General features: G+C 40.1%; 10 protein-coding genes and 1 long non-coding RNA gene across 26 annotated transcripts in view; 4 read left to right on the top strand and 7 right to left on the bottom strand.

Annotated features, from left to right (window-relative positions):
- snrpa1 (small nuclear ribonucleoprotein polypeptide A') overlaps positions 1–1,184 on the bottom strand; it is a 10,012-nt gene extending 8,828 nt beyond the window's left edge. The window contains exon 1 of the mRNA XM_030413952.1: positions 996–1,184. Coding sequence (XP_030269812.1) covers positions 996–1,077 — 82 coding nt within the window. The 5' untranslated portion in view covers positions 1,078–1,184. The remainder of the gene's footprint in view (positions 1–995) is intronic.
- Positions 1,185–31,413: 30,229 nt separating this feature from the next.
- Positions 31,414–79,545, top strand: LOC115580390 (mucin-5AC-like). The gene is made up of 47 exons (XM_030414679.1): positions 31,414–31,496; positions 32,206–32,320; positions 32,454–32,544; positions 32,631–32,737; positions 33,012–33,240; positions 35,001–35,126; positions 35,210–35,327; positions 35,502–35,640; positions 36,754–36,864; positions 37,842–37,911; positions 39,042–39,179; positions 40,139–40,303; positions 40,386–40,480; positions 40,596–40,722; positions 41,133–41,388; positions 41,493–41,545; positions 41,759–41,883; positions 42,058–42,209; positions 42,312–42,450; positions 46,596–46,706; positions 47,083–47,262; positions 47,402–47,641; positions 48,133–48,289; positions 51,835–51,963; positions 52,197–52,347; positions 52,462–52,505; positions 52,597–52,806; positions 52,901–53,172; positions 62,708–65,945; positions 66,819–66,958; positions 67,061–67,232; positions 68,072–68,319; positions 68,945–69,128; positions 69,372–69,555; positions 69,750–69,928; positions 70,038–70,107; positions 70,227–70,357; positions 71,457–71,491; positions 71,598–71,766; positions 72,499–72,597; positions 72,696–72,736; positions 73,943–74,065; positions 75,310–75,405; positions 75,943–76,071; positions 76,874–76,913; positions 77,097–77,220; positions 79,115–79,545. The coding sequence occupies exons 1-47, from the start codon at positions 31,465–31,467 to the stop codon at positions 79,329–79,331; spliced, it is 9,501 nt and encodes a 3,166-aa protein (XP_030270539.1). The 5' UTR covers positions 31,414–31,464; the 3' UTR covers positions 79,332–79,545.
- Positions 79,546–88,279: 8,734 nt separating this feature from the next.
- LOC115580389 (mucin-2) lies at positions 88,280–141,985 on the top strand. Its single transcript, XM_030414678.1, has 51 exons — positions 88,280–88,566; positions 90,075–90,189; positions 93,568–93,778; positions 93,907–94,032; positions 94,155–94,272; positions 95,930–96,068; positions 96,382–96,492; positions 97,232–97,301; positions 97,602–97,739; positions 97,905–98,069; positions 98,222–98,316; positions 98,407–98,533; positions 98,785–99,040; positions 99,352–99,398; positions 99,520–99,522; positions 100,965–101,074; positions 101,172–101,323; positions 102,766–102,904; positions 103,486–103,596; positions 104,689–104,865; positions 106,396–106,635; positions 107,128–107,284; positions 108,798–108,926; positions 110,838–110,985; positions 111,256–111,299; positions 111,382–111,585; positions 112,020–114,074; positions 114,731–115,021; positions 115,458–115,916; positions 116,155–118,116; positions 118,359–119,875; positions 121,196–122,521; positions 122,624–122,765; positions 126,211–126,455; positions 127,011–127,182; positions 130,691–130,941; positions 131,686–131,869; positions 132,839–133,049; positions 133,310–133,482; positions 133,571–133,640; positions 134,959–135,080; positions 135,196–135,227; positions 135,311–135,479; positions 136,454–136,549; positions 137,258–137,298; positions 138,512–139,288; positions 140,279–140,377; positions 140,613–140,741; positions 140,839–140,878; positions 140,966–141,083; positions 141,572–141,985. Exons 1-51 carry the CDS (start codon positions 88,280–88,282, stop codon positions 141,771–141,773), a joined length of 14,502 nt encoding a protein of 4,833 aa, XP_030270538.1. The 3' UTR covers positions 141,774–141,985.
- A 301-nt stretch (positions 141,986–142,286) lies between these two features.
- On the bottom strand, positions 142,287–155,389 carry tollip (toll interacting protein). Its single transcript, XM_030413742.1, has 6 exons — positions 155,181–155,389; positions 151,934–152,083; positions 151,252–151,434; positions 145,758–145,910; positions 144,566–144,650; positions 142,287–144,432 (listed from the first exon to the last, which is right to left on the bottom strand). The coding sequence occupies exons 1-6, from the start codon at positions 155,211–155,213 to the stop codon at positions 144,209–144,211; spliced, it is 828 nt and encodes a 275-aa protein (XP_030269602.1). The 5' UTR covers positions 155,214–155,389; the 3' UTR covers positions 142,287–144,208.
- Positions 155,390–161,554: 6,165 nt separating this feature from the next.
- On the bottom strand, positions 161,555–202,140 carry LOC115579931 (cugbp, Elav-like family member 1). 11 transcript variants are annotated; one of them, XM_030413666.1, is made up of 18 exons: positions 201,935–202,139; positions 201,474–201,565; positions 189,463–189,594; positions 181,351–181,538; positions 181,037–181,119; positions 179,077–179,125; positions 178,647–178,736; positions 178,308–178,442; positions 177,333–177,412; positions 176,934–177,095; positions 176,731–176,800; positions 175,659–175,781; positions 175,167–175,280; positions 172,482–172,667; positions 171,710–171,730; positions 171,061–171,204; positions 169,659–169,831; positions 161,555–162,727 (listed from the first exon to the last, which is right to left on the bottom strand). In XM_030413666.1, exons 2-17 carry the CDS (start codon positions 201,551–201,553, stop codon positions 169,704–169,706), a joined length of 1,785 nt encoding a protein of 594 aa, XP_030269526.1. In that variant the 5' UTR covers positions 201,554–201,565; positions 201,935–202,139; the 3' UTR covers positions 161,555–162,727; positions 169,659–169,703. The 11 variants fall into 11 exon arrangements, with proteins under 11 accessions (XP_030269526.1, XP_030269530.1, XP_030269525.1 ...); XM_030413670.1 differs by lacking the exon at positions 171,710–171,730 and having other exon boundaries at positions 201,935–202,138; XM_030413665.1 differs by having other exon boundaries at positions 161,932–169,831.
- Positions 202,141–204,362: 2,222 nt separating this feature from the next.
- Positions 204,363–211,348, bottom strand: mtfmt (mitochondrial methionyl-tRNA formyltransferase). Of its 5 annotated transcripts, XM_030414124.1 has the most exons (10): positions 211,290–211,345; positions 210,535–210,999; positions 208,741–208,938; positions 207,164–207,286; positions 206,987–207,089; positions 206,824–206,899; positions 206,645–206,736; positions 206,479–206,557; positions 205,528–205,601; positions 204,363–204,692 (listed from the first exon to the last, which is right to left on the bottom strand). In XM_030414124.1, exons 2-10 carry the CDS (start codon positions 210,744–210,746, stop codon positions 204,537–204,539), a joined length of 1,113 nt encoding a protein of 370 aa, XP_030269984.1. In that variant the 5' UTR covers positions 210,747–210,999; positions 211,290–211,345; the 3' UTR covers positions 204,363–204,536. The 5 variants fall into 5 exon arrangements, with proteins under 5 accessions (XP_030269984.1, XP_030269987.1, XP_030269983.1 ...); XM_030414127.1 differs by lacking the exon at positions 206,645–206,736 and having other exon boundaries at positions 211,290–211,347; XM_030414123.1 differs by having other exon boundaries at positions 206,479–206,736; positions 211,290–211,346.
- A 196-nt stretch (positions 211,349–211,544) lies between these two features.
- On the bottom strand, positions 211,545–223,575 carry gpt2 (glutamic pyruvate transaminase (alanine aminotransferase) 2). Its single transcript, XM_030414122.1, has 11 exons — positions 223,059–223,575; positions 222,473–222,562; positions 221,058–221,166; positions 219,519–219,652; positions 219,156–219,399; positions 216,424–216,503; positions 215,638–215,774; positions 214,461–214,635; positions 213,066–213,221; positions 212,398–212,510; positions 211,545–212,139 (listed from the first exon to the last, which is right to left on the bottom strand). The coding sequence occupies exons 1-11, from the start codon at positions 223,350–223,352 to the stop codon at positions 211,983–211,985; spliced, it is 1,689 nt and encodes a 562-aa protein (XP_030269982.1). The 5' UTR covers positions 223,353–223,575; the 3' UTR covers positions 211,545–211,982.
- A 57-nt stretch (positions 223,576–223,632) lies between these two features.
- Positions 223,633–233,369, top strand: LOC115580151 (zinc finger and SCAN domain-containing protein 20-like). Of its 2 annotated transcripts, XM_030414129.1 has the most exons (4): positions 223,633–224,812; positions 225,092–225,202; positions 229,704–229,846; positions 232,108–233,369. In XM_030414129.1, the coding sequence occupies exons 1-3, from the start codon at positions 224,428–224,430 to the stop codon at positions 229,802–229,804; spliced, it is 597 nt and encodes a 198-aa protein (XP_030269989.1). In that variant the 5' UTR covers positions 223,633–224,427; the 3' UTR covers positions 229,805–229,846; positions 232,108–233,369. The 2 variants fall into 2 exon arrangements, with proteins under 2 accessions (XP_030269989.1, XP_030269988.1); XM_030414128.1 differs by lacking the exons at positions 229,704–229,846; positions 232,108–233,369 and adding an exon at positions 226,529–226,706.
- On the bottom strand, positions 230,223–239,953 carry c4h16orf87 (chromosome 4 C16orf87 homolog). Its single transcript, XM_030414130.1, has 4 exons — positions 239,630–239,953; positions 237,175–237,274; positions 233,368–233,547; positions 230,223–231,090 (listed from the first exon to the last, which is right to left on the bottom strand). Exons 1-4 carry the CDS (start codon positions 239,693–239,695, stop codon positions 230,972–230,974), a joined length of 465 nt encoding a protein of 154 aa, XP_030269990.1. The 5' UTR covers positions 239,696–239,953; the 3' UTR covers positions 230,223–230,971.
- Positions 239,954–243,096: 3,143 nt separating this feature from the next.
- Positions 243,097–260,800, bottom strand: vps35 (VPS35 retromer complex component). The gene is made up of 17 exons (XM_030413547.1): positions 260,665–260,800; positions 259,423–259,521; positions 257,025–257,121; positions 256,623–256,746; positions 255,429–255,611; positions 253,594–253,813; positions 252,673–252,756; positions 252,418–252,527; positions 252,050–252,146; positions 251,339–251,487; positions 250,252–250,459; positions 249,132–249,287; positions 248,698–248,820; positions 248,423–248,602; positions 247,305–247,544; positions 246,830–246,973; positions 243,097–244,653 (listed from the first exon to the last, which is right to left on the bottom strand). The coding sequence occupies exons 1-17, from the start codon at positions 260,665–260,667 to the stop codon at positions 244,474–244,476; spliced, it is 2,397 nt and encodes a 798-aa protein (XP_030269407.1). The 5' UTR covers positions 260,668–260,800; the 3' UTR covers positions 243,097–244,473.
- LOC115579852 (uncharacterized) lies at positions 259,890–261,888 on the top strand. Its single transcript, XR_003983751.1, has 3 exons — positions 259,890–259,984; positions 261,578–261,620; positions 261,750–261,888. It is a non-coding gene; the product is annotated as an uncharacterized LOC115579852 (long non-coding RNA).
- Positions 261,889–262,339: the final 451 nt, after the last annotated feature.

Genomic DNA, 262,339 nt, shown 5'->3' with positions numbered 1-262,339 from the left:
ACAACTCTGTAAGGACACTCCTACATACCCCTTTCCCCACTGGTCACTGGTACTTAAACCCGCTAAGATCCACCTTTTGTATGCAATGGGAAGGTGTTCACCCAGGTCAATTGACTCCAAAGCAGACAGGGGTTTTATCACTTCGGCCCATCTCAGCTTTGATCTAAACGCAAGACCTGGGCTAACAAATTAAAGTCTAATTTTCCCGCTGCGCTAAGTGATGACATGTTATCATCATGCTGTGGTGGCATGTAAATAAGGAAGGTAAGAAAGACTCTAGTAAAATGTACAAACTGGTGATCAGCGTGAAATCGTCTCAAACATTTAAAGAGGACTAAGCTGTTTGTCCGCATAGAAAAAGTCCCACATCTTTTACTTCAACTCAAAAAAATGCAAGTAAAATACACAAGTGTTGTGTTTATATTTTTGTTGTTTTAAATTCCCCCAAAACTGTGCCCAGGTCACTTTTGTTTAGGGCTCAACCCCATGTCTTAAGTATCTAGGCACGCCCCTGCCCATGACGCCTTCCACAACAACCTGAAAGGGTCTTGTAAGTTTTCCCCATATGTACTCAAAAAGAAAATATTTCCGCCTATTCAACTTAAATTCGTAAAGATGAACCGATTTCTTTACCTTCTCTCGCACTTTCTTGGCAAGTTGCTCTGAGAAGCGTCACACTCAATATGGGTGATCTGCAGTGGCACATAACATACGTCTGGACACTAGTGTGTTTGAATGGCTAACACCATGTCTCGGGATGCTACCGATACTGAATACTGCTTTAGTTTGCTTTAAAACGTTACGTCGTAGCTCACCGCTCGCTGCAGACTGAAACAGTAATAACTAACACAAATGGCATTTTGCAGATTATACAACGTAGTATAATCACGAACTTGTCACGTCTTTCAGTGGAGCTTCAGGCCTGCGCGAAGCCGGGCCGAGCTAATGTACCATATTCAAATAACCTATTCAGCTGTAAGAGAAAAGTCACTCACCTCGTAAATCCAACTCTCTGTCTCTCACAGGGTTGGTATACTGAGCAGCCTGCTCAATTAGCTCTGCAGATAATTTCACCATTTCGAGGCCGAGAACAGACTTTACAAAGTATGAATGTTTCAGCGGGAGAGCGTCCCGCAACGTGCAATGCCTAACCGGAACAAAGGCTTCCGCTTCCTCTTCTTCTTTGGGTTTTAATGGCGGTCGACAATCGGCTTTAAAGCGCATTACCGCCCCTTCCTGGACTACAGTCTGGATCAGAGTGGTTATTACATTGCTACATAAAATTCTCCCAGCAATTCCTGTTTTTTTCCAAAACCTAAAAATTACCCTGAAACCTACACCACTTGAGCATATTTTTCCTAATACCTAGAATTATTTGATTCCTTTGGAGTGTAGCTATAAGACTGCCTTATTCAACTAAACTTAAGGCAAATCAAAAATACATGTTCCGCTTCTGTCCACGTTGTTCACATCTCCTTGTACCATACTTCATAAACTTGAATGTAATCTTCAGACCTGTGTGACCAAACCTCATCTTTGATATAATGTCCTCCTCCCTTTATTGTTTCTGTTGATTTTCCTAATTTCTCCTACTTTGCCCTTAATCCCTCTATCCCACTCCTTCTGCCATTTCCTTTTAATTTCTGATTTGAAAATACCCTCATATCATAGCTTTACTATACTTTACAGCCATACATATTTATGTCTTCCTTGGTACTCATTTTGGAAATTTGCCTGCCAGCTCATTTCCATCCACACCTACATGTGCAGGAATCCACAACAGAACAATGGCCAAAGGAAAAAAAAAACCCTTTATTTTGTCCTAGCACACACCAGCACTTGGAGGCTGATAGAAATGTGCTGGGCAAGCAGGGCAGCAATTCTGAGGTACTTTTATTTGCATTTGATTTTACTACAGAATATATATCTGTACAACTACAATTCAGGAGAAAATATTATACTTTTTTTACTCTTCTACATTCACCTGACAGTTATAAAATATGTTTAATTAATAACCAAAATAAAATGGAATATATGAGTTAGGTCCACAAACTGGACACCATTAGTCAAAATACTGAATAAGTTTTTCTTCTTTACAATTGATAATATCTGCTTAACAACTTGAGTGAAAAGTTGAACCTTTGTAAAACGTCCATGGATTTAAGAATATGTAGTATTTAGTATGTCACTTTTAATGACAGCATGTACTCGAACTGGCATGGACTCCACAAATTTGTGCAAACCTGCCGACTCGCTTTGTCCTCGCATGATTGGACAATGTTCCACAAAGCCTCCTGTAATGTCACAGAATGCTTGGCTTTTTTAGTCTCCAAGTACCCCCATAAATATTCAGTGGGGTTGAGGTCAGGTGACTGTGGTGAAAGTCCATGACAGTAAGCGCTCCATGGTCGTCTTGGTCTTTAAGCAGTTGTGTCAAAGCTTTGAGGTGTGTTTGGGTTTTGTGATTCTGCTGCAGCATGAATCCTTCTCCACAAAGATCATATCAGAGGGTGTAGCATGTCGGTGCACTGAATAATTGAGGGGTGCTTCTTCTTGGTCATGGTGGAGTCAGTTCCATGGGAGGCAAAACAGTCCCAGACTTGGAGATTCCCACAACCTTGTTTGACTGTGAGTCTGAAACACTGCGGTATCATTCTCCCTCCTGTTTGTCTCCTTACACACAGCCATATGTTATTGATAAATCTCTCATTTGGATTCATCAGTAAATAGGACTTTTTCAGTGAATGTCATCCAAATCTTGGATTTCTTTAGTCCACCTATAGAGTTCGGCCTTGTTTCCCCTCATGAGAAGTGACCCCTGCCTGATTGTGCTTTGGGTGCAACTGATCACTTTTCTACAAGTGTTTCAGAGTTACATGCATTGCCCCCATTAGAAACCTTTATTGTAACCATGATTTCATGCTGTTGTTGCTTAGAAAAAAACAATTTGAGTTCTGATACTTTATTACTTACTTTTTGACAGACACACAGATATAAGGAGATGGCAAAACAGAAGAGAGCAATGATCCAGTGGAGCCCAGGGTATGACGATACAGGTCCATCAATATGTGAGGCAGCAGGGGCCAGAAGAGGTAGATGGTCCCAAGGGTCGTGGTCCATCAGAAGGGAGCCTGAATGACACGAGAGGAGGAGGAGGACAAGGAGGAGGAAAAGCTATAGAGAGTGAGAGAGCAACACAGCTTGCAGCTTGTGGGAACAGAAAACAAAACAAAAGTCAGAGAAATGCAATGTAAATCAGAATCAGAATCACTGAAAACACTAGGGACATATTCATTGAGGATTTCTCTTCCACACCTCCCTCTCCAGGTTCTCTGTCAATGACCTTGTACATCATTTCAGTTCTAAAGTTACAAATGTCTGGGGCGCCGTTTAGCTCAGTTGGTAGAGCAGGCGTCCCATGTGCAGAGGCTTCGTCCTCACTGCAGCGGACCCGGGTTCGACTCCCGGCCCGGGGATCATCTGCGTGTCACTCCCCCTCTCTCTCCCCGTTTCCTGTCTCCCTCTTCAGCTGCACTATCAAATAAAGCCATTCAGGCCAAAAAAAAATTTAAATACTTAAAGTTACAAATTTCTATGATGCCATTGATGCCATTGCACCCACTAAAGTGATGGTGGTATCTTGTAAGAAAAAATCTCCTTGGAGAAACGCCATGCTTGTCAAAAAGGAATGTCGAAAAGCTCCCGCAGGAGGCGAAGAACGAACCTCCAGGTTCATTTTGACAATTATTAAGTGAGACTTGGCATTTTTAATTTAGAACTGAAAAAGTCAAGGCAGTCCTTCTTCACCAAAAACAGTAATAATGCACGTGCCTTGTTTGCTGCTGTCAACAGACTAACAAACCCTCCTGTGTCAGTAGCCACTGAACACCTACCAGGGCCTGTAATGAATTTACATCCTTCTTCACTGCCAAAGTTCAGAAAATTTGACAAGCGGTCAGTGCGATCGTACCAGGTACAGGAGTTGTGTTGTCCATGTGTCCACCTAAAACCAACTCTAATACCATGGCACAATTTAATCCAATCAATGACAAAAACCTGCAAGAGATAATACAACATTTGAAATCTCCTTCATGCTAACTTAATATTTTACCAGCAGAGTTCTTGAAAATAGTTTCAGACTGCATAACTCCAAATCTACTACAGACATACCAACATGTGTCTTCTCTCAGTCTTCCCACAAGCAATGAAAACTGCAGTCAATAAACCTCTCCTGATGAAGAACAATCGAGACACATCAGCAATGAATAATTATAGGCCTGTAGTGGACTGAACGGACGTAATGCACCATTTGGTTATTTTCCCTCTCACTGACAACTGACTGTTGGGCAAGCCCCCCTAGTAAGCATCAGTGAATAACCATGGTAACGAAAGTGCTGTGAGTGAGTAACCATGGCAACAGAGTGGGGAGGGACTAGGGGACTTGGTGGTTTTCCTGCTGCTGGAGTGTCTTTTTGTTCTTGGTGAATAAACGACTGATAAAGCAGTCAAAGAAAGAAGTTGTTCGCTTCCTATTTTCCCCAACTTCTTCAGGTCCATATAAATAGATATATATATAAAATCATTAAGAAAGCTGTTTTTCAACAGCTGAACAATTACTTAAAAATAAATGGCTGTTTTGATGTCTTCCAATCAGGATTTCGACCACAATACCACTCTGAGACCACTCTTGGCAAGGTCCTCAATGAAAGTAATTTCAACACAGACAGCAGAAAAATTTCCCTCCTAGTATTACTGGATCTCAGTGCTGCGGTCTCTGTGGTACAGCAGAGTCCTGCACGGGTTCGGGTACCCGCGGGTACCCGACGGGTGACCCGCCCAATTTGGATGAAACGGGTGAAAAATAATGTCCTGTGTCGGACACGGGTGCGGATCGGGTCGGACGCCTAGAGAGCGCGGGTCGGGTTTTGCGAAAAAAGAAAAAAAAAATCACTAGCGACACATCTACAAAATTATGCCTGCATTTCAAAATGATAAGCATGTACTGTATTGACTCGAATATAGGACAAGGTTTTTTTCGATGAAAATTATGTGACAAAGTGGGGTCGTCTCATAATCGAGGTCTAACCGTTGACACATGCTGATAGTTGTCTGGGTCGCTACACGACCGCAACAGCAGAGGGCGCCAGCTTATTGTAGAGACGTCACTGACACTGTGGCTGCAGTTATCTGTCAATCACAGCGGAGAAGAAGAAGTGACAGGAGATGAAAAATGGAGAGACGCGGTGATTTTACGGAGCGAAGTGGATCAAGTGGGGCAAGTTAACAGACATCTGAGGCGGAGCTATGATGCTAATTTTAAGATAATGGTGATCAATGCAACGGAGGCGCCAAAAAACTTTCAGCCAGCCAAGAAATATGGAGTTATGGAGTGTAACGTCCGAAGATGGCGGGTCCAAAAAGACCGTCTGAAAACGCTAACAGTAAGAGTAAAGCTTATCGTGGTCCTCTAAGCGGCCGCTTCCGAGAGATTGACAGGAGGGTATGTGAGTTTGTTATTGAGAAACGAATTTTGGTTATCAGAGTCTTTTTCTGAAGATTGGTCTTGAAAAGAGGGGTCGTCTTATAATCAGGGTCGTCCTATATTAGGGTCAATACGGTATATTTCATATGAGCTCATTCATGCGTGCTTGCGCCCTCCCAGAACTCCCATTCCACACGCTGGCTTACTTTCATTTTTAAAAATTGCGTCAGTCTAATTTTGCTTCGGGTGCGGGTCGGGCGTTGGTATCAATTTATAGCGGGTCGGCTCAGGTGCGGAATGTAATTTGTGCTACTGTCGGAAAGGTTCGGATGCGGTTTTAAGTACAGGCGGTGTGGGTTTGCAAAATAAGACCCGTGCAGGACTCTGTGGTACAGCACTAAATTGGTTTAAATCCTATCTAAATGATAGAGACTACTTTGTCTCCATTGGTAATTACAAATATGAGATAGGATGAAAATGACAAGCGGAGTACCCCAGGGCTCCATTCTGGGGCCTCTACTATTCAACATTTACATGCTTCCTCTAGCTCAGATGATGGAAAACAACAACATATGTTACCAAAGTTATGCAGATAACACACATTGACATACCCAATCACCAGGGGCCTATTATCCCATACAAAAGCTGAGCAGATGCCAGTGGCACCAATAGGCCTATTTTAAGGGATCCCTAAAGCCCCCCTAAAATATTTTTAAGCCCCCCTAAATAATTTGGTGTTTTTATAAAAAAAAAAAAGATATAATTTATTTATTTATTACAAAAAAGTGCAGACAAATTCAATATAAAGTGGCCAGAATATGAGTTTAAATAAATAATCATAAAACCTGTCATTATTCACTTAAACATGATCATAAATCTGTCAGTTTCCCTTCACTTCATAGTGTAAGGTAAAGGGAGCCCCTTCAGTGCGTCGTTATCCAATCCATTCCACTTGTTCATACGGAGAACGCCTACATAACTGAAAATCCAGTCCACGTTTTCCCTGCGACCCTGATTGCACTTGGTAGGAGAATTCTGCTGCATGTGTGTACCTTGAAGCACACAGAGCGACTAGAACAGCATGAGGAGAATAACGTGAATGAAGAAGAATGGATAAAAGAAAGTTTTTCAAGAAAGTAAGTATTCATCACTGCTGGTAGTAACAATTAGTTAGCTCCAGCCCCCAACTAACAGCAGAAAGACCCATGGAATTAATAAACCAAGTGCTCCCTGTTAGACAAATAAAAAACCTAGCTTGCACACTATAGACAATCTCTGCGCACGTCTCACCTTTATTGTTTCACGGTGAAAAGTTACATTCCAGCTCTAAAAGGACGCTGCTACTTCGCTAGCTAGTTAGTCTGAGATGCATTGTGAAGGCCCTGCTTGTTTATAGAGTTCAGTGTGCACTCTTTTTACCATATACTATCTTTGGGGTGACTTCCTTCCAGAGCATCAGCGGTGTTTCTCACTTTAGGCATGGATGCACACCGTGAAACAGGAGCTGAGCTCATTCACGTATGATTATCATCAGTGGATAATAATATTAATACACTAATCATTATCACTCCACCACACCTATTGACATGTAGGAGTCAGAGCAGAGGAGCGCAGGGAGTGAGAGGGGAGAGATCTCTACTGGAAAGGTGAGTCTAAAGGATTTCACAGGATAGAGTCATTTGTGACGCAGACAGTCTTGGAATTTTATGGAACTCATTATGAATATGAAATATAAAACATTTCAGTCAAGGTGCACCAGATAAGACTGATTTAACTTGAGCTTTTATTGAGGAGAGTAATGATTAGAAAGTGGAGAAAGCCAAGATAAATATATATAAAAGCCAAATTAGCCTGACCCAAATATTTTCAAGAGTATCTTAATATTACTTTAATTCATGTAATTAAGTAATATTTTGTTAGGGCTTGAAATTACAACCATTTCAGTCACATATGCCCAAAATGTAATCTGTGCAACTTCAAAATATTTGGGACCAAACAATTATTGTGTTGTGAGTGAAAGTCATAGCATTAGCCTCTATGTTGATCAGTTATTAATTCAACTCATTGTGTTTCAATGTATCTTGAAGGGTCAGGCAGAGAGATGCTGAGGGAGAAAAAGATCAACATGATAATAATAAATCATTTCTCAGTCTTTGTTAGCTGTTTGTGAAATGTTGTGCTTGCGCGCTACGTTAGCTCACATCCTGTGCATCTCTTGGGGGCTAAGCCTCCCCTGTCCTTAAAACCTAGTGACGCCCCTGGTAGATACGCTGATCAAATCAATGATTGGATGTGTCAGAGTTTCTTCCGTTAAACAAAGATAAGACTGAAATTATTGTTTTCGGAGCCAAGGAAGAACGACTAACAGTTTCTGCTCAGCTTCAATCTGTTATGTTGAAAACTACAAACCAAGGTAGAAACCTTGGTGTAATCGTGGACTAAGACAATTACAAAGTCAGCCTACTATCACCTTAAGTCTCGGCAGGATTTGGAAAAACGATGCATGTATCTTTAGCAGACTCGTCTACTATAACGCTGTCTTTACAGGACTCTCTAAAAAATCCATCACACAGCTGCTACTGATTCAGAGTCCTTCTGCTCGAGTCCTAACAAGAACTAAAAAAGTAGATCACATCAATCCAGTTCTTAGATCTTTACACTGACTTCCTGTCATACAAAGAATAAATCCTGCTGTTGGTTTATAAGACACTGAATGGTTTCTGATCTGCTGCTACGTTATGAACCATCCAGACCTCTAAAGGTCGTCAGCTACAAGTCTGCTTTCAATCCCTAGAGTCAAAACTAAACGTGGAGAAGCAGTATTCATTTTTTATGCGCCACATATCTGAAACAAACTCCCTGAAAACTGCAGGTCTGCTCCACTTCTCAGGCTGAAGACCTTTCTGTTTGACACAGCCTTTCACTAAAGCAATTTTTAAGGCACTTAACTGCACTGTGAATTTTATTCTTTAGTCTTGTCTCTTTTAAACCTATTCTATTTTAACCTGTTTCAGTGTTTGTTTCTTGATGTCTTCCTACTTGATTCATTGTATTTTTAAAATGCAATATGGAATGTCTTTTACTGTCATTTTATACACATATAAAGCACTTTGAGCTGCCTTGTGTCTGAATTGTGCTACACAAATAAACTTGCCATGCCTTGCCTTGCCTTCGATAAGAAAATATAAGATTTAATCATTCTGAAACAAAACATCGTACAGTGTAGTATCAGCAGCGCTTGTTATTTAAGCCCCATCGTTTTGGCCCACATAACACAAGTTGTATCTACTCTCTACAGCCCCAAAGATATGTATGTCTTTGGAGCTGTAGTGAGTAGATACAACTGACAGTTCACATTCTCTAAATTACAAGCAGTGTCCCCATCAGAAGATGGCAAGTTCATCTTCTAGCAGGATGATTCTGTTGTAGGCCTGGAATATCGGTTGAAAATTTTGGGCCAGAGTCCCAAAGGGCAGAACCAGAAAGTGTGGGACAATGTGTCCTCAGTTATGTTGCACCTTTCACACAGTGAGACAGAGGGATAAATCTTGTACAAACATTAGGGGTGTAACAATACAAGTATTTGTACCGTTTCGGTACTGGACGTTCGGTTCGGTACAGGGCTGTGCAGTGAGAAAACAGAGCTTGAAGACCCTCCCTTGTCTCAAGTCTCCTGCTTGGGAACACTGCAGCTTCCTGGTTAAATATTGCAACGCGGAAAGACATGTTTTTGGTGTGACAGTTTAACTGGTGTTCATTTTACCGGAGAGGGTCACAGATGTGCTGGAGGTGTGGTTTGAGAATCCTGTCTCGAGAGGGGTCCTCGGCCATGTCCGAATCCCGACCTCAAAACCGAGGTACATATCGAACCGTGATTTTTGTGTATCGTTACACCCCTAACAAACATCATTTAGAACAGTAAAGACGGGGGACAACTTTGAACTGGATCAACTGGTGTCTGCTGTAACAGAGCAAAACTGTATAATACAAACAATTATCTCAGCTTCAGGCAACTCTATAGCCTGTTTCTCTTTCAAAACATCCATAGATTGCACAGTGCAGGCTATGGTTCATCAGTCAAACAGACTCAAGAACTCAGATACAACATGCCTGGAGTTAGGGGGTTCTTTAAAACTTAAAAAAAATTATGCTTCCCTGGTAGTGTTTCAAAATTATTAATCTTGGACTGCACGTTATGGCTGCCTTTGTAGATATTGAGTGAGGCAGCACAAATTTTTCTTTGAGCAGACTAAATGGCAAATGTCCCTATAGATCTTAGATAGAGATGAATCCCTTCTCCCTCCAGGCATGAAAAGTTGTATCTATCCATGAGGGTGAGAAAGGATTGGAGTATATATCGAGTTATCTGGCAGACTCAAAGCAATTCTAACCTTCTTGAATTCTGACAGTTTCTCACAACTAAACTTTCTTTCAAAGACCCAGGCTTATCTAGCTTAGAAAACAAAGAGGGCTGGCAAGAAATAGTTTGGTGACAGTTAGCCTCTATATGTAGCCACCAGGGGGGCCCAGAGGACAAGACATCCGGAGCACCATGTTGCCAGAACTTTAAAACCATGATCTAAGCAGCCTGATAGTAGTCACTGAATGAAGGTAAACCCAGTCCTCCTTCAGACTTAGGCTTCTGCAAACGGATTTTTGAGATCCTGTGAGTTTTACAGTTTCGAGTGTGAGACAAAATTATTGAATCTAATTCTTTAAAAAAAGGCTGTTGTAAGGAAAATCGGGAGGTTTTGACAGAGATAGAGAAACCTAGGGAGGGAAACCATTATGATTGAATTTATGCAGCCAATTGCTTACTTTTTGATGCAAACTCTGTAAATTTAATTTAGATATTGATTTGGGTATTTTTAGGCCAAGGTATGTAAGGTGATCAACTATTTTCAGGGTTCTCCCCAGACGGTGGAACAGCGGCGCTGCGCCGCTCTACCGCTCGGTCAGCGCCGCTATACTCCGCGCGTGACAGTGTCGAGCGTCCGTCCGTCCGTCCGCCCGCCGTCCCCCGGTTGACGGCTAGGAGCTCCCGGCTGACGGCGATGAGCGTCCGTCCGTCCCCCGGCTGACGGAGTTGATGACCGGCTGTCCGTACGTCCGTGTAAAGACCGGAAAGACGGTGCGCCGCTATACTAAGAATTTCTGGGGAGAACCCTGATTTTAAACAAGATATTTTCCAGGAAGCCCGGTGCTTAGGCTGCATGAAATTCCTTTTTTTTCAATTTCTTGTGCCTCTGGATAGCTTGCAAAAAGAGGTGATTCGAGGAGTGAGGGAACCAATTTTACTGTTTTTTTTAAAGCATGAAATCATGTCGTTGGCATAAAGGCTAATGAGTGTTTCTGTACCTCCAACTTTCAGACCAATGATATCAGGGTAGCTTCTTATTTTTTGAGCAAGGAGTGCCAGTGTGAAATCTACAAGGGCTGGTGAGAGGGGCCAGCCCTGCTGTACTGAGTGTTGTAAAGGGAATATGGTTGACTGGCCACCATTAGTTAAAATAGAACAAACTGGGCTAGCATATATCAGTTTTACCCAGGATATAAATTATTTGCCGAATCCAAACCTGTATAAAACTTTTTTTTTTTTTTTTTTTGGCCCACCACCACAACCCCTCTTCGGAGGACAGCTTTATCTTTATTCAAACATAGGTATACAACCAAATAAAATTTAAAAAATGGTTTAAGTAGCTCTGAAACCCACACATATAGATATTTAATGATAGATAATGATAGTAGTCAGTATGTGTGTTAAGAACAGTCACTGTGCAATATACTCTTTGTTTACTTGGCTGTCATTCATGTGAAATTGATTGACAATGTTTTGCAATTCCTGATAAATGGATTCAGTGCACTCAATAAATTCTGAATTTCTTCAGTGACACAGATATCGTGATGTATCGTGGATGAATTTTTTTGCAATATATCAATTATCGCAGAATCACTGTATCGTGATATTATCGTTATCGTGGGCAAAATATCGTGATAGTATCGTATCGCGAGGTACCTGGTGATACCCAGCCCTAGTATAATGACTCGAGCATGTAGGACCACTCAACTTAGTTGAAGGCCTTCTGTGCGTCAAGGGATAAAGTCCCCGTGCCACTGACTTTCCCGTGGTTGGAGTAGAAAGTATTAAGAAGGCAGCTGACATTGGAGAAAGAATACCTGCCTGGTATAAACCCTGTTTAATCAGGGTGAATGATGGATGACAAGGCCTTGTTTAACCAGTTTGCCAACATACTTATCTTTCTATCATAATTCTTGAATGCAATAGGTCTGTAGCTAGTTGAAACCACTGCCTCCTTATCTTTCTTTAATATAAGACAAATGTTAACCTTGTACAGTATTTTGGGCTTTCAGAGCTAAATATCATTCTGGGCAAGGAGGTTGCAGAATCTCTTCTAGATTCCACAGCTGAACCTGTCCATCCAAGGACCAAGGACTTAATAGCAGAGATTATCTCCACGGATAAAAAATACACAGAATAATAGGAGTTATTCTTATCAGTGGGGTGCTGGACTCACCACATGTCCACTAAATTCCTGGATTTAATAAAAAAAAAATTTCGAACCTGCACTCAGTACATTTACATGCACAGCTTAGTCGGATATATATGCATGGTGAGAAAATCGAATTATTTGCCGAAGCATGTCATACCCCGGTACGAGAGGTGTCGCTGTACCCATTTCAACTAGTGGTAACAGAGCCACCTCTGGCTGACCTCTTTCCGTCACCAGCTACAACAAACTCTGCCTCGGCATTCGAGGAAGGTGGTGTACGAAGAGCAAGATGAAGCTACATCTTTGTAAATTTCATATATGGTGTGCATAGTAATTACACAAAATAGATGCACAATGGCACTCTTGCTTGCGGTTATTTTGGAGGAAAGACGCCGCTGCCACTGACCTTCTACTTCCGGCTCACAGCCCCGGGGAAAAAAATCTCGAGCTTGCGCAGAACGCAAAATCTGAATCCAATCTGATCAGAACATATACATGCACGAGTAATGCAACTATCAATCGAATAATCTAGGTGTTTTAATCTGACTGTGAGAAATCCGATCTGGTCCGATTTTAGTCAGACTAAGGTGTATACATGCATCTTAAAAATCTGATCATAGTCGGACTAACCCAATAATTCGTTTTTCTCAAGTGTCATGTAAACGCACTGACTGACACGATATTTGTTGGAGGATGAGAAGATCTAAATAGCAATTGAAATCACCACCAATTATTATACGTGAGTCATTAGCATCTGGAAGTAAGTTAAAAACTTAGTTGCATGCAAAGAACTGCAAAGTCTGTGTGAAGCATTATTCAACTAATATCAGCTGAAGTAGTGCTGCGGGCAAGGCCAGTGGGAGAACAACTGGAGAAGAACTCTGGGGAGCAAAGAGTGGGGGCTAAGAGGCATAGAAGAGAGGCAACAAGCTGTAGTTTTGATTACCTGGTCACTGGGGGGTCTGTCATCCTGGCCAAAGTACTGGTCAATCTCACATACCCATATCCGCTATAATTAAACTGTTAACAGTGTAGAACATTATTTATATACAGTGTATATGAGAGTTCTATTTTGTATTTCCTACTTCTTACTTTTGTATTGTATTGTTTATTCTTTTAATATTATTATTGTTTATTACAATACCCTGTCCTTTGGATGTCGTGATGAAAAAATTAATGTAATAGTAGCTCAAAGCTGGGTCTCTTGGCAGTCTTTGCACTTAGGTGTGAAAACTGGGGAATTCTGGGGAACTGAGTTCAGCCCAGAGTCTATTTTGAAATCCACAATGAACTACATCATCTGTGGGTCCCATCATAGTCATTTTAGCATGTGCATACTGATAGTTTCCTTCATAGTAAAATATATTATGAGCTCTTCGTATGTTTTGTAACCTAAAAAATATATTTGTAAAGTAACTAGCTAAAACTGACAGTTAAATGTAGTGTAAAGTAAAAAGTTATATTATATTAATATGTTAATATTTCTGTCTGAATTGTGTTGGAATAGAAGGAGAAGGTGGCATCAAAAGAAGACAAGAAATTTGTACTTTTACATTTCACGTGTTATCAGTACTTGAATAAATACGTCACGTTCCTTTTCGTACAGCCACTTTATTTTTTTATCAGCTGATTCATAACTTGCACACTGTGGTAGAAGTAAGCAGTAAAAAGCGACTGAGGACTGACTGAAAGCAAATTTTTACTCAGCTGACTTAGACAGCCAACAGTTACATTGTGACATAATAAATCAATAGCCTGTTTTTGTAGAAGCTAAGCTAATGTAAAACACAAAATAAAACACTGAAGTCGGACAAATCTATGTTCAGGGAGAACATTTGTCAGCATTCTCAGCCAATGCGCTTCAATTAATTACTCCTACAAAATTAGAGTTAATAAACAAAAACAATAATACACCATGTTGATGGTCAAGATAGAATTGTTGTAAAATGCCTAAAAAAGCCACGTTAGCTGTTAGTATGACACTGGGGTAAATCCACAAGCCTCTGGCAAGAATGAATTTTACCCCCTGTCCACCTTCCTGACTTTAGTTTCCACTGTACTATAAAAAAAAGTCCCACTATTTCATACACCAGAACAATTTTATGTTAACTGTGGATATAAAAATCATCCAACATGAACAATATTCCTGGCCTTATTGGACTGGTGTTGTTTTCCTTCTGTCTATAACTTTTCCAATATTTTCTTTCAGATTAGATTTGCCTCTGGTTTTCTGCTCCTCTGGTTTCTCCCTGTCTAGCACCACTCCTGCTAGACAAACATCAGCACCCAGCATCGCCCAGAGCTATCAATCTAATCTGACACCTGTGGCTTTTGCATGCTGTGGACCGATAATCATCTGTAGGTTAAATCGGGTTGGTGGGATGGATTACAAACATCTTTTTTTTACTATTCACATGGACAAAACAAGTGTCCTGTTTTGTAGGTACAGTTGAAAAACATTACAATAACAGTAAAATGTTATGTTTGTCAAAAAGTATTCTAATTTGGACCTGCTTAGCACTTTGTCACACCCTTTGTCACACCCCCTTGAACTCACATGTAATGTGTTTAATCTAAGATGGAAACTTACTCATACTGCAACTAGAGCAAAGGGACAACTCCCACCCAAAAGTCTGAACCAAATGTTTATATGGTGGTGTATGTTAAGTGGTGGAAAGTAGCTAATTCATTTACTCAAATATTATACTTAACTTGAGTGCTTCCAGTATAATCCATTACTTAAAAATTCAAATTTTTTTCAGTTTATCTGACAGCTGGTGTTACTGCTATGATTGACTCATGTGAAGGTTTTATATATTAAAAATGTATCAGCTTATAAAATATGATGCATCCTTTTTTTTTATTATCATATTAGGGTAAGTGTACCTATTAAGCCCACCAAATCTGCTTTTCAGACATTTTTAATATATACCGCCCCAATTAAAGTGAGAACATTTTAGTTAAAATGATAGTCTAATGTCTCATTTGAAGTGTCAATAATTCATTTATACCAATTTTTTATGTTTTTATTGTTTAATTTGTCAAAATATGTCAAAAGTCTGGCATGGGCTTAATGGGTACTTAATGTACCCATTAAAGAGAATTTTGCTAATTATGCTAATGGTAGGATAATGGTAGAATTCGAGAATTATGTTAATGGTATGATAAAATGTAGCACTATCCAGAATGAATTGACCTATGCAACATCACTCATATTTAAATTTGGGTATTTAATTATCTGAATTATGAAGCTGATTGATTAGGTGAGGTCAATTTTAGGCAGGAAAATGGTTCAAAAGTCAAAAGGGAGAAAATCTCCATTGAAACACAGCTAAGTGGGCTTAATGGGAGCAGGTGGGCTTAAAGGGAACATCAGTGAATTTCTGGTTAAAAGTCAGAATATTTTTTTCTACACACATGACATTAAAAAAACAACTACATGACATGAATCTATATATGCTGTACTAACATAACATGAAAAGTATCAATTGATCATGCATTTAAGTAATTAGCTATACTCATTTACATTCACCATAAATGGTGTGTTTTTTTTGCTAGTGTCCCCTTTAAGCCCATTTGGTAAAAATGTTAATTAAAAAATAAATAAAGATACATATACACATGTATTATCTTTTTAACAGTACAATAGGATATTCTGCCTACAAAAATGTAAACTACACATGCTTATCATGCTTTATGTCATTGCAATGGGCAATGCTATGCAGTGACTATATTGATGCAGCATGTGGGTTGTTGGCTGACATATGTTTTATTTAAAGCACTAATCTCTTAAATTTTGATAACAAATGAGTATTTACCAAAAGCAGGAGTAGAAATATGGAAAAAAATGTTGGTTTTCAAGGCATCAAAATCACCTAAGTTTTTTTCTAACTTCTTCTGGGAGCAGCAGGCACATGTCACACATGTGCTTCGATAACTCAAGATCGACAAATCTGATTGGCTTACAATCAAAAGTATAATTTATGTAACAAGCAGCTTCATTGGAAGAACCATGAACCAGCAAAAATGGTGATGTAGTTTTTTTTTAAATTGACTCAGAAGTCACAAGTGGGCTTATATGGTACGTGGGCTTATTAGGTACACTTACCCTATGTTTATTCTCAAAAAAGCAAGGCAAGCACAATCATGCAACATACAGATTATCCCCCCTTGATTAACCCTTTTTGGGTTTTGGATGGATATTTAATTTTTCCACACATCCTGAGCATGGCGGTGAGTATGGAAAATGGGGGAACAAATAAGCTTTTATATGTCTGAAATATATCCCTTGAGCTTCCAAAACCACCTCCAATATATTATTTACCAAATTTGTTGTTACTATTTCTAAGCCAAAGAGAAAAGGCAGAATCCAGCTTGGGTGGAAGAAAGAGGTGATTAATATGGATAGGGGTTAATGTAGATAAAGCAATAAAACCAAGTCTCCTATGAAACTGTGCCAAGATGTTTAATGTTGTAATTACCTTAGGGTAAGATGAATATTTCCCTGTAGAGAAGGGTAATTTAGTGGTTACTAATGCAAGGAATGAAGAAAAGGGACAATATTATGCTTCATTGAGACACACATTTAGTATAGGATGTTTAATCATACATATTATATTATATTTTCTGTATGTTTGCAGCTCAACAGTAACATCTCAAATTAGGAAGTGACAGTCCACATTAAGATTGGTGTCTCTGGAGTATTGATTTACTTACTATTGCTGGCCAATTATTCCATAAGTTACCAAAAACACTGGGAGACATTGAACTAAATATAAAAACCGATGCAACCCATTCATCCTTATATAATCCACTCTGCCTGTTAGAGAAATACAAATTGTCTTCCACCTGTCTGTCTGAACTTTCTGTCATATAATAAACAGGCTTCTCTGGAGACATTCAAAAGAAACCTAAAAGCCCATATTTTTAATAAGGCCTACCAGCTCTAGATCCAGCCTCATCAAATCAATCAACTTCAAATCTTCAATCAAACCCTGAAAGGCGCTATAAAAATTAAATGTACTAGTGCAGTGCCCGTAGGAAATATGTATTCCTATAGAAAAGTGGGAGGTTAAGTAGCTTTTTCATGGATGGCCAAATGAGGTTGTGTTTGAAGGTGGGACGTCAGGGATATTTAGGTTTGTTGTGAAATCCGATATTCAAGGGTATAATTGGCCGTTTTTGAATATTTTTGATTTTGCCATTATATTTCACCTTAAAAACTATTTACTTGGTGTCGTTATTTTCAGCAAAACAAAAAAAAAAACATAAAACATAAAATCCGAGTAGAAAAAGTTAGATTTTTTTACTGTGAAAACCACAAATATGTTTAACAAACCTTTTTTTATTACTTATAATGCAATTATAAATTGTTGTTTGCTAAATATGTGCATACATTTTAAGAATTTACAAAGTTATATGTAACTATTTACATTTAAATGCAGCCAATGCTCAGGTCTGCCTGAGCTCCTTCCAGCTGAATGAAGAGCTGCTCTGCCTGCTCCACATTCAGCAGTCTCCTCATTGTTTTGACTCATTAAACAAAAAACTGACTCCACTACACACTAAACACACTACACTAAACACTACATAACACACTAATTATACACTCCAAACACGCTAAATGTCACAAATCTCTCAACTCTCAATATCACTGTCTCTATCGCTGTCTCTACACCGACCGTCGTTGCCTGTCATTCATCTGCCTCCGTCCCTCCCACAACTTGCCGTTCCTCAACAACCAAACTTGCTGCTTGGACACTTTCGTGACAAAAGCCAGTTTTTACCGTTTCTTCCTGCACCAGACACAAAGCAAACGTGACTGCAATATTTGCAAAAAAGTGTGGCGGACATTATTTACCCTAAGTCCAGTTTTGGACGTGCCGGTGCGTCCGGTCCGTCGACTGGGAGGTGGGCCATGTGGGCCGTGTGGGTAGCAGCTAGCTACACACGAACATCCACAGATTCCGATTCCACTTTGTTGTCCGCGCGTCTCCGGATCTCCTCAGACCCGAACAGACTCGGTCCGGACACGTTTAGTCTCATTAATACACAGCAGTCAGTTTAAATGCACAAAACAGAACGGGGCCGAACCTCCGGCAAAATCCTGGTCCAGCTCGCGCTGCTGCAGGTATAAATCTGCTTGTTTCTTAAGGTGGGGGGTGGCGGTGGGCTCTGCAGTGATTGGCTCTGGTGCGCACGTGGCTAGGGTGGCTATGGTTAGCAATGCTAGCGGAATTCATAAAGCATTTCTGAAATAATGTATTCAAGGTATCATTGCATTCCAAACAAATGCAACGTTGCACACCCTTGAACCACGCAGCAGCCATGTGGAAACTCTCAGGTCAGTCTGATCCTGATCCGCAGAGATATTTGAGGCAAACACAGACAGACAGAGATTCCTTGCTTTTATAGAGAGATTATTATTATTATTATCATTATTATTATTATCATTATTATTATTATTATTATGTAAGCTTTCTATTTCAGGAGTAATGATAATACCAAGAGATTAAAGTCAAGAGTAACACTTATGGAAAGGTAGCTGTATTTCTGGGGTCTTCATCGTCAAATTGTTTAACACATTAATTTTTAAGAAAATATGATGCATTTTTATAGATTTAATTACACCACTGTTTCCTGTGTAAAACAGTGACACAGCTTTGCTGATTCATTGGCTGGCATGTAGTTGTTTTGCGTTAGTGTTCTCTAGTGTTGTTCAAAATAACTAATTGTTTTGAGTGAATGAATTGAACTGAATCACCTCCTGAACAAATCCATTCCTTAATCAGTTCAGTCGAGCGAATGCACAGGAATACACGTCATTTCAAGTCATCTGTTCACAGGAAGAATGGGGTTTGGTCATGACAGCAGATGCACAGCTCATTTAGGTTGCTGACATTAGCTGAAATTATTCAACAACATTGGTCTTGGACTGCAGTCAAGTGTATGATATTGTGTAGATTGATATGAAATGCATAGGCTCAAATGTATGGCTCTGCTAGCGTGAGTGCGCACTCACACACACACACACAAAAATATATTAATTCGAAACTTTATGTAATAATCTGGGGAATCAACTGCGAGGGGCCCTAATTTTCAACAATGCTAAAAATGAACATAGTCAATAAGCAAACAAATACAAGCAAACCAGATTAAATTAGAAACACAAACATAAACAACAACAATTAATATTGGTTAAAACCATTACAAACACACACACATTTACTGAATGTACTACTCAGTGAACATGAGCTCCATGAAACTGCACTGCTCAAGTCCACCCGTCTCCCTCGTCCTCATGTTTTGAGGTCTTAAGTAGGATGTAGTACCAAATATTTTAATTTAATAAGCAGGTGTTGTAAAAATTATACAGTGTTATATCCCAAGTAACTAATAAGACGTAACAAGAAGATTTTTATATCAAATTAGACATAAACTATAAATAAAATATATATTTTTGTCCTCATTATAAACTATACACCTTAATACCTAAGTCACATTAATTATAAATCGCATATAATGCATTATTAAAGCCAAAATATACTATACTTAGACACTACTACTATACTGAATTACATTCTAATAAGAAACCAAATAGGAGATTCTAATACACTATTACATACAATTCCACAAGATTATGTATAAGCAAACTAATGCAAGAACGTTTCCGTCGCGAACAAATCAGTACGAATGAACTTAACTCTCCTCTATGTTATGTCGCATTCGGAGATCGATGCTTCTCACTGCAGGACAGCGAAGAGCGCAGGAAACATCTGTTAATGTGAGTTGTCCAAAAACTCTCTTTGTAGTAAACTCTGTGTACACAAACAATGTTTTCAATGCTCGTGTTCATGTGTAGAGACCCTGGTAATACTACGAGCAAAGCTTCATGTTGTGTAGAGCGTTCTTAGTGTTTTAAAAGTAGCAATTTTGATGCTATCGCTAATTTGCCCCAAGCACTCCCATTGAAAATGAGTTTGACCGGAAAACGAAAATACGGTAAATCTTAAAAGTGTCTCTTTCGTCATAATTATGCTTTTACACGAAGGTTTGGCTCATATAATATGGAAGTTAAATCAAGTCATTAATCAAGAGCATAGATTTTCAGTTTGAGAGCATGATTTTATTCCTTTTCAGTGACACAGCTCCTTCGCGTGCTCATATTTTTTCTCCTCATGCTCACATTTTGTGCTTGCATTTAAATTTCTTCTGCTTTCTTTCAAAATGTCTGCTTAAAGTAAAAAATCACATGCCTGTGTTCACATTTCTCCTTCTTGCAAACAAAAATGTCGCTCGCATTCAAATGTGCCCTCTGCGCGCTCAGATCTAAGTGCACGCACTCAGAACACACACCTGCTCACAGGTCAAGTTCTGCTCTCGGATCTCTCCTCTGCTCACGGATTTTTCTTGTGTATCAACACTGTCAACCAATAGAAGGCCGGCTACTGTTGACCAATCAGATTATACCCGCTTCTTTGCGGATCCTTTGCTGTACTTCAAGGAGCGTCGCATACGGACGGGCACTGTTTCTACCGGGTTTATTTACTTCTGTCCTCCAGGCTGTTAAATGTGGTGGTTCCCTTTATTTTATGACGACTTTTGGAATAAAATATCAGTTAATCAATACACGAGCGCCCGTGCTTTTCATTACAATAGCTACATACATCAACATAAAGTAGAACAATAGCGGCTCTACTTTCGCCATATTAGCCAATAGCCAGTTACCCAGGCAGCGGGATATGTTATATAGTATAAATAGTGAGAAGTGAGTATGATTGTAATGATAGTACAGCGGTTAAGAATTCCTATTCATACTACTTTTTGCATCATGGGACGCTGGTTCGCATCCCGGCCCGGCCGGCACCCTCGCTTGTGTAATGAATGAATAATACTCTATCATCATAGCGCATTTTTCATTACACCTTCTTAATCACGTATGTTTACCCACCATCTCTTGTTAAGCGTTTGTCAGGGGGCCCATGAAGGAAGAAGAAGAAAAAAAGAAGAAAAAAAAAACAGCTGTCCAGAATTGCCACAGGCCCTGTTTTTGTGAATGAAATATCTGGGGGCGGGTCAGTAAGGTAACGCTGAGTGGCCTTGATGCTTGTCAGTCATGATGAGTCGCGTCTCGTCACCTCTCTGATGTGTCTGCAGCTGAGCACTGTGATCCATGTCTCTCTCCCCGGCCGAGCGAGCTATCATACCGTTAAATACCAAATAATAGCCGCGGCATTTATTTGTTTCAATCACTTAACGGACCAGGCGTTTATTTGGGACAGGCGTTTAATTCCTTCCGCTCAAAATCCGGAATGAAAATGTCACAAACTTCGCCAGCTTCTCGGTGAATTCTCTGGCATCCTCCTGCAAGTTGCGGCGGAGGAAACGATTCATCCAACTAGCACTCGCTGCAAACTCCTCATCTCTGCTGCCTGTCACTCACGGTTTTCCTGAGTTTTCCAGCGTCCCATGATGCAAAAAGCATCATAAATTGATGTTCTTAACTGCTGTACTATCATCTCAAACATACCAACCCTTCAGTATTTATACTATATAACATATCCCGCTGCCTGGGTAGCTGGCTATTGGCTAATATGGCGAAAGTAGAGTCGCTATTGTTCTACTTTATGTTGATGTAGCTACTGTAATGAAAAGCACGGGCGCTCGTGTATTGATTAACTGATATTTTATTCCAAAAGTCGTCATAAATAAAGGGAACCACCACATTTAACAGCCTGGAGGACGGAAGTAGATAAACCCGGTAGAAACAGTGCCCGCCCGTATGCGACGCTCCTTGAAGTACAGCGAACGCATCCGCAAAGAAGCGGGGATATTCTGATTGGTCAACAGTAGCCGGCCTTCTATTGGTTGATAGTGTTGATACACAAGAAAAATCTGTGAGCAGAGGAGAGATCCGAGAGCAGAACTTGACCTGTGAGCAGGTGTGTGTTCTGAGTGTGTGCACTTAGACCTGAGCGCGCAGAGGGCACATTTGAATGCGAGCGAAATTTTTGTGTGCAAGAAGGACAAATGTGAGCACAGGCATGTGATTTTTGAATTCAAGCAGACATTTTGAAAGAAAGCAGAAGACATTTAAGTGCGAGCACAAAATGTGAGCATGAGGAGAAAAAATCTGAGCACGCGAAGGAGCTGTGTCACTGAAAAGGAATGAAATCATGCTCTCAAACTGAAAATCTATGCTCTTGATTAATGACTTGATTTAACTTCCATAATATACATTCACAAAAAAAGCCTAGGTTGCATTTTGGCAAGAGTTTCACTTTAAACTTGACCAAACTTGCCACTGAAAATTGGAAATATTAATATAAATAGATAACTAAAAAATGATAAGTTCACATCAGGTTAAGTCAGTAAAAAGCCATTGAACAAAAATCTCTCAGGACACAAAGTCAGGTTACCTACACGAAGATCAAACGCACATTCAAACAAATGTATCCTCTGTAATTGGACATTTTAATGCTTTTTCATCATTCCAAAAGGTTTTCCAGCAGAAATCTTCTCATTAAACCAACCAAACTGGCAGAAGCTCACCGTCCACGCACATAAATGAGGTCAAATAAACAAATTAATGAAAAACCTGCACACTAAGGGACACTCAGACAGTCATGGTGTTTGCTGACACCTGCACTCATGCGTGCACCAGGCACGTGCCCAAGGGGTGCTTGAGCCCCTGCCCTTTTTGCCTCGTATTAAGAAGTGCCCTTTTTTGGGTGTTTTTAATGAATAAATTAATTCCTGTTGTGCAAAGGGATGTAAAAAAAATGGCGGTATAAAAATGCCACGGTTATCTAACGCACACATTTCCTTTTTTTTTTTTTTTTTTTTTTTAATTGGTGAAATTAGGTGAAAGACAAGGTGACATGGGGGACAATTACATCATACCACGAGGATCGACGAATACAGATAGTGGACATACAGTACAGATAACAAAAAAAAAAAAAAAAAATGAAACGACAAAGTTATTATATGTGTAGAGGTAATATAGGTGTGTGTGTGTGTGTGTGTGCGTGTCTGTGTGTGAGTGAGTGTGCATGCCTGCAAGTGGCTGAGAGGCAGATACTATGGTATTATAAACGTATGTAGGTATAGATAGATGATACAATAAAAATAAATAAATAAAGTATAAATAAGAAAAGAGAAGGAGGAGGAAAGTGAAACTGAAGGGAAAAAAAGAAAAAAAAGAAAAGAAGAATAGATCAATAAGTTAAGTTGGGATTATAATAAACAAATTATATTATGTTGATGGTTATATATTGCAGAGAGGGGCGAAGTTGGACCGGGGTATCAGGAAGGCAAGTGAGGGGGCCCCCTAGCCGGCTCCCAGTAGCCCAGTTGGCAGCCCCAGCGGGAGACAGGCGAGGCCGTAGTGAAAAGGCCCCCCCACCCCCTTTTTTGTATCGTCTTATCTGTTGTTGTTGTTGTTGCTGTTCTTTTTGTTTATTGATTTATTGATTTATTTGTTTAGATTGTACCTTTGGCCGCTGCCGAACCCAAAGGTAGCTGCTGACCCGTTGCAAATCTAAACTCCTTTGCCAATTCCTGGTCTGGGCAACTTCCAGACCCTAGGGAGGAAGTCTGCCCGCTGAGGAGTGGGTTGTTTGTTTGTTTTGTTTGACTATTTGTTTTGAAAGAGAGGGGATGTGAGGTAGGACCCAACCACCCAGCCCCACCCGCCCCCACCGAGGTACTGCCCTGCCCCAAGAGAACCGGACATAAATCCCCCGCCCACGCCCACCTTCAACCATTCCAGTCCAGCCCCGCCCTCTCTCTTAAATGTATTATACAAATGTCATTGTCATGATTATTGTTAAAAAAATGTAATAAAATTAATTAATAAACAATAATAATAATAATAATAATAATAATAATGATGATAATAATAATAATAAATAAGTAAATAAAGCAAACAAAAAATAAATGAAGAGATATGATATATATGACATGGTAATAATAACAGTTTTAGTACTGTCAGTAATAACAATCATAATCATAATATTCAGTCATTAATATTAATAAACACAATCAACAAAGTGAGCATAACATTAGTAATAGTTAGCACAGTAATATTCTTGTTAATAATGAAAATATTGTACAAATATAGTACACATTTCCTTTTAATATGGTATTGTGTGTGTGTTTAGCCTTAAGACGAGACAGAGAGAAAAGCTGCTGCCTCATCGAGAACTCCACCACGCACATATGAGATGAGACGTGACAGTGGAGCGACTAGAATCTTAAAACCCAATCTATGAACCCATTAACATAACTTCTTTTTAGTGGCTAACAAGTCGCCTTCCACTTATTCAACGAGCTTAAATATGAGTCATATTTCAGAAAAGCGCCCATTTGTGCTTGTTAAGCTAACTGCTTGTTAATGAGAGTTAAGAATAATCTGACAGCTGTCTGTGTCGGCTGTTTATCTTGCCACAAATCTTAACCTTCTTCCAGATATAGAGTTTACTGTGACTTTGCTGTTGTAAACATTGCTGTTCATACTAACATTCACAGTAGCAGTCACAGTAGTCATTTCTTGGTTTTGTCAAATTTTCTGATTTTCCTTTATTCCTAGTTTGCACTTGCCCTCAAATAAATAGCCTAAAAATAAACCAGTGTATCATTGCTTTTTAAGAATTGCAGCTGAATTGCATGTCTTCTAAACCTCAGTATTATGATAATGTGAATAAACTCATGTTGACACGATATGTTGACACAAAAGAAATGGCAATTGCATATCACTCACAGCTACACAGGATACACAGCTAAGTAGTTCGCTTTCTATAAGTACATTGTTTATTCATTTTAAATTGATCTACACATTGTGTTATTAAGGCCAGAAAAAGAAATTGGCATGCGCACACACTGCCCTTTTCTGACTTTGAGCCCCTGTCCCTCTATAATCATGTGCACGACCCTGTCCACTGCTACATCTTGCAAAACCACACCCATCTGGGTAAATTACCAAGTTTTGAGGGAGTCCCCTTAGAAGATGGAGCAGCAGAGCACCAAGATCTGACGGTGTTTCATGAACAGTTGAGTTTGAGTCTGGGTTTCTAAATCTCATTTTCAAAGACATTTTTTTCACAGTGTGTCTCATCATCCCTTACACTGTTGTCCTTCTCTTCTATCTATTTTAAAACGTATTGGTAGAAAAGCTTTTTTTATCAATTTTCTGACAGTTGAGACATACATTCATTCACACATACAGAACACACTCTACTCTACTTTTCTTTAGTCATGCTCTTAGTTCATTGTCAAGTGTCAGACTGTATTTACAAATCCATCTGGATATGGGGCAACTGTACGTTTTTTCTCGGCAGAAAATAGAATAACTATAACTAGATAACTATGAACTCACAAACAGATTTATTTTGATTCTGTCCCATTTACATTGTCCTGCTGCCCCAAATACTCACTAGAGCTCCAAATACAAATTAATCTGTTGCTGAAAGGAGTCTCCAAATCTCCAATTCCAACTGCAATAGCACTGTTTCCTACTACGTGAGGGATGTGAACTTTACATTTGTTAGTTGTTTTTAAAGACATCCTCAGTTGGAACCAATGGATTTGATACAACAAGATAGAAAAGTCAAAGAGAATGAACAGAAATGAAGAGGATTATGACAATAATGTTATAATTTAATAACAATAATTAGTTGCATAGCCCTTTCCCATGAGGCAATCATTATTTAAGCACTGACTAGCAACTAACAGGCCACTTTAAGACGTCACTGCTTCTGTAACTTTGCCAATGTTGACCACTTGCATTGCGTTGCCAACACAAAGCTGACAGCACTGAACAATAGAGGAAATAATTAACTGTGATTAATGACTATTTTCATATCAGAGGAAGCGTGTGCACTTTCAGGATTCTTTGACAGAGAGGGAGAGGAGCAGCCTATTAACTTTGGGGGGAGTGAACTCTCAGAGGGTTGATGGTGGTTATGAGGATATCATATCATATGGTATCATAACACTGATGTCTAAGAACAGCTGACATAGATGAAAATAAGCTAGTTTTGGTTCTGCTGGCCTAATGATTGCATTACCATAATGCTGACTGATGTAGTAGCTAGTTTCATATGAAATAAACTTATCAGAGAAAATGTCTATTATACCAGACATGTAATATGTTAAAAACTGAAGTACACAAGAGGTACCAGTGCAGAGTTAAATGTAATTTTATCCTCTCATAAACCTCACTGAAATTGATTGATATGGTCCAACATGATTCAGGCATGGCATCATCTTATTAAATATTTGTCAACAGATTTCTTCAGAATAATGTGACTCAAACCACAGTCGTGGTTTAATGTGATTGGGCTAAAACTGCCAAAGCCCTAGCTTAGTTATCACTGTTGGTTAAAGGAGGTGAACGCAGTCCAAACACACTTTGACCCATTGTTGTCACATTTCAGGTTGACTCAGAATATCAAAATATTGTGCAACTTATCTGTATTACATACTATTCAGTGCCAAAGCTACCATGTTCCCTTTCTGGGGTTTTTTTTGTGCGACTATCAGAAGTACTAGCATGTATAAGACAAAATACATCTCAAAGGACTAATATAAAAATATTGCATAGCTCAACAATCGAAATTTCACACTTAAAAATAAGAATTGCAAAATGATCAGTGCATCTGCACATGTCATGAGTTTTCAAATAGGTCAATGGATTGCACACAGTATGTCTTTATTGGGTAGCTTTCTGTCCAACTGCAAACTCCAAATTTGTTTGGTTTGGGTTGTGATAATTTGGGCTATTTTTGGTTCATTAGCAGTAACACAAAGTTAGGCTTACATTCGCTTGGTCCCTCCTCTCATCTGAGTAGACTGAGTTCAACTAAGTTCAATGTGACTGACAACCAAATGACATTTAAGTTTAACACAACTAAGAGACTATTTTTCTTAATCCAATAATTATACTGCCAAGACTTTGGGATAACAGACTGGTAAAAATGTATCTGTTCAAAGATCTGTTTTATTAAATATAATTTTTGTAGCCTGTATTATCTAAAAGGGTTAGTACGAGGTTTGTTAAGGTTATTAGTGTCATCGTGACCAATGATGAGGGTTGAAAAAGGTACAAAAGGGTGCCGGTGTCCTGACGATGATCTGGGTGTGTTATGAACATTAAGCCTATGGAGTGCCACCGGGACCCAGTATTTTACAGATACCTTAGCTGAGATAAGAAAATAAGGTCATAAAGTAACTTTGGAGTCGCTTCAGGATTAAGTATGTTACCACAATATATGATAAATGAAAACTAAATGGATAAGATCACAAGAGACTAAAACCATTATGATGACAGAGAAATATCATAGGAATATTTGACTAACACACGACAATGAGTTTTTAACTGGTTGTGAAATAGTCTCAGTGTAATGCTGATGCCTCTACTTATGACATACATTAAGAAACAAGACCATCAGTGAGAAGATATGCTTTTTCTGTATAGTTATTATAGTTTTAATTAATGCATGTCACAGGGTCGGATTCTGAATTATCTTGGGTTCGATTTGCTGTAAAACTGAAACTTTTTTTCATGGCACAGAGGATGAATTGAGGAGTTTCACATCCAGAGGAAAGAAGCTGCCCTGTAGTCTGGTGGTGTGGCACTAAAACAAAGTTTACTTTGTTTCATCAACATCATATTACAGTTATTAATCCTACAAAAAATACATTATTTCATTTCTCTGCATTCTGCAAACAGCTGTGATGTGAATTAAGAAAATCTGTATTGAAAATAAATTGTGTCTTTCGTTAAACTTTAAGCTTAAGCACCACTGAGCAAGCCAGATCGACATCGGGGCTAGCTCTGTGGTGCTTAACTGCTTTTGTCCATGGGGCTGCCAGAATCAACACAAAAATGGAACTTACTGGGAGTAGTTTTAAATATTATAGTGACATCAGAAATTAAGTAAAGAAATCCAACTATATAAACTCACTGTAAAGTCATTGAAAACCCACTGGTACGTGAACTAGTGCTTTCTTTTATTTTGATATTTCAGTGATAATAGATATTGTTTCTAAATTAACACTACCTTTTTAGTGAAACTAAAGTCCACAGTTTCACCAGACAGACATGCAGTTAGTTGGTGTATCATGCATATATGTATACGTGAGCCATTATTATGAGACGTTGTTTTGGGCGCGATATAGAGAACAATAGGATTCAAAATGCATGACTGAAAATAATTGCTGATGTGTGCTGCTACGTAGATGGCAGCTACACCCATGACTTGGCAGCGTACAGCAGACCCACTTCTGCTGCACAATCTTATTTGGGTGGATGGTAAAACAATGCTAATGGATCTGTAATGAACCAAGGTGAATTGAGGTAATCTTTGTATTCCATTCATGTTGAGTCACTGTTGAGTCTTGCTATTGTTGAAGATGACTGCTAGTGATAAGGAAACAAAAGACGAAGGTGTTAACACTGAGGTCTGAACACACCTTGAATAAGTTCAGGCTTTTATCGCTTGAGTCAAAATATGGTCAAACAAAGCTAATAAAAACACTTATTTAAAGAAGTCCTTATTTATCTGAAGCCTCTTATTATATCAACACATAATTGGTCACAATGGTGATCTGTTATTCCCACAGGTACAAATCAGATTTTGTTGTTGTGTGTGTTTCCTACTTGAATCTTAAATTATGCCAAAGCTGTATCCTGAAGCTTTGAGCGTGAACAGACAGAAATGTTGTTCTCTCTCTTAATGGTCATGTACAAACTGACTAAAACATCCACTTTAATATAGGACATAAGGTTTTTGGTTTTGCGTTGCGGTTTCAAGCAACAGTTATCCCCAATCCTTCAACTTCCGTCAAGTATTGTTGATGATTTTGAGCTCAGTCACAAGGATGAATTGTGGATAAAATATTATGTTCAAATTTTTACGTGACACATGCTATGTACTGTACCAATGTTTCCACAAAACATGTCACATCAGGGTCACATTAAAGTTTATTACCTGACGTTCATGTCAAGAGGTAGAGAGGATGGTGGTTGAGTTGAACTCAAATGCAGCAAAGATTGCTGAACTGTTGGTAGGGCCACTATGGGGAAATACTTCTACTTCATTGATGTATGCTATATGGATACAGATAGATAACAGTCTGCATTATCAAAGTACACATCAGATGGACTAAGTAAAAATACAATCATTGTAGACATGGATTCCACATCTGTAAAAGCTGTGGCCTTTATAGGGGCTACTTTGTCTCTATCAACGATGTAAGGTGAGCATCTGTTTGCATGCTCTGAACCTCGCCCTTCATATCAGGTGTGTGAAGGGGAGCGTGAAACAAATGGGACAGGTAGGACCAGCAGTCATGAATCACCATGTAAAGCTCTGGGAATGCCACTCCTTCACCTGCAACATTAAGCCCTTGCCCCCTGGTATAAAGAGCTAGGCCTCCCTCCCATCTTCCTTAGAACTCCCGTGGAGAAGCAAATGGCTATGGCTAACAAGTGGTTGCTATGTCTGACCCTGTCAGCCATTGTAGCAGCTTGGCACAGCGGTAAATACATTATGCTACATTAAACAGACTAATAATTAGTAGTTCAAATGCTTACCTATTTTACCCATGTACCTATGTGTTTTGTAATGTTGATGATTGATTACTGACGAATAACTTTTACTTCTTTCAACAGAGGCTGCTGTGAGCACCATTTCCCAGATTCCGTCAAAAATAACAGGTGAATTTGTTGGTTTTTGTGTGAGAGTTCATTCATGTAAGTAAAAACTTGTGTAAACTCTGCCTGCTCTTGTGGTATCACGTCCTGATTTGTCTTTGTAGGTGTGAGTCCAATCCACAATGGCCAGATCTGCAGTACGTGGGGCAACTACCACTTCAAAACCTTTGATGGGGATGTTTTCCAGCTGCACTCCGCCTGCAACTATGTCCTGACCTCTGCATGCATGAGCAGTTACAAGGACTTTGACATCCAGATAAGAAGACACGAGGCTGACGGCCGTCCCACCATCAAAATCATTACTATGAAGCTGGAGGGGTTGGTGGTGGAGCTCTCTAATGGCTCAGTGGTCATTGATGGCAAATTGTAAGTTTGTAAGAAAAGAAAAAAAACAACCTTTCCACACTTGTTTTTATTGCTTTAGACTGAATGATACACTCTGATCATATTTAAAGATATATCATATCATCAAAACCCCAACAGGAAGAGTTTTTTTTTAACTTAAGTATAGTATCTTTGAGTAACATGAAAAGCGCTATATAAATAACAAGTATTATTATTGTTTTTAGAGTGAATTTCAATATTGACTTGATTGGCATGAACAGGGACAGATACCGTGGCAACTTTTAAAAAATACAAGACCTTCATGAATTTTATTAGTTGATTGCTTACATTATCCTAAATGTTTCCAACAATGTTTAAACTGCAAGTTCAGTTAAGGTAATGCTGCATTTCATTAGGTTACCCGAGAATGAGGAAGGAAGTCAGAAAATGAGAATAAATATTAAATTAATAAATCTTGCATCTGCAAACACTTGCATCTGAGTCACATCAGACAGATTTTCATCAGTAATGGTGGTTGTTTAATAATGTGTTTACCTCCACCAAAGCAAGTATGACCACTGGACCATTTGCTTTTATTCACGTTAAACACAAGTAAGTTTTTTTTCATCCCAGATAACCAGAACTTTACTGTACATTAGCCATCAGAGGTGGATTTCATTGTTCGATGTCGTGATTCAGTTCGCGTTGGTCAGTTCGACAGGAAGAATCGTTCATATCGTTTGTTTGTTTGTTCGTTCGTTCAGTCGTGTTTCCGGTACAACGTCTTTTAGCGGTGAATCATGTAATGCACAGTTCTCAGTTCCTTGTTCTCAAATGATCGTGCTAACGGTCAACATACCACTGTAGTTCAAGGCAAATACATAGCTGCAACTTCATGATTATGTGTACTTTTAGACAACACAACAATGGATATGGTGTATATTCACCTTGAAATTAAAGTGACATATATTGAAGGTGAATAGAGAGTGGACTATGGTTAAATTAGCAAATTTATTGTCTTAATTTTTTTAAAGACCCAATATGCTGACAAACATGTTTAAAAGCTTGGCAGAAATATTATATTGATGAAAAGGTTTCAAGTCCCAATTTAGCATGCTAGGTTACACAGAAGAGCCATAATCACTCTGGGCTAAAGCCTGCAAGCCAAGAACGAGGACTGACTGAACGAGGACGCCAGGAAAGGAATCAGTGAATGAGAAGAACCAATAGACTGAGCTAGCTAGCTACAAACGAAATTAAATGGGTTTTTTTTTCATGGAAACAGTTGCTATGCTTTTCCTGTTTCTCATTGGCTAAAATTCAACGACAGTGTCCAAGACTCAGCATAAAGGCTGGCTCTCAGTCCTCTTCACCACTCTGATAACTAAAGAGAGAAAACAGCACAGTGACTAGTCTGTGAGAATAAAAGAATGAACATGAGAGAAGTGAAACTTGGAATCAGGTCAGTTTGTTCGCATTAAAGTGTCGTTCCTTCGAACTGCTTCATTCGCAAACGACCCATCTTTATTAGCCATAAGATAGGAAAGCAATGGCTGGATGTGTGTCTGTTTGTGAACTCTCACTAAACTTGGCACTCACAAGAGACTCCGGTTCTCTTTCTTTTTCCCCTCTCCTCGCTGTAATGTTACATTAATGAAGTTAAGTACATTTCCTCTCGAGGTCCTGTTGGCAGTCAACATTACAGTAAATAAAGACTCTCTGCATAATGTCTTGCTGTAATTTTGTATATATCTATGTGCATCTATATTTATTAATCTGGATTATATAGCTATTTATATATAATCTCTTGAAATATGCTCCCAGTCTCAGGCATTTATCAGTTTATATTCATTATTATTGAGCTTGTGACACTTGTAATCGTTGTTGCTAATTGTTGCTGTGACACCTCCTTTATTAGAAGCGTCTGTTTCTTGATCCATCCAGTTCATTCATGGATGGATCCTGTCGTGGAATTGCGTTTTGTTTTTGCTGATCGGTGGTCGCACCTCACCTGTTTATATAAAAAGTCCTTTCTGCTGTTATGATTACGCTGGTGATGGCTTATAGCTGAATCAGAAGTCAGAAGTCTCCTTTTCAGCTCTGAACAGAGGTTTGAAAAACAACTTAATGGGCAAAATAATGTAACTTCTCTTAATTATCTCTTTTTGCAGAGTCATCCTACCAGTCAGTCAAGCAGGAGTGCTCATTGAGAAAACTCCCACCTACATCAAGATCAAAGCAAAGCTGGGATTGTTTGCTATCTGGAACGAGGAGGACTCATTTCTGGTAGGACAATGACAACACAGAGGAGCCTGCTATGACCATTATTGTTTCAAAATACTTTGCTTCAAAGCTTTGAATTTAAAGTAGGCTATAGCATAGCTGCTTAAGGTGATGGTTGGTGGTTTTGCTTTCACAGGTGGAGCTAGACCAGAAGTACAAGAACCAAACCTGTGGTCTTTGTGGTGACTTCAATGGGGTCCAGCTCCACAATGAATTCTACAGCCATGGTACACCTTGAACCACTTTAACAAGTCAGTCAGTGTAGGCATTGCCACAAAACTGAGCTGTGTTTCTATGATATCATCCAAAACAGGTATGAAAATATCCCCCATGGATTTTGCTAACTTCTGGAAAATGGATGGACCAACTGAGAGCTGCTCTGACTACACACTGGAATCAACACAAAGCTGTGATAACTTGGTTAGACTTCATCCAGTTATATGAAAATCAAAATTGAAAAAAAAAAAACTATATAACTATCAGGGCCGTTTGCCTCTGAGTGTCTTGTGGTAGAAGTATAAAGCTGCATGAAAGGGAGACTACAAATTAAATGTACTCAGGTTCAATGCATTTGAATTTGCAAATGTTGTGTCTTCTAAGCTTTGCCTGCCTAATCCTTTGCTCTATTTGCCTTTTCCTCTTTTTTATTTTCTGTGTGTCTGTGTATCTGTCTCTCTTTTTGTCTGTCCTGTAGAAACCTCTCTGTGAGCAGATCCTTACAGGACCAGCTTTCAACAGCTGTCACAGTCTGCTGGACGTTGCCTCCTTCACTTCTGCTTGTGTTGCGGACCTCTGCCACTGCGGCAATGGCATAGATAAACACGCAGACCCCTTCTGCCTATGCAACACTGTGTCTGAGTTCTCTAGACAATGTGTCCATGCTGGTGGCAAGCCCAACAACTGGCGGACCGAAGAGCTTTGCTGTGAGTACACTTATTAGACCATTTGAATTAAATTATCTGTGAGTCGGAGAGTTTGTATGCTCTGTCTGGACTTGTGTCCAGTGAGTTAAAAACACACAGACCCATTATAATTAAACAATAAATCAAGAAACAGAAACAGAAAAGAAACCACACATCAGTACATCATACGTCATCTGAGTGAAGATTTATAACCCTTCACCACACTACCATCAACCATGCAGCCACCCAATGCAATCACAAGACTAAATATAGCTAAGTACGTTTTTTGCAAAATCACAGATTAGTTCAAATTAATGTTTCATTGTGTTTGCAGCTCTACATCTGTTGAGGTAGAATTTTCAGTTTCTCTTTTATTATAACACTGTGCTTATGCGCTACTTAGGTTTAGCTACAAAAAAAACGTGGTTATGCCTTGGTTAGCCGTTGGAAAAATCCCCAGATCTCCTTAAAAAAACATGTGCTTTTGAGACTTCAAAAAGAGACAAATATATCCCCATAACCCCATTTCAAGGCCTTGTTGGCTGTATTAAAGTCAGCTATTGAGTATTTAATGTGAGGTTGATATGCAATGTGGTACAAAAAGCCTTCTGCTGGATTCTGTCTAACATCCACAAGATGGCATTCTGTGTCCATCTCTTTATTATGATTTCATTATAATTTCTCCTCCCCCATCACCACCAGCTTCCGGTATGGTCATTCTGACTTACGTTTTCTCAGTCTGCAAAGAAAACATTCCACATCCTTTGAGTTCCTCGGAAACACCCTCAACACAAAGATGTTTCACTGTTGAATTCCATCTCCATCTTGATGCCATGACAAACTCTGTCTTTGTCTCAGCCATCTTGCCAGCCGGAATATATTCACTCTTTTTACAATGAACAACTCACTCACTGATGTCGTTTATTCATTTTTGGGCCTTTTTACAATGGAAGACGTTCCCCAGAGTTTGCAAGTGAATGTCAGGTCATACTCCTCTGCTCATTACGAAATCTACCCCATAATAGCCATAGCCATTCTTGCGCGGCTATGAATGGTTCTGCAAATCCATGTGTAACATATATAAGCAGACAACCTTACAGTCATATCCATACTGCTTGATTCTGATTCTACCAGCACTGCTGCCATGTACATATGTCTTACATATATTACTCTAATCACAGGATCAGAGTTACCATCTTGACCTCCCGCAGTGACATCAAAAAACCATGGACCACTGGCCCTCCCAAGCATAGCAACACTACAGTCATTCCAATTTTAAGGATGTCTGATCTTCCCAGTCTTGTCTTGACCACCTAGAGATTTTGTTGGACCAACGTGCATATCTGCTCCTGAACTTTCTATGAAAGCTTCCTCTCAACAAAAGACAAAAAGAAAAGGAACTACTAGCGTGTGTAAAACCTTGGTAGTGAATTGGTGCGATCAAGCAGAATTTCAGCAGAAGGACTGAACCTATACAACACCCCATTCAGCGTTCTTATCAATCTTACCCTTTCCTTCACTTCTCCGAAGAAGAGGAGATCAAAGTGTAATCAGAGTGAGTAAGCTGATTCATAAAACATCACACTTGCCAAATCCATAACATGAGATCAACACCACCTCTTCTCAAAGGTTAGGAGTTCTGTGAAAGAGATGATACTTTTGAACTGTTGGCAGGCCATTCGGGAGCTGGAGCAAGGCTACAATAGCAGAGTTTGGCTTGATGAATATTATCAGAGAAGTTACATAACCTAAGTGGTGAGAAACAACTGATGTGTTCACAGGGAAATCATGTCCTGACAAAATGGAGTACAAAGAGTGTGGGAGCCCCTGTGCTGATACCTGCTCCAACCCAGAGGCCAGTCACACCTGTGACAATCACTGTATCGATGGATGCTTCTGCCCCACAGGTACAACAGAGAAACCCACAAATATGCATACGATTGCACACACACAATGTGCCTTAATACAGTAATATTTTTATCATATTCAGGCACGGTGCTGGATGATTTAAAAGGAAGTGGTTGTGTCCCACTGAGCCAGTGCTCTTGCAGCTACAATAACCAGATCTATGGACCTGGAGAATCTTACTCCAGTAACTGCAAAAAATGGTATGATATGTATGTCAGTCTTATTTTCATGTCAAAAACATTCCACCCCATGGAGAATGTGTCAGATTAAAAAAATCTATTTCTGTTTTGTCAATATGTCAATTTTATGGATGCAAATTTAATTATCTATTGGTTATCCACTGGTAATAAAGTTTCAATTGTGTGAATTGACAGTATGTGTGAGAGTGGCGAGTGGACGTGTACAGAAGAGAACTGTCCAGGAACATGTTCTGTGGAGGGAGGAGCTCACGTCAACACATTTGATGGAAAAGTCTACACCTTCCATGGGGACTGCTCCTACGTTCTGGCTAAGGTAGCACACATCATCATCATTGTTCTTTTTGCCACACACACCTCCACTATGGTAATGATACATGCACAACACTGCTAAACAAGTCTCAAGACCTTGACCTCAAACCATTACAGCTATAATTTTGAGAAGGCTGTGATAAGTGTTAAAGATAAAATTAGATGATACAAATTAGAGGTATGCATGACATCTCTATACCATCCCATATAATAGATTCCTTTATTTAACATATAAAAAAGGCAAAATCTAAAATGGGTCAAGAGGTTGCCTCATTCACACACTGTACTGTAGGTATGGTAATAGAGCGTCATGCTGCAATAAGTTGAATTCTGGCAACTTTATGCAAATCACGGGCACAATGCCTCCTGGAGCATGAGATGCATCTGTCCAATCTGATTGAGCCGTAAAGTCGTAAAGTTGTTGCAGGTGGATGTAGCCTCTTTTGGTCAAGTGAGCAAAGCTTAGAGGTTGCCTGGCCTTGCATTAAACAATGCTCCTGTGAACACATACCTTAATAAAAGTTAACCAACTATCAAGGATGAGATGGAGATAAGGATGATCAAGACTGACTTCCAAAATGACTGACAGGTCTTTGAATAACGCACATATGCATCCATCCATCAATCCATCCATCCATCCATCCATCCATCCATCCATCCTTCCATCCTTCCATCCATCCATCCCTGATCTCTGCTCAATTAACAACAAAATAAACCAACTAAGTGATGATACAAACTAGTGTCTGTTGAAAATAAGATAATAATTAGTATTAGTTACATTAAACTTTATGGTGGTGGTGATAAATGGTCTTGCATTTTTATAGCGCTTTTCCAGTCTACTGACTGCTCAAAGCACTCTGCAGAACTTGCCACATTCACCCATTCACACACACATTCATACACTGATGGCGGAGGCTGCCATGCAAAGCGCCAACTGCTCATCAGGAGCAATTTAGGGTTCAGTATCTTGCTCAAGGACACTTCGACATGCAGCTGGGGGGATTCGAACCAGTGAACTTCCGATTACTAGACGACGCCGCACTACCTCCTGAGCTACAGCCGCCCCATTATTATCATTAATATAATATTATTAATATTATTATGTGTTGATGTTTAGGATTGCAGTGGAGCCGGGTTTATGGTGCATGGAGAACTAGTGCAGTGTGGACTGACTGAGAGTGAAACCTGCCTCAAGTCCGTTACTTTGGGTTTGTCTGGAGGAGCTAACGTGAGTATGATGCACACACAAAGGCACTCATGCACACAGTGCTTTTAATTCATAAATGTTTTGCTTGCTTTCCAATACAAAGCCTGTGTTTGGTACCCATCCCAAGCAAACCAAACATAATTTTCCTCTGAAGTCATGCTTAGACAGGGAAGCTCAAACGTCCTGTTGCTGTGTTCAAGGTTAGAAGAACATGGGGAATCTGACAAACCATTACCATTTTACCACTTCCTGCATAATCAGCTACTGAACAGCAATACATGGTACAAATCTGAAAGGACCGTGGCCACAATTCAAAGTAAAACAATATATTTGATAAGCTAACATTAGCATTCAACCTCTTGCTGACTAACATTGGAGTTTGTGTACATCCAGTGCATTTTACTACCTGGCTTAATAAATGTATCCAAGATGTGCACTGATGTTTTAGAATTAATTTTTGCTTTTCCTATGGTGTCATGTAACAATATGAAACACTAATGATATCTAGGATGTGGATTAATGTTAACGCTAGCTGTTGTCTGATTGAAGTTAATATGATTTATCAAATATATTGTTTTACCTTGAAAGATGGCCCCCGAGTCCCTCTGCATATTCACAGTGCAGAGTCTTTTAAGTTGCTGATCAATCAGGAAGTAGTACGATGATAACAATTTATCAGACCCTGGACAGTTCTTTCACTTGCAACCTGTGACACAGCAGTACAACATGATCTTCCAACTGTGAGTGTGACATCATAGGAAGATGGCTGCCGTTTTTCTTACCATTAGTTACTATATTTAGTCCAGTATGCAGTGAAAATCATCTCACAAAATTAGAACTACACTGAGTTGATAATCCATATCAGTGAATAACACTTTTGTTTTTTCAAAGTTGCACGCATTGTTGCATGGTAATGCAGTGCAAGATGATGATTTTTTTTTTTATGATTGAGAATGCAAAGATTTCTATAATAAAATCTTTTCTCCTCTCATGTAAAGGTGATTACTGTCCAGCCCAATGGCAAGGTTTTTGTGAATGGCATCTATGCTCAGTTACCCTTTTCTGCCGGTGAGAGACTCCCCACTGTACACTGTTCTCCTCTGACTGTCTCACTCTTTGATGAATGTCTTTGTCACTGCAATAGTAGCATATACTGGTCAGCTAGGGCACATGCATGGAGATGAAGTGGAGCACTAGTGACATTGTGTGTCCATTTGATATATATATATTTAAACAGGAACTTTTAGCTGGTTGTGAAACTCAGTTTAATACTGATGCCTCTATAGGACAAACATAAGTAAACAAAACTATTAGCAAGAAGATTTCTACAAACCACCAGATCAGATTCTGAAATTTTAAGCTGTGTTTCATGTGTGAGTGTAGAGCATCAATTGAAGAGTCTCACAGCCTGAGGAAAGAAGCTGCTGCTGGTGGTACAGCAGCTGATGCTTCTGTATGCCAACTGACTCATAACCTAACATTTGATGTTGGTCTTATGGAAAAAATAACTATACTAGAGAATGGAAATAACTTTAACTGTAATTTACCTACTATTACTGAACAACCAAATCTGTTAGCTGTAGGATTTTGATGGTTCTGAGGGGTTTGAATTGTTCATAAACATAGCACTTACTTACTTGCTTTGTTTAACCATAATAACATTATAGTTATTAATACTACATAGTCACAAATTGATACATTGTCTCATCACTATGCATTCTCCAAACAGCTGTTTAGAAAAGAAAAATGTAGTTATAAAAGAAGTTGCAACTTTCTTTTACACCCTTTCAAAATAAGTGCACCCGCGAGCCAAATCAAGATCTATACAGGGGCTGCTTGAAACATCACTAATTGAAAGTTCTTTGTAACTGCTTTAAAAATTAAATGAATGTCTTTTGAAAACATACAGACAGCACTGAATTTTGCACCACTCTTCTGGCTCTGATATCTACAGTAGAATGATAACACTGTTTCATATGCTGATTCAAATAAACATCCAGATCCTGAGTAGTTGAATTTGTCTCTTGTCTTGATATGATGTCTAGTGTGCAGAAAATGATAGACTTCAGTTTTAATATATTTATATATTTATTTATTTTTCCTGACTAGCTAGATGGGCAGACCAATGGCAATTAATCCTGTCTCCTCCCTTCCATCCTATTGACAACTCCCTTCTCACTATTGCTCTTAACCTCTAGCTGGGATCTCCGCCTTCAGAGCATCCTCTTTTTTCCTGCTTGTCCAGACATCAGTTGGTCTTTTGCTGGAGGTGCAGCTCAAGCCAGTAATGCAGCTCTATGTCACAGTGACCGCTGACTACCTGGGCAAGACCTGTGGTATGTACATTGAAGAGATCTGCATGTGCTCTCGGACTGAAAACATACCAGTCAAATAGTGACATCGGTACTGAGCCCCACTGGTTGTTGCAAACTGTGCAAATATGTGAATAGAAAAAGAAGGGGTTCTGTAAACGGACACAACAGAGCACCCAGGCCAATACCATGTACACTTAACTAGAAAGTAGAAATACTAAAAGTCAAATATTTGTGAGTGCTTTTTTGCTCCATGAAGACAGAGTTGATTAATCATTGTTTAAAGTGGTGGTGTCAAGCTACCTGAGACCCATAGTCGGTGCATTCATTACATTTTAATATTCTTTGTATGTCTATTTTCAGTTTAATCACATTTAAACTAATTAACTATTTAAACATCATGTATTGAAAAGCAGAGGAGAAAAAACAATGCACTTTCCTAATCTTATGGAGTAGACTGTCATTTTGATTTTTGTATTCACTCTGCTTAGATAGCATGGGTTCAATGAGGGTTTCAACAGACTACAGTTGGCCCAGGGGCTGGCAGCTGAATGAGTCTGCCTAAAACAAGCTCCTTTTCTTGATTTTAGTGAAAGTTGCAAAACGCTAGCACATGCAGCTAATTTCTTTTAAATTTAGGAAATAGTTTAGGTTAGCACTACCTATATTGCTAAAATGTCTATAATTTTTTTGATATTCAATTTGTAGTTTGGAACCGGACTGGACTACTGTGCAAAATGTTCTACAGTGTTTTGTATGTCCATGTATAATTTTTCATCAGTAAATTCTGATATGAAAAAAAAGAAGAAATCTAGATGTAGATTTAAAGAGAGACAGATAATAAAGCCATGCTAATTTTTAGACTGTAAAAAGTGTAAAGAGTCTTCCACCCTGTGGGGAAAGAGTTCGCATGGAATCATTGCAGTTTGCCTTTTAGATAAATGCCTTGGTATTAACATTAACGTGATGGTGTCTGCCTGCAGGTCTGTGTGGGAATTTCAACAATAACCAGGCTGATGACTTTCTGAAGCTCAGTGGTGTTCCAGATGCCACAGCAGCTGGTTTTGTCAACAGCTGGAAGACTCAAGCTGGTTGCCCCAATATTAACAGCAACTTTGAGGACCCCTGCAGTCTCAGTCTGGATAATGGTAGGTCTGACTCATTTTGTTTCTCGATTAGCACTGTGGGTTCTTCAGAAAGGCTGATATTGTGGTTGTGTATCAATGACAGAGAAGTACGCCCAGCACTGGTGCTCCATGCTCAGTGATCCTCAGGGAGTGTTTGCCCCCTGTCACTCAGAGATCAGCCCTGACTCTTACAAAGAGGTAAGCCCACTGCTACAGCTTTTACATAGCTCTGTGGACTGTACCTTGACAAGTCTCCAGATCTCACACTATTCACACACTACACTACACTACACTTTATTTTGTCTCCACACAGAACTGCATCTATGACAGCTGTAACTGTGAGAAAAGTGAGGACTGCATGTGTGCTGCAGTCTCCTCTTATGTCCATGCATGTGCAGCTGTAGGGATCCAGCTCAGCGGTTGGAGGACGACTATCTGTGGTAAGTAATGAGGACCTGTGAGAAAGAAGAGTGTTTTACATGTGATGTGGGAACATCAACACATCGCCTCACAACACAAAATTACTTGTTTGACTGTCATAACTAGAGCCATTAGGTCCAATGAAATGTGTATAGTCTAGAGGGGCTGCAAAATTCAATCATTTTATCCCCATTCAAGTTAGACGATGGCTAAAACTGGAAGTTAGTGGGCTCGGTCGACGGCAGTCTCTAGTGCAGAAATATCAGTACTTAAACAAAATATTGCTGTAGGGATCATATTGTATCAAAATTAACTTGAAATTAAATGATTAAAATGTTGGTACATCGGTCCTCTGGACATCCTTGTGTGGAATTATGGCAGCGCAACAGTGTCACAGCTTTTTACTGATTCTGTGGTCTGACCTCCTCAGGGAAATATGCCAGCTCCTGCCCCAGCAGCATGCTCTACTCCTACAACATCACATCCAGCAGTCGCACCTGCCGCTGCATTGGCACCACAGACCTCAGCTGTCACTTCACCTTCCCGCCCATTGATGGCTGTATCTGTGCAGAGGGAACTTATCTGGATGAGTCTGGGAAATGTGTTCTACCTGAGACCTGTCCCTGCTATGACAAAGGCTCAGTGGTACCTCCTGGACAGGTTGTCAACAAGGAAGGGGTCATGTGGTGTGTAAATCATAGATATATACTGTATATGATGTATAAAAGATATTACAGATATTTTAATAGTGTGCTGCAGGGTTACATAATATTTTTTTTCTTTCCACTAGCACCTGTAAGGAGGGCAAACTCAGATGCATTGGAGAGTTTGTTGTACAGCCATGTAAGTTGCATGATGCAAAATCAACTGATAAGTAGCAGCCTTGAAGTGTCTCAAATTAAGTATAACAGCAGAATGTGTGTTGCAAATGTGTGTCTGCAAATCATAGCTGCAAATGTAATGATCAGACTTGATCTATGTTGGTATAAAAATCACAGTCTTAAACACTGCATAAAACAGTGGTGAAAAGTGATTTATTGTAGAAATAGAGTTAAGTAATATTGTGTCTTTTCTCAACAGCATGTGCTCCTCCCATGGTTTACTTCAACTGCTCTGCTAATGGTCCAGCTGCTAAAGGGACTGAGTGTGAGAAGAGCTGCAACACGTTAGACATGGCCTGTGTGAGTCACTTCTACCCCAACATTAAACAAACATTTACATGCAAATGCAGATGCAGATGATTAGTCGATATTCTAGAACAAAAAATTCCAAATCTGAGCCCTGGGGTAAAATTAAACATTTTGTCTGCTTGATCAGAAATGACTGTGGATTGTGCATCTTTATCTTTTCTCCAGATGACCACAGGGTGTGTTTCTGGCTGTTTGTGTCCATCTGGAATGGTATCTGATGGTAATGGAGGCTGCATCAAGCCAGAGGCCTGTTCTTGTGATCACAACGGCATCTCCTACCAGCCTGGAGAGACCACTAAGGTGGACTGCAACACTTGGTAGGTGAATCACATAAGGAATTAATGCTGTAAAAGACAGATATATACAAGCCTGTTCAAGCCTGATATCATTTGATCTGTATCAAATCTGTATCTTTACAGCACTTGTAAAGACAGGCAGTGGCAGTGCACTAACAACCAGTGTGATGGAACTTGCTCTGTCTATGGGGATGGACACTACATGACTTTTGATCAGAAGCGCTTCAATTTTGATGGCAACTGTGAATATATTCTCACTCAGGTATGAATGCACAGAAAAACATTTGGTGAACAAAGTGATGGAACTGGTGTGCATTTTCAGACACAAGTTTTAGTACTCAACATGCTTTTTAAAACCCTGTTCAGACCAAAGACTTGCAGCAAGGCAAGTTGAAACTTGAAACTAATTGCAATGTACCTCTCTGTATCCCTGTGTTATCCACCAGCATTTCAGGCTCTTTTCTTTTTATAGTAGATATTGGCCGCGTTTCCCAGATTCGTTAAGAAGCTCTTAAGTGCTAAGATATTCTTAGGAGCGCTCTTAAGAACGCTGTGAAAGAAGGTTGTGTTTCCCAGAGTCGCTCTTAGCTTAAGAAGATCTTTCACTAAGAAGGAAATGTAAGGTCGAGCTGACCCACTCTTAACAGCCTTCTTAGTGACCAAATGCTCAATGATCAAGCCGCGTCAGGGAAATTTATATCCTCCACTTTTCGAAATAATAAAACAATGCTCAATGTTGAAATGCGCTCATAGCTGCGGACCACTGGCGCAAGAAACATAGGCTAATAGTAGAGAAGAAAAAAAAACTTTTTATTGAATTACATGTTTAAGTTTTCCACACACATCTGCATATATGAGTTTATAGTACTACACATAAAAAAACATCAACAACCCTGTGGCATTTCACAGTTATCAAGGAAACAGATGTAATTGAAACCATGGCTGCAATACAGCACATTCTCGCTGCGTACCAACAGCGTCGCTGTTGGTGAAGCCAGACGGTTTACATAAATGCATATGTGCGTCAGCACTTCTCCCCACTGGACGTGCTGTCAGACCGGGCTGTCCAGGCAAAGTACCGGCTGCCCCGTGCGGAGATCCAGCGCCTGATCACTCTGGTGTCTCCACACATCCAGAGAGCAAACCGCTGCAATTTTGCCCTCAGCCCGTAGGTGCAGCTCCTGGCTGCGCTGCGTTTTTACGCAGTGGGGAGCTTCCTGGAGGTGGTGGGGAACGGCACCGGCCTCAGCAAGGCATCAGTGTCATGGAGTGTGGCAGCTGTGACACCGATTCTCCTGTGCCATGCCCGGACCCACATAAAGATGCCCACCACACGGGACGAGGTCCGCCAGGTCCACCAAGGGTTCCATGCAGTGGCTGGGATCCCCCGGGTGATCGGTGTGGTGGATGGCACCCTCATTCCAATCCACAATTCCTCCCTGGTGGATCCGTGCTGGATCGGTAGAAAGCACTACGTGGCCATCAACACCCAGGTGGTGGTGGACCACAATGGCCTCATCACTGACATCGTCGCCAGGTGGCCAGGAGGCACACACGACAGCTTCATGTGGGCCAACTCAGCTGTGGGGCAGAAGGCTGGCAGAGCAGAGTTTGGTAGGAGCATCCTCCTAGGGGACAGTGGCTACCCTCTCCGGAGTTACCTCGTGACGCCGGTAACCAACCCAGCAACACTACAGGAGGAGAGGTTTAATGAGGCCCACACACGCACCAAGACGAAGGTTGAACGGGTGTTTGGCATCTGGAAGTCCCGCTACAGGTGCATTCATCGTTCGTCGAGGGGGCTGCGCTTGCACAACATTGCAGTGCGCGTTGGCGCAGATGAGCCGCTTCCTGTGGATGATGAAGAGGAACATTCAGAGGACGAAGTCCCGAACCCCGCCCCCTGCGATGTGCGAGCAGTACTCCATCAGGCCGGTGCCCAGACCAGACAGGAACTTATCAACCTCTTCTGAGGTCCAACAACCCCAGCCCCTACCCCTTCACCATCAGTCACCAAGCACTGATCACAACCCACAACCACCCATATCAACTGTCAGGCCTAAAAGCTGAAATAAATAAACAGAACCAGCAGATGTAGGCTACATGTAACATCCTGCACACTATAATTTATTGCTGCAGTGTCCGGGTGCTTTACCTGAAAGTCTGGCACTGGAATGTTGAGGAAGTATTGTTGCATACAGTATGTGGGAGTATAGTGTCCACGTTTCTGAGGTGACCAGGTAACAAGTGGGAAATTAGCGGCAAAACATGCTGTGCTGAAAGTAGTGAGAAGCACGTGTGTCAGGGCGCACATTACGCACACGTCATGAACCTACGCTTAGATAAATTACAAATTGCCTGGGACTTTTTGTTGCTAGGTTTGACACCTGCAATGAAGGGAGATTGATTAGTGAAACTGAACGGGATACATTGCGTAAAGCAGATAAAAAATAAAAATGCCCCGTACCTGAATCCTCAGGAAGGATGATTGGAACCGAGATGGAGGGACGGTTGAACTGAGCCTCGGCAAGCGCCAGCTGTCTCCGGTGCAGCTCCAACCTCTCCTGCTTTATCCGGACCATCTCTTCCTGCAGGGCAGTTTGTCGTTCGAGTTGGTCCTCTATCCCCCGCAGCACCACCAGCTTCTCCCTCTCCAGGCGCACCATCGTCTCGCTGCAGGTGCAGGTCGTTATTGCGGGCCGCCCTGTTAAGCCTCCCCGCATGCGGACACCGAGCCCTGCTGGTTGGCGCGTGGGGACAGGGCACGGTTGTGGGGGGTCGTCCTCTCCTGGGGGCGTGCACGTCCCTGCTCCGCTCCCGGATGGCTCCTCTTCATCCTCACTTTCTGAGAGCCCCTCGTCCCCCTGAACATCGATGCCCCCACTAATGCCTTCAGAGGCCGTCTTCCTGATGATGGAGAGGACTTTCTCCTCGTCCGGAGTGAGGGTCGTCCCACCCGGTGCTCCACCACCCATGCCCATGGATTCTCTCCTCACCTTCGCACTCTTCTTTTTTTTTGGGCTCTGGAACTCCTGCCACTTCTTCCTCACAGCACCCCAGTCACGCAGGCCACATGGGCTGGAGGGGGACATCTTTTCGGCTATGGCCTGCCAAACACGGTTCTTCACCGTGATGTTCTTTTTGCCCCTTGTTCCCCCGAATAAAACAACACGGTGCTGCCAGACCTCGTTCACTAAGACGCCCATCTCCTCCATGGTAAACGACGGTGCCCACTTGTTTCTTTTGCTGCCGGTTTCTTCCATTCTCACGTGTGTGCCTATATCCACGGGGGTATATATGCGCTAATGGGCTTGATTACTACTTGGATACACCTGTTGGCAAACACACACACACACCCGCACCCACACCCCCCCACACACACGATACATGCATAGCCTAATTGCACCTGTGTGGGGGGACCACGGGGCGCTGTGTGTGACTTATGCGCTGATAAAGAGGTGGGTGATCGATTTGCCTGGCATCGATTGATTCAGTTTCAGCACCACCGCGGTGGACAGCTCCCAGTAAGAGCTTCTTAAGAAGCTTCTTTGGTTTTATCTTAAGGTTCTCCTAAGAAGGCAGTTAAGAACGCGTCTGGGAAACACCCGTATCTTAGCGCTCCTTCTTAGCCGAACCCTTCTTAAGAGCCTTCTTAAGTCCTTAAGAACGATCGAATCTGGGAAACGCGGCCCTTATTAGTTTGTACCTTAAAATATAAATAACAAAGTGATAGTGAATTACTTGCTTCAGTCGCATTCGTAGTAATGATGAAATGGTGAAAACAAAAGGTATGTGCATCGTTAAGCAAGTGTGTGGGAGATAAAGAGAAAAAGCAGCGGAGGGACAGAGTGTGAGTGGGAGAGAAGTGGAAAGCGGCTGTGAATACTTGGAGCAGAGGAAAAGCAGCAAAGTTGTAAATTAAGCAGTCAGAGCTGCATACAATGATTACACGCATTGCATTCAGCAGGTCAGTTCACACTGCTGCGACTTTCCCTCTGAAAACATCACAAATACAATATTTCTATGTTTTACCTCCTTAACTTTCTTGATTTCGGTGAATATATGCTTATTGTGAAATTGATGGCAGCAACATGTTTCAAACAAGTTGAGTCAGAGGCACCAAATGACTGTCAAAGTTGTGGAATGCCCCAAAAAACATCTGAACATTCCGCAGGTACAGTAAATGGGTTAATTAGTAAAAGGTGATAGCATCATGACTGGGTATAAAAGGGGCATCCTGGAAAGGCTCAGTCATTCAAAAGTAAGGATGGGATGAGTTTTAACACTGTGAAACACATGATTGTATTAAGAAAATTGCTACATGAGCTCCAGAATATTTTGTTCATCTGTTTTCAGTGAATTGTTTACAGTTCAATTATTTGCTTATGTGTGTGTATCCTTCCTTAGGACTACTGTGGTAGTGCTCAGACCAATGGATCCTTCAGAGTGATTACTGAGAATGTGCCATGTGGAACCACAGGAACCACCTGCTCCAAGACCATCAAGATCTTCCTTGGGGTAGACAGTCCTTTTCAAAAACAACTGCATTGTTGGTCTCTTCATAAACTGCAGACACAAAGTGCTTTCAGATTTAAGAGTTGTTTTCCCTTTTATCTTAAAGCCTTTTGCAGTTGTAATTTGCCAGATTACACAAACATCTTGGGGATAAAAAGCCAACTTCCACACTTAAATCCCTTGATTTTTGAGGTTGGAGTTGATGGAATTAGAACACTGAGGAGCACCTCACAGCTGCAAAAGGACAAACAACTGGGCACAATAGTTTAATGTCTCCAGTGTCATTTTTTAATAAGTTTTCTGACATGTTCAGATAAGTAAAGTTGGCATATATATGTTGAATTTACCAATTAACATGTTCTGTTTTGTTTTTCTCAAGAGTGCAGAACTGATTCTATCAGAGGGAAGCTACCAGCTGCTTTCAAGTGGAGATGAAGAAACAGTTCCATTCCGTTACAGCACTATGGGCATCTACCTGGTAATTGAAGCCAACAATGGACTCATTTTCATGTGGGACAGGAGGACCAGTTTGTCTATCAAGCTCAGCCAAAAATATAAGGTAAACTGCAATATTTGAATGATGGTTTTGCTTTTACTGTGACTACATTTTATTTATTAATAAAAAAGACAAACTTTGTTCTGATGAACAAGTGGATATTACATGATATATCACATAATAAGGGGCTCTTCTTTTTCAGGGTCATGTGTGTGGGCTGTGTGGCAACTATGACGGCAATTCAAATAATGACTTCACTACAAGGTGCCATGCTGTGGTAGTCAACCCACTGGTTTTTGGAAACAGCTGGAAGGATTCGCCAAGCTGCCCTGATGCTCAGGGTAACACCAGCCCCTGCACAGCAAACCCATACAGACAGTCATGGGCCCAGAAACAGTGCAGCATTATACAGAGTGATGTCTTTTCTGCCTGCCACTCAGTTGTAAGTTGTTGTTGAAGTCAAGTTTGCTGTCAAGTTTTTCATCTGTTTGGTGGTGGTGATGTTGGTCAGTTATTTAGTCTATCTGCCAGTTCCACTACCACAGATACAGCATAACATTATGAGAAGTGAGTATGAATCACCATGGTCCTCAGAGATATCAATATCTTTCAAAATTATGTCAATGAATAAGGCATCTCAAAGAAAACCAACAAAATTGCCCTGAAATTCGCATTGATCCCAGCAAGTGAATCTTGAACATTTTGTGAAAAGTTCCTCTTGCAGCACCAGGCCATAATTCCCACACGTAGATAAAAAAACATCAGATTCTTTTTGGGAGTATTTTAAGTTGAAAATTAGTAATTGTTGTTGTTGTTGTTTGCCTCTAAGATGTAGCGACTATGGTAGAAGGATAAGTACAGCATTCTGTGCTCTGGAGTTGCTCTTTTATACATATTTAACTCATTAGTATATAATCATATACTCATTCTTAGGTGGATCCTTCTCCGTACTATGATGCATGTGTGTTTGACTCATGTGCATGTGACAGTGGTGGAGACTGTGAATGTTTCTGCACTGCTGTGGCTGCTTATGCTGACTCCTGTAATCAAGCTGGCATCTGTATACGATGGAGAACCCCCAAGATCTGCCGTAAGTAACCAAAATTAAAATGTTCTTGTTGAAAACCAACAATAGAGTTCAGTTCGTCTGAGTTTAGCAAATTTTAATGACAAAGTCAGTGCGTTTACATGAAACTCAAGAAAACGGAATTACTGGGTTAGTCCAGCTATAATCAGATTTCTAAGATGCATGTATACACCTTAGTCTGATTAAAATCGGACCGGATCGGATTTCTCATAGTCGGATTAAAAGACCTAGATTATTCAATTGATAGTCGCATTACTCGTGCATGTATACGTTCTATCAGATTGGATTTGGATTTTACGTTCTGCACAGGCTTGAGATTCTTTTCCCGGGGCCTTGAGCCGAAAGTAGAAGGACGAAGGCGGCGGCGTCTTTCCTCCGAAATAACCGCAAGCAAGAGCGCCATTGTGCATCTTTTTTGTGTAATTATCATGTATACCATGTAGGAATGTACAAAGATGTAGCTTTGTCTTGCTCTTTGTACACCATCTTTCAGGCAGAGGCAGAGTTTGTTGTTGCTGGTGACGTAAAGAGGTCAGCTGGAGGTGGCTCTATTACCACTAGTTGAAATGGGTACAGAGCTACCTGTCGTACCGGGATATGACATGCTTATGCCATTAATTAAGATTTTCTCACCGGCATGTATACTCGGACAATTGCAGTTGTCCGATTGAGTAGCATAGACGACCTATGGCTGTAATCCGACTAAGCTGTGCAGGTAAACGTACTGAGTGATTATGGCATATTTTTCTTTCAAAATTGTGTAATTTGAAAAAGCTTTCAAAATTAAAGGTTACATTTATTAATAAGAACACAAACATAGAACAAGCTCAGTGTTAAATATTTTTTTAATCTCTGAAAATTATCAAAAGGTTGGTGCGAAACCTCGATGGGCTTGAGGGACGTGGGAAGGACATAGGAGTTACATCCTGCTGTGTACTTTGCACATTTGGTTGTTACCTCATTATGAAACAATTAATCACAGCAGCATTAAATACTTTGTGACACATATTTCAGCATTGAGGATTTCAACTGCATCTGACTGTACTTACACTCATCCAATATGCTCTGGTTATGTGTGTGTGTGTGTGTGTATGTGTGTGTGTGTGTGTGTGTGTGTGTATATATATATTTATTACACGGCTCTTCTTAATGCTGTAGAATGCTCCATTCACTTGAATGGGCCTCCCCAACGTTCGGTGGTCAATTATTTTCGTATAATTGACCGCTGCTAAGCATATTTGACCGTTGTCAAGGAAAGTGGCCTTTTTGCCTTTCAGCTGATCTGTAGTCTACTTCATATCGGAAAAAACTTACTCCTAGGCCACTAGTATGGATGAGTTTCACATTAACGTTAATATTCTTGGAAAATACGGTGATTTCAACTGCTGAAAAACACTATGAACGGTAACAAATAAATTGTAAAAAGACACCCTGTGTCAAGTTTTCTTTCGTGTTGGCAAGTAACCGTGTAATAAGCGGGATAATGTATAGAACGGCGGTCACTAACGGCGGTCACTATCGGGATTATTCAGGACGAATCAGACGTTTGTCCTGTCAGAACTTATTTTCCCGATAGTGACAGCCTTTCTATACATTATCCCTAACATATGTATATATATATATATATATATATTTTTTTTTTAATATGAAAGAACATTTACTTATGTCTATATATATATATATAGACATAAGTACATGTTCTTTTATATTCTAATCTGCAACTATTAGAAGTGAACTATTATAATTTTGTGAAAATAATGTTGCACTAAGCAGAGGTCTCATCATCTCAGCCATGTATCAACAGTATCATGTATTTTTTAACTGGAAATGTTATGAACATTATGAATATAGATATTTTATAGATATTTTTACTTGAGTCAAATTTAAAATGCATATAGAAAGACATTTAATAATATAATTAGTTACATGATGTGTGTAGCAAGGGTAAGCTAGGGTTTGTCTGATTAAAATTTTGTCATTAGAGGGCTCTGATTACATCCACATTCACAGACCTCCAACTTGCTGTGACAGAGTAACTTGTCTGCCTGTCTGCTATGCTGCAATAGGCAATGAATATGTCAGTGTCTACATTCCTTAATGCAGAATGTGTTCTCCAAATGGACACCAGAAAGTACTATAAACTGTACTGCTGCATGTCTGTTATAGCTGCAGCTGTCCATGTAGTCATCCGTTTGGGATTATAACCCAGGCCGTACTCACATGCAGATTTAGACAATCTGCCTTTAAGTGCCCTATCTGACCAAAAGAGTGAAATGCTATGGAGGCTCTGGTATTTCTGTCTCTCTGCCCATTACCAAGTGTGCCAAGGTGCTTACTGCTTTTAATAGCAGATATCATGTGCTCTGCCCCTCCTTTTCACACCTGTGCCAGCAAAAGATGCCTTCTCCCCAGGCACAACTGCTCCAAATGTGTGCCTAGGCTCCTCAAGTAGGGTAAATTGGAAATGTCAGTAACTGAATATTTTGCTCTAGGCCTAGATATAGGTAAGACTCTGCAGCACATCTTAGAAAACCTGGATCACATGCATGATGTGCTGCCATGTATCATACCACACAAACTGTTAGTCCAGCAACTTCCCCCATGTTTCCTCCTAGATTAACTAGCATCCGTCTCTGGCTTTGGCTTTTTCATTGCATATGGTAGGGAAGCTTTGTAGCCCTGGTGATCTATTGCTACCCTCCCGACCAAAGCCCTGTGCATCACCTTGGATTTCAAAACTTTCACTGCTTCCTTGGCACACCTCATTGTCACTCCATCATGCCAGTTCCATCATGCCAACTCCATCAACCTTTTTGGGCCAATGTTGTCCGACTGGAGTTTTGGGAATACAGAGCAGTGCTGCTGGAGCTACAAGGGAAATCCAGCAACCTGTGTAGCTGCTGATGTTTCTGCCCATCAACTTCATTCATTGATGGTACCCTAATAACCAGAATCCCAAATAGCAAAAATGTTGACCAGAATCTGGCCCATACCATATACATTAATCTGCCGTACCGCGTGGAATGAAGACACTTGGGTGGTCCGCTTCTGTTTTCCAGATCTGAACCACAGGTACGCCATACCAAGGGAAAAGAGTTTGTTTTTTACACAACTCCTTAAGCAATACCAAGGACCTTGTTTTTTTTATCATGGACTTAGAGCTCATCTATGCCCATGTGAAGACTTCTTTTAAGCCCTAAGTTGCTCTTGATACTAGGGTCTTTGCACTCTGCTGCCTTGAGAAACATCTTAATCTCAAGGAAACAATGGGCAACTGACTTGGTGTAACCAGTTATTAATTCCCTCTAAGGGTGATTTCTCATGGAAATTTGATGGAAATAACTGGTAAGAATAATGACACTTTTTCGTGGTCTCTTTCATTAGTCCTGCAATTCACTGGCTTCTGACCACATGTGTTGATATAGTAAGGTAAAAATTAAGGCAATATACAACCACACAGCTAAAATCAGTAATCTCTATAAGTAATCCAATCTAGAGCATGCCTATAATAAGTAAGAATTATTAGTGATTTTCATTTTTTCTCTCAGCTCTCTTCTGTGATTACTACAATCCCCCTGGTGAATGTGAGTGGCACTACATGCCATGTGGATCCCCTTGTATGAAAACCTGCAGGAATCCATCAGGCAACTGCTCTACACAGATACCCCCTCTTGAAGGTACAAGATAAGTTTTTCTAACTTCTCATGATCTACTGATCTACAATTCAAGATTCAAGATTGACCACTTGAATGGCTGTTTTCTTATCGTTGTTTTTACAACAACATCAAACAATATGCCATGCAAACAACAAAAAAGGTACTGTTGGTACCAATATAATTAATAATGCCAACAAGGAGTAAAGAACCCATTTTTTACACTCTAAGAACAACTGTCTTTCTTTTTGGATTAGGTTGCTATCCAAAATGTCCTCCTGCTCAGCCATACTTTGATGAGGATACAATGAAATGTGTTGTAAAAGAACAATGTGGCTGCTACGATCAAGAAGGGAGACACTACAATAGTGGTGACACAGTACCAACAACCAAAAACTGTTTTACATGGTAGGTCTTGCATATATTACCTGTGCCATCAAAGGTATATAACATTGTCATGAGATTGAACTAACCAAAAACAAATCAAAACTGAGAGTAAATGTAATGCTCTCTCCTTTGAAGTACATGCAGTTCATCGACCATCCAATGCCATTATGATGACCAAGGTATGCAGAGATTTTGAGAGAATATGGGTTGGAAAAGTACACATCTACACAAAGGTTCACATCTTTAATGATACTTTTCCTATCGTTACAGACTGTAATTGCACATATCGTGGAAACGAATATCCTCCTGGCTATACCATCTACAACACAACAGATGGACATGGTAACTGTATCACAGCAGTGTGTGGGAAAAATGGTACCATTGACAAGAGGTCATACCCATGCCCAGTACCAACACCAACAACACATATGCCAACTGCAACCAGTCCGACAACCACCTTTGTTTTTACAACAACAAAAGGTAGGGATAGATATTTGATTTGGAAAAAAAGAGATATTCAGCTGTATATTGTGAGTTTTACCATATTACCAATGCCTGAATTATGTGTCCACAGTCCCATGTAATGCCTGTCAGTGGTCACCATGGTATGACACCAGCTTCCCAACACTTGGAACTCCAGGAGGAGACAATGAAACATTTGCAAACATTAGAGAAGCAGGGCACAATATATGTGACAACCCAAGCCAGATCCAGTGTAGAGCTGAGAAATTTCCTAATGTCACCATTGAAGATGTGGGACAAGTGGTGCAGTGTAACCTGGCTAAGGGGCTGACATGCAGAAATGAAGACCAATCAGGACCACTGGCCTTGTGCTTTAACTACCAAGTCAGAGTTCTATGTTGTGACTTTAATGCATGCCCAACGACACCTGCTCCTTCAACAACGATAACAACTACAATACCTTCAACCACTACAACAAAGCCAACTCCCTCTACAGCACCTACAGGCTCGACATCAAAGCCTCCAATAATAACCACAACAATGCCTTGTGAAGAAACATTATGCTACTGGTCACAGTGGATTAGTTCAGACTACCCTCAATATGGTCCTGGAGGTGGGGACAATGAAACTATCAAACACACCATTCAGAAAGGGTATAAGATCTGTGAGAATCCAGAGGAAGTTGAGTGTCAGGCTGTGCATTATCCAGGGGTTCCACTAAATCAATTAGGACAAACAGTAACATGTAATAAGCAAGGACTCCTGTGTGAGAACAATTTACAGAATCCTCCCATATGTTTGGATTACGAAATAAAGGTTAAGTGTTGCAAGACAGTGCAGTGCAGCACAACACCAAAGCCTACAACAAATACTGTCTCAACCAAAACAACAGCACCCTTTAGTACAGCTGAAACAACAACTACAAATCGGCCAACTACATCCACTACACCCTCTACCACAACTGAAATATCACTAACAACTCAGCCAACCACACCGTCTACCACAACTGAAAAAACAACAACAACACCTTTAACTACTGCAACAAAGCCAGTTCACTCTACAACACCTACAGGCTCGACAACTAAACCCCCAATGATAACCACAACAATGCCTTGTGAAGAAACATTATGCTACTGGTCACAGTGGATTAGTTCAGACTACCCCCAATATGGTCCTGGAGGTGGGGACAATGAAACTATCAAACACACCATCCAGAAAGGTTACAAGATCTGTGAGAATCCAGAGGAAGTTGAGTGTCAGGCTGTGTATTATCCAGGGCATCCCCTAAATCAATTAGGACAAACAGTAACATGTAATAAGCAAGGACTCCTGTGTGAGAACAATTTACAGAATCCTCCCATATGTTTGGATTACGAAATAAAGGTTAAGTGTTGCAAGACAGTGCAATGCAGCACAACACCAAAACCTGCAACAAATACTGTCACAACTAAAACAACAACACCTTCTACCACAACTGAAACAACACCAACAACCCAGCCAACCTCAACCAATGCACCTTCTACAACAACTGAAACAACAACTACAACTCATCCTCCTACAACCAGTACACCCGCTACCACAACTGAAACAACAACTACTACTGGGCCACCCCCAACTTCAACTTGCCCTGGGGGACATACCATGACATGTGGTTGGACAGAATGGATCAATCTGGGGAAGCCCACACCAGGCACTGATGGTGGAGAAGATGAATCCATCAATAAGATAATCTCTGCTGGTTATCATGTTTGCTCAACTCCAGTCCAAGTCCAGTGTAGAGCTGTTCTTTACCCAGGTCTTTCCATGTCACAGGTGGGACAATCTGTGATTTGCAATAAAGACGTGGGTCTCATATGCAACAACAGTCGACAAGAGTTTCAGCAAGAATGCTTTGATTATGAGATCAAGTTCGAATGCTGTGGGTGTCCAACACCTTCTTCTCCTTCCCCCAGTACTAGTAGCACAAGAACTGCTACAACAACTACAACTCTGCCACCTACAACCACTACACCTTCTACCACAACTGAAACAACAACAACAACTCAGCCAGCCACAACCACTACACCTTCTACCACAACTGAAATAACACCAACAACCCAGCCAACCACAACCACTACACCTTCTATCACAACTGAAACACCAACACCTCAGCCAACAACAACCACTACACCTTCTACCACAACTGAAACAACTACTGCAACTCAACCTCCTTCAACCAGTACACCTTCTACCACAACTGAAACAACTACTACAACTGGGCCACCCCCAACTTCAACTTGTCCTGGGGGACATACCATGACATGTGGTTGGACAGAATGGATCAATCTGGGGAAGCCCACACTAGGCCCTGATGGTGGAGAAGATGAATCCATCAATAAAATAATCTCTGCTGGTTATCATGTTTGCTCGACTCCAGTCCAAGTCCAGTGTAGAGCAGTTCTTTACCCAGGTCTTTCCATTACACAGGTAGGACAATCTGTGATTTGCAATAAAGACGTGGGTCTCATATGCAACAACAGTCGACAAGGGCTTCAGCAAGAATGCTTTGATTATGAGATCAAGTTTGAATGCTGTGGGTGTCCAACACCTTCTTCTCCTTCTCCTACTACTACTAGTACAACAACTGCTACAACAACTACAACTCCGCCAGCGACAACCACTACACCTTCTACCACAACTGAAACAACACCAACAACTCAGCCGACCACAACAGCTACACCTTCTACCACAACTGAAACAACACCAACAACTCAGCCAACCACAACCACTACACCTTCTACCACAACTGAAACAACACCAACAACCCAGCCAAACACAACCACTGCACCTTCTACCACAACTGAAACAACTGCTACAACTCAGCCTCCTACAACTTCACCTTGTCCTGGGGGACATACCATGACATGTGGTTGGACAGAATGGATCAATCTGGGGAAGCCCACACTAGGCCCTGATGGTGGAGAAGATGAATCCATCAATAAAATAATCTCTGCTGGTTATCATGTTTGCTCAACTCCAGTCCAAGTCCAGTGTAGAGCAGTTCTTTACCCAGGTCTTTCCATTACACAGGTGGGACAATCTGTGATTTGCAATAAAGACGTGGGTCTCATATGCAACAACAGTCGACAAGAACTTCAGCAAGAATGCTTTGATTATGAGATCAAGTTTGAATGCTGTGGGTGTCCAACACCTTCTTCTCCTTCTCCTACTTCTACTACTAGTACAACAACTGCTACAACAACTACAACTCCGCCAGCGACAACCACTATACCTTCTACAACAACTGCAACAACACCAACAACTCAGCCAACCACATCAGCTACACCCTCTACCACAACTGAAACAACACCAACAACTCAGCCAACCACAACCACTACACCTTCTACCACAACTGAAACAACACCAACAACCCAGCCAACCACAACCACTACACCTTCTACCACAACTGAAACAACTGCTACAACTCAGCCTCCTACAACTTCACCTTGTCCTGGGGGACATACCATGACATGTGGTTGGACAGAATGGATCAATCTGGGGAAGCCCACACTAGGCCCTGATGGTGGAGAAGATGAATCCATCAATAAAATAATCTCTGCTGGTTATCATGTTTGCTCAACTCCAGTCCAAGTCCAGTGTAGAGCAGTTCTTTACCCAGGTCTTTCCATTACACAGGTAGGACAATCTGTGATTTGCAATAAAGACGTGGGTCTCATATGCAACAACAGTCGACAACAGCTTCAGCAAGAATGCTTTGATTATGAGATCAAGTTCGAATGCTGTGGGTGTCCAACACCTTCTTCTCCTTCTCCTACTACTACTAGTACAACAACTGCTACAACAACTACAACTCCGCCAGCGACAACCACTACACCTTCTACCACAACTGAAACAACACCAACAACTCAGCCAACATCAACAGCTACAACTTCGACCACAACTGAAACAACCTCAACAACTCAGCCAACCACAACCACTACACCTTCTACCACAACTGAAACAACACCAACAACCCAGCCAAACACAACCACTGCACCTTCTACCACAACTGAAACAACTGCTACAACTCAGCCTCCTACAACTTCACCTTGTCCTGGGGGACATACCATGACATGTGGTTGGACAGAATGGATCAATCTGGGGAAGCCCACACTAGGCCCTGATGGTGGAGAAGATGAATCCATCAATAAAATAATCTCTGCTGGTTATCATGTTTGCACAACTCCAGTCCAAGTCCAGTGTAGAGCAGTTCTTTACCCAGGTCTTTCCATTACACAGGTAGGACAATCTGTGATTTGCAATAAAGACGTGGGTCTCATATGCAACAACAGTCGACAACAGCTTCAGCAAGAATGCTTTGATTATGAGATCAAGTTCGAATGCTGTGGGTGTCCAACACCTTCTTCTCCTTCTCCTACTACTACTAGTACAACAACTGCTACAACAACTACAACTCCGCCAGCAACAACCACTACTCCTTCTACCACAACTGAAACAACACCAACAACTCAGCCAACCACAACAGCTACACCTTCGACCACAACTGTAACAACACCAACAACTCAGCCAACCACAACAGCTACACCTTCTACCACAACTGAAACAACACCAACAACTCAGCCAACCACAACCACTACACCTTCTACCACAACTGAAACAACACCAACGACCCAGCCAAACACAACCACTGCACCTTCTACCGCAACTGAAACAACTGCTACAACTCAGCCTCCTACAACTTCACCTTGTCCTGGGGGACATACCATGACATGTGGTTGGACAGAATGGATCAATCTGGGGAAGCCCACACTAGGCCCTGATGGTGGAGAAGATGAATCCATCAATAAAATAATCTCTGCTGGTTATCATGTTTGCTCAACTCCAGTCCAAGTCCAGTGTAGAGCAGTTCTTTACCCAGGTCTTTCCATTACACAGGTGGGACAATCTGTGATTTGCAATAAAGACGTGGGTCTCATATGCAACAACAGTCGACAAGAGCTTCAGCAAGAATGCTTTGATTATGAGATCAAGTTCGAATGCTGTGGGTGTCCAACACCTTCTTCTCCTTCTCCTACTACTACTAGTACAACAACTGCTACAACAACTACAACTCCGCCAGCGACAACCACTACTCCTTCTACCACAACTGAAACAACACCAACACCTCAGCCAACCACAACAGCTACACCTTCTACCACAACTGAAACAACACCAACAACTCAGCCAACCACAACAGCTACACCTTCTACCACAACTGTAACAACACCAACAACTCAGCCAACCACAACAGCTACACCTTCTACCACAACTGAAACAACACCAACAACTCAGCCAACCACAACCACTACACCTTCTACCACAACTGAAACAACACCAACAACCCAGCCAAACACAACCACTGCACCTTCTACCACAACTGAAACAACTGCTACAACTCAGCCTCCTACAACTTCACCTTGTCCTGGGGGACATACCATGACATGTGGTTGGACAGAATGGATCAATCTGGGGAAGCCCACACTAGGCCCTGATGGTGGAGAAGATGAATCCATCAATAAAATAATCTCTGCTGGTTATCATGTTTGCTCAACTCCAGTCCAAGTCCAGTGTAGAGCAGTTCTTTACCCAGGTCTTTCCATTACACAGGTGGGACAATCTGTGATTTGCAATAAAGACGTGGGTCTCATATGCAACAACAGTCGACAAGAACTTCAGCAAGAATGCTTTGATTATGAGATCAAGTTCGAATGCTGTGGGTGTCCAACACCTTCTTCTCCTTCTCCTACTACTACTAGTACAACAACTGCTTCAACAACTACAACTCCGCCAGCGACAACCACTACACCTTCTACCACAACTGAAACAACACCAACAACTCAGCCAACCACAACAGCTACACCTTCTACCACAACTGAAACAACACCAACAACTCAGCCAACCACTACACCTTCTACCACAACTGAAACAACACCAACAACCCAGCCAAACACAACCACTGCACCTTCTACCACAACTGAAACAACTGCTACAACTCAGCCTCCTACAACTTCACCTTGTCCTGGGGGACATACCATGACATGTGGTTGGACAGAATGGATCAATCTGGGGAAGCCCACACTAGGCCCTGATGGTGGAGAAGATGAATCCATCAATAAAATAATCTCTGCTGGTTATCATGTTTGCTCAACTCCAGTCCAAGTCCAGTGTAGAGCAGTTCTTTACCCAGGTCTTTCATTTACACAGGTGGGACAATCTGTGATTTGCAATAAAGACGTGGGTCTCATATGCAACAACAGTCGACAAGAGCTTCAGCAAGAATGCTTTGATTATGAGATCAAGTTCGAATGCTGTGGGTGTCCAACACCTTCTTCTCCTTCTCCTACTACTACTAGTACAACAACTGCTACAACAACTACAACTCCGCCAGCGACAACCACTACACCTTCTACCACAACTGAAACAACACCAACAACTCAGCCAACCACAACAGCTACACCTTCTACCACAACTGAAACAACACCAACAACTCAGCCAACCACAACAGCTACACCTTCTACCACAACTGAAACAACACCAACAACTCAGCCAACCACAACAGCTACACCTTCTACCACAACTGAAACAACACCAACAACTCAGCCAACCACAACCACTACACCTTCTACCACAACTGAAACAACACCAACAACCCAGCCAAACACAACCACTGCACCTTCTACCACAACTGAAACAACTGCTACAACTCAGCCTCCTACAACTTCACCTTGTCCTGGGGGACATACCATGACATGTGGTTGGACAGAATGGATCAATCTGGGGAAGCCCACACTAGGCCCTGATGGTGGAGAAGATGAATCCATCAATAAAATAATCTCTGCTGGTTATCATGTTTGCTCAACTCCAGTCCAAGTCCAGTGTAGAGCAGTTCTTTACCCAGGTCTTTCCATTACACAGGTGGGACAATCTGTGATTTGCAATAAAGACGTGGGTCTCATATGCAACAACAGTCGACAAGAAGCTTCAGCAAGAATGCTTTGATTATGAGATCAAGTTCGAATGCTGTGGGTGTCCAACACCTTCTTCTCCTTCTCCTACTACTACTAGTACAACAACTGCTACAACAACTACAACTCCGCCAGCGACAACCACTACACCTTCTACCACAACTGAAACAACACCAACAACTCAGCCAACCACAACAGCTACACCTTCTACCACAACTGAAACAACACCAACAACTCAGCCAACCACTACACCTTCTACCACAACTGAAACAACACCAACAACCCAGCCAAACACAACCACTGCACCTTCTACCACAACTGAAACAACTGCTACAACTCAGCCTCCTACAACTTCACCTTGTCCTGGGGGACATACCATGACATGTGGTTGGACAGAATGGATCAATCTGGGGAAGCCCACACTAGGCCCTGATGGTGGAGAAGATGAATCCATCAATAAAATAATCTCTGCTGGTTATCATGTTTGCTCAACTCCAGTCCAAGTCCAGTGTAGAGCAGTTCTTTACCCAGGTCTTTCCATTACACAGGTGGGACAATCTGTGATTTGCAATAAAGACGTGGGTCTCATATGCAACAACAGTCGACAAGAGCTTCAGCAAGAATGCTTTGATTATGAGATCAAGTTCGAATGCTGTGGGTGTCCAACACCTTCTTCTCCTTCTCCTACTACTACTAGTACAACAACTGCTACAACAACTACAACTCCGCCAGCGACAACCACTACACCTTCTACCACAACTGAAACAACACCAACAACTCAGCCAACCACAACAGCTACACCTTCTACCACAACTGAAACAACACCAACAACTCAGCCAACCACAACAGCTACACCTTCTACCACAACTGTAACAACACCAACAACTCAGCCAACCACAACAGCTACACCTTCTACCACAACTGAAACAACACCAACAACTCAGCCAACCACAACCACTACACCTTCTACCACAACTGAAACAACACCAACAACCCAGCCAAACACAACCACTGCACCTTCTACCACAACTGAAACAACTGCTACAACTCAGCCTCCTACAACTTCACCTTGTCCTGGGGGACATACCATGACATGTGGTTGGACAGAATGGATCAATCTGGGGAAGCCCACACTAGGCCCTGATGGTGGAGAAGATGAATCCATCAATAAAATAATCTCTGCTGGTTATCATGTTTGCTCAACTCCAGTCCAAGTCCAGTGTAGAGCAGTTCTTTACCCAGGTCTTTCCATTACACAGGTGGGACAATCTGTGGTTTGCAATAAAGACGTGGGTCTCATATGCAACAACAGTCGACAAGAACTTCAGCAAGAATGCTTTGATTATGAGATCAAGTTCGAATGCTGTGGGTGTCCAACACCTTCTTCTCCTTCTCCTACTACTGCTAGTACAACAACTGCTACAACAACTACAACTACGCCAGCGACAACCACTACACCTTCTACCACAACTGAAACAACACCAACAACTCAGCCAACCACAACAGCTACACCTTCTACCACAACTGAAACAACACCAACAACTCAGCCAACCACAACCACTACACCTTCTACCGCAACTGAAACAACACCAACAACCCAGCCAAACACAACCACTGCACCTTCTACCACAACTGAAACAACTGCTACAACTCAGCCTCCCACAACTTCACCTTGTCCTGGGGGACATACCATGACATGTGGTTGGACAGAATGGATCAATCTGGGGAAGCCCACACTAGGCCCTGATGGTGGAGAAGATGAATCCATCAATAAAATAATCTCTGCTGGTTATCATGTTTGCTCAACTCCAGTCCAAGTCCAGTGTAGAGCAGTTCTTTACCCAGGTCTTTCCATTACACAGGTGGGACAATCTGTGATTTGCAATAAAGACGTGGGTCTCATATGCAACAACAGTCGACAAGAACTTCAGCAAGAATGCTTTGATTATGAGATCAAGTTCGAATGCTGTGGGTGTCCAACACCTTCTTCTCCTTCTCCTACTACTACTAGTACAACAACTGCTACAACAACTACAACTCCGCCAGCGACAACCACTACACCTTCTACCACAACTGAAACAACACCAACAACTCAGCCAACCACAACAGCTACACCTTCTACCACAACTGAAACAACACCAACAACTCAGCCAACCACAACAGCTACACCTTCTACCACAACTGTAACAACACCAACAACTCAGCCAACCACAACAGCTACACCTTCTACCACAACTGAAACAACACCAACAACCCAGCCAAACACAACCACTGCACCTTCTACCACAACTGAAACAACTGCTACAACTCAGCCTCCTACAACTTCACCTTGTCCTGGGGGACATACCATGACATGTGGTTGGACAGAATGGATCAATCTGGGGAAGCCCACACTAGGCCCTGATGGTGGAGAAGATGAATCCATCAATAAAATAATCTCTGCTGGTTATCATGTTTGCTCAACTCCAGTCCAGGTCCAGTGTAGAGCAGTTCTTTACCCAGGTCTTTCCATTACACAGGTGGGACAATCTGTGATTTGCAATAAAGACGTGGGTCTCATATGCAACAACAGTCGACAAGAACTTCAGCAAGAATGCTTTGATTATGAGATCAAGTTCGAATGCTGTGGGTGTCCAACACCTTCTTCTCCTTCTCCTACTACTACTAGTACAACAACTGCTACAACAACTACAACTCCGCCAGCGACAACCACTACACCTTCTACCACAACTGAAACAACACCAACAACTCAGCCAACCACAACAGCTACACCTTCTACCACAACTGAAACAACACCAACAACTCAGCCAACCACAACAGCTACACCTTCTACCACAACTGTAACAACACCAACAACTCAGCCAACCACAACAGCTACACCTTCTACCACAACTGAAACAACACCAACAACTCAGCCAAGCACAACCACTACACCTTCTACCACAACTGAAACAACACCAACAACCCAGCCAAACACAACCACTGCACCTTCTACCACAACTGAAACAACTGCTACAACTCAGCCTCCTACAACTTCACCTTGTCCTGGGGGACATACCATGACATGTGGTTGGACAGAATGGATCAATCTGGGGAAGCCCACACTAGGCCCTGATGGTGGAGAAGATGAATCCATCAATAAAATAATCTCTGCTGGTTATCATGTTTGCTCAACTCCAGTCCAAGTCCAGTGTAGAGCAGTTCTTTACCCAGGTCTTTCCATTACACAGGTGGGACAATCTGTGATTTGCAATAAAGACGTGGGTCTCATATGCAACAACAGTCGACAAGAACTTCAGCAAGAATGCTTCGATTATGAGATCAAGTTCGAATGCTGTGGGTGTCCAACACCTTCTTCTCCTTCTCCTACTACTACTAGTACAACAACTGCTACAACAACTACAACTCCACCAGCGACAACCACTACACCTTCTACCACAACTGAAACAACACCAACAACTCAGCCAACCACAACAGCTACACCTTCTACCACAACTGAAACAACACCAACAACTCAGCCAACCACTACACCTTCTACCACAACTGAAACAACACCAACAACCCAGCCAAACACAACCACTGCACCTTCTACCACAACTGAAACAACTGCTACAACTCAGCCTCCTACAACTTCACCTTGTCCTGGGGGACATACCATGACATGTGGTTGGACAGAATGGATCAATCTGGGGAAGCCCACACTAGGCCCTGATGGTGGAGAAGATGAATCCATCAATAAAATAATCTCTGCTGGTTATCATGTTTGCTCAACTCCAGTCCAAGTCCAGTGTAGAGCAGTTCTTTACCCAGGTCTTTCCATTGCACAGGTGGGACAATCTGTGATTTGCAATAAAGACGTGGGTCTCCTATGCAACAACAGTCGACAAGAGCTTCAGCAAGAATGCTTTGATTATGAGATCAAGTTCGAATGCTGTGGGTGTCCAACACCTTCTTCTCCTTCTCCTACTACTACTAGTACAACAACTGCTACAACAACTACAACTCCGCCAGCGACAACCACTACACCTTCTACCACAACTGAAACAACACCAACAACTCAGCCAACCACAACAGCTACACCTTCTACCACAACTGAAACAACACCAACAACTCAGCCAACCACAACCACTACACCTTCTACCACAACTGAAACAACACCAACAACCCAGCCAAACACAACCACTGCACCTTCTACCACAACTGAAACAACTGCTACAACTCAGCCTCCTACAACTTCACCTTGTCCTGGGGGACATACCATGACATGTGGTTGGACAGAATGGATCAATCTGGGGAAGCCCACACTAGGCCCTGATGGTGGAGAAGATGAATCCATCAATAAAATAATCTCTGCTGGTTATCATGTTTGCTCAACTCCAGTCCAAGTCCAGTGTAGAGCAGTTCTTTACCCAGGTCTTTCCATTACACAGGTGGGACAATCTGTGATTTGCAATAAAGACGTGGGTCTCATATGCAACAACAGTCGACAAGAACTTCAGCAAGAATGCTTTGATTATGAGATCAAGTTTGAATGCTGTGGGTGTCCAACACCTTCTTCTCCTTCTCCTACTACTACTAGTACAACAACTGCTACAACAACTACAACTACGCCAGCGACAACCACTACACCTTCTACCACAACTGAAACAACACCAACAACTCAGCCAACCACAACAGCTACACCTTCTACCACAACTGAAACAACACCAACAACTCAGCCAACCACAACCACTACACCTTCTACCGCAACTGAAACAACACCAACAACCCAGCCAAACACAACCACTGCACCTTCTACCACAACTGAAACAACTGCTACAACTCAGCCTCCCACAACTTCACCTTGTCCTGGGGGACATACCATGACATGTGGTTGGACAGAATGGATCAATCTGGGGAAGCCCACACTAGGCCCTGATGGTGGAGAAGATGAATCCATCAATAAAATAATCTCTGCTGGTTATCATGTTTGCTCAACTCCAGTCCAAGTCCAGTGTAGAGCAGTTCTTTACCCAGGTCTTTCCATTACACAGGTGGGACAATCTGTGATTTGCAATAAAGACGTGGGTCTCATATGCAACAACAGTCGACAAGAACTTCAGCAAGAATGCTTTGATTATGAGATCAAGTTCGAATGCTGTGGGTGTCCAACACCTTCTTCTCCTTCTCCTACTACTACTAGTACAACAACTGCTACAACAACTACAACTCCGCCAGCGACAACCACTACACCTTCTACCACAACTGAAACAACACCAACAACTCAGCCAACCACAACAGCTACACCTTCTACCACAACTGAAACAACACCAACAACTCAGCCAACCACAACAGCTACACCTTCTACCACAACTGTAACAACACCAACAACTCAGCCAACCACAACAGCTACACCTTCTACCACAACTGAAACAACACCAACAACTCAGCCAACCACAACCACTACACCTTCTACCACAACTGAAACAACACCAACAACCCAGCCAAACACAACCACTGCACCTTCTACCACAACTGAAACAACACCAACAACCCAGCCATCCACACCCACTGCACCTTCTACCACAACTGAAACAACACCAACAACTCAGCCAACCACAACCAGTACACCTTCTCCCACAACTGAAATAACTACTACAATTGGGCCAACCCCAACTTCACCTTGCCCTGGAGGACATCCCATGACATGTGTTTGGACAGAATGGATCAATCTGGGGAAGCCCATACCAGGCCCTGATGGTGGAGAAGATGAATCCATCAATAAGATCATCTCTGCTGGTTACCATGTTTGCCCAATGCCAGTCCAAGTCCAGTGTAGAGCTGTTCTCTATCCAGGTCTTTCAATGTCACAGGTTGGACAAGCTGTGACTTGCAATGCAGATGTGGGTCTCATATGCAACAACAGTCAACAAGGGCTTCAGCCAGAATGTTTTGATTATGAGATCAAATTTGAATGCTGTGGTTGTCCACTGCCTTCTCCTTCTCCTTCTACATTACCCACCACAGTACTTTCTACCACAACAAAAACAACACACAAAAGTCACTCACCTACCACTACCCTTCCACTAAGTGTTGTTACAGGGAGGACCTCTCAACCGCCTAGAACCCCCCTTATTTGCCAATGCCTTCACAATGGTACAGATTTCCTCCCAGGTAAGTTCTGATTAATGAAGACTACTTTTTCTCTGAACCTTAGTTACATCTTTGGGTGACACCATTGTGAACATCCATTTTAAATTCTAGATCTCTCTTACTCTCTAACATTTACTGCTAAATCAGTACCATGGAATTTGCAGCATCACTAGTGCCTTAAAGCAGTAGTTATACATATCTGTACTTTTTTACTTTAGTTGTATTTACTGATGTTATTTCCTGGGCATTATGTCATGGCTGCACAGGCCACAGATAATACTAGTCCTGTGTGAATAGTGCTTCACTGGACAAAACAAATCAAACGCATAATTTCATAGTTTAAAGAATAGTCTATTTAGTTTAGTTGGTTTTATTTTTGTTTCTCTGACCAAGCTTTAAAACACTGGTATAATACATTCACGACCCGAAACAAAAACCATCAAATAATCTGAAAGGTTAGAAACACACCCCAGGTTAGCCGTATGTTGAACACAAAAAGTTTTTTGGTCCTACAAATTTCATTACTGTCCAGATGGTTTGCTACAAGTCAATGGCATGAATGTGATTGTCAAAGTTCAATTTGGCAGTAAAAATGTGATTGCCCCAGCAAATAAATCATCTAATTCACTCAAAGACATAGTCCAATATGTTACTGTTACATATAATCACAGCTGCTCATTCACAAGCCGAGTTGCCATGGCATCACTATTTTCATAATGGTCTTGTAGAGAGAGGGTGGAGAAACTTTATAGACGACTCAGCTAACTCTGTTAACTCATTAAGACTAATCGATGTGGTAAAATAGTGTATGTAAACTGAAATATATGATCTCACATAAGGTGTAGGAATGGTGACAAACTTATTCTCAACAATCTTCCTGTGCCTCATTTTCAGGCACAATAGTCTACAATGAGACGGACCATGATGGCCACTGTTACATAGGGTACTGCAATGAGAACTGTACAGTAGTGCCCATTCATCATGAGTGTCCTACACCACCAAAAGAGTGTGTCAATGTATATCCTCCAAGAAAGGTACTTCTCTATATTTGTTGCATATATAATGAACTTTTATGTTTTATTCTTCAATCAATTTGGTAATCTATGACAACACTATCTATGACCCCCCACCCCCAGGATGGTGAAAGCTGGAGGGAGAGTAACTGTAGTGTAGGAACATGTGAAAATGGCAAAGTGACCTACAACCAGACACAATGTCCAAATCAGAAGCCTGTAGTGTGTGCAAACAACTACCCTGCTATTGAAGTGAACAATGATGATGGATGCTGCTCTCACTATGAATGTCAATGTAAGTCTGACCCTCTAAAATCTTGCTTGGTTTCCAAACCATTAGGTTAAACCTGTAAAAGCTTAACAGTTGCAATACTTTGTTTTATGTATAGTTTTTTTTTTTTTCTTAATCAATATTGTATTTTATCTTTATTATATTCTGTATGCTACGAGGGTTGCCTTGGTATTATTCAACCTGTACCCTATTTTCCCATGTTTTTGTGTCTTAAGTGGACAACTATTTTTTTTCAATTGTTCCAGTATGAAGCGAGACTGCTGCAAAAACTATAGGGTCCACACATAATCACCAGCCTTCCCAATTTTTGACTCCCTTTTTTCATCGCTCTCTTTCGTTGCTCCTGCAGTTACGTTTCTCCCATGTTTCTCCCAATTTATGATGATTTTTCACACTTTCTCCCCTTTGCATTATCATGACATGTTTCTGGCACTGTTGTGTACACCGTGTGTAGTCTGCTGTCTTCAGTGAGTGACAGACAGAGAGAGAAATGAGGAATAGAAAGATTATTTAAACAATTGTTAGATGCCCTGGAGAAAATAATTCAGGTTTCCTACATAACGTCTAAAAGGAATGTTGATTGAAAATAACAACCCCTCCAATCCCCATTGAGAGACTGACAAACAGGGCATTGGCATGCACAGACTCTCAGGGGCAAGGGCAAAAAAAAAGTGATTACTTTATGCCACAGATTTATGCAAGTTTACCCAAGCGAGCGAATAACACTGCATTGTTTTCTGAGAATATAAAGGTTGAAAATTATCAAGGTTACCATATAACAATGGATTGGCCAGATGACTTGGAATATATTTTTAAAAATGTAATATCTGTATTGTTTGAAGGTAACTGCTATGGTTGGGGAGACCCCCATTATGTCACCTTCGATGGAACCTACTATGGTTTTCAAGGCAACTGTTCCTACTGGCTGGTGAAAGAGATAATCCCCAGATACAACTTCAGTGTTATGATCGATAACTACTACTGTGGTGCACTTGATGGCCTGTCATGTCCACAGTCCATCACTGTCTTCTACAATAGCTACAAGATCTTTATTACCCAAAAGAATATTAATGGCATTTTCACAAACCAGGTAATTAAACTATCATCATTTTCCTTGCAGCAACTCTTTTATACATACTTTTTTTTATTTTCATGATGTACATGTCAATGAATCATCGGTCAATCAATTTGTATAGCGCCTATTCACAACAAAAGTAATTTCATGACACTTTCCAAATTGAGCAGGTCTAGACCATACTCCTTTACTGATTTATCTACAGAGACCCAACATTTACCCCATGAGCAAGCACAGAACAGTGGCAAGAAAAAATCACCTTTTATCAGGCAGAAACGTCAGAGCAGAACTGGACTCATTGGTGGGCAATCATCTGCCTACAGTGGTTGCATTGAGAGAGAGGGAGAGGGAGAGAAAGAGGGTGGGTGATGAGGGAGAGATGAGGAAGCTATTCTGAAAGGACTGTTGTACATATCCTGTGCTAAGTAAAGGTAGAACTTCTTTAATCAATGTAGTTGGGACTGGGTTTAACAGACACGTTGATGGTTTAGATGACGACATTTGCTCAATGCTAAATAATAAGTTGCTCTGGCATTATGGAGAGCTTTCTTGTAATGATGTTCATAATATACTAATCTTTTATATAGAAGTTTGAAAAGGGTTATTTCTTACATTTATATCGTAATGCTTTTTGTTGCAGATTTCTGTGAATGACAAGCGCGTAAGTCCTGCTTATCAGAATAGTGACTTCCGTATAACCACTACTGGTATTGATACAGTGCTCGTCATCCCTAAAATCCACGCCAAGGTCACCTTCTCTGGGCTCATATTCAGTATCTACCTGCCATATAGTGAATTTGGCAATAACACCTGGGGACAATGTGGTGAGTTCTGCAGTAGATATAAATCGCCTCTTACTGTATGTAGAGTCTAGTGATCAGAAATAGCAGTCAGAACTGATTGGACCAAATTTAACACATTTGGTATTAAGTATGATTGAGTGTTGAAAAAAGAGCTTGCCATAAAATGGTTTCTACATAATTCTAGCAGTTCTAGGAATTTTCAATGAAAGTAGTGGGCTGACTCGTGTTGTGTCATGGTTTTACTAACGATGAGGCTTTCCCTAGGCACATGTGACAACAATCGGACAGATGACTGCATGTTGCCAAGTGGCAAAATTGATCCTTCCTGTCCTAATATGGCACACGAGTGGCATGCAAACAACAGTTACTGTGAACCTCCAGTTCACCCCACACCAACACCTGTGCCTATCCCCTGCGATACATCCATCTGTGACATCATCAAAAGCAGGTACTATAAGGGAAAATTGGTAACACGTGTAAAATGTAATCTCTGCAAAGGCCATATTAAACAATTTATACAATTTAAACACCTGCTATGCAACATATTTCTAGTTAATTCACTTGTCTCAGCTTGATAATGTACAATAATGCATTAAGTTTGCGTTCTGTGTCCATACTGACTGTAAATCCCATCTTCCCCAGTTTGTTTGAAGCTTGCCACAGGCTCATTGACTACAGTCCATTTCTTACGGCGTGTGAGTTTGACGTTTGCCACCTGCACATTAATCACATTGGCTGCTCCAGTTTACAAACCTATGCTGATGCCTGTGCTGAGGCCGGAGTGTGTATTGACTGGAGGAGTGCCACCAAAGGACTCTGTGGTATGCAACTACAATACACCTTGTAACACACTCATAATTTAACATTCACCAACAACATCAATACAATGACCTCCACTAAAATAAGTATTTTCTTTTCATCTATTAATAGAGTATAAATGTCCAAGTCCAAAAGTTTATCAGGCCTGTGGCCCTCTGGTGGAGCCTACCTGTGAATCCTGGTAAAGCAATTCACCAACACATTGTAGTTGCTCATCACAATCAATACATTTTTTCTTCCATGTATGCATTGACCAGCAATAAGGTGTGGCCTTTACATGGTATGCTATTGTCTCTGCAGGTACAACAGTAAATTCATCTATGCTGTCAATGAGTTCAGTGCCATGTTGAATCTGACACTGGAGGGTTGCTACTGCCCAAATGGCACCACTCTCCTCTCTTCAAGCTCAAACGAATGTATGCCCACCTGTGGTAAGAGCAGATAGCACTACTGTATGGTGACAGTTATTTTTCATTTAAGAATACCCTGCTTGCAGTTTTTGGCAGCCTATAGAGCGCTGTCAGGATGGTTTTATTTTGTAGGCTAACCCAGATGTTAATCAACTGGATTTTGGCTTTTGCAAGATGATCTTCACAGATGAACTTTTCAGGATTTTTGATGCGTAGTTGAAATCGGCAGAAAAACAAACTACACTCACTGGCTTCAACGTCACCAACATTAAGCATCTTACGACACTATAGTATAGACACTTTACTATAAACAGATCAATCTACTAGTTGTAAAGTTTATAATTATCTCTAAATAAAAATCTCTAAAGCTTCTGTTAACTGCAGCCCTTATTTCAGACATTGAACCAAAAACCTGTTCAAATCCACTATTGTGACCAATTTGCAATCACATTTATCATTCTATCACCAATTCAAATTTGGTGCCATAAACCCAGTTTAGCAGCTCTACTTAGACATACAATTAATGTTGGCTGTTTTTACCTCGGAAAGAATCTATACTTATCTTTAACCAAGCATTTTGCCATAACTGATCAAGAGGAAATCGTTCAAAATTTCCATTATCCAGTGTTGCAGAACTGTCTGTAACATTTTCTTTCTTTAGTTCCCTGCACATATATACATGTTACTGCTTTGTGTTTATTAGTCTCTTCAATATATTTATGTAAACGAAATATGTAGCTTTAGATGGAGCTAGACTAGCAGTAATTTAGGACAGCTTAGATTCAAGCAATCAAAATTGTAGTCTGAGTCTGTTGGCAGACTGTGATAGCAAACTAAAAGGAGGAACATACAAACTGACTACCTGAAGCTGAGCAGTTATAGAAGCCATTGGCTACTACACAATGCAGTGCCTTAGCAATGGGTGAAGGACTTTAAATCTTAATAATTCATTTTAATTGTAAACCACTGTTTAGGAATATGATGTTCCTTTAAAACGTCATAGAAATAATTCTTAACCTTAATTCAGTGAGAAAACATTCAGCATAGCCTTAGCTCCTGAGGTAGGTAAACCAAGTGAATGAATGGTAATGACTTTATACTTTATCATTTCTCCTGATAGAAATTTGTCGCATGCCAAATGGAAAATGGACAAAGGTAAATTATTTGTCATCAGTGCCAGTCATTTTTACATAACCTTTTGACAAGCCAGGATAATGACATGTCTCCTGCCATAATTCTATAAAAAACACTGTATCCTCAGGCCAATACAACATGGACAGAAGGCTGTGATGTATGTGTATGTGAGGAGGACACACTGCAGGTAATCTGCCGTCCCATGTCCTGTCCAACACAGCCAGCCCTCACCTGTGACCAGGAAGGTCAGGTCAAGGTCAATGACACTGTTGGCTGCTGTCAACAGGAGAAATGTGGTAAGTATGTACCAAGATGGTAGCAACCCCTGGATTCACACTGGGTTTTATAAGTCTCTACTGTATTTAGAAATTATACACATACTCCATCTATTTTAAACACCTGTATTCAGGATCAAGAGGACTCCTGAAGGGACCGTTCACCCAAAAATTACAATTTTGTCATCATCTACTCACCTCTTAGCCGATGGAAAGTTGGGGGAGGATATGTAGTCCATTGAACATTTCTGGAGCTTTACAGCAAAACAGCATTGCAGCATGCTCCTAAAAAACTAAGTAGATGGGGACTTGTTTTCAAATCTTGAAATAAAAGAATACAAATGTAAATGCCTCCATACAGCTTGTTGCCAGAAGCTCAAAATGGATGTAATTTACACCCATTTTAAAGCTGAAATTTCCACTGTGGCTGCTTGGTCGAAGATGATAGCATGCACCATGTCTGCAATGAGTGCATGAACTAGACTGTGTGGCAAGGCTGCTCATAATTAGATTAAATTAGATTACATATGGCAGGTAGTTGCTGAAGGCCTTGGTGGAAGGACTAACAGACCCAAAATGAAAACAACATTCTTTTTTCCTGCCTACTATGAAAACCACATGCCCTTTGGAGTACTTATTTAAGGTTCACTTCTCAGTTGGTGAATTGGTGTGAACATGTATTCATTCATTCATTCATTCATTCATTCATTCATTCATTCAATCGTTCATTCGTCCATCTGTGTCTTTGAACAGAGTGTGATGTTAGGCAGTGCCCTGGTTCAGTGCCATCCTGTCCTATTGGTTTTACTCTGAATGCCACCATGGGAGTCTGTTGTTTCAATTATACTTGCGGTGAGTGTGTGCATGTTGCTGAAATTGCATAGCCACATCTAATTTTTGCCTCTGTGACATTTAAAATGCATTCATCAATTGGCCTGTTTCCCTTATAGTGAAAAAGGATGTGTGTGTTTACGACAACCGTGAATATCAGGTGAGACCTCACATTTGTCACCTCCATGTCAAGCTAATAAGAATACAACTGACCAGAATATGACACAAAATAATACAGGAATGCTTTGTTCAACTTCGTTGTTTAAAAACTGAGAGATCGTGTCATGATTTTTCATCAAAACATGTTTTATGTCATGACAAAGATTTGAAAGGAAATTTCTAGACTGATAACTGGTGGTAAAGGTGAATAGTAAAGTCATGACTTTAAAAGTTCTCCGTTATGACTATTTTAAGTTGACTGTGCTGCTGTGAATTTCACCATTCAAATGTTGATTAGTGTATTAACAATATACTAAAAAATGTCTGCAGCTCCAACAGTCCACACCTACAGAATATTAAACAGCAAATTAGTCACAGCCATGAATGTTTTGCACCACACCTGGTGCAGAAGAAGGTGTGGAATATGTAGAAGCAATAAAAATTATGTTTATAATGATGGATGTATCAGTGAATCCAGGGAAAATAATTTCTTCTTTGTCTAATTGTTCAAGATTTATATGACTTGCCAAGTCAGTTTGGGTTTCAGATAAAGTGAGACCACGTAACTCCTGACTTCTTTTCTTTAAAATTGACAAACATATGTGCAATTAATGGCACAATTCAAACTCGTAAACAAATGTGTCTCTTTCTTACTATAAACAACTGCATGAAGTGAAATAAGGTCCAATGGGGCAGACTGAAAGAGGCAGGACTTCACCTCTCTGCTCCACTTTACTACCTAGACCTTTAAAACCTTAAGCAATATACTACAAAAGCTCAGCCATAAATCCTCCTTTTAGAAAGATGAGAGTAACTTCTCCAGCAGTTCTTGATTTGGTCAATTGTTCAGGGGATTTTGGCTAAACGTGTTCGAACAAACACTTTTTTTGTTTTTAAGCCTTTTAACCATCAAGGCAATCTTTAACTTCTATAAGATCCCCAACTAGTAAGCTGCCACAGGCCTTTTGTTTTGCTCTTGCCATGTTTTTGCGCCTCCTGAAAGCATCATCACCTGTGATACACTTTCAGAAGTAGGCTGTATTTAAATGTTTTTTTTTCTCATATGTGATTTGTTTTCTTTTTCTGTCCTGAATCTGTGTTAAAAAAGTGCTATATAAACAAAGGTTTACTTAATTATTGTCCTGCATTATATTGAGTGGTGTTATTATGTTTCACCCACCACATTTACCATCTCACATTGCGGCAGGTTGGAGAACTGGTGCCGATGAATCCATGTGACAAGTGCAGTTGCACTGATCAGCCAGATGCCAGCAGCCAACTACACAAAATAGAATGTCAGCCTATACCTTGTGACACCCACTGCCCTGTGGTAAGACTAGTCTCTCTTTCTCTTTCCTCCGTCTCTGACTTAATTACTTACATGTATGGAAACCGATCGGTTGAGAGAATCTACTGGACCCAAAAGAGCACAAAACAAATTTAAACACTGATCATTTTACAAGACCAGACCTGAGTGTATACACCAACAGATTCACAAGTGCAAACATGATTTAAAGAGTGAGCAAGGACAGAATGGTGAGTGAGATCAATTTATCAAGGAATTTGGACAAGCAGCGTCTATTTTAATCATTTCCATAATGTAACTGTGAAAGGTATGGGATTCCTGTATTTCAGCTACGTGTAGTATATCATGGCTATAGACTTGATTATTTTGGCATTTCACTTAGGTGATTCCTCAAGACATTTTGTTATTTACTCTAAAAAGCTGTCCTGTTTTTTAATATTAAAAAGGATCTGTATTAGCACTTATATCTATATAGGTGATATTGGTCTTGCATTTCTTGATATCAGATCGAAACCAAATTTTGTGGTATCCCCAACCCCTAGTATGACACACTTTGTGACACGGAAGCAGACAGGGCGCACTTTAGACATGAAAACAGACAGGCTGTACAGCGATGATGCAGCAAACTGACACTCTTTTCAAGGAAAGAAACATCTTAATATTTTGCTTTAATGTAGAATATACAAGAAGGCACCAATGATTTAGAATTTGCCATAGCTGTTTCGCAAATTTTGCTCAAAAGTTTTTGCCTAGACTTTAGTTTTACTCTTCACTGCCACCAGAAAAAATTATCAGATGTTAAATATATAAACATATGTGAATGCATCCCTTTCATTTATGTCTACCATGTTCTAAACCCACCAGAATGCTAATGTCAACCCTAAATGGAAAACCTGACATTAAAGTCAAAGTCAAAGTCAAAGTCGGCTTTATTGTCAATTCTTCAAATGTACCAGACATACAAAGGAATCGAAACTACGTTTCTAACTATCCCACGGTGAAGACAAGACAAGACATACTTAGCTCTCAATTAAACAGTAAAGTGCACAACAAATAAAGACAGTGCACAACAAATAGAGACGGACAGTAAATAAAGTAAATAAAGTAAAGTGCACAGTAGATGAAGACATTTTACCAAAAAAAAACCCAAAAAATAAAAAAGTTCATTAGGGGTTCATTAAATAGCCTCCTTCAGATCTGATCTTGTGTTGATTTTCTAATTTGACATTTTGCTTATATGTTGACTTTATCTTTGTGTTGCTATCCAGGGTTATGAGTACCAGGTGGTCTCAAACAATTGCTGTGGGAAATGCGTCCAAACAAGCTGCGTTGTCACGCTGTCAAACTCCACACACACATTAAAGGTTGGTATATGTGTATGTGCATTCAGTGTGTATGTTTGAAGAGAGATAAGGGAAAAGGGAGTAGATCAGATTGCATATACTGTATCTATTCTGTCACTGAGGTCTCAAATATCTGTACTATCCCTTGAATACAATAATGATGCTACTGGATCACATTGCATTACTTTGTGCAGGTATATCTGCACGTGTCACATATACGTATGATGGCAGCTCGAAATAAAAAAAAACACTTAATGTGCAGTTGCAGACATTTTGCAGTTGCTCTTGGTGTCATAACATGGTAAATAAAAGATTTCCATAGGTCAAACAGGATCAAATCATTAGAATCGAATACAATTTATTTTTATCGTTTAAAACATAGAGCAGACTTTTCAAAAAAAGTCTGGTGATGATGTGATGGAGTATCTTTCTGAGAGCCTAAAAGTCTAAATATGTTGTTATCGGGATGGTAGTGGTAAATCTGATGCAGCCCTGTCTGTGAGATCATGTTCACTATTTTTAGGTTATTTATGTAACATTTATGTATTATTATTTTAGCCTGGCACCATTTGGACTCCCCCTGGGAACCCCTGTGTGAAGTTCGAGTGTGTGCAGATCATCAATCAGTTCATCACTGTCGAGGCCAAGACCATGTGCCCTCCCTTCAACCTTGATGAATGCATACCGGTAGACTGCATACTCACGTGCACACACAAGCACAAACGCACACACACACACACACACCATAGCCTTATTGCTTCTTAATCTTGGAAGATTTGAGTCAAAAATTTAATTCAAGGCTCAAGATTCAAAGTGTTTATTGTCATATGCACAGTAAAAAAACATGGTTCTCTGTACAATGAGATTCTTCCTTTGCTGTATGCAGAATGCCAACGATGTAAAAAATAAATATATACAACCGAAGTATAGCCTACAATATATAAAATAAAGTACTTTTACAAGGCACACGTGATAAATAAGAAAAAGTAGCATCAATAATTATAATAATAAAACAGTGAAAACATACACAAACACTCAGACACACACATACATACATACATAATCTTGGAACACTTGAGTCATGTTCATGATGGGATATAAAACGAACATTCACTGAAGACTTGATGCTCATGATTCAGGAAAACAGGTAGGGGGACACAAGAAAACAGTAGCACTGATGTCAGCACACTGCTACAGTATCTACTGGTAATGTAAATCTCTACAATCTGTACAATGTTGATATGAGGATGACATGGTGATATGTAAAAAAGGTGTTCTCTTTTTCATAAAAGCATGAAACTTGGTACAGTTGTACAGATTGGGGCCCTGAACATTCTATGATAAGGACCCATGGCAAAAATTCTATGTGGCCATTTTACTTTCAGCTATAACTGAATTATGTATTTTGCATTATCACTGTGAAAAGGAAACTAGATGAATGAAACATGACCCAACAGCATCCTGATGTAAATGTGTTTTTCTCCTGCAGGGAACTGACATCATAGCTCCAGATGGATGCTGCCGTACCTGTATGTATTGCATCCATAAGTCTTTGATTCCTGTATATTATTTACTTTCCTATGGCCTTACATGTAATCATGATGCCTTATGACTGCTCTTATAAGACATGATAATGTGCAGAGGCTATAATCAGTAAATCAGGTCAAATTAGATCTTCTTTGCTTTCAACATGTGTCTCCTGCCTTCCTCAGGTATTCCGAAGGGTCAACCATGCAATGTGTCCACCACTGTTATGTACCTGGAGAGCCAGGGTTGCCAGTCCCAAGAGAGGGTCAATATCACATCCTGTAGAGGAGCATGTGGCACATTCACCTTGTAAGTCTGCCTAATGTAATCTTTCTTATCATCAGTATATTATTAATATCGACAAAGAATGTGGCTGTTGTGCCTTTCATTAAATTAAAGGTGAATTTTCATTAGGTAGGGTAAATTGTGAAAGAGATTTAGTAAAGAATGGTCAAAATGCAGGGGTGCCGTTTAGCTCAGTTGGAAGAGCGGGTGCACCAGGTTCAAGTCCTGGTCTGAGGCCCTTTGCCAAGTGCCACTCCCCCTATCTCTCATTCTGTTTCTTGTCATATCTCAAAATGTCCTGTCAATAAAGCCATTTTAAAAAGGCTTAAAAAAAAAGGATGGTCGTAATGTTTGCTGCTGGGATATCCTGTTCATAATATTGCTCAAGTTTAAAAAATGCTGCATTCTATACATCCCACAATGCAATGCCATACTATCTCTTTATGACACACCCTGGCCTGCAAAATACGATGTAGGTGATATTTCACAACCACAGACTGATTCTTGTAGAAATAGCTAAACAACGTACCAACCTCAAGGAAGACATGGCCATTCTAAATCCAAGAATAGATCAATCCCCTGCAAGCTTCAGTGGAAGAACTACGTAATACAGTCAACTCTTTTTCAAGGCCGTCTTACAGAGGCTCTGGCAGGTGAAAACTTTGAACAGCGTTTTACAGCTCAGGCCACAATCAAATCCTTCAAGGCCGGAAAGACGTCTCTGTTGGACTGCCTTGAAAATCTGGAAAAAGTTGTGTTGCGCTGTGTGCGCCTGACAGCAGTCACATTTACTGCAGTGAAAAATACACAGAAAAACTATATGGAAACTAACATGATACATCCACAGTATTAAAAGATATTATTAAAGCAGTGTCCATTCTGTTTGGCAATTCTTTAATGCTATTTGATCTTATATTTATACAACCAATGATGTTAATTCCATCAGTTAGATAACTGGGTTGAGGTGAAAAGGACTCAGTACGTTCATGCTTATCATAGGGAAAGGCATGGCAGACTTTTCGGAAGTCCTTAAAACCTGAATTTCAACAGCTGTTCAGCTCTGTTCAGCTCATGGTCAGCTGAGCGTCAGCACAGCAGCGGCTCACCTGTAACTACCATGAAACGCGCACGGTTCTTGTTCTCCCTCCCACTTTCTCACTCTTTTCAAGGGAGGTAAGAAAAATCACGTTATTATTAAGAATATTTATTGATAATATTTATTGATAATTATCAAAGTCGAACTCCATGTAAACAGATAGGGCAGTCAGGAGCCACGCTGCAGCAGCAGCACAGCCTATGTGATCCCAAACATGTGAATAAGCAGCAGCAGCAGCTACTCAGTGATGCAGCCACCACGTACTACAGAAGCATCATGTGTGGCCAACCCTCTAATGGTGTGAAAGCGCTTATGAACTATCATTAAGTCTAGTGGACTTTGATTTGAGATTTGGTTTTGCTTATATCTTTTACAATTGAAAGGCACTCATAGAATAAATATAACTTAAGAAAAGCACAAGATACACATAACGTTTGATATAAAGTGGCAAGTGTCTGAGGGCCCTAACCTAACATGTTCTATACATGGGCTCACAGGTTCTCTTGTCAAGTTTGTTTGTGTAGATCATAACTTTTGTGTGGGCGGTGGCGATATTTTGTGCATATTCACTGTTTATGAATAAGACCCCTGATCTCTATGTGTGAGATTGTTATAGTGCCCCCTTTTAAAAAAACATAACAAAACATTGAAAATCTTTTTTGCTCAGTTCAGCATAAATGTGACTTTAAAGAGCTTTCTAAACCTGTAGATCTGTTATCTTAAATTAAAATTTTCTTCAACTGAAACTAATTTCTCCCAATTCCCCCTTTGCCTCCTGTTGTCCTCACCTCGCCCCTTCCTCTTCTGTCTCTCTTCTCTTAGCTACTCGAACAAAATGAAATCCTTGCAGCACACCTGCTCTTGCTGCCAGGAGTTGGCCACATCTGAGCGACAGATCCAGCTCTTCTGCCCTGACAACACAGAGCTCACCTACGCCTACACCCACATCGAAGCCTGCGGGTGTCTCAAGACAGACTGCTCCGTGCCAGGCCAGAGTCAAAAGACTGCCACTTCGCCCAGCATCAAGTCACGTCGATAAAGGAGATAAAGCAAAACCCCTGACTAGCACTGTCACTTCTTAGCATGATTTTTTAAGGACCATGACTGAGCATTCATAATTGAATGACTGTCTGCTTCATTTGCATACATAATCCTTATATTTATGTCTAATGTATTAGTTTAGTTAGATTTAGCTTGATAGAATTGTAAAACACAAAGATCTCATGAATAAAGATCATACTATAGCTGCAGGCTGAGCATGTTTGTTCATTTGTGTGTGTGTGTGCGTGCGTGCGTGCGCACGCACTGTTAACAGTCACATGTAGTAATTACCATCGCATCTAGACTGCTTTTCAAGCTAGAACAACATCATTAACATGGATAAGTGATATTATCCATAATAGCATGAACAAGCAGCATGAACATTAGCAGGGATAAGGGATAGCTCTCACATGAACAGGAGTTCTTCTTGTGTATTGAGCAGCTGCAGAATTCATTCATGGTCTGCATAATTTATAAATAATTCAAAATAATATTTTACTTTTAACCTTATAACCTAATTATAAACACTAAAATATAGACAGACATTTGAGGTTGGGTAGTAATGTTGAGTTCAAAACCCTTTCATTATTAATTCAGAACTTTATGAAATGTTTTCTATTATTTTATGTTCAGTGTTGACCTGATATGTACTTCTATAAAGAACAGTAAAACTGAAAATCAGGGCCACTGTAAGAAAAAAAAATCTTCTGAGATAAAAAGTCACAATTCTCAGAAAAAGTCTAAATTATTTTGGTGACTGTTTCGTTGCCAAACGCATTGTCTCAGTACTCTCAGTATTTCTGGAAAACAGAACACAATACATGTATGAGGTTTTTGATGGCAAAGCGATCGCGTGCGTGTGTGTCTGTGTGTGCTAACAGCTAACCTCCACCTGTGTTAACACTTCACCTCAAGCAGCTGTGTGAGAAATCTATCACCTCCATACATACAGACTTAAGCAACATCCTGCTTCCAGTTTACTTCCCAGCCCTGACTATTTGCCCATGACGTGCAAGAAAAAGGTCTCACATAAAAGTTGTGATCACAGAACTGAAGAGAAAGTTACACACAAAGTCTCTGACAAACACTGTCAGAGTGACACAGTGCCTTTAGGCTAGGCGGTCCCACACAGCACACAACCGCTGGTCAAATCTTTTGAAGGCTAACGGGTGGAGAGAACAAGTATTCATAGACATCTTGGGTAAACAAGGATGTTTACCAATTTAACATTTATCTAACCAGATACGTCAGTGAAAGCACATTATCATGACTTACTATACGTCTCAACACCGCTATGATTTAGAGACATAGGCAATTAGACTGGAGAGGTAACTGCGTAGTTGTGAAAGACTCAATCAGTACACATTAGTATCACCATTTTTCATTACAAAGAGTCAGATAAAAAACTTCTTACTGGTTGCATTATTATTATTAATATTATTATCATAATAATTATAATTATAATTATTATTATTTATTATTATTATTATTATTATTATTATTAATATTATTAATAAGGATAGGATAGATTAACACATTCAAGCATGTAGATATGAGGAGGTACACCAATTAGATACAAGCCGTTACATTTATATAGCATGCACATTTTTGTGACAGATTCATTCTGTGGTTTCAGTATTTTTCAAGCAATTTAATGCAGCACTTGGAAAACAGGCTGGGTCTCTCTTTCTTGAATTCTTTCGCCCTAAAATAATCACTCCGCCTGTTTAACTTCTGCAGTGGATCAAATTAAGAGAGGTGTTCTTAAAGTAAAAAGTAGTACTAGCCCAGTTAGTTAATAAGCTATCCTTTGACCTTTAGCCAGTAATTTCATCCATACTTCTTTTTCTCATATACCAGTAATACAATACATTTATTGCAAGGTGCTTTGGACAAGTGAATGCCAAATCAATGTGATGTGAGAAGCTGGTTTCGCTCTGCTCATGAAGATGCAATTGAATTCTGCAACAAGACCAACTTAGTCTCCCAGAGATGTTAAAATGTGATAAATAAAAGCATCCACTTAAGGTACACATTAGACTTTTAGACCTACAGACAAAATGTTTTACTAAACAGACCAAACAGATGACAAGTGCTTATCAACGTATTAAATGTAATTATAAAAAGGTGATTGTTTCAACTACTCCTTCCCTAATTCTATATCTTTCCTATCTCATCATGTCTCATCCCTGCCCCCCCAACTTATTATGAAGCAGTATAACAAAAGTACTGAGATTTGCACAACACACTGACTTTCAAAATGTCATTCTCTCAGGTTTTCTGCACAGACATGAGTTAAGTATGGCTTTCAGGGGGAGATGGCTGCTTGTTACGGCTGGCTACAGTAGTGAGACGTCACTGCGGCCTGCATGGAGGTGGCTGTGGCTCTGCCCTACTCCAGAGCTGGTCCATTACCAGCTCGGCTTAACGCAGCACAGTAAAACTGGTAATGGAGAAGCACATCAGCATGGCTCAGTTTGACTCGGCGTGGCAAAAAGTGCTACTGGAAAAATGGCATTAGAGTCTAAGCTACAATTTTTTCCCCTCATGTCCCTTACGGGGCTCCGTACTAAGCCTATGTGATAAAAAAAACGGTATAAAATAAATAACAATGAATAATATTATCTTTGCTACAGACATTAACTTGTATTTAATTTTACAACTCCATTAAACAGTCATAAATATGGGCTACTTCTTTGGAGAAAGAATAAAGTGGAGAAAGTCACTAGATTCCCTTAAAAAAACCTTCAAGTTTGGGGCGTTCTTTTTTTTTTGCTTGAAGAGTTCTGTATGAACTGTATGTATCCTGTTTGTCAATTTTTTGCGAAACACTTTCTACAACACATTCTTAAATACCTGTTAATTCGGCAAACGTTATACCTGAAGTTATTTCTTTCTTTGTGTAATAAACGTATGCGCTTCTTCCAGCAATGTAGGTGAATATTTGCTTATAGAGTTGGGTACTGAGATGAGAGTTCAAGTGGTCACAAGATGAATGTCGAGATGCATTTAAGGTCAGGTGTGAATTGACGGGCTTGAAGCTGTCTACCTATGATCTGATCGTTCAGGTTGTAAACATCTTGTCTTGCAGAATACTTCTGTTTGGCTATAAGTCTGTCTCTTTATCTCCACCCTAAACACTAACTAGGGTTGGGGTTAGTTAATTTAGAGACCCTCACAAAGCTCACATCATAAATGTCCCAACTTTTCCAAATCAGGGTGGCTGGGTGCCCCAGTAGCTCAGATAGTAGAGCATGTACTGACACTGTACCCTCACTGCAGTCCGACCTGCTCGTGTCATCTTGTCGGTATGTCATCTTTCCTCTCTCGTCCCATTTCCTGTCGTATCTCATGCTCTCTTACCAATATGGGTTTTTATATGCTTGGCAAAGAACCAGTGACTCTGGATGTTTAAACTGGACCTAAGCAGTAAGAGTTAAAAACAAAAGTAAACAGAAAGGAAATGTATTTGCTGTTGACAATATCACTACCTTGTTTGAAAGAGTCTGGGGTCAGATGAGGCAACCTGCTAAATCCTAATCCTCCAACACTTCAACCTCCAGTCTGAGCTGCTCTGTCTTTGCTTGCAGTCCTTATTGTCTCAAACTTAATGTCGTGGCAATGTGCACGTACTCTACTATGGAGCAGGGGTGGAGGCAATGAATGACGTTTACTATTTTGTTTACTCAAACAAACTTTTTTCTAGTACTCAAGTATTATTATTATTACAACATTGTACAACTTTACTTTTACAGTTGTCAGCACACATTCAAAATATATGTCATTTCATCTTTTAAATCAAAATCTGAGTCATTTTGTATTGTACTGCAAAACAATAATCATTTTCTGCATTGACATCACAGTTACATTATTGGCATTTGGCAGTACATAAGTCTTTATTGACACAACACACACACTCTAGTTGGTTAAACAGATCAGAGTTTTTTATTAAAGATGCACAGGATGCATATCCTGGACTGAAGGAGCTGAGTCACGTTGGATTATTTACGCAGGCTTCCATCATTAACACCCAACAATCCTTCACCTCCTTAGAGCAACACAACGTTCTGTTTACACCTGAACAATACGCCATATTGTGTCTCCATACTTGATACTAATGGGTGTGGGCCTGTGCATATTAAGTTGTCTTAAGCACAAAATAACCCATTGATTAGATATTCAGTATCAAAGTGCAACAATTTGGGTTTGTTATTCATTTATCTTAAACAGGAAATAATCAAGGGTTGCAAGGTCACATCTGTGCATAGATTCTCATTCAGCATGGACAGACCGAGGGAATGGGTCCCACATATAAAAGTTCCCTTTCTTATATAACTGATATATAACTTCCATAGTTTTATTTTTTTTATATAACTGCATTTCAGAATAATATATTACACTAGTGGATTATAATTACTAACGCAAACTGTTCTTCACTTTAATGTCACATTACACATCAATTTATTAATTTGATTCAATTTTATATTATTTTGAATCAGCAAAGTAAACAGTTACCAAAGTTATTGAATAAATCTAAAGAGTACAATATTTGCCTCCATAGTCTAGTGAAGTAGCAGAAAATGGAAATACTCCACTGGGATTATCAGAGACCTTACATTCAGTTCTGTTATGTCTAACAGTAATAATAATACACTATGGAGCTTCAGGACACACTTCAGAAGTGTTGCAACTGTTAACTTGTTGAGAATAAATGCTAAATGCAATAAATTATGTTGAAGCCAAGTAATGTTTATGAGTCATCTAGCTTAATAATGAACCAGTTAATTAACTTGTGGACATTCTGTAACTCGGTCAAATTGTCTCTAAGACTCGACATTAGCATATGTTATAATTGGCTAACGTTACATGCAGCATGTAGACAGGAGTACTGGCTCCAACAGTACTCAAAGCTATAAGATTAGCTGTGGGTACAGAAATAAACAAATAAACAAAGTGCAGTTCAGCCATTATCAGCAGTGTAACTGGGAAACTGGGCATGCTTGTCATAATGTAAATAGATCATAGGATTGTGGTGTTTTGGTAACTTCAGTGTAGAGGATAGTGATGTTATTCATAATTCGAATTCCTGCTGCCTTACCTTTGAAATGCAGCTTTGCCATCACCGCAGCTTAACCCCATTCACTACCTCTGCCGTGTCTGTGTGTCTGTCAGACTGGCGATTATATAAATCAGATAGTGTTGTGAGTGGGACATTTACTTAGACCACAGAGTGGTGAATGCAGACAGTGTAGCAGCCGCAGCATAGCTAAAGTAGCACACTTTTAAATAAATCAATCTTATAGGCAATCAGGAAAATAAACAACGATACAGATTTCAGAATGCCGGCTATCAGTCGACCCCTAACCCTAACCTGCAAAAGTCATGTTGATTAGCGAGTCACTGCAACCAAGATCAAATTGTTTATGTCACATTTACCCATGATGACTCTATCTCGACATGCTACTTTTTTAAGTTTAGAGATGAGGAAAGGTGTCTAAAGGAGGGAAAATACTTAAGTATTTGTGAGTTGGTTAATGTAATGGTTTATGAAATGAGTAGTTCTTCATTCTTGAAATGTCATGATGAGAACATTTTTATGTAGATTTTTTAAAAATAATATATCTACAGAGCTTGTAGCAAGGTATAGAGTAAATGTATATATTTTCCTTTAAAACTTTATCATGATTGTGAAGCAATAATTTTAAAATGTTTGTCATGTTTTTGATTATGTCACTCTTTGTGTGAGGGCCAAGGGGCTGCACTTCACCCGATCTGCACCATCAAAATAATTGTCAAAGAGTTCCAGGAACAGAAACAGCAACTGTCTTTAGGACCTAAGCCAAGAAACAGATAACCTCTATTCATTTAAAATGTGCCATGTCCAGGATGAATAAACAATCGTCCTACTTTTTTGCAGTCACGCCATCTGTTATCACCTACTCCAAAGGTGTACCGTGCCTGGATTTGTGCAAGGTCCTTTTTAATGCTGCTCCTTCTAGTCTTCTGGTCCCTGATGAGTAAATTCAGTCTCTCTATCTATGGTTTGTTTTACTAACACCACCTGAGCGTGTCCGGTACAGACTCCCAGTGATGTCTGCAGGTAGCCTAGTTTTGGGAACATCAACTGGGATTTGCTCAGTGTCCAATGTTTCATGTCTTATTCCTGTGTGGGTGTTTTGACCAGTCGTACCTTCGGTTCTCTCTGTACAGCTTTACTTCAGAGCGGACAAGGTATGACCTGGGCTCCTTGCAAACCTCCTTAACCATACCAGTACAGTCTCAACCACGTGGGGTCTGCAGCCCGACAACCTCTCCTTCTATCAAAGGGTGAAGCGGTTGGCTTGATTTGACACAGCACAGCTTTTATGACAGTCTCTTGTTGACAGGCTAAACTTTTACCTTTTGGGCTTATGCATATGTGGTTCAAGCGGCTTCTTTGAGACTGGGAGAGTATTTGCTTGTCTCAACATCGATCTCTGTGCAGACAATCCTAACCTTAGGTCACATAGTACATTTCTGAGATTCAGCAGGTTGAGAAAAACATCATTTCCATCCCTGTGAGATTTCTCCAAGAGTTTCTTAGCGCTGCAGACAGCTCTTTCAGCTCACCCATTAGAGTGGGAAAAATTTGGGCTGCTGGTAACATAAGTGAAGTCCAACTGTGCAGCAAAGTCTTTAAAGCGCTGGCTTGTGATTAGTCTGCCATTATCTGATATAAGGGTTGCATCAGAAGTGACATCAAGAAGTAGGTCTATCTCATACCAGCCTGAGTAGGAGTCAAGTAGCACCAAGTACTTCTGACTGCACCACTCAAAGATGTCAGTTGCTACAGTTGATCGAGGCAGATGGATGTAGCTGAAGTGGTTCTTTCTGCTGGTGTGATTTTGTGCTGGTACACTGAGAATATGATTGTATCTCCTTGTGAATGTCGTCTGTCATAGTAGGCTAGACAACTATGCATCTGCACCAGGATGTCCTCTGTGCATGATGATGACATATTTCTGTTGTAGTGACTGAGGAATAACTGCTGTCTGACCCTCTTCATTACAACTCCTTACTCAATAGTTAGTTCATCTCTGAAGGGAAAGTAGGGGCAAATGGCATGGCCCGATGACAGTGCTGAGTGTTTCGAGGGTCGTGTCATCTGCAGTGTGCCTCTTTAATTCCTCCAAGTAAGAAGAGGATATGTAGCCTACATCAAAGTTGTTCTCCTCTTGGTCGACTATGGAGCAACGGGGAGCTGGAGACAAACTGTCGGCCAGATACATTTGTTTCCTGGTTTTCATACAAGGTTGATGCTGTACTTTTGAAATTTTAGCATCATCCTATGTAGCCTCACTGCATGTATGGGCTTTTATAGTATGGTCACCAGGGGCTGGTCGTCTGTTTCTGTGGTCACTGGCTTGTCATAGATGTAGTCATTGAATTTCAAGATTGCAAAGACCACCGCTGACTTTCTCAGTCTAAGCATATCTGGTTTCAGTGTCAGTTAGCATGGCCGAAGCACACGCTACTGGTTTTCCTTCCTGGAAACATGCTGTCAAGTCCATACTGTGAAGCATTAGAAGTGTGTGTTTAAGGACAGGCTCATGGATATCATAATAAAACAAAACCGGTGGCTATGACATGTGTCTGTTTAGTTAATTGAAAGCATTCTGCTGCTCAAACTCTTCAAGCTCAGTGACTTTGCAGCTTTCTCTCCTGTAACCGCACTGCCTCCACCCCTCGAGATGAAAGTCAGGTCATGACACTTTATTAAACGATGGTGGTTTAGTTAAATAATTAAACCTCATGTTTCAAGTCGGCATTGACTGTTTCTTCACTAAACTCTCATTTACTGGTTTATACTGTCATGTTCTATCGAACTTATATTCATGCGTAAGAGCCAGATGTGCTGCCAGACATTTTTATATTGATTAGAAAAAGATTAAAGCCACGGTTCTGTGGTTCATAAGGAGTCTGAAAGTTGAATAAGCTTGCTCAGTGCAGTGACGGAAGTGATGACATGTTTGATAACTACTTCAAACACTCTTTCTCTCCCTCCCCCTCTCTCCGTCACACACCTAGAGGAACTGGTGTAGCTCCACCTTGACTGGCAGGTTATAAATGGATTCATCCTTGAGGAGAGTTCTCTCATAGCAGGATAGTCCTCATGGCCAACATGTGGACTGCAGGACTCCAATCCCCATTATGGCTCCTTTACATGACACTGCTGGTTGGCTCACTCACTCAAACTGGTGAGAGATGACCTGAAATCTGCTTACAGCTACACACTGACGGGATACACGGGATGATTAGTGAAGCAGGTCACAGTGTGGAGGACTAGATGCTCTTCTTTTAACAAAAGTTATTTTGGTGTATGGTGGACGGAAGACGGAAAATCGCCTTTAACTAATGTGATTTCAGATGTGCTAACTCTTCTTCATAACTTCTACTTTTTTTTTGTCTTTCTGTTTTCCTCTTGTATCAGAAGAAACCGTAAAGAAGTGATTTTTCTTAGTAACTTACTTTGACCTCTAAAGTTTAATCTAAAGCTTAGAGCTGATTAAAAATCTGTTATACATACGCATGTCATTCTGCCCAGAAAGACTTGCCACTTAAACTCATAGAAGACAAGGATAACAAAGATATTAAATATCTATGAGTTTTGAGTTTTATGTATGAGTTCAAGATATCTAAGATCATTCCATATCACTGAATACTCTAAAGCATCTTAGTTTTGAATATTTCAGAAAGTGTGAGCATCATACAAAGGAAAGATGTGTGCAAAAAAAAATCTGATGTATACTGTACATGCTTTGGACATTTTTGTTTAAAAAATTGGTTATTTATTTTCTTTACTACAGTAACTGTGATTCCTTCGGCAAACACACTGAACCTGAACTCAGGTAACAATGCAAATTCCAAATTGTATTTTTGCTTAGCTGTTCATCTTAGTTTGCACAGATGCTTGAATATGTTTCTACTGTTGTAGCTAACACGTCTCACATCGGCCGAGTGTGCACGACATGGGGAAACTATCACTGGAAGACCTTTGATGGCAACTTCTTCCACCTGCCCTCCACCTGTAACCATGTACTGGTCTCGCAGTGTAATCAAAACTACGAATTTTTCAACATCCAGATGAGGCGCAAGACAGTCAATAACATCCCGACCATCAGCAGCATCATATTGAAGCTGGAAGGTTCTGAGGTTGAGCTCAACAAAAGTTCAGTAGTTTTCAACGGAAAGAGGTGAGTTCAACAAGACCTTTCAACCAGATGTGTCCCCGACACACTCTGCCTAATATGTTCTGTGCAAACTGACACTCTGTTTTCGATGTTAGGAATTTTGTTCAATCAGATTTTTCCATAGCTTCCAAGTTCAGCTTGAAATTTTGTTCTCTACCTTGAAAAAGTAGCGTGACAAAAAACAAACAAAATGAACAAAAAAAGTCTACTTAGCTCTTTTCTGAAGCTCTCACTGACATAGCTATCTCTATCTCCTATCTTCATCCCCAAACTCAATTCACTAAAAATGAAAATGAGTTCAGATGCTTTAGCCTCTCCATTAGTGCCCTTCTCACGGGCATTTCACAGCAGACTCTTCTTCTAAATATAATATGAATTTCTGGAGACATAAAGCCACATGTGGGTATGATTAAAGTGCATGAGTAAAGCATTATTCAAGTAATTCTGATGACATAATGTTTTGCTTCAAGGAGTTACATGGGCAGATTATGGAATCGTCCAAATAATATTACAGAAAATAATTTAATTATAAAAAAGATAAATTCACACATTAGTGTTTAAGAGGAAAATAAACACATATAGTAAGTATGCCAAATGGTGTTCTAAGATTGTAATAATAGCTCAAAATATTAGTATTAATTAGACTATTGTTAGTCTCGACCAGTGAGATTAACTCATATTCAGTACATTAAGTGAAACCTAAAGTGTGGTATCGTTTTGGTATCAAGTCCCAGTCCGATTCTGCTTATCGATCCTGGCTCTTATCGATTCCAAGTTTCAGTTCCAATATTGGGTGGAAAAAAGAGGTCAAATGTTTTGATGAATAATATCTTTATTCTTTAAATTTTAAGTGAACATATTCACAGCCCTTTTATTCTGACATCATACTCAAATACATACATCAAATGTTAAACTGATGTGTTTCAAGTTGCAAGTCCTATAAATGCGTGGAATATGACAAATTGTTATAATGTCACTGATTCCTGACCATTTGAAAGACAATGGATAGTGAAACTCTTACCTTAAAATACATAACTATGTCCCTCCAAATTTTCACTTTTCATTGTCTTTTGACTTAAACAACTGGGAATCCATGAAAGGATAATAGTTTATATAAACATTTAATGTGAACATGAAATAACACTTAAAGTGCCAATACAGTACAAAGCCTATAACCTGTAGAAAATATAACTGCAAAATTTTTATCTTGGCATCTGGGCTGAACGATGTGTTTAATTTCTGTCAGTCTTAAAAATAAAAACACATTTACAGTTATGACTGCATTTTTTTTTTTTTGTCTATTTCCTCACAGTTGAATCTTGTTAGTCATTGGGCCACAATATTGGTACTTAGCAGCTGCATTTTCTTAACACACTGGTACACCACTGAAGTTATTATTCCATGCAATTTTTCAGTGTCATTTATAGACACCAGTTATTACTCACTGGAATCCTCCTTCTTCCACTGATGCTTATTGTCTTATTTACACAAGTTCTCTGTGTTTACTGCAGGGTTTCTCTGCCATTTTCCACAATGGGGGTGACTCTCAAGTCAACCACATCTAGTATCACTGTCGATTCTAAGCTGGGAATTAAAGCGATCTGGAACCTGGATGACTCCCTGGATGTATGAGGCACACCCCTACATTTGCATATGTCTGTCCCCAGTTTTGTGTTCAGCTGTATTTTCACTGGGTTTTAAACACGCTGACATAGTAAATATTATGAGTCAACTGTGAACAACTCAACAGGATCTGGCTCCACTGCACGAGTCTGGTCTGACACAAGCTTCTTATGTGTGCAAATGCATACAAAGAAACGCACTTAAGCTGTCAGGTTGTTTGTTTAAAGGATAAGGGTAATGATATCTCATTATTTTAATAATATTATCAGCAAACCCCATGAAAAGATCAGAACGAACACTGAACTTATCTGTCTATCAAGAATTGTTTTTGTTGCAACAGTCTTAGAGCTTATCCCAGTTTGCTGCTGAAATCCACTGATGTCCAAAAGCTTTTACAACCATATCATTGTGATGCATAAGGTGACAATTTTGACAATTCTGTTGATAACAGCCTGCATAGTTTAGCCCTGTCCATTCATCAAACCAGTAGCTTCATAGTTGTTGGCTCCCATTAGAGTGGAGATATGACTCCTCCTGATGCAATACAAACTAGAGCACGGTACTCTATTAGTATTTTATTGGAGGTATGTAATGGCTGCAAGATATTTTTTATTAAACTTCAGCGCACTGAAACAGTAAACCTAACTGGGATTTTCGTAATCATACCCCAACCATATTGTTCTGTAATGATATCGTCACCGATTGGGCAACAGTATTTGAGGCCAGCTGATTATTTTAGATCTGTCAATAAATTAAAACACCTTGTAGTTAACAGCAGTGTAGCACTGCAATACACTCTCTGTCTGATGGATGAAACTGATAATATATGAGCACTGTGACTTCTGAGCTATGGCCATTTAAATGTAGCATTTACCTGTGGTGTATGTCACCCTAATCTTGTGGCAGCTCTTGTCAAAGAAATCAGGACATCCAGAACTAAAAGAAAGATTTACCACTACTTTATAAATGCCAGATGTGCTATCCACACCAAAGTCAGTTCTCCCTTGGCCCCATGGCTTAACTTAAAACTTGTGAAGGTAATAAATTTAGCGAAAAAACAAAACAAAAAACAAGGTCATTGTACAAGAGAGAAGCTCCATTAATATTGATCAAGGCTTACTGCATAGCTGCAGTGAGTCACTGGGTGACTCTGTATGTCCTAGGGAGATAGGCAAACAATAGCATTAGTTCAAGCCTGAAAAACCACAAAGCTGTTTCAGTAAATATTTGGCTGTGTGCATGGCTTCATGAACAGAATAACATTTGCTGAGGTTGGGTGGGAGAAATTTTCATAGCTTAATACCTTCCTCATTAGGCAGCAGTTACAATATTTGATCTGACGGTTCAATCCTGACATTACAAAGGCTTTCTCGTTACTTGCAGACTAAATTGTTTGTCATGCACCAGCTGGAAAACAAACGCTTGACTCTGCTGCAATAACTCTTCTAGTCAAACACTGCTACAGCCAAAAGTTTCATCATTTCAGAGCTGACACACAGCACATTGCACACTGAGGTTCCTGGACAGATTTAGAGCAGCTTATCATCCTATATCAAATTCCCAAATGGATTTTAACAGAGAAATTAGATGTTAGACTTTCATTATTAATGTGTTGAAATCTTAAAAAACCTGCTATATGAAGTAATTGACATACTCACTTGTAATTTGCAAATAACAAGTCCTAACAAGTATGTTTGTGGTGTTTTCACAGATTGAAATAGATACAAAATACCAGAAGCAGACTTGTGGACTCTGTGGAAACTTTGATACTATTTCCAATGATCTCATCAAAGACGGTAAGAGGCTTTTTGGCATACACTGTAGATTTAACATAGAAAAACACCTTGGACCCACCTGCAAGAACCAGTTTCACATTGACACAACTCAGTAGACAGTACTAATGTGTGACTTAAAGGGGCATGTTAAGATTAGCTTTATTAGTAAATGTACAACACATTGATACCAATTTCCAATATTCACACATTCCCAACTCTTGCATTATTGGAGAGAGTTTATATTCTACAACATTCTAAAATATAATGTTCTCCAGGTTGCTGTTTAGCTCAGTTGGTAGAGCAAGCATCCCATGTACAGAGACTTTGTCCTCGTTGCAGCGGCCCTGGGTTCAAGTCCTGGCCTGGGGCTTTTTGCCACGTGTCACTCCCCCTGTCTCTCTTGTTTTCTGTCATATCTCAAACTGTCCTCTCAATGAAGCCAAATAAAGGCCATAGAATACAAATACAAATACAAATGAGATGTGTGTTGGCATACTGGAATGGTGCTTTTTTAGAATGCAAGTTGTTTATTAATGGATGTAATATTTCTATTATAGTGTACATTATTTATTTATTTGAGTATACATGTATTTTGTTTTACTTTATTTAATTTTTTTCTTAGTCAATTCCTACCTCACACTGCTACTTTCTGTATTGTTTGCACTTTCTGTTTACCTACACTGAACTGCCCCAGGCCTATTCCATCCAACACTTGTTGGTTTATGCAGTTTGTTGATAGCACTACAATAGGAGAATAATTGAGTTTACCATAGGGTAAAAAAAAAACGCTAACAAGGTTCAACAAGAAGACAGTGCAGGAATTGGTAAAGTTATGCTCTTAAATATTTGAAAATGTTTTTTAAACAAATTTCCCTGTTGACTTGAAATTGTTGAACATTTCTGCAATTTAGAGCAAATGTTTATCAACTGCAAGATACAGGGCTGAATAATCATACTATTGTCATTGTTGTGTGACTGACAATTAAATACTGTAGGAGCTCCACTGTCTGTAACAGACTTTGCAACAACCTACTTGGCGAACGGGCCGACAGAGAGCTGTGATGTGCCTGCGCTCCAACCTGTCCGTAGTTGTGACAATAAGGTAACTCTTCACTTTTTCATCCATCATCCATTGTTACATTGACAACATCTCATCAAGTCACATGTGAGGAATAAAAGATGCCTTATCTTATCCCTGAACTATGTGTGTGTGTGTGTGTGTGCGTGCGTGCATGTGTGTGTGTGTTGAACGTTGCAAAATGCTGACAGATGAAAGGTCTTTGCAGATAAACACCAATCATCACTAGAGTGTGAGCATTGTCAACTGATGCTCTAGTGCATCAGTTTCAAATGTATATGCTCTTTTAGCTTTTGAGAGGCTCTCCAAGTAAGAAAGAGGCTTGTATGAAAAACTAATGAAAAACTATGAGAACAACTCCTTCAGAATTTAAAAACTTTCTTCTCCAGCACACCAAATATATATTATAATCAACTATCCTTAAAGGCAGTATGCACTCAAAATAAATCATCCAAATATCTATAGATTGTATGGACTCCAAACTGAATATTTATACAGTAACTGATCAATTAATTTTGTTCTTTTCAGCAATTCTGTGACCAGATATTCAGCAGTGCTTCGTTTAGCAGTTGTCGAGATCGTCTGGATATGGAATCCTTCAGTAAAGCCTGTAAGGCTGATATGTGCAACCCTGAAAACAAAACTGACTCTGTCCTCTGCAAAACCATCTCCGAGTTTTCCAGACAGTGTGTCCATGCAGGTGGCAAACCACAGCAATGGAGGAATGCAACTTTTTGCTGTAAGGGCTCATTTGAATGTTTGGCCCTGCATTACAGGCATAAGTTGTACTGTGTATTGTGCCTCATGTTTTGCAGAATTGTTTGATTGTCACTGGAATAGCAACATTCAAATTGTTTGTTTCCACAGACAAGAAATGTCCGTACAACATGGAGTTCTTGGAGTGTGCCAGTACATGTCCTGATAGCTGCTCCAACCCTCAGACCAGCCAGACATGTGACAGCCACTGCCACGATGGCTGCAGCTGCCCTGCTGGTATCCACACACATTTTACACTACGTCATGAGATTGCAAGCATGCACAATCTTCTTCATGTCTCATGACGTCACAGCAAAGATCATGATAAAAACGATAATTATGTCTCCTCTACTCCTCAGGAACTGTCTTTGATGACATCAGTAAGACTGGCTGTGTTGCAGTGGATCAGTGTCCATGTGTGCACAACAGCAAGGTGTACAAATCAGGAGAGTCCTACTCTTACAACTGTAGAAGCTGGTAAGATGAGAACTTGCTTTATTGAAGTATCATATACCAAAAAATACAACTGCTATAAGTGAAGATATTTCAGTCCTCTTTTTACCTGCTTTCTGAATTCAGTTTGTACTTCAGTATTTTAATCATTTATTCTGGCAAATTCCTATGAATAAAAAAAAGTTAGTGATTATATATTTACTGTTAATCTTTTTTGACATGTGAAAATACTCCTTTTGATTAGAAAAAAAAAACCCTTACATTTACAGTGTTTAAATCATTAGTGGATCACAATTTTACCTTCCTGGAAAAGTACAGTGATTTTTTACTTAGGATAAACTCCTTCACTTTGTTGTTACACCAAGATGTCCATGTCCTCCCTGTTTCCCGTAGGTTAGTTTATATTTTTTATGGAGGATTCAAACTGCCCAAATCAGAAATAAATAAGTAAATAAATAAAGGGCTAAAAATGTATATGCCATTGAATAAAGCAAAAGTTAAATGAAAAATGTAGGCTTTGATAATAGTCTAAAATGTGACATGAATTAATATTGTTGCTTAAGTACTTACTTCTGTTTTTATTTCACTCTCTATTAATAAAGTATTTTTTTAGTTTCCTGTTTAATTTACATTTCTTTATTAATATAAATGTATTGATTTATTAAGAAGGTCTCTGGCCTGGAGAATTTATTTAGTTTCTTTTTAAAAAAATGTATTTGTTTCTCCAAATTGCAGTTAGATGCACTCAAGTCCAGAGCAATAGAATATTTAGTTTCAACTGAAATGAAGCCTGATCTGGTCTGGTCTATGTCTGACCCTGAATGAAACCACTATGTGAGGGCAAGTATTTGAAGGCCAGCACTGCATTGTCTTTAGTTACTCCAGCATGCCCTGGAATGACTAGCATAGGCAAATTAAGGCAAATTCTGTCAAATGTTACGTTTTGCCTAAGGAACATTACTCAGCCAAAACCTTTCTATAAATAGCAACCAGCTTGTCAGTTATCTACATGTGTGTTCTAGGCTGAACAGGGAGGAGCTGGGTCCTTCCTGGGGGCTCTATGCATAATGTTGTATGTAAGGGGCGGCTGTGGCTCAGGGGAAGTACCGTGCTTATTATAGGAAGGTCGCTCGTTAGTTTTCCCTGGTCTGCATATTGAAGTGTCCTCGGGCAATATACTGAACCCCAAACTGCTCCTAATGTGCTGCTTGGCACCTTGCATGGCAGCCACTGCCATCAGTGTATGAATGTGTGTATGAATGACTGTAAGGCGCTTTGGACAAAAGCGTCTGCTTAATGCCCTAAATATAAATATATATCTTGAGACATGAGGCTCTTCATTCCCATTCATTACCATTGAAAAACTAATATCAGCTTGCTTAACAAGGAGTAATAGAGTCTCACCTGCGTTCCTCTGCCTGGAACATCAAAAATAAGAAATTCTATTTTTTGGTCACGCAAACGGGGAAACATGCTTCATGTAACACCTAACTAGCCTAATCCCAACCATTCTGCTGATTTACCTTTACACGTGAGTTACCTATATACATGTTTTCCAACAGAGGATGATGCAGTGATTCAAAGCAAATCATTCCTTTGACAGATTTTGCACAAGTTTAATCCAAATCATTGTAGCATAAATAATATAGCTATAAACTGATTGCTGATTATGTGCTAACAGCGTGTGCAAGAGTGGCCAGTGGAAGTGTACAGAAGAGAACTGTCCAGGAACATGCTCTGTGGAGGGAGGAGCTCACATCAACACCTTCGATGGAAAAGTATACACCTTCCATGGGGACTGCTCCTATGTTCTGGCTAAGGTAGCACACATCACCTGTAGCTTTGCTAGTATACCACCACATGCATACTACAGTTACATCCAAACTTACCTGGAGCATGGATGATAAACCATATGCACAGAGAATGACTGATACTTGCAGAATTTGATGTAATGAATGTGCTGTAAGATGGACTCCTTTTAATAGTTAATGAACAGACTTATTTGATTTTATCCTAAAACAAGTTTTGTGGTGGATGACATGTGTGGGGTGTATCTAATTTACTCTACTGTTGCCCGTTTTCAGTCTTTCAGTCAGTGTTAAAGTACATGTTTTGTCCCAATGTGTGTTGTAGCAAAGTAATGGCTCCTTATACACTGTTCTGGTGGACCTGGTCAAGTGTGGTCTGGCTGACAGTCGGACTTGCCTAAGAGCAGTAACTCTGGCCTTGTACGGCAATTCTGTGGTAAGCACCAGCCACACACACACACACACACACACACACACACACACACACACACACCCTTGGGTTGAACACAATAGAATACTTTTAAGTCATCAGAGGGCATGCCTGTTCACACTACACACTTTTTGCCTTGAAGTCAGTCTTACAGTTGTTTTGCACTACATCACTGATCAGCAACAGCCATGGATTATAATGGGTGGACAGCAAGGATTATTTTTGTTCTGTAAATGTGAAATTGCTTGGTTATGTTGTCTTTCAGCAAGGATTCACCTTGACATGAAAAGCAAAGTATGTGACTCTATTCTGATAGAAACCCTGCTGTTATTGCACCCACTCTGTAAACATAGATGCCAGATAAGACTGGGTTCAGAGAGCTGCTGCAGATGACAGCAGAGGAGAGAGGTCAAGAGGAGTCTCTCCTCTCATTGGCTGCAGCGTCTTCCCTAATCCGTCTGCAACTCAGATATTTAGACTGCTACATAATCTGCAAAAGTCAGAAACACAACAGCAAATTGCTCCTGGGTCATGTCTTAGAACAGTTCACAAATAACGACTGTTGACTGCATTGATCTACCTGCCCCCTAACCCTAAAGCTATGTTTAACCTTAACCTTAACCTTAACCCAAGTCCAATTTAATTATGTTTATTATGGGGTCCGGCAAACAAGACCACATACACACACACACACACACACACAGTATGTAATCAAAATGTGATGTGTCTTTCCACAAACCAACAGGTGATCAAAATCCAAGCATCTGGAGCAATCACTGTGAACCATATCACTTCTCAGCTTCCCCTGTTTACACGTGAGTTACTTCAAATGATTTTACAGAACACACACAGCAACTTTCCTAATAAAAAAAAGAAGTTAAGCTACATTAGCAACGTTATGTTGAAAGTGTAATTTATTGTGATATTGCAGGCCCCCATTTTTTGAGCGCAGCACCACTGTCGTAATGTAGATGCTAACTTCAAATAAAATTCAATGCATCTTATCAATGTAATGTCATGAACATGACAATGGCCACAATCTAACAGTAATGTGAGTATAAATGTGACTGATTGAACAAGTTGCTGTAAATTTAAGTATTTAAATTATGCTGCAGCGGAGGTGAAGGCCTTCAGGCCGTCGTCCTTCTTCATCCTCCTCAACACCAAGGTGGGCATTCAAGTGATGGTCCAGCTGTCTCCCGTGATGCAGGTCTTCATCTCAGCTCACCCTTCAGTCAAAGGAACTACCTCTGGTATGCCTCCCAATGGATAAGGCCTCCGTCACATTTTTATGTTTAGTTTAATCACGAGTTCACCAGTGTTTACAAATTAATCAACCAATTATATTCAGAACAAATGTGCTGGGAAAGTTTTTTGGTTTGTAACATTGCATAAATGTGTGTAACCTTATCCAACAGGTCTGTGTGGTAACTTCAATAACATAATGAGTGATGACTTCAAGGCAATGAGTGGGCTAGTGGAGGGTACCGCTGGAGTGTTTGCCAACTCATGGAAAACCAGAGCCAGCTGCCCCGACATCCAAACGCGATTTGGACACCCCTGTAGCCAGGGCATCAGCAGGGGTACAGCTCAGTCTTATCATGCCAAATCATATCATGTCAAAGCAAACAGTATGAATGAAACTACACCATACCACACTTTAGAAATATCAATGCCAATTTTAGGATATGATGTTTTGTAAACATTTCATTTTTTTTATGTTTCTGTTTCTCAGAGAGTTATGCAAATTACTGGTGCTCCAAACTAACGGATCCCAAGGGAGTGTTTGCTCCGTGCCACTCTGTCATTAGCCCCTCCACATACAAAGACGTAAGTCTTCACACACAAAGCTGTAATGAAATTAAACTTAAACCACAGTGACCTTGATGATAAGCCCATGCCCACTGTGCTTCCACATAGAACTGCATGTATGACAGCTGTAACTGTGATAAAAGTGAGGACTGCATGTGTGCCGCCGTCTCCTCGTATGTCTACGCCTGTTCAGCTGCAGGAATCCAGATCAGTGGCTGGAGGGTGACTATCTGTGGTGAGTCAAAAAAACACGTACATTTTTTTTTCTGTGTTAATAGAGAGATGCTGGGTTTGTAATAAAAAGCTGATCACATTGAACAACAGCAAATCCAAATCCAAACTAAAGGAATGATTAGTTTGTTTACTGCAGCCGTCTGACACTTTGCTGTTGCCTTTCTGCAACAACAAAAAATTGATCTACATGAAAATCTGATTCATCTGGCGGATACACTCATGCTAACAATCAGCTCTTATCCCTCCCACCAGGCAAATTCCTTGCATCATGTCCAGAAGGTACAGTGTATGACTACAACATGACCAGCTGCAATCGTACCTGCCGTTCCCTTAGCCAGGTTGACTATTCTTGCCAGACCACTTTCCCCAAAGTGGATGGCTGTGGCTGTGCCCAGGGAACCTACATGAACGAGGCCGGGAAATGTGTGCCCAGTGAGAGCTGTCCCTGCTATGATAAAGACACCATTATTCCTGCTGGGCAGGCTATCAGCAAAGATGGTACCACATGGTAAATAATAATAATGATATTAATAATAGTAAAATCACCAAAGTGATCAGAATACACCTTGACTGGGTGCTTTTTCGATGAAACAGGTTGTAAATAACATCTATGATCTCAGTGCTTCTGGATTGCACCAGACAAGCTCTAAAAACTTTTTGTTTTATGTTTTTTGTTGTTTTTGAGGGTACATTGCAGCCAGTAGAGAATATTACAGTATGTTATTAAGGAATTCTCTTGACAGACAAAGACTGAATTTGAGGATTCCAGCTGATAACATTAACTCTGTTTCTCATGTCCCCTCCATCTTGTTCTCACAGTATCTGCAGACAAGGGGCTCTCAGCTGCTCAGGAGGGACTAAACCATGTAGGTTTACACATAATTTAATCCCTTTAATTAATTCTTTTACGCTTTACTGTTGATCTGAATGTGAATGATATAATGATGAAGTATTAAAACTCTTACTGACTTGTCATTAATTGTTAAGTATGTTTATTTATGTTTAATTATATATAATTATATATATATATATATATATATATATATATGTATATGTATATATATATATGTATATATATGTATATATATATATTTATATATATATATGTATATATATATATGTATATATATACAGGGGGAGAGAGAGAGAGAGAGAGAGAGAGATCCAGCTATCTAGCATTTTTGTGTATATATATATATATATATGTATATGTATATATATATATATGTATATATATGTATATATATATATTTATATATATATATGTATATATATATATGTATATATATACAGGAGGAGAGAGAGAGAGAGAGATCCAGCTATCTAGCATTTTTGTGTATATATATATATATATATATATATATATATATATATATATATATATATATATATATATATATATATTAGGGCCGGGACTCGATTAAAAAAATTAATCGAATTAATCAGAGGCTTTGTAATTAATTAATCGAAATTAATCGCATTTTAATCGCATATAAATATTTGACCTGAGAAGTGAGAAGCAATTTTTTTCACATGGATTTTAGTATACCATTGAATAAAGACTGAATACATAAGCTTAAGCAACAAAACACTGTTTATTTATTTTTTCAAGACCAACAGACCAGTGCAATTTTTGCCATAAAGTGTAGCAATAGCTTATTTAGGAATACATTTCAGAGATTCAGGTAGCCTATAGGTAGGTAGACCTTCTGTAAACTATAACACTTTGTTTTTTTGGTAAAACACAATACTTTCAAGTACATTCAGAACATTGGAAACCCTGACTATTAGAAAACATCTATCTTCAGAGGCCATAACAGACTTTACCAACAGTTGATCTAAACAAATCAATTTCAGTCCAACTCTCTGTAAATAACCTTGGCCAAAACAATAAACAGTTCAACATAAAGTGCCAGTTGCAACAACAACATAATAAATAGTTGCTTAGCATTTAGGTGATATCTGAGGCTTGATATGCTGCGGTGATACGCGAACTCCTTCTTGCATAATTTGCACACAACCGTGCTCTTGTCTACGCTGCCATCCGTCCGCTTTTTAAAACAAAATTTCCCATCCACGGTGCTAACCAAAGCGGTCTCATCTGCTTCTTCATTCATTGTTGTTGACTGAAGTCATGAACGCTATGCATGAACGTTAGCTGGTGCTCCAGTATAATCGGTACCCCTGAAACTCATCCAGTGAGAAACGTTCTGCGGTGCAAAAATTAGTGCGATTAAAATGCGTTAATTTTTTTAACGCGTTATTTTTTGTGTAATTAATTAATCGTAATTAACGCGTTAAAGTCCCGGCCCTAATATATATATATATATATATATATATATATATATATATATATATATATATATACATGCTGAATGGCAGGGTTTGTGCATTTGTGTAAATGACTTATCCCATTGTTATTTATTACTCAGCCTCACCATCGTGTATGGCCCCAATGGTTTACTTTGACTGCTCCACGGCTCAACCTGGGACCACTGGGACTGAGTGTCAGAAGAGCTGCAGCACTCTGGACATGGCTTGTGTATGTAAAGCATAGCACCAATACACTCAAACATACATGCATGGGTCCGGTTTGGCTCACATTTGCTTTTTGTCCTCTCCGCTTTGGTTGGATACAGATAAGTACAGGCTGTACATCAGGGTGCATGTGCCCTGCTGGCTTGGTGTCAAATGGAGCAGGAGGCTGTATCAATGAGACAAGCTGTCCATGTCTGCATAATGGAAAGGTCTACCAGCCTGGACAGACGCTGACTGTGGAATGCAACACCTGGTTTGTACAGTGCTTAATATACACACCAATCTGAATGGAAGTGCACACATTAAACACTCCTTTCACAGAGTTTGCCCAACACAATGGTTTTGGACTGCAATTTTAACTTGATAAGCTGAACGCAAAATATGAGTAATTTTACAATCAAGTTCAAAGATTGACAGTATTGAAAACACAAAAATTGGGATAAGAAATAAAAGACGAGACACTGGCCAAGACAAAATAAATTAAACATATGTAAATAAACAAACAAACTAAACAGACACATTAATTTAGTTAAAGAGGGCCATTTGTAAGGTATGGCCACACTTTGTTAAAGGTTTACACTAAAAAAATGACATTAATTCAACAGAATGTGAAGAAAGAACAATGTTGCATCTGTATAAGAGATATCTACTGAAATTAATATGCTAACCAGCTAGCCCCTGCCCGTCCTGTCCCATTATACCTCTTTGTACAGCAAGAGGCACTACTATAATTGTCCATGGCTAACTGAGCCATGAACTAATCAGTAAATGGTAGCTCACTACAACCAAGTATAGCTGAAAAGGTGCAGCAGTTTGTCAGTTGTCCTGGTGCTGCCCGCTATACTTTTGGCACTGCTTTTGAATTGTGCCCATATTTTACAAATTACAAAAAAACAAAAAGTCCAACACACATTCATTTGTACTGTAAAACATAGAACTATTATGTCTCAAGTTGGGGGCACATATTTGTTTTCCAAAGTGAAACTTAAACTCAACTCACTTTAAGTGTGATTTGCTCGGTGGTTTGAAGGATTCCGGTTTAAAGAATATTGCATAATCAGATTTGTACTAGGTGGTCTTAAGGTGGTCTTAAGCAAATTTTAACCAATATCTGACACACCCCTGCATCAAAAAGTTGGTTGATTTGCTGTGGCTTAGAGGGCAGTGTTCACTGTAACCACTCTAAACAGAGAGATAAGTGAGATTGTATCTTTGAATTCTAACTTGCTCATAAATTACCAGATACTTTTGCCCAACAGCTACCTATCTGCATCAAATTATACTCTATAATCACAGCAGACACCTAAATACAGTTGTTTTTTTTTCATCAAGATCCATGAATTATTCACTGAGAAAATAATGGAAATGTTGGACAATGCCCTGTTTCACTACAAAAAAAATCCTGGATCCATCACTTTATCCACATCCACACCAACAATGAATTGGGTCTATTCTAAGCTGAAACACATCCTCCATCCCAGTTTCTTGATGAATATCCATTCAGTAGTTTTTGTCTAGTCCTGCTGACAAAACAACCCAACAAACCAACAAACAGACATGGGCGGAAATATAACTTCTTCGGCAGATGTAATAAAGTCTCCAGAAAAGAGGCTCTATATAGGTAAACAACTATTTAAGGATTTTTCTACACAGATTTACATCTTGAAAATGTGTGTCTGATGTGTGTCTCCCCAGCTACTGCAGAGACAGGAAGTTCACATGTACCACCAATGTGTGTGATGCAATTTGTGGGATCTATGGCGATGGTCACTACATCACATTTGATGATAAGAGATTTGATTTCAATGGACTGTGTGAATACACACTCCTACAGGTAAAGTGGCAGATAGACAGTAACTCAACTTGTAATCCATAAAATGATAGTACCACATTTTTTTAACCATTTGCATTTTCAGCAGTTCCTATCACTTCAGTAGATCAGTCCAACTTTGAAAAAATTTACTCATAATCTTTTGTAGTTAGCCACCATATCTGGCTAATTACGGACAAATGCTTCCTCGTGATTAAGAATAAAGATCCTGATTTCACATTTTAAATGTTTTATTCCTCAATTACCCACTGAAGCCTCATAATAATGTCCTTACATCACATGTTAAATGCCACTCTTTTTATGTTTTGGGACAACAATACATTAGCAAATATTCAGAGATATAAAACACAAGTTCATATTTACAATCATTTAAGTACCTGTGTATAATGATAACTCAGTTATCAGCTATCTATCGCCTGCTTATTGGAAAATAGCAGATTAATATTACTGAATGACATGTGGGAATTTTCAATACATTTTGAGCTAATTATTGTGATGTTACCCAGAAAACAATCACTGTATCAATGATTATAACTTTAACGTTTGTGACCAGTAATTGCATCTTGCATCTGTCCCTTACTCAGGACTACTGTGGCATTAAACCGGGTAATAACAGCTTCAGAATTATCACTGAGAATGTTCCATGTGGAACCACAGGAACCACCTGCTCCAAGACCATCAAGATCTACTTGGGGGTAAACAAAACACACTTACACTGTCCACATGTACTACCTCAAACACTAGATCATAATGCCAATCTAGAATTGATTTTAACACATTAATATTTCACTAGGATATAACCTCAAATGATATGTAGGGCTGGACCTATTATCAAATTATAATTGATAATTTTTACAATGCCTTTCATAAGTTATCAATAAACCAAAATGAAACGTATCTGTATTTGCTTCATAAAATGATTGGAGGCATGATGTCCACTGAAAAATCAATAATGATAATTTAATAATTACCTACAGAAAATACTATGAATGAGGCAGGTGAATGTGACTGCTTTTCACAGAAACCTATGTGGATAAATTGTGAGCAAAACATTCTTAGCAGCCTGTCTCTCTTTTCCATAACTGTATTACCAATCTGTACCTATCTGTTTGTGTCTTTTAAATATAACGTTAAACAGTATAATATCCATTCCGTTGACTCAAATACTTCAATATGAAAAACTCATATTCTGATTTAACATTTGCCAATGATGCTACAAACACTGATGAACATGTGCGTCTGTGTCATCATTTCCAGAAATCTGAGTTTTTGCCCATCCAGACCAAAACACTGAAAACAGCGCTTCTGAATAACTTAACTAACCCTGGCCAGAGTTTTCAAAAAGCCCTATATTCAGTGACATGATGTGTGTTTGGAAGGCTAAAACACATAGAAAAAGCAACATTTTAAGAAATACCCATATATTTGTGGACAGTGCTGAACTCAATTGCATAATATATACCTCACAGCTGCTCAGTTGTTGTACTAGGTCAGGCACATGTGAGCTGACTAATCAGAGCAGACTGGAAATTCAGGAGCAGTGGCCTTAAAGGGACAGGAGCTAAAACAGTGTTTCATAAAGGAAGGATAATACAGTGCTCCAGCACTGGACAGTGTGATTTTTGAGCATTAAAGCATATAAATGTATTCTAGTAGTAAAACAAAATACAATTATGAACCTGAAAATAAGCATAATATGTCTCCTTTAATAAATAGCATGGAACTTTTCAGGTGAAAATAAGAAAACTAGAAATTGTGCAATGATCAAGTGATTTAATTTTCCACAGGATAATGAATTTCACCTGAGAGATGAGAAATTCGGAGTGGTCAAGGGCAGCATGCAGGTGTTGCCTTCTCAGATACACAAGATGGGTATTTACCTAGTCGTGGTGATCAAACCGGGACTTGTGCTCATGTGGGACCAGAAGACCAGTCTTTTCATCAAACTCAGCCCACAGTTCAAGGTAAAAAAAATACAATCTGCATGTATTGATTGACAGCTGGCTTTTTCACAAAGCCAAATTACTAAATTAGCCTTAAACACAATAAGATTATTTTGTTCCACAAAACAACTTACATTAATCAATATTTTGCATTAATATATTGGTTAACAGATATAAAGTTCTAATGAACTTAAAAGGGGTTAATAATATTGCTGCAGCCACAAGACTTATAACCAACTCAGTATCTTTAAGCTCAATTCTTTGTTTATTAGCCCTAACATACACAGTTTGGTTGGGTGTTAGATTCTCTTGTCAACTCAGAAAAAGTTAGTGACTTGCCAGTGAACATTGCATCTAGCTTAAGGACAGAATGTTTTCCTCAGGACTGGGTGGAGACAAAACAGAGCTAAAAGGAGAGTTTTTATTGAAATTAAATGTGTCACTTCTTTTGTTTTTGTCACAAAAAACATTTGTTAAGTTTGGTTCAATAATGAATTTATTATAGATCTTTTGAAAATGTGACCGAATCTGCTGGGTCAAAAATAAACATACAACAACTTGAATGATCAATTTAGGTGATAAAAGAAAGTTGTGTCAATCAAATTTTCTTTGTAGCATGGCCTCTTTTAACTTCCTCTGAATGATTATGATTGATGACAGCTGATTCATTTTCTGGGCTCATTTTTATAGGACTTGTTTGATAGAGAACTCTGCATTGATCTGAAAGAGTGTGTTATTGATTTTAACAAGTCAGGAAAGTCACTGGGAGCCATTTCAAAGCAGTTTTTAAGTTAAAGTAAATGGCACAGTTGTTGAAATGGTAATCAATATGCTGCTGAAGCGATACAGCACTAAGAATTACATGACCAATTGCATCACTGAGGATTATCTCCAAATTCTTCCAGAAAACCAAAAATCATAAGCCAGAATATTTGGTCTTGGGTGCAGTTGGTGAGTCCAACGAGGCAATGATTCCAATCACACAACAAAAGTGGTAAAGGAATAGCTAAATCAAGCTACAGTTGAAGTTTTGGGATGGATTTTCCAAGTCTTGACTTCAACCCCATAGAGAACATGTTGACTATGCTTCACTGATTCTACTGAGTGGTTAAAAATTAGGACTAAGGATTAACAGAAACTTGTGGATGCTTATCAATAGTGCCAAATTGAGTTGAAAAAACATTTAACCAAATATTAGAATAACTGTGTGTATATTATTGACCCAGCAAATGTTGTCACATCTTCAGAAGACCTATAATACATCTTATCAAACAAAACTTCATAAATGTTTTTTGTGAAAAAGTAATGTGTTCCACTCATCATTTTGTAGTCAGCGGCTCTTTGGTAAACATATGCCAATTTTAAAGACAGGACAAGGACAAGTTTCATGTGGCAAAGGGCACTGTAACCATGGGTTTGCTAAATATTACATACAACATTCATAGCTCTTTGTAAGCTGGACAATAACGCCTTGAAATGAAAATACCAAACCTTTGTTACTGAAGTGAAGTATATTTTAGTAACAACAAGCATTGGGTTCCTCCTTCTCAGGGTCAAGTCTGTGGTCTGTGTGGAAACTATGATGGCAACAGTAAGAATGACTTCACCACACGCTCCCAGGAGACAGTGGCAGATGTTCTTGAATTTGGTAACAGTTGGAAGGTTTCATCCACATGCCCAAACGCAAAACTAATCACTGATCCCTGTGCCTCTAACCGCTACCGTGCAGCCTGGTCCCAGAAACAGTGTAGCATCATCACCAGTGTCACTTTCCAGAGCTGTCATGCACAGGTAACTATGGTGATAGCAAATATACTTACATGGCTACACAAATGCACAAAAAATGTCAATTTAACTACAAAGGTGTCCCTTACAAAAATGTCAAATGTACAATTTGTTTTTAAATGTGAAAATCACAATATCACACTTGAATTACCATTTTAATATGTGAACTGGGTATTGCCTTGTTTTCCACACATGAGCGAACATTTCCACATCTATAGTTTCACATGTGATTTACATACATTCATATTTGATTGACTTTTTCACATGTTGATTAGAATTTCCACACAACAAAACATGGCACATTAAATATGTTATTTCACAGATTTTTTTCTATTTCATCTTTTTTACTCAACGCTAATTGCTTTGTGTGCTGATTAGTTGACTGTTCAGCCCTTGCATCCAATTAAAATGTCGGTTCACCGTTACACCTTTACATTGATGGGAAAGTCTGCCTGCTGCTGCTTCACTTTCTAAACAGAGCATTATTGTGTGCTTAAGGTTGATCCTGGTCCATACTTTGATTCTTGTGTGAGAGACTCTTGTGCTTGTAACACTGGTGGGGACTGTGAGTGTCTCTGCAATGCTGTGGCTGCCTATGCCAAAGCTTGCAATGAAGCTGGGACCTGCGTTAAATGGAGAACTCCAAAGCTATGCCGTAAGTTTGGCAACCAACACACACCAGACTAAAGGATTTATGGAATTAGGGTTAGGGTTGGGTTAGGGTTAGACTCTTGGATCCTCTAACAAAATCAGGGCCCGTATTCACAAAGACTCTTATATTAACGTTAGGAGTACTCCTAAATCGGACAAAAAGTTTTTATGTAGGAGTCGTTTCTTAAAAGTAATTCACAAAGCCCCTGAGACCTACTTGTAGTTATGAAAACAGTGAACTCCTAAGCTAGAACTAACTCTCTGTTGCTATGGATGACGTCATTTTATAAGGACGCACTTAGAAGCGGTGACAACGCTGATTGGTTGTTGAGTGACAGGGCAGCCCATTGAAAAGTCATTTAGGCTACGCAATGCATTAAGTGAAAATAAGGAAGTTGCCTACAAGCCCATGAAAAAGCCTATGAAAGGATATTGGATATTGGATAAAGAAATATATATTACAAATTATAAGATTACGATGAAAAACCTGAATTGTCAATAAAAGCGGCATTTGCTCGAAAAGCTGCGTCAAACCACTCTCCATTAAAATTCGTGAATCGTGTGTTGATCCGGGCCATTTCGCAACAATGTCCAGTGTATTGTAACATGCGTCAAAGACAATTTGTGTATTGATGGAATGCAACTTTTTTCGATTGACTAGACCTATTCGCACGGGACTTGTATAACCTGGGGACCTCCAGTAATTTGTAATAATTGCGGAGGTCACCTGTGATCTTAATCCCGTGCGAATCTGCCATGTCCGTAATTTGTAAAGTAAAAATTCCACCGCAAATTACCTACCATATTTCTACAAACACAGAGGTCATGTAATAATATTAGTCCCGTGCAAATCGGCATCTCTGTGATTTGGGGTGGTTTTTTGTTTTCTTAAGGTTTTTTTGTGTTTTCCACACCTTTTTTCTGCCTTTTTCCTGGTCGAGAATTATGGAGGCTGCGTTGGGAATAATAAATAAAAGTTCTGACAGCATTTTGGGTGCAAATTCAGGAGGCTCATCAGAAGAGCGAAATCTCGAAAGATGATTAGATGGATTACATGCATGGCAGCATGCGGTAAGGAACATTTTTCTGTCTTTCAACAGGCTCACCAGTTATTATATTAAAAATATCCATATCTAACCGTTGTGCTGCTCCAACGAGGGCTCCGGTGTGATCGATCCGGCGGATAATGTCAGTAAATTCGAGTTAAAACACAGACTTCGATTATCCTGTGCGAATGCACCGCACGAAGCACGGACGTGGTGGGATAATTTCTAAATCACTTGAGGTCCCCAGGTAATACTAGTCCCGTGCGAAGAGCTGCATTTTCCCCGTAGCCAAATACCGAAATGTATTAATTCGCTCCTAATCCTAATTCGCCTGTTAGGAGTTACTTTTAGCCTTAAGATTCTTTGTGAATACAGGCCCAGAAGTTTTATATTTAGCCAACAGATTTAATAAGCAATTAGTCAACACCTTGACCTTTGCAACAAGACTAAGCATTTATTTGTCTGTTGCAGCTATTTTTTGTGACTACTATAACTCCCCTGATGGCTGTGAGTGGCACTACAAGCCCTGTGGAGCTAACTGCATGAAAACATGTAGGAATCCATCAGGAAACTGTTCCAACCTCATCACTGCTTTGGAAGGTACGTCAGACATAATTTTGGCTGTCATCTTCATGACTGGTGTAATCAATTAAATGCATTTACTTTTTAATTATGATGTAAGTCTGTCGGAATCACATATGAATAAGTACTACACTAGAGTTTTTGTTACAATTTTTGTATGCTATTTCAGCACTAACTTCACTTCTGGGAATATTGCACATGAGAAATCAACTGTGTAGATTGCTGATCATCTTACAGACCCCTCTGATCCCACTTGACACAGACCACTGCAGCAAACGCAGCGGACCACCTCAGCAACATCACTGTGCAATCCTTTAACAACCTCATTCTGGCTCTTTGCTCATTTTATTAGAAGGCTATTGAGCTCATTCATTAGTTGTGTCTGTAATTTGGTTCTCCCATGATTATGAGTAAAATCGTACTTGTTTTATCAAAATCACTAGTTATTTATGCCATCAAGGAATAACAGACGTTGGTTTTCCCGAGATAACAAGATACTTTTTTCAAGACAGCAAGCTTTGTTTATATAATTATATGTTTGACTGATGACCATTGAGGCCCTTAGTACAAAAGTACTTGTTAAGCCCCAGCTGTTTAGGGAGAGGGCATATTTGAGAATCAAACTGACAACACTCTAAACTACTGAGAGTAAAAAAGATTGAACATTTTTTTCCCCTTTATTTTGTACAACACTTCTTTCTTACAGAGTGATGGCAAGATTCTTTTAGGACTACTTTTGTGTTACCTCACTTTATGGTTTGCATTCCCTCACAATACTTTTGTGTGACCTCACAATAGTTTAGCGTTACCTCACAATATGTTTTGCATTATCTTGCAATACTTGTTTCCTTCATTTTCTTTTTATGGCTGGCAGGGTGATACATTTGTCCATCGGGAATTACTGTCATATAATTGTCCCCTCTGAGGCATGTTTGAATTTTCAGATGAGTTTAGAAAAAACATCACACCACATATATACTTACAGTCCTCATGCTGCTGGCAGACTGATAGAGACCTCACAGTAATCCTACTTTCTGACCATAGAAAAAAGATTTTGCGCACGTGTAACACCTTTGCTGCTACAACTCCATCTTAGGGGAAACAATGTCCTCCTTCAAGCTTGCTATGTTTTTGCTCTGTACACCGTTGCCAACCCGTCAGTAAGGAAAGTTGCTATTGGCTGTCCTAAAAGTCGCTAGAAGTCGTTAAATGATGTCATCGCCTAATTTGACTGGCCATGTGCATTTAATTGTAATGCACTGTAGGAGAGACAAATAACGTAATGGGAGGGACAAAAAGGGAGTAAAAAACACTCTTATCATGTTTAGAACTACAAATAAACTTATTAGTGCAGTGATATATTTTAGACAGAAAGATTTTTACATTTACATCAGAATTTACATCGGACTAGCCAGAGAATCTTAACCACAAGGAGTTTTTACATTTCTATCACTCCTTTTCAAAACAAATGCACATGCTAGATCTTTACCACAGGGAAGGTCATCACGTCATGAAGATAGTACCATGGCGGTCATTCCACTTTTATCTACAGGGGCCACAAAAAAAAGAAAATTCTTTAGAGGTGGTTTCAGATGGGGAACTGTTTCTCTGAAATGCTTTGCAGACTATATTTAATGGGGTTGCCATGGTTCAAAGAAGGTCTAAGAGCAGGTTCCACTGATCACAGGTTTAGTGGTTCAAATCCCAACTCCTCCTCTCCACATGTTGAAATGTCCTTGGCTGAATCTGTAGTTGTCTCAAGGGTGTGTGTGTGTGTGTGTGTGTGTGTGAGCGCGTGTGTGTGTGTGTTTGTGTAAATGGGTGGAGGAGAGGCAAGTTGTTAAAGGCTGTATGAATGCAGCATTTTAACATGTGTGCTATAGTTGTAGTTCTACTGAGCCTAATCAGAACATTTTAATGGGTTTGCAGGCTGCTATCCACAGTGTCCCTCAGACCAACCCTACTTTAATGAAGACACAATGAAGTGTGTCCCCAGGAACCAATGTGGCTGCTATGATGACAAAGGTACCCAATACAGCATCGGAGATAAGGTTCCATCAAACAACTGTTATGACTGGTAAGTCTCACATGGAGTTAACTGAGTAGGAAATGATTTGGGTGATTGTATCCTCACATTCACCAATCAGCAGAGAGCATATTGTCCATTCTGTCTACCTAATGTTTGTGATATACATTCTAGCAACACTTGGGACCTCATACATTACTTGATTGTATTTATTGCATTTTTTTTCTGTGTGTGCATTAATGTGTGTGGAACTAAAGCAATTTTCCATGGAAATACTACAGTCAAAACCTGATCACAATATCATTCTCGCGTCTTTCAAAGCTCCTGTACAGTCAGTGGAGTAAGTTGCAGCTACAATGTGACGTGTAAGTACATATATGTATCTTTTTTTATTTTATGTTTTCGTTACTGTGACAAAATGGAAAAAATGACGATGTCTTTCTGCAGCTTGTCATTGTTGCATCAATGGAAAAACCTACAAATATGGGGACACAATTTACAACACAACGGATGGCCTAGGAAACTGCATGACAGCTGAATGTGGAGCTAATGGGACAGTAATCAGGACGGTAAATCCCTGCTTAGTTATCACCACCCCTGGCCCAACAACAACCCCATTTACATTCAGCACAGTTGGAACGACAACTTCAGGTAGGAAAATCTAAACAACTTATTCATAAAGGCCCATTTTTGTTTTGAGTACTGTTAAAAAATGCAAAGTACCGAAAACAATTCATTCATTAATTCATATGAGACTTTTCCACTTGTCATTGTTCACCCAACAGTTGTTGAGACTACGACCTCAGTACCAGGGTTGACTACAATAAGCCCAGAAACAACAGTTGTGACATCTAAACCAACTGTTGGGACCACGACTACTCACGTGCCATCAGCAACAACTAAGGGAACCACAACCAAACCTGTAGAAACAACTAAAGGGGTCACCACAGGTCCTGTTACAACCTCTACCACAGCCATCGTTGAGACTACAACCTCAGCACCGGAGGTCACAACAGCAGGCCCAGAAACAACTGTTGTAACATCTAAACCAACTGTTGTTACCACGACTACTCACGTTCCATCAGCAACAACTAAGGGAACCACAGCCAAACCTGTAGAAACAACTGCTCCAGAAGCAACAACTCTGACTGTTGAAACAACAAAACCAACTAAAGGGGTCACCACAGGTCCTGTTACAACCTCTACCACAGCCATTGTTGAGACTACAACCTCAGCACCAGAGGTCACAACAGCAGGCCCAGAAACAACTGTTGTAACATCTAAACCAAGTGTTGGGACTACGACTACTCACGTGCCATCAGCAACAACTAAGGGAACCACAACCAAACCTGTAGAAACAACTGCTTCAGAAGCAACAACTCTGACTGTTGAAACAACAAAACCAACTAAAGGGGTCACCACAGGTCCTGTTACAACCTCTACCACAGCCATTGTTGAGACTACAACCTCAGCACCGGAGGTCACAACAGCAGGCCCAGAAACAACTGTTGTAACATCTAAACCAACTGTTGTTACCACGACAACTCACGTGCCATCAGCAACAACTAAGGGATCCACAGCCAAACCTGTACAAACAACTGCTCCAGAAGCAACAACTCTTACTGTTGAAACAACAAAACCAACTAAAGGGGTCACCACAGGTCCTGTTACAACCTCTACCACAGCCATTGTTGAGACTACAACCTCAGCACCAGAGGTCACAACAGCAGGCCCAGGAACAACTGTTGTAACATCTAAACCAAGTGTTGGGACTACGACTACTCACGTGCCATCAGCAACAACTAAGGGAACCACAACCAAACCTGTAGAAACAACTGCTTCAGAAGCAACAACTTTGACTGTTGAAACAACAAAACCAACTAAAGGGGTCACCACAGGTCCTGTTACAACCTCTACCACAGCCATTGTTGAGACTACAACCTCAGCACCGGAGGTCACAACAGCAGGCCCAGAAACAACTGTTGTAACATCTAAACCAACTGTTGTTACCACGACTACTCACGTTCCATCAGCAACAACTAAGGGAACCACAGCCAAACCTGTAGAAACAACTGCTCCAGAAGCAACAACTCTGACTGTTGAGACAACAAAACCAACTAAAGGGGTCACCACAGGTCCTGTTACAACCTCTACCACAGCCATTGTTGAGACTACAACCTCAGCACCAGAGGTCACAACAGCAGGCCCAGAAACAACTGTTGTAACATCTAAACCAACTGTTGTTACCACGACTACTCATGTGCCATCAGCAACAAGTAAGGGAACCACAACCAAACCTGTAGAAACAACTGCTTCAGAAGCAACAACTCTGACTGTTGAAACAACAAAACCAACTAAAGGGGTCACCACAGGTCCTGTTACAACCTCTACCACAGCCATTGTTGAGACTACAACCTCAGCACCGGAGGGCACAACAGCAGGCCCAGAAACAACTGTTGTAACATCTAAACCAACTGTTGTTACCACGACAACTCACGTGCCATCAGCAACAACTAAGGGATCCACAGCCAAACCTGTAGAAACAACTGCTCCAGAAGCAACAACTCTGACTGTTGAAACAACAAAACCAACTAAAGGGGTCACCACAGGTCCTGTTACAACCTCTACCACAGCCATTGTTGAGACTACAACCTCAGCACCAGAGGTCACAACAGCAGGCCCAGGAACAACTGTTGTAACATCTAAACCAAGTGTTGGGACTACGACTACTCACGTGCCATCAGCAACAACTAAGGGAACCACAGCCAAACCTGTAGAAACAACTGCTCCAGGAGCAACAACTCTGACTGTTGAAACAACAAAACCAACTAAAGGGGTCACCACAGGTCCTGTTACAACCTCTACCACAGCCATTGTTGAGACTACAACCTCAGCACCGGAGGTCACAACAGCAGGCCCAGAAACAACTGTTGTAACGTCTAAACCAACTGTTGTTACCTCGACTACTCACGTGCCATCAGCAACAACTAAGGGAACCACAGCCAAACCTGTAGAAACAACTGCCTCAGAAGCAACAACTGTGACTGTTGAAACGACAAAACCAACTAAAGGGGTCACCACAGGTCCTGTTACAACCTCTACCACAGCCATTGTTGAGACTACAACCTCAGCACCAGGAGGTCACAACAGCAGGCCCAGAAACAACTGTTGTAACATCTAAACCAACTGTTGTTACCACGACTACTCACGTGCCATCAGCAACAACTAAGGGAACCACAGCCAAACCTGTAGAAACAACTGCTTCAGAAGCAACAACTCTGACTGTTGAAACAACAAAACCAACTAAAGGGGTCACCACAGGTCCTGTTACAACCTCTACCACAGCCATTGTTGAGACTACAACCTCAGCACCAGAGGTCACAACAGCAGGCCCAGAAACAACTGTTGTAACATCTAAACCAAGTGTTGGGACCTACGACTACTCACGTGCCATCAGCAACAACTAAGGGAACCACAACCAAACCTGTAGAAACAACTGCTTCAGAAGCAACAACTCTGACTGTTGAAACAACAAAACCAACTAAAGGGGTCACCACAGGTCCTGTTACAACCTCTACCACAGCCATTGTTGAGACTACAACCTCAGCACCGGAGGTCACAACAGCAGGCCCAGAAACAACTGTTGTAACATCTAAACCAACTGTTGTTACCACGACTACTCACGTGCCATCAGCAACAACTAAGGGAACCACAGCCAAACCTGTAGAAACAACTGCTCCAGAAGCAACAACTCTGACTGTTGAAACAACAAAACCAACTAAAGGGGTCACCACAGGTCCTGTTACAACCTCTACCACAGCCATTGTTGAGACTACAACCTCAGCACCAGAGGTCACAACAGCAGGCCCAGAAACAACTGTTGTAACATCTAAACCAAGTGTTGGGACTACGACTACTCACGTGCCATCAGCAACAACTAAGGGAACCACAACCAAACCTGTAGAAACAACTGCTTCAGAAGCAACAACTCTGACTGTTGAAACAACAAAACCAACTAAAGGGGTCACCACAGGTCCTGTTACAACCTCTACCACAGCCATCGTTGAGACTACAACCTCAGCACCGGAGGTCACAACAGCAGGCCCAGAAACAACTGTTGTAACATCTAAACCAACTGTTGTTACCACGACTACTCACGTTCCATCAGCAACAACTAAGGGAACCACAGCCAAACCTGTAGAAACAACTGCTCCAGAAGCAACAACTCTGACTGTTGAAACAACAAAACCAACTAAAGGGGTCACCACAGGTCCTGTTACAACCTCTACCACAGCCATTGTTGAGACTACAACCTCAGCACCAGGAGGTCACAACAGCAGGCCCAGAAACAACTGTTGTAACATCTAAACCAAGTGTCGGGACTACGACTACTCACGTGCCATCAGCAACAACTAAGGGAACCACAACCAAACCTGTAGAAACAACTGCTCCAGAAGCAACAACTCTGACTGTTGAAACAACAAAACCAACTAAAGGGGTCACCACAGGTCCTGTTACAACCTCTACCACAGCCATTGTTGAGACTACAACCTCAGCACCGGAGGTCACAACAGCAGGCCCAGAAACAACTGTTGTAACATCTAAACCAACTGTTGTTACCTCGACTACTCACGTGCCATCAGCAACAACTAAGGGAACCACAGCCAAACCTGTAGAAACAACTGCTCCAGAAGCAACAACTCTGACTGTTGAAACAACAAAACCAACTAAAGGGGTCACCACAGGTCCTGTTACAACCTCTACCACAGCCATTGTTGAGACTACAACCTCAGCACCAGAGGTCACAACAGCAGGCCCAGAAACAACTGTTGTAACATCTAAACCAAGTGTTGGGACTACGACTACTCACGTGCCATCAGCAACAACTAAGGGAACCACAACCAAACCTGTAGAAACAACTGCTTCAGAAGCAACAACTCTGACTGTTGAAACAACAAAACCAACTAAAGGGGTCACCACAGGTCCTGTTACAACCTCTACCACAACCATTGTTGAGACTACAACCTCACCACCAGGAGGTCACAACAGCAGGCCCAGAAACAACTGTTGTAACATCTAAACCAACTGTTGTTACCACGACTACTCACGTGCCATCAGCAACAACTAAGGGAACCACAGCCAAACCTGTAGAAACAACTGCTTCAGAAGCAACAACTCTGACTGTTGAAACAACAAAACCAACTAAAGGGGTCACCACAGGTCCTGTTACAACCTCTACCACAGCCATTGTTGAGACTACAACCTCAGCACCGGAGGTCACAACAGCAGGCCCAGAAACAACTGTTGTAACATCTAAACCAACTGTTGTTACCACGACTACTCACGTGCCATCAGCAACAACTAAGGGAACCACAGCCAAACCTGTAGAAACAACTGCTCCAGAAGCAACAACTCTGACTGTTGAAACAACAAAACCAACTAAAGGGGTCACCACAGGTCCTGTTACAACCTCTACCACAGCCATTGTTGAGACTACAACCTCAGCACCAGAGGTCACAACAGCAGGCCCAGAAACAACTGTTGTAACATCTAAACCAAGTGTTGGGACTACGACTACTCACGTGCCATCAGCAACAACTAAGGGAACCACAACCAAACCTGTAGAAACAACTGCTTCAGAAGCAACAACTCTGACTGTTGAAACAACAAAACCAACTAAAGGGGTCACCACAGGTCCTGTTACAACCTCTACCACAGCCATTGTTGAGACTACAACCTCAGCACCGGAGGTCACAACAGCAGGCCCAGAAACAACTGTTGTAACATCTAAACCAACTGTTGTTACCACGACTACTCACGTTCCATCAGCAACAACTAAGGGAACCACAGCCAAACCTGTAGAAACAACTGCTCCAGAAGCAACAACTCTGACTGTTGAAACAACAAAACCAACTAAAGGGGTCACCACAGGTCCTGTTACAACCTCTACCACAGCCATTGTTGAGACTACAACCTCAGCACCAGAGGTCACAACAGCAGGCCCAGAAACAACTGTTGTAACATCTAAACCAAGTGTTGGGACTACGACTACTCACGTGCCATCAGCAACAACTAAGGGAACCACAACCAAACCTGTAGAAACAACTGCTTCAGAAGCAACAACTCTGACTGTTGAAACAACAAAACCAACTAAAGGGGTCACCACAGGTCCTGTTACAACCTCTACCACAGCCATTGTTGAGACTACAACCTCAGCACCGGAGGTCACAACAGCAGGCCCAGAAACAACTGTTGTAACATCTAAACCAACTGTTGTTACCACGACTACTCACGTGCCATCAGCAACAACTAAGGGAACCACAGCCAAACCTGTAGAAACAACTGCTTCAGAAGCAACAACTCTGACTGTTGAAACAACAAAACCAACTAAAGGGGTCACCACAGGTCCTGTTACAACCTCTACCACAGCCATTGTTGAGACTACAACCTCAGCACCAGAGGTCACAACAGCAGGCCCAGAAACAACTGTTGTAACATCTAAACCAAGTGTTGGGACTACGACTACTCACGTGCCATCAGCAACAACTAAGGGAACCACAACCAAACCTGTAGAAACAACTGCTCCAGAAGCAACAACTCTGACTGTTGAAACAACAAAACCAACTAAAGGGGTCACCACAGGTCCTGTTACAACCTCTACCACAGCCATTGTTGAGACTACAACCTCAGCACCGGAGGTCACAACAGCAGGCCCAGAAACAACTGTTGTAACATCTAAACCAACTGTTGGTACTACGACTACTCACGTGCCATCAGCAACAACTAAGGGAACCACAGCCAAACCTGTAGAAACAACTGCTCCAGAAGCAACAACTCTGACTGTTGAAACAACAAAACCAACTAAAGGGGTCACCACAGGTCCTGTTACAACCTCTACCACAGCCATTGTTGAGACTACAACCTCAGCACCAGAGGTCACAACAGCAGGCCCAGAAACAACTGTTGTAACATCTAAACCAAGTGTTGGGACTACGACTACTCACGTGCCATCAGCAACAACTAAGGGAACCACAACCAAACCTGTAGAAACAACTGCTTCAGAAGCAACAACTCTGACTGTTGAAACAACAAAACCAACTAAAGGGGTCACCACAGGTCCTGTTACAACCTCTACCACAGCCATTGTTGAGACTACAACCTCAGCACCAGGAGGTCACAACAGCAGGCCCAGAAACAACTGTTGTAACATCTAAACCAAGTGTTGGTACCTACGACTACTCACGTGCCATCAGCAACAACTAAGGGAACCACAGCCAAACCTGTAGAAACAACTGCTTCAGAAGCAACAACTCTGACTGTTGAAACAACAAAACCAACTAAAGGGGTCACCACAGGTCCTGTTACAACCTCTACCACAGCCATTGTTGAGACTACAACCTCAGCACCGGAGGTCACAACAGCAGGCCCAGAAACAACTGTTGTAACATCTAAACCAACTGTTGTTACCACGACTACTCACGTGCCATCAGCAACAACTAAGGGAACCACAGCCAAACCTGTAGAAACAACTGCTCCAGAAGCAACAACTCTGACTGTTGAAACAACAAAACCAACTAAAGGGGTCACCACAGGTCCTGTTACAACCTCTACCACAGCCATTGTTGAGACTACAACCTCAGCACCAGAGGTCACAACAGCAGGCCCAGAAACAACTGTTGTAACATCTAAACCAAGTGTTGGGACTACGACTACTCACGTGCCATCAGCAACAACTAAGGGAACCACAACCAAACCTGTAGAAACAACTGCTTCAGAAGCAACAACTCTGACTGTTGAAACAACAAAACCAACTAAAGGGGTCACCACAGGTCCTGTTACAACCTCTACCACAGCCATTGTTGAGACTACAACCTCAGCACCGGAGGTCACAACAGCAGGCCCAGAAACAACTGTTGTAACATCTAAACCAACTGTTGTTACCACGACTACTCACGTGCCATCAGCAACAACTAAGGGAACCACAGCCAAACCTGTAGAAACAACTGCTCCAGAAGCAACAACTCTGACTGTTGAAACAACAAAACCAACTAAAGGGGTCACCACAGGTCCTGTTACAACCTCTACCACAGCCATTGTTGAGACTACAACCTCAGCACCAGAGGTCACAACAGCAGGCCCAGAAACAACTGTTGTAACATCTAAACCAAGTGTTGGGACTACGACTACTCACGTGCCATCAGCAACAACTAAGGGAACCACAACCAAACCTGTAGAAACAACTGCTTCAGAAGCAACAACTCTGACTGTTGAAACAACAAAACCAACTAAAGGGGTCACCACAGGTCCTGTTACAACCTCTACCACAGCCATTGTTGAGACTACAACCTCAGCACCGGAGGTCACAACAGCAGGCCCAGAAACAACTGTTGTAACATCTAAACCAACTGTTGTTACCACGACTACTCACGTTCCATCAGCAACAACTAAGGGAACCACAGCCAAACCTGTAGAAACAACTGCTCCAGAAGCAACAACTCTGACTGTTGAAACAACAAAACCAACTAAAGGGGTCACCACAGGTCCTGTTACAACCTCTACCACAGCCATTGTTGAGACTACAACCTCAGCACCAGAGGTCACAACAGCAGGCCCAGAAACAACTGTTGTAACATCTAAACCAAGTGTTGGGACTACGACTACTCACGTGCCATCAGCAACAACTAAGGGAACCACAACCAAACCTGTAGAAACAACTGCTTCAGAAGCAACAACTCTGACTGTTGAAACAACAAAACCAACTAAAGGGGTCACCACAGGTCCTGTTACAACCTCTACCACAGCCATCGTTGAGACTACAACCTCAGCACCGGAGGTCACAACAGCAGGCCCAGAAACAACTGTTGTAACATCTAAACCAACTGTTGTTACCACGACTACTCACGTGCCATCAGCAACAACTAAGGGAACCACAGCCAAACCTGTAGAAACAACTGCTCCAGAAGGCAACAACTCTGACTGTGTGAAACAACAAAACCAACTAAAGGGGTCACCACAGGTCCTGTTACAACCTCTAACCACAGCCATTGTTGAGACTACAAACCTCAGCACCACCAGGTTCACAACAGCAGGCCCAGAAACAACTGTTGTAGTAACAGGAGAGACCCAAAACTACAACTGCAATACAAAACCTCTTTCGAAACAACTAACTCTGTTGACTTCAACTGTTACAGAAGCAAACTCTACATTGAAACAACAGAGCACCACAAATGTGTACACATCTGTCAAAACAACTATCTCAGAAACATCTGTTGGGACCACGACTACTCATGTGCCACCAACAACAACGAAGGGAACCACAACCAAACCTGTAGAAACAACTGCTTCAGAAGCAACAACTCTGACTGTTGAAACAACAAAACCAACTAAAGGGGTCACCACAGGTCCTGTTACAACCTCTACCACAGCCATTGTTGAGACTACAACCTCAGCACCGGAGGTCACAACAGCAGGCCCAGAAACAACTGTTGTAACATCTAAACCAACTGTTGTTACCACGACTACTCACGTTCCATCAGCAACAACTAAGGGAACCACAGCCAAACCTGTAGAAACAACTGCTCCAGAAGCAACAACTCTGACTGTTGAAACAACAAAACCAACTAAAGGGGTCACCACAGGTCCTGTTACAACCTCTACCACAGCCATTGTTGAGACTACAACCTCAGCACCAGAGGTCACAACAGCAGGCCCAGAAACAACTGTTGTAACATCTAAACCAAGTGTTGGGACTACGACTACTCACGTGCCATCAGCAACAACTAAGGGAACCACAACCAAACCTGTAGGAAACAACTGCTTCAGAAGCAACAACTCTGACTGTTGAAACAACAAAACCAACTAAAGGGGTCACCACAGGTCCTGTTACAACCTCTACCACAGCCATTGTTGAGACTACAACCTCAGCACCGGAGGTCACAACAGCAGGCCCAGAAACAACTGTTGTAACATCTAAACCAACTGTTGTTACCACGACTACTCACGTGCCATCAGCAACAACTAAGGGAACCACAGCCAAACCTGTAGAAACAACTGCTCCAGAAGGGAACAACTCTGACTGTTGAAACAACAAAACCAACTAAAGGGGTCACCACAGGTCCTGTTACAACCTCTACCACAGCCATTGTTGAGACTACAACCTCAGCACCAGAGGTCACAACAGCAGGCCTCAGAAACAACTGTTGTAACATCTAAACCAAGTGTTGGGACTACGACTACTCACGTGCCATCAGCAACAACTAAGGGAACCACAACCAAACCTGTAGAAACAACTGCTTCAGAAGCAACAACTCTGACTGTTGAAACAACAAAACCAACTAAAGGGGTCACCACAGGTCCTGTTACAACCTCTACCACAGCCATTGTTGAGACGACAACCTCAGCACCGGAGGTCACAACAGCAGGCCCAGAAACAACTGTTGTAACATCTAAACCAACTGTTGTTACCACGACTACTCACGTGCCATCAGCAACAACTAAGGGAACCACAGCCAAACCTGTAGAAACAACTGCTCCAGAAGCAACAACTCTGACTGTTGAAACAACAAAACCAACTAAAGGGGTCACCACAAGTCCTGTTACAACCTCTACCACAGCCATTGTTGAGACTACAACCTCAGCACCAGAGGTCACAACAGCAGGCCCAGAAACAACTGTTGTAACATCTAAACCAAGTGTTGGGACTACGACTACTCACGTGCCATCAGCAACAACTAAGGGAACCACAACCAAACCTGTAGAAACAACTGCTTCAGAAGCAACAACTCTGACTGTTGAAACAACAAAACCAACTAAAGGGGTCACCACAGGTCCTGTTACAACCTCTACCACAGCCATTGTTGAGACTACAACCTCAGCACCAGAGGTCACAACAGCAGGCCCAGAAACAACTGTTGTAACATCTAAACCAACTGTTGTTACCACGACAACTCACGTGCCATCAGCAACAACTAAGGGAACCACAGCCAAACCTGTAGAAACAACTGCTCCAGAAGCAACAACTCTGACTGTTGAAACAACAAAACCAACTAAAGGGGTCACCACAGGTCCTGTTACAACCTCTACCACAGCCATTGTTGAGACTACAACCTCAGCACCAGAGGTTACAACAGCAAGCCCAGAAACAACAACTGGTGTAGTAACAGGAGAGAGCCAAACTACAACTGCAATTACAAAACCTTCTCTTTCGAAAACAACATCTACTGTGGCTTCAACTGTTACAACAGAATCTACAGCTGAAGCTACAACTTCCATTGGACCAATAACACAGACACTTCCAGGCACCACAAATGTGTACACATCTGTCAAAACAACTATCTCAGAAACATCTGTTGGGACCACGACTACTCATCTGCCACCAACAACAACTACGGGAACCACAGCCAAACATGTAGAAACAACTGCTTCAGAAGCAACAACTGTGAGAAATGAGACTACTCAACCTCCTACAGGAGTCACCACTGGCCCAGTTACAGTCTCTACCACAATTGAGACTACGATATCAGTGCCAGGCGGTACAACAACAAGCCCCGAAACTACTAGCAGTGTAGTCACAGGAACACAACAAACTGTAAGTATAAAACCTTTTGATTTCAACACAACTACTGTTGCTTCAACCATTTTTACTGGATCTACAGCTAAAGCTACAACTTCCTTTCAACCCATAACACAGACACGTTTAGGCACCACAAATGTTCACACAACTGGTGCAACCCCTCCTGGACCAAGCACAAGCACAGTTGTTTCAACATCAGTTTTCACCACCAATACAACATCATGTGTCTGCTTTGCCAATGGAACGTCATTTCTTCCTGGTGGGTGATTTTATAATTACTATTTTCACAGTCATCATTTTTCTTTTAGTTTTTTGTATTATTCTGTTATTAGTAGTGTTATAAGTCTCTTTTTTAATAATCAAAAACAGTATACATAATACATCCCCATGTCTCCTACATGCCGACTCTGTTTTTGTGTTTAAGATTTTGGCCCAGTTTTGGCAGTCTGCCTTTTATACATTAATATAGTATAATTAACATATCCTACATAAACATGAGACATTTTCAAATAACACACTTGCACTAAGTGATCATTCACACGAGAACTTTAGGTGGAACACTTTACGACACAAAACTGTAATTAGTAACCAAGAAAACACTGAGAAAAAAAATTGGGAACAAACCGATAAGTTGTCAAAAGGTAGCTCTAAACTAACTATCCTAAATTGAGGACTACATAGTAGATATTGATGAATTACTAGAGAACAGACTAAGAGATATAGATCTATATTAAAGCAACAAAGTGTAACTTCCTGGAGCAAGATAGCTAATTTTTCAGTCTTATTCTCATGGCATAAAATACGAACTCTTTGGGTTGGTAGCTCGGGTCCGATTCCAGTTGGAACTTATCTTTTTCGGGAAAGTTACTTTTTGTTGTTTCTGGTAGCTCACCTGAAAGAGTGTATGAACCATAGACAAAGGGCTAAATTCGTACCTCAGCAGCCAATTTCAACTCTAGCCTCGACCCTTGTGTGCCAGCCCTTATTTTGTCACCCTACACTTTCATGTCTGTCACTATCCAAATACAGGCAAAAACAAAACATTTAAAATGTTGAATGAAACACTTTAACTGACAATAGACAACTTTTTAGCTTGAACTTATCGTGACGTCAATGTTGATAGCACAGTCTATAAGCTATAGTGCAATGGCACCATCTGCAGGTAGATCAGTTCCCTCTAGACATCGCTTTATCATGCAGATAGGTTTGCCATGAACACGAGATCACAAGCACAAAATACTTTGAGAAAATGAAGGTTGACTGGTGGTCCATTTCTATCATTTCACATCAACGTTATAAATTGGATTAATGAAAAAACTCACATTTCTATGTTGTCATTAGTTTCTACTCTGAGGAAAATGGAAAGATATCCAGTTTGCTTTGCAACAGAGGAGGAAACAATAATACCAAGTGATGGGTAAAAAAAAAATTGATTCACATAAGAATCTGATTTCTGTCTCCATCAAATCAGACTTGATTTTTGTAAATTAATACCGTAATGGAATGCAATAGAATGAAAAAAAGTCATCTTTAACCTAGAAATAGAGATAGCCGTTTCCTCACTGACTTCCCACTATATAGTTGACTATAAAGTGACTTCGCTATTTTGTAGTGCTGTCTGAATGTATAGTGAGGTTTTTATACCCTACAAAGGTGTTTTTTTTTAATGTGACTGATGAGCTCACGATAAATATCATATGACAGAAATCTTATGTGATTACTTTCCTTTACTTTGAGATTTCTTCAATACCAAACATTTGACAAGAGAAAAGATGGCTCAGTTAATTTATTAAATCACAAGAGACAGGAGAAGTTCCTGAACACACTGATGTATATCTTACTTTTTTTCAAAGAGAGGGAATGATAGTGAGTTAGAAAACTGGCACTGTCTGATTTCCTCCAGATATTTAGAATAAATATCATCATGCAAACTTGGTGGTGTTTAAGTCTGTTTGTTCCTATAATTATGACTGTGACCAGCACAACATTTTATACTAATTTGGTATATAAATTATGTGTGTGGAATAAACTGTAACTGTAATCAAGATTTAGAGAAATGTTCTGGAATAAATTCCCACTCATCTCTACTGTAGCAGTGATGTCATCCACTTTTGAGTGCTGAACCTCTCTCAATACACACCCATCATAAAATCTGAAATGGACTGAAAATTTCATCAATTTCAAAATGCAATTGCTTATAAACATTTCAAGATATCAAAATGACCATTTCAAATTGTTTGGCATTTATTTGCAAAATTCGCAGAAAAAGTTTGGTGAATCACAATCAAAAGTCATTCCACACTCGTCCTGATGATTTTGAACATTTTGATAAATTTTTTTGTGTCTGTTGTGGAAAAGCTGTAGGAGTAGTTATATGCCAACATTTATACTTAAGAATCCATAATAAGTATGCAGAATAATATATAGTTTGTGATGTACTTTGTACACTTAACAAGGTAGTGGTTGCACACAGCGGCGCACACACTCATAGTTTTTGCTGTCCACATACAGACATGACAGTTAAAAACTTTCAAATTAATACATTATTAAGTGCTGCTGTTAACTTGCAGATCATTTGTATTAATATAATGAAGAACACCAGTGAATGGTTTAGCACACAGTATACTGGAGCAAGACTGAAAACAGTGCCCCCTTTTCTATTCTATCAAACCAAGAAGCGATTTTGAATGCAGAATCACGTCTAGTCGAAAGTCGATGCTGAAATAAATAGGACATCCAAGAATTGGTATTTAACTGAATCGTGACACTGTCTAAGATTAACGCCTTTAATAATTCTACTTTGAAATGCTTGTTATTATTAGGTAATGTGTTGAAAAGCTGATGCTGCTTAAAATTTCAGTTGGTAAATCTGGCAGCTCTCCCTGACCCCATTCACATTGCCTTCTCAAGACGAGATAAAGGTGCAATGAAATTTACCATAAAAGTTACAGAGGTGTAATGGGGTACAGTTTTGTTCTACCTCTGTTCCACAGGCTGAGGTAGTAACAGAATCAACCTCTGTGTGTTAAGTTATGCAGGCAGCACAGGACAGGATGGCAGTCACAGTCTGACATTCTCACTGGATATAGCTCAAAATAAAATGGGAAATGTCCCATACTTCTACCCACAAAGCAAATTTCCAAGACCAAACAACAGTAATGTGGTAGCACGTGTTTTTGGCAACTTAAATTGAATTTATCCGTGGAAAGGTTTTTGTAATACTTTTCTGTCTTACCGACTCTTCATGACACTTCCACCCAAAAAACAGCGTGTGTCGGGCAGCTCCTGCAATTGACTGCCAGTGACTATGTAACAGGATTTTGAGCAAAAAACATATCTCTCTTTCCATGATGCATGGTGGGTGAGGATCTCAGTCACAACAGAATATAACATTATTATCATTACAACAACTAGGCCATAAAATAACTTGTTGAGAAAAAGTTTTTTGCACACAAACATTTCATCTCACTTCACTTAATATCGTAAACTCTACAGCTGACTCACAAACAGATTGGCTTAATTTTCACACCTTACCAAACATGGTCCAACCATATAGTAGATTTGATCTGGTCTTGTCTGATTTGGGGCTATTTCTTTTCTGAAAAAAATCAATACAGCAGCTTATTAAATACATAGGTATGTATATGATTAACTATCTTTCAGTTTTGTTTGCTAAACCTTTATCTTCACTCTGATTTTTACAGGGGAAATGGTGTACAATGTCAATGACGGCCATGGGTGGTGTTATTCTGGATATTGCAATGCGTCTTGTAAAGTTGATTCCCGTCCCTATCCATGTCCCACAACGCCAACACCAAGCACAACCAGTGCCCCACTTTCAAGCTCAGTTCCTCTTGTCACAACTGTTGCCACATCTGCTCCTACATCTGGTCCCACTTCTCCATCTACAACTACCTTGGACTGCAATAATGTGGATCCACCAAGAAAGGTAATTTGTAAAATGTATTTTTTTCCCCTGATTGTGAAATTTCTGTTGGGACTCAATTGGTCCAGTGTTGGTGTTTGGGTGGAGTACAACTCTGCACCTGTGAAATTGTATTTTTCATGAGTGTTCCAAGTAACTTTATTTGACAGTCAACACCAGGATTATATTTAAGTCATAATATGAAGATTAAGGATATATTGTGCAGTAATTGTGCTATAAAATGTCTAAATTCCAAATGTTTCCAATAATGTTTTAACCAAGAGAAATCTACAAGTCTACTCAAGTTTATGTTGGATTTTATTAGGTCGCAGCCTCTAATTCCAGGTTAAGGGAAGATAACAAATGAGACCAAACATAATTAATTAATTGATTGAACATGTGAAGCAAAGCAAGTTTGACTCTCTGAGCAGCTGAGCAGCGGTTTTTCCCCATATAAAACCCTGCAGAGCTCTTCGGTTTTGTTTTGATGGGGGTCCCTCTAGCAGCAGAAATTATATAGTGAACATTTAATAGACCTGCGATTCCGGTATGACTTATTGCTTCTCAATCCCCATCCAGAATGGAGAGTCCTGGAAGGTGAGCAATTGCACAATGGCCACATGTACCAATGGCAAGATCATGAAGACACCTAAGCCATGTCCCACAGTTTCCCAACCCATCTGTGCCAATGGAAACAATGCTGTCAAGATCTATGATAATGATGGATGCTGCTTCCGATATGAATGTGAATGTAAGTTGGAAATAGAGCCTTTAAACACAGTTTATCATATTCACTTTCATGTGCAACTTGGGATCTTGTCCGTGTGCTGTAATGTGCTGGTTTTTCAGTTTGTACTCAGCACAGGATTTACTATCAGCACAGGATTTACTAGGTAGCTGCCCTTTACACAGTTTAATCCTAGAGTGATTCTAGGACAGCCCTCGAGACATAAAGGAGAGCTTATAGGTGATCTCATGAAATGGGGTATAAATATCACACTGTTTTTTTAGACTTCTATAGGGCCCTAAAAATTCCGCAATCAAGGAATCGTGGACGGAATCGCGGAATTGGCCGATTAAAACGGAATCTATTGTTTAACGCAGAATATCGCGGAATTTGACATCTTTTCACTGAAATGCTGTATTCGTGTGGAAGAGGTAAGTTTTTCTGAGGAAAACTGCACAGAGGGAAGCAAATCTGGGTGACACAACAAGTCCCTACCCCCCACCCCCTGTCAAAACAATGTAAGCATGGAAAGGCGGCTGCCCACGGCTCCGTCTTCGTCAGCGAAAAAACTGAGAGACTTGACATTAAACCCTCAGTACAGAGCCGAGCAGATGCTGAACAACATTTATGAGTCAGGTGAACTGTTGTTTTACAAAGAAGCAGACCTGAGAAATCATAATTAAAGTTGTAATGCGAGAGAGTTAGCCACCTGTCTGATTCATATTATCGGCATATCACCAGAGTGACTGTTAACTGCTGCTAATAGTAGCTGCTGTTAGTTAGTTAGCCCCGTTAGCCATAGCCCTCTTGGCTGACTCTGCCTGGGCTGGGAGCTTAGAGGACAGGGGAAGGGTTGCTGTTTTCACTGCTAGCTGGTTAGTATGTTATTGACATAACGTCGCGAGTATACTTTCTCATTTTGTTGGTCACCTTTGCTTATTTTTTGAATATTTACAACTTAAATCTTCAGAACAATTTTGGTATGCAAACATTTACTGGATCTGCCTGAGAGCTGACCATGTTTTTATTCAATGAAACCCAATTTATACCCATAAAAACACAAAATATACTACTGTATGAAGACATGATGATATCAGATGTTTTTGATGCACTTTAGTGTACTCTACGGTACAGTATTGAGGAAATGTGTTTGTCACCTCTATTGACCTCTATTTAATTTGTGTACATCTTGTCATTTACATTAAAGAAACACTGTTTTAGTAGTAAAATAAGAGTAAAAGGTAAAATAAAAAACTGGATTCCCAAAATTTAAATGGAAAAAACGGAATTCCCAAAAATTAAAACGGAAAAAACGGAATTTGGGAAAAAATAAAACGGAAATTGGGAAAAAATAAAACAGATTTTATAGGGCCCTACTTCTATGAACATTTTGTGTGTCATTTTAGGCATTTTAAGCTAATTAAACTCACTAATTGTGCGTCATTTAATGCCGATGAGAGAGAGAGATTGAACATGCAAGAAAGGATGGAGTCAGGTCTCCTTAACTCCCTTCAGTGATTGAACAATAAACCACAAAATATAGAAATTCAGTTACATTTGGTGTCTCAAACCTGTCTTTCGTAAACCATCTTCTCAAGAAAATTAATCCAGCATCTTCAACACTGTTGTCAGTTTAGTTTAGTTCATTTTTTCCCTCTATAAGTGAACCCTCTTCTCATCAATAAAGAATCACTGAAACATTTCCCACACTGTGGCCGCACTGGCTGCAAGTGCTCACATGAAAAGCAAGATGTAAAGGCTAACCAAGACTGGCTGTCTCCATGTACATGATATAAAAAGAGGGGTTTGGGGGACAGCGAAGGGGATGGGGGACATTGTACTGCATTTAATCAAAATTGTGACACCAATACAAAGATAGTGACTGAAGTTTGCATGCTAACAAGCTAGCTCCAGCGCGCAGGAGGTCAAGTGGTTAGAGCGCATGCAACAAACGCAGCCGAACCTGGTTCAATTCTGGCCGGAGGTCCTTTGCTGCATGTCACATCCCCCTCTCTCTCCCATATTTCCTATCTGTCTACTGCTTAAGTACGGAAGAGGATTAGGGCCACATGTGAATTTTTTTTTTAGTTCTGACTTTAAAGTCAGAATTCTGAGAAAAAAGTCAGAATTCTGAGAAAAAAGTCAGAATTCTGAGAAAAAAGTCAGAATTCTGAGATTAAAGTCAGAATTCTGACTTTTTTCTCAGAATTCTGAGATTAAAGTCAGAATTCTGACTTTTTTCTCAGAATTCTGACTTTAATCTCAGAATTCTGACTTTTTTCTCAGAATTCTGAGATTAAAGTCAGAATTCTGACTTTTTTCTCAGAATTCTGACTTTAATCTCAGAATTCTGACTTTTTTCTCAGAATTATGAGATTAAAGTCAGAATTCTGAGATTAAAGTCAGAATTCTGACTTTTTTCTCAGAATTCTGAGATTAAAGTCAGAACTCAAAAAAAATTTACATGTACAGACTTCTGACTTTATTCTCAGAATTCTGACTTTTTTCTCAGAATTCTGACTTTAATCTCAGAATTCTGACTTTAAAGTCAGAATTCTGACTTTAATCTCAGAATTCTGAGAAAAAAGTCAGAATTCTGACTTTAATCTCAGAATTCTGAGAAAAAAGTCAGAATTCTGACTTTAATCTCAGAATTCTGACTTTTTTCTCAGAATTCTGACTTTAATCTCAGAATTCTGACTTTTTTCTCAGAATTCTGAGATTAAAGTCAGAATTCTGAGATTAAAGTCAGAATTCTGACTTTTTTCTCAGAATTCTGAGATTAAAGTCAGAACTCAAAAAAAATTTACATGTACAGACTTCTGACTTTATTCTCAGAATTCTGACTTTTTTCTCAGAATTCTGACTTTAATCTCAGAATTCTGACTTTAAAGTCAGAATTCTGACTTTAATCTCAGAATTCTGAGAAAAAAGTCAGAATTCTGACTTTAATCTCAGAATTCTGAGAAAAAAGTCAGAATTCTGACTTTAATCTCAGAATTCTGACTTTTTTCTCAGAATTCTGACTTTTTTCTCAGAATTCTGACTTTAATCTCAGAATTCTGACTTTTTTCTCAGAATTCTGACTTTAATCTCAGAATTCTGACTTTAAAGTCAGAACTACAAAAAAAATTCATGTGTGGCCCTAATCCTCTTCCGTACTTAAGAAAAGTGTCTGTGCCGGAAAAAAAAAACAAGCTAGCTCCAGGCCTGACATCCTCCTTTTTTTTCCCCCCAAGCGTTCAACGTAAATGTAAACATCAACACTCTGGTGCTGCCTCTGTTTGTTAGGAGTATGATTGCAACAAGTGACTAATCCTTTCCTTTTTTGCACCTTTGAGATTACATCAAAGTTGCCCCTGTAGTATGAGCTACTATAAAGCACCTAAGTAGTAAAGCTATTCTGTGGTAGATACTGACTGCTAATAAAGAAACAGCCATCTTGGTATAAGTTATTATGTTTTCTGATTGTTCCTGTTCTTATTTAGCACAGTATCTTATTTTCCCCTATTTGTTTCTTCTTATCTTACAGGTACTTGCAGTCTCGTGGGTAGAACCCACTACATAACATTTGATGGAAAATCCTACACTTTCAACAAGCTCAACTGTTCTTACTACCTGGTCAAAGAGATAATTACTAAATATAACCTGACTATCATGGTCAGTAATAGTGACTGTAGTTCTTCAGAGACAGCAGTCTGTCCCCAGGTTTTCACTGTTATATACCAGTCCTACAAGGTTGTTTTTTCTCAGTTGAAGACTTCAGAGGGATCTGTCAATATGGTAAGCAAGGAATCACATTTTCAACATCTGTTGTTTAGAAGTCCTATTTGTAGGAAAAAGTAGATTTTTGAGTGTCAGTATCCCAGCTCATTTATTATTCTGTCTATACTGATTAAGGTCTGTAAATTACGGTGTGTAATATATGGAGTATTTAGCAGCATCTAGCGGGGAGATTCTTGATTGCAACACTCCCTCGCTCAGCCCTCCCTTTCCGAAGACATTAAAGAAGCTCCAGAAGCTCCAGTGGCCCACACAGACAAGAAACTAATTTTCTTAATATGGACTCATTTACAATAGTGTTGAGTATTACTAATTCAAGTGATGAGGTGAAGATGTATTCAGTTATTTAGTCTATAAAACTATAGGTTGCCACCCAATAAATTTGAAAACACGAAAGGCACTTACTTGGTGCCAGGTTTGTCCGTTATGGGCTACTGTACAAACTCGTGGTGCAACATGGCAACCTCTTGGAGAGGGACCTACTGCCTGTAAATATAAATCACAGGTTTTGAAGAATACAACAACTCTTATTTTCAGGTAGTTACACACATAAAACATACTATTTCATAACATAACATTTCTGCTTAGTCTGTTCTGCTAGATGCCACTACATATTACACACTGTACCTTTAATTTGTCAATCAAACTGGTGTGATGTTTTTTTTTTTTTTGTTGGAGTTAGAGATGGTAATGTGAATGTACAGACTTCTTGAATGTGTTTTTCGTCCTTGTCGTATCATGCAGGTGCATGTCAATCAAAAACGGATCTATCCAGCTTACAGCAACTCTGTCCTGCGCCTCACTGGCACAGATATAGTGACCACACTGGTGATACCAAAGATTAACACAACAGTGGTCTACAGTAGCGGCTCAATTAGCATTGAACTTCCATATTCTCTCTTCTATGGGAACACTGAGGGACAATGTGGTGAGTTACCAGATGTCTTACTGCTGATCCCTTAGCCTAATCCTATTAAATTTGAATTGTGGAGCTTTAAGTTCTGCTATGGGAAATCATCAGATGAAAACATAGAAGGTTTACTGGTACTGATAGTCGTATTGAATGACACAGGAATGGGTCCAATATCTTAGAAATTAGTAAGCATTTTCACACTTCTGGCTCCCTTGCCAAAGTCAATGGGTTTTTTTAATGCCTTTTTGGTCAGATGCCTTAAATAAGGTCTGTGGTTAACACAAGCTTAGGTGACTTTCACCAAGGTGCTAAATTACACTACAGAGGTTGTCGGCAGACTCATCTACTCTCTAGTCTGTCTTTGCAGGTGGACTTTAGTTTAGACTTATTATTCTAAATCTAATTGTACAACTTGTAGGCTGATCAGTTTGTAATAGTGTAAAGTATAGTGTAGTAGGAGGCTTTGCATTGTTGACTGTGGTAAGGTTTGTTTAGAGCCTAATGTTGCCTTCTTACTTCTTGTAATCACATAAAGCGGTGTTCAACTGTGAAGATTATCTTGCTTAAAAAAGCCTTTAAGAATAATAAACTTGTGAGCTTAAACCACCGAGCTCATTTCAGAAAATATCCCATAGGCTTTTTATCAAGGGAGCCAGGGCAATGCTAACATCTGGATTAGTTTACAAAAATACATTATCCCTGCAGCACTCTATTAGAAATAAGCCTTAAGGACAATAAGTTGTTCAGAATATATAATAACTAATATTATGATAAAATAAGAATTACAACTGTCCATGAACAGTCATCAGAGCAGAATGACCTGTGCTAGAGGTCTGAAGCACATCAGTACCTTAGAGAAAATTGTCAAATGTCACAAATTATGTTAAATTTCCATATATGCTGCATAAGAATAAGTCTGTTATTACAGCTGGTTCTTGCACGGCCTTGTCCTCTGGCTTCATCGCGCTGCCTCTCATCTTCCAGGAACCTGTGACAACTCCCAGACCAACGACTGCCGTTCTCCCAATGGCCAGGTGGAAAGCTGCTCAGACTCTGCAGGCCAGTGGCATGTCCAAGGTGAAACCTGTGTCACCCCCAAACCCACAGAAACCACAACAGCAGCCACCGCCACCACAAGATCACCAACAACACAGCCCACTTGCAAACCTGCCATCTGTGACCTCTTAACCACCAGGTGAGAGGAGAGAGACTCCTACTATAGCTATTGGAGTGTTTACTACTGTGGCGTAGGAGCCATCTGGTGCATACAATATTTAAGTAAAAGCAGTTTAATACCTTGAATATATAAATCTTCTTGCCTCAGTCTAGACAAGAATGTTAAATGAGTGGAAAAATGTATCAGGTGATGTTGAAATTTTTCTTGTCAGTCAGTGTTTGAGAATCTTCTGATCACTTTTTTTGACACGCTGTCCGGACTTCTGTGTCCCCCTCTAGTGTATTTCAGCCGTGCCACTCAGTAATCTCACCAGGGCCATTTGTGGATTCCTGTGTGTCTGACAATTGCAATGGTGGCAATAACACCTGCTCCAGCCTGGAGGCCTATGCCACTCAGTGCTCTAATAAAGGAATCTGTATCAACTGGAGGAATGCTACAAATGGACAGTGTGGTAAGATATATATTAAACAGTGTACAATACTACAATTGTTTCATAGAGTTCTAAAAAATTTATATAAAAAACTTCAACCATCTTACAGAGCACAAGTGTCCAAGCAACAAAGTGTACAAAGCCTGTGGCCCATCTGTAGAGCCTACATGCGACGACAGGTAAAGCATGTCATTCATTATGATTTTTTTTTGTTTTTTAGGTAACTTACAAGATAACTCCACCACTCTTGTCAGGTTAAAGTGTGTTTACAGGGCTTGGGGGTACTACTACATATGTGACATAGTAATGTAAAGCCTTCGGTGGCTCCAGAGGAAGCTGCATGTATTATATGAACTGCCTCAAGTTGCTTTGTTGGTAACGTAGATGCTAGTTCATGAAAGAGGAAGAAGAATGAAATAAATAAAAAAGGTGAAATAAAAAAAAAGGTAATATCTCGGATTCTGCTGTATTGATTTTGAACATTTGTTTTTGAGTCCAACAGTGTTATAGGTATCCTGGACTGCTTTTCAATTTCAAATCCAGTACCTACATTACCCAAAATCAGTCAGAGCCAAGGCTGCACATTTTTAAAATAATGTATTTTATCTCCATATAATGCTGATTCCAATAATTTCAAAAATGCTGAATATTGGAATTTATAATCATCTCTCATAGTTGCCTATATAGGCCTGTGAGCAATTTGTTGAAGTTGTTTAATGCTGCCGTATTTGGGTTATTTTTGTGAAGGACTCGGGTCAGATTTTCTCTGACGATAGGACTTTATACATGTTCTGGAGTGCCATATTAGTGCCTCTCTCTGCTCCGCTCACAGTAGCTAACATAATTTTAGAAATGAACTGCACTAACATGAATTAATGACGGCTTCCAGCACAACACAGAAGTTCCACAGAGCCCCTTGAAGGACATTTCATTTAAAAACTATTTTTCAAGTACCATTTGTATGGCCCTCTTTCACTTTTTTTTTTTTTTTAAAGGAGCCCTCTAATGGTTACTTTTACTAAGTATGACTTTTCCGTAGTAATTAACTGCATTTAATGTATTAGATCACATGCAGATTTCTTTGCAGCCACAACACACTCTAACTTTATACACCAGTTATCTGATTCATATGCTTACCTTTCTGCTGTCATTGAAGGACTGAGTTAAACAATATTAAGTGTCAAGAGTAGAAGTTGTTTTGTTTCATGTCAGTGTGTGAGGAGGATATCTCAGAAACCAAGGAATGGAGTTTGGGATCTGCTAGATTTTAATGTAAGGGTTAAGGGATTAAATGCTAAACTGTCAGAGATACAGACTTGACTGATATTTCAATAATAAATATAATGACACAGCTTGGTTGTGTGGATGTAGCTGTTTGAGAATTCTTCATCATCTGCAAGACTTAGGCTCTCAGAACCCTGTTGCGACATTCAAAATACAGTCTGACTCCAGTCTTCACAACACTGTAATAACCAGTAATTTTATTTCTAACATCAGATACAACAAGCTGTTCCAGGCAAATCAAGAGGGATCAACTAATGATACAAAGGAGGGTTGCTTCTGTCGTGAGGGCACCACCTTATTCAACACAGTCTATGACACCTGTGTTACCTCTTGTGGTAAGAAGGGGTCCTATCAAAAACTTAACTTGACTTGGTCATAGAATAATTTTCACCAAAGCATTCACTGCCACACATGCATACCTACAGACAATTGTTTGTATTTGAATTTCAGGTTGTGTTGGGCCTGATGGGAAACCCAAACAGGTAAAAACTCTGCCAGACACAAATTAATGTATGCTTACAGTGCATAAGCTGTGTGTCTGAACTAGTTCCTTTCTCTTAACCAGCCTGGTGACAAATGGACAAGTAACTGCAAGACCTGTATGTGTGACAAGGACTCCATGAGCGTCCAGTGTGAGCCTGTTCAGTGCCCATCCATAGAAAGCCCCACATGTGGAGAACCTGGCCAGCAGCTTGTCAACAAGACAGATGGCTGCTGCTCAACACAGTCTTGTGGTCAGTTGCAGTGTCTCTGAAACTGTGATTCTGTCACTTCGATGATAGTAAAATCTGCCTCTGACAAAGAAGCACCCACAAGCTCTCTTACTGGTTTGGTTTGGAACTTTTTATAAACACCATCTGTATCTTGACATCTTGTGTGTTGGGTACACTGGCAGGGCAGGGCAGGTCTGGTTATTAGCAGTTAGTAATTACTAATAGCGATGATAAAAAATAATTATAAGATTATCGATATAATGAATAACTGCGGGGCACTACCCTGGAATCAAGGCCCAATGATCAAACGGGAATTAGTCTCATAAAGGGGTGTTAACTTTGTAAATATTTACAAAAGATTTAAAGGAACAGTGAAGGAAATGAATTTGAGGACTGACCGTCACAACCAATTGTTACTACAACATACATGCACAAATATCACAGTAAAACAGAAGAAAAAAACAGTCACAAAAAACTGCTCTGTACAGTATAATAGTGTTATTTAACATGAACAATTACAACTATTTAATAAACAATTGCAGAGGTTTGTAAACATCAGTTTCAACTTCAGAATGTTTATGGATGAACTACATAGGTTTCATTGACCATTATTGACACCAAGCACAATTTAATAGTAATAGCTTAATAAATGGTCTGTAAAGCATTTCATTGTTTCTAACTATTAATTTAGAATGTATTAATAATGGTTATGATGAAGTGTTTCCAAACAATATGTTTTGTTGCAGTGATATTGGGGCATTGGCAGAATTATAGAGAATTGGGCTTTTGACCAGAAGGTCACCCAAACAGACAGTCTTTAACCCCCAACTACCTCAGTGAAGCTGCACTGTAACCAGCAGATCAGACTGGTCATTCTGGACAGCTAGATATAGAACTGCTCTTTTGGTTCTTTAAGTTATTGTTATCACAGGAAATCTGAGATAAATCTGTATCTTCTCATACTAATTATCATCTTGTCATTTTGTATTCAACAGAATGCAATACAAACCTGTGTCCCATGCCTCCCACCTGCAGTCTGGGCTTTAAACTCGACATCTCAAATGGCACCTGCTGCCAGTCCTACACATGCGGTATGTGACTCTTGCCTATCGTTGCAGCATTATTAGCATTATGTACGGCTAACTGTATGTACTGAAGTAAACATACTGTATACATCGTCAGCTTGTAAAGTAAAAGATTTGCTGTGAAAGCGAGAGATAAACAGAAGTTCTGACATCACTGCTGTTGCAAATGCAAGCGTCAAATACAGCTGCAAGCAATATGAAAAGACTTATTGTAGGTTGCACATTTCTCGTTACTTTGCAATCATCAATTTGCCCATTCATATTATGACTATGATACAAGTAATTTTGCAATAGAAATAGAGTAGATTTTATCACTAGTCTTCTGATTAGATTCCTCTGTCTGAAGTTAACAGCATGAGATATAAAAAGAAACAATATCAGTCACACATACAACTGATTTTTGATGGATCTGGGCTAATGGGATAGGCTTTGTCAGTATAATGAAACAAGAAAGGTAATGAAAAATTATGAGTTATATTTCATGATATTTGTTCACAATTTATTGTCTGTATTAAATCTGAAACAGTTGGTCTTCACATTAAGGACCTTCCAAACAAGTTCAGGGGAAAAGTTTATTTTAGAATTACACTGATATATCGATATCAATTTGCATCCACTACAAAGATAGATTAGCCTAGCATCTACATTTATAATCTAATAAACTGTCGTATTGTCAACGTTGACTTAACTCATGTCTCATTCTTCTTTTTGCAGTTCCAAAAGGTGTATGCGTCTATGAAAATACTGAGTACATGGTAAGGATGCAGGCCCAGGTCCAGCACTTAATAGATCTGTCAAGGTTCAGGTACAACAGGGAGGGGGATCAAAATAAAGACACAGACATGTGTGACAGCCGGTTGAATTAGTACAAAATAAGAAGTCCTTTCTAGTAAATGCCGATGAACAGGCTGACAAATACAACAGATAACAGGCAGCAGTAGTCCGGCTAAATGAGGTGATGGGTCAGGTGTGCCAAGAGGGGCAGTGTCAGTTAAAGGAAGAAGAATGGGCCACTGGGGAGATTAGGCTTAACAGAGCCTGATACATTTTTGGAACATGCCAGACCTCGAGACAGAGGTGTGGGGTTGAAAGTGGGAGAATGAGAAAGAGCTGGTGTAATTGTAACTTCTCTTTTTCCTTAATAAAAACCAATGTTATTCCTGTTTTTATCCCAACTAACTTATTGTGAATGAACACAGTTGGCCGAATGAAGTCATAAGGATGTAGAGGTAACCCATTAAACAATTTTGTGTTATGTCATGGACCTCAAAACAAACTCTTCCTCTGACTTTACTGTCTTATGAAGCTTTGACCTCACAAAGACATGGTGGTGACAAGCTTTATTAGTTGAGAATGAACCTCATCTGTCATAAATAGTGAAGGACAGGTAGGAACAGCAGAGAATGTAGTTGCTGTCCAATACTTACCCAAATACACAGATTCGTACACAAGCAACTCTCTGTTATAACCCCTTTCCACTTTCTGATGTGTCAGGGAAAACCTCAGTACTCTGTATACATTGTTGATGTTCATATATGTTACCATGGTTGCTAAATGAACTTCACATACCACATATCTTCTAATCACTGTGCTGTGTTCTGTGGACTGGTCACCTCTCGGGCACTACACGCTGTGTTTCCACATTTCCACTGTGTTTTGTGTTGGTGTAAATGTCATTAATTAATCTTTAGTGTGGTGTAAAATACTGCACCAGGACCTCATGGAATGCTGGTTTCTTAGTGAATTCTGATGCAAACACAGGACTGAGTAATAGAAGATAGACAATTTCAGCCTGAATTCAAAATTCATACTACAATCACATTCTTGTGATTCATGCAATGCGGTAACAGTATAGGGCCCAATCTTCTGGTATCTACATGAACAATCAAATTATGCACATTTGGTGACCATTGTAACCTGTATGAACAAATGAACTCATGAACAGTGTTTATGATCTGTATTCTACAGCCTAATGCCAGGATCCCAACAACAAAAGAAACACCAACAGAACCACCATTAAGTGACCCACCAAGGGAGTCCTCAGAAACAACATCAGCACCATCAGCAGCAACACCAACCCCATCAGGAGCAACATCAGCACCACCAGGAACAATATCAGCACCAACAGGAGCAAACTCAGAGGCAACATCAGCACCATCAGGAGCAACATCGGCACCATCAGGAGCAACATCAGCATCATCAGCAGAAACATCAGCCCCATCAGGAGCAAACTCAGGACCATCAGGAGCAACATCGGCACCATCAGGAGCAGGAGCAACATCGGCACCATCAGGAGTAACGTCAGCATCATCAGGAGCAACATCAGCACCACCAGGAACAACATCAGCTCCATCAGGAGCAAACTCAGGACCATCAGGAGCAACATCGGCACCATCAGGAGCAACATCGGCACCATCAGGAGCAACATCGGCTCCATCAGGAGCAACATCAGCACCATCAGGAACATCAGCTCCATCAGGAGCAACATCGGCACCATCAGGAGCAACATCGGCTCCATCAGGAGCAACATCAGCTCCATCAGGAGCAACATCAGCACCATCACTAACAAAATTAGCACCATCAGGAGCAACATCAGCACCATCAGGAACATCAGCACCATCAGCAGGGGAGTCTTCAATACCTGGACCCTGCCAGGAGTGTTACTGTGGACCCAAAATGGATCCCATCACCAAGCTGAACATCATTATGTGCAAACCTATCGTCTGCAACAAAAACTGCTCTGAAGTAAGCTCCATTGCAGGACATACTAACAAACACAGACACACAAAGAGATTCTCAACTCTCACATACAAGCACTTTTGTTGGAGCACAGCAGTGGCCGACTTCATTTAGTTTGCATTTGATATTTGTTACCTAAAACTAATAAGATAGCTGTGCTCACAAAAAAGGTTTGGCTGTGAGATTATTTGGCCAAAATAGACAGCATCTCTGTGCTAACTTTGCTCAGATTAAACACTAACACACACCCTCTGTGCCAACTTTTGCTCGCTATCTTGTGGCTAATGTACAGCTAAGTATTCTGGCTGTATGTGCAAATGCAACCGCAGTCATATTCACACGAGTAACATGAGGCGAAATGTGCTAACAGCCAGTAAATCTTTAAACACAGCCTTTAACACTGCCTGGTATCTTCTGGACAGGTGGGCTTGTTTAATGAACTAGGCTCACTTCAGCTCCACCAACTCTTCAGCTCTGAGCATAGCTTTATATTACTAAACCTATGACCAGGAGTAAGGTGTGGTGCGGTACTGAGCAGGGGGTGACCAGCTGGCCACACACTTAAGCTTCATTCTGGATCATCATGAACCTATGGGTAACATCATGGTGGTGATGCTCACCTAACAGCCAAAGACACTCCCCTGCCAGTTTCGCCCATGGGACCTTTTTTCAGAAAAAAAATGTATGGTAGTGAAAAGAGAAAGACAAATAACTTTTGGATCCCATTTGAATTATGCCATGAATTATACATATGATGGTTGTCAATTGTTAAATGAGAATTTTCCAAGTCAAGAGAGGTGTCACTTGTCATAAAAGTAATGAAATATAAAACTGTGAAAATATGTAATTATAAAGACCAACAGTCGCGTTAGAGACATTGTATTGTTGGATGCTCACCAAAACCCCTATATGAAATATTGTAGAGCTGATCCTGTCAGTTCACTTTGATTTTTTTTGTTTCTTCCTCTCCATGACTTTCTCTCGCTCTGTTTCCAGGGTTATGAGTACCAGACTGTAACTGGTAAGTGCTGTGGGACATGTGTTCAGAAGAGCTGTATTGTAACCACTGCTGACCACAAGGCCCACATCATTGAGGTCAGTGCTGCAGCTGTGTTCTCACTTTTTTTCGGTATAAATATGAGAAAGTATGACAAACAGAAAGAGATTTGTTTAAAGTGATTCCAAGCTAAAAATAAGACCAGCCTAATTTCAAATCACAAGAGACCAGAAATGTATTCAGGACATGTGTTTGTATACGAGTCAAAAGATTAAATGATTTTACGTCTTTGTCGAATATCTGACTTTGGCTTCTGTTCTTCCCGTTTTATAGGTTAACAAAACTCTCATATCCCCTAATGATAAGTGTGTCACTTATACTTGTGAGAATATTAATGGACAGCTTGTTACCAAGGAGACCAGGACCACTTGTCCTCCCTTTAACCCCTTGGACTGTGAACCTGTGAGTATTTCCAACATCTACAACTAATACCCCTCCCTATGTGTGATGCCTCATCACATATTGTCTATATCTAACACACCATGTCTTTGTCCTCCAGGGCACAGAGACAACTGAGGCCAATGGATGCTGCAAAACCTGTAAGTTAGTGGAGTCACAGTATTTAACTTAAAAGTCCTGAGTATCATGTGCCATTTTGTAAGCTTAACAGTTGCTTTTTGTTCCAGGCAAGTTGCGGAGCATGTGTGAGCTCCAGAGTGAGCAGACAGTCATCACGGTGAACGGCTGTAGTAGCCAGCCTGTCAACATTACATCCTGCGCTGGACACTGTGGAAGCTCATCAATGTGAGTCTATTCAGCACCAAATTTGTAGTTTTACTTCATCAGCAATACCACTTCGTTTTCACTATAATTTGAAGTTCCTCCAATGCAACAAATATTTTTTCCATGTACTGTTTGTACATCTAATGTTACTTTTCTTATTTTTTCATTACTTGCGTTAAATAAACAGTGTTACAATATTGCACAATATGTTCTTGAGGGGCAGGGGCTAAAAAAAGGGGGGGGGGGGGGCCACGTTGTCATGTATCGTCCACTTGAGGGCCACCCTATAGGGCACTTCATGTTTTGTCCACTGGAAGGGCACCCTAGAGGCCCCCATATCATGTTTTATCTACTTTATATACTTGTTGCGTAAGCGTCAGTTACTATAGAGTGAGTTTTCTCCATTTGTGTAAAACCCCCACTTAAGACAGGTTGACAGGATAAGGAAATAATGAAATGCACGGTAATAACAGCTGTTGTCTATGGTGTGTGTCTGTGTGTGTTCACAGATATTCTGTGGAGGCTAACATGATGATGCACCAGTGTGAGTGTTGCCAAGAGGCCACCACGAGTCAGAAGCAGGTGGAGCTGACCTGCGCCGATGGCTCCAAGGTCAAGCAGAGCTACATGGTGGTGGAGACGTGCCGCTGTAACAAAGCAGAATGTGTGGATGGAACAACACCCAAGCCACAGCGCCGCAGGAGACGCTGATCTGCTACTTCACTCTGGACTGGAACCATATAAAGACTAAGCATAACTTAACCTTAGACTTCTTAAAACACTAAGCAAGACTTAACCTTAGATCTTATGCTGTACTATTTATAGCTCTCTTTGCATGTCGCAACATACTTCTGTGCTGTAACTTTCTTCAACTTCAGATTTCCTGGATAATAATGAATAAAATGATATTTCTGCAATATGAACACTTGCATTGTATTACATTGTATTGAATGGTGACTATCAAAAACACAAAGTTAAACACTCAGAGGACATCTAAGAAGATGATGGAAAAAAAAAAAAGCAAGTCAGTTGCACACTTTGGAGGACATAGCCTGTGATTTAAAAAACTAAAATCCTGTTCTACCTCATCTTGTTTTCTTGGCATTTTTAGTCAGGAATTTTTTTTATAGATTTTACATTTAAAAAAATGCAAATATAATAAGACCTATCTGAGCTTCCAAATGCTGTGCAGTAGAGAACTGAAAACAACAGAAACACGTGACATGGTGTGAAATGACTGACATTTTTAAGAACCTCATTTTTGAATCACAAGCAAAACATCTCATCCATCAGACAACATCTCTCAAATTAAACCTTTGGCAGACAGCACAACAACAACAAGATCTTATAAGCTACAAATGTAAATAAACATTTTAGGAACTACAAATAATAAGGCTAAACATGTAGTGTTAGAAGCAATGGGGAGCACACTAAGTCATGTGACTGTGATCTCAGGTGGGGATAGGTAGCTCATTTAAAGTTTAGGTCTCCTCTTTACCTGATTCATTGTATCAGAAAACATCCTGCGGAGCTTAAAAACATACTAATAAAAGTGACATCTTCATTCTCATCATGCTCACACTGCATCTTTATCGAAAGTCCTGATTTTAAATGACTTTACAGCATATGACTGAAAGAAGCCATCTCAAAAATGTTCATTGAAAAAAAAAAAAGTTAAGTCACTATCGCCTAATGAGGGGATTGAGCTTTGAAGTTTTGAACTCAGTGTCTTGGTCCACATTCCCAAAAAATTGTTGTTCTAATTTACAACTAATTAAAATCTTCCTAATGTTGAAGTTTCACATCAAAAGCATTTTACTGGTAAAACACAAGTTGTTCTTTATAATGAAGTAGTCACAGGAAATGCAATTAGTTTGTCAGTGAGCTCGGGAAACAGCTGTCAATGTGTTGTTTACTGTATTGCTCTGGGCAGTAAAATGTAAAACAACACACAAAGTAAGAAGAATGTCTGCCAATTTGGGAAAAGTGGACCACAAAACAAGTCAAGGGACATTACCAGATTTTGACAGTGGATCAGTTTGAAATATTGCAGGGAGTAATGGAACAATGAGGAACAGCAACAGTGAGCTGCAGGTGTTAGGCCAAAAAAATCTAGCCATGGTTGCTCACAGAAAGATGGAAAAAGGCCAAATATTGCCTGACATATTTATTAAAATGACAACAGTTTGGTTTGTTGTCCCCAGAATTCTGTGACGTGCAGTAATAAACCACATATGCTGTTACCACAAGTAACGCAAGGTGTCACTAAATCAAGGAGGACTGAGATCTTTGAGATGATTACTTCAATAACTTTAAGTCTTCACATCCTCACTTCACAGACTGAACATGGGTTCCATTTCTTCTCGCCCTAAGTAAGTAAATGTCTCAGGTCATTTGTTCATTTTCAATTCTCTCATCAATATATAGAAATTCTATATAATTTAATACATCCATAATAATTTATCAGATTTTAAGTGCACTAAACATTTTACAGCTACACATGAAACAGAAGCAGTTCATTGCAGGTTACTAGAGACAGGTTCTCCACACTATTAACAACAACATCACCATAAACAGAAGATGGACTGAATGTGACTCACTACAGCTAGAACAGTGCAAATCAGCAGGGGGAATACAGATGGGTCGCCATGGATACAGTGAAAGAGTGTGATGTTGAATCAAGACATAATGATTTGGGCTAGTAAGACTTACAATACCAATCAGGTCACATTACAGCCGATTCAATTTCTAGTTTGGTTTTCTACTGTGATGGAAACCTTCATGATTCTGTCCCAAATATCTGACATCTATATCATCCTAAACCAAAGGCGAACACTTCAGAACATACTGTCAGCTGTGACAGACAGCTGTCTGTTAGAAGAGACAGCCCAGGCTCAATGTACTGTTGAGCCAACAAGGAGTCAATAGAAAGAAAGAAACAGATCTCTGTGGCGAACAGCTGAGCTCCTGGTAGCTCAGGTATGCAGCGTGTGGGAGGACTCTGTGGATGTGTGTGTATGCAACAAGTGGGCGGTCTTTCCATGAGTAAAGACTTTTTACATATCTGTGTGCATGCATACATGTGCGTATGTGTGTGTGTGTGTGTTTGTTTGTTGGCATGTCCACTGTGAGCTTGTGTTCTGCAGTTAGAGCTCCTCAGCCATCTGCAGCAGAGAGTTGATGGCAGCATCCTTGTTGCCCTGCTGTGCGTCCAGCACAGTGCGGACCACCTCCTTGTCCAGGTTGGGGAACATGTCCTGCAGAGCCTTCAGGTCTTCCTCACTGCACACTGGCCCCTGGCCTCCAACAGCTGGCATGGTTGCTGGCATTGCCATGGGCACCATGCCCTGGTTGTAGACTGCAGGCACTCCTAGGGACACACCACACACAGTTTTAAAGGAATAGTTACAAACCTGTAAACTGGTTTACAAAGAGGTGCATCAGTTTTCAGCCTAAGCTGCTGTGTGTATTTGTTTGTGTGCGTGTGTGTGTCTGTGTCTAACCTGCAATGGGCACATATCCAACTCCTTGCTGATAAACAGAGGGCATTAGGACAACAGGCTGAGTCATCATCCCTGCTGGTAAGGACTGGCGACAAACACACAGAAACAACAATCACATCACTGCAACCTCTGCACTGTAGGGGTAACACCCACACCAGCAGAGTAAACAATGTACAGAGATGAGGCCAACGTCCAACAATTTGACAAGGATTGAGCTTTGAGGAAATGACAAATGAGGGAAAATGCATATACCACCACAGAAGTGGCAAAAGTATGGACAAGTATTACTCAAGTAAAAGCACACACATAAACACACACACACACACACACACACACACACAGATACTTGTGTAAAAAGACTCATTAGAAGTACTGATTCCAAATCTTCTCTCCAGTATAAGCAAGAATGTACAGTCTCTGAAATGTACAAAGTATAAAAGTAAACCGTATCCCTGTGACAGAAATTTCTAACAGCCATTTCGTTTCAAAGCTAAGTGAGACTTGCATTATATTAATATGATTTGAGGAATATTAAACTTAAAAGGTAGAACCAGTAGGATTCCTCTCGTTGTGCGTGATATGCACTGATAGGTTGAAATCAGTCTTCTGATGTTGGGAAGGCAGAGTGCAATGACGCAATAGATAATAGATAATTCCCCTCAAATGCATTTAAGCTAAATAAATGAGCCTGTTTTGAAAATGTAAGGACTAGAAAGCACAAATATTTGCGTTCAAATGTAGGGAGGAAAAATCAAAAAGTTGTCAGAAAAACAAATACGAAAAGTAAAGTACAGATATCTACTTAAACACAGTAACGAAGTATTTATACTTGTGATCAGTGGTATTTTTAAATGATTAGCTCTGACTCATCAACTTACTGACAAAATGTTGATATACCCCTGCGACACACTTTTATTGGTTCAATGGAGGAATCTTGAACCAACCTCAGTGTAGGTCTTAACAGTTCCACTTGGTTCCTATTAATCATAACCCCAACATGGGTTCTTAGGCTAGGTTCAAAGGATCGATCATTTTAAAAATATATATTTATTCATGTTTGGTTGGGGTTGGTTTTATACATGTCTGTTTCAGCTCAGGTGCTGCAAGACTTGTTGACTGTTACGACCTCTCTAAACCAAAAAAAAAACATGTTTGAATGTTTTCAATATCTTCTGTCTGTAAATGTACTCACGGCAAAAGACATCACCAGGTTGATCATGCCCTCCTTGTCATCGCCCTGCCTACCACTGAGGCTGAACCACTCATCCACCACACTGCCCTCCCTCAAGCCTTCTGGTATGGTGACGTGAGTCCATGCTATCCTGTCGTCCATGGAGAATGCTCTCTGGATGGAGCATAAAAAAAGACAAATGGAAAAACACAACAAACCACATGCTCATCATATCACTAAATACAAACATGCAGAAAGAAAGAGTAAAAAGAAGAGAGGTTTTTCATTGGGCTGTTGCTCGATCAACAGCGCCATTTTAGAGTTTGAGACCAATTTACCCTTCGTCTGTAGCAGAAAATGTCTCTTTAACCACAATGCTGTGATGGTATAGAATTTGTATTTGCCCAAATATTATGTGCCCCAAAACAACAATATCGAGACTCGAAAAATTATAAAATCTAAAATTGGAAATAGTACACAGCTAGTACAGTGTTGGGTCTATGTTTTGTCTGTCCATTTCAGTATACATTTCTCTCTGCACTTCCTCTAGAAGTTGGAAGAACTGCTCGGCATGTTTTACACTCTCTCCTGAATCCAAAATAACTCTATATAGCACCACATGGTCTTCATCGACCACATTTTCATCGCTTTTCTCTCCTCCCTCAGCCATCATAACCTGGCAACCACCACTGAACTGATGCCGATTAATTTTGTCAGGGTAGCTAACGGCTAGCTGGGGCTTCATCTGATTGGTCCTTGTATCCAGGGCTCCTCTGATGGTGCATGCATGGCTGATTTTTCTTATTCATCGTGTGTCGGGCAGTCTTTTGCAATGTGTTTATCGCACATGTTCAGATTGCGATGACGATGAAAATTCGATTTATCGGACAGCCCTAGTGAGCACCTTGCATGACCTCTGAATATGAATGTGTTGTAAAGTGCTTTGATGGGTCAGTAGAAAAGCACTATTAACCATGTATATGTAGTGATATAAGGACCATGCTGATGTTCACAAAACATATTGAATGAATTACGAAAACTTTTCATCACTTTAGTTTTATTTTATTATTTTATTTGTTATTCCTATTTCTACGTGGGATCATTATATGTTGAGTGTTTGCCACCATGCTTTGGTTGAAACTGGGAGATACAGATTTACAGGGCAACATTTACAGGTCATCACAACAGCCTTCCAAAACCATTTTTTATTACTTATAATGCAAATATAAATTGTTGTTTGCTAAATATGTGCATACATTTTAAAAACTAGTGCATTGCCCGTAGGAAGCATGTATTTCTATAGAAAAGTGGGAGGTTAAGTAGCTTTTTCATGGATGGCCAAATGAGGCTGTGTTTGAAGGTGGGACGTCAGGGATAGAATTGGCTGTTTTTGATTATACCATTATATGTCACCTTAAAAACTATTTACCTTGCCTTACTTGGTGTAATTATTTTTAGCACAACCTCACATGTGTGACTGTACAGTTATTTTTTCATTTTAAGGTACTATATTAACACTATGGTCCTAAAATCACAAAATAACATAAAATCAGAGGAGAAAAAGTTTGTTTTTTTTACTGTGAAACCACAAATATGTTTAATGGACCAATTGCATTAGTTATAATGCAAATATAAATTGTTGTTTGCTAAATTGGTACATAAGTTTTTGAAATTTACAAAGCTATGTGTAACTATTTACATTTAAATGCAGGCAATGCCTCAGGCTCAGGGCTCAGATCATTCCTGCCTGTTCCACATTCAGCCGTCTCCTCCTTGGTTTGCCTCACAACACGACTCCACTACTCACTAAACACACTACACCAAACACTACATAACACACTAACTATACACTCCAAACACGCTATATGTCACAAATCTCTCAACTCTCAAAACTCGCTATCTCTGTCACTGTCTCCAACACATCACTGCTGCTGTCAATCATCCGCCGATGTCCCTCCCACATCTTACTCTTCCTCAACAACCAAACTTGCTGCTTGGACACTTTCGTGACAAAAGCACATTTTTACTGTTTCTTCCTGCACCAGACATAAAGCAAACGTAACGGCAATGTTCGCGAAAAAGCGTGTTGGACATTATTTACCCTAAATCCGGTTTTGGACGTGCCGGTGCGTCCGCTCCGTCAACTCCGTAGGTAACGTTAGGCCGTGTGGGTTGGCTAGCGGCTAGCAGCTAGCTACACACAAACATCCACAGATTCCGATCCCACTTTGTTGACCGCGTGTCTCCGGATCGCCTCAGACCCGAACAGACTCAGTCTGGACTTGTTTAATCTCATTATTATCCACAACAGTCAGTTTAGATGAACAGAACAGAACAAAAGCACATTTTTACTGTTTCTTCCTGCACCAGACACAAAGCAAACGTAACGGCAATGTTCGCAAAAAGGCTGTTGGACATTATTTACCCTAAATCCGGTTTTGGACGTGCCAGTGCGTCCGCTCCGTCAACTCGGGCGGTGGGCCGTGTAGCTAGTGCTAGCTAGCAGCTAGAGCGGCTAGCGCTAGCTACACACAAACATCCACAGATTCCGATCCCACTTTGTTGTCCGTGCGTCTCCAGATCTCCTCAGACCCGAACAGACCTGGACTTGTTTAATCTCATTAATCCACAACAGTCAGTTTAGATGCACAGAACGGAACCGAACCGCCGGCAAAATCCCGGTCCAGCTCGCGCCACTGCAGGTATAAATCCGCTTGTTTTTTTAAGGTATGTCGTGGGCTTGAGCTCTGCAGTGATTGGCTCTGGTGCGCACGTGGCCACTGTGTGCAGTGGTTGGCTCTGGTGCCCACGTGACTGTGGTGGCTCCGGTGGACACTGCTTGCAGAATTTGTAAAGAATTTATGAAATAATTTATTCACAGCCATGTTGAAAGTCTCAGGTCAGTCTGATCCTGATCCGCAGAGATATTTGAGGAACAGGAACACACACACACACACACACACACACACACACACACACACACACACACACACACACACACACACACACACACACACACAGACAGACAGACAGACAGACAGACAGACAGACAGACAGAGATTCCTTGTATTATAGATAGATGTACAAAGTTATATGTAACTATTTACATTTAAATGCAGGCAATGCTCATTCAGCAGTCTCCTCATTGTTTTGACTCATTGAACAAAAAACCGACTCCACCACACACCAAACACTACATAACACACTAACTATACACTCCAAACACGCTAATGTAACAAATCTCTCAACTCTCAATATCGCTGTCTCTATCGCTGTCTATACACCAAACATTGTTGCCTGTCATTCATCCGCCTACGTCCCTCCCATAACTTCCTGTTCCTCAACAACCAAACTTGCTGCTTGGACAGCCCGTTTTTACCGTTTCTTCCTGCACCAGACACAAAACAAATGTTACGGCAATGTTCGCGAAAAAGCGTGGCGGACATTATTTACCCTTAGTCCAGTTTTGGACGTGCCAGTGCGTCCGGTCCGTCACCTCGGGAGGTGGGCCGTGTAGGTGGGCTAGCGGCTAGCAGCTAGCTACACACGAACATCCACAGATTCCGATTCCACTTTGTTATCCGCGCGTCTCCAGATCTCCTCAGACCCGAACAGACTCGGTCCAGACTCTTTTAGTCTCATTAATACACAACAGTCAGTTTAGATGCACCTAACAGAACGGGACCGATCCGCCGGCAAAATCCCGGTCCAGCTTGTGCAGCTGCAGATACAAATGTGCTTGTTTCTTAAGGTGGGGGGTCTGCAGTGATTGGCTCTGGTGTGCACGTGACTGTGGTGGCTCCGGTGGACAATGCTCGCTGAATTGGTAAAGCATTTCTGAAATAATTTATTCACAGTATCATTGCAGTCCAAACAAATGCGACGTTGCACACCACTGAACCAAGCAGCAGCCATGTTGAAACTCTCAGGTCAGTCTGATCCTGATCCGCAGAGATATTTGAGGCACACACAGACAGACAGACAGACAGACAGACAGACAGACAGACAGAGATTTCTTGCTTTTATAGAGAGATATGTTATGGTAATTATTCTATGAATTCTTGAATTATGGCCCAAATTGTATTTTGTGGTGGAGGTAGGGCCCCATTCATTCCTATTAAGCTGCTCAGTGGCATTCTGAAGCCATAAAAGCGCAACTTCCTTGGTATGAAAATACCCAGACCTTCCATGTTGTGAGGCCAATGGAGCGTGCGCGCTAAAGATTTCCAACACCAGAGCCGGCTAACTTCTAATGTAGCGCCTGGCTAACTTGAATGGGGACAAAATTATTTACTGAAAGGCTCCAGTTATGACAGTGAAACTAATCATTTGGCGAGGGCTCTGACGCTCAAAAAAATGTATCCACTGTTTTACAGATGCTTCTTTTGAAATGTTATGGGAAAATGTCTTTTTGGGCCGCAGTGGCAATGTAATTACAAGGCTTGGCCACTACCAAAACTGGCTTCAAAGTCGGAGGCTCTTCCTGGAGGCTTGGGTGTCAGCAGTCAGGCATACAACGTGGCAATTACCTTAAGTTACAGTGTGTCACAAAAATGTAATACATTAATATTTCAGTTCAGTTGTGAGAAGAATTACCACAACAGTTTTATCGAGGTCAGTACTGTATGCCTTCATGGATGATTGATTTTTGCTGGGCCCTGATCCCACATGGCTCAAACAAAGAGAAGGCCTGCAAGTAAAAAAAAAAAAAAAAAAAAAGCCTTACTACTAGGGCCTTATCAACTTGAGGAAGTTAAGAATAAAGGAAACGAGCCAACGCCAGAAAGGTGTGAAGAACTGTAACTCAAGGTATCACCCTTCCCCAAAACTTTCACCTGGTCCCTATTGGATTAAAGTGGCCGCGGGCCATGAAACTCTGCCAGGATGACCATGACGTCACTCAGAGTTTAAAGGTCAGGAGACCCCTCGGCACATCACATTCGCCGGGTAACGTGATGCTGCGAAGAGACTCCAGTTAAATTCAGGACTTACTGTAAGTGTGTACTTTAAGAAACGTTTTACACTTCACCACGTTCGGCCATCTTTGTAGTTTTTACAAAGGACTCCCTGATTTCAGGGTGGTGCCCCGTGTTTTTTTAAAGAATCACAGTAACCTACGTTTCATTAATTAACTATAATAATTTAATTAACAGTAACATTTTATTTAATTAACAGTAACATTTTGATTAATAATCAATAATCAATATCGATTCCCAACATAGTGTAGGTTTTGAGAAGATACACTTTCAAGTACTGCTTGTATAAAATGTTTAAGCTCTATCCTGTTCTCAAATTAATTAATCAGAAGCCCAAATGGCCTTTAACTGTTTGTGTAGTTCTACTCTGTGAAAGAGGTGTACAATAAGCAAAGTGAATCTATGTACCGGAAGTTTATCTGAAGTTCAGTTGAATCCGACAGAGTAACAGTGGCAACATACTTATGTACATGTTAAGGAGTTCAGAAGACCACATATCGACAGCCTTTATGAACTCATCCACCTCCCCAACTACTCACCTCATCAAAGATCTCCAGGTAGAAGGAGTCCACCCCAGGAGGCACCGTGCACTGGATCACCTTGTTCCAGCGTGGGTTCTTGGCCCCGTTGTGAGCAGTTGGTGTCTCGTAGACTGCGTAGCCCAGTCGGATTCTACAGTACGGATCCATCCGGGTCATACCATAGTTTTTTGCCAGCTTGGCCTACACAGCAAAACAAACAAGGTGGCTTCAGTTAGGTGATACATTCAAGCTGGTGTGAGTCCAGTAGCCCCCTGTATTCAATAGATGGTTGTAAATGGATACAATTTGATTATTTGAAATCTGTGATGAGGAGTCTAGTTAGATTTCACCCACTAATATCACCTCTGCAATAATAAAAACTGATTAGGCCATATAGTGCTTTATATTTAACAACCATAACCCTAACCCTTAACACTGAGGTATTAAGTATATCCATTTACAGAGGTGTTGCTATTTCTGCACCTACAAAGTTTAAGGATTATTTTTGTTGAAATACTAGATACTTAACTTTAATCTAAAACGTCATCTAAAAAGTATAATGTACTGTCATTCTTAATATGATTTATATCTAAATAAGGACATTTATGTTTTTGGTACTAATATCATATTATTCATATTTGCACAAACATGTAAATGAGACACAGCTGAATTGCTAACAAAAAAGCTGAGCTGTGTTTACCTGGACAACAGTAATGCTGAGTCGCCCCACAGTACCTATTGAGCCTCCATACTGCAGCTGTCTGGCTGCCTGGGCATCCATCTGGACCTGCTGCTGCTGTTGTGTGGGGGTTATGCGGAGGAAGTCCTGTGGAAGCTCCCCAATATACACCTGAATACATATATACATACACACACATCAACTCAAATCCAGACTGAAAATGTAAAAAGAACACCAAAATCAACAACAACTTCCAAATGTGTAATAATTTCAACTCAAATTGTATTTAAAAAAACCCAAAAACACTTAATGTGACTGGGATTTATTCTACAAATGCGGCCGTGGTTTTTTTGTTTTAGGAGACTTATCACTTAGTCTCATCTGTTGTTTTTAGTCTATAATATTAATCATTGTGTTTTTCTACATGTGTTTTCATTTATGTCTTTAATTGTCTAATTGAAAACATGATGAACCCCTAACTGAAAACTTGGTTGTAAAAAAACAGTCATCAACTGAACCGTTTTAACATAATGTGGGTCTAAAGCTAATCATCCTAATAATAGGGCCAATAGCTGCCCTTTTCTGCAAGTCATGTGCATGTGATCAACAGCATTTGGTGTGTATACAATAGACTAGCACAGAGCAGTTACACGCCTGCAACAAGAGAAAAGTATAGCAGACTTTCACAGAAAAAAGATAGGGGGGAATTCACAACAGCTTGACTTTATCCTGGTGCTGTTTGCAGGTTAGAGTTGGACACATTCAAATTATATCTACTAAAAATAAAGACTCAACAAAAAATACCACCCTTCAGTGACTCAACAATAAACAACAAAGTGTTACAGAGTTTGGTGTCCCAAACCTGTACAGAGTGAACCTTCTTCTCAAGAATATTAAACAGGAATCTTTGGCAATGTTGTCAATTTAGTTTCTCCTCTAGGAGTGAACCTGATGAGGCTTCTCATCAATAAAGGATCTCTGAAACATCTCAGAGGCAGTCAAAGTTACCTTCAAACCAGTCAGTTGCACTGCATTCCATTTTGAGTGATTGTTTGCTTGACTGTCAATGATTGAATTAATCAGCAACTATTTTGACAATTAATTACTAAATTTGAGCAAATTTCAAAGAAAAATAAAAATTCTCCAATTCCAGTTTCTTCAAGGTGAATATTTTCTGGGTTTTTTTTCTCTATGACAGTAAACTGAATATTTTTGGCTTCTGGACATTATCTTGGTTTTTGGAAAAACTGATTAATATTTTTCACCATATTGTGACATCCTAAGACCAAACAATTAATCAATTAATCTAGGAAATAATCACCAGATGTATCAACACTGAAAATAATCATTAGTTGCAGCCCTAATGTTTAGTGACTATGGTGGAGGTCCTGAGGAGTACCACACAGACAGGAGTGTGCATGTTGTGTGTTTGAAGACCATCAGTATTACCTTATAGGTGATAAAGTCTGAAAATGCCTAAGTGAAAAAGCCATTTTCTTCTTAACTGTATTCTCAAGCAAGATGGGCACAAAAAGTCAGAAACTTATCACCAGGGCCAAACATGACATGTATGTGGAATTACTCCCATTTTAAGACACATGTGTTCATGTTAAGGCTGAACAGAGCGGATAGACCACAGTGTACTGGAAATCCACACATGCATACAACATACACTCAGTGGCCAGGTTATTAGGTAGGCTACATTCATGAGGCCGCTGAAGAGAGACAAAAGTAAAAAGTGAATTATTTAAAAAAACAGCCTGCTTTTATTAATGTGGACGTGACTTAATTTTAACCACAGGTGGTCTTCCACACGTAAAAGTAGGGGTGAGAATCGAATGTCAACAATGATGTCCAAGTAGTGCATCTTCACTGTTGTACACTTGCAACAAGGAGGAGTCATGGCAAAGAGGAAGAAACGGCCCAAAGCATGGTTGTTTTCTACCCTGTGTCTAGAACAATGTTTTCAAACTAAGAGTTAGTAAAACAGTTCTGTTGACATCAAAAACTAGTGTAAGTCTACATGTTTTCCACACGGAAGATTGATCAGGAATCAAAAAGAGACTCAGACAGATAGCAGAATCAATAAAGGCATTTGTTGTTACTAAAATATCAATTCGCATTCCAAGGTACAAGTGAAAAAGAGAAAACACTTCCATTTCATAGGAAAGTCATGATTAAAATGTCACATCATTTTCTCCTGATCAATACATATCGTTATTTTATATCAGTATCATGACATGAGACTATGTATGGTTTTAGATTTTGGATATCATTAATTTGTAATGTGGCATAAGTACATATAGTCATCCCTACAATATTGTTGCAATATTGATATTGAGGTATTTGGTCAAAAATGATAATATTATTTTATCTTATTGTCCAGTCCAGCATTTACAGTGTGCTTACAGAGAAGTAAACAAAAAAAATATATATTGATTTAAATCATCTTTAGCGATATAGCTAAAGAATATTGTATATACTGCCAAGCCCTACATCAACCTAAACAAATCATCTGATACAATACAGTATTAGCCAGGTAAGAGACTAAGTTCATGTAGTAGATTATGATCAGGAAATGATGACGTGACATTACAACACAAACTGCCTATGAACACAGACGAATGTTCAGTTATTTCCCTTAGGATCCACATATATTAAAAGCAGTGGGTGTGTTGTTTTTACTCATTAAAATTCTTACTATTCGAGTCTTTTTTCCACCGGATACTTTCGTGCTCCAACTCAAGTGTATACCTTGATGACTACTTTGAATTCCACATATGTATTTGTTTTTAGAAAGTCTAACATTACTTTTTCCTGAGTACAGTTCTGTACTAGGTTACTCTAGCCACCTCCAGTAATGAGCCACCTTACCCCTAAAATTCACGGACAGGAAACGGTCTCAGTATTTTGCCGACGTTTAAAATTGGTTTATTTGTTGTTTCTGTCGTTAAATTTACAGCCAATACTGCGTCAGAGCTAGGTATTTATTGGACACCTCAATCTGCGCATGAGCTGTTGTAACTGTTAGCTGATGATTAAAACCCAGAAACTGTGAGCCGTCACAACCTCACAGTAGCTCGTCATATACCGTGACGGGCTATTTCTTGCAAACAGCAGGTGATAGCGATAGTGTTGTCGAACGCCGTCAAAGATGATGTTAGTTACTTGTCAGAGATGTTGTCAAACTACAGTCCAGCTAGTTCCGCCTAGCTGTGTGCCTGTAATCCTCACAATAAACGGAATAAACTCAGAGCCCGCTGCGTACCTGTCCCCGCTGTGTGGTGATAGTGGTCGCCATGTTTTCTCTTCGGTGTCTGATGGATTATACTTTCTCCTGCTTCTGTGGTCACAGAAGTTTTAAAGGCAAATTAATAGCAACTTGAAAACTGCTGTACTTGGATTACAGTTAACGCGGAACTGTTTTCCTTCTTCTTCGGCTTCTCCTTCTTCTTCTTCTTCTTCTTCTTCTTCTTCTTCTTCTGTTGATTTTTCTGGCGCTTGTCATCCATAAATATTTCATTACTGCCATCTGCTGGACTGTAACAGCCTCACAGTACCATTTCCAGGGCTTACCCAGTGCACTCCGATTATATTATATTCGATAATTTATCATTAGATTACTAACATTACATACATTTTGTTAGCTGTAATTAATTTATATACAATTAGGTAGTTTCATCTTGTGGTTCCCAGCCTAGAGGTAAGGCCCCTCCAAAGGTTAACAAGATAAATCCGAGGGGTGCTGAGATACTAATGGGGTAGAAAATAAATTTAAAAAAAGGTTCTGCTACATGAATTTGAATATACTTTTTCCAGAACTTAAGTCTAATTTTGGCTATTTAGTGAAATATTTCAACTCTAAGAGCCTCAGATATCAATTTAAATTAAAAACATATGAGGAGTTATTGGGAAATGTCTGGTAACAACTCGTGGTCACTCAATGATTACATTCAGGCAAACTTTCCCTATTTGGAATAATATACATATATACATTAAATATACATGGAAAATATACATATTAAATTTGATAAGCTATCAAATTTAATACCTTGGGAAATGGCATTTAAAGACCGTGTAAAGCGGCAAAAAAATTGTGTTATGAGTTTGTCACACCATAGAAACATGTTTCATTGACAACTGAGCCAAATTTGAAAGATTAAAAAAAATGCTAAGTATATAAAATTAGGTCTCTAAATCATGGAAAAACAAGCACTTCTTTCTGCTGTGAAACGCTGGGGGCGTGTCAGTTAGAGGCGCTGGAACCACGCCCATGTGGCGCGGGGGGACACGTCATGTTAATGACGTTGGTGTCTCCCCAGGTGTTCCCCTTGTCTATGTAAACCCGCAGACAGTTTATAATCATATGGATGCTGTTATAATGTGTAGTGATTGAGATCCTGACCCACCAAACACCCTGGAAAGTGACAGAGTGAAGTTTTTCGCGCTAAGTTACATAATTATACATAATCACCATCAGTAAACAGGACGCCGTCTGACTCTGTCAGTCGCGGGGACGGAGGCTGTTTTCTGGGGGAAAGTTCCCTGAAGTCTCGGTCAGGAGGGCTGACAGTTGCGGTGATTTATTTTCGTCAAACACTCGGTGAGCTAAACCACTCTTGTGACAAACGTGACAGACGCTGTTTTCTGAGCAGAAATGTGAGGGAGAGTCGGGAGGACATGCGGAGGACGGACAGGTGGACAGACGCTTCTCCACGTACAGCTGTGGTATTTGTTGCAAGCCGGGACGGAGAGGGTTGGTTCGTGAGGGTTCCAGTGACCAGCGTCAACGGACTCTGCAGAAATCCAGACATTACCTGGTGATAGTTGCTGAAACTATCAGGGGTAAAGTGGACACTGCAGAGACGGGTGTTGGTGGTGATGTTTAACTCCCCACAGTAGCTTTAGCTCCTCTTGACAAAATCGATCCACTGTTTCCTTACGTTGTCCTCCTTAGGAAACTTAAATAAGCTAACAGCGCCGTCACCCTGCACACTGTGGCATCCAGGAAAGATGCAGAGCGATGTGGAGGAGACGTGACTGGTTAGCTGACTGGTTGGCTGGTTAGCTAGCTGCAAACTATTGTAAGCAATGCTATCCAAGACTGGAGAGCAAGTGGGAGAACCACTGAAGCTGACGCGCTGAACGTATTTATACCACTTCCGCAGCAGGGCCGGGTTTATGCAAATCATAGGGCCGCCTTACGTAACGCGGCTCTATGATTTGCATGATTTCTGACCCGCCCATTAAATCCTGAACACAGAAATGTTCAAAAGCAGTTTGTGAGCCTAGCTCCAAAATTAAATTCTACATGGCCGAATGGCTTTTACATGTTTTAAGTAAACACATTTATGACCTGTTTAATGTGTTTAGAAGAAAATGGCTGATTTTGCTTTACACGGACTTTAAGACTTTTTAATACTGTTCTATGGGCCTTCATTTCCGCTAAATTGATTTAGCAAATTTTAATGCTTTTTAAGACCCTGCAGATACCATGTATGTAGACTGATTCATACCACAAAATCCCACTGTAAGTTCACAGGATGTGAGTAAAAAAACATCTGTATTATGCAGTGTCACCCTTGATTTGTCCTGCTGATTGGAGACAGAAATCATTCATTATTTCAACCTTCAAGTAGTGTAGCAAGCCATTAAAAGCAGGCTTGAGAACTGTCCTCTGTTCATTTTCTGTGGGGTATGGTGCAACCAGGGCTCTACCAGACACGCTACAGGCTCCACTTTCCATGTATTTTATCATCTATAACACAGTTTGGATAATGTTTGATAAACACATTGGCAGTACCTACCAGAAATACAATTCAAAGCAATTTGAGTTCAAGAAAACACACCGGAAATAGGGCGATTTCTCAAACATTTTATTTGTACAGAAACCAACCAACCAACCAAGCATCACATAGTCTTACGCAAATGACAGTTGGATTGTGCTGCTGTGGTGCTTCATGTGGTGCAGAAAGCAAAGAGCCAATAAAAACAATCCAAGATTTGGAGACACAGATCTCACCCCAAACAAAAGAAAACTCAGCCGGGGGTTAGTTCTAGTGAATCAACAAGGTGTCACACTAAAATCACAACAATGTCATACTAAAAGTAATGATAATAATAATCAAATTCCAGTTTTTTTAATGCAGTGGAGCAAAAAACAACTTCACAAACATGAGCAAAAAGTTCCAGGTCAGAGATTTTACCTTTGAACAGTTTCAGTGTCAGTGTGCTGGATTGGTGCAGGTTTGATTGATTGACTGAAGACTGTTGCAGATGCAGGATCTCATAGAACAGTCATAACCCATAAAAAACACCATCACCCAGAAGGCACCTGGAGGAGAGACTGTATCCAATACCGTTATATGATAGGGAACCCAACCCAATGAACCAGACTTAGAGCATATGATTTTTCTTACTTGCTGCCGTCTGAACTCTTCAGCAGAGAACACAGACTTTACTCCAGTTTCTCATGCAATCACTAAAACCCATCAATTATTTAGCTTTGTGGACATGCCTTCAGTTTGTGAAAAACACATTTCTTTGAAAATAAAGGGACATACAGGTTCTACCTGTTTTAACTCATTTATTTCAAATCAGGTACACTTATTGAGATCCAATTATTCGATTTTCACATTTTCAAATTCTCTTACAAGAGTTAAAACAGAGATTAATGTACTCCCAGGGTATCGGGGGAACAGTAATGACTAAAACGAGTAGGCTGATTATATCTGCGAACAACAACACCTCAGATATACATACTGTATGTCTGGGGCCTTCAAAATGTTGCAGGGAATTTTTGGCTCTGAAGCAATATAACAAGTGTAATGTGATATTTAAACTTCATACCCACTAAATGAAAGCATACACCTTCAAGTACTGTCACAACAAGAATATTACAATATGTATCATTCTAACTGGGCAGCCACATGTTATGGGCTGACTATATAGCCAGTTGGAGCATTATTTAATTAGGACCCTCTGGTGACATAAAATAAGCACTTATGCTATTAATAGAACACATACAGAGTTAGTTTAGTAAAGGTCAAATATCAGTGTGAGGATAAAGTGCACGTCAGAGGGAATATCTGGACAAAGCTAAACCTGAAGGTCTGCAGTTTTTAGTCCTACACAGCTACTGATAACATGAGCGTGTGGATAAAGTAGAGTATGGGGGCATCTATATTTTTCCCTGTTATTGCCGAGTTGTTTTTTAATTGAGGAACATGAGGAAATAAGGTGTCCTATTCTGACCAGAAGTCTTGCTGCTAAAGTTATAATAGAACAACTTCTTAGGGAAGAAAGTTCATCGGCTATTGCAGAGCAGTCAGGCTGCCCCTCCACAAGCAGCCCAGTGGCAAACACCAGCTTGCCGAAACCAAGTAATTCAAGTCGGTTTTGTCTGGAACAATGGCCCTCCCTGCAGACACTCTGCCTTTCCGCTCTGTGTAGCCCACTGATTTAATAGAACTCCCTCCCATTCTTCTTCTCCTCCTAGACTTTATCTTCTCTATAAATCTATGATTCATCTCTGTACAGGGCAAGAGATGAGGAGTGCATTTATTAGTGCAATGGAGTTCATCATATAATGTAACCTAAGTAATTCTTGCATGTAGAGTTGTTACTGTATGTAGTGGGTCAGTTTATTCCGTTGCTTGCAAATGCAGTTAAAGTTGGTGAAACTGATCTTTGCCCTCTCTACCAGGAGATGGCAATATGCATGTCTTTAAATGTATAGCTGGGTGTCGTTTTTGTTACATTTTAGCCCATATACCAGCAGTTATCCAGGTTATTAAAGCAGATTAATTTAATTGTGTTAGTTTCATTTGTATAGATCCCACTGAGGATCATGATGATAATCTTTTTAGGAATACTGTTGTGTTACCTAGCAATACTTTTCTTTCCTTCTGATCCTTTTTAAATGCTTTATTATGGATCAAACACACCAGTACTCACCTCTCCCTTGGTCTGCTCCTGTCTGGGTCACTTGTCCAGAGCCATTCATCATACGGCCTGTCTACTTAACCTAAGATTGGGCAGACAGGCTGGAGCAGAAGCAGGGCTGCACAGTGGCAGCGGATAGACCAGTCTGCTGTATGTAATGAGCCCAGAGACACTGCAGCTGCCACAGGTCAAGTGCCAGTGTGCTCAAAGCACCGCATCAGCTCAGCAGCTGGCTGTTTTCTTTTTACAAACCAGCTGCAGGAAAAACACAATGACAACCCATTAACCAGATATAACCACTGAGCATACAGCAAATAGCATGCTTGTCTCTTTTGCGTTGTGATTAAGCTACTTAAATGGCCCACAACTCCCTCCCTCCAGCTGTACATCAGGACTTCCCAGGCACAAAGAAGAGTGGACACAGAAGGGAAAGCAGAGATCTGGCACCAGGCCTCAGGTCAGACCAATCTCCCTCCATCTTATTATACATTGGACTGAAAAAATAAATAAAATATTTCATAAACATATGTTTGTGTTAATCGGTTGTGCTTGTGTTTTTCTTGTGGTTGGTTTGCAAAAGCCATCAGCGAGCAGCAGGGCTGGTGCCCCAGATTATGGGCCAGTTGTTCTGCCAACAAAAAGAAAAGGCCAGATGGTGGAGGTGGGCTGCCCTGCTGCTGATCTACCATCTAGCCTGTCCACTCTACCTAAAGAGCCTGGAGACACTGCAATTGCAGTCAGAGCGGCTCCAGAGAATGAGAGACCTCCAGAGCAGCAGCACAAGACTGGGAGCAGGACATAGGAGATCAGTTTGTTTATCAGCAAGCTTCAGCTCATCAGCTGCCACAAACTTAGCAGTTTAGCCTAACCCTAACCCTGAGTCAGTGTGTGTGACTGTGTGAGTCATAGCAGCCATAATAAGTAATTTCCCATTTAAACACACAGACTCCGAGAGAGAGAGAGCGGACAAGCAGAGTGTTCTAAGTATGCCTTTTTAGAATACTCTGTATTAAAGAATTAAGGGTTTGTAATTTTCTAAAATTTAAAACTATAGTTTCCACATTTCCAAGAGACCCATTTATTAAACTGTTATTTAGAGTTTCACCAGTACATTTTTTTCCATTACCTTGTCAGATATTGAGGTTCAAATTTTTCTCATCGCAGATATAAAAACTTATCATATATCAAAATCCATTTCCTGTTCTGCCTTCACATTTGCTGTTTTGGCTGGACAAACTGGAGGGTCATCAATGTGTGAGAAGAAGTATGCAGATTTTAGAGCCAAAACATACATTTTCAGGTAACAAAGTAATTTTTTGGACCAAGTCTAAATTTTGATTAGCACTGATTCTGTTGATGTTTAAATTAGGTAACTTATGTTAGTTTAAAGAGTAGGTTCTTATGTAAAATATGTGTCATTCTAATTTCAAACAACCATGCTGATACAGCTAGCTAAACAATGGCTGACAGGGGTGGGGATGGTTGTAACACCTTATAAGAAAATGTTACAACCATCCCTGAATCACAATTCACATATTATATCTACCCTACTCTGGATAGAAAGCTGCCCAGTGTGGGCTATCACAGCAGTCAAAAAAGTCTTCATTTTTCATGAAGTTCCACAACTCTCAACAAATCCTTCTAGGATTTTACAGTCTCATTTCTGTTTCTATGAAGGAGACTGTTGGAAAATATGGGACCTGTATAATAATGTTTTATTCAAGCACAAGGAGATCATGGATGAATAGTTACACTCTCAAGTCAAATTGCTGGTCCACTGGTCAGGGAAACAGTCAGCAGCCTAAATGAGTGTCGTCCTGACCTGTCGGGTCAATGAATGCACACAAATAGAAATATAGCACTGCTTAGGAGTAGGACACTTGTGTTTGATATCGGACTGCACGCTCTCTTGGTATATATAACTATAAAGAAATAAAATTATTTAATGTTGCAAGGGATCAACTTGACATCGAGCCTGAGTCAGTTCTTCAGTTACAGCTGCTGTACATGATGCCACCTGCCACACCAACCAACCTCTGACCAGTAAAACAAGTCAAATAAAAGGGGGGAAAAACTGATTGTGCAAAACATTTGGCACCAGTTTATTCATAATTTTTAACTTAACACAAACTAGATCACATTTTGCCAAGAATTTCAGTGCAGATATTAAAAAAAACATGCATACTAAATATACTGTGACAAAAGTCTTTGTGTCTGATTCTCCACACAAAAGAGCAGAACAGCATCATGTGCTTGTGGTGGTGTGCCGACAGGCTTAAAGTAAAATCTGATTTTTACAATGACAATAAATGTTACCTCCTTATAACATCACTCAAATGGGAACTCCCGAGGATGAACCCTTAGCTAGCCTAGCATTAAATTACAAATGTCCAACAACACATGATCACTGCTTGAAAAGTTTCCCTAACTTAGGAGACACATACCGACACTCATACACAACATAGCCTAGAGAGATAAGCTGCTTTCACACGAAAAACACAACAAAACCATAGGATGGGGCACTGGGAGGACTGCTCCACAACACAGGAGATAAAACAAAGTTAAAGGTCAGACTCGTGTCAAGCTTTGCAACAATCTAGTGGTTATAATTAGTCAGTTCTAGAAAAATAGATGCTCTTTTTGTTTGTAATATTTCAGATTTAACTTTCAAACATGGTCAGTGGCAGTCTTTCTAGTGCCCCTGTTGGCAGCTAAGGACATATGGGAAACAACAAAACAAAACCTCTAAGTAATCAATGTCAAACACAAGGTCAAAAGTGAATTTGGAAGCATCAGAGAAGCGCAGAAGACAAGGACTGGACGATGAACTGTGACGCCACATCAACATGCTAGGGGCAAACAGGAAGAGATCTAGAAAAAAACAAAAAGAAAAACACAACAGGGAGACAAACCTAGGTTAAACAGCAATGGAACACAGACAGACAGAGAGAAAAGAAACCAAGAATGATCATCACTATGTGGGGTCGATCACAGTCTAAACACTCAACAGTCAGTGTCAGGGACAGAGTGAGGATGAGCCACATGCTACCAGAAACTGAAGTGGATGACAACAACAAATACACACACAAAGACACGCACGCACGCACGCACGCGCACGCACACGCACACACACACACACACACACACACACACACACACACAGGCAAAGGATCAGGGAGAGGTTATGCCAGGCTGCCAGACCAGTCCACATCTACTTCATGTATGGAAGCTGGGGAGTGCCACTGGAAAAATTACTTATTTTTTGTACACTGATCTTTCATAATCAATTATCATAAAGAGTTGACTAGCAATTAAAGCAAGTGAGAAAGTTACTTAAAATGACTGAATATCTCAATGGATTCGAAATTTGTCATTGTAAACGTCAGCTGTTAGGGTTTGATTTTGCTTAAAGTTATATTACCAAGTCTTATTTATTCAGTTGTATTGCAGTTTGCTGCATTTCAAAACGCAACTCTGAGTGAAAAGCAAGTCTGTATCTATCTTTGTCAGATGGATTTGGCTGACCAAAGTGGAACGCCATAAGGTTCGACTTGGCCCACTAGTAGTGTCTAGCAAACTTTTTTAAAAAATACTCTTGTACTCTGTGCCAAGGTGATGGCTATGTTGGTTTTAGGGACATGTACTGATCAAAGTTCACTGAGCAGTTTCATTGATCATTATTCATGGCACAATTCAATCAATTCAAAGTATTTGTCTTTCCCCATTCACAACTGCTTTTCTGAAAATAAGGTCCCATGGGCCACATCACAAGGGATGGGACTACACCTTTCTTTAAAAAAAGAAATATATATATATAATATGAATTGATCCAAATATCGTTTTTTTATTTTTTTCCTTCTTAATATGTGTTGTAGAAACACTTTGAATATGGATCCCAAATTATTATGAATATTTTTCATAATTTGAGCACAGCAAGCAAAGTGACACTTTGCATAGTAGGTCAGTTAATAGACCTTTACAACAGTATGCATTATGACATGAAATAGTCAATATAAACAGGTGTTACTAATGACGAACAACAACAAAGGTTTCGTTTTCTGAGCCCTCATTAACGTGATTAATAACACTTTTGTTAACCTACTATTTTATGGCATAATGGTTTCTGTGAAAAAGGTGCAACAAAAGAAGTTCACCCTTTCCGACTGCCAGAGGTAATGCTTATCACTGGATATCTTCCATCTTGTGCACACACAGGTAGAGTATTTTAATCTTCAAAGTCATGAAGATTGGATGACCCCAGACCAGATATAACTACTGGTGTAATCCAAGCGATCAGTTCCTTATCATCTTCTCGTTTACACAGGTCATTTGCTGTAGTAGCATTATGTAAAATCATCGCCTCCATTTCCAACAGCCCATTAAGTACTTGTTTCACCCGTGGACATCAATTTGTAAGATCGATTGGCATTATATAGTGTGTCAGTGAGAGGAGCATCCTTGGTCCTGACGCTAAACATATTGTTCCTTTTATCTTTGTTGTTTTCAGGATTAGTGGAGTGCTGCCACTCTCGCTAACAGTTAATTAGCAGAGCACTGATGAGAGTGTGTGCCGCTCGTTGTTGGCTCATACTGCCTAATGTTACGTATGTTATCGGTGACGAGAGTGTTCTTGCTCCCCTCTCACTCAGTTAGCAGAGTGCTCACGCTCATGCTGAATAAATAAGTGTTCCCACTCCCCTCTTACTGTGTAATTTACACAGAATTAAATCCTGTTCAACAGTTTGCAGGGTGCTCTTGCCAAGGCTAATTTGATGCATTTGGTATCAGCTGGATTTGACACTTACTCTGCCGGTGAGTAGAGCGTTCCCGCTCCCCTTCTCACCATAGTGTGGTATTTTGTTTTGTATCTTGTTCGCAATTAGCAGAGCACTGTCAATCAGGCAAATGTAGTGGGTAGCAGAGCATGTGCCGTGTCTCAGCCTGATTAATTGTTACTGTGCTAGTGGAGACAGTGTTCCCACTCCCCTCTCACTGTAGCATTGTACATTACAACCTGCTCTCCTATTTAGCAGATTGCTCTTGCTCAGGCAAACTTGGTGGAAAGCCAGCAGAGTGTGCATTTAATATCAGTTTGATTTAACAGTTACTATGCAAGTTGAGGGAGTGTCGTCTCTCTCCTCTCACTGGTCCTCTAACACAGTCAGCCCAGTGCTCTCACTCAGTATGACTTTATCTGGCTGTACCATCTGGTGTTGTCACTTGAATCAATTCCCATAACTGTGCCCCATATGGTTCCTCTTAAATCTGAAGACGAGCAGGACGGTTGCCCCTCTTGTCTTGGCCTCAAGTATTCGAGGGAGAGTCCCTGGAGGACCGTGCATGAATTGCAGCCTCATGCCCAACGCAGTGAGGGCTGCTTGACTGGCCGACGTGAAGTATCTAATGGTATGAGGCAGGCATCCTCTTCTCAGAGCAAATAACTTCAGCCCAACCTATCCAACCCAGGCATTGTGCAGTGGAGGCTGAAGGGTATCCCCCCCAGGAAGAAGGCAAAATCTGACAGGTTGTTTTTTAAGATCTCTTTGGCGCAGATGCTCAGTAGGTGCTGGAGCAGATGGTTCAGGCTAACCAGAGCAGACAGCAGTTTTCAGGTCTGTGCAGGGACATCCCACCCTCTGGTAGTCCTAGGCCCCTCTCAGGTGCTTCCTGCCAAATCTGGGGAGTGGTGGCTTCATCCAGAAGAGGTGCACAGCATCAAGGTTCTCTTTGGCATGGCAGAGGTGGATCTCTTTGTCTTGGAGACATCAACCCATTGCCCCATCTGGTTCTCCCTGATAGAGAAGACTAGACCTCTGGGCCAGGATGATCTGGCAAGTGGTCAGATTGTCTTCTCTATGCCTTTCCCTCATTGCCCTTCATTTTGCCAACACTGCTCAGGGTGCTTCATTTGGGTCACTTTTGGTGGCCCCCTTCTGGCCAGTCAGGACTTGGTTTCACAGCTGCACTGACTCCACTGCAGCACAACCTGGGACCTCCCTAGCAGGAAGGATATCCTGTCTCAGCTGGGGGTTCCTCAGCATGTTAAGGCCATCACTTCAGCAAAGTATGTTGGAGAGAAACATGCCTTGTTTGTGAGCAATACCTGTCTGAGGTGGAACCCAGATAGCTGCGGTGTCACTCTGTGGCCCAATACAGCATTCCTCCCTAATGTGTTGGCACTTTTACACCTCAATCAGCCTTTCCAACTTGGACAGTTTGACCCCCCATCAGGGAGAAGACAGGTCAAGACACAGTGCGCACCCTAAGAGCTTGGGTGCAAGCTACTGCATGCATACAACGGTCAGAACAGCTCTTTGTCATTTATGGTAGGGCGAAGAAAGGTTGTGCTCTCTCCAAACAGCACCTATACCATTGGGCTGTGGATGCCATCGCTTACGCATACAGTGCAGCAGGTCTTGCTGTACCATCTGAGGTAAAGTGTCACTCTACCAGGAGTGTATCAATGTCATGGGCAATTCTGAGAGGTGTGGCCTTGGAGGACATCAGTGCTATGGCCTTGTGGGCATCGCTAGCACATTTTCGAGATACTACAGAGTGAATGTGGCCACCCCCCATCCATTGCGAGTGGTTCGTCAGCCGAGCTCCTCTGCTTTTCATCATAATGAGGTGGGTACCTTGATTCCTTGCGAGTCTGTTGTCATAAGTCATCCAGTGATAACCACTGCCAGTCAGAAAGGGTGAATGAGAATGATGGTTACAAATGTAACCAGGGTTCTATGAATCCTGGATGAATGCCAGAGATCTCAGTCACTTGTTCCCTTGGAATCTTCTGAGTCACGAGTAGACTCTTTGGAACTGATCGCCTGGATGACACCGGTAGTATACCTGGTCAGGGGTCATCTGAGGTCACAGGTCTCACATCTGAGATAAATACTGTGTGTGCACCAGATGGAAGATACCCAGTGATAAGCACACTCTCGCAGTCATCCAGGGTTCAAAGAACCGCGGTTACATTTGTAACATTCATTCTATGGCATATACCATTTCATTTTCATGCCATAAAAAAATAATGGAAACCAAGGTCTGCCTGGAAGAGAAGGAAAATCACATCTGAAACTACACAGCAAGCATTTTAAAAATTGGTCAATCAAAATGTTAGTATACATGACTTCCAGTTAAGAGATGTAACTTTTGTCTTTCCATTTACACATGGCTGTTCTTACACTACTGATTCACATTAAGTTATAAAGTGTATCACCAGGAAGTTGCTCTCAAGTGGCTGACAGTAAGCTGACTGCTACGCTGCCCTTAGGTCAGTCCTGATAACAGAACAGTATCAGAGAAACACACCGGATTATTGTAAAGTTAGAAAAAAAAAAGGCAAATTCACAAGGTATAAATAGTAGCAGTAAAATTAGCCAAGTTCTTTGAATGGTTTACGTAACTGTTCTACAGATCTACAAACTTTCAATGTAAACCCATTTATCTGGAACAGTGATCAACAACATCCTGACTGCTAATAACAACAGACAATGAAGTTCATGCCTGGCTTACTATTATTTACATCCTGCTGTAGTTTTTCAGTAGTACATTTTATGTGATGAATGATTTACAAGTCATCCAGGACCTTACCACTATTAAAAAAGCTCGAAAGCAAACAGTGGTCTTAAATCAAGACACAGCTGGATCAGCTACAACTACAAATTCCCTGATACATAATAATGATTTTTGTGCAATAGCAAGAATGCTTTGGTACACAATATACCAAGAAACTTCCAACGCAAACATAACATTAAAATGGGACAATATTATATTACACATGACTGACCCTGGAGCAGTGAGAAACTCTCTGAGTACCCCAGTCATACTCATATCACTCATATTCTGCCTCGATCTACGGACCTGAAATCAGTTTTCAAACTAGTTCCACTATTAGAAATACACCCAGGACTTCACCTAGAGTAAAGTTGATGAGAAGATGACTATTAAATCGAATAGAATGACAGAACCAACATGTTGACATTGACTTTTAGAATAAACTATGCTCCCTGTGTTTGTGGAAAATGAGTGATTTATTCAGAGATGAAGGCATGTGTAACAGAGAGGGGGGTCTGTAGAAGCACTGATGGATCCTACACACACAGTCCATGCCACATGACAAGACAGTAGTACACATTACCAAAAGGAAACAACGCTTAACAGACAAGGAAAGGACACACACCAGGAGATCAAATGGAGTTGTTGGACTTAACATTTGTTTTTCAAAATAATTTCAGTTCAGATAAATAATTTAGGCAATAAATAGTTCCCCGACACACAGGGGAAGTATAAAACCTATATAAAAATAGAAAAGGCATAATAGTAAATATACATCTCAACAATTTTTCCGCTTTCTAGTTCTATTAAAAAAAACACACATTCTTGCAAGTTTAAGCAACTAACAGGTTTGTCTTTAGCAATTTGACATTTATATGAATTCTCCAATCACAGAAGATATTCAGTGAGAGACATAGTGGTGTAGCCCTCTATAGATTAGCTAGCAGCTAGCTAGCAGGACAGTAGCTGAGGGATGATGTTGATTTATTACAAAACACCTGGATTCAAGGTTGAAACTAACTAAAACCATAAAATGTATTCATACAAAGCATTACATCTGCAGTAGACAGACTCTTGGATATCAAGATGAGTGGAGCAAGCCTATGCTGTTTGTTTTTATTGCAAAATTTCACAGTATTGCTAGCAACAGCTGACAGTAGGTCTTCACAGCCACATCAGCCCAACCTATCACCAGAGTGCAGAAGCACAGGAGGAGCACCACTAAATCATGCTGTGTTTGGTCCTCCAAAAAAATCTATACTTCACAACTGCTTCACTACATGCAACATCATCAGCATTAGAAATGCTCCAACCATCAAATAAATAAAAATATAGCAAAGGCTATGATGTGCATGCAAGAAATCAAATCCAGCCAATGTTTGGATACAAGACAACCATTCACAAATGTGTAGCCCCCCACCTGAGGCCACTCGATAAGTGTGAGCCATGCAACTGTCACTACACCCAGACAACAAATCATATATAAACTAGCATCAATGTGTTATCTTTAGATGTAATAAACACGTGGCAGTCCAGGTAACAGAGATAAACATCTGAGTATGAGAGCTCCTTGCTCTATCAACAGAAAGTGATGTGCAAATGCAGAATGAGGACAAATATCTTCTAAATGCTATCTGCATGTTTTGGTGGAGCTCCTCCTTCTCGACCTTACCTTACATTAAGCCTTATGGCTAATTTGGGTGGGTATCACATACATTATTTCAATTCAAGAGATAATACAATTATCTAATACATACTTAGGGAAAACCACACATTTTGGTTTGTGAAAATATATATATTTTTAAAACTAAGTTTGATTTCTGCTTCCTAATGACATGTAGTTCTGTCTTTTCCAGCTGCTACCTACTTTCATGAGTTTGACGCTGGGTCTGGGTGGTGCAAGTGAAGGAGAACAGGAAGTTAAAACACAAGGATTTGGCACCTGACTGTGAATGTGCAACACACCCTAACACTCAACTCATATGTGTATTATGTACCACAGCAAACATTCAAACTTAAATGAAAATACACCTGTTTTGTTAAAAGGAAAACAAAGTGCATAAACCACAACATAACGCAGGAAGAATCCATTCTAGCCTGAAAAATCTTGCATGTAGCGTCATATGTCTCTTTGCCTGGGCATGTTCTAATGACCAGGTGTGGCAGCGCAGCAGACATCACCCCATAATGCACAGACAAGTTTCTGAGTGGACCAGTCTTAGTTGCGTATTCATACTCCACTTACCATAACACCACCCTGCCTAACTAAGTCTGTAGTGCCTCAGCACCTTCAGTAGGGCTTGCTGTCATTCTTTGAACGCTTCAGCTGCACTTTCAGCCTCTTCATACCAATCTGGAAACCATTCATTGACTGGATGGCTGCCTGTGATGACACGGGGTTGTCATAGCTCACAAAGCCTGAAACAGAAAAATAAGGACTCAATGGAAACAGAAGATACAATCATTTCTCAGTTTTCCCTATAACAAGAATAATTGCGAATTAAAAACAATCCTCACATTATCTGTAAGAATAACTAAGAAAAAGCTTAACATAACCAATCACACATATTCCAGCATTGAGCTATGTTCATTTGCTTTAAGTCTGTCTCATAACAATAGTAAGTTGGCTATATTTATCATATATATGTACAGTATATCACAATCGGTTTTGCTACTGTACTGATTTCTCCAGTCCACAATGCCCTGAAGAGATCCCTTCTTCAAGCAATTTTAGTGTGAGTGTTTGGGGACAAAATTTATGCTTTTTGGGAACAAAGTTCTTGGTTCAAGGCAAATAGCTTTCTTACTGATGGTAAAAATACTACCAATAAATTCCACTGTCATCACTACAACTTGATGAATACAACTCTGATCCTTTATGGCCATACCACTAGACCACAGAGCAGCTCCTTTCCAACACGGTAACAGACATCAAAAATAACTATAATACTATACAATACCATGTTCATAGAAGACACTTGATAGTGGACTATGATTATTTATTTACTATACAAACAACACTGGAGTTTCAGGCTCGACTATTCATCTTTCGTCAGAGCTACGATGGGGGGGCCTCATTAGAACCACACAGCTGCCAGCTTCAGTGAGAAAAAAGTAAGGAGCTACAATTTATAGTTGAAAAATGATTAAATATTTCCTAAATTATGCAAATCATTGTCACATACGACTATGTTAGTCTCAGGGGGTTTTGGTTTAGTCAATTATTACTGTGCAGCAGATTGACATTTTGCCAAAAACGCACATGGCGCTGAGACATCTACATACGTGTTCTTTAGAAGTGTATTTGAACTTCTGACATCACCTGTATCTTCTGTGCAACATCTAATACCCACTGTCAACCAAAATACCAACAACTTCCTTGGTGTTATGTTATTTGATGAACCACCTGTTTGCATCTTTCAGTCCACCTGCTGGACGCCATAACGTAAAGCAGGTTAAGTTCATTTCAAATCAAATACTAAACTTATCAGGGTGTTGTGTGCTCATTGTTGAGATGCTAAGATAATACAGCCTTAAAACCTTTAAAGTTGCAGTGCAGACACAGCATTGCAAGGTTATGAAGGAACTGATTCAGATATTTTTTTGATCATAAGAAGGCTAATATTCAGAAGTTTGAATGAACTCACCAAAACACTTGCTGAGGTTAGTCTGTTTGTCAATGAAGACTTTAGCAGAGATCACATTTCCAAAGGGCATAAACATCTGGAGCAAGTCCTGGTCTCCAAACTCCTGGGGCAAGTGGTAAATGAACAAGTTGGCACCTTCTGGACCTGCCAAATCAAGGAGTCAACCATACACATTCAAGAAAGTCATATTTTGACTACCTATGACTCAATAATTCAACCTAATTCTTTAGAATACAGTCATGCTCAAGTTATATCCGCAGGGCACATGTGGTATCAAAAGTATATTGATGAGCTAAGTGTGTCAAAGGATTGATAAACTAAGGGAAGACTTTTTTTATTCCCATGCTTGTATTGGTTAACCGATGGTCACAGATTGCTGAACCGTTTCTTTTCTATAGTGCACTAGGTCTGCCAGTGAGAATTTCTACAATCACATTTTTTCAACCACATGACCCCATATATGACGTGAATTATAAAAAGATGTTTTAAAAGAAATCAAATGATTGAAATGAGATTTTCTGAGCAGGAGGGCTAATATTAACACACAAACAAGAACAAGCCTTCTGTTATGGACTTTAGCTTGTTTTAAAGTGGATCGGTTGACAGGATTATCAGGGGCCATGTCAGAGAGAAGGTGGCGACATCTTACCGGTGCTGCGACTGTCGCTGGCTGACGCAGCAGATTTAAAACAAGACAGAATCCTTAGCAGAAGGTGAGATCAACACATAGCACACACATCTCTACCAATCTGTCTACAACAGAACTTCGAAGGTGCGATATGTAAGACTTGGCCATTTTAATTCATGCTAACAGTATATCACCAGAGCAACCACTAACTGCTGTCACCTACAGCTGCGGCTATCTAGTAAGCTCAGTTTGCCATACAGCTAGCGGTCAGGGCTGGGAAATCAGAGCACTGGAGATGTGTTGGTGTTTACATCGCTAGCACAGAGGTTTTGAACCTGGACGGGTCAGGGCTAGCTGGTTAGCATGCTAAACATTCCAATATATAGATGTCATCATGTAAAAAGTCCTCAATGTTTGTTACCAAAAAGTAAACTTATATATTGCACCTTTAAACAAGCATCACAAAAATGCTGGGGAACTTGTTATTCATTATTCATCTTCATTATTCAAAACATTTATTCATTATTCAAAACACATATAATCTATGGCAGCCTAATGAACACAAGAGGCACATTAAGAGAAATAGTCTAAACTCACATATTGGCCAGTAGCTCTTCAAGCTTTTTTTTTGTCAATTTGTATCCAAATTGGACTGAACTGAACTGAAGAAAGAAATATCTTGAAGAATGCTCATTTACAGTAGCTAAATAGTAAATAGTCCCCAATCATATCTGTGTTCACTTCATCTATACTGTCTACAACCCTTTTTCTTTTCCCAGCCCAGAGAACCTACCTTCCTTTTGGCTGCCTGCTGCTGAGACACTCTGCTGGGACAGCAGGCTCTGGTTGTACAGGCTGGGCAGAGCAGCGGCAGCATACTGCTGGATGCCTGAGTAGGCCTGGCTCAGTGCCTCCATGGTGTTTCCTGAGCCATTAGACAGGCCTCCAGAGCCAAGGCTGCCATTTAGTGCTGCCATGCCTGCAACAGAGTTACAAGAACACAAAAATGACATAGGTGAAAAGGTGAGCTCTTATCACTCAAAGTAATGTTGAGTAATAATTTATCAGAAAACACAGTAGTTCAATAAGTGGGTAAGTCATAATCATTGTCTCTACTTATTAATGTCAAGACATGGTAGATCAAAGCCAAGAACAACAATAATAAATGTTCAGACCATTTTTTAAGATAGTCAAAGATGGCTCAAATGACAAATTACATAAAGAAAAAAGGGATTTAATTAGAGTAAAGTATAGTGCTCTCTTGCCAAGCAGTACAATGTGAAATAAATTAAATTCTATAGATCAGTGGTGTGTTCAAGTGTGAGTTTTCTCCACGCCTAAATCTTACAATTGTTGTGTTCCTCTGACACATTTATAAACACCTGTAGGAAGCTTAAATGAGGCATTGCTTATGTCTTCAAAATGGCACGCAGTCCATGATTTCTTAAATATAAACTATAAACTACAAAAAAAAACAATAGCAGCAGTATTAAGGCTGGTGTGCCTGATGGCAATTATAGGCATCTAACATCAACACCAAGGTTGGGTACCGTTCAAATTCACATACCTGGAATTTGATACCGGAACCCAACTGTACCTTTTTCTGTACATTAATTTCACTGTAATAACAAAAAAAGTAATTTCAGGCTTAACTAGTTAAATCACTCACAAGAGACTTTTTCAGCAATGTTTATTTTTTGCACATTCTAAAGTTAAAAGCATCAATTTGGTGCACTCTGAGAGAGAAATTAAGAGGCTATATCATAAATAATCTTGATCAAGCATTTGTGTTTTGTTTTTTTTTTGTTTTTTTTAAATAACTCAAAACAATGACTGTGGCGCGCAGGTGGTCGAGTGGTTAGAGTGCATGCCACATACGCAGCCGACCCTGGTTCGATTCCGGCTGGAGGTCCTTTGCTGCATGTCACATCCTCCTCTCTCTCCCATATTTCCTATCTGACTACTGCTTAATAAAGGTGTCTATGCCAGAAAAAATCTTAAAAAATAAACAAAACAAAAAAACAATGACTGTATTTCCAGCTAGAAAACGCGCATCTCTCTCCTCCTTCCATTGCTGTTTGTGTTCGCTGCGTGGTGTTACTCCTGAGTTGTCCTCATGCTAAAAACGTGACTTGGCGCATACACAACATCACTGCCTGAGACGCAAGAAGAAGTCAAAAATATACATTTTTACTAAGGAAAATGACAAACATAATAGTAACAAACAGTGACTTGAGTATGTAACTTTAATCTGATAACTGGTTTGGAAATATTAGCACGTAAGAATACTTGTTACTGAAAAAAGTGGTCAGATTAGAGTAATGCGTTACTAAGTAACTAAGTAACACGTTACCGGCATCACTGGTTGTGTAGCTTAAGTGCAACATGGAGCTTGAAGATGCAAAGAAAAAAATAAAAACGGGAATTAACTTTGAGCAAGTTTTGAGGAAAGTCGGAGGTATGGAACCATTTTAAACAAGTAGCGGGCAGCGACAACATATGTGTCGGCTTTGTCGAGTGCATTAAGTGCGGCACTTGTTGCATTATTAATTCAGATAATTCTAAACAGATTTCTGTAGTTCAAACAACTTGGAACTGTAGTTGAGAAAGTTAGTTATAACAGCCCACGTATTAAAAAATTGTTAGATAGTTAGATAACTATGACAATTCACTAGGTACTACAGCTTTGGCTATAAGTCTATAAGCTACAGTCATCCACTGTAACTAAACTCTGTTGTAACTTAAGCTTGTTACTGAGAAACTATTTTTTTAAAATGATGTGTGCCTCTAAGAAGAACCATCTTTCCTATTGTCTTGTCTGACTGGTTGAAGCTGCTCCTGGAAAACAAGATGAATTTTTTGTGCATGCATGTTCACGCACAAATACTATATATGCTTGTAAAGCACACGTCATTTTATGTTAAGTATGTTTGTAAATACATTTTACCACTAAGAGATGCTAACCACCATTAGCACATTAATGGGAATCCCCATTATGTGTTAGTGTCAAGCTAGTGGATTGAGTGATTCTGGGAAAAAATTGTTTTTGGGAATCAAAGAAAGCATGCTGTAATATTTCCTCACAGAGAACATACAAAGTTCACATAGGTTGGTTTAATACCAAGGTTTCGGACATCCTAATTAACACACTGTTTAAGTAACTAAACAGCATGTTGGTAAGGAATTTCTAAAGAGGCCAGTGGCTGAGTTTTGGGGAGACGTCTGACTCTGCCTCACTCTCTCTAACATTACTATAAAGATACACACTCAGGTATGAAAATGTTGGTAGTACCAGCATTATTCAGTCAGTATCCAACCCTCAACACGGTCCCACTCACAAGTCAACCTTGTCTGCTCCATAATTCTGAGCACAAAGTAATTACCTAAAGCATTCTGCCTCACAGTAATTTAATCAGTGATTATGGTCGGACTGAAAAGTAGTTGTAGTAGAAGTACTAGTCCAGTTAAGGGTCAGTACCTGCCAGGGAGCCCATGTTGAGACCAGCTCCAGAACCAGCAGCCAGAGACTGCAGGGCCCCTAAAGAGGCCATGGGGTTCACTGATGAGGTGCTGCTGGAGGTGGGGGAGGAGCCTGCTCAAGGAATATTTACTGTTAATGTTATGATAAACACAACTGGAAATGAGATAGAGCTATGTTACAGTGTTCAGGTATGTCAGCATTTTTACACTGTCATTATGCCAATATCTTAAACTGTAGTGTCTATTTTCTTAGAGGGCAATTTGAAAAAAAAGCGCCGCATTTGGAGAAATATTGTTTGATAAGTAATTGTTTTCTACTTCTGCAGGCTTTGTATATTGCTTAGTTCTACATTATATAGAAAATAAATATGTATATAGTTACATATAGTTGTACAGATGTTTAACAGTGAGAGAAGAATGTCCAAGATTATGTGTAAAATGTTGAAGTGGACTCTGACTATGAAACAGTACTGTTTATATGTTTATTTACCTGAGCTTGTTAGTGCACTTAGTGGGCTACTAGATGTTGTCATGGCGCTGGAGCCTGATGCCGTGGCCTGTGTGGCAGTTGCTGCTGCTGCTAAAGCAGCCAAGTTCTGCATTGCATTAAGACCTGAGAGACACACACAGTGAAGATAAAGACTCCACTCACCCCTTCATCTGACCACTAATGTACACTGCCTTGCCAAAAAACATAATCACCACATAACTTAGCAAATAGCTAAGAGCCTTCCTCTGGAAAATTACTGCAGTGATTAGTATGTTTCAGCTTATCAATGAGGATAATTGGAAAAAAGGGCTTCAATTTGCTGAGGAGCATAAATATTGGATTCTGGAGCAATAGAAAAAGCCTGTGGGGACCAGTGTTTCTATCTGGGGTTGATTCAGTTGTTCAGGTCTAGGTTCAGCAACGTTATATGTCTAAAAATTGAGGTCAGCTGACTACCTGAATATACTGAGTGACAGGTTTTTCCATCAATGGATTTTTTCTTCCCTGATGGGCATTTTACAAGATGACAATTTCACGATTCATTGGGCATGAGGTATTATTTTCACTTATTGATTGGCCACCACAGACTCCACACCCTAAGCCCATTGAGAATCTTTGGGATTGTGCTAGAGAAGAATTTAAACAGCGGTCGAATCTCCCACCATCAATACAAGATCTTGCCGAAATATTAATACAACTCTGGATGTAAATAAACGCTGTGACATTGCATAAGCTTATCAAAACCATTCCACGGCAAATGCATGCCAAAATCAAAGTTTAAGGCAGTCCAACGAAATTTTCTGAGTGTGTGTGACTTCTTTTTTGGTCGGGCAGTGTATCTGTAAACAATGTATAAGGTCATGTTCTCTCCTGGATTTTGCTGGCTGTACAGGTGGGAGGCTGGACAGTAAAAATTGTCACTTTGACATTTACTTCTTCCAAACCCAGAGGCTATGGCTGAGAATATTAGTCAGCCAACAAATATTCTTATAGTCAAATCTTAATCTTACAAAGCGGCATGACACCTCATGGTTGAATCTTAATGCATGCGTGTGTGTGTGTGTGTGTGTACCTGAAACTGGGTGCAGGTTGTTGAGTGCATTTCCCGTTGAAGCTGACTGCTGTAGCAGCTGTAAGTAGAGCTAAAGCAACAAGGAGATATGAGAAAAAGCATGTTACATTTAAAGTTTAAAACTGATTAAATGTCTTTGTCAGTAGTCTAATCATTAACTTTGGCAAAGAAAACACACAGAGGCTCTAGAAACCAAATCTCACCGCTAGGTACTGTGGTCCCAGGCTGTTGAGCCCAGTGAGGTTTCCCCACATGGAAGCAGCACTGAGCTGCTGCATCTGCTGCTGCAGCTGTTGGGCCATTCGCTTCTGCTCCTTGTCCTTTTGAGTGTCTGCAAACTTCACCACAATGGGTGATGAGCAACCCTGAACACAGACACAGGAAAACATCTGCACTTTGACATCTTAATACTCTGATATACAGTAAATACAGATGAAAATATCATCAAATAACTACAATTATTATTAGAACTCTCCTGGTTTAATTGACAATAAACTGTTTATGCGGGTAATTTCAATGATGGAGACATTGTAATCCACTTATTCTAACATGAACAATTTTACAACACCATATATTGTTTACTGTGTGAAGTTGAACTTCACCTCCATTGTCTGGGACTGGTGCATGGACTTGATGGCTGACTGGGCCATTTGTCTAGCTGTGAATGTCACAAATGCACAACCTGAAAGTGAGAAACACAACATATCACGATTTATGCAGAGTATACAAAGAAAAAATCTATTTTGGCAAAATTTCCGTGGTAGTGTACTTTCCGTGGTAGTGTACTTGCGTATTTTAGCTGACATTATCTCCTCATTGGCGTAAGAAGAAAGGTGTTTTAATTCTAAATTCCATTGTACTCAGTCTTTAAAGTTTCAAACTTTCACAGTCTTCACCTACATAACACACATGACGTCACAGCAGTATGGTACTGCACATAGTGAACAATTACCACTTTTAACATTATGCTGTGTTTGTCTCGTGAAACATGCAGTTAAAACTTTGAAGTTGCCTTTTCCATTTCCAATCAGTTTATTTGTGCTTGATAAAAATCTGGTCTAGCAAAACGTAACACAAAATTAAATCACTTGACTTGTTATCAAACACTTGCTTATTTACACATCCAACAGGTATAGAGCAACATCATCATTCATAGGGAGCTGTGTTTTTGTTTACCTGGTAACTCTAAGTCTGTGTTTAAGCTCCATTTTTTACCTCAGATAACTACTGAGGACTTTTGTGACTCCTTAAATGTCAAATGATTACAGTTACTACATTCAGCTAGTTGCTAACTGTGTCCACCTGCTGTTTGGAGCAGAGCAGGTCTTTTTCACTGAAAACAGCTGACAGATATGTACGATAATAGACACCTTGATCAGTGAGAGTAAAACAAAACAGCCAAGTTGTCAGACAGCTTTTAACCTAAAACAATAAATATTTACACCCCCAATGCACTATAAATCATAAATCATAAATATAAATTAATTTATTTAAAGACATGGTCATTATTTGGTGGCACCCTCACTATTAACAAGTCTGTTTTATGCATGTGTGTATTAGAAGAGAATATGACCTACCACGGCTGAGTCCATCAGGGCCTCGAAGTATCCGACACTCCTCTATCTGCCCGTATGGTGAGAACATCAGTCGGATGTCGTTCTCATTACATTTCTTGGATATCATTCCAATAAACAGCTTCCTGTCCTCCACTGCTGTAGTCAACATAGCACAACATCAAACACACCTGCTCTGTGTCAAGGTAAATGATGCAATACAGCATTCAACATGTCCATACACTATGTTTCATCGTGTGTCTTCTGCAACTTCATGTCAAGGAGATTGACTTTCTATTTTTTTCATTCATTTTCTAACTGCTGAGCTCTGTGCCACTCACACTAGGCCCAGTTGTTCCGTACCGTGCTGAAGCACCATTGTCCCTCCTCCTCTGTCTCCCACTGGCCTGCACTCACATTGCTCGGGCCACAGCCGGGCCTGAGCATGGTTACCTCATGTACATACGTCATCATGTCATAGCGCAGTCGCAGCACAATGGAGAACAACACAGAGAACACGACTTTACTGACTTTTTTGTGGCTTATTTTGTGTCATTTTGGTCATAGACGGCCCTCTCAAATTCCTGGATTTCTTGCTTATGCAAGGCGGCATAATATGCATGATTATACTTCATATCCACGTTGAGCAACTGTGCTATAATTTTGCTTGTTTAAAGCAATAAGCTATATTAGGCTTATCATTCAATTTAACAATTAATGTCAGGGAATTACACAGATGTGTGCAACTATCATAGGACAGAGAAAACTGGTAGAAATGCCAGAAAATCCTTACCATTGTTTTTCTCACTGTCAGCTGGCTTCATCTGGATTGGGTGGTGCATCTGAATGAAGCAATAAACAACTTGTTAGTATTCATAGCCTGAAATGTGCACATCTGTGTTATGCAGTGCATTTTGGTAATATAAGGAGAGATGGGGGATAACAGAGTGTCATGGAATGAAGAAAGACAGTTATGATAATGTAGATCCACATATAAATATAAATACAGACAAAATGACTATTTAGACTACCAATGAAAAGAAACAAAGGATACAAAGTTTTCTACCCCATCATGAAACAACAGAGACAGAACAACAAATGTGCTTCCTTGATTGTGGACAAATCACACATACAAAGATGGCTCTACAAAGACAGGATCAGACCAGGTCAAATTCAAGCACTTTTCAAGCACTTTTAAGGGTAATTTACAACATTTTCCAGCACCTTATCGCTGGGGTAAAATACATATCTACAGGAATATATATACTCATGATTTATTTTTCACTTTTTATCACAATTATGTACATTGTATTATGCTGTAAACATCTAAAATGATATTTCATAATAGCAAAAACTTTAGAAATTAAAGGAGAACACAAAGCTTTATCCAAAAAAAGGGAAGCCACTTGCCGTTCTTCAGGTACACTTGCAGCGAGACAAAGAGAGACCTGAGAGTGTCCTGTAATTTTCTTTTTTGACATAAACTTTCATAAGCTGTTCGCTTATTCATCAAAGTTTATTAATATTGAACGTGTCATCAGTCCAAATTGCATCAAATTCACCATCTGCATGTGTGATGATACACACACTCACTGATTTTATTTCTCCTTGTAATAAGCAAACTATCCAGTCTGATCCCAATGTTGCCAAGACACAGAGTTATAATGTCAAGCACTTTTACTAAAATCCAAGCACTTTTCAGACCATGAAAACACAACATTGAAATTCAAGCACTTTCAAGGATATTAAGCAACCCTGTACACATTATTTTTGTTCGTTAAGATGGTCAGTGTGCCAGACTAGGGCTTAACAGTCACAAATTCTTGCTTTCACATGGCAAAGAGAGTGTCTTGGCAATCTCTTGGCCAGCAATCATAGCTTGTCATTTTTTTGCGACCTGCATGATGTCAGCAGGAGTAGGTGCTTAGGGCCGACTTCCGGGAACAAGGATGTAAGTTATTTGGTCCTGCATAAAAAGTCACATACCTTGTTGAATAAAGCTTTAGAGCTGAAAACTTATTTTAACTATGAATTTTCCTTGAAACCTTTTTATGTAAGTATTTATATTCATAGCATATATATCAAAAAAATCAAAGCTGCAGATTTTATTTAAATTAGACAATTTTCCTACTCGCCTTCACGCCAGATAAGTGGCTCACATTTTTTTTGGACCAAGTAACTTCTGGTTCTGAAATGTATTAATTTGAATACTGTAACCATCAGCAATAACTATTTACATGAATACATGTTGCCAGGTTTGGGTGATTAAGGGTGAATAATTGATTGGTGAGTTTTAGAATACACATACACAGAAACACAATAATGCTGAAATTAAGTTTAGATGGCCAAACTTAAAAAGTACTGAATACAGTTATAGGATTTTGCAAGATCCCATGGATTTAATAGAGGTTTCAACATGAATTTCTTTCAAGACATCACATGACATGACTTGGGAAAAGTTGGGGATTTTGGGTAAGTTGGCATGGAATGACTTCTATCACTATATGTAAGACACATTTATCCATTACTACTGGACCAAAATCTGCACCAAATCGTTGTTGATGTCAAATAAACCTAACCTCCAATGCAATCAAAGTTCATTGAAGACAGACAGCCTTGTATTTTGATTATCTGGTCATATTCACTCTCCAAAATTGAAACAAGCTCTACGCTTGAGCTGCAGGGAGGAAGTTCAAGGTTTTCATATAAAGGAGCATGCACTGAAAGGGCAGTTATAGGAGACTGTGACCTACCCCTGGCAGAATCTTCATGTTGTGCAGAGCATTCTGTGCTTCCAAGGCTGACTTGCGAGTATAGTACGTTATAAAACAGCAGCCTGCCAGAAAATGAAAAAGACACCAATGTCACACACCTGACTCAGTTACTGGATTACACTTGTGCTATATGGAAGGTGTGTTGTGGCTAGTTTCTAACAAAATATTTCCTTTTTACATACAGTAATAAATATTATGTTGAACTGCTAAATTTAAGGCTAACATATAAGACTACCACAGAATGAACACTATTGTGTTTGTGCACGTGTGTTATCAAGTTACTACAGGCTGACCTTTGCTCTGTGGTGGATTCTGGCTGCGGTCTCGGAGAACATTAATCTCATAGACTGCTCCATAAGGCTCAAATAGCTCCCGAAGCTGCTCCTCAGACCAGGACCGTGGAATCTGTCCCACAAACATCTTAATGGCATCAACGTCTGGTTGGTCGGGGTGGTCCAAAGACCCATTCATCTTCTTCCCACTTCAAAGACAAAGAGCAGTGCATTAGATGGAGTCCGTCCGCTCATGCTGTCACAATCTCGGCTGTTATAATCACGCATAGCCGAAGACCAACCTCTACAGCACTGTGTCGGGTTAGACTAGTTACCATCACTGGCTGGCTACTCAGTGCGACACCTCTGAAAAATATGACCTGTTAAATTACAAAAAGATGCTGTAAATTGATTATTGACTTGGGACATATCCTATTTTTTTTCTCTGAAATGCTACATCGTGGGCAAAGTATCTGTGTTGACATTGAGAGGAGGAGAGCTAGTTAGCGGTGAACATTCATGTGGTGGGTTGGCTAAGGGGCGTAAAGGTCCCTAATTATTAGCATTTTCAGGTTCATATTTTCATTTAAGGTTAGAAACCTTAAATAAGTAAAAAAGCATATTTTTTTCTCATACTGTGATCCCTCTGTCTAAATGCTCTGTTTTAGTACTTGTTTCTTTGAGGCCCCATTTCGAAAAGCCCAGTCTGCACTGATTGGTCAGCTTTCAAGCCTGAGCAGACACTGCCCACTGTATAACCCTGCCTAGTTTTTGTAAACTACAGCCATGCTGATTATGTGGCTGAGGCTGGTGACTGTATTATCGTGGCATGGCAACCTTATGGAACTCCTGACAGCATGTTTGAAGGCACTTTTTCATTATCAACAGTTATGGAGCCAAAAGCCTACAGCTAATGGAGCCAATAAACTGAAAAGCTAAATACACTGCAGCACTGAGAGTTTATGTTCAAAGAATCATATTGCGTTTAACAATTCACTTCAGCTTTTAAGTTATAACTATAGATGATAATAATGTAAAGAAACATTTTGATTTTGCAACAGTTTACATTCACCTCCCAGCAGTAATAATTGTTTTTTCGGGACAGGTTCAGGATGGTGTTGAAAAAATGTTAGTCTGGAGCCAGGTCCTAGCATGACAGTACCTCCACTGCTACTTAACACCTCCCAGCAGCACCTTCTCTCACTCTCTAACTTTCAGATACTCTAAAAACTTTGTAAGTTTCCTTCTTCTTTCTGCTCAACCTATGTCCCTCTTCCCTCAATCCCTTATTGCCTGCCCTTCACTTTCAACTTGCTCAGTTAATACACTTTGTCCAGCCTTGAGCTGATACGTTAATTGATGCAGAGCCTTGGTCGTGAACTAGGGAGCGACTCAGTGCCTGGCTCTGAATAATGATGTTATTTCTTTTTTCATAAATGCCCATTTGATTGAGCTTACTAACAAGTAGTGGTGTAGCAAGCATTCAGATCCTTTACTAAAAAATACCATACTGTAAATAGAATTGCCTCGCCGTATGCCTCTGCCACCTCGTCAAGTTGCAGTTTACATCCATGTTTACGCAGACTCATTATAAGTCATGTGACAAGAACTCGTACCATGAGTTCTCACGGTACTAAAACGTGATGATATTTCTTGTCAAGGGGGGCAAGCTGTCTCGCATTATCAGTACATAACAGACATTCCCCCGTACGAAAGTGGCTGGGTGCAGGGGAAAACTCCCATTTACCTTGAGCATATCCGACTGTAACCACCAATAAATCTGTATCATAGCTCTTCAGTTGAAAAGATGCTGCACATTTAAAGCTCTCCAAACTGGGCTCATTGAGGACGTATTATAAAAGCATTCACTGTAAATGCCCCCTGATTATGTATAACTGTTGCCACTTATTAATTCTGATAGAGAATCACCCAATGGGGAAACATAAACACTCAGCCAGCTGTACCAATGGTGAAAGTGTGTCATCCAGCTGCACTGTCTGTCAGGTGGCCACAAAAGCTTACGTACATGTAAAAAACAAAAAAAAAAAAAAAAACGTTCCCCTGACAATGTGATCCTGTGTAATGTGTTGCTTTATTAACATTGAGCCTGAGGTTATATCTTTATCACGATAGTGCTTGACCTACTGTAGCCTACACCTCCAGGTATTTCTGGTGTAATGATGCCTATTTAATAACTACACAAGGCTACAGGTTGTCAACACTGGTGGAAGGATATGACAGACAAGGGTTATTAAACCTCACGTGATGAGATTGACGCAATACTAAAACGTGGTGAGTTAAAAAGCTGTCACGCGATATCAGACAGACTGATACATAACAGATGCAGAGCAGCAGCCAGCATGATGGAGTCTCACTTTTAATTCGAAATTAGCATAGAAGATGTCCCCGCCACTTGTTAATCGTTTGTGTGGCAGCATTTTGCAGGTGGAAACAAACAGCGACAGAGTGACAGATAAGGCACGAACAATATCTAAGAACTGTGAGAAAATAGTGCAGTACACTGAGGCTAACACAAGCACACTTACACAACCATCATAGCTCTCTTCTAAGATCAACTGTGCATGTGAAGAAAACACTGAAAGGTCAGACAATGTTGACAAATAGCTGTGCATCTCAATTTCCACAGTCAAGTTCTGGAGCCACTGCAATATCGAAGACATCAGCATTTTCATTGCAGCTAATATGAGGCCATTTTCCGTTGGGAAATCAGCAGCCTCTCTACATACTGGAACCGCTGTACACCATCCAGTCACATTGTGGCAGCAATGCCTTTGCATATTTGCTATATACTGGGGATAGGCTATGTAGCAAATCAGTGCTGGATTTTTGACGGATCTTGTGATTCTATGAATCTTACAAGGTAACGTAATTTGGAAAGCTGGACTGACTGACACATTCTCACGTTATGTGAGAGGGTTAATATTATATTGTAAATGTTTCAAACATTGCAAAATCAAAAATGTCTTTTCCGGACATAACTAACATCAGTCAACTCATATTGTTTTAAAATTTGAGGTATATGGTTTTGCTTAATATCTGGGCATTGCTCAGTCATCTTATCAAACACTATTATTGGGCTACAGCTGACAAAATTTCTTCTGAAAAGTTAATCAATATAAGACATGAGGTCCTTAGCTTGGCTGTTATGTAATAAGTACACATTTCTTAGATCTATGCTAAGAAAAATGCAAAAAAGGTGGCAAAATGCAGAATGTAGGCAACAGCATCTTCTAAGTTAGCACATTTCTAAATGACACAATCAATCTGTACATTGATAGTGACAGGAACATTTAAATTTTACACATTACTTACTTGCTACTTACTTACTTACTCATTTACATTGGGTAAAAACATTAGTCATAAATATAGTTAAATAATATTTTCTTTGGTCCAAAAATCATATCTACCAATATTATGGCTAAGGGTTCTCAGTTAGCATATAATCATCCTGCCACTGTGAACAAAATCTTGCATATCTTCATTGTTGAAGCATCCTATATCTATGTCTGCGAATGGTGCTACTGAAGCGTTCATTAGAGCCTTGACTTCAATGCGAAGTACATGCCTCAAAGTGAGCCCTAGCAGAGGACAAAAAAAGAGATGCACAATACTAACAAAATCAAATATCACAATTGTGATCAAAGACCATGGTATCAATATACAGATACACTGTGTCATTACTTTAGGTATGACAGATGGTGCTTTAAGAGGAAAGTTGCCAGTAAGACCATTGTTGAAAATAAAACCAATACCATTGTTCAGATGACCATAGTGGGCGAGGCATTTATTTGTTAATATCAGCGTGTTAGAGCAGCCCATTAACCATGGAACTCTACACAAACAATATGCCAAGAACCAGAGACAGGTTTCCATAAGAAAAGAAACTAATTACCAGAGTCTGAATACAGAATCTGTCAAAACAGTGCCCAACCTTAATGTAAAGCAGATAGGAAGGTACCTCAACTCTCCTTGGTGCACTGGATTGCTACATGGATTCAAATCACAACTACAATATCTGACTACATTTTTGATTTAACAGAAAAAAAGCTTTTATGTCAGTGCATTCAATATTTCATTAAATAAGTGGAGTGATAGTTCGAAACAAAGTGTGCCCATTGAATTAAAAGAGTTTACAGGTTTAGGTGAACAACACAGATAAACATCAGGAAACTTTTAAGCATGACAAAACTGCAAAGGCAAAACAAATAATCACAAAAGGTTCACTTCTCATTAGGTCAGATATCCCCTTGACATAGTACATCACAGCTGCGCATGATTCTTTACACTAAATCAAACCAGAGATCCAGGACAACTCTAGAAAACATATAATAGCCTACTTACACACCTGGTCAGAGGAGGTTACTTACACAGGACTAGAATTTAAAGAGCAATGGTCCACCATCATCTCAGGGAGAAAATCCAGTTTAAAAGAAGCCATGGTGGCAGAATGCTTCTTTTTCTTGTTCTTCTTTAAGACGGTGAAGCTAAATTGACGTAGTAATCAGAGGGTAGTGGTAAACTCCAGATCGTACACTTGTTGGCAAGTCCCTGGCGAAGGTTATAATAATGCAGCCAACAGTGCACAAAGGGTAGAAAAAAACAGTGTGCCGAAACAAACCAATCCACATGGAGATCCTGTCCACTGGAACACCAAAGACAGCAAGCAAAATCTGGCTGAGGAATTACCCTTTTTCGGGTGGAAGAAGAGTACAAATGACAGACACAAAGTGACAAGCCTTCAGGTTGGCTTTCCAGGTTCTGGGACTGGAACTAACCACTGCATGGAGATCATGGAAACAGAGGGCTGCTGGGATCACTGGGGCCAAAGAGAGTAATGGCAATTTGGGGTCCCACAATCAAAGTGCTGATGATCCACAGCCTTTTGTGAACATTTCTCCTAGGCCAGCAGATCTGGCTGCAGCGTCAGATAAACAGGGTGTCAGATTGATGGTGATAAGGCCCAGTGGGCAGAGGGAATGAAAGAGGGAGTGAATAGTACTCCCCAGCCAGTAGCTAATCCCCGGACTAGCCACACCAGGGGCTAACAATTAGGTTCCGGCCTGAGGGGGGCTGTGTTTACCCTGTTGTCCAACAGGCTGCACTCGTTTGTGTGCGATGTGTGTGTGTAAAAACAGAAGGGAGCCAATGTCAAATGACACTGGCTTTAGTCTTTGTGCACCCCACAATGCACACACCAACTAACATGCACATACACATGCACACCTATTAAACAAGATACACTCCAGGGATGTACACTATGAAACATAACACTGTCCTAAAGTATCTGTCAACCTGCTTTCAGGTAGTTGTTGGCTAGATTTCTTACCATAACCCCTGCTGCAATTGCAGCATATAGTTTTCTATTTCATGATAGAAAGTGATCGGTTATATTAAAAAATGTTTGTTTCAATGAAATGAAATATTTGTATTAATGCTTACGGTAAATAGTGGTATGTGCAATTAATTTTGATTAATAATCACAAACCTTGTAATGAATTAGATCTTTTTTTTTTAATCACTTGACAGCCCTAATAAAAACTATAGAATTAATCAAATATATATATCTTCATATCTTATCTATCTAGCATTACAGTTATGGCTAAAAATGTAGACAGAAACAAATATGTTTGCAGACTTCACATGCAAATCAACTGCCAAAAAAGTCGAGTGAGCCACAATAGCTCATTTAAAAAAAACAAACAGATAAAATGTAAGGTGATGCATGCAATGGGAAGTTCAAAAGTAAAAAACCTGTGCTTCATTAGTCAAGTTTTATCTTTCACTGACAATCAATAAAATAAGATGAAACGTTATCTTATCCACATTTCTGCAAATGTGCACAAATACATGCAGCAATTGCAACTAGAAAGAAAGAAAAAGGGTTGAGAGTGAAAATAAATAAGGCTTCTGTTCCAATCAGTATACCTGGACTGCCACATGACTCTCATCCCCATACTGAGGATTGTTTTGAGAAACTGGTTCCCCAGCACCTCAAAACAAAATCCCTGCAAGCCTGTACCCTAAACCAGTATGTATTCAGAACCAACAGCTCAGATTCAACACAATCTTACCCATGAAGCTGACTAGAAAACCAAACACTCGGGCATGAGTACAACACTGCAACTGGAGTTTTGACTTCCTCACAAACAGACCAAGAGAGTACAGACTGGCAGTCACATCTCCTATTCATTAGTGCTCAACAACGGAGTCCCCCAGGGATGTGTGCTCAGCCCCCTCCTGTTCACACTCTAGACCCATGACTGCACTCCTAGACATCAGGAGAACTCAATTGTCAGGGAAGGCAGGTGACACCACCATCATTGGCCACAGTATAAACAATGATGTGAGTTACTGATTGTTGGTTTTAGAAAAGAAGGGGTCAAAGACACACCCCCCCTGCCTACATCAGAGGAGCCGAGGTTGAGCAGGTGACCAATTTTAGATTCCTTGGAATTACTTGGGTTAGGGTTAGAGTTTGTTGAGATTTCCTTACAGAGCCCGAAGGACAACACAGCCACAGTCTGTTCACCCTGCTGCCATACCACTAGACTATAGAGCAGCTTCATTCCTCCGATTCCTCAATTCAATATCAACGTTCAATTTTTCTAAAATAAATGTAGCACAAAGGACTCAAACATAATTTAGTTTTTTAAACCTGTGTGTTTAATAAATTACAATAAATTGACCATGTAACCTTGTAGCAGCCCCATTGTTTAAGACAATCTTCTTTGTCTTATGTGATGACCCAGCGGTTGGTCCTGCTTGGTCCTCTTTTGGCTGTGTGTTTACTTTGTTTCAGGAGGTTGGTGGGAGGAGCTGTGCCATCAGTCAGTGCGTTTACATGCACAGCTTAGTCAGATTACAGCCATAGTTTGACTATGCTGCTCAATCGGACAACTGCAATTATCCGAGTATACATGCCGGCGAGAAAATTGAATTACTGCTGAAAGCATGTCATACCCCGGTACGCTAGGTGGCGCTGTGCCCATTTCAACTAGTGTTAACTGGGCCACCTCCGGCTGACCTCTTTACGTCACCAGCTGCCTCGGCATTCAAGAAAGATGGCGTACGAAGAGCGAGACGAAGCTACATCTTTGTACAATTCGTATATGGTGTACATGATAATTAAACAAACTAGATGCACAATGGCGCTCTTTCTTGCGGCGATTTCGGAGGAAAGACGCCGCCGCCGCCGTCCATCTACTTCCGGCTCACGGCCCCGGGGAAAAATCTCGCGCCTGTGCAGAACGCAAAATCCGATCCGATCCGCTGGAAACGTATACATGCAGGAGTTAATGCGACTTTCAATCGAATAATCTACGTGGTGTAATACGACTATGAGAAATCCAATCCGGTCCGATTTTAGTCAGACTAAGGTGTATACATGCATCTTAAAAATCCGATCATAGTCGGACTAACGCAGTAATTCGGTTTTCTTGAGTGTCATGTAAACGCACTGAGTGATGCAATACACCTGAGCAGGCTCGGCTCAGGTGGCTATAAATCAGACCTGCAGGATCCTCTCACTCTCTCTCCTGCCCTTACCGACCGACTGACATTATTATTTGTTTCTATATTGGTTCCACATACATACTCACACTCACACACACACACAGACACTGCATACACACTGACAACTGATTTACATAATTATATTGCTTTATTCCTTTTGGTTAATTAGAAAACATTTTGCATTATTTACAGACTATGTGTGGTCTCCCTCTTTTGTCGCATACTGTTGAGCCAGGTAATGACACTTAGATAATTTCAAAGTTGGTTTATGGATATCGTAAACCGATGTTTTTAGTTCTGATCTGACAGAGCTGTGGCTATGATGAATCAGTGTGACACCTGACAAACTGTGTATCATTGTAGCGTAGTAATAATAATAATAGGGTCAGTGCACGTACATTTTTACTTTCTGCCATGGTTAAACCCCCTGTATTGTAGGTATACCCTCTTTTATTTATAGTTTATGTATGGACTGATTAATTGATTGCTTAAGGATGATACATGGCTGCAAGGTATGCAATGCGTTATTGGGTGCTAACAGATTTTCTATAGTTTCCCAGGCATCAGAGAACAGGATAGAGTAGGCTGAATGCTCCTTACCCCCCTAGTGCCAAGTTGGAGACTTCCAAGTTAGGTAGAGGGAGTGTGGCCTGCCCAGTCTGCTCCGGAGACACATACAGGGTTTCAGGGTCCAGGCTATCCATCCAGGGCCTTGCACTACTACTGCTTCTACTAACATACACAAACACAGGAGACACAACACACCAAGAACCAGAAACACAAAAAATCATTACAACTAAAAACATAGCAACAGTAAAAGAATACACACAAAACATACTTACATGTTTAGCAGAAACAATCAACCCAGTAACCCGAGCTACAGATGTCCCTCTTTTCAGAGCACGCCATTACCGTGGCGTTAAAGGTGAAAAGGAAGAAAAGGAGGGGGGACTTTTATTTTATCCATCTGATTTTGCATTAGCTGCAGTGCTAACCACCGCAAATGTGAGCAGTCAGGACTACAGTGAAAACATTAGGGCCCAGAGTTTGCCTCTCCTCCCACTGGAACCAGAGACTGTTTTTTTCTTCATTGACTCAGTCTGTCGTATGTCTATCATATTAATTAGCAAATTACTGTGTGCAAGAATAAAAATCCTGGTTGTATGTTAGATGGGTTCCTCAGGACTATCTAAAGTTAGGGTTAGTGTATTGCACATAATGTGTAATCATACATCACCTTAATGCCAAGCTGCCGCTGGACAAACCTACATTTTTAGCCTACAAACTAGATCTTGGTGTTGTAAATAGTATAGGCTACACACAGTAATCAACATCTACAATTATCTTCGCTAATAACAAATAAGCAATTATAATGTAGCATAATTAAGCTTAACAGTGCAGCCACCAGAACTGCCGGCTGTAGCTGCTGTTAAGCCCAGCGTGCACACACAGGTCTCTGTGAGAGCTCATCCATCATCTCCAGGTAGAACAATTATTGTAAAACACTTACAGTATGGCTTTTTTCATCTTATGTCACATGCAAACAGCAACGGACAATGGACAAGGCTCAAAATCAACGCATATAAATAAATAAACGTGATAAAAAAATCAATCAATGGACAAAACTGAATAAAACTTTGTGTTAACTTACTGACACTTTTTTACGCTCGAACTCAGGCTCTTTTTCAAAGATAAATGTGCACAGTCCGTGTATAGCCTTCTGTATGCGATGATTGTGTTGTTTTTATGAGGAAAAAAAGAAACAAAGAAAAAACACAGATGTCTTTTCACACCAGATGAAACAGGAAAAATATGAAATGACAAAATGGAACGGCACTAAGAGTTTAGCTTGAAATAAACACAGGTATCATATGTTAATGTGTACACAAGATCTTTATCTGTTTTAGTTCCTCCCTTGTGATCTCTTCCTTCCTTCTTACTGTCCTTTACTGCTTTTATTTTCTTATTATCTATTTATTGTCCTATATTCCTCTCACTACTCATGATCTTTTTATCTATTCTTAATTTCTTGATGTGATGTTGCCTTCTTATTGTCCTGTATTGCTTTTTATTCTTTTATCCTTATTTTTGCATTTACTTTTTAAATTATATATTTTTATTGCCTTTTTCTTATTACATTTTGGGGGGGGATTTCTGTGATTTTGCCCATTGCATCACTTTTATTGCTTTTTACCTGTAATAACTCATTTTGACCTTTTGTGTTTTTACATTTTGTGTTCTACCTTCTTGTATTTAACTAACCTTAGACTAGACTTCTTCATGTTTGGCCTGACTGTTGGTAAACTCTGTTTTGAAAGGTGCTATATAAATAAAGCCAAAATAGCTATGAATTTGTTGTTTCACAAAAGATGTTTCTCCCAACTCAAGATCACACAAAATTGCATGATTTTTTTAAGGGAGTCTGGGGATATTACAGTTACTAGTTAAAGTGTTTTCACAAATATCTGCTGCTTATCTTACAGCACAACACCTGATTACCATTACATTGGACCTTTTGTTCACTTAATGGGCCATTGTCCAACAGGTCTTCCAGCCCTCACAAGGTCAATATCCATTGATAACCTTAAAATTGCATTTACAAAACATGTAGGGTCTACTTATACACAGTCAAATGACAGTCAAAATTAGAAAAATAACAGCTTAAATCCCTGAGGTACATTAGTGACAGTTGCGTCCACAAGTATGCAGTCACCTATAGTTCCCTCAAACAATGTAGCAAAGATGCACACCAGAGGAGATTTAGAAGTGGGTATATGCAATGCTGACTGAAAAATAAGTAGTTTTATGCCAAATACCTGCACCATTGGTAAAAAATGACACTCTGCCACAGCTTATTAACAACAATCTTCACAGTGCCTTCGAGCTGGGCGTAAACTTATACCTCAGACTGTATGTTTGACTTATAGGCTAATGCAAGTACAAACAGTTGTTATACATCTTTAGTCAATTTAACTTAGTTCCTTCCTGCAGAGTCAACCAGCCAAAATACAGACAGCTAAACAGTTGCTAACCACATTGTGACAAAATGTCAAAATCTGTCAGAAAGGCTCATTACAACTTCCCAGAGCCCACAATAACATCTTCAAATTGCTTCTTTTGTCCAACCAACATTACAAAATACAAAGGGCTCTATCTTACGATTGGCAAAATATGGAAGCGCATTGCATTCACTGGATTAAAAAAAAAAAATTGACACCATATCTCGTAATTACGAGTTCAGGATCTCATAATTACGAGATAAAGAAAAAGTAAATGTCTGTAAATCCTCTCTCAGTGGCAATGATGGCGCTATCGCAGTTAATTAGTGGGCTGTGCTCGCCAGCCCACTATGGACACCTCTATAGCAGAGCTATAGGTGTCCATAGTGGGCTGTGCGGAGCACAGCCCACTATTGTTATTCCTCGACCCTCTTCTTATTATTATTCTTCCTCCCGCTCTTTTTTGGTAGTTTTCACGCCCCGCACCGTTGAGCGAATACAAACAAAAAATACATAAAAACGTGCGGCTCGGGCGGAAGAGTGCTGCTATTATTTTTCTCACGAAAATTTTAATTTTTCGCGACGTACGTCGCGAAAAACTGCGAAAAATGTCCCATAAGGAATGAATGGGACGAGGTCAAAAAAGTCGCAAATCTGCGACTTTTTCAAACATCTCCTGCTCGGGCATACGTTCACGTGGAAACACCATTCCAGCTTTAAAATGTAGGCACAAGTCCTGAGTATTTTTGTTGTATTTGAACTTTATTCCTACGATATGTAGTTTTTGAACTGTGACCCTTGAATGGCGGTGAGTGATTTTGGAGAAATTCAGGGTTTTCAATGAGTGTGTATGGCGGAATGTTCGTGCAGCACAGTGGAGAGGACCAACTGACAGAGTGAGCGAGATTCAAAAATTCGCTCAGAGATTTTCTCTTTCCGTGACGATCCTGGCCACAAATTAGGCTCAAAAACAGTGATACTTTCCAGAGTTGTAGCCACACTTGTCCTCTTTCTCCCAATGTGTCCACTTTATCGGTAGGATTCACGGTTTTTGAATTATCGACCGCTAACCGACAAGAGTAGCTCTGAAATGCTCCATTTACTCCAATGTAAATCGGGAGAAGGATTTCCAAAACTGCACTCTTTTTTAACTCGCTGCCATTTCCACATTTCTGAAGCTAGGACCACAAAACTTAATGAGTGTGTTCTTTAAGGCCTTTCTGGCTCTATCGTGAAAAAAAATTGTTGATATCATGTAAGATTTTGACCAAATAGCACTAGTTTGACGTCCTAGATGTGAGGCAGAAATTGCTCTCAAATCAGCTCCCTCACAGGCCGTTGCTACGGCCCTTGCCAACGGTCACCTAGCAACCAAAAACAGCTGGGCCAAGAGAGAGAGTGACAGACAGACAGACACTAGACACACATCAGACAGATAGACAGACAGACAGACACACAGGAGACACACATCAGACAGACAGAAAGACAGACAGGAGACACACATCAGACAGACAGACGGACAGACAGACAGAGCGACATGTAGACACACACACACAGAGCTGCTTAAGCGTGCTCTCACATGTACACAGACGCACACACACAGTATATTTCCCAGCATTTAAACGACATTAAACGATCATTTTTTCGCTCATTCAATGTGCGGCTTGATCGGACTCTGTATGCTATAATTCAGTTCTCTAGAATATTAATCTTTCGCGTCGTAAGACGCGAACAGCTGCGAGACACTTCCCATAAGGAATGAATGGGATGAGTTCAAAAAACTCGCAAGCCTGCGATGTTTTTCAAACATCTCCTGCTCTGGCATACATTCAGCTAGAAACACCATTCCAGCTTTAAAATGTAGGCACAGGTCTTGAGTATTTTTGTTGTATTTGAACTTTTTTCCTATGATGTGTAGTTTTTGAACTGTGATCCATGAACGATGGTGAGTGATTTTGGAGAAATTCTGGGTTTTCAATGATTGTGTATGGGGGAATGTTCGTGCAGCAGAGTGGAGAGGGCCAACTGACTCCGTCACAGGCCGTTGCTACGGCCCCTGCCAACTGTCACCTAGCAACCGAAATCAGCTGGGCAAAGAGAGAGAGTGACAGACAGACAGACAGACAGACAGACAGGAGACATACATCAGACAGACAGACAGACAGACAGGAGACACACATCGGACAGACAGACAGACAGACAGACAGACAGACAGGAGACACACATGAGACAGACAGACAGACAGAGAGACATATACACACACACACACACACACACACACACACACACACACAGCAATGCTTAAGCGTGCACTCACATGCCCACAAACGCACACACACAGTATATTTCCCAACATTTAAACTACATTTAATGATTATTTTTTTCGCTCATTCAATGTGCGGCTCGATCGATCGTACTTGCTATTATTCAGCTTTACGAAATATTTATTTTACGCGACGTCAGTCAGGAAAAACTGCGATAAACTTCCCATAAGGAATGAATGGAGGCAGATCAATCCAAAACCATAAATCCTACCGATAAAGTAGACACATTGGGAGAAAGAAGACACGTGTGGCTTTCATATTCTTTTCAACTTTTTAACATCTTCCAACCCTCTTACTCTGCATCTTTTTACCTTTTCATCCTTTTCTCACCTATTTGAGCTCATGCACCCTTAAACTTCTTTACCTTTTCATCCTTCTTCCACCTTTTTAACCTCTTCCAGCCCTCTTACTCTACATATTTTCATATTCTTTTCACATTTTTAACCTCTTCCAACCCTCTTACTCTACATCTCTTTACCTGTTCATCCTTTTCTCACCTATTTGATCTCTTGCACCCTTGAACTTTTTCACCTTTTTATCCTTTTTTCACCTTTTTAACCTCTTCCAGCCCTCTTAATCTACAGATTTTAATATTCTTGTCACCTTTTTAACCTCTTCCAACCCTCTTACTCTACATCTTTTTACCTGTTCATCCTTTTCTCACCTAGTGATATTTTCCAGAGTTTTAGCCACACGTGTCTTCTTTCTCCCAATGTGTCTACTTTTTCGGTAGGATTTATGGTTTTGGATTGATCTGCCTCTAACCGACAAGAGTAGCTCTCAACTGCTCCATTCACTCCAATGTAAATCGGGAAGAGGATTTGCAAAACTGCGGCCTTTTTTAACTCGCTCCTATTACCACATTTCTGAAACTAGGACCACAAAACTTAATGTGTGTGTTCCTTAAGGCCTTTCCCGCTTGATGGTGAGGAAACTTTGCTGATGCCATGTTTGCTTTTTCGTCACGGGGCAAAGCGCACAGCCCACTCTCGCGATTTCCCGGCGGGGAATTGTCTAGTTTGTTATTACTACCTTCTCGGTTTGAGACACTGGTAAATACTGATGTTTCCTAAAAATGAGGATGGTGTTAATATTAGTATGACAACACTGCGCAGGCATCTCAAGTCGTTAGGATTGTTCAGGCAGAAAGCCCAGTCTGACGTGCTGGATGTGGCTCTCTTTCTGCAGGAGCAGTTGAACCAACATGGGATGCTTCATGGAAATTCTTGTGGCATGTCGATTCATACGACAAACTGAAACCTCATGGAATATGTATGGTGTAACGTGCCGTTGATGGATCTCGTAATTACGAGATTAGGTGTCTTATTTCTTTTTTTTATCCAGTGAATGCAATGCACTTCCGTAGCAAAAGGCGGCACACAGCACAAGTGCATTGACCGACACAGTTGTCATTTTAATGCCCATTGCCGACGCTGTGTAAATAGAAAATGTATTTGTACCCACCTGTGTGCCCCTAGGCTAATGGGTCTTTAAATGAGGTGTGGTCAGCTTAACTGTTGGCAGATTGCCATCTTGAGGCAGCAAAAAACTACATGGACCAACAAAAAGCTGGTCTTAAAGTCAAAAGCGCAGTCTGTTTCCTGCCATTTAAAGAGTGCATTATTCAGACAGTAAAAGGAGCCTACTCATTTTGCTTAACACTGTGCATAAGCTTTGATTTTATGATTTGAGAGGCTGCTTTCAGTTATTTTAAGCATTTCTATGAACACAGTAATGTCACTGTTACAAGTACCGTGGCACATTTAATCAACAAATCTAAAAGCTGGAGAGGAACTCTCCAGAAAAAACAGAATTCAACTTTTAGCTTCACTAAAATAAATATTTTTACAACGGATCTCAGGATTTGTCAGGACAGCTACTTCACTCCAAACTATTCTACTGTCTAAATCTGGATGTGTCTGGAGGTGTATGACCTCTTGATGGGTGGAAGAACACAGAAACAGATTAACATGAAATGCTAACCGATCCTGTCAGCAAGTCAGGAGTTTTAAACGATCGATAATTTTTATCAGCTGTTCCTTATGCACATGCACATGTTAATGCAGAGATACACATAATGTTTATGCTGCGGGAGGATTGCAGATAATAAGGCAGATAATGCCCTACATTTTTTCCTCATTAAAGCATACTTCCCCCCTCTCATCCCATCTATTATTGGTCAGGATGATACTTTATGTGACCTGTCCTGCTTGATCCATGGACTGAGAATCACACACACAGAGGGACGAGCAGTAGCACTCCTCCTCCTACTCAGTTTTTATGTCTGTCTATTTTTTTCATATGAAGTCAAAAAGTTGTTAATGGGACAGATGCTTGTGAAATGGGGGTCCAGCAGCTGAGGACCAGATCCCTGTCCCTCACTGAAGATGAGCTCTACTGTTTGATTAACGCCAGACCCTGGTGCACCTGGCTCTTAAACGGAATAGGAATCATTTATGTTCCTCCAAAAAAACCACCTATGATTAATTCAGAGTGTGATTACACGCTTTGCGCCATGCACCACATTTTGACTAGCAAAATGGATTGAGACATACCATATACACACAAGAGCTTTGCGCTTGAGACCATGTGCTCCAAGCTGGAGCCGGCTAATGTTTAAAACATTTTGCCGAGGTACATTTCAGACCTTGGATTTTGGGTACCGTTTCACCCCTACACAAATACAAAACTCAACATTGGTCAATTAAGCAAATGAAGATCATGGTAAAGATGTGTTCCTCCAGCAACAATGATACTTCTGGTACAGACCTCCTGACCTTGAGAAATGAAATAGCCAATTATTTTTTTTAAAAGATATAAAGTTAGAAACAAACGAGTGGTCAGTGTAATGTGTTCTACTGCAAGATCATGAAATCCAGGAGGCCAGAGAAAAAATGTATTCCTCTGTCCCAGCATTTGTGACATAAACACTGGAATTAACTAATTCAAGTGCTACTAGGCATTCAAATTTGCAGACTGGCCAACTACTTGTGACTGGCCAACTACATAGCATTATACAATGATGGACTGTGTCCTGGAAGAAGCTGACACAGCAGCAATCTCACCATTCCAATATTCTGGTCACATTGAAATCAAATGATTGAATGAGGGTGCACTTTTTCACACAGTGCCCTTGTTCGTTTTAGCGCAGTCTAAAGTGTCCACTGAACTATTCATCTTTAATACACATACAATGTTTCTACATACATTTATTGTCTACAACCTTTACAACCTCTGCTAAACTGATGGTTCAGCCCCACTCAAGTATTTTGACATACAATTGTGTTAAGAATAAACTTTTAAGTAAGTTTCCTTTTTGAGTTACCACCTTTACACTAGGATGCTGACCTTTCAGATTCAACAGCAGCAACAGCAAGGACTCAGAATGAACAGCTGAATTGTTATAAAACTGATTTTTATATCATTATATAATGATTGTAACACCACAACACAGCATCTTGGAAATATCTGATGATTAAAAGGAAGCAGTTGTTTCTTGTTCAGTTATCTAACACGCAGACAAATATGTGAATGACAACAACTACACAACGAATTCGGATGTATTAAACACAGCATAGTTGACCACAGAGAACAGGAGGAGACTCAATAGAGGTTTAATGGGGATGGCACTAGGCAGAGTTACAGGTGGAACCTGTACCCTGGTCACGGACAAGGGCTGTGTGACAGCAAAGAAGAAGACAATTCTGTTATCTAACTTTTTCTGTGGTCATGAATTGTTTTCATCAGTACAACCGCTTCTGTCATAATTTGTTTCATGCGGATTTTCTCAGAAAACATTGCAGCCATGTAATGACTTGGTCATCTTGGCTGATTTTGGCTGTGATACAGTTTCATTGTTTGCCAAATGAGAATAGGATGAAGGAGGAGATTTGGCTGTTTATGTTGTTCAGGCGTTCATTTTGGACAGTTGTCTTCAACAATTTAGAAATGCAAATCTTTTTCTATACAAATATGGCATTTTAAAATCTATGGCTTAATGTAGCCATAGTTTTACTGTTGAGTCCTTACAGTTACCCAAGCTCACATAGAATTTGGCTACCTCATCAAAACCACATTGATTTCATAGCTTTCTGGTTGTCAAGTTTGTCAAAATAATGTTTTAAATGACTTCATTCAGATAATCGTGTACTTTTTTAACATTAGATACACTGATACTTCAAAAGTTCCGCTCTGCTGTTCTTCTCTTCATACTTTGGCAGTATGTAACAACTCCTGGCGATAAGCTTTTAAAACCACCTTTTCAAACCCAAGAGAGCTCATTGCACTGCAACTTAAGAAAAACGCATGTCAAGAGACCAAAAATTAGAAAAATAAGAAGAAAATTAAGAGAACAAAACTTATAATTACAATTTACATAATGCACAATACCAAATACATGTGTCTTCAGATGACACTAAAAAGCGCAGAACATGACTTGGACGCACTCGTTGCCATGGTTAATTAAGTCTGTCACAGGATTATATGCTAGGTTTAATGCTTCTTATATCTGACTTCTGCAACCTGTCTAATTCACACTGAAACTGACATGACCTGCAGGACTTTCAGAATTCTAGAGGTGTCACAATACACTCAGCTCACGAGACAAGACAATACATAATACTGGGTTCGAGAGAACAAAATGAGACAAGATTTTAACACTATTTTTAAGAAAACATCTTAAATTGTATTCAATCAGAGGTTACAAAATGCAAGACATTGCAGGTCCATTTTGAAATGTTTTAACTAGGAGCATTTTGTAATGAATGTCACTTCAGTATGAATTGTCATATGGAGTAAGAAACATGAACATTATGTAAGCACTGTAAAAGGTTTAGCCACAAACTCAACTGACTGGCTTTTCTTCCGTATGATTTCTCATGAGTCTCTTGAGACCTTCGAAAAAAAAGCATGATAACAAAAATAAATGTTTTCTTAGTCATATGTGCAAAACAAATATGTGCAAACCATAATCAAAGTAGTACTCTGTCAATACTTGAAGTGCAAACAGAGACTGACCAAATATTTCTTCAGGCATGATGCAGAGCTGAGAGCAAGATATGGCCATGTTCTTTTTCCAGAATATAAGCATGTCTACGTTTTCTATCAGCAGCTGAGGCCTTTGGCCACTAACTATGTCTCCTGCAGATGAAAAGAAAAGCTCACTTGGAACAAAGGTAGCAGAGATGGAAAGGTACGCTATCACTGAAAGGTTTTGTGACCACTGTGCAAATAAAATGCATGCGTGACGGGGCGCCCATTAGCTCAGTTGGTTGAGTTGGCGTCCCATGTATAGACAGTAGATGTGCAGCAGCCCTGGGTTCGAGTCCCATACATACTGTTCGTGTCTTGTCTGTCACTCTGTCGCTATCAATAATAGATAACAGATAATAACTTTTATATGCTGCCACCAGTGCTTACAAACTTGTAGCCTTGTGTAATAATTACATGAGCATTATTCAGACAAGAAATAACAAACCTGTAAAGCATTGTTATGATAAAAGATACAACCTTGGGTTCAACGTTAATAAAGTAAAACATCCCACAGGATCATATTGTCTTCAGGGGAGTAACTTTTTTTGTATACAAATCAACATCTGGTAATTCACTGTGACAGTCCAGCACAGAGCAGAGGAGGAGAGAAAGTAGCCGAGATGATGAAGATATTACCACTATAACAATATCGGCTGATAAGTGCACATTTTAAGCTATGATCCCTCACAAGTGGTTATCACACTTGTTACCCCTTGTGACAAAGATATGTAATGGTGGCAGGACATTTTAGAGCTAAACAATGAACTTTCTTGTCTAAGATGCCTGAAATAATAAACTCCACTGGGAATTTGATAATTAGAAATTATCCCAATCAGTTTTCTTAGCTGTGCATGTTGGGTAACATATTATTCACAGATACCAATTTATCTGTGATAGGCCAGTGTCAGCATATTATCGTATTGCTCTTGCTAAGGCATTTATAGCATTCTTAACTCAAACATAGCTTCACCATGTCTCGAGATCTGCTTCTTCAGCACACTTTAACAACAACTATTACTGGGACCTTGGGATGCACAATAATTATCAGAATTATAAATGATAACTTGGTTCCGACAAAGTGAGTTTTGCCAATGGGCAGTTAATGGAGGGGCAGCCTGAACTTAGGACACCAAGCCTGTCTGCTCTCTGTAGCCAAGAGAAAAACTCTGGCAGTAAAGAGCAGCTCCAAAGGAAGTGTTGACTGGGAAAACTACTCCCCTGTATTCGTACCATCACTGAAGTGAAGGCTCTTATTTATCTTGTTTTTGTCCCAACCTACCTCACTTACTTTCCTTTCATTTTCTCATCACTCAGTGGTTCTTTTGTCACACCTCCTTTACTAGCTCAAATTCACCTGAGCCAACCCTATTTAACTCTTGCACACCGATTCAACCAGTCTTTGATCTACTTTTAAGTTGTATTTAAGTTTAATTTATTTACCATTATTTAAGAGAGAAGATTTATTTGACTTTGACGTTGATTTTTACACGTTTTCTTTCAGATTCATCAATACATGTGTTTGTTAAGTACATCGAGTAATGAGCTTTAATAATTTCTTCAAGGGGAGACATAAATCTTGAAAGTATTAAAGTTTCAGTTTCATGGCATTCCTGTATTCTTGTCACTACCCATGATGGTCATTGCACCCTGATCCGTCTACTTGACAACCACAGTCGGCTGTTTGTCATACAAACCAGTGGCAAGCAAAACGACAATGATATAGTCTCATGCCTAGCTCAAATTTAACTCAAAAGCTTATGAAACAACTAATCACAATAGTGCACACAGCAGAATGTCCCTCCCCGTCCTCCGGCCCATCCATTCTAGTATCAATCTAGAAAGATTTTTATTGTACATTTTCATGCGTCTATTTTTGTGTTGCACACTTAATACAATTGATGCGTCTCAAATGACAAATTACGTCAAAGCATTTATTTTGAAAGGGCAATATGCCAAAGAATGTTTTGACGTTTTTCAATGTGTAACTTGAAAAAATAACATGTGAAGAGTCAGAACAGTTGATCTTTGAATATCAAATCGCTACATCTCACCCTTTTTTTCAGTTACAGGTTGTTGCAATGCAAGGGGCAGGTAGTTATTGGCTTACAAAAATCCATATCGTGCATCCCTACTGGGAACTACAAGAAACTGCAGATGAACATTCATTCAATATCCAGAAATTCACATTACTGACAATACCACTGACTATCCCTGTCACAAATTAGACACATACTATGATTTGACCTAGTCTAGTTACCTTTTCAGCAAGGTTCCTTCATGCGAGTCTGAGATGACAGTGGGAGGAGTAAAAGTGGCGACTTCCGCGTTCGGTGACATCACGTGCAAACCCTATTTTCAGATGTATAACGTTATAAAATTAACCACAAGTCCTTTAAAAAGCGTAGCAAAGCACCATGCTTTGCTACGCTTAACCCAACAAGTTAACGGCATCCGAAACATACATCATAGCTTAGTTATGCAAACCAAACCAACTCTGTCATAACCTAGTTTTATCAACACATTCATGTCAACACGAGTCGTAATGTCAAGCTGCCGTCCAGCGGATGAAAGTAGATTCCACTTCAAGCCCTGACAACCACTGGTGCAAGGTACATAATCAAACCAACAATTATTGACAAAGCTACAGCACTGGGGGTATGTTTTGGTAACGTTAGCTAGCTAGAATAGCATTTCGTTAACTTAAAATGACCAACTTACCCGTGTTTTTAACGCCACTGTTAATTTGACTTGTGTTTAAAACAAAATACCGTTCTGGACGTTTGCTTACAATATGACGTTATTTATACTGTACTGTTGGAAACAAGCTGACGACTACATAGGTGAATTAGTTGTGATCTGTCACTTTAGACATTAAGCTAGCAGTCACTGTGTAAAATGGCAGTCTCCTGCTGAACCGTTACCACTCGACAGCTGCAAAGGGGTGGGGGTCTGGGGGGGGCTAGTATGAGCCAACGTTAAATGTGATATTTGCTTCAGAATAGATTTAAATGGCAATATGGAGGGTGTAATCTTCCAACGGAAAAACCTTTCCATACGAGCGATCTTTTGTATTTGCTGCTCTTTGAGACGGGATTCAAAGTGCACGTTAAAGCTCCCTGGGTTGGGTGTAACGTGGTACGGTCCATATAAAGGAACCCTATCTTAGACAGTAATTTGCTAATTTCTTACAAGATGCACCAGTTAATAAATTCCAATTTTTAAATATATAACTTCACAGCCACAAGATACATTCAATACCATCAAACTAAATTATTTTCAACAAAAGTTTTCCCAAAGTAAAACATTAGCTGAGGAATACAATGATTAAAAAGTATGTCTCTGCCTCATTAAAGAGTCTTTATGTTGACATATACACATGTCAACTGTTTTAACAGAAGAACAACAAATGTTTTGTTAAAAGAATGGTGACCTGGGTGTGTAGTATGTAGGAAACTTTACAACATGAAATGATCAAAAACACAACAATCACAGCAAATATAACTTTAATTTAAAAAAAGTAATATTTACTTCAATTTAAAAAACAAAAAACAATGCTGAAAGTAAATCCATTGAACTTAAAGTAAGACTGAGATGTATAAAAATGCTGTCAACTACACCTATGATAAAATTGTCAGCTGGTAATTAAAGCCACACAGAACATCATTGATAACCATTTTTTTTAATCATCCAGTTCTATAATTTTTTTTCTAAGTAGCATAAAGTGACTACAACCAAGATTTTGTTGTTACGATCTGACTGTGTAATTTGATTGGTCTGCAGTCATGAGGTGAACATTCAACAAGTAGCATGTTGTCCCTCTGATATTAAAAGTCAAGGGGAACAATAAGATCATTGCTCATTAATGATTTGTTGGATAATAACCTGCATAGCAAAAACACATGTGGCCTTATAATAATCAGCAGCCACAGTGCACTTAACACAAGTAAGATTACGCCTGTTTACAAAGCGAAAGGGTGAGAAGTCTGTGGGCTGCTTTTGAGGTTGTAGTTGCAACAAACAATCGTAACATTGGGCCTGGCCAACTATCATATCTAATATTCTGCATTTTTCTGATTATTTGAATAAGTTATAAGTCAAATCAAAAATGCATTCGTTGCACCCTGATGCAGCTCAAATCTGAACTATAACTAGTAGTGGAGTGAAAGTCGGAGCAAATGGAAATACTCAAGTACAAGTACCTAAAAATTGTACTTAGGTACATTACTTGAGTAAATCTACTTAGTTACATTCCATCACTGATGCTGGGCTACTGTGGAAACATGGTGGACTCCATGGACGAGGACATGCTTTCTCTGTAGATATGAAGGCTCATTAACTTACTTAATTGTATGCTACCATTTGCATTAAACAAAAAGTACAGTAGAATAATTGTTGAGATGCTAAAGTGTAGACCAAAGTGTTAGAGACCGAACAAAACGGCTGATCGATTGACCAACCACACATTACCATCTCTATTGTGGCAAAAAAATTATCCAGCCTTTAGCTTTGCCTCTCTAATGGGCATGGAGCATAACTAAGATAAACTGGTTATAGGTTCATATCATTTAACACATCCAATTCCCATGTTTATGTTTTCATGTGTGCATCTTTACCTGTAATGTCAAAAATCATCATCTTTAAATATCACATAAAGAAGATGGATTTTGGCCCCTATCAACACTTTTTTTTTAATCATCTCTCTGGTAAAATGATTTTTCCTTATGTGCTATTGTCTACACACATTAGTATGTTGTATTTCAAAGGGGGTTTGTGGTATCATATGTAAAGACAAAACACCTGCAAATGAACTTAAATCAAATTCTGCTGGATCAGTCATAGTAGTTGACAAGGACCCAGCCACTATTACAACACTGTCTGCTAATGTGCAACTAAGCTGTAAGTAGTAGTGTGTGTATAGCCTTGATAGTGATATGTGTATAGCTAGGCTCCTTGGCCACTGTTTTGATCATTTCATCATTGGAAACACAGCATGTTACTGTGGGTCAACACGTGCCCTTATGACAGGCACTTTTTAAATCAGACACTTAAAATGAAATAATAAACTCTCACATTAGACTTAAAATTCACATCATCCAAATTAAGGAAAATGGAAATGGAAATAATTAGGATCCATGATTTTTCCTGATATCTTTCAGTCAAAAGCACATTCCTTTTATTCAAAGTATGCAGCATACATACAGTAAATGCACTGTATAAGCCTATGTCTTAAAACAGACAAGAGTAAGATGAACTATTGTAAATTGAATTAAATGATGTCATGTCTACAGTGTTCACATCGAGGAAGAAAATATTTGTCACATCACAATGTTGAGTTCTCTCTTATCTGTCGTGCTTCAGTTCCTCTTTTTTTACTGACAAACAGTCCTTCAGCTGTCTGATGCAGGTAGCCATTATAGAAGTCTGCTGCTGTCAGCCTTTTCTTCAAGAGTACTGTCTTGAATCCAACCCAGCCGTCCTGAAACATGGAACCAACGTCAGTACAAATGTTGGAGTCACAAAAAATATCAGAATGAGTTAAATGAAAAAGAAAAAGGGGGGTGGGGGCTGCTTTAATTTCGCTTTTGATGACTTCCTCTGTTTACCTGTTATCACCTGTCTTGATCATTTCTGCATAATGTACATTTCCACAGCAGTAATTCCATCATTGCAACAACAGTCATGTCATACTCACTTCTCTAAAGAGAACACTTTCTACTGAAATAGAAATACTCTTTAATCTAAAAAAAAAAGACACTGCACTAAGCTATACTTTGACTTGTTGTTTTGTCATATTTTAAAAAGCTGCTGTCAATAAAACAGAACATTTTCCTGCATTTGAAATCTTCCAGTGACTCAAAGAGCAAAAAATCTCTTTTTCCTTAAAGTTTAATGTGAATCATCAACTGGAAACATTAGGTTTCACAGACTGTAGATTAACAGAGATTGATGAAATGGCACACAAAAGGGCTTGAAACTCCCTCATAAAGACAGTCATAAAAGTTATATCCTTGGACTATAACCTTTTTTTCTCCATGTCTTATTATCTGCTTGATTCAAGGAAGATTTCTAGAAAAGGTTCTAAAATTCTGAACAGACCTATCCTGACCACGACTACTGTTAAGACAATTCACTGCAAGGATCATTGTAAAAACGCACATTTAAATGAGTTAACGCAATTAAATGAATCACCTGGCTCTTTCAAAGAGAAATGTTTTGGTGTGGCGATGGGAGTAAACAGGGACAAGCGTGAAGGTTTAGGTCATTGCCAGTACTGTACAAATTAAATGGAAGTCTAACTGAGTTGGACAGACCTTACAGCAGACAGCCAGAGTATTTGACTCCTTCTGATAGCTGACTGAGCCAGGGGCTGGTCTCCTCCTCTGATCTGAAGAAAACACGAGTGATAATACATGTCAGGGTCATGGTACTAAGGATATACATTACTTAATATCATAGGGCTACATGCACGCGCACACACACACACACGCACGCACGCACGCACACACACACACACACACACACACACACACCAAATCTCATGTCATATAGACTCTGGTTCTGGAGATACTCTCATTCAAAAGTGTATTTTTAATGATGAACTTAATGTCAATCAACACAGACAATGATCTTTTAGGGAATTTAAAGATCCCATATAGTTAGTTGTGGCAGGAGTGTTTATACTTTTTTCCTGAAAAGTACTTTTCTTTCCCCCTGCAGATTGATGTGTCAAATGGAACCACCTTCTACAAAATGTGCTAAATTTCAAGCTTCCTGATTGGACGTATCTTTTTGCAGTTCTCTATGAAACTCAAATTGATTCCAATTGGAAATGTTTTTGTATCCATCCCATGGCTTACACTTTTCAATAATCTTTTCATAGAGTTTTTTGGAGTGTTCTTTTTCTTCATGGTGTAATTGTAGCCAGGAATACTGATTAACCAGTGACTGGACCTTCAAACACAGATGTCTTTATACTACAATCACTTGAGACACATTCACTGCACTCCGATGATCTCCATTTCACTAATTGTGAGACTACTAGCACCAATTAGCTAGACCTCTGTTACTTGTTCTGTTACATGTTCACTGTACATGCACAGTGAAAGAAAACAGAGGTTTATTTCACTTTCTTAACCAGGATGATTTTAAATTCAAACACATATTAACCAGATACCTAAAATACCTGATAAACATCTAAAAAAGCATGCATGTAGTGTAAATATATTCATATAAATTCAATAATATGTTTTTAACAAACGTACCTGATAATGTAATGTGACATTTTCCTACAAAATCCAGAAGTTTTATTGTCTTGCCCATCCACATTGTCCTCAAAGGTATCTGACAGCAGAGATAAGGGTTATAAGAGTGATATTCAACAGTCTGCCATTGCTTAAAAAAATACCAGCCTATATCAGTCATCATTACCCGGGATCCAATAGCGCGATACAGACAATCAATGTTGTCACAAGTCTGTTCCTCCCACACTATCCAGCACATGGACGTACTGATCTTTGGGGCTGTTGGAGGTCATTGATGTTTTAGTTAGAAGAATTCCTCCTGTTTTACATTTTGCACGACTGTCAGTGTAGTTCAGATCTACGTACCAAATGTTTCACCTGTCCGGCTTTGGTTCCTTTTATGTGCAAGTCTCTCAGACAGTGTGGTCAAAGTATCAATTAGCTGCAATCCAGAATACAAATACAACAACTATGTTATCATCCTCTTAGAATGACGATCAACCATCTTCCACATGTTTCAACAACTCACCAGGTGCGCTCCCTTAGTGGCAAGGGCAGCTCCAAGCTCATCAGCTGTACATTTCTCAGGTACCTGATGGAGTTCCTGGTTGACAATGGGGCCCACATCAAACCTGAGAAGTGAAGATATGTTGAATAACACAGTTTGTAGTCCAACAGGAAGAACACAGAGCTTTTCTTTGTATACCTATGAGGACGGATCTGCATGATGGTGACTCCTGTCACAGTGTCACCGTGCAGGATGGTGTGGAAGATGGGTGCTGGACCTCGCCACCTCGGCAGCAGGCTGGGATGAACATTTAAAATCCCGCTGCAGAGACACATATACAGTTTATGACTTAATGCTTTAAGCTGGGGTTGGTGAGATAGTCGAAACCAGCAACGTTAGCTAAATTTTGAAAGTATCCCGCTGAAAAAAGTCCCACCCTCTCTTCAGGTTACCCTTCAAATATAGTCCTCCAAAACACCTCCATAATAAATGTTAAATAGAATTCTTACTTTTTTCACAGTCTCAACAACAAAAAAAAAAAAATTACAAGCTTTGTAAAAGTAGAATTGATTGGAGGGATGTTGTATTACATTGCATTGGACAGGCTCACCTAATAAAGTAGTAAAGTGAGTATATTATGTTGAATGCTGTTTTGAGATGGCGTCCTTATTTTATGTTCCATGTACTGAATGATTATCTAGCTGTTTTATAAATACACAATATGGTCAAAAGTATACATCGCCTTATAATTACCAGCCTGCAGTAGCAGTCGCATATCAGCCAGGTTGTGAAGGAAGATATAAAGGAAAACTGCAGGCTCAACTGCGACAAGTAAAGTAGGTCAAAGTTGTATCATGAGTCAGATCTCTAAGATGAACGTTTAAAGCCAGGGGTCTCAAACTCAAATTAGCTTGGGGCCACTGCTGGTATTGTCATCTTGTTGGAGGGCCACTCAAGTACTACCAGAAAGCGCAATATTTCTGAAATGTTCATCATTATTTCCATTAATAATTTAATAGTATAAAAATGCAGTAGTTTGTATACATTTTTACATGATTAGTTTATAACAGTTGCAGATTTTTTTCCCTTCTCTCAAACACTTATCAGAACCTTGCACTGAACTAACAAATTAAATACATTTGAACTGTATTTCTTGCAAGACACCTGGCAACAATTCTGCTCATATTTTCTTTTTTAACAGTGAAAAAATATGTTTCCTTATAAATGACTTATTTGAACCTTGCCTGCTGCATAGTCAGTGTTCCAGGTGTTGTGCCAATTACATAACTTGTCCACTGCCCCCATCGTCATTTTACTTTGCAAAGAATCAATAGTCTGATGGACGCTGCAATTACAAACTGCGGAAGGCGTCTATTCTGTGCAGCAGCGGGGTCAAGATAAGAATCGCAGCACAGAGCAACAGGAGTCACATTTCACAAAGAGCTAGGATAACTGACTGACAAGGCTATGGTGCAGGATTTGTTGTTGAATCAAAAAGCGGCCTGGGGTCTGGCAGTTTGAGACCCACGGTTTAAACAGACAGTTTGGATGATCATTTTATTGTTCATCTTACCAATTTAGTTTTATTTTACATCTGACTACTTGTGCTTCTTGATGGTTATGACCTATTTTTAGCACTCTGGCCAAGCACAGACATTGGTCATTACAATTCTATCAGACAGCTAATAGGTTTAGGGTGTGCCCTCTGCAGCCAGACCAGGGCAGAGCAACAAAACAGTGTTTTAACACATCACTGCTAGACAAAAAATGCTTACTGTGGAAACTTGTTGATCAGTGTCTCGTGGAGTAAACAGCCAAACGACACCACCACGCCAACATCAAACCGTCCATCTAAATTGTCAGGGGGCCAGCTGTGCAGTGGAAGCTGATTCTGTTGAGCAAACTTCTTCACTGGTACATTACCAGAAAGAGTAACAACTTCAAGGGACTCCACTATCCCTTCACTGGAGGTCCTACAAACACAACATGGAAGTTAGTTTCCAGGCACTCACATCTCTTATTGATGAAAGTTATGAATGAGTAATTTCAAGAGTTTTTATGCCATCTGTGATGCACAGATTATCAGAAATCAAAGACACTAAATAACGATACTTGGGAGCGATATTTATTTGGAGTAATTATGAAATTCTTGTATTAATTTGTATCCTTAAATACAACTAGAGGTACTTTACTTGAGTATTTGCATTTTCTGCTACTTTATACTTCCTGTCCACTACATTTATTTGATACATTTAGTTACACAATACTTTGCAGATTCAGATTATTCAGTTTTTATAGACTATTAATTGTGAAGTGTTACCAATCAGATATTGTTGTGCATGGGACACTTAGTAAGAGGATGCTGCATAAGAGCCAAAGAAGCAGTTTCACATTCACATTTCATAATCAGAAGTCTGTATTTCAACTAGTGCCCAACCATTATATCTGTCAATATTAGCTCAGTGCTGATATACTGGTTTATTGGCACATGTTATGGATGTTTGGTATTGCCGGCTGGTTTGGAAAAAGGGAAAGTCTAAAACTCAGGTATTAAGTCTGGTTAAGATGGCAGGAAAGATTATGCGAACACCTGAACACCTCTACCTGTCACCCCATGGCACATTTTTGAGCAGTCTAATATTCGGCAGGCCAATATGATCGTCTCTGACCCTTTCCATGTGTTGGACTCTGTGCTGATTAATTCTGAAAGGAGCTACAGGGTCACTATGTGTAAGCACAATCGACTGTCCAATTGTTATTAATTTATTAAAGGGCAGCACACAGAAGATGTAACTCTAATCTAAGATAAATGCAGGTTCCACCATTGCTGTTTATTTGTAAGCTAGGCATATTGCTGGTTGTATGTATTTATGTATGACGATGTGCATGTTCTCAGAAATATGCTTAGAGAGGTCATACTATGCTTTTTGGGTATTTGCCTTTCCTTTATTGTTTTATGTAGCATTTATGTGCATGTAAAAGGGTCTACAAAGTAAACTTTGTTTAAAGACTGCCTCTACTTCCATAACTTATGTGTGTCACTATATAACCGGCATTATATAAGTATGTTTTTATTTATACATTATAAAATATATACAATTCAGTTATTTAAGATCACACTACTTTGCTCAGCCCAACCTCTGACTGGCTACATCCTGTCTGTTAAGTAATGCACATGTGCAATTCTCACCCAAAGATTGAACAAAGGCCACATGTCTCAGCAATACAACATATGAGAAAAATAATGTGTTTTTGAAAATTAAAGTATGTAAACCTGCAGCACTATCTACGCAGTAATAAGGCCACCAGAGATATTAATTTCCTGAAGTCTACCAGTGGATTTTGAGGGCACATGAAAGTCCAAATATGCTATGGAAAAACATCAAGAAAAATATGATGCACCAAGGAGCATACCCAACAAACTTAGTGCAACTATAACTCAGAACAGTAAACATCCTTGCCTGCCCCGTACATGTTTTGGTTTCAAGTGTCATACGATGTAATTTGTGTATATCATTTGTATGACTAAACACTGGATAGTGTGTAGTAGTCTTCTGTCAGACTCGTACCAGCTGGATGTGAGACGTTTCAGAGATTCCACAGCAAAATGATCAGAGCCAAAGAACAGGAGCCTCCAAGGGGGTCCTGATGATGACATACGTCGACAGAGCCCCCGATACCGGCCATCAGTCCCCCTCCTCCACCCGGTGTGTCCACAGCAGTGGTGGAGGTGGTTCAGGATCCTCAGAGAAGCTCCTGCTGTCCTGCTGTTCGTCCACATATTGACAAGAACTGTCTATTCAGCTCAAAACACCCCGTGTCCACGCTGTCGGTGTTGACACTAGCTGTGTTTCTGTGATTGTATCAAATTTGCCCTATACTTACTCAATGTGTCCACAATAGGCGCCGCCATAATATTTTCCGTTACACTTCCGCCCCGTCTTCTTCGTGGATGGTCGTTGGCGATGGCAAACAAGCTTTCTGCCACCAAGTGGACAGCAGTGTAATGTTTATGACACTGTCGGAGATTTAACCTGCAATTTTTGCCCGACAAACATGTTAAATTACTGTTACATTATGTTACATTAACAGGTTTTACTATGGGAAAATTCTATACAGGCATTGTAGTCCCCATAACATCCCACTATGGATGGATGGAATGTGGTATTTAGGAATAAATCCGTATTCAACTAAGAGTTGTTGGAGAAAATAATTTGGTCTGTAATGCATATACTGATCAATATCGGTAACATTATACCTAATGAAATTTTTTGACTGAAAACTGTATTGATATATGGTCAAAACAAATCTGATTTCACATCACCTGATTTAATGCGGCTGATCGGTGTGTTGTGGTGCGGTCCCTTTAAGAGATGGTGCGGCGCGTGTATGCGTGATGGAGCGAGTGAAGAGAGCGAGCGGCGGGTAAAGTCGGGGTAGATAAGAGGAAAGTTTAATCGTCGCGACTGTCATGATTAACAGTTTCTTTTCAAGTATATGTAAACTTTTGACCACAACTGCATACTTTTGTGATTTTTTTTTTACTTTGTTATAAAAATGCAATACCAAAACAAAACAATTTTGTTGCATTTTTGCAGACGCATTTATAGTGGTATACAACGCCGTATACACTTTATACGTGTGTAACAAGTGGATATGTCAAGTCCTTGGCCGAGCATGAAAAGCACGATGGATGATGAAGAGCAGATGTTGAATGCAGGATTTTCAGTGGATGTTTACCACTGAGCAACACAGCATAGAGTAATGAGCACATGAATAACTATTTATGGGAGAAGAACATCAGTGCACTTCATATGTTGTTATACAGTCTTTTCTCTTATTCAGGGCCTCAGCTGTAAACAGGTGGAGGATCCTTTGCCACTTTAAATACCATCTGAGAGAAAGGCACACATTTATGTAACAAACCCTTAAATACAAGTATTAACTCAAAGCAATATTAACATTACACAAGCTGTTAATTTAAAATAGCACATTCTACATAAGTCTGGGAAGGGGATCAGTCTGGTTTCTTTGACATTTCGCTGTGTTGATCTTGGGCGTTTCTGTTGGTCTGAGGTTCCTGTTGTGAATACTCTTCAAGAAATCTGAGGTGGAACTCCTTCAGCTTCTCCAGGAGGACTTTCAGCTTCTCTGGATTCGGAAGGATGGTCATTCTAAGAAACAAAATGCACAATAAAAACAGATACATAGTATGTTTAAATATGCCATGGTTTCATTTCAATTCATGGTCCATCTGTATATTGAATGTTGAGATATCTTGTATAAAAAGCTTGTGAATATCATCTTAAATTCAGCAAATGTGTCATAGTTTGCCACTTTTAAAAACAATCCGTCTAAGTCTTGTGATCTTGAATCCTAGTGTAAAATGTTAAATAATGCTGTGTTGGTGTAAGGAAGTGTTCATGTCTCACCTGAAGTGATAGGTTCCCTCTCTCTGGCCAAATCCACTTCCTGGTACCACACAGATACCAGTTTCCTCCAGCAGTTTGAGGCAGTACAGCATGTCAGGAGCCATAGAAAGGGACTGCCAGCACACACAAATAAAAATGATAGAATTAGCTAATCAACTGTGACTCAGGTCTCCAATAGGGTGGCTGCAATGTCGACATTTTCCAACCAGCTAATGAGCTTGTTACAACACTGGTATTACCCAGCACACCGTTTTTTTACAAAGAAAGATGCTTAATTTCTGCCCATCGCAGTGTTAATTTACTGATAATGCAAACCAAAGACTTCCTTCTGCTGCAGTTTCACATTAAAATTTAGCTAGGGGGGACGCTGTTTAGCTCAGTTGGTAGAGCAGGTGCCAATGTACAGAGGCTTTGTCCTTGCTGCAGCGGCCCTTGGGTTCGAGTCCCGGCATAGGGTCCTTTGCTGCGTGTCACTTCCCCCCTCTCTCTCTCTCTTAACCCGTTTCCTGTCATCTCTCAAGCTGTTCTATGAATAATGGGTTGGACTCGAACCCCAGGCCGCTGCATAAACTTTATTCTTAGAGAATTTGTTTGCTGAAAACTCAACTTTTACGGAAAAAACAGAAAAAGGAAAAATTCCAAATTTTAGAATGGGTTCAGTAACAGACCTGTGCTTCCTGTATTGCTCGTGGTGGGATGAAGATCTGAGGGAAGGCATACATGGCTCCTTGGACTGGGTTGCACGTCATCCCAGGCACTGAGTTTAGAATTTCCTCTGTCAGCCTGGCTTTGTGAGCCAGGGCATCCAGGACTGCCCTCTTCTCCTGGGGATCAACATAACACATCATACATGAGGGTTAGCAAATAAACAATGACCATCATTAATTTAAGATGCAAGTCCACACCCAAGGGTCACCTCACCTCACCTAATGTAGAAGAGGGACAACACAAGCATTCCTTCCTGGAAAGCATACTGCCCCCTCAGGTGTAATCCCATCAAAATGTTTTAATTACTTAAGTTTGAACTGTGAATGAATGGATCCATTTCAGTTAAATATTGGTGTGAACATGTTAGTCATCAAATAGTTATTGGCTTTTCATTGGGCTGAGACAGGCCGTGCACTGAGCAAGAGCTGATCTCCTGCATGCACAGGACAATTAGTTCTTTTTTTAAAAAAACTGTGACATAACCAAAAAATGGCTGAAGACGGAGGTCCCTAAGGTTGCGGACAGGGTTGAAGTAATGCAAAATATATATGTAGCTGAAATGTTGACTCCATCACATCCCAAAGATTCGCAATGACGTTAAGGTGTGGAGTCTGTGGAACAGGGTAAATCTGGACTCATCAGACCACATGACCTTTTTCCATTGCTCCAGAGTCCAATCTTTATGCTCCCAGGAAATTAAAGCCATTTTTTCCCAATTATCCTCATTGAGAAGTGATTTTCTTAAGGCTACACAGCTGTTTACTTCCAATCCCTCCACTTATCTTCTTGTTGCGTGTGCGGAAATGCTCTTACTTTCACTATTAAACATAGCCATGAGTTCTACTGTAGATTATTTTTATAGATTATAAGTGATCTCCAATCGCGATCATTCAAGATTTTCTTTCTCGAAGATGATGGTTCATTACTATCTATCCAGGTTTTAAGGACTGTTTACGAGTAGGAGTATGTTTGATCCCTCAACAATAGCAATTAATGCTAATGTTAGTGACAAACAGATTGCATTTCCCACGGCTGCTTAACAATAAATACAACCCAGTAATTTGCTGAAAGAATGCTTTTAACATTAAGGTGCAGCAGCAGTAAATGTTTCCTTGGTATTAGCAGATGGCAGTCCTGCATTAACAGTTCCAAAATATGGGTACATTGCCAACTGATTCCAGTGTCTACACCTACTTTTCATACAATACAATCCTAAATGGTCCACAGGTGATTCACAGTGCTAGTGCATCTGCTCAAAAACAGAAATGTTTCGAGCACGTCTTTTTGAATGTACACTGTGCACACAGCATCTGCATTTACTTGATTCAGTGAAAACAGAAGCCACAGACACACACCTTGGTAAACTGAGCATAGGAGGGCTCATGTCGTTGGGGGGGATTTACAATGACGTCCATCGCTGCCTGACCAGAGACAGGGGGGCAGAGGCGGACAGACAGCAATTTGACCAGCTGGGCCTTCACCTGTGGATCCATGTTCAACACCTCCATGTAGCCTCCACGGAAACCACACCTACGTGGGAGACAGAAACAAAACATAGATAATATTAATTGAGTCTTGGCTCAAGAAAAAGCGATACTACACTGTGCCCGTGTACTGACACATGCATTAATACTGAACCGTTTGAAATGATATTTCCCATTAACCAAATGATTACAGTCAAACTCAGGCCTGTATGTATAATTCATACAGTGAATAAGAGGCTGGAGGATGTGATTCATTTCATGGGAATTCTAGGTTCTCTGTCAGTTACAGCAACAGTGGGAAATTAGTTGTGGATAGGACTAAACCTGTGCACAACATTTAGTGTCATGTCTCTGCGAATACACAGATACTGATGAAGACATACTGAAATTGTCAGGCTTTATTAGTGCACTAGAATGTCACTCTTGCTGCACAGCTTCATGTGGCCCAATATATACATTTCTTCTTCAAATAAATACCACCCTTCAGTGATTCAACAATAACCACAAGATCGAAATTCAGTTTGTTACAAAGTTCAGTTTCTCAATCCTATCACGAGTTAACCCTCTTCACAATAATCAATAAAGGATCTCTGAAAAAGAAAATAAACCTAACATCTCCAAAGCTGTCAATTACCTCCAAGCCTTTACACAAAAGGATAAGAGTATAGAAGTGCAGCTTCAGGCCATCGCTAAGCTGGCTATGTTGTGCTGGGAGTGTTTTTAAAGTGTATTTTTCTTTAGATTTATGCAAGTAGGCAAATATGAAGACAAAAATACACAGGGATAATATCAATGATTATGTTTTGATTTCAATCATCATAATTAAAAGCTCATTCCAATTTATTCATGATTTCAAATCAGTATCATGACACCCCTGCTTAATGTGAATTAAACTTTTGTTCAGTGAACTTTAACAGAGACCTTTGTAATTTCAGAGAATTTACTGCATAGAGAAAGGAAAAGCACAGTTGAACATATTCAAATGCTAATTATTTTCACCATATGAGAAAAGAGCTGAATGTGGGTGTTTAGTGCATTGGATACTCACTCTCCAGTGTAGCCCTTGGAGGTGGAGTGGAAGGAGGCCAGCTCCACATTGCTGAAGTACTCAGGGCCCATCTCATATAGGACCTTCTTGAAGGAGTGGAACTGACTGTCTGGTGAGTACACATTGTCCTGGTACACCTGTAACAACACCAGCCAGCTTGATCACAATCTGGCAGGGAAAAAAAAATCTCTCCCATTACCAACACATTCAGTTTTGCTTAAATTGCAGCCATGGTGAGTTCCTGGTGATACCTGCATGAAAATGTCTAACGAGAGCCAATGGAGTGCAACTTTCACCAAGAGTACATCAGAATCTGTTCTAGAAGGCCTGCCAGGAGTTTTCGGGATTAAAAGTGGATTAATTTTCACTCCCATTTCTCAACCTGGCTGTAGCAATGAAATGTTTTAAAGTTTTATTCACGTTATGTTTCATCCCATTTACCGACTTCTTTCCTCACTCTCCAACTCTCTCCTAGAAGAGCACTCGAACACTGTTGGAAACATTTGCGATAATGGAAGTACACAGCAAAGACATTTTACATATTGTACCTATTTTATGACATTTAAAAACTGGGAGCAAAGGGTGGAACTGCTTTGATTTCAACTATACAAAAAAAATTGCAATGCTAAATCACTGGAACACCCCTTGAACCTGGGCACAGGAACAATAACTAAGGTCTGAACAGGTACGTTTTTGGATAAAGGGATAATCATTTTCAGACTTTACAGAAAGCTTATTTCTGAGGACATTTGGTATAACAGATTAGATGCTGGCAGTTGAAGTTACCTCATCAGCCATGACAAAAAGATTCTCCTCATAGGCGAAGTGGAGCACCTCCTCTATACACTTCTTACTCTGCACCTGACCTGGAGAACAGAGTGGGGAGAGAGACACACATAGTGTTACCACTGGAAGTAAATATCAAGCTGGTGTCAGGGCTAAACAGACAAACTCAAAAATATTAAAATTAGCAATGAAAATGCAGGGAAAATCAAATGAGTACATGTGGATGAGTGTTGTGAAACAAAAAACTAGGAACTGTAAGTGTTGTAGCTTAGGCGATTGGACTTTCTTGAAGACATTTCACCTTTCATCCAGGGGGATTCTTCAGTTCTAACTGAATGGAGGGGAGTTGCAGGCTTTCAAACTCTGTGTGGGAGTATCCTTACAGAGTCGTCAAGGACACGTTTGAGCTCTGAGTCATTGCTAGAGCTAGGTGATCCCAGGTTTGAGTGGTTGTTAAGTAGTGACCGACCGATTATCGGCCACCGATATATCGGGGCCTGATAGAACGGCCCAATTTCTATCGGGGGTTCTATCATATCGGTGAAACGTGCGCCGATAGAAAAAAAAGTGTGACAATGACAAAAGCACGCGCGGGTGTACTGATTTATTTTGTCCAGTGGGGCGCACTGAGCTTAGCTAGAGACTTTGGCTCAGCTCACATTTCAGTGAAGTCCCTCCCCCACTCTACACCACGAAACCTCCCGACCACCTGACCAGTCAGCCGATCAACTAGAAGACTGTCTGAGCAGCAAAACAGTAAAAACAGCCTAACACATGACATGCCATTGCTGTATAATTGTGGACTGGATTGTCCTGTGTTCATTTCCCCATGTTTGTGAGACAACGCGCAACGCTCCCTACTACACGCTTGCTATAGTAACTTTTGATTGATAATATGTTATTAAAAGTTTGAAAAAAAAGCACAGAAGGGTACAGTTTAATACAAATACAATACTAAAAGGATTGAACCAAGAAAACACTAGTCTCCCCGACACGACGCGGGATCACTTTTATTTTATCGTCGTCATTTTGGCTTGGTTTGATTTTGTGTGTCCACAGCTGGGTTGGTTTATGGAGGGGACGAATAAACGACATGTTTTTTGGCATGCATTGCTGACCTGGGCATTGTTTCTCAATAAATTAGAAAAACCTTTCCTAACATTCCCCTTTTCCGTGCATGGTTGAAGGAGATCCCATCCACGCTCCGCTCCCTCCTGCGCCGAAATGTCCCCTTTAGTCACATAAACCAACTAGGGTGTGTGGACACAACCACCGCATCAACTCGCCACCCGCATCTATTTAAACGTCACTTTGCTTTGTTCCTTTGCCCTGATGAAGACCTCCAGGTCGAAACGTTGGCCATGTCTGTTCGATAACACAATAAATTAAGCAATGTCAGGCATATTTAACATCAAGGCTACGAGTGTGCCGCATCACTTCCTCATCAACGCTGGTGTCTTTTATTTGTGGCTGCTGCCAGCGCCACATGGGCTTTGCCTTTCAGCAATCAAGCACTGTTTTCGTCTTTGTTAAAAACAATAACAGCAGAGATCGCTGTGCCTACTGTTTTGCATGCAAATATGAATTAACACAGTAAAATGAATGGTTCTCTATTTACAAATTGACTTAACAAGTTCAAATGTTAAATGTCATTTAAAAAAAGTCTGTTAAATGTTAAAAGTCTTGAATAAAGACATTGGTTTAAGAAAGCATCTGTCTGTACTACTGTCACTGTGACTGTACTATTGCATAATCATATCGGTGCAAAATCTATGCACAATCCAAGGCCTGTTTTCATTCCAGCTCAAAATCTATCCATCTCTATATCGGTTGCATATCGGCTATCGGTGATTGCACCCCCTCTAATATCAGCTATCGTTATCGGGCCAAATTGTTAAGCTGTCTGGGGTGAGAACTCAGTACGGCATTGTAGGTGGGTGATAAGTAATGTCATAGGCCACCTCTTTGGTTCAAAGACAATCGTTCCAGTTTGACATATATGGATTCCTTTACTCCTCAAAAGACACGTTCCAGCCTCAGAGTGCTGCTAGGTTTGAAGTGAACCAGGATATGACATTTATCGAAGATCCTGCTGAGTTTCTCGGATATTTCCCCAACATAAGGAATGGCGATGTTGTTGTTTTCTCGTCTCCTCCTATACCCCTGCTCTGGATCTTTTAATGGTTTTGACGAAGGTCCAGTTTGGGTAATCACAGGTTTTAGGTGCTAGGAGCAATTCTACAATGAGCAAGTCAATTAGAATCAAATCGAAAGTAGTACCAGAGATGTTGTAGCAACTGTAATCTTGGCAGCAGGGAAGTAGTTCAACAGGTACACTTAGCTCCGACTCATAATAAGGTATTCACCATCAGATAATCCCTACAGTGACAGCCACATACCAAGAAGAACACCACCCCTATAGTCTTCAACTGTTCCTGTGTTTGTGTCACAGCAGTTTTTTTGTAGTGCTGCTATGATGATTATCTAAGAACCCTGCCTACAGTTTTAGGGTACCATCTACAGTGGAACACGAAATGTGGAAATGTACCTTTACGCAGGCTATGGGTGTCACATCTTCATCAGTAAAGAATTTTGTGTTTGCAGCCCACTGAACCGAGAAATGTTTCTCTTATCAGAAACCAGTTGTGGCTCTTACTGTTCAGAACAAGTTCACCATGATAAAATGAGACCAAGTTGTTCACCGCCTCAACAAATGACTATCAATATCCCACCTGTGGGGTTTCCAGGGTTAATAATGCAGAGCACCCGGGGCTGACAGTGGTGCTTAGCTGTCATGTAAGCTCTCTGCAGTTCTTCAATATCCAGTGCCCAGCAATTGGCCTCATCCAGGTAGTAGTTAATGTGAACTGCCTCCAACTCGGAGATGGCGGCAGAGTACAGGGGGTACTGAGGGATGGGAATCATCACGCCCGTTCTCGATCTTCCTTGACCTGATACTAGCAGCTTCAGGATGCTCTAAAAAATAAAAGATAATCACTATCATCACAAGTCAACCCAGTCAAAATGCTTTCCAGTTACTTCTTTGTCACCACCCTGTATCCTCTCTCCTGTCAACCCAAAAGAGCTGTTCATACCATGATGCCGTCACTGGCTCCTGTGGTGAGGTAGATGTTGTTCCAGTCAGCAGGTACACCCTGGTCTCTTTGTGCGATGTAGTCAGCAATGTCCCGTCGGACACACTCCACCCCCTGGCTGGCACTGTACGAGCCTGAATCAATAACAGACAATATACTGGATACAGCAAGTTTGAACATGCAATAATAGTAAAAGAAAAATAATTTAAAAAATATTTATTATAATAATAATAATAATAATAATAATAATAATAATAATAATAATAATAATAATAATAATAATAATAATATCTCAATGCGGATATTACTTGTAGTTATGTCATAGATTACATCTGACTGCAGTACTCAAGGATGACATGACATTTATTCTTGTCAGAAGTTTCTCCCCTGCTGAGAAGCACAATATTGTTTGTGGCTTGTACGTAGGGCAGAGCAATCACCGAAGATCCACATCATCAACTGCCACAACTACCTTGGTAATGATGCATAACATTGATGATTTCATGTGTGCACAATATTCTCTATCCTACCATATTCAATAGTGAAAAACAAGTTTGTGCTACAATTGGAATATTAAAACTAAAATATGCTGTGCTTCACACTGGCTGCTACCATCGAAATAATAGTTACTATAAATAGATTTTAATCACACAGTGGTGTAATTGTAGTTGTGAAGCACAGCATAGACTCCTCTGCTGCACCAGACATTATGCTGAGGCTAACTTTGGGGCTAATCTCTTTGCCACAATATTCACCTACTAGTAAACAAAATCACTCACATACTCACACACTGAGCCCATAAAAAGTGGCTTTGTTCCTTTACCATTTTCAGACAATTAATTAACTTATAATTAGCTCTGCTCTGTTGACTATAGCCAAAGTCCTCTGCATTTAAATAATATATGAAATTAATCCACACAGCTAATTCTGACTACTTGGGTTGTATTGGGTGGTTCCGATATCAATACCAGCATCAGAAATACCTCCTATTGCCTAAATTCTAAACAGCTGTATTGTGATGACACGGGTCTATGAATTACCCATCTCATGTAGAGTCCAACAGTCATCATTACAGAGGAGTCTGTAGCCTCCTAACCTTGCGCTGACCCTCGCCCAAACCATAGAGAATTTCTGTGTGAACACCTCTGTGTTGTGCTGCATATGTGAACAAGCAAATCAAGACAATATCCTGATCTGATTCTCTGTTGTCTGGAGTTCATATAAGAAAGGGGCTATATTCCACTGGCCTTTGTCAATCACATGCCAATAACAAACTTATATGCAGAACTCTTATAATGATTGTTGACACACAAACCAGACATGTGAGGGCAGAAACTCCATTCTGCGACTTGTTTTGTAGTGCAGACACTCAGTTCTCTTAGTTTTGATCATGGTAATTCTTTTTCAGTAAAACAATGTAGCTGGTCACATCACATCAATTTTATAGCACGTCAGAATGCCCCTTGTTAAATGGTCAGCTGCTACTGAACTGATAAACAGACACATTCTAGGACATGGTGACAAGTACAACACACAAACCTAGGCTGTGTCCTCCACAGTCCTGGAGGATGCGCTGGGCTCGTTGTTTGGCATCATCAGGGAAAGCTGGACTGTCCATTAGTTCTGGGAAACAACACAGAGCCACTACCTGCACAGGCAGAAAGAAAAATACAATTTTCATACACAGAAACATGGAGAGATGGGAGAGGCACATACCTTAATGTTTGCTATGTTAATAACTTTATATCAAGAGTGCGCATCAACAGCTTTCATAGTGAAAATTGTTTGTTCAATTGATATTTTTCTTTTAATATTGCAGACAGTTAAAAAAAAGAGTAAACCTTTCCTTCTGATAGATATTTTGTGCATCTGTTCCCCAGCAAGTGAACTGGAGATAAGTGAGCTCGCCAAGAGGTGTCTCATAAAAGACAAAAATAGAATGGGAAAATGCCAGACAGTTGGGTCGACCTCACACTGGTGCAGGCAGACAGGGGAAAACAAAGTGGTAAGGAGACTGTTTATCTCCACAGCAAACTAATAATAATAATAATAATATCCTCTTCCTTTTTGATATGGAACAAAATATATTTTTTTACATGTATCCCCAAGACCATGACACAAACTTTAAGTGGGTGGCATTTCTCCCTCCAAAAAATTCCTCAGACAAGACCTGTATATTCTGTAGTAATGATATTGGAACTACTGACTATTGGTTTCATACAATATGGTACTACTGTTTTTGGATTTATTTCCATAACTGGCTGACACCTGTAGTTCCACCTTTCGTCCCTCCTATATCTTGAAGCATTTTTGAATTAAGTAAAGTTTAAAATGAAATGCACATAAAAAATTATGAAAACCAAATTAGCACAACTACCATTCTCTCTGCACTTTATCACTGTCACAGAACTTCTTTGTTTTTATTTTACGTTTTTTTATATATTTTGTTTATTGTAGTCTTACACTGGTGTAAGGTTAATAAAGAACCTCATCTTTAATGTTGTAATAAAATAAAACCTTTTGTTAAGTGTGATATTGTGATGATATACGTATGATATTATCAGTGAGGCTGGAAGACACCTTAATCCTCAAGTGATTGTAAGTTTTTAGACATCCTTTAATGCTGACTGGTTGTTCAGTTCTGTCTTCTTTGCTCTTCAAAAACGTAATATTGTTATCTATATTTTTTTTGTCCAGGGCTGCCAACCGCCTGCGGGGGATCTGGAAGAAGCTGATGATTGGAAAGGGACGCCTGGAGGAGTCAGATGTCTCTGTTGCTACTACGATAGATGGGTAAATGAAGATGAGGAATGAATGGTAAGATGGCAACTTTCTAACAAAAAGAAAATGATCACTGAACGGAATATGGTTTCATACAGTGAATGACTCAAACTACAGCTAAGTGATGACAGTGGGTCTGATGCTTCATATTTGAGTGCCTGTCCAACCCTCACCTGACGAACAAAGGTGATCGGCTGCTGACCCATGGCATGGGCATCACCAATGTTGGCCTTGATGACCTCAGTGAAAGGCTGCTTAACTCCCTAAAGAGACAAGAAAAAAAACACAACACGTCATAAGGCTAATTTGAGACTTAATCATGCTGCTGAATACATAACACCACTTTGATAACTGTACATTGTGTGAAAGAGACAGGGCTTTCTAAATATCTTTACAATTTGTTCAGCACTATGCGAACAAAAGCCTGTTGGTACCCTGCTGGTCTACCTGTCCCATACAGTATGATGCAACCAGCTTTAACTTTGCTGTCAACCAGAAAAGCTACATCTCGTGTTCCGTCGTGTGGACGATGTATGTATAATCTTACCAACGCAGTGTAACGTGGACATTGTGTCAATTTAGATTTGAAATGTGGCGTTTAATAAAATATCAGACTTGACTGTGAGTCGCCCGGTAATAGTCGTTAAAACCGCTTCCATCATCAGATGTAGTGAGGCGGTCTTCTGGCTGTTTCAGCGTATGTGCTCTACACAAACGAATAAACAATTAGCGGACAGACATGACCAGTGGGACGCTCACCTCCTGCAGTCCCCTCTCGATATCACCCGCCTTGATAACGATAGGTCCTCTCACGGCGTACTCCACCGCTTTCACCTGCGGGTTTAGGGTCGCCATGGTCAGCGTCTTCTCTCGCATGGTGATGGGATGTCCAGTGTCCACGGTGGCCTCTGCCGTGCTGAACCGCTTCAGTCCGTATTGCTCCGGAGGCCCCTGCGTTTGAAACCGAGCATGCTGCCATGCATGTTTAGAAAGCGATGTCGTCCGAAGGGGGACATGCGAAGAGCGACATATTAAGTGTTTAAGACGATGCATGTTTCCTCAGGCTCGGCCCGATGGTTTATCGATCAAAACAGCCGGTTGTTATTGACAATATGTCGGTTTTAAAGTCATTACAGAAAGAGAAAACGCACCAAAGTATAAAAACGCCGGTATCGCCGACTCACTGTCCACTCGGTTTTCTGTGAGACTAAATTAACATGGATGAATTACACGCGCACCGTTTTATCATCCGCCCTCCATTTTTTTTTCACGAAAACTTTATTGACAACATACATAAAAAAAACGACTGTTACTTTAACTCTTAACTTGGGTTAACATACACCAATTGATGTAAACTCAAATTGATGCGTATAGAAAACAATACGACATGACAGAAAATGAGGAATAATTATGGACAAAAAACTTACAAGTTCGTTCATATTTTTAATAATATCGAGAAATTGACGTCCATTCAATTGAGATTATATTTTTCAAACTTCATTTCTATTATTTGCTCTTCATATGCTATATTTTAGGCGGATTGAGTATGAACAACATCATATGTAGAATATATATTAAATGTATGTAAGATCTTGCACCTCAACAATAAAGCACTTTTAAAAGGATTACTCTAAAAAAAGAAAAGATAAAAACCAAATGTGTAAGCGTACTACACTGAAGCCCAAGTTAAACTGTTGAACAATGCTTACTGTACACTAGATGCAATTTCTCCCGCCAAAACCAAGAAGTTGGTGAGAACTGTGCTGTATTTAAATACTGTGTCTTCTCTGAAACTGTAAAAAGACATAGGAATAAAAAGCGAAAAAAAAAAACAAAACAAGCAAATGGCTCCATACAGCTCATCCAGCATATCCGTATCACTGATAGCGGTTTCACACTGGCAGGGCTCTGGCACGGTTCTGGTTCCCGAACGCAACTTTGAACCGGCCGGTGCCTTCAGACTGAAAAATTATTTGTTTCGGAACCTGAAAAGTCGGTTCGCAGCGGAACCTAAAAATAGTTGTTTTTTCCTTGCGAACCGTGACATCACCAGTGGGCGTGTCGAGCAGGAAAGCAGGAAGGAGAAGGAAAGAAAGCAGGAAGAGAAGGAAAGAAAGCAGAGAAGACGATGGAGAAGAAAAATGTTCAGTGGTCGGCAGAAGAAACAAAGTGTTTGGTGGCGATTTGGGCATCACCTGAATTCCAGGAGAAACTACAGACCTCCACAAGAAAGAGCAAACTATACAACGAACTTTCAGAAGAGATGGCCAAGGCTGGGTTCACCCGAACGCCAGACCAAATAATTAATAAACTTAAAAAACTAAAGAAGGACTATAGGGACACAAAAAAAGACTTGAGCAAAAGTGGAGCTGGACATGGCGATACAGGTGATTCTTACGAGCTGCTGGACAGCGTTATGGGTCACAGACCAGCTAACCAGGTGACAGGGGCACTGAATTCCGCCACAGCTGCCACAACAATTGATGAGTCTGGGTCTTCCATATACGATGGCGGTAGGTTGACTACACACCACTCCTTGAAATATTAATAAGTTCACATAGGCCAACTTATGTTGATTAAATGTAGCAGATACTGTAGTACCAATGGTATTAAAATTATACAGTGAACATCATTCATGAATTATTGCAGTTATACTAATTGTTATAGACATTATAGTAATTGCACAGATGAAGACATAGCAAGGATATTTTAGTAATAATAGAACAGTATGCAGTGTGTCAAATAGGCTATATCTAAGCCTGATGACTCATCTGATTTAATATCGCCTTCAGAATTATCCGACACCACCACCAACAGTGAGCCCTCCACCAGCAGACATGACACCAGTGCTGCTTCTGAGAAGAGAGAAATCCCTTACCAGAGGCAAGCAAAGAAAAAAGGAAGTAAGTATTTGGGGCGAGACCCCCTTTCTAGTCCTCCCACTTTGGTTCCACTTAAACTGGTGTGAAAGCGGGCTGGTTCGCCAGACAGCACCAAGGTTCTGAGACTCCAGAACCGAACCAGTGCCAGAACCAGAACTGTGCCAGTGTGAAACCGCTATGAGATACCAAATTGACTTGAAGGACATCATTTAAACCCTGTTTCAAGCTGGAATTGTCACTGTAGCAGCTGAGTTAAAGCGTTAGCACACCCTTACAAGCGCTTTGTTTTCGCAACATACCCTGGAACAATTAGAAGCCTCACAACACCACTTTATATCTGACCTGTGTGGAACATTAGGGACAAAATGTGGAAATATGTCCTGCTACATAGGATCAAAGATAATGTCACATACTGCAAAAAATTCACCAGTCACTATACCTTTCGGTAAAGACTCAGAGCAAGTAGAAGCAGTGTATTTTTATCAGAAGGTCGCTGGTTCGATTCCCCTGGTCTACATGTCGAAGTGTCCTTGGGCAAGATACTGATCCCCCCTAACTGGTCCTGATGTGCTGGTCGGCACCTTGCATGGCAGCCACCGCCATCAGTGTATGTATGAATTACTGTAACAACAACATTGTAACTTATTGCTGGTTAGCTAGCAGAAGCTGGCTATGGTAACATTAGATATGGCAAAGCTAAAACATCAAGATCAGTGGGGGACCTGCTACATGTTTTATATTTTTGTTATCCACACAGAAGAACGTGAATACTGAATGGGACTCATGGTGAGACGATGTTTTGCATGTTCAATGATAAGAGCATTGTTGACTGATGATGCAGACAGGCTGAGGAAAGTGAGGCAGAGGCTGTGGGAGGGCGACAGGTCAAGGAGTAACTTAGATGTTCTCGGAAAAGATGACATACATTGAGCAAAAGATCTTCAAGCTCAAAGGATTGCACGTGGTTAGGAATCTAAAGTGGAACACTGCTCGTGCTTTTTCTCGGACAAAAAAAACACCTACAACCATTTGTTTGTACAGTATATTGACCAGGCATGTAGGCAGACGTGTGGACACACAATTGCCCTAATCAGAATCACATTTCTTGCCAATTAGTTTTCGACAATTAGAATTTTGTTTTAACAATAAACAAAGTAAGTGGGAGAATGTACAGAAAGATGAAGGTCTAGTACTTAAAAAAAATGTAATATAAGCTGGGACATCTGTTGTTTTGTCCAGGAATGTCTAAAATATGGACCATTGAAATTATGTTCACAGTATGCCGAGGACAGTTGAGGTCTGTTCCATAAAAATATCTTATCATGTTGCTCATCTATTGCTTTACAGGCCAGAATTCAAGGACTACATTTGGAGCAATCACATCAAGTGCTGGAACTCTGCCTGACACCTATTTATTTCTTTTTCTGTATTTTACTCCATGTCTTGCATTATCTCTGACTCGTTTTAATAAAGCCTTGAAAATGTAAGATGCCTTTTTAAACAATCCACCCATTCTCATTACAGTTCTAACACTTTACATGATGCACTAATAATAACAACTGAATTAGGTAAGACTATTCTTTATTGAATCTTTCGGAACACATGTAAATAAAAAATAAAAACTTTTATTGTTTATACAGTACAATCAGTGTAGACAACTTTATACAGGAAGGACATCCATAGGTTTCCTGATTGATTATAAAGACAGGTCATTGGCCAACAGGTTTGGTTCTGATGTCGGTGCTGCCACAGTCCTTTGTTATAACATTGCCTGTCCAATTCCTCAACTCCTGCAACTGAAAAATCATCTCTGCAAAATGTATAATTACAGAAAACTGTAAAAGGGTGGAGAACTTCATGTATTTCCAGGAAATACACAGTGTGCACAATTATCAGGCAAGTTGAGGATTATTTTTTTTATCAGTGAACAACTACAGTGCTCTCAGTTAATCCAAAATGTTAATAAACCTCAAACATCAGTATTTAAGAAAGTAAAAGTGAAGTTTTGGCTTTCTTAGGAGAATATCTATATGTGCACATTTATTGGGCAACTATTAGTGTGCAGAATTGTTACGCAACTGAATTAAAAAACACACATATTCCCATCTCACTTTTTTATTTTCATCTTTTTAAGTGAGAATTGTAAAACAAACAATTCAAAACTTAAAAAAAAAAACATTTCTGACATTAAGGAAAAAAAAATCAGTGACCAGTGAGTTTCTTGATCTTCTGACGATCAACTTTTTGTGCAGCAGCAACCACAGCCTCCCAGACACCGAGGTGTACTGTTTTCTTTCACTGTAAATCAAAAATGTTCTGGTGCAACTAATGAAATGATGCCATTCCTTTATGTATTGTATTCCTACTAAGGAGCACATTCATGCACATAAATCAGAATCAGAATCAGAATTCCTTTATTAGTCCTGCAAAGAGGAAATTTGTTCTTCACTGCAGCCAAAGGACAGTTCAATATAACAAAAGACAATATGAATAGGAAAAAGTAAACAATATAATAAAAGGTAAGAAACAGAAAGCAAACCAACATGATATGACTGAAGGACACATGCATGAAATATAACCATCAAAGATACATATTACATGAATAACAGTGGTCTGAGCCATGTCGCTATCAGCATCAAGTTACACTCACCTCACTTGAGAGACTCTGCAGAAATGGTGGAAACATCAGGACACGGTTCTGTTGTGAACCAATATTTAGAAGGCTGGAAGTTGATGCGAGGCTGTTATGTAAAGAGCACAGAAATAGGCAACATCAGCACATTCGCAAAATATCCAGTTTAAAGACTATAATGAACAGCACATAATTACCATCTAACAATAGCTGCTTAACAACCACCATATCAACTATATTCACAGATATATGCAATCTTCCCATGACCTCTAAGCAGTGGACTTGGCCTTTCACAGGTGTAGCACACAAGAATTAGTCCACTTCTCACATCCAGCTCGGCTGGCTGATGTCCAAACAGACCAGGGTAGCAGTGCATGTGTGAACACTGCAATATGGATAAGATCCACAGGACATGTAAAAGTTGGCCTGCCAGTAAACGGGTGACGTTATATGTAAATACCTTTCATATGGCAGTAGGCTATCATAGCTAGCTGGCTAACGTTGGCTAATAATAATAATAATTCATTTTATTTATATAGTGCTTTTCAATGACCCAAAGTTGCTACCGAGGTAAAGACACGAAAAGATAATAAACACAAAGCACAACAGAGAACAGAAGCAATGGTGGAGTGTGAGATAGATGGCATTGTTACAGACAAACAGACAAAACAGGTACAACAGCAGTCTAAAAGGTGGCAAGGATGGATTGAAGAGCGGTGGGGGGCTGAATGGGTGAGGAGGGTAGAAGGAGAGTGTAGAGGGGCAGGTCAAGGGGAGAGGGCAGGAATGAAGGTGGTTATGGGTAGGGGAGGTCGTAGGCTTGGGAAAAGGGGTAGGTTTTTAGACGGGATTTGAATGTGGAAAGTGAGGGAGAGTCGCGGACTGGTTGGGGGAGAGAGTTCCAGAGTCGGGGTGCTGTTCTGTAGAAGGCTCTGTCTCTTGAGTCTGGATGGTGGTGCGGTTAGAGTGAGAGTGGAGGAGGACCGGAGGGCTCGGGAGGGGCGATGGGGGATAAGGAGGTCAGACAGGTAGGGTGGGGTCAGGTGATGGAGAGCCTTAAAGGTCAGGAGGAGTATTTTGAAATCAATGCGTTGTTTGATGGGGAGCCAGTGGAGAGTGGAGAGAACGGGGGTGATGTGTTCACGGGCCCGGGTGTGAGTAAGGAGGCGAGCAGCAGAGTTTTGGACCATTTGGAGTCTATGGAGGGAATGAGAGGTGATGCCAGTGAGGAGGGAGTTGCAGTAGTCAAGACGTGAGGAGATGAAGGCGTGGATAAGGGATTCAGCAGCGGGGGGGAGAGGCAGTGTCTGATTTTGGCGATGCGGCGGAGGTGGAAATAGGAGGTCTCGACAATGGAGCTGACATGGGGATCAAAGGAGAGGGTGGGGTCCAGGATAACGCCAAGATTGCGTGCTAGGGGGGAGGGAGAGATGGTCGAGCTGTCAATGGTGATTGAGATGGGTCCAGTTTTGTTGATCGTGGCTTTAGTGCCAATGAGGAGCCCTGTTTTGTCACTGTTGAGTTTGAGGAAGTTCTGGGACAACCATGTTTTTATGTGACATGTGAGAGGGTGGATGTGTGGCCAGAGAGGGAGACGAACTGTTGCCTGTCATTGAGTGTCGAGTGCAGTGCCCTCATATACATACTACAGCAACATAAGGAGCTAATGTTAGCTACGTTGACCATATAATGCAGAGACAGAATTATAAAAAAAAACCACAGCTCATTACCTGTCCAACAGAGACACAGCAACCATGGCGTCCGTTTTCAGGCCTTCCACTCCATCAGCTGTCGCCATCTTTGAACAGCCACTCCAATGTTAAGCTATCCAACTTCTTTTTGTTTGTGGTCTAATCCAGTCTCTTTTTTTTTTCTTGCTCCGTTTGGCAGTGCAAGCTGCAGCTGCTACTGAAAAGTGTGGCAGCACTTACTCTGCCATTCTTCGCCACAGCTCCAGCTGTGCGTGCACAGACTCCAGTCACAAACGATGAATGATGGGTGGAGTCAGCGCAAGTGGGCGGACTGATAGACAGGTAGGCCGTCCATACAATATCTTTGGCGCTAAAATTGATTGGATGAAGTTAATAAAGCCCTTTGCTGCCACAGACCATATATATATACATTTTAAATTTTGATTGCCATCTGGATCTTGAGAGTTTCTCCAATTATTATTAAAAAAATGCATCTGAACAATATTACCACCCCCACCTTTAAGTTAATTAAAATATTGTAATTAATGGTTTTATTATTGGGAAGTAACAGGAACACTGGTGACCAGTGGATGATTTTTTTTAAATACAATCTGTAAAGAAGAATGTTAGAGGCCAGACAGTCTGACATATTTTTGGTGAAAAGTGTCTTTACCATGTAAAAATGTCTATGTAAATTGTTAAATAAGAATAATTGCTGTTAGAAAAACAATATGTATATATTGCGATTTTATCACAGTATGCAATTATGGTATTTTTGCTATGGCCCATCGAACAGAACATCAATTTACCAACAATAATGTCTGACTACCTCTATGATTCTAGGAAAGTTTGAACAATACCTATAGAAACAATGGCAATCAAAGAAACATGATGAGCATCAGTCTCAATCACACAGGCATCATCTTCAGTTTATAAAACAAACAATGAATAGAAGTGTAAAACAGACGGATCCCTTCCAATAACATGGAGTCAACTGGAGATGTGCACTTGATCATACAGTTTACTTCAAACGAGTGAATGTAGTATTTATTTAGTTTCTCACTCTCCTAAATTCCATTCATTTAAAATTAAAGGCCTTTAAAACACATTATGGTGTGGATTTATACAGATGTATGTATCTCAGGTGGGAAATGACATCAATACCCCCTTTCCCTGGATCTATCAACAACACTCTATGTCATTACAACATATAAAGCGTAGTCTAGCTTTTAGTCCAGCAACATGTGTTTGCATGTCTGTTGTGGGTGTATCATTCCAGGTGTTAAGAGAGCTCTGATTTCCTTCAGTGACAACACCCCCGACTTCAGTCTGAAGCTTCAGCAGTTTTGAGAGTCTCAGTCAAAGTTCAGCTCCAGCAATTTCTGCCTTCTTTGGTCATCCTCTTGCTTTTTGAAAGCTTTTCTATGATAGGTTCTCTGTGTGTGCGCTTTTTATTCAGGCTTTAATCTATAAAATGAGCTGTTGACCCAGAATCTTGCGGTTGATCTCAGCCAAGGCCACAGAAAACACAAAGGCCTTCTCGTCAGAGAGACTTGCATAAATATCCACTTCCTTCTCCTGTTTCTCTGTGAACACAATAAAAACACAGTCAATTACTGACATCTCATTTGGCAAATATAGTATTTAATGGTACAGATGCTTGCCCCATAGAGGGTGAGACAGAAAGCAAATGTTGTTTGTGGCAGGTAAAAAATTCAAGTGACGTGCCATGATGACATTTAGATTTTTCTTAACTCTTTTCAAAACTCTCGCCAAAATGCAACCTAGGCTTTTTTTGTTAATGTATATGAGTCAAACCTTTGTGTAAAAGCATAATAACTATCCTCCATGTTACGTCACATTCAGAGAGCGAAAGTTCTCAGCTGCCAGGACGGCAGCGAGCAGAGGAAACATCTGAGAACGTGAGTTTTCCGAAAACTTTCTTTTTAGCACACTCTGTGTACACAAACAATGTTCTCAATGCTCGTGTTCATGTGTAGGGACCCTGGTGATACTACGAGCAAAGTTTCATGTTCTGTCGAGCCTTCTTAGTGTTTTAAAAATAGCGATTTTGATGCTATCGTAAGAGTGCCCCAGCACTCCACTGAAAATGAGCTTGCCCGAAAACAAAACTATGGTAAATCTAAAAAGTGCCTCTTTCATCTTAATTATGCTTTTACACGACAGTTGGACTCATATACATTCACAAGCCTAGGTTGCATTTTGGTGAGAGTTTTGCTTTAATATATTTTCTCAAAAAAAAAATCTTAAAGTAATAAGCTATTTAGAGTACTGGGTATCTATTTGATAGGATCCGACACCTCCTCTGTCTCAATCGATTTTGTACAATATTAGATGTTATCTAACCTGTCTTTTTATTTCCAACTGAAGTTTCCGAAACATCACTTGATGCCTATTTTGAAACTGATTTTAAAAACAGATAAAGGGAGCAATCATATCACATTGAGACTCCTGAAGTGTGGGCTATTTAAAGCGTTATGAGTTCTGTGCATGAAATGCAAGCTAAGCTGGTATGTGGTCTAATACTTTTTAGTGTCTAAATATGTTTGTATATTTTTTTTTTTCCGTTCCGTTCCGTGCAGATAACAGGACTACGGGATGAGTGAGATGGGGGATGACACACAGTGAAGGGCTGCCGGTCGGACTCAAACACTTGGATGCCGCAGCAAGGACAGAGCCTCTGTATATGGGAATGGGATGCATGCTCTACCAACCGAGGCGCCCCTAAGTTGGCATTTTGTGAAATGATTAAATGAGCAGCTTTTTCCCCCCTTGCTGCAGTCCACAAATGGAGGGAGGCAAGTCGACAGGGAAGTTTGGGAAGAGAGAGAAATTAACACTAGGTAGCTGTTACTACACACCTTTTCCTGCTGATTTTGAGTGATTATTGTGAATGCTCTAATTAATAAATGTAAATAAATAATTTTCGGTTTGTAGACAAAGTCTAACTTTTCTCCATATTCAGTCTATTCGTCTGTTACTGTAGCCATGGTAGTAGTTAATAATGAATGACTTTACACGTGCTAGAACAGTACAAGCATGTATACATTTTGAGTTTGATCTCAACTCTACAATGTTACTCACTTGCATGATGCAACTCATGTGTAGCAAGTTACAGCTCAACTCCCACACAATCACACAGATTTGAGGTGCTTTCAGACAGTGAGTGGTTACCTGGGGATGTCTAGGTTCTGTATTTTGAAGGGGAAGTGGCAGGTCCCTGGCACAACTCCAGGCTACATCTCATCCTATTTACAGTCTATGCCATACACCACTGCTACTGCTATCCATCTAGTGTAACATCATCAAGTTACATTTGTGCTTGCTGTAATCATTTCTCTAGTTCATACTGGCCAGTAAGAGATCCCTTCCTAATAACTTGCTTCAAATGTAAATGATGGGGGGCAAAACCTAGACTACATTTCTCATCTTGTGCAAAAATATATCTTACCCAAAGCTAAGATGCCTTCATCAGTCCGAATTACAACAATCAAGAGGTATTTTACATACTGCTTAGACTTAGAACATGGAGGTAAAGCTACAGACACATACAAAAAGTTGTTCCACAACTTGTGTGGAAACAGCTCCATGTCCTACTCCAACAGGATCCCAGACTATTAAATAAAAGTAAACCAAATTGCCTTTGTTATCATAATCAGATATAGACTATGATGAAAGAAACATTAAGTAGACAAGGTGTAATAAATTCTTGTGTAAATAGCTCACAGAGAATTGTTGTGTTTTCTTGGGAAAGAAAAAGAAAATTGCTATTTTCTAGTCTGGTCCATTCAATACAGATACAGAAAAAATGTATAAAAGACCTCAAGTTATGAGTATTTTACCTTTTTCCTCTTCCTGTTTCTTCAACCCCACTGTTTTTGGTCTGCCCCGTCCTCTCCGGATTGGATCTGTTTGGCTATTGGCCCGGGATCTTCTCCTGTTTTCCATGTCATTGGTTAAAGAAGAGTCAATCCTCTCTCTGCGGATGCGCTCTGTCCTTCTTCGCTTAAAATCCAGCTTGTCTGGAGCAGAAAACACAGATGATAATTACAAAACAAAAAAATCATCATGTGAAGAAAATCTCATGAAAGAAAAAAGACCGAACATATAAAGTTTACTCAAACTTCGACCGGATCACGACAGACTGCAGTGTATCCATGGTGGACTATATAATCCTATTCTCAGATACATAAAATGGAACTTCCCGATGCCATGTTAGGTTTCAAAGTGCATGTTTGGACACAACGGATCCACAGATTGTTCACCAATCTAACTTTCACATGAATCAATCAATCAAGCTAGTGACACAGGAAAGATAGAGGAGTGCAACATGTCCACAAAAGAGACAGCCACTGAAGAGTGTTTTGGTTCACCTATTATTGAAACTGCCAGGAAAGCTCTTTATGTAAGAAGGACGCCACCTTATCTCCACATTAGAGGTTCACCAATTCTCCGCCAGAGTTTGTTCCCACAGAACCAAGCAGCACCGGCATAAAGTCGCACCAGTATGGAACCTACACAGCAATGATGATGATGCCTGTGTGTTTTTTTCAAGGTGTTTCCCCCAGTGTCTACCTGTTAATCTAAACATGTACCTTTTTCCTCATATAAGTTGCCTAAGACATCATCAGTTACTATGTTACTGTTGTTTGGTCCTGTAACATTGCCTTGTGGGACATTTCTCTTTATTTTGTTGAGTGAAGGATCTGTTTTGTTATCAGACTATAAACACCATCAGATCGACACCCCCCGGCTTATCCATTCACAAAGGTACGATTCACCTCTGCTGCGCCTCTGACACTACATCCAGAGCCGCATTGAAATTTCACCCCTTGCCTCATCTGAGACTTTCGCATAGAAGAGGATGCGGAGAATTGGCGCATGTTCCCTGAACTCAAAGGGCAGAGTGAATGGGGCTACTGGTTTACAGCCAAATGAACAGCTGATGGCTAGAGGTTTTGAGGAGTTACATGTGTCAGAGCTGCAAAAGGACTCATCCACATGTGCCACCAAGGACGCACTCACACTGGGCCCAGTTGCTCCGTTCCATACAGCACGATTGTCCCTCCACCCCAGTCCCCTGCTGGCCGGCACTCACAATGCTTTGGACACAACTGGGCCTGAGCATGGTTACCTCTTTACATACGACATCATGTCATAGCGCAGTCGCAGCACAGTGGAGAACAACACGGAGAACAACACAGAGAACATGACTTTACTGACTTTTTTGTGGCTTATTTTTAGTATGCAAGGCGGCGTACTATGCATGATTATACTTCATGTCCACATTGCTTTCATGCATGAAAGTCTAAGAAGCTAACTCTGATCTTCACCTGGGCAGAGATGGTGCCTTGAGGATGACTGTGTTAAGTGATGCCTCATTTGCAGTGTTTGGGGGTAACGCGTTCCAACAGCAACCAACTACAGGAATATATTTTCCTAGCGGTAATGGAGTTCTGTAATGAGTTACTAATAACATTTCAGTAATATATTACTACAGTTATGTCATGCAACACATTACAATTTGTGTTACCAATCGAAGTGAAGTGTTTATTTTATTTTTTTTAAGAATCCACCTACATCGCGCTTGACGGAATTAATATTGGCTATGCATGTGTGTGTGTTTAATATAGTCCTGCCAAGAAGTTAATTGTTAAGTCTCTGTGTGACAGAATGAGCCGTAATACGTAGGCTTAATGATGAAGCCAAACCCTCCAAATGCACTTTCATTTAAATTCTTGCATCACATATGCCCATGCATTCCTTGTTCTGTGGACTAATAATACACTATAAACTAATAAAAAGGCATAGAAATAGATTTTTGTCTTGTCATGTCTTATAGGCTACATTATGGGAGGTGTAGGTCTATTGTGTTTCACATGACTGAGCCTACAATTAAAAAATGCATTTCAGACTTTGATTCTTTGTCTGCCTTCCCAATAATTAAAAAAGATCTAGGCTATTTAATTGTTCTATATAGGTTATTTGGGCATTTTGTTGAAAGTAACTAAAAAGTAGTAGTGTAAAAAGTACAATATTAAATTACATTTTGAAAGTAACTTGCCTAACACTGCTCATTTTGAAGTCTGCCTGTCTGATGGAGGCCCTCAAGGAGAACACCTTGTTGTGCTGATGAAAAAATAGAAATGTGTTACATTTTTCGCTCTAAATTACATAATTACATAATCGCCATCAGTAAACTGGACGCTGTCTGACTCTGTCACTTGCTGGGAAGGAGGCTGTTTTCTGGGGGAAAGTTCACTGAAGTCTCGGTCTGGAGAGCTGACCGTCGCAGTGGTTTTTTTTTCCCAACATAAACACTTTGTGAGTTTGAGCTGGTGACCAGTGAACCAGTGAACCAGTGAATGGATAAGACAGCTTATCCATTCACTGGTTCGGTTCGTCAACACTGCGCCTCTGACAATACCTCGAAAGGGGGCATCAGCACCAGAGCGAAATTTCACCCCTTGCCGCCCCTGAGACATTCACACAGAGGCGGAGAATTGACGCTGGATCACCGCATCCCAAAAGGCAGTGTGAACAGGGCTAATGACACTGAACATGCGACTCCAATAACCTGTGTGACATAAAATCATTCACTGGTTGTTGCAGTCCAAAAAGTCGATACCCGAGATCAGATAACGCCAAGAAATAAGGAACATAACAGAACGCAATCGAACTCAAAAGATTAAGCAATTTCTCTTGTCCACCACAAACAAGCAACTGTCAGACTGCCTTACCAAAAATGAAGCTCCTGCTATCCAGTTGCTTGAGGCACTTAATAATGGACATTGGAAGCTTGATTAGGACACTATCTCTCACTGAGCGATATTTTGCAACTTGTGTTCTAACAATGTTATCTAGTATTAATGTCTAACATCTTATTCATGTCTGACATTTTTTGTTCTTGACCAATGGTCGCAGGGATGTTGTTAATTACTTAGATTATTACCTGCATTTTTTTCCGTAAGAGAGTTAGTTAAAGTTATAGGCATCAATATATTATACTGGTTGCTACACATGGTGTTGATGGTCTGATAATGATTTGGTAACATTTTACTCTATGTGTAAGTAGGAAGCAGCAACTTATATTGTGAAGCAGAGGTGACATGTCGTGCTTGGTGTGTTTGTGATGAAAATGAGGGTTGCCAATAAGCCTATGTATCCCACAACCCTCCAGAGTCTGACTACAGCTGCCCATAAAATTGTAGTGCCATGTTTTTAAGCTATGTCACGAAAAACACAAAATATGTGTCAACATTTTGAAATCCCCTCAAAAGCACTTCAGAAATGCTAGGACTGGGAAAAAGTCTAATATCACAATATTTTTGACAGAATAGCTCAACATCAACACTGTAACTGGATCGTAGGATTGACTATAGGTATTTTGACAAAATATTATTATAATTAAATTTTAGGCAACTTATCAACAATAATGTGGATATAATAACAAAGTAGGTGAAGGCAAGTATATCACAAGTAGAACAGGCTGATAAGTTCAGAGAGTCTGCCAGTCAGAGATGCAGGTTTGGCAAAATGAATTACACTTTGCTCAAACCGCATTTAGAAGAATCAAGAAAGCATTAAACCCAAGGTCGAACTACATTTTCAGGTATAATTCATAAGCTTTTATGCAAGCTTAACCTTACCTGCTATGGCTGGAGAAGACCGCTCATTTAATTTGGCATTTAGGAGTTTTCTGCTAATGAACACATAACCACATGGACACGACTTGCACGCTACTGGAATCTAGAGAGAAACAAACAGGAAACATGCACAAGATTTAGTTACTGTTACAGGGCTGTTGTAACTGTTGTTAACACACACACACAAACTTTTTTTTAACAAAACAGACATATACTTTCAGGGTTTTAGTGCGCAACAATGGTTCTAGTTCATATAGTTTTAGCCCTGTAAGACTATTGCTAATGGGATAAGGGTGAAGGAGGATATGATTCATGCCCTACTGGATTCATCCATTACCCACACGCACAAACACTAACCCATTTCATGAGCAATCAATATAGATGCAATATCTCACCAATGTGTCACAGCACAATGGTGCAACACAGTACATCGCCTGCACACAGATGACACAGACAGTACAATACCTGAGACACACCACTGAATGAATATGAAAACATCATAAAGCCTGCAGCTGTGAGAAGCAGACACGATCAAAAAGGTACTCTGACAGTCTATCATAGAGCAAAGTAGGATGTGCTTTTGGCCGGCTTACTCAAGACACGGTTTGTACACATTTTTCACGGTCAAATTCAAGCACTTTTTAAGCACTTTTAAGGGTCATTTTAAAGATTTTCCAGCACCTTACTGCTGGGGTAAAATACGTATCTAAAGGAATATATATACTTGTGATTTTTTTCTTCACTTTTTATCACAATTATGTACATTGTATTATGCTGTAAACATCTAAAATTATATTCTATAATAGCAAAAACTTCAGAAATTAATTATCCAGTCTGATCCCAATTTTGTAAAAGACACAGAATTATAATGTCAAGCACTTTCAAGCACTTAAACTAAAATCCAAGCACTTTTCAGACCTTGAAAACACAACATTGAAATTCAAGCACTTTCAAGGATTTCAAGCACCCGTACGAACCCTGTCAAGAGCTTCACCAGTTTTGCAATGCACTCCTATAACATTGTCACACTCACAAGAAGAAACTAGTGGATGCAGCATATGTCATTTTTATTGCATGCATTCTTCTCCCTTGTCAAAACCTGGAGCCTAGATTACCCACAACGCCACTGGACCTAAAACAGAACTATTTAGACATTCAAGTGTGTAAGGGTAAGTTAACGCTCAAACAAAGCTAGTTCATATTAAGGCCATCACACAGCCACACCTGAAGGCAGAGATAAAGGGGTCTTCATGTAGGGGACCACCATATCGTACATATGTGGGGCTTAACAGTACCCATTTTCAAGAAGTCTCTCCTGGAAAACAGCCAGTTGTTCACAGGATGAGTGTCAGAAATAGTTGTGTCATGAGTGAAAAAGATCTAAAGAGAGTTCAGACTCTGGTTCCCTTCTCATCTTTACTGAGCATGGCTCGAGTGTGAATGTTGGTTTGTGGGTTTCAGGCCAGAAAAAAGACAGAGCATCCCACTCTCAATTCCAACAGCAAAAAGGTGTGTATGTGTGTCAGTCAACACTATTTGACTTACAAGCAGTTCTGATGGAGTATACTGGCAGTCTTATGGTAGCAGTGGCTAATGTAGGCTATCAAGAAGAGGTGAAGAGTAGTCTACAGAGGTCTGGCAGGCTCCCTTCTTTCTTTTCATTCCAGGTGACATCACCTGAGGCCATTTCTCAGATTTTGCACAACTCCTTCTTTCAGAGTTCGTAGGCCCGCTCCTCAAGGGCTGCAAGCATACTTTGAATTGTAAAATGGGTGGAGCCCCCCTTTAAATGACGAAACACTGTAGCATTAATTTCAAAGACAAAAAAAGCTGGTCCCTTCTGGAGGTGATATTAAACAAATGTTTTCATTTGACTTTTTGGTTAAAATTCCCAAAGCTGTAATACAATGAAAGCCGTAACATATTAGTGTAAGCTATGGAGAAATGCTCACGCACCAGTTCCATTCGTGAATCTCTGTGAAATAAGCACCGCTCTTAAATTCGGGCAGCAAACTCACGACACATCAATTGTTTTAGTGAGTTTGACCTCTAAACTAGTTCCCTCGACAGCTGACGTTTCTCTTAACGTGTATATTAGTAGGGAGTCGAATATAATAGCACAAAAAATAGTATAATTGACTGAAATATCATTAGTGTACTACATGTGTTAAATACCAAGCGATGAAATGGTGTCATTATGTGTCACATCGACAGTTCAGAAGACATGAGGGCTATTCTTAGCTCAACATGATAATAAACCTTAACTTGTTCAACCCTTGACTAGAATTGTGTTATTTTGTTGTTTACACGTGTGCACTAAGGCTACCACTGCACCCCAATCCCGTCTCAAGAGCTGGCTGTAAATGTGGCATGACGGTTATCACGAAAATTACGAAAAGGACGTAAACTAGACAAACAGTAACTATGTTCAAATGAGAATGAAAATCTATATTCTCACCTGTTGGTCGCATTCAGGACAAGATTTAGTAGCCATTTTGACTTTCTTTGTTTTATTTGTCGACATAGTCGGTTTCCTCCAGCGACACCCCGATAGCTCTACGGTAGCTAGGCGTTACAACTTTTCTCTGCGATACATGGACAGCAAATTAATTTGCACCAACCTACGCTAACACATGGATGCAGAAACACACACCGATAAAGCTAAATGACAAAACACCTTTCAGAGGAACACACACACATTACAGTACACTAAATGCTAAATCTGCGAGCATGCGCAAGGAGACTTCTTCTGCTGCTGTGTTGCATTCAGGGTCCATTGGGGAAAAATAGAGGATATGAAACTGTGACAGAAGTCTTCGAAAATTCTCTGGAACGTCATGATCAGTATTTCTCTTGCACATTTTGCAATTTGTATAATAGTCTTTTGACTATGTCATTTTGATTGATTTATAGAAAGCTCTGTATAAGAACAAAATCACATTTTCGAATGATAAATAATAATTATACACTGTTTCATAAAATATTTTAAACTTCGTGTGTTGTCAGCCAAAACACCGCTTATGAAAATATATGTGGTGTCAAATGGTTTCTCATTTTTTTTTTTTTTTAAGTGAAGAGTTGTGTTGTTGTCTCACAGTCTCATCATGGGACTTGTGTGCTGCCATCTGATGTTGTCAGTACGGTATTGGGCAGCCCACACCTACAGAGGACAGCAGAGAGGCACTCCACTAACCTGAGGTATGAAGCGCTTTCATCCATTTCAATGGTGCATGTCAGTTGTCATAGTGGGGTTGCCATTTACATTGCCATAATCAAAAAGAAAGATAAAGGCCACTGTAATTGATATGTATTTTCCCACCATACCACACAAGTGATATACACACCTGCAATTACCACATATTACCATAGGTGCTGCCAGTGTTGGGAAGATTACTTTGGAAATGTAATTGGTTACAATTACAAGTTACCCTGTTGAAAATGTAATAGTAGTGTAACTATTTCAATTACTTTCTCAAAGTAATGTAACTAATTACATTTGATTACATTTTGATTACTTTTCTTAATTTAGAATTTTCACATTTTAAGACCATATAATGTGATAAACCTTTCAGTTCAAAGGTTGAACCATATATTATGAGTCTGACCTTCGGCCTGTACTGAAGGAGGCTCACTTCCTCACTAAATGGAGCGACAACGGGCTGATTTCAGCCAAGAGGAGCAGGTTGTTTTAATGGAGAGAGTATGAGCGATATAAAAAGCCTGATCACAGCCTGAAGCAACAGTGTTGCTGCAAATATGACAAGAGGAGGCTGATTTTAATTTCTGACAGCTCTACATTGAGCTGCTTTTAAATATGAAGCTTTAGAGCAACAACAACTGTTGTTTTAAACTGTGTTTTAGATTGTTTTCATATATTTCACTGATCGCAATTATAAAATGCCAGTGTGTGTTTTATTGAAAGCGAGGCTGGTGTGCATATGAAAATAGGTTACAGTGGGTTTTTTAGGTGCTGTAGCTACAAGCAAATCTCATGTTGTCTCTGTACAAAGACCCTTTTAAATGTGAGAAAACTGAACAGAAGAGGAAATAGACCAGAAACTTGGTTGAGATTTACTGCAAAAACGTTATTGCTGACGTCGATACATTTTTTCTCGTACTTCTTTGTACCACATTTTGTCCCCCTCAGTATGGCAGAACTCACTATCAGAAGTTGTATGAATTTATATGAAAGAGCTCACCCCATTCCACATTATGTAGTCAGATTTCAGGAAATTCAAAGAATCGAACTGCAATATCCTTTGGTAGACATGCTTCTGAAACTGAATGAAATGTTACATTTATGTGATAGGTCACATCGTTTCCAACTCACCGGCTCCCATTTATTGACTGCTTAAACCAATGTTTTGCTACACACATGGCTTAACAAAAGTTTGGGGCAAGTAACTCAACAAAAAGGCGTACACTGCCTAAACAATTTATTGAAGTGTGGCTACTCCTTTTTTGACACTTTTAGTTCTATATTTTTGGGCTTATGGTCTTAAACTTTTGATCAGCTGATGAACAGCCTGTTTGAGTTCAAATGCAGTTTTCAATAATTGCCTCCTTTATGTTTTTTGTCTCTTGCTTCTGTTTTTTTCTTTTTGCATTTTCAAGCTCTACTTAGGACCTGGTAACTATCCACCAACGTAATTATAATTTTTCCCCCGGTCTTAAGATTTTGTCCAGGAGTATGTTTAACTTTCTGGTTTGGATATTTTGGGAATCATATGCTTATGTGCAAAGTTTCATGTCGCAAAAAATTGGGAAACACTTGAGGATTAACATCACTCAAAGACTTAGGCTCTCCCAAAAAAAGTCACCTTGGCTTGATGGGCACTTCATACCATACAGTCAAGCTACATCAGCTCAACAGAGTTGACATCCAGTGAATGTCTTGGACAGAACACCAGCTGAGAGCTTCTTCCACAAATAGATCTTCATAGTTTGGAGCTTTTCTTTGGGTCATTATCCTGTTGTAGGATGAAGATGGCTCCAATCAAGTGCCATCCAAAGGGTAAGCCATGATGTTGCAAAATGGAGAGACAGCCATCCTTATATTTCTTTAACCCTATACAAATCTCCTATGATACCAGCACCAAAGCAACCCCAGACCATCACATTTCCTCACCCAGCTGACTTTGGTTCGTCCATAACGCCTTTTCAAGTCTTACTCTGTCCAATGTGTTTCCCAACTTAATCTTTCCCTTTTATTAGTCAGTCTAAGATAAGGATTTATCTGTGCTACTCTGCCTAGAAGGCCAGCATCCTACAGTTGCCTCTTCACAGATGACGCTGAGACTTTGCAGGTACCATTTAATGAAGCTGCTGGTAGAGGACTTGTGAGGCATCGGTTTCTCAGATTCGAGACTTTGATGTACTTGTCCTCCTGCTCAGTTATGGGGGGTCTCCCACTTGTCTTTCTGTTCTGTTAAGAGCCAATTTGCACTTTTCTTTGAAAGAAGTGGTTGTATGAGATCTTAAGTTTCTTGGTAATTTCTCACATGGAATAGCCTTCATTTCAGATAAAAAGAATAAAATGACAAGTTTCAGAAGAGAGTTTTCGTTCAATATTTTTTTCTGGGCATTTTGAGACCATTATCAAATCCACAAATGCTGATGCTCCAGATACTCAACTAGCCAAAAAGACAAATTTATTGCTTCTTTAATCAGTTCCTGTTTTCAGCCGTGCTGAAAATGGTCCTGTGTACACTTTACCTAAAAAGATATTCAATTAAAAATCAGCCATTTCTACCTAAAATGGTAATCAAGCTCATTAAAAGATGCCTAGACTATTTTCTGACTTGATTATTTTCATCGAATTTGAGTCTTGTTGGATAAAATAATAAAACACAATTGACAGTCACCATATATTAATATACATTTTATCATATTCATATTCTGTGTGTAAAATAAACACAATGTAGATATTGTTAATTTCAATTTTATTTCAGCAAATGACAATGATAATTGATATTTAATCTGCATTTTTCCTTATCTGATTTACAAGTGGGTTTACATACAGATACAGAAAGGGGAAAGAAATCATTCAATACTCTCTCCAAAAAAAATCAACAATAATAGTTAAGAAAGAGAGATTAGCAGACAGTGTCCGCTGCTGCAGCAAACAACTCCAAAACCGAACTTGTACATCTTTAGGTACTCAGTATGGCAACTTGTCAACTAGCATACAATCCTGAGGAATCACTGCACACCCTCCACAACAGTTTGATCTGTAAGGAACGTGTCACCAAGTAACAGGGTTTCATTGATGGACAGAAATAGGACAAATTTAGTAACCGAAGTTGGTGGGATCCATATAGAATAAACTGAAAACCAGGCCTTATGGTACAAGCACACTAAGCATGCCATCACATGCTGCAGTTCTGAATGTGTTAAAACACTGGTGAGAAGTCCAGAAATAAACCAACACATGAAATATGGAGTCTGAGACAAATCTCACACTATTAAAAAGAAGCTCTACTCATGTATGAGCTTAAGTATGACAATTTTTGCAACCTACAAAACTACTGGATTAGTGAGGCCATTTGTCATTTCTTTGCAACCCAGCTGGGATGGCTGGAGGATTGAGGATCATGCAAAATTGCTTCACAGTTAGTAACTGCCCTAACTCAAGTTCATACAGTCAAAGTCTGGATGAAACACGATGAGAAGATGCTCTGCTCTTAAACATTTATCGGGAACAACATTTTGCATCATCCCTGCGGGGCCAAACTTTGCATGTGCTTCCATTTGTCTGGTCTTCAGTTTGGGTGGTCCCATCGTAAAGAACAGCAGAGTTATTGATAATTCAGGACTGGAAACTAGCTTGTATGTAACAAAGCTGTAATACCACTACTTGATTCTGTAGCCTTTATACACTCAACTAATACATTCACTTCTCAATATGGAAAGATGTGAACAAGTGAGGGGTCGATGGCTCAGTGGATACACCTACAACAGCAGTCTACTATTGACGATAATATGATACAGGTTAAAGACAAATTGGTCAAGTAGGAATTCTGAAGAGGAATGGTGCCTAAGACTTGTGCAGGATTTCTGGCACACTTGGATGTAACACCTCCGACCTGCTGCAGAAAACATTTCTGCTAGTGAGGGACAGTGAGGAGATGATGATGCAGGAAAATGAACAATAGTAAAATGAAGGAGTGAGTTCTTTTTAGCTCTTCTTGACATTTATTTTTATTCCTGGCCTACAGGATGGCATTTGTGTGTGCAGTTGTATATTCATAATATAGTGAAAATCTATTGATGGGCTTCACATCCCCCCAACCTGCGACTGTTTTAAAGGACAAGGCCCTCATAGGCGGGGCCCTCGGACTCCGGGGATTCTCTCTGCAGGCGGAGATGCTCCAGTGTGTTGTGGAAGTGTTTGTTGATCTGCTCTGTTTCCTCGCTGGCCTCCAGGTTGGGGAGATCTTCCCTGATCTTTTGGATCAGCTGGTTTAATACTTGGACAGTCACCTGGATGAGCAGAAGAAGAGGCACAATGTAGAATTCCTGTTTGTAGTGTATGTTAAAGGTTACAAATTATGTTGGCTTCATATGAGTGCAGCCACATAAGAATGCTTACTCTTTTGTGTGTTACTACAGAGAGTGAAGCAAATTTCTTGATTACACACAAAGTCAATGCAAGGAGAAAGACAATGCAAAGACTGCATTGAAAATATCCAACTTTTAACAAAAAAAATCGGCTCGGCTCAGCCCCCCTACTCCCACTGGCCAACTCTGGAGGAGAGAGTCACGTAACACACATCCTATTCTGCCCATACTGATTTCAAACATACAGACATACACACCCTTGGTGCAGTCTGTTGCTTGCTGGCTACGGAAGACACTTATTTTGGCCGCTTGTAACCGCGATCTTGCTTTTTAAGTCACTATTGACAGCTCATGACAACAGTTGAGCGTCAGTACGGACTGGTAAATCGAAACCTTTGCCTTGCAGCTCCCTCTTCACCACGACGGTCCGGTGTACTGTTGACGCCGCACCAAACTGCCTGTCACTCTCATGTGCCACTTTCCTGTCAATTGTTAACAAACCAGATCGGGGACAAGGCACAGCCCTGGCTAAGTCCAATACCCACTGGAAACTTATTCGACTTTGTGCTGAGTGTACAGACACAGCTCCCACTTTGGTTATACAGGGACTTGATAGCTCGTAGCACGTAAAAAAAAAAATCGGCCTTGAGTCCACGTTCAAAATTGCCGATCCCCGATCAGTGGAAAAATGCCCATATTGGCCTCGATCCCGATCCTGCAGAATAGTTAATGCTAGAGTTGTCACGATACCAACGATACTATACCAGACAAAGTATCACGGTTCCGGGTATTATCGCGATACTGCAGCCTTTTTTTATTATTATTATTTTTATGAACTGCAATGTATTTGTACAAGTTATAAATACTTATTTTATAAATTATTTAAATACTTCTACTTTATATGGTTGACATTAAATAATCATTCAGTTTCCTTTGCACATTAATTTATGTTTAACTAATATAAATAATCAACTTAGGATAACAAATCCACTGTCTTAAATATATATTTGACAATAATGCTTCTTCTCCAACATAATAAACCATAGAGGACAAAATACAATAAACAGGAACTGATTCCCTGTGAAAACTATATTTTTATGCATTTTCTAGGTGCTTTATACTTTGACATCCTTTAACTCTTCATTCCTCAGCCTGTACACAGAGCATATAGCCTAATATTAGCCATTGACAAAATAAACAGGTCATACTAACCTGTTATTCGACATATAAATCTGGGTGACAACACTGCAGGTGTTTTATGAGGTTGGGTGTGTTCCCTCCTTTGGCTCCTACAGCTTGGTGGCAGCGCCTGCACAGCGGACGGCCATCGTCTATTGCTTTACCATCTGTGCCTTGTTTAAAGCTAAAATAGTTCCAAATGTGACTTTTGGAGTTTGTTTTTTTGAGCAAAATTAGTGGTGCCACTGACGACGACTTTCTATCGAAACGGAGCTGTCTTCATGGAGTTCGTTCTTGCCGGCAGAAACACACGAACAGCCAATCAGCTAAGAGACGGGCGGACCCAGCGTGCGTAAACAGCCTATCATATCCCCGGACGTCACCAGTAACAGGCAAACAGCCAATCATTCAGCAGCTGTGTAGTTCGGTTGCAGTAGTTAGCATGTGGGTTTGTTTACAAGGGAGTAGCATGCAGTGAGAAGCCGGGAGGAGAGTAGAAGCGGCCGCTATGTAGCAGAAACTTGCACCGGTAGTATAGTTATCCACGGTAGTACCGTTGTGTAGAATTTCTAGTATAGTAGGAACTGTTAGGATTGGGCACCGCGGGGTACCGTGCAACTCTAGTTGATGCCGGTAATGTAGTAATGCACCTACAAAATGCAATGAAGAAGACTACAAGCACGAAAGCATTGACGTAAACAATGGAAAATTACTTTCTTTTTTTTTCTTCAAACCATCTTTCCAAATGTTGTAAGGAAAAACTCCACACAACAGTTAAACTCACCTTAGATGTAATCATTATGAATATAAATCTGTAACTCTATGTGTAATGGTCACTGCAACAGCAAACCTTTCCCTGTCTCACAGTTGGTACAGGGGTCTTTACCCATTTATAAATTTGACATGTATGGTGTCTTACCGCATCATTTTCCCTCTCATAGAAGCAGACATATCTGTTGAGGATTTCAATGAAAAGCTGGACTTGCAGCGATGGGTCCATGCACTGGTTGGCAATCTTCAGAGCTTTCTTTAGACATTCCATCACCCGCTTACCATCACGGATCTGAAGATGCAAAATCAATAGTTAGCAATGACAGCTGTGGTAACAACAATGAAATGTGGCAGACCAATCCACTCATTTTCTGTCTCCTGTGGTATGTCTTTGATATAAACTGGCAGTAAATGCACCAAAAATACTAGTTTAACTGTGTTACTCATTGATTGAATAAATTATAATAATAAATTACAGGTTGCAAGTGTACTCCTCATGGTTTCCAAGATACAGCTGGTGTGGACACCATGACATCAACTATCTTTACTCAGAGTGATGGTATGTACAAACACACTATTTTTGTTCCCTTTTCTGAAACCCAAAATGAAACAATTCAACGCACCTCTTCACCATTTTTGTCGGTGCTGCGACCAGACCAAAAGAGATGGGCGCAGATACTGACGGCTCTGCACTGGTCAGGCTTTTTCAGGAGCTTGGAAGCAGCCAGCGCACACTGAGTCCTCAGCGGCTCGTGGTTTTCCTCGCTGAAACATCGCATTCGCTCGAAAGTTCCAATGATCAGAGTGATGGCTGCCAACTGAGCTTTGGAGTCGCTGATCTCATCCTCGTACAGAGAGAAGGCCTGGTATAGGGAACGTATTAATGGGCGAGATATGGTTGGCGGGAAAGGAGGGAAAGAGAAATACAACAGGAACATATTTAAAAATCCAATCACCATGGTTGCCTCTGTCAAAATTTCAAAACTTCTTCTAGTCTGGATTCGTCGGCCAATTTTTAATGCTCCTGCCCTCAACTTGCACTGTATAACTTATTTTTATGAACTAACATCACAAATTCTGTTTTGCACAGAAAATCTAAAATAATGTCTGTGCCTAATGGTCCTGGGCAACAGTATACAGTATATAACTGACAACAATCAACAATGTTGAGTATTATGTTGATAATGTTAGTTTAAAACATTCAAAAAATGAACTACAACACTGGTCATACGTTACAAATTGCTCCTTTAACTCTTGCATGAATCTTAAAAGACAGCAGAAAAAAGACACTGACAAATGACAAATGCCATTTTTGAAGAGATCGTTCGGGTCTTCTGATGTGGGGTTGTATGCGGCACTTATATCTAGTCAGTGTATTACCTGCACTAAATGACCGGTCTGCTCAGCTACTGCTAACACGAAGCAGGGCATTGTATTGCCGTAAACCGAATCAGGTTTCTGTTTCTGCCCTTCTTCCTGCTGGCGCTATGTGTTGCCTCTCCACAGAGGGAAAAACTGAGGGTCATATACCAGGGATAATTACCTCGTACAATCCCACATCAAAAAGACCCAAACAATCCCTTTATCTAGAGGATTCACAATAGTAACTTGTGACACTTTTACCCCTGTACTTTAATAAATCTTATTTGACCAAAAATGTGCTTCTTTCACTATATAGCCTTTGTAGATATAATTGCTTATAAGGGATTCAAAAAACTGACAATTTTATCAAACATCCTACCTGTGACATGAACTCATATGCTACAGTCTCGTGGTTCTCAAAGCCAATCTCGCCTGCAGCAAGTGCCCCCTGAAGGAAGAGTCGCAGAGGCAGCTCCGCAAGCTCAGCCTTGATAAGTGCACTGATGGTCTGGTGAGCGAAGGAAAAGATCTTCTGGCACTTCTTTTCCCACTTGTCATCCTGATGGAAAACAGATTTTGTATGAATGTTAAAATAGGATAAACAAAAGCAGAAATACAGCATTTGAAATGTGGTGAATAGAAATGCTTGCACACCAGTGAGGAGTTCTCCTTGTATCTGAAGGCCAGCTGGTAGGCTGCGAACACCAGAGGAGGGAGTGTGTAACGAATCCTTTGGTTTCCACCCGCACCAAAGTGTTTCCGGGCTGTGTTCAGAATCTGACCACAAATCACAAAGTCAATATCAATGAACCAAATATATGACAACATTGACACTATAGCCACCAACCACAAAGTCACATAAAAATCATGACAATTCCAAATGGGTTATCATTTTCCAAAGCGTACTGTACTTTATGTCATACCTTTAGCCAGGGTGGTAAGTATATTTAAAAAGTAAACACTACAGCATGATTAGATACTCAGCAGTAATATGAAGTATGGTTAAAGCAATACATGCTATATCTGGCACGTGAAATACATGTGCAAAATCTCTAGTACGCTCCTTTAATGTCTAGAAAAGGACCCACAAGGTACTGTTGATCAGGATCTTCAGAGTGGAGCAGATGGATGAAACGACCAACAAGGCTCTGCTCCTCAGCAAAATCTTCGGGATCAGGATCGTCAGCAGGTTGGTCTGGCTGGTCCTGTATCAGTGTGGATACCAAGTTCAAGATGGCGTCCACCTAGAGAAACCAGGGATGGAGGGACGAGTTTAGACTTGACACACTTTTCTCCAGAATTTGACTGAGTGGAGAAAGACTGAGTAGTCTTGATCTTTTCAGTGACACATCTGGCAAAACCATCTCCACTGCAAAGAGAGACGTTACTGTGAGAAACATGCTCAAAAGAGGGCACAGCCTCCTAGTGTTTCTAGGGTGAAATCTAATGCTACCTTAAAAATATAAACCTACGCCATGTTTATCTGTGGTGGGACTCCCATTACTGTAATTTCCTGAGTCAAGCATTAATCATAAATACAGCTTAAGCGCAAGCGTTAATTTATGTCCACTGCCTATGTTAGTGCCAGTGATTGGTGGGTGAGGGTGGTGAATGGATGAGTAACACTTCTATCTTTAATGTAGGGCTGCAATGTACATTTACTTTTCAATATTTACTTATCTCCTTATTACTTTCAGAATTTAACAATGAACCGTTAGTCTATAGAATTGTGAAAACTGCCAAAAACTACAAAAGAATACCCAAACACTCTTTATCTATTATCATAAATGACAAAGAAAAGCAACAAATTCTGTTTGACATTTTTGCTGGAAAAATGGCAGAAAAGATTAATCAGCAAAATAGTGGACAACTTATTTTCTCCTGATTGCCTAATTGATGTAGCTCTGCTGTACAAACCAATAACGTATGCTGTTTTTCCCCCCCTCCCCAACTGTAACTATGATGTTTAACCAAGTGTTTACTGGCCTTTACCACACCATGGTAGTTGTTTTACTGCTAGGCACAAATCCTGTAGAAGTACAAATGTTACCAGTGTGTAAGCAATCAGAATCTTGCGTAATCATCCAATTATAGTCTGGTGATACCAGTTGGTGCTGCATTCGCTGATAGATTATGTGCAAGATTTAAACCAACAAAAAAACTAACAAAAAGAAAACATTGTGCTAAAGTGGTAACTAGGAATCCAACCTGTTCCTGTCCCACGATGGTAGTGTTGTAGTCTAGCGTGTTGCTCAGCACGTAGCAACTCATGCTCTTGCGTGACTCGTAGTCAAAGTACTCGAAGAGCGGTGGGAAGTGCTTGAGCTGCAGCACCGTTAGGATGTTGTTATAGGTATCCACGGGGATCTTCAACAGTCGAGTAAGTTCCTTTGACACTGCGCTGCTTGTTGCTATGCTACAGGGAGGAAAAGGAAAGGGTCAAAGTGAGACACAGAAGACGGAGCAAGCAAGGCAAAGATTATATTCAGGAGACTCTCTGTTCTACCTGGTCTATGATCATATTTGAGATGGAAAAGTTTGCATGGAGAAAAATCTTCCACCTTCCAGTTAATCTCCAGTTATTTGGAGACTCAGTGCTTTGTACACAAATACATTTTGCATGCTTTGACCACTCAGCACAGACCAAAAAGACAGTGTTCCATAAACCTCAGTAGCCCCTTTCACACTGCCCTTTAAGGGCGAGAATCTTGCGGTCATATTCCAACTCGCTGTCTGTGTGAAAGTTACAGAGGCAGAGGGAGGGGGACAGTTTTGTTTTGCTTATCCATGATTATGTTGTTGTACTTACTTTCTCTGGCAACAGAAATTAAAGCGCCACATTTAATGAGGAAAAGTCTGCGAGGGCCAGCACTCGCGACCGAACTTCCCCCCGGAAAACAGGAGTAACACATGGTCCGCTATATACTGATGACGATTATGTGATGTAATTTGGACCAAAAAACATATCTTTATCACTTTCCACAATGCATGGTAGGTCGGGGTCTCAATCATAGCACATTATAACTGCATACTTGTGATTATCAACAGTCATACATTTTCATAATGTTCAGGTGGAAACCAGGGTGAAAACGATGTGTACTGTCATGTCTCTTTTGGTTCCGCAATGCTGGTATGATGTGTGAAGTGACACATTGTAGCAGCTTAATGCTAGAGCTTCTTGGTTCATTGTGAAAATACAAAAGCGCTGAAGATGCATGCCTCCGTTGCCGCGATATTGCAGAATCTCTGTGTGAAAAGGGCTAGTGTGTAGTGTGTCAGGATGTTCCGTTCTTACTGTTCCAAGTTGAGCTTGTTGAATATCTCCACGGTGCCCTCCAGGACCTTATCTACATAGTCCACACGATCAGGATAACATTTCATGGCCAAATTGATGAGAGAGACCTGAAGAGAGACCACGTCCTCTGATGGCATGTCCTGGCGAGACTGAAGGAGGAATCAAAGAATGAAAATATCACTTTGATGTTTGAAAAGTTTGTTTGAAACTTCAATTTGAAATCACCATGGCTGGGAAGTATAGCTTGATGAAATGAATGAAAGCTGAAAAACTTCTAGAGGTGCTGCTGATCCAGTTTAACAAAGCCATCATCCAGAAATGCAAACTTCAAAGTCAAGAAATGAGCACTGAAGTCAGCAGCTGGGAAAGTCACTGGGTATTTGTCATCACCGATCATCAGTTAAAGGGCTTCTGATAGGTGGATGATAAGAATTATAGGTGGAGAGTACAGGAGTCTCACTGGGTATATAAAGAGAGCCTCAGTGGTCTGAATTCAGTTAGGTTCCAGAACTTGGACAAGTTTGCTGATGTTGCTGACTTGACAAAACTCTTTTGAAAAAGATTCTGCTCGTCCTTTTTCCTGAGTATGTTTAGTACAATTAGTACTGAAAAGGCCTTTTTGGCAAAAAAAGTGTTGGAATACGATCCAGACCTTTCTCTGACCCAAATCTGGACTTCTGACAACAAACATTAACCTGTAATGTGACCTACTTGAATGACAGTGGCCACTTGCTGAGAGAAGATGTCAAAGAGTTTGATCTCAGCTGGAATACCAGGGCCGTCTTCTCGATGGGCAAACAGAGCAAGTCTGGAAATCAAAAACAGAACTTCTTAGTTACTATGTTAACATAGGTTATTTTTCCTTTTTATAGAATGGATCCAGTTATTCTGTCCACTGTACATGGAGCGAATGATCTGGTTAAATTCAAGGACTCTATCGACAACATGAACACTTAACTGCTCTGATCAGTTAATCAGCTAATTCAATTTAAACCCCAAATAATAACCCCCAAAATACTAACATGTAACTGAAATCCTCATTCCATATGTATGCAAATTTACAGTGAATTCAATTGTACCTGTCAATGAGGGCAATTATGATGTTCTTGACATTGACGTGTTGATGGAGCTCAGCACAGGACCGCAGGAATGGGTTAAGGGTCTGAAGATGGAACTCATCTGGGAAGACCTTACAAAACAAAAACAGGTTTTGAAATGTTTTTAATTAAATTAATTAAATAAAAATTAGACTGGATACCAGTCTACATGAATTAATGGTCAAGTTTGGTCTGACACTAATCCAACAGATTGTATTGATGTGTCCAAGTATCTACCTGAATGATGCACTCCATTAGATACTCCTGAGCCAACGAGTCTCTGCAGTTCACAACCTGCTCCAGCACTCCAGAAAGAACAACCTGTGGAGAGAAATAAAGAGGAAAGACTGACATGTCAAATGTTGCAAACTAGAGTCACACCCAGTAGAGCGCAAAACTTCACCAAGGCCCAACAGTTGCGTTTGATCTCACTCAAATACCAGAGTTCCAAATTTTTATTTTTTTTTTTAATCAAGATCCATGCATTATGACCTAAGAAATCAACAAAAATGTCTCACAGTGTTACTGAAAGTGAGAAAAAAAATCAGTGGATCTGTCCCCTTCCCAATTTAAATCTTTTGAGTAGTTTTTGTGTAATACTGCTGACAGACCAACCAGCGAACCAACCGACAGACAAAAGGACAAGGGTGAAAATAAATAAATAAATAAATAAATGCTGCTTGAATACTGAATAAAAGAGGTACATCAACATGCAGGGACCAACTGACAACAGACATACGCAGTAGGAAGGAAATAACATAGAGGAAGCTATCATGCTTACGAAATTAACATAAATTAACAAAAAAAAAACCCAGATGTATTACACTTCAGGTTTAATTTAGAAAAAGCCGATAATAATAAAGAATTTGTTGTAAACAGCATTTCATAAAGCTTCCTCTAACTCAACAAATTAAAAAAGGTGCACATTTTTTGAGGGGACTCTTAAGCATAGCTTTCTCATCGATCATTCATTCATGTACTGATTATAACATGAATTTCAATCAGCTACTAAATAAAACAAATCACTATAAACTGGAATTCTCGTCTTATTTAGACTACTTGAAGAAATGAGTGCCAAAAGAATCTATATCACTGCAGAGAAGTGTTGCCATGACAAATGAATCTAATTGGTAACAACAGACACACACAAACACACACCTGTTTGTACTTGTCCACGTTGACACCCTCCAGCTGGCTGAGGCGAACGAGGTTAGTTCCCACCAGGATCCTGAGTTCTTGTCGCTCCTTTTCTCTCTTCTCTCTGTCTCGGCTGTGACCCTGATGCTGCATTCGAACCCATAACTTGTTCATTTCAGCAAAGTTCAGAAGGACAAAGTCAATGGAGTCGTTGATATCACCGGTCATTTCCTCTGATCCCCTGTGGAGTAAGACTACACTTTTAGTACAGGGTCACAGTAAAATGCGAAGCTTGATATTAACCTCATGTCTAAATGTTAATTACAATATGAAACAAGCACCCATCAACAACTCACCAGCTTAGAACTCTACTGCTGAACTTAGAACTCCAACTGTCTATTACAATCGTTATTATTATTATTATTATTATTATTACACTCCTGCTCCAGTGGTATGCAAAAGTAATATCTCAGATGCACTGTAACCAGTAGGATGTGACAACGCACCCTATTAGTCCATCAGACCAGTCTATCTTAATAAATTAAAATTAAAATACTCTGCTTGGAACAGAAATGTTTATCTGATATGGTTTGAAAACTCAATAAGTTTTATAAGCATCTTTTATTAATTCTATTTACAAACACCCACAGCCCTGCTTGTCAAACTATCAGTCCAAAACCGAAATACGATCATAAATGACGAGAAGAACAGCAGCAAAAAATTACAGTCAAGAAGCTGGAAACAGCAGGTGTTTGATATTTTAGCTTGAAAAACGACTTAAATGACTTAAAACAAAGACAGCACTCCTGATTTCTTCAACGATGTGCTCTCTCAAAACTGACAGTTCTCTCTGTACTCTTATATGTTATTTTAAACACAGTAGCTCTCTGCAGATGTTCTTTTACTCCTGCATCTAGTGATGCTACAAACCCACCAGACCTCTGAAAACACCTGGATTTTCTGAGCTTACATTTTCATCATGGCCATGCAGGTGAGCTCAATCGCACCACAGAACTTTACACAGCGTATTTTTTTAGACAAGATGTGCCTGTTTTGGTCAACCTGCTCGTTGTCTTCAGATCTCTATCCTGTAGCCCTCATCAAGCTGAGTAGGAATATTACCTCTAACATGCCAAGACACACGGCATTTTCCATGTGGCTATTAGCTTGTTCACGTCTTTTCACTTTTTCTGCAAAAATAATCAGTTGACAGATTGACTGATCCATGCTGGTTAGGTTCCTGCTGTTTGAAGAAGGAGGCAGGGAAAGCAAAACAAAGTGCCAATCTTACTACTGCCAGTTAGCCACGACTTCTTAGCAAACGGGCCTCATGAAAAAGACAGGGTGTACCGTCTTCCTCTGTCTTGCGCTTGTTGTTTTATTGTGCTGTTGCCTGGTCCGAGCTCTTTCACTGTAAGCTTTTCCTGCAGTGTTCTCCTCTAAAATGGTGTTGTAGTCAGCAACTAACTGAACTTTCTTTCTTCATTTCAATCTATTCTCGTCACTATCATAGAAGGCTCCTCCGACTCTCTACGAACTTCTACATCATCTGTTCCTATGTCAACTCCTTTGCACACTGTTTATCATGGCTTCAGGGTGGTGAAAGTCACCTCTCAGTAACTTAACACAACTTAGAACATTTTATATACGTTTTCATCGCAGATTATACATGTTACTCACTAACTGTATAATATTGAGGATACTCTTAATATAATGTCTTAATCAATTAAGGTCTACATGATTATTCTTCATGTGGGCCGGCACCCTAGAGCCCCTTATTGACAAGCCACCTAGTAATGTGTTAAAAAAATGGCATAAATGAGAGACGTAAAGAAAAAAAAGTTGAACTTGCTTACTCTGGCTGCTCTCCATCATCTGGCAGTATGTTTCGGGTGCACTGTAGCAGGTAGTTTCTGAGGAAGAGGCCTCTGAGTGGGTGCTGAACACCACGACACATCTCAACCAGGTCCTTCAGAATGTCCTTACGAGACTGGGGGAAGGAGCGAACATACACCACACCCACTGTGATGAGCAGATAGCTGTGGAGAAAGGGACAAAAGCTTGGTCTGAAAGGAAGTTTCTAAATACTTCAATAAATCAGCTTATAATGAAAAGGCAGCAAGACCCTCTCATACCCTCCAGAAGAAACAAAAGAAAAATTACATGAAAAACATTTTTTTTTTTAAAAAAGGGACAGGCATATCTGGAGCCTTAGCTTTTAAGCATTAGCCTACTGTCCCCCCTGCTCTCTGTGACCTATACTGGGATCTAATTAGAAGGGAAAAAAAGATTTTAGGATATGATGAGATAAAGACAAAAGAGGACCATTAAGCATTACATTACCTTACCATTAACTAAGACTGTTTGAACAGTTTCTCACTGAAAAGGATGTTAACCCAAAAAATATGTGCATCTCATCTGTGATGCAATAAAACTGTTTGTTTCTTAACAAAATCTCAGGTAAAATATTTACGACTCCTGATTGCAGAAAATAGAATAGCATGTTGGAATTTTTGAGGCTGATCAGAGTTGGGAGGATGCTGCAACCAAACCACTGTGGAAAAGTACAACACGAGAGAATAAGACCCTGGAGATCCTTGACTGTTTGAATATCTGACAGATCAATAACATTATGAGAGCTAGTCATGTATTTGTTTCCCCTTTGTTGGACTATGTCTATGGACTATGTTTGTTAAAAAACATGTTTGCTTAGATGATTTATGTACAGCAGCAAAACGATACGATGTGGATGATGTCGTCGCTGTTTACTAGAAAATGTATGTAAAATTGGAGTCAAGAACCAATCTAACAGATCAATTTCTGTAACTTCCTGTAACTTCCTGTAACTTCCTGTACAGACAAAAGGCTGCTGAAAAACTTTAGCCACATCCAGGTAAAATCACCAGCCACCACCCTCGTCAGTGCTCAACCCTCATGATCATTGTTTCATGTCAGATTCAGTGTGCTTGAGACAAATGTAAATGTTAAATGTATAAACACTGCAAAAGTTCTCCCTGTTTAATTACAGTATAGTTTCAGGTGATACTTACAGTCTGGGAATTATGTTGCCTGCATATTGGACCAGTTCATAGAGATCTGCCACCTTGCGTCCCTTTGCAAACTCATCAGTCAGATAAACCTCTAGGTAGTGGAGTTCGTCAGAGATGGCCATATCTGTAAAAGACTGTTAAGGAACGGTGCAAACCCATCTTGAATCATCTATAAACAAAAACATAGCTTTGAAAAGACTGACATAAGCGTTTTAAACCTGTACCAGGCTGTTCATCAAATCTGAAGTACTCAGATGCTTTTCTGACTGTCCATGACAAGTTTTTTAAAACATATACCAAAAAAATCTGAAATGTGAAGTAAATTAAAATGTACCATTGCATAGCCTTGTATCTTTCTTAGTGCAATGTCAAACATGTAAACCCGCCAACTATAAAGGATACAGAGCTCATAGTAGCTCTTTGGAGAAAGCATGGAGGTCCTCAGCTCACCCAGCATATTAGATGCATGCTTCAGAGCATCCATCAGTTTGCTCTTGTCCTGCGGACCACACAACACAGTCAAACTATAAACATGCAAAATAATCACACACAATATTTCAATATCCAAGAAATATATTTTTTTTTCTCCTGACATCAGTTATATCACATACATAACAAGTTATACACGGAACATTTTGAAAACATTGGTATGTATAACAACTGAAAAAGGTATTCATTGTTTGCACAGAATGAATAAGAGCCACACAACAGGAAGCATCTTATACTGTCTTTCCAGTGAACTGTATGGCTCAGCTCTGCTTGATGTGCTTTTGGCATCATATTTTTCTCAAGTTTGTTTTCCAATGCAGCTGATATCCCCTTAATGAAGGTAGGATTCCTACCTGAAAATCACAGCAACGCTGTGAAACTGCCCTGAAATCTTCAACGTGACACAAAGACATAGGAACAATGGAAGATATCTGTTCATTCTGAAATCCTTTCATTGGTAACCAAACAGAGGAACCTCTGCACTTTATCTATGGTCCACATTTTGCAGGCTGACATTTTTTTTAATTGGCTGAGAGATTATAAAAAATTGAGGAGCAAACTGTGCAGGATGTCTGTGACAATTGTGAGAGAAATTCTCAAATGTCCCTTCTTATTTTGCTATATTGTGTTTCATATGAAACTTAATAACAGATACAACATTATTATTTAAGCTAAATTCAAATCTTATTGTTGCTGTGCTTCAACATGAGTTCCGTCTTGTGATACCTATGTGGTTGCAGAGTATGAATGGATGTATTCATGTATTGTATGTGGGCTTATGTGCCGTGAACATTTACATCAAGGAACTTGGATAAGGAGTCATCCTGAAGATGAAGTCTCTTTGGTGTATAAGTGTTTTGATCTTAGGTTGACATATGACACACAAAAATGGTTGAAGTGTATAGGAAGTGTATGTGTATCATGAGATGGAGGTGGAGATGATTGGAATGGTGTTTTGAAAGAGATCAGATGTATTCTTGTGACTGTTACAAATTGAATGTATTGTTCCTAATTATCATAGCTGAGGAAAGCATGCCCCTCCTCAGTCAACATCGGTGCTCCACTGGCGTGTGACTCTTGCTTGCAAGCAATAAAGAACGATGAAATATTATGTCGGAGCTGGTGTTTGACCAATTCTCATCTGCACTACACAAGTGACCTATGTACAGTTGCCAGGACACGATCCAGTGACAACTCTAGTGACACTTCTCACAGATTATTCAGTGGTCTGCCCATTAGTCAACTTAGTATCAGCTCAGCTTGTTGCAACCTTGACACAAATAAAAGTACCAGGCACAACTTTTTCTCATGAAAAAACAAAAAAGAATAGTTTCAAGAGAGTCAAGTTGAACCGAGCTGTACCATGCAGTGGAAATACAGCAATACCAAGGTGCTGTTCCACTGTCAGCCTTCAGAACAACGGTGTTCTGGAGAGTTGTATAGCATTCTTCCAATAAACTTTCCCTCTTTCTTAAGTTTCTCACAGGAGCAAACTTAGCAGAGCATTCACTCAGCCTCATTCCCTGTATGAAAGCATCCGTGTTCCTCTCTCATTCATTTGATAGTATTTTATAGGTAAATAAAGACAAAGACTCTGTTTATCATGAAACACAACAGCTATGTCTCTGAATTTGGATTGCAGCAAACGATGCAATATTTGTGTTTGTACACATATTTGTACATATGAATTCTCTCAGACCATGTTTTTTGGATGTGAAAAAGAATGTGTAATGTTGGGTGGTAAATTGATTTCATTAAAGTTCTGACAGCGTAGTTTAGGGCCACCGAGATCCTTTTTGATCTATGCAGGTCAGTGAGCGACGCAGGGTCGCAATGACCATTCCCAATTTTTTGGATAGTTTTTGTTTTTAAAAAAATAGGGGATCTAGCAGCAGTTAGTAGTGTAAGAAAAGCATGAACATATGCTTCCTCTTAAAGGTATCTTGGTAATCAGACTGAAATGCCATTTTGTTTCACTTCATTAGGGAATTACAATGGCCATTTCATCACGGAAAAAAATCTGAAATGTGAGCAGTGATTCATAAAAAAAAACATAAAAAAAAAACAAACAAAACATTCCCTTGATATATGAAATAAAAAAAATGTTCTCCTTGAGCTGTAATGCATGATGCAGAGGACATTTTCCTGTAGAAAACGTATGAAAATATGTGGCAGTGTGTGGCAGTATTTTTCCTCAGTAAATAGGTTCTTCAGGTAGGTCAGCTCATCACAAGCGGTGCGATACTGTGATAACGGTTTACACAGTTATCAACACAACAATTACATTTACAACAAATGGCAATCATCCTACCAGGCATCGCTTCATCTGGAATGACTGGACCTTAACAGCCTGCACAGCTTCATCTAGAAGCTTCTCCTGTTCGTCCTGGGGAGACTGCTGTGTGGTCGGCTGAAATAACAGGGGGAGAATGGAAATACAACTTAGATGAATCTGTGCTGGATCTACTAGCAATTCTTAACATCATTTTGCAGAATGAACCAAGAAAGACATGAACATCCCTTCTGAATTGGAAAAGGATGTATCTATTACTTTGCAGAGGACTTTTCTTCAGCGGACTGGACTGAATTACAATAACTACAGAGTTGGGAACATGTTGACAACATCATATCATTCGGTTATTTTTATGAAGCAAGATTCACAATACGACGCAACTTACTGGGTTTAATATAATGAAGACCTTGCCTGGGATTGGATTTAACAGATCTATTCAGTGTTTGCACAATTGTTTAACCAGGCAAATTCCAGTCGCTCTGTCATCTGATTCAGACCAGAAGTGCTCTAACTGACAGTGACGATGTCCTGTGTAAAACATGATTAGTGCCTCTATTTCCGGGACCCTGGCTGGTACAAAGTAAGTCCCCCAACTTCACTTCTCAGTTACAATTCCCATTAGAGCACGATCAAATGGTATGTACTCAGCTAGCCAACGTTAAATATGTGCGGGTGGCGCAGGCAAGTTCGCACCAAACATATCCGCGCATATGCATTTGCGGAAATATGTTTATAATATACAGTGTATGTGGCAGGTTGGGTACAACGCTGGTGCTTAACAGCCAACACCAGTCCTATTTGTTAACGCTGGAACGATTTCAGTCCAAAACATTTAGCTTCAGTGAAATATGACACAGCAAAGCGGAAGAGCAAGCTAACAACAGCTAGCCTCACTTGTCAAATCGTCACCTGTTTTGTCCTAGAAGTCTCAGGGGTTATACCTACCATCTCATCTGACACAACACGTAACGCCGAACACAGGGCTTGCTAGGTCTGTTATTGTAATGCGAATAATACAAATGAGGTAGAACACCTAGCCACTCGCTTGCAGTAGGTAGCTTGTTAGCCGAGCTATCCGCTGTCTAACGTTGCCTCAGAAGCGTTAGGCCATGGCAGCACTCACATACAAGTCTGATTTTAGGTCAGTTTAAGGTAGACACTCGACACTGCTTGTTCCATTGACCGACACTGGACACAGGCGAGCGTTCGAAGGAAACATGCAAGCGCACAGAATAATATTCAGTTTAGGAAAGTGCTTACCATGGTTATTTTATGTGTATCAGATCAGTCGCAGAAGCTGGTCTGTCATGTGACTCACATTAATGCTGCCTTCACGGTCTGCACTCAGCCTGCACATCAGAGAACAGGCGTGGTCAGCGCTCCACCACTTACAGGGGTGGTGTCTTTGTAAACTGTACGGTGCGTGTGAAGTTATTTTTTGTTTTTATGAAAGCCATATGAGAAAACTGAAAAAACCGGAATAGGTACACATGAAATGACCGATGAAAGATGCTTATAAACATAGTAACTTTTCTTACTGTACATTTATATACATACACACTCCGCACTTTTTGATCAGTTCAACAACAACAATGATGATTAGAATCTTCTGTCTACATTTGCCTTCCCAAAACTCTAACAAGCACATGCAAAAAGAATCAAGCTTTAACTAAATGTAACAGAATGTGTATACTATAGGTACCACATTTCTTTGGGATACAGTCCTATCAGCTCCCAATCAGAATCATAGGTTTGTGCTTTCATATTTATGTATTTAAAAGGCCTCTTTAAGTGGAATTTATTCCAAACTACTCTTTAGTGGCAAAAAACCTTGAATGTTTCGATGTCTTGACGCCGAATCCAAGTAAGATGTAATATTTGAAGGGAATGTGGCCACAGTCATCTTTTGTTTTAGGGGAATACTCAACAGTTATTCTGTTTTCTACTACAGGCAATGTTTATCAATGTTTGCTTAATTACTGGTATCATAAGAACAACATTTACAAAGTATGTTACTATCTTCTGATGTCCACTTCTTTGAGGTTTGTTATTTCCTTCAGTGGTGCCAAAGGCCAAGCACTCTATTTTTTGTCTGAAAGATTAGAATACCTGCCAGTGATGCGATCAATTGAGCCTGTGCACTCCGATGACCCTCTCTCATTGTTGTCCTAAGGATGAGAGCGTCTCTGCCTGTGCCAAGGAGGAGGAGCGTGACTGTAAGGGGACATTTCTTCAGCCACAGCTGCTTCTTGGCAACCTTTGTGCACTTATTTACCCACACTGGATCTTTTTTGCACCTTGTGATTTACGTCAAGTCTGCCTTTTCTTCCTTTCCTTTTCTGTAGAGCGGTTCCCTTGGTTAACAGAACTCAGTTTGGACCTCTCCATCTTGGGGAGAAAAGGGACCCAAACACAAAATCTCTCGGCCTGAAAGGATGGATATGCTCGTTTCCAGGCTCTGGCAGGTCTGAATATTAATTAGGGTAAGCACATACACACTCGTGGACTTCTGTTCATATCAGAGTAGCTCTGTGAGGTGTGGGCTTGCACTTGTGGACATAAATATAACACTTATTGTGAAGTTCAGACACACATTTCCCACCCAAATACCTCTGCAGACCAAGTAAAGATCCTCAAGGCTACATCACACCCAATAAATTAAAATAACATTTCTCCAGTTTTGTAATGATAATGCACCCCACTAATGCTGATGCTCCGTATACACAACTAGTCTAAGGAAGGCCAATTTTGATGCTTCTTTAATCAGCAGTTTTCAGCTGTGCTAACATAATTGCACAAGGCTTTTTCAATAATCGATTTGCCTTTTAACATGACAAACTTGGAATAGCTAAAACAATGAGTTACTGGACGACAGGAGTGATGGTTACTGAAAATGTTCTTCTGTACACCTATGTATAAATTAAAACTCAACCAT

This window comes from Sparus aurata, chromosome 4 (genome assembly GCF_900880675.1).
Source record: "Sparus aurata chromosome 4, fSpaAur1.1, whole genome shotgun sequence".
NCBI classification, from domain to species: domain Eukaryota; kingdom Metazoa; phylum Chordata; class Actinopteri; order Spariformes; family Sparidae; genus Sparus; species Sparus aurata.
Note: the sequence above shows the minus strand (reverse complement) of the source record. Positions and strands in the feature narration are given on the sequence as shown.

What these genes read in the sequence shown, in the direction of transcription:
- mtfmt (XM_030414123.1), bottom strand. Translation starts at nt 210,746, where the DNA reads ATGTGGACGAACAGCAGGACAGCAGGAGCTTCTCTGAGGATCCTGAAC. An exon ending in AAACGTCTCACATCCAGCTG is followed by an intron (nt 208,939 to 210,534) that starts GTACGAGTCTGA and finishes TTGTGTTTGTAG; the next exon opens with GACCTCCAGTGAAGGGATAG. An exon ending in ATGTCACATTACATTATCAG is followed by an intron (nt 205,602 to 206,478) that starts GTACGTTTGTTA and finishes TGTTTTCTTCAG; the next exon opens with ATCAGAGGAGGAGACCAGCC.
- gpt2 (XM_030414122.1), bottom strand. Translation starts at nt 223,352, where the DNA reads ATGCATCGTCTTAAACACTTAATATGTCGCTCTTCGCATGTCCCCCTT. An exon ending in CTGTGGAGGACACAGCCTAG is followed by an intron (nt 219,653 to 221,057) that starts GTTTGTGTGTTG and finishes TTATTGATTCAG; the next exon opens with GCTCGTACAGTGCCAGCCAG. An exon ending in TCCAAGGGCTACACTGGAGA is followed by an intron (nt 214,636 to 215,637) that starts GTGAGTATCCAA and finishes TCTCCCACGTAG; the next exon opens with GTGTGGTTTCCGTGGAGGCT.
- LOC115579931 (XM_030413666.1), bottom strand. Translation starts at nt 201,553, where the DNA reads ATGTCACCGAACGCGGAAGTCGCCACTTTTACTCCTCCCACTGTCATC. An exon ending in CAACCTGCACCCAGTTTCAG is followed by an intron (nt 175,782 to 176,730) that starts GTACACACACAC and finishes TGTGTCTCTCAG; the next exon opens with GTCTTAATGCAATGCAGAAC. An exon ending in AGCAGGCAGCCAAAAGGAAG is followed by an intron (nt 171,731 to 172,481) that starts GTAGGTTCTCTG and finishes CTGCTGCGTCAG; the next exon opens with CCAGCGACAGTCGCAGCACC.
- LOC115580390 (XM_030414679.1), top strand. Translation starts at nt 31,465, where the DNA reads ATGAACATGAGAGAAGTGAAACTTGGAATCAG. An exon ending in ACCAAAAACTGTTTTACATG is followed by an intron (nt 52,348 to 52,461) that starts GTAGGTCTTGCA and finishes TCTCCTTTGAAG; the next exon opens with TACATGCAGTTCATCGACCA. An exon ending in ACTCCACACACACATTAAAG is followed by an intron (nt 75,406 to 75,942) that starts GTTGGTATATGT and finishes TTATTATTTTAG; the next exon opens with CCTGGCACCATTTGGACTCC.
- vps35 (XM_030413547.1), bottom strand. An exon ending in ACAAGGAGAACTCCTCACTG is followed by an intron (nt 248,603 to 248,697) that starts GTGTGCAAGCAT and finishes GTTTTCCATCAG; the next exon opens with GATGACAAGTGGGAAAAGAA. An exon ending in CATATGAGTTCATGTCACAG is followed by an intron (nt 247,545 to 248,422) that starts GTAGGATGTTTG and finishes TCCCTATACCAG; the next exon opens with GCCTTCTCTCTGTACGAGGA.
- LOC115580151 (XM_030414128.1), top strand. Translation starts at nt 224,428, where the DNA reads ATGGAGAAGAAAAATGTTCAGTGGTCGGCAGAAGAAACAAAGTGTTTG. An exon ending in GTCTTCCATATACGATGGCG is followed by an intron (nt 224,813 to 225,091) that starts GTAGGTTGACTA and finishes TATCGCCTTCAG; the next exon opens with AATTATCCGACACCACCACC. An exon ending in GCAAGCAAAGAAAAAAGGAA is followed by an intron (nt 225,203 to 226,528) that starts GTAAGTATTTGG and finishes ATTGCTTTACAG; the next exon opens with GCCAGAATTCAAGGACTACA.
- LOC115580389 (XM_030414678.1), top strand. Translation starts at nt 88,280, where the DNA reads ATGCTTGAATATGTTTCTACTGTTGTAGCTAACACGTCTCACATCGGC. An exon ending in CCTCATCACTGCTTTGGAAG is followed by an intron (nt 108,927 to 110,837) that starts GTACGTCAGACA and finishes ATGGGTTTGCAG; the next exon opens with GCTGCTATCCACAGTGTCCC. An exon ending in CTGCCAGTCCTACACATGCG is followed by an intron (nt 136,550 to 137,257) that starts GTATGTGACTCT and finishes TTCTTTTTGCAG; the next exon opens with TTCCAAAAGGTGTATGCGTC.
- c4h16orf87 (XM_030414130.1), bottom strand. Translation starts at nt 239,695, where the DNA reads ATGTCGACAAATAAAACAAAGAAAGTCAAAATGGCTACTAAATCTTGT. An exon ending in GTCCTGAATGCGACCAACAG is followed by an intron (nt 237,275 to 239,629) that starts GTGAGAATATAG and finishes GTTTCTCTCTAG; the next exon opens with ATTCCAGTAGCGTGCAAGTC. An exon ending in GTCTTCTCCAGCCATAGCAG is followed by an intron (nt 233,548 to 237,174) that starts GTAAGGTTAAGC and finishes TTTCTGCTCCAG; the next exon opens with ACAAGCTGGATTTTAAGCGA.
- tollip (XM_030413742.1), bottom strand. Translation starts at nt 155,213, where the DNA reads ATGGCGACCACTATCACCACACAGCGGGGACAG. An exon ending in TCACCACACAGCGGGGACAG is followed by an intron (nt 152,084 to 155,180) that starts GTACGCAGCGGG and finishes ATATGTATTCAG; the next exon opens with GTGTATATTGGGGAGCTTCC. An exon ending in TGGATATGTGCCCATTGCAG is followed by an intron (nt 144,433 to 144,565) that starts GTTAGACACAGA and finishes GTGTGTCCCTAG; the next exon opens with GAGTGCCTGCAGTCTACAAC.